The sequence below is a fragment of the Cyprinus carpio genome, chromosome A16 (genome assembly GCF_018340385.1).
Source record: "Cyprinus carpio isolate SPL01 chromosome A16, ASM1834038v1, whole genome shotgun sequence".
Taxonomy (NCBI): Eukaryota; Metazoa; Chordata; class Actinopteri; order Cypriniformes; family Cyprinidae; genus Cyprinus; species Cyprinus carpio.
Genome location: NC_056587.1, coordinates 5,920,313 through 6,208,670, shown reverse-complemented (window position 1 = coordinate 6,208,670; position 288,358 = coordinate 5,920,313). Strand labels below are relative to the sequence as shown.

The following is a 288,358-nucleotide window of genomic DNA, read 5'->3' as shown; positions in this document are numbered from 1 at the left end:
AGTAAGTTTGCATTGATTATCACAGCCAGTATCAGTTCAGTGGTTTTTCATTCCTTATATTGCCAGAGGTGTTTAGCGATTGCACAAATGTAGGTCGGCTTGATGAAAAAGTATTTCCAAAGTAAACCACATCAGTTGACTGATCAAGTGTATGACATTGTAGCTAAAGCTTTTTAAAAACATCTGGATTATGGATGGTATTATCATCACTAAGGCTTCAGGATCTTTTGGTTGTATGGAGCAGAATTAATTCAACATCACAAAACTGAACAGTTCATTTTTATAATTTTTGTTTAAAAATAACTGTTACTGTACTGAACAAACTGAACTCTGAAATGTTGAATTTTTAACAGTCACCATTGCCTGTGATTACTGCACAAAATTCCAGGTTTCCACCTTTACCATTTTAGTTCGTTAGGTTCTGTTTTGTTTCATTTTTTTTGTGTGTGTGTGTGTGTGTTTATGATAGCAACTACTGTCTCACTAACACCACTTATTTTGGCTTTAAGGTAGCGCTGATATCATTTTGAGAATTACATCTGTTTTTACATAACTCAGAAACATTTTTGTTTTGTTTCTCTATGCACCTGTTTCCCTCGACTATCTTGTTCTCGTATTTGATGTAACCGAATAAACCGATGGCTCCCATCATAAAAAAATCTTACATGACCAAATCCAACACATTATGCATGATTTGTTGTTTTTGTTATTACTGTGTTTTTATACATCATGTTTCACAGTTGCCTCATTTTCATGCTGGTATCACAATACTGCTAAATTCAGTAAGCTGTTATTGACCATTTGAACACTTATGGTTTAGCCTCCATGTGTATTTACCATTTACTAGTACTTTGTCTCTTTTTTTTGTCTCTTTTTTTTGTCTCTAAATTCCTCTCTAAATATGTGAATGTGCGCGTGTTTACGGTCGCGTGTTATTTTTGCTATAATTGTTTTCCTTCCACATTTGTACTGTATTCTGAACTAATAAAAGTATGAAATTGACAAACCAAGCACTTTTTTGATCTGTCACGGGACCTAAAAGATGTTTCTTGAATGTCTTAGTCTTTCCCATCTTGGTCAGTTTCAGTTCCTTCTTACAGGAATGTGTATTTTTGAAGTTGTGTGTATGTTTATGGTTTTGTCATGTGACGGCTTCCAAACAAGTTCGTTCCCACGCAATGTGTGACGTGCCCTTTTGTGGTTTTGCTCCTCTCACACCCCCTCATTTCTTATCAGCTCGCCCCAGCCTCACATAAACCGCTGATAGTCAGGAGTGCCGACGTCTGTGTATGTAAAAATGTCACACTGAAGGTGTGTATAAATGAATATTAACTATGCCACTTCCTATACAGAAGAGCTTTAAAAATGTACTTGCAAGTTTTTTTCCCATTTAGTGTTTGTGTTTCCTCCAGTTTAACTTTGGTGATTTGATCCGGTTGATGGATTCTGGAGCAAAATCATCTTTTTGGCCCTCATAAATTTAAGAAATGGTGAGATTCATGAAACGCATGCTGAAACGGCCCATTTATGTATGTGTAAAAGAGAGGGGTCTTGTGGGAAGCCAAGTCATTACATGTTTATCAGTCAGTGAAAGTGAACAGAGAGTGTGATGAGGGAAGATAGTAGTTGGATGGCTTGTGGTTGACGGAAGAGAGATAGAAAGAGGAACAGTGTGACGAAATAGAAAGCTTCGCTGGAAGAACATTATGTAGGAAGAATCCTGACCAAACAGACACAAAAAGAAAAGAAAGAAGAAGAACAGGATGGACGAGAACCCAGCTGTTCGTCAGGTGAGGCTTTCAAGATTTACCCACTTGTTTTCCATTTTTGGTCTTTTGCCAGTTTTATTAATAGGACCATTGTAGTCACAGGAAATGACAGAGAGTGATGGGATCAGGAAACACCACAAGCCAGATTTGAACTGGGGTTACCATTGTAAGCACCAACAAGTACTTTTAGCTGTGTAGTTTTTTCCTAAATGATAAAGTTCTGTATAGATGGGTGGCGTAGGGTAAAGTAGACTCCCAGTTCAATGTCCTCTAGTCAACGAAATGCCCTTATGCAAGGCACCTAACCTGAGGTTACCGCAAAGGGAAGTTCACGATGCCGTTCATTTCCACTTCTCAATGGGATTCTTGACTCTGATTGGTCAGTCGCGACATTAAGCGGTAAGATTGTTGTTTCTCAACGGTTCTGGATATTTCGAACCGTTGTCCTTGGCAATACATTTCTCTCATCCAGGTATCTGAAATTGGTGCTACTTTATTTTTTCATATATAAAAGAGACTTTGGAGTGAGCTGTGCATCATAGGCCTATATCTACACTATTGACAATGTACAAATTGATATTTTCCCCCGCAATATCTCACTTTTGCTAATGTGACTCTTCTTTCATAAGAATCCAACTGGCATCATTTATTAGTGCTAAAACAACCTGAGAGAACTTTAGTTTTTATATTGCTGTAATATTGTTGTCGAGCTCATCTTGTTGCTTGACCTATTGTTATGTACATTGTAAAGGAGTATTTTTTCTTCTTCTTCAGAAAGCTTTAAGACAATAGCAGAGACCCTCGTGAACAGCGTTGTGCTTTGGTCAACTTGAGTTTGAATCTCGGCTTGTTGTGCTTTCCTTTTGCACTAAACTTCCTGTCAGCTCTCCAATATCGTGTAAGCTATAAAAATGAAAAAAGAAGCTATATGAAAAAAGAAAAGAAAGACACTATATATAAAAAAGATTATTTCATATCCCTGTGTTTATTAATTTGACGAGAAGCTGTATGTTAAGCAGGAAAATACACGTTCCCTTAAAGCACAGACATAGAAGTACATTTCCCTTCTGTAAGGTTTAATGAAGCAAGTGTGTTTCTTCATTTTCATTGTTCTTTAGTGAACATTCTTTGGACTCGCTCTCATTGTGGTTGGATGTTTGACTGCCAGTGTAATTTCATTCAGTCATAAAGCCTATGAGCTATGCATTCCTGCTTTTCCCAGTTGTGCTTTTAAATGGACATTTCCGTACATCCATCTCAATAAAACATAAAGAGTGAGTGATTTGCTAACCTTATATCCCCACAGGAAATGGTCACAATGCCAGAGGAACAGCCTCAACCACATCCAGTGGTTTGCAACAAGTACCGCGGGCTCCTATTGGTTGTTTTTGCCTTCTCTCTCTTTGCAGCTGCGTTTGGTTTGGGGGTCTATTGCCACCTGCAAAAGAATGCAGACCCCTGGATGCCACGATGGAAATCAGGTACAACGCTAGGGACTAGGAACTACAGTAGAACTTCTGGTATAGTTTTAATAACAGTGGTCGTAATTTCTCTGTCTTGTTCCAGCTGCTCCTCCTTGCCTTTCTCCCGCCTGTCTAAGAGTAACAGAGCATTTTTCTGTTGACATGGATCCCTTTTCTCGCCCCTGTGACTACTTCCTGTTTGCCTGTGGGACAGGTGGATCTTACACCAGCGAGGAGAGACACAGTGTCAAGGGGGTCTCCAATGAAGACAACAGAGAACTGGACAAAAAAAAAGAAGCGAGGACAGGAGGAATAATGAGGATGAGAAGAGAGACAGATTTCCAAGGAAAAAGTGATGGACAGCAAGTCAAATTTCCAGACAGAAAGACTGCTTTACTGAAAACTATTAAGGAAATACTAGGTTAGTGAAATTCCACTATGGATATTTTGTACATGAAATAGAACAATGACAGTTTCTTAGTGTCTTCACTTTCAGACTTTTTAATTCTGAGGCAAGACTTTGTCAATTTGTCATGACAAACTTTTCTTTTCTAGTTAATACTTGGTTTTGCCTCTGATGAACCACACAACTATTCAGTAGTCGTTTATGGTATTGTATAAATCAATCTTGAATCGTCTTGACATTCAATCTGTATGATCCCTGTGTGATCAGAGGCTCCTGAGGAGGGTGTTTCTGTGAATGCAGCAGAACAGAAAGCAAAGAAATACTTCAGCACCTGCATGGACGCAGAATCCACAGAGAAAGTGGGCTCAAAACCCTTCCTCACATTAATTCAGCAGGTACACACACTTTTTAGGATGAAGGAAACTATAAAAACACTTGCATTGCATTGTGTGTTTTGCTCCCATGTTCTTTATCTTTTAATTCACTTTTGAATCCCTCTCTCTCCCTCTCTCTCTCTCTCTCTCTCTCTCTCTCTCTCTCTCTCTCTCTCTCTGTGTGTGTGTGTAGTTAGGTGGCTGGGCAGTATCAAATGGATTGAATCGGACAGATTTTAACACTACCCTCGCCCTGCTAATGAGCCAGTACTCCACATTTCCTTTCTTCAGTGTGTATGCAGGGTCAGACTCTGGTGAAAAGCAAACAGCTTCCAGTCAACACTACATACAGGTGATTACTGATGAAGGTAGAATACAAGCAATTAGTAGCATGCTTTACAGTTTCCTCAATACTTAGGTGAACAGCAGTCTATGTGGGCTAAACTATGGATCATTTATCTTTGCTTTGGAACAAATGCATTCAATGACTACTTCTTTCAAATGACATGATTTGTTTTCTCATTCAGACACAACCACTACCAAAATTCTGTGTACATGCCAATTTGCAAGTTAACATAGATTTTAAAGGGGTCGTATGATGTTGCTAAATATTTTGTGTATTTGGTGTAATGAAATGTGTTTTTGCGTTTTAAGTTTAAAAAACATTATTTTCCACATACTGTACATTATTGTTTCTCCTCTATGCCCTGCCTTTTTTGAAACACGTTGATTTTTACAAAGCTCATCGTTCTGAAAAGCGAGGTGTGCTCTGATTGGCCAGCTTTCCAGTGCATTGTGATTGGCCGAATACCTCAAGCATGTGACGGAAATGTTATGCCCCTTACCATACTGTTATGCCGTGTCCCGGCGCGATGAGACAAAAACAATAAAGCCCATTATAAATGAGGCATTTCTTGCATCCAGTGGGGACATAATTACTGATTATAATGACTTATACTGTTTTTTACACATTGCGTTGCGTATCGCGCCGCATAAACATAAAACCATGTCTGCATTTGTGATCAGAGAACCGACAAACAACAAGCGCTAATCTACACTGCTCAAAACTCACGTTTGAATCATCAGTGGCAAATTCTTTAAATATGAAAACATACTTACAGGCTGTGAGTCAGAACAGCCGGCATTGTAGGCTACTCTACCAGATTCAGGAAACAGTCCTCTGTAAAATGCGTTGCACACACATGAATATTTGGGTTGAACTGTTCTGCAACAATGTTGTAAATACAACTTAACCACTGATTTCTAATTGTGTCCTCTTTTGGAAGGCCAAACAAAGTATTTTCACTTTCGCAACGAAACACAGTGTCTCCACGACATGGTGGCGGCAGCAACAATACTACAGCGAGAATCAAAGTTACTTCTTTCTTTGGTGAACATTTGGGCGGTGTTATGCAAATCTTCCAACACGTGTTTGAACAAGGTGTTTTGGGAGGGTGTGGACGAGTCTTAAAGGGGTCATTGGATGCCCAAGTTGATATGATTCTTTAAGGTCTTAATGAAAAGTCTGTAACATAGTTTGGTTAAAATATTTTAATGTTAGTGTAAAAAACACCCTCTTTAGCCTGTCAAAAACTGTCAAGCCATTTGTTAGGATTTTCCTTTAAATGTTAATTAGCTCTGCTGACCCTGCCCCTCTCTTCCAAGCCACTCTCAGAGAGACTGTTTACTTTAGCCGCATTCATCGTGAAACTTTCTAATTAGCACATTATTAGGAAAGGCGATTTGCAAAGATTCATTAAAAAACCATATACTACTTTTTCTGTAGGTGAAGCTGGACCATAAAATGATTTGCGCGAAGATAGGCACATTTAGGTAGATCGGGGGCGCATTCTCTTCAAAGACAAACGTAATCCACTGCGTCTTCAGCAGATCACATATCAGAAGTAACATTAAATGATGACTGCTATGTTCATTATTACATCCAACAACAGAACACCTCAATCGCTTAGGAGACATTCTTGTCTATATCTACTTCGGCGTCAAAACAATGGTGGACTGAAGACAGCTCGCTCAAGGCGGGTTTAAGGTAAGACATCAGTCCAGTCCAGTCTGAAACACTTCTGTCAATCTAGTCTCAGCCTCAGACATTACGCCCATGGACCATTGGCTGAACGTCTGATGCATACAGCACACAAAAGTGGAAACACTTCAGGAGTTTCAAAGTCGTCATCGGATTGGTTGAATTATACAAGATTTCCGGCAGACGTGTGTGAAGCGTTCTTTAACGTTCCGCCTGGAAACAAAGATGCCGTGACGTCAAACCCCCTCACGAAAGAAGAAACCCGTCGTGTTTACAACTGTGACGATGAGTTCTTATCAGGATTCACTAAACGTTGGATTCTCAAAAGTTTGCAGCAAAGAATTTGATTTGAGAAAGGGATAAAGATTTTAGTAGATTAAAAAAAAAAAAACACTGGGTGGATTTTTATCATTATAGGGTGGTTGTGTACACACACTGCCAACACACATTTATGTTCAAACAACTTAAAAGTGCATGTAGCATCCGATGACCCCTTTAACTTTTAAATAGAATCTCTTTGGATTTGAGACTTTAGTCTTTGCAACTTTAGGGATCTTATCTCTTCACAAACAGCTTGTAACCCTCCAAAGAGAAAGGAAAACTTGAAATCGCATCATATGACCCTTTTAAAAAAAACTGTTAAACTGAGAACTGAGTTTGAAAGAAAGTGAACTATAAGTTTTGAGAAATTGGTCCTAGCAATTTTAAAATGCTGTAAAGACCCCATGAAATAGTTTTCTTTTCTGTTTTGATGTATTTGAAGTTGATTACAATTTGATTCCATGTATTTTGTATGGAAGTTTATTTCCACCAGAACAAAAAAAAAAATGTAATTGTGACTTTTTTCTCACAATTCTGACTTTTCCCCCTTACTATTATAAATGTATATGTAACAGTTTCCTTTTTCTTGGAATTCAGATTTGTGATTTATAAACTCAGAACTGCTAGATATAAACTTGCACTTCTGAGACAAAAAGTCAGAATTGCAAGATAAAAAGTAAAAAGCAATTACCTTTTTTATTTAATTTTTTATTTAATTTTGTCGCAATTCTCACCGTTTTGTCTTTTTTTTTTTTTGCAATTGCAAGTTAATATCTCACATAATATGTTATTCTGAGTATATATCTCAAAATTCTGAAGTTTTCTTCCCCCTCAGAATTGTGAGGGGAAAAGTCTGAATTAAATCTGAAGAAAAGAATTTTGATTACCTTTTCATCCCTGAGACATTTCATTGAGCAGTGCTTTGTATTACGCCCCTGTGCATGAATCCTCAATATTTTGTTTTGTTTTTGAGATTGTTTTACACTCCATATGTTGGTTAAAAATGTCCATGTACATTTCCATAGATTGATGAGCCATATTTTCAATTCCCTATTGACTGGAATAGCAAGACACAGAAATCCAAAGCTAGTACTCGGGTAGGTATTTTCTGTTCAGCTTAGCGCCACACGTGTTCATAATGCATTATTTCTAAAGGCTTCTTCGATAATTTGTTAACTTCTCTTTTGTTGTCTCTGTTCCTCTTTCTCAGTATTTGCGTCCATTCTACATGTCATGTGGTCAGTACTTGGCTCTCTTGGGTGTACCCTCCAATCAAACCACTCAGCACTGCGGTCTTTACATATCTCTATCCACAACTCTGGCTCTGGCCACGGCCCCTCTCCACTACCGCCTCAGTCAGAAGTTACTCTACCACAGAATTACCATCCAAGAGCTACAGGTCTGTGTGTACATCTGAGTCACTCTATGTATTTGAAATACATTTTAGTATAAAAAATGTATTTGTAGTATACCAACCACATTTATTTTATTTTACAAATTTATGTGCTTTAAAAATACCCTGCAGTTGTACTTTTGGTATACTAAACTGGCATACTTAAAGTCTGCCAAATTGGAAAAATTAATTTAATGCACTTTAACGTGAGGTCCAATTAAAGATATAGTTAAGTATCTCTGATATCTTGCAAGTACACTTCAGGTACATTTTTGCCCTTTTTTAATTACTATAATTGTTGTCTTTGTTTTTTATGGATTTTTTGTTTATATGATGTATTTCCTGTATTTGGCCCAAGTGTTCAAGTGAGCATGAAGACCACAAGTGTGTGTATTTATGCCCTTCTGGTTCTCACCCCTCGAACTGTTCAACTCCAGACTAGCAATGTGTGCTAAGTAAATAAAGTCCATTTTGATTTCATGAGGACTTTAAAGACTGATATTATACAGACATTATACAATCCTTATTAATTAAAGACTGATATTATACAGAGATTATAATATAAAGAAAATGAATACTCCAAATAATGTTGAAATAATAATTTTATATCAGTATATATCTTAAGTGATATATCAATAAATATATTATGGTTTGAAGTATACTTAGTATGAAATAAATGTATTTTAAATAAATTATTGCATAGTTTATATATATATATATATATATATATATATATATATATATATATATATATATATATATATATATATATATATATATATATATATATATACACACACACACACACACACACACACACACACTAGGGAAGATTTTACTGCAATGCCTCTTTCATATTATTTCCTGTTTATGTTTTTCTGCATATATTTTTGCATGTTGGTTGTGTAATTTTAGTATTATTTAAATACTTTTATAGTATTTATTCGTATTTTTTTTTTCAGTTTCCATTTCAATTTTTACTTTACACTTTAATATTTTGCTATATAACAATAACAACACCAGAACAGATGATTTTATTTTTCAAACTACATGACTTGTATTTGGTGGAAAGAAGTTATTCAAATATTAATAAGTAGTAAAGTTTTGATATAATATTTTTCTAAGAAATTTATGGCAATTTAAAAATTTCAGAAATTAAAAACATTTGTATCATAGAAGATGTCTAGGCCTATTCAAGTTATAGTGAATGAAATTCATTTTTTTATATATTTTTAAATACAATGATAGATCTGGACAAATAATAATAATAATAATAATAATAATAATAATAATAACAATATCATTAACCCAAATAATATACAGTACCTGAAATGTGTACTAATGGACTTCCTGTGCCTCACAGACTCTGGCTCCAGCCATTGATTGGCTTGCTTGCCTACAAGCCACATTTCAGCCTCTTCCTATCAGCCAATCAGATCTTGTTTTAGTCCACAATCTCCCGTACATTATCCACATGTCCCAGACAATCAGTATATGGCAAGTCCAGCATGAGATGATGGGCACGTAAGTCACTTTATAGTCATATTTTCCTAAGCAAATGTGATAGATGTTGATTATTGACACAAATGTTTGTTTCTCCATATGTGCTTGTGTGTAAATATCTGCAGCCGTCCACTTCATACATACATGATCTTTAGTCTTTTGCACACACTCATTCCTGCGCTGGACTCGAGGTTCTTCCAAACAATGAGAAACTTTTCCATTGCGACTGGAGACACACAGGAGGTGGGTCTGCATTGAATAAATTACCCACAATGCCTGTTTGTGTAAACTGAAGCAATGCAGACTGCATTATATATTTCTCTCACTTATACTGTCTATTGATTTTAGGAGATCCCACGCTGGTTGCGATGCGTTCAGCAGACGGAGCGAGGGTTTGACACTCTACTCAGTCATGCAATTAGAGAAAGACATGCACAGAAAGAGGTACATTTTGGTTGGACCTCGTGAACATGAATTTAATAGAGCAAAGTCATGTTTTGATATCACTGGTGTTTTTCTGTCTCTGCCAGGCTGAGGAGCTGATTCGTGATGTTTATTTGTCCCTCAAGAAGAAACTAACAGATTTGAGCTGGAGGGACAACAGATCATCAGCCTTTATTTTGAATAAGGTATGTTGTGAATCATATACAAATCCATATCCTACTGAAACTGTATGGATTATTGATACTTTGTATATTTTTCAGATCAAATCTCTTAATCCAAGACTCTCCACTAAAACAAATAACCTCAGTCATGCAGAACTCAACCATCTCTATGCAGAGGTAAATGAATGAATTGCAATTCATTTCGATGAGTGAATTAACAGTCAATGTAGTGAATGAAACATTTTCATTTATGGATTCCTTCCTTCACATTGAGAGGGCTTCATTGGCTGTTTCTCTCTGTCTCTCTGCACTAGGTGGTTTTGAGCGAGGAGGATTTTTTCTCCAACTATCTGCAGATGCTGGTGCTGGAGCAGAAGAGCAGGAGCAGACTGCTCTCACACGGCACACTGACTGAAGGGTTAGTGCTCTCTATTTGCAGTGACATTTTGGGTAATGTTTTGCCAATGTCAAATACGAGAAAATCTTCTTTAGTTTTATATATATATATATATACAGTACAGGTTTTAAAAATTACTATTTTTAATGTTTTTGAAAGAAGTCTCTTCTGCTCATCAAGCCTGCATTTATTTGATCAAAAATACAGAAAAAACAGTAATATTGTGAAATATTATTACAATTTATAGTAATAGTTTTCTATTTGAATATGCTTTAAAAAAAATAATTTATTCCTGTGATGCAAAGCTGAATTTTCAGCATCATTACTCCAGCCTTCAGTGTCACATGTAACATCCAGTCTATCACATGATCATTTAGAAATCATTCTAATATTCTGATTTATTATGAGTGTTTGGAAACAGTTCTGCTGTCTAATATATTTGATGAATAAAAGGTTAAAAAAGAACTGCATTTATTCAAAATAAAAATAAAAAATCTAATAATATATATTCTAATAATATATTTTCTTTCCTATCACTTTTTATCAATTTAACACATCCTTGCTGAATAAAAGTATTGATTTTATTTAAAAAAGAAAGAAGAAAAAATTACTGACCTCAAATTACTGACCAGTAGTGTATATTGTTATTACAAAATATTTATATTTTTAAAAAACATAGCTTTTTTTTTTTTTTTTTTTTACTTTTTATTCATCAAAGTATCCTAAAAAAGTATCACATGTTCTGAAAAAATATGAAGCAGCAGAACTGTTTTCCAACTTTGATAATGAATCATCATATAAGAATGATTTCTAAAGGATCATTTTATAATGATCCTAAAAATTCAGCTTTGCATCACAGAAATAAATGATAATTTAAAGTATAATAAATTTAAAAACAATTATTTTAAATTGTAATAATATATCACAATATTACATTTTTTTCTGTATTTTTGATCAAATAAATGCAGGCTTGATGAGCAGAAGAAACTTCTTTCAAAAACATGAAAAAAAAAATAGTAATGTTTCCAAACTTTTGACCTGTACTATATATATATATATATATATATATATATATATATATATATATATATATATATATTTATTATTATTATTATTATTATTATTATTCTTTAGTTTATATATATATATATATATATATATTTTTTATTATTATTTTTAATATAAATGCATTATAATTATTTTATTTTTATTGAATTGTTTTTAAAATAAAATATGTATTTATAAGATAAAACTCAGACATTATAATGCTCATGTGCCCTAAGTTATTTGCACTTATTTTATATCCATGGATTCTTCAAAAGTCTCAACTAATTTTAAAAACAGTTTTACTTCACATTAACTGAATCACTAATAAACTGACATTACGTACATATTACGTTCATAGGAATTAATAGTCTCTTATTTATTAAAAAAATTTCCATCTTTCTTGGGTTGTCACTATTCTGATATTAAAGTTATGATGTAACGGGAGTAGCGACAGATATTACTCTCCATATTGTGATGTACATCAAAGTGAAATGGATTATTGAAAATGAAGAAGTATAAGGCAGAGACTTGATTCTATCCATGGGTTGTTGATTGGATGGTGGAAGATCTGAATGCGAGCTTTAGGTTGATCATAGTTCAGTAATATAAATTTAGAAAACAGATAGGGTGAATTTACATTTGATGCCAACTTTAAGTCATCATCCGTTTTGTATTTCTGTCTTCCCTCACCTCTAGTTTGTCTATCACTCCATCCATCTCTGGTAATGACATCATCATCCCTGTTGGAATGTTTGTGTCACCCTTCTTCCATTCCTCATATCCCAGGTATCTAGTGACAGCATACAGCATGAAGCAGAATATTCATTCAGTGGAAATACTATTACATTCCAAAATATATTTTGCACCACTTTTAGTAAAATAGTGGTATTCTGAAATGCTACTGTGAATCATAATGAATGAAATCTGATCTTTTGATGCTCCCTGAAATAATGTCTTAAATTTTCCTGTTTTTATGCCTTATTTTTTAATCCACTTTTCTAGTTTTATGTGCTGAAGATGTTATATGCATGCATGAAAATGTACATCAATATTATATAGGGCACTGAATTATGGCACACTGGGATCTCTGATGGCTAAAGATCTTCTCCACCTTCTGCTCCCTAATAGTAAGTCAGTATGTACCTCAATCACTCAACGTGAATGTGCATGTGTGAGTGTGTGAGTGTTTTTAAACGCCTTCTGTTTCTCATCATTAGTCCAAACGCAGGCCAACAATCCAGAGTCAGAGAGCAAGTGCATATGGTCTCATTATCTGAGTGTGACCAAGGATCCAGGATGGGTTGTCACATTCTCTCTTTCCCCCAGTAAACAGCAGGAGGTTTGGGTGCAGTACACTGCTCTACAAGTGGCACTGGATGTAAGCTAACTTACTCTAGATCAGGGGTTTTCAATCTTTTAGATGCCGCAAACCCCCAAATATGACTATCCTTGTGTGGGGGCACCCTCATCCTAAAAAGTCTAAAATATTATTTGCTAAATATTTTGTTTCCGTTAAAGGAATAGTTCAGCAAAAAATGAAAATTTGCTGATAAATAACTTGCCTTCAGGCCATCCAATATGTAGGTGAATTTGTTTCTTGGAGAAATATACCATTTCATCATTTGCTCACAAGTGGATCCTCTGCAGTGAATGGGTACCGTCAGTATGAGTGTTCAAACAGCAGATAAAGTACTCGACACAACTTCAGTCCATCAAGTAACGTCTTTTGTTGCTTGTTTGTTGTGTGTAAGAAACAAATCCATCAATTCCAGAAATGTTTTACTTAAAATTTTTTCTTCTGTCTACAATATGAGTTCTTTATCCGCAATATTGCTTTCTCCAGTGGAAAAGTCATCTCGTCTGAATCAGGAGAGAAATATGCACAGATCAAGCACCATTTAAAGCAAAAACAATCAAAAATAGTGCTAAACAAATATATAGGAGGACTTTGATGTGATGGACTTTTTCACTGGTGGAAGTGTTATTATGGTATTATGGATTTTGCTATAGCCAAATTTTGGATTTTTCTTACAAACTCTTTTTTTTTCTTTTACTTTAGAAGTTAAATGATGGACTAAAGTTATGTGCATTACTTATGACTTATTGTGATGTTTTTATGAGCTGTTTGAACTCTCATTCTGACGGCACCCATTCACGTCAGAGGATCCACTGGTGAGCAAGCGATGTAATGATAAATTTGTCAAAATCTGTTATGATGAAGAAAACTCATCTACATCTTGGATGGTCCGAGGGTGAGTACATTTCCAGCAATTTAAATTTTTGTTTTTCTGACTCACGGTAGTACCTTTTAGCTATTTATTTTAACCTATTTTTTATTTATTTATCTGAAAATGTTTTATTATTAATTATTTTTACATTTTTTACATTGTTTTTCTCTAAACTTTTAAATGCACTCCCTTGCGGCCCTCAGTTTGAAAACCCCTGCTCTAATCTACAACAGGCTTTTCATTGCTATTTAACGATGAACCCAACTTTTATCTTTCTTAACATTGTATGTTCCATGTTTGTTTGTTTACAGGCTTATAAGATGAGTTTCACAAGGCATCCAGGAGACTCATCTCTATCAGGCCTCTCTTACATTCACCTGTTCCTCTCCTCCTTTACAAAGGTACAGAGAATGTCAATGAGAAATGTAGAAGCACTCAAGCATGTGTGCTAATCAAAATGTTCAAATCATATGTTACAGGTAACGTGTGACGCTGACTCCTACCATGAGTTCATGCCCTTTGAACCTTCCTTCCTGGTGACAGTCCTGTGTTCAAACTCTGGCTTCTGCCCCAAACCGCTGACCTGTGTGAATAAATCTCAGAGTTACCCTCGTGAGACGTGTCAGAGTCGGACGCTGCACTGAATCTGAGAGGAACTCATGTCTTCTGAGACCTTTTGGAGCTTGTTTGGGACTATTGAACCATTGGAGCTGCTCACTGTTTAGTAAAAGAAGGTCATTCCAGAGATCATAAAACTTTTTATATTCACTTGTTAAGTAATGGGTTTAGAAAAGTCACGTACATTTAAGAAATATTATCATATTTGATAAATCAGGTACAGTATGATGAACAGTTAAAACCTGCTTGGTGGATATGTTCTCTCACAGCACTTAGAAATTGTACCATGCTTTTACTATAGGATTGAATTTTGGGGGAAATGTTGATTCATACAAAATAATATTTTTGGGAAGGGAGGGAATCTCATACTTGTTTTCTTTTTTTAACAACAACTAGCATAGTTTGTTTACAAAGTTACACCGGTTTACACGTGGTTACTATAAATACCACAGTTAAACTGGTTACTGTCTGAATGTATCATGAATGCCACTCTTATATTTAAAATGTATTATATTTGGATGAAACATTAAAAAAAGTATTTTTTGCATGTGTGCTTTTTGGTCTGTAGTCAAGGAATTTCACGTTTTAGCGCAGAACATTAATCAGTACAAAAATGAAAGGATTATGTACATGAAATTAATCATTATATAATTATCTTAATTTCAAAGGCAAAAAAAGAGAGATTACATTAAAATGCATACACATAGATTTAATAAATAAATAATTTTGACTCAGAAAAGTCCTAATAATTTGGAAATGTCTTTCTCATGATTATGAATTATTTCAGTTTCTAAGAGAAAATTGTGTCTGGGTGTTTATAAATTCTGTATTATTGTTTTAATAATAGCATTTAATCTATTTTCAGAACTAAGTTCTACATTGTAATTATGTGAAACAATAACGGCTCAATTTACACCAGAAAACACCTATTTCATTATCTAACGTGAATGAAGTATTTTAGATAAGACCGTTTTGCCGTCATCAGCCAGCGCGATTCTGAATAAACGCGTTTTTGTGACGCACATTTAATGCGTCGGAGCTCTGTGTCAACATGGCTGCACACGCTGGAGACAAGCGTGGTCTGGAGCATTTAGATGAATATGATCCAAAACCGGCAAAACAGCAAAAAAGTTTGCACGAGCAGATGGCGGAAAAGCGTCTTGTTGTTGTTTTAGAAGGAGCGACGCTAGAAACCGTAAAGGTAATGACAACTAATCACCGCATCGGTGTTACTCACTGGGATTGCCACTAAAGCGTTAACAATAATACTTCTCCTAACTGTATACCAGCGTCCCAATGTGCATACTATCCATCCTTAATTCTATGTGATATTAGTAATTTTCAATACTGTATGCACATCGGGGCGCAGGGTATGTCTCAGTATGTAAATATTAACGCATCTCTATGCAGGTTGGAAAGACATTTGAGTTGCTGAACTGTGATCAACATAAGAGTATGATCATAAAAAGTGGAAGAGACCCTGGGAAGATTCGCCCTGATATCACACATCAGGTAAAGCTCTTCAACTCTTAACATCTGAGTTAAACATAGTTCATGTTACATTTGAAATGCAGTAATATGATCAAATACAAAAGGTTTACGTTTTTTTCGCAATCACTTTTTAATGAGAAATTATTGATCGGATACGCTATGGTTTTAGTTGAAAAGTATAATAGGTTACAACTTATTATAAATGTTTTGAATGCATGGTGAATAAAATCTTTGTAAATATGTTCTGACAACTAAAACCGTTTCCCACAGTGTCTGTTGATGTTACTGGACAGTCCTCTGAACAGAGCTGGACTGCTTCAGGTGTACATTCACACAGAGAAGAATGCTTTGATCGAGATCAACCCACAGACGAGAATTCCTCGCACTTTTGCACGCTTTTGTGGACTAATGGGTAAATTCACACCATTTGCATATTTGCTGTAATCAACAATCCGTTTAATTTTGTCAGTTTTGTAATGCAGAAAATGCTGTAGGTCTCAGATTCCGAGTAAGTTTATTTTACTGTTTGTCCTCCTGTAGTCCAGCTGCTGCACAAGCTGAGTGTGAGAGCAGCAGATGGTCCTCAGCGTTTGTTGAGGCTGATTAAAAATCCAGTATCGGACCACCTGCCACCTGGATGCCCCCGATATTCGACATCGTTCAAAGCAGGAGATGCTGTGTGTCCCAGAACAATTGTCCCTGAAGATGGACCTGCCGCTGTTGTCATTGGTGCATTTGCACATGGAACCGTGAGTCTGTTTACACTTCTCCTCACAGCTAAATGAAACGCATAGAAAATAATTTCATGAAAGTGAATTGTGTCATCGCTTTTGAAATAAATCACTGATCTGTTTCTCCATCCTGTCATAGGTGAATATTGACTACACAGAGAAGACGGTGTCCATCAGTAACTATCCTCTGTCTGCAGCTCTGACCTGTGCCAAGATGTGTTCAGCGTTTGAGGAGGTCTGGGGAGTGTTATGATCACAAAACCAAACTCTTATGAACTTTCATGTTTCTGCCTGATTGAGGAGAAGACCTTTGGACTGTGTTCTGTGTGTGTGTGCATGGTCCATTTCTTTGAGCAAAAATTGTGTTATGACGTCACAACAGAGGAAAACATTTAATGTATTATAACACAATTTTAACTTACACTTAAGCAAACAGTTATAACCGTTTAAATTGTGGGGTATTAAACCTCAGTTTCATTGTGTATAGGTTTATACGTTTAATAATAAACTCAGATTTGCATTTAAAACTATTTCTGATAAGTGACATTTTAGCTTCCTTTACATTCAAATGTGCTTTAGATGTTACTTAAGTTTTTTTTCTGTCTAGGCTTGATGTTTATTTTTCCTGCTGGGTTTGTTTTCTTTCCTGTTTTCCTGGTTTCACCACACTTGACACCTTTCCTAATAGGTCTTAGGCTCCCTTGGTTTTTGCAGAGTTAATTTGAACAGTTGAGTTAATGCTGCAGGTGTTGGCAAGATGGGATATATTTGTAATTTTTAGATCCTTTGGACATTTCCTGTCTATTTTTCCCCCCACATACAACACAAATTTACACAATTATACAGAAGAGGATTAGGGCCAAGCAACAACGAGTGTTTAATAATGATGCAGTAATGGGGCAGGTAGGCAATAGTGAGGGCTATGTTGTCCAAGTAAGGCAGCATCTATTCAATAATTTTAATAAATTAATCCATTAACACTTTTGCATCCTATTAATGTACAATACTGAGGTGCACAAAGTGAAATCAACCTGAATGATTCAGTAGTGAACCACTGAATCTGAATAACTTTTATCATAAGATAGATGTGCATCTTTAATAAAATTAATAAGCAAATGTGACAGACACATACATTTGTGTTAACAAAATATAAAACCACTTCTATAAAGCAGAAGTTTTATATTTAGTTCTCCAGGGTCAGTCTCCGCTGATTCGTCGCTCGTGTCTGGGTCCTCGCACTCTTTAGATTCGTCTAGCACAGGTCTCTCTGTGTCGATGGGATCCAGGTAGTGACAAACTGCGCTCTTCCTGCCGACCGATTCTTCCTCTTGGAGAGCCAGCACCTCTATTCTGCCAGAGACGGGCTCGTCCTCCTTCCTCTCCGACAGAAACGTCCGCTGAAGCATTAGCTTCTTCATTGCGTGACATTTGTATTTAAGAGCTGAATTAGAACCTGCACCGTCCTCTTCAAAAATCACACATGTTCCGATGGCATCCTCGTACTCCCAAGCGAACAGATAGCGACCCACCTGCACATGGGCTGCTCGCTGTCACTGTCCACGATCTTACACGCGCCCTGCCGACTGCAGATTAAATCAGAGCTGATCATTCCAGACACAACCAGCTGCTCCTCTTCTTCCCATTCGTCCTCCGTGGCTGTGTCTGAGGAGGCAGTTAAGCTCATGTAAATCATGATGAGCTGAAGCCCTCCGACAACTTCAAGTAGCAAATTGCTTTCGTAGATTGCGCGCGACGGAAGTAGCGATCGAAAGTCCGGTTCATTTACATGAATCGGTTCTTTTGAACAGTTCGGTGTAAAGAACTTTTTAAATACGATTCATTAGTTCTTTATGATCTATCTATCTATCTATCTATCTATCTATCTATCTATCTATCTATCTATCTATCTATCTATCTATTTCATTTGGTTAGTCTATCTTTATGTCTGTCTGTCTATCTATCTATATGTCTGCACTGTCTATCTATCTATATGTCTGTCTGTCTATCTAGCTATTAGAGAACAGTAGTCTTTTTTATTTTTTTTTGTTTGTTAGTTTTTAGTTTTTTATATTTTAGTAAGTTTTGATTTTTATTTTTACTAGTATTTTTTTTTACTTCTTGGTTAGTCTGTTAGTCTCTTTAAAATAAACAAACAATCTCTGTTTCGTAAAAAAGATGAGTCTTTAGATGAATTGTTTAGTACTAATTTGTTGTTAGGTTATGATATTTGTTTTGTGCATATATTTTTATAGGTTGTTTAAGTAGATTTCAAATAAATAAATAAATCAACGGATTAGGAAATTGTATCATATTGTATGTTTCGTACAAATATAACTGATAGTCTGAATGCACTGTAAGTTCGCTTTGGATAAAGCGTCTGCTAAATTGCATCAATTTAATTTTAAATTTAATATTGTATCTTTTTATCACTTTTGTCCTATGTTGTATATATTTTTATTTTTTATTAGATCCTGCACCTTTTTAATTAATACTGTAGTCCACTAAAACACCAAGGGCTGCTGCTTAATTTCGTAGTACTCTGTGCAATGACAATAAAGGAATCTAAAAGATCCGACTCCAAAGAACCGGAAATCCAACGTGTGCTGAAGTCACATGTGCGCTAGTTCACAGCAGAGCGTGCGCGACACATGCACTCCGTAAATTAAAGGTACAATTTCTCTGTGTGTCCTAGAGAAGACCAGGATAAGCGCAAGAGTGTGTTTTTGTTGAACAGTAAGTATCTGATGGGTTTATCTGCTGAGATTTTTTGTGTTTTAAGCGGTTTACAGTAAGCTAGTCTCATAGTTTGCAGCAGCGTGCTAGTAAACGCTGTGCAAATACATCTTAATGTTTCCTATCTAAACATGATAATCAATTCGTTGTAATAATATAAACATAATGGGTTTGCTTTTTGGTGGCCTTATAAATACATATTAGTATTCCCTGTGTAAAACACTGGAAGCTGCTTCACTCTGAGTCTGACAATCAACCAGTCGACTCAGTAAAACGTGTATTTGTCACGATTACAAGCTAGACATCTGTTTTAATACAGGGAACCTATGTGTGTCAGTATGAAAGCCACATGGGACATGCCCTGGCAATCCACACACGCTCTAGGTTTCTGTTTTATAATTATGGTGTTTTCTATTCTGGTCAAATATCAACTTGTTAATTGTTTACTTGTGTTGTTACCTTAGAACAACTTTGTAGGGGTCAAGCATGGGCAGGAAGTTGGATCCCACCGTTAAGGTGAAAAGAGGACCTGGACGTAAGGCCAGAAAACAGAAGGGAGCAGAAACAGAGCTGTCCAAGTTTTTGGTTGATGGTAAAACACACATTCTCTAAGCAATTTGTTTATTGGGCTATATTTTCTTGTTTCACTGATTCATTATTTATATGTTTGTTTTGTAATGGATATAACAATGGTTTATTCTCTGTTTGCAGATGATGGGCCAAAAAAACTTTCAAGCAGATCAAGAAAACGGTATGTTTCTTTCAAATGATTACATATGAATAACTACACATAGTTAATTATTTTGGTATCTTTGTGATAAATACCTGTGAATATTATTTATTTCTTTTTTTCCCAATAAATTTCAACAGAGCTATAAAAAGAGCTCAAGTGACTAAAGAACCCAAACAAGAGGAAAAGTCTAAAAAAGGTATTTAAACATTTAAAAAATGAGATTATGATGGAATTACAATGTTTGTACACCCATGAATGTGTAAATCGATTCGTTTTTATTTCAGGATTCTCGGATGAGAACAGTAAATGGCTAAAACCAACACAGAGGAAGAGAAAGATTGAACAATCTGAAGAAGATGAGGACAGTGACAGCCAATGGGAAGAAGAAGATGATGATGATGAAGAGGGTTTTGGTAAAAAGGAAATGGAGGAGGAGGAGGATGATGATGATGAAGATATGGTTGATGACTATGGTGCTGATGAAGGGGATGAACAAGACAGTGATGGAGAAGAGGTATGATTTCAACCAATGAAAATCATTTGTATGACTTTCCTTTTCTATATGAGGTGAACTGGAAATAATCTCAAAAGCAATTTTAGCATCTCTATCTTGGCTTGATGTTTATTGGTTACAAAACGGATTATATGCACGGTTACTTCCTGGTTTTAGATAAGCCAGCTCACTCATTTCCGGTCAACAGTCAAAATCAGCTGTGCTATAAGTGTAGCGCCCTTTGCTCGTTTTCTCTACATAATCTATTCACAGTTTGAAGAAGTTTTGTTTGTCTAAGAGCACCAAACTTCCACGTAAACCATTTCAAGCATGACAGTCTTATGAGCCGATGTCAAAAATAGAGCTGTGCATTAAGAGAGAAATTCTAAATTCAGAGCAACAAACATACAGCAGTAACACGTCTGTGTTGGCTGAATATATTTAGCAGCTTCCAGTTACAGATAAAGCTTTAAAAATTTAGTTTTTAAATTAAATCCAAAATATTTAATACATTATTTTTTAATTATTATACCATTAAAAATGAATTAATTTAATTTGTAGTTAACTAGTTAAGTATTTAAATACCCAACCCCTCTAGACTGAACTTATACTTAAGTGCAATAAAGTACTAAATTAAATTTGTTATAATAGTCATTGGTAACACTTTATTTAAGGTGCCTGTGTTACACGTTACATGTACTTACTATTATAATAACAATTTATTATGCATAATTACATGCAAGTAACCCTAAGCAAAACCCATATCCTAACCTAACCATATAATAAGTACATGTAGTTAATTAATATTACTCAGTACTTATATGTATAATTACACTGTAACAAGAACACCTTAAAATAAAGTGTAACCTAGTCATTTTATAAAACAAGACGTGAAAACCGAGCGGCAACCTCGCGCTCTCTCTCGTGAAGCCAATAAGGAAGTGACTAAAACTGTAATTCATCGACTGGCCGCTTGAGGCTGGCTGCAAAAGGGAGTCAGTGCCATAGACTCCCCATGTTAAAATGCCCAACTTTACAGCAGAAAAAAACATGTTTACAGCCTGGTTCAAAAAATGATTTTGGTCTATATTGCTAATTTTGCCCTTCATGACAACTGTGAGGGGGGTGAATTTTTTTTATAACTCATCCGTTTAAATTTTATTAAGCCTTAAAGTTCTGCATAATTAAGGGCGTGGCCACTTGAGTGACAGCTGGATTGCCGCTGCTGACAATGCCGTCGCGCTAGGTGGGCGTGGCTTCAGCAACCAGCTCCCGCCTTTTTGCCCATTTTCGATTATCCGGGAGAGTCGCGCGGTGACGCGCTGCCAAGATGGCGACGGCCCGCTCTGCACACTTTGAGCTTCAAAACCGCTATTGAGGAGTCTATGGGTGACGTCACGGACACTACGTCCATATTTTTTTACAGTCTATGGTGAAAACTCTAGACAGTTGAAATGGTAAATGAGCTAATGAGTGAATCTCTGCTGCCATCTACTGGTAATTTCATGTCATTTTCATCTTAAAAGTCTTTGTTTTCCGCCAGGAGTCACTTTTTTTGTCATCTACATGACTGAAAAGTGAATCTTTAATGTTTTTTTTTCTTATTATTATTTTTTATCTTTTTACTGCACAGCTGTAGAGTTGAGAAATAATAAATGCTTTAAAATATTTTAAATATTTGGCATTTAAAATTATGTTGTTAAACAACATGAAACTGTATGTTAATGCCGCTATAATTTATGGTGTCCCAATTATTTTGTTTCTCAATCTCTGACAAGAACAAGGCAGGAGAGATTTCTGAGTGTCTTAAGAGTCTTTACCTAGCTTTACCTTTACCACAACATTAAATGATGCTGCACCGTCCGGAAGTTTACGAGCTTGGCTTATCTTTATGCAGAAGTTCTAAAGAACGCTCCGTGCAAATGGTCAATTGGATTTAAAATGTGAAATTTAGACGCTTCACAAAATAAACAACCAACAAATTGAGGCTGACAACATTGTAGCATACTACTATTTGAAATATTTGTCATTACATACTGTTATACAGTATAAGCACTATTAAAAAAACAATCAGTGTAGTATTCTATGCGTAGCCCTATCCTTATTGTAATCTTATCATTACTTGCCCTGTCAGCTTCTGCCAATTGAGAGAGCTGCAAGAAAACAGAAAAAACAAATAAGAAAGAAACCAGGGAGTGATGACGATGAGGATGAAGAAGAGGAAGATGATGATGATGAAGAAGATGAAAAGGATGATTTAAAGGAAGATGAGGAGGAGGAAGAGGATACTGTACAGGCAAATTTTGACGAAACTGAAACATTCAAACTCCCGGCTGCAGCGGATAGAGCGAAGGAGGGTGAGTCCAACTTTATTAAGTTAGCAAACTATAGAAATTCACAGCTTTTATTTGATCTAGACGTGTATTTTAACCCTCCATCTCTCGTGTATATAGGTCTTTTACAGATGGACCTACAGACCATCCATCAGAGGATCAGAGATAATGTGGATGTGCTGTCTCACTTCAGTGAGAAGAGAGAAGAGGGTAAAGAGAGATCGGAGTATCTCTCTCTGCTGCGCTCTGACCTCTGCACCTACTACAGCTACAACGAGTTCCTCATCAGCAAGCTCATGGACATTTTCCCTGTCTCTGAGGTGTGTGTTAGTATCTGCTAATGAGGAGTAACTTAGCACAACAGGTTTTATTACGGTTTAAATCACTGAAGTTTAGATGCTTCCTGTTTTAGTACCACCCATCTGCTTCCTCACAAGGTGTGTGGCTATGCTAACAGGATAGAGGAACTGTCTGTCAGGATCTGAAGGGGTGGATGGCCACACCCCCTCCACCTCTATATGAATTGGCAGTACATCTATATCAGAAAAGAATTGTCTTTGAAAGACTTGTATGTTGATTGATGTACAGATGCAATCTTCTGTTTCAGCTGATTGATTTTCTTGAGGCCAATGAAATTCAGAGGCCGGTCACCATCAGAACCAACACCCTGAAAACCAGGAGGAGAGACTTGGCTCAGGTCTGAAAAGATTTATTTTCCTATATTTTGTATTCGAGTCGCATTTCCTTCCTTCTTGGATGGTGCAAAACATGGGTTCCAAAACATGATCAATTATCACATCATCAGAGCTAGTGGCTAAATGCATATGACCACAGTGTATTAGTAGAATAAATGCTAATATGTCCTGATACATCTGAACAATGTCATAAGGTCGGCTATCTGTCAATCATTCATTGTGCAAAATATTTTAGATGATGTGTGGCTTTTAAAAGAAATAGTCACCTGATTTAAAAAAAATGTAAAGTTGTGTACATGCCCAGGACTTCTCATGTGAGGCATGCAGATCCGAAGTTCAAATAACATTGATTAAAATAACAGCCTCTCACTCAGTTTCTTGTTTGCTGCAAGTCTAAATTTGGAAATATATTTGGAACTAACTGGTCTTTTATCACGTATTAAGATGTGAAAAAGGCACAAAATCTTAATTCATTTAATCATGGCATTAAAGGGATACTCCATCCCAAAATGAAAATTTTGTCATGTCATTCCAAACCCGTAAAAGCTTTGTTCGTCTTCGGAACACAATTTAAGATATTTTGGATGAAAACCGGGAGGCTTGTGACTGTCCCATAGACTGCCAAATAAATAACAGTGTCAAGGTCCAGGAAAGTATGAAAGACATCATCATAATACTCTATCTGTCATCAGTGATTCAACCGTAACGTTATGAAGCGACAACAATACTTTTTGTACACGAATAAAACAAGAATAACGACTTTATTCAACAATTCATCTCCTCTGTGTCTCTCCAAATCACCGTAGTGCCATTTTGGAGAATATGAGCTGAACTCAGGCAGTGTACGCTCTTCTGTGTCAGCCGCGCCACAAGGATACGTTTTCTACGTATATTTATGCTTTGATTTGAAAGAAAACAGAAAATATATATATTTGTTAAAATCATAAATTTGCTTCTAAAAGTAAATGTATCTTGAATAAAGAAACCTTTCACTAGAGAGACGTTGGTCACTTTCAACAGAAGATCGAGTTCGAGAATGTTTTACAAACTCAATTAAAAATGCATAGATTAATTCATTATTATCTATAACATGCATTTGCAAAATAGCTTGGGCACATTTTCACTCTATGCCGATTTTAACATTTATTGTGAGTATTGTATTCAAAACACTGTCACAAAATCTGAGACAAGTGGTCACAAGAAACACATCTGAGCCCTATTTTGATACCAGGTGTCTCACCTGACCACTTGTGAATGGAACATCCCAAAACAACACGCATTAACAGGTTAAAAAAAAAACCCACAAAATGTAATCTAATGGCTTGTTTTTTAACACAGGCTCTGATTAACAGAGGAGTGAACCTGGATCCACTGGGGAAATGGTCCAAAGTGGGGCTGGTTATCTATGACTCTTCTGTTCCCATTGGTTAGTTCCAGTGTCAAATCAAAATAACACTTTTTTTTTTTATTCTCCATCCTTGACGACTGTAAGCATTGATGTTTGTTGTAATCCTCTCTTTTACACAGGAGCAACTCCAGAATATTTGTCAGGCCAGTACATGTTGCAAGGTGCGTCATCGTTTCTGCCTGTAATGGCGCTTTCGCCCCAGGAGGGGGAGTCAGTGCTAGACATGAGCGCGGCTCCAGGAGGCAAGACCACATATATGGGTGAGCGTATGCTTCTCTGTGACAGTCACACCAACTGCTGTGTTATTGTAAAGTGGCTAATCTCTGTTGAGCCTTTTTCTTTTTTATTGGCACAGTCGACACCAAAGAATCCAAGTCGAAACATTTCTACAATGTTAGATTAAAATGCTTTGAGAGTGCGGAAAGACAAAATGTGTATTATTTGTGTGATGCAGCTCAGCTCATGAGGAACACAGGCATGATTGTGGCTAATGACGCAAATGCAGACAGGCTGAAGAGCGTGGTGGGAAACATCCATCGTCTCGGTGTCACTAACGCTGTCATCTGCAACTACGACGGCAGACAGTTCCCCAAGGTCCGCACCATCCTTTCTTGTTCTGTCATTTTTTTTTTTTTTTTTTTTTTTTTTTTTTGCATTCAGTTAATCATGTTGTGTCATTAACATTGTTTTGTTTTTGGTACATATCATGATTTTTTTTTTTTTATACGTATACATATAAATTTCTATACAACTAATATGGTTAGTTATGTGTGTGTAATCAGAGATTTTATGTTGAATGGTAGGTGATGGGAGGTTTCGATCGAGTGCTTTTAGATGCTCCTTGCTCGGGTACAGGAGTCATCTCCAAAGATCCAGGAGTAAAAACTGGCAAGGTACAATTATTTTCTCTTTGTGGCAGTCGATGATAAAGCTTTTTAAGACCAGCCTTTATTCTGAAGACTGTTTCTTTTATGTACATTCTCCATTAAAAACTTAAAATATCTCTGTTTCTCAGGATGAGGCTGATGTTCTTCGCTCGGCTCACCTGCAGAAAGAGCTCATCCTGTCTGCTATCGACTCAGTCAATGCTGATTCTCCAACTGGCGGATACCTTGTTTACTGCACATGCTCTATTATGGTTAGTCGTACATAGTCAGTCACATTATTGGCATTATAGGTTGGCTGAAATAAAATTGAAAGTGTTGGAAGTGTTAAAAAGATATTTTACAGACCTTAGTTTTAGGTCACCAACAACAAATACGCAACATTTGAACTAAACCTGAGTTGGTGCGGCAAAAACCTTTTCTATTTCTGTCTGGTTTGACATGGACTGATGCAGATATTGCATTTTAAACCAGTGTGCTGCAATGCAACATTTAGAGGAAAAGTGGAAGACATGGATGGAGAATGATTGTATGAACTGGTTTCTGAAAACCCACTGAAATGTCTTGATGATTGCTCATTTTTTAAATGAATTTCTTCTGAAGATTTGATTCGTCTTCTCCATAGGTAGAGGAGAATGAGTGGGTGGTGGACTATGCTTTAAAGAAGAGAAATGTGAAGCTGGTCCCCACTGGACTAGACTTTGGCAAGGAGGGATTCATCAGGTAATGAATGAACCTTATTTGAGATCCAGCTACAGCAATAAAGGATGTACTCTTTGAAATTGAGTTAATAAAATGAGTTCGCTTGAGAAAGCGTAAGAAATTATGACGTTCCTCTCCACAGATTCAAAGAAAGACGTTTCCATCCCTCTCTCAAACTGTCTCGCCGATTCTACCCTCACTCCCAAAACATGGATGGATTTTTTGTGGCCAAGCTAAAGAAGCTGTCTAACACCATCCCCACCGCACCAAGAGAAACAGGTGTGTAGTCATTTCCAATTTGTTTCCACATCTTGTTTATTTTCTGATCTGATTTTAATCCTTCAAACGCATTCTTCAGAAGATGAAGTCGAATCTACAAAAACGGAGACCGCAGCCTCATCGGAGCAGATCCAGAAACCAGAATCTAAGCAACAGAAGCCCGCTTCAACTCCAGAGAAAAGCAACATGGGCAAGAAGCAGAAATTAAAACCAGAAAAATCTGAGACGCCCATCATCACGAAGAAAGCTGGAGTGAAATCTGAGAATAAAAAATCTGATGGTCCCAAAAAGGCCAAAATTGCTAAGTTGGATGGTGAAACATCCAAAAAGAGTGCGAAACCTAACAAAAAGCAGAAGGTGAAGGAACTGAATGGAGATTCAACAAAAGAGGTAGTGATTGAGAAGAAAAAGGGAAGCCAGTTTGAGAAGAACAACAAAACGAAAAGGAAGAACTTGTTGAAGAAGAATAAAAACAGAATGGGGAAAAACAAGTTTAAGAAGTTAAAAAATATGGTTGGACAGTGAAATTCAGTCATGTGTCGCAGTGTATTCACATGGAGCTGTATGCTCAGGACTGGGATCTGTCATTGGTTCCACACAAGACAGGAAGTTAAACCAATCCCAGCTTGCTGTCAGGGACTTAAGCATCATCCTTTAGAAACGTACACAATGATTTTGTGTATCTTGCTTCTCAAGACTTTCTCATAAAATGTTATAAATGTATATTTCATTGTCCGTTTTTATGGATTTTGTTTTGAAAAAGAAACATTTAACTGAAATACTGCAAAGGGATGTGAGTATGTGGTCTGTTGTCCTGTAAGATTGAGCTTTTTTCTTACACCTATTAAAAAGAAAGATAAAAAAAGAAGGTTTGGTGTCTGAAAAAGTGAAGTCTGAAACGTACTGAGGCGATAACTAAAAGAACTTCCCTGGGAAGAGAGTGCCTGAAATGATATTTCACTGCTTGTCTTAACCTGACCTTTCCTTTTAGCCTTTCAGGAAGTCACCTCAGAAATCAGATCAAAAACTATTGAGGTAGAAGTGAAATGTTTCTTTGAGCCCGAGTGCATCACGACTGCTATTCAGCAGAACCTATTGACTCCACTTTTCACATCGGTTCGCTCCCACCATAGAACATTTATCAGTGCGCAAAAAGTTTCTTCGGGTTCAAATGGCTAAAACGCTCAGCAGATGAACTTCAGTAGTGTGCGATCTTTCCTCCCACCCTTCTGGCCCGGTGCCTGTGTAACCATGGTAACGCACTTAACGCATTGTGCATCGCGAAGCCCTGAGCAAGTACCCTCTGAACTGCGATGCTTTCTCTGAGCTTGCATGAAATCCTTCTGTCTCCATAAAAGATGGCCCAAAACTCCATAATTATTGCCACTTGTTCCTCCCAAAGCTGTTCTGTTGAAATGTAGCACATGTGTAGGCAAAGCGTTTATTCTAATCACATTGCAGTCATTACATGCAAGGAGATAATTTAAGGTTGTGGCTGAAGGCTAAGTGAAGCCATTCAGCAGGCCTGTGGGTAAAGCGCTTTAGATCACACTAGTTTGTGACACCCCACTGATTAAGAGGTATTGTAGAAGGGTAATTATAATGATCACCTACAGATATGATTGCAGAGGTAGAAGTGTCCAGTCTATATTTAATAAAAACTACTTCCATTGTTTTGCACTGTACAGAAAAACAGTATGTGGTGCTGGTAGGTCACTGACGATGACCACATGCATTTCGAATGTAGTACATCCAGAATGCATGCATAACACAATATATGGAACAATAGTTGTGAAGTATGTAATTATTCAAAAGAAATATCTACACTTAGGTATGCGATTTCAGAAGCAGCTAAATTCATGAGGGTCTGCGGGGGTCTTCTCTATGATATTTCACGTTTTGCTTTTGAAAAGAGGGTCTATATCATAGAAATTTGGGGCTTTTTTTTTGACTTGGGCTAGTAAGCAGCCACCAATCAACTCCCTAGCATAGCAACATGCTCACAACAACTCAAACATGAGGATGTGGAAGTAAAATCAGCAGCAGAAAAACAATTTAGCACATGAAACAGATACTTAACATTATTTCCATTGGCCTGGGGTGTTGCCTGTATGTAAATGTGCCATCCCATCCGCCCCTTTAATGTATGTTCCACTATGTTTGCTGTTTTCATTGCCTCCGTCTCTCTTTAGTGCATCTGAGGATGTTTGTGTCGTGACTGCACAGTTTGACCGTATAGTTAATCCTCTCACAGCTGGGACATGCGCCAGAGTCTTCATTATATCCTCCAGCTGCCTATATCAGGAATGACTGCAGAAACGTGTAGGCCTTCGCTGAAGTCTGTACCTGGGAGACACAGCTGTCAAACCCAGCTACATCTTACCACTCGGTTTCAGCCAAAGAATAGTTCAACCAAAAATGAAACATTCTTTGCTCAGTATCATTTCAAAAGCTTTTATTTAATTGTATTTAATCATTTATGGCAGAATATTTAGGGTGCTCCACTGTTTTTGTATGTAAACATGCGATATTAGACAGATGGGTTTTAAAAAAAGGTCTCTAAGACATCTCTAAAAAGCGACCCTGTTTGTTTTTTGTTTAGTTTTATTCGTAATTGCACTAGCCTGAAAAAAACACATCTCTAGACCATCAGTTTTCATTCCACATCCCTGCATCTTGCATTTTTAAATGCAAAAACGTGAATGGCCCTGTAACACTTTTCTCGACAACATTTCAGCATGTCAATGTCAGCTGTTTAGAAACCTAACAAGGATGAATCTTTTGAATGAGTTCTTTTTCAGTTATCAAAGTGGCTCCAGCATAAATGACTCACTCGCTCTGAATCTAAATTAGTTCGATTCACGAAATGGCACAGAGACAAACATATGTTTGACAGTTCCCTTTAACTTTTCATTGTATGGAACTGTGCAGCAGCGTTCTGTAAAACGTCTCCTTTTGTGCTCTAAATGAATAAAGAGAACCATACAAAATGAGGGCAAACTTTTAATCTTGACATTCATTTAATGCAAAATGCCATGTTCCCACAATATGTTTGTTTGCGCTCTGTTTTTGCTTAGTTTTGTCCTGTGCACAGCTGGGTCTGACAGAATCACTACCCATCTCAGGCCTTTACATCCTCTTTTTGTCTCTCACTCTCTCTCAATCTCACTACAAACTTTCTGAACTCTGAAACCTTTATTTTGAAATGTAGTGCTCTTCTCAGGGTCTGTTGTCCTCTCACCCACCCGCACGCCTACACAGACAAATCTGCCCACTCTTATGTCTCACCACACATGCGTGTACACGTACACTCACACACACACACACACACACACGCTGCTAGATTCCCTGCCTACAGAACTACAGAAAACACACACACTCTCTCACACACACACACCACCTTCGCCTCTTTCTCTCACTCAGAGGTGACATGCTGGTGGGCTCTAGCCGTATCCTACCATACCCTCGTTTTTCGTCCTTGTCTCATCCCTCTCTTTTCGCCCACCCGTCCTCCCACACACCTTCTCTCTCATTCTAGCGTTCTCTCTCTGTCTCGCTTTGGCTCTTTCTCTGTGTCTCTTGAGTGACAGTCAGAAAGGACTGTAGGGGCCAATTACTCTTCTGCTGTTTTGGTGAGTGTGTTATATAAAATAAGAGCACCTTCTGCTGTCTGCAAGAAGCAGACATCTCTACTTCTGTGTGTGAGTCTGCAATCATGTCCTATAACTTGAATAAACTTCTCAAATCATTCTGCATAACTACTGTATAATAATGATGTGTATTAGTTTAGAATTTAAAGGGGTTATATAATAGCTGTTGTTTTGAGATAAAAAATTCTAATGAACTCTTTCCTCTTTAACTCTTTTTGATTTATATGCTGTTTAATGTTTGATGATATCGTTATTTTACATATGCATCTGCTTACATATGTGATTGTTTGTTTCTGCTTCTTCATCAATGTGTTTTGATCCAGGGATTCAGTACTCTTTCAGAAGAGGCATAATAACCTACCTGGTCTCTTGATAATAACACCCTCTACTGTATACCAGAACAAATTTGACAATAGCGGTGAAAGAGTTTATATAAGGGTTTTTGAAGAATAAACACACTAGGGGTTTTTAAGGATCAAAAATGTGATCAAAAAAAGAAAAATATTTTTACAAAATTCATTTTCACTGTAGCATGCAATCTTAAATAAAAAATATCCACTACTAATAAATTAATACTACATTTGCTATGTAATTATATTTATTATTTAATTAAATATGCTTATTAAATCTATTTCATAGTCACAGCCACTTAGCTCTCAAATGAAGATTTTCTTAAAAGGATAGTTCACCTTAAAAAAAAGAAAAAAAAAAAGAAAATTGTCATCATTTACACAATCGTGTCATTCTAATCCTGAATGACTTTCTATAAGTATTCATGAGAAGGGAATCATGTTCATGCATGGCTGCAGTAAAAACTTTTTTTAAAATTTTTTTTTTAATAGATGTAACACTAAATCCATCAAGTCTGGGGTGAAAGTCTTGTATTTTGAGAGGATGGGCTTATTTTGCAGTCCTTGGCTTTGAAAATAGCCTCCATTAAAACATGACTGAATGCAGATGGTCCTTCGTGGACAAATTTGGGCACAAAGGTCTCAGATGTGATCCCATTTATTTATTTATTTATTTATTTATTATTTTTTTATTTACCTCTAAAAGTACTATATTTGTATGTAAAATATGCTTATTTCTGTGTGTGTGTGTGTGTGTGTGTGTGTGTGTGTGTGTGTGTGTGTGTGTGTGTGCGCGCGCGCACGCGAGTGTTTGCCACAATGAGAATGTTGTATAGGCTCCTCCCTTTGTTTATGTGTATATGATCTGCATTGTGTTGGATTTATTGATTTTTATTGGACAAATAAAACAAATGCTCTGAATTAAAATATTTCCTATTCATTTCCTATGGGTGCCCACTTTTGTCCATGAAGGACAAATTAAGGATTTTTTTTTTCAACCACATAACTTCTTGAATCGAGTCCATTTGTGTGTGTGTGTGTGTGTGTGTGTGTGTGTGTGTGTGTGTGTGTGTGTGTGTGTGTGTGTTCAGGTGGCAAAGTAGGAAAAGTAGCACAAGTAAGTCTTGTACTGCTCAGATTAAGGGAAGTATAAAAAAAAAAAAGATTTTGCCCACATTTGTCCCAAAGGATGATTGAGGGTTAATACATGACCGAAAACTAAATTATGACTTTTTTGTATACAAAAAACTTTTGACAACTCGTATTAAATGCGGTACATTTTAATTTGACTGATATCTGTAATTAGAGTAAATAGGCTCTGTAATGTAAATTGAATGAAATTAGATCTTGTAAATGGCTCTGTCGCTAGGTTCCAGCTAGATTGGTTGCTAGTGGCAGCAGCTGGCTGGATAAACCTCCGATCCTTCACTGTGTGAGAAACTCAGACAGGGTACACAACCGTAAAAACACTGACTTCAACCTGATCAAACACAAGAGCCCCTCTCTGGATGCTGATGCTTTTTTGAAGCCAGGGATACCTCAGGGCTATGTGTGCGGTTTTCTAGAAATGTTCTTTTTAGATTTTTATTGTGTTACACTGTGTTGTGTCTGTTTGTGTTTGTGAGTAAGATCATAAATTAATAATATATTGTGTTTGTGCTGTGTTAAAGTGATAGTATTGTGTTGGGTTGTGACACTGCACTTTATATCAACACATATTCAGTTGTCTTTGTGTATGAATTATTTCAGTGGTTCTCAACCCTTGTGACTCCCTGGCCCCCCATTGTCCACAACAATATTCAAAGGCCTTCTTGTTATAGCTTTCAATAGACTGAACTTATTTTAACTTACTGTAAACAATAAGTGTAACTAAAATAATTATAATTAAAATTAAAATAATTTATTGTACACTCACTTGTGATTTACTGGATAAGGATTTTTAAAAATATATTTCCACACAATTTCTACATTATAAAATATTTTAGAGCTTGGCATAACTAGAAAAAAAGATGTACGTTCCTCATAAAACTGCCCATTATGTTTTAAGATTTTATTGATTAACATTTTGGAATTGATGATTTTCTGACTCTGATGACACTCTTCAAAAGCATCCCAAGCTACAGTTCTGCTCATAATTTTAATAACCCTTGCAGAATATACAAGATTGTAATAATTGTAACAAAATAAGAGAATAATCAAATTTACATGGTATTATTTAGTACTGTTCTGAATAAGCTATTTCACATAAAAGATATTTAACATTATACTCAAATGACTGAATTTATGAAAATAGCCCCATTCAAAAATGTACATAACCTTGAATCTTAACTGTCTGTTGTAACCTGAAGGATCCATGACTGTTTTCATGCTTTGCAATAGATTTTTTGTAGGTCCTTTGTTTGTCCTGTGCAGTTAAACTGGCCGCTGTTCTTCAGAAAAATCCTCCAGCTCCTGCACTTTCTCAGGTTTTCCAGCCTGTTCTGCATATGTGACACATTTCCAACAACTGTATGATTGTGTGATCCATCTTTTCACATTATATGAACAATTGAGGGACTCGTATGCAACTATTACAAAAGGTGAACTATTACTGATGCTTACAAAGAAATCACAATGCATTAAAAGTGGGGGGTGTAAAGTTTTGAACAGGATGATGTGTACATTTTTTTTAAACTAATTTTTTTTTTATTTAGTAATGTTCTTGAGAATTTAATACTTACATGTTCCTAGAAGACAAAATTACCCTATTCATCCAGTTCAAAAAGTTTGCACACCCCAGCTCTTAATGCATTGTGTCACCTTCTTTTTTCTTTTCTTTTTTTTCCTTCGCAGAGGAAAGCCAAGTCCTATGTTTGGTGGATGTCATTTTTCTGCAGAGGACCCTTTTTGTTACATACCTTAGTATATTAGCATTACAAAGTATTGTAAAGTATTTAGATAAAGTTACCAAACGTGTAATCTAACAAAATACATTACAAATTACTTTTCAAAGCATGTATTTTGTAATCTGTAGTGAAATACATTTTAAAAGTAACCTTCCCAACTCTGTTTATGTTACATATATTTGTTTGTAGTTTGTTTGTATGTTTTTTGAATGTTATTTTATTTTAAATTAGTAGCATATGTAATATAAAATATCCATAATATAAAATTACCTGTATTTTTGTTTTATTAAAAATGCAATCAGTAATTAACCCAACACACCTGAATGCCCTAGATTAGTGCGCAGAACAAATGACAAAATAAAGTACAATAAAATTAGAAAAAAAAGAAATTCCGCACACTTTTCCAACTTTCTAAATTTCTACAGCAACATTTCAGTCCCATGACCTTCATATTATATAATCGATGCAGGGGTTTTTTCTCCCAGAAAACTGCAGTTTTCTGTTAATCATCCAAATGTGTGTGTGTGTGTGTGTGTGTGTATATATCTATATATATACTGTATATATATATAGTGTACAATATATATTTATTGATACAGTTGTGTATGTTATGACAATCACTGTATGCTAAAGAGTTTTTCAGTGATATTCTTACATATTGCACATGTGTGTTTGTGTGTGCATGTGTGTGTGTGTGTGTGTGTGTGTGTGTGTGTGTGTGTGTGTGTGTGTGTGTGTGTGTGTGTGTGTGTGTGTCTGCTGGCTCTCATATTGTGTTTTTGAGGCCAGGGGGAGCAGTAAGCAGATGGCACTGGCAGTCTGTGATGGCACTCACAGACAGAGAGAGAGAAAAAAAAAGACACAAAGACATTTCTCACAGTGACCCACAGAAGTGGACTGATGGGGAAAACATGAAAGGTTTCATATTCAATAAGTGACTTTTAGTGCAAATGCACTTTAAAAATTAGCTGTATTCGGATGATGGATTTTGACCATGAGTTTAGGACTCAAGCATTTGCTTTACGTGTGTGCATGACACAGGAACAGCTAGAAATGTCTATTTCCTATTCAAACAGACATTGAAAGCTCTATTTATCTCCTTGAGTTAAGTCCACTAAATATGTGTTGGCCTCCTCTCAATAGAAACAATATTCTGCCAGCCGGTGTTGCTTTTGGCAGCCAAAGTCACACCTTGCAAACAGAAGGATGTGAGGAGACAAGGGATGGAGGGATGGATGAGGAATGAAAAAAGGAAGGATGAGATCATTTAAAGGAGAGGGCGGAGGGAGACAACACCTGGTTGTGGTGCCCTGCATTTGTGTCACGACTTCTCCTGCGGTGTGCGTGCATATGATGTCATATTCCAGTCAGAAGGTGGCATCCCCTGATCACCTCGACAACATCAAACACCCCCTCCATACCTCTGACATCATCCGAGAGACATCAAGATAATAAGGTGCATTTGCGTATATGTGCATCTGCGAAGGAGAGAGAGAGAGAAAAGGGAGGGAAAAGAGGTGTGTGTTGTGGGGGGTAAAGGATATATAGACACCTCATCCTTACATATGAGAAACTATTAACATACTCATCTAGCTCACACAGACACACACTGACATACAAACACCACTCGCATTAAATCAAATTCCTGCACACAGAGGAAGGAAGAGAGCGGAGAGGAAAAGACAGGGATGCTCATAGCAGGTGCCAAAAACTGAGTTGAGAGAGAGAGACAGTGGCATGGAGGACTAAAGCATTCAGTCAGGTTTTAAAAGCTCCTCGAACTATTACTGGTGAGTAAAACAATATGAAAACTTTGAATAATTTGAAAATTATGAAACCATGTTAAACAGTAAAGATTTTTTACTTTGAAAACTTAGTTTAACAACTATATTTGTTGAGATTTATATCAGTAAGACTGCTTGAAATTTTTTATGAATAAAAAAAATCTTGTGGCATTTTTGCTTGAATTTTTTAATGCATAGCATATGGGTGAATCCCATGAAACCTGACAACAACATTTCTGGGTCATATTTGAACACAATCATTAAGGAACATTTTTTTGCACCTTTGTGACATAATTTTCATGACAATTAAGAACTCTGTCAAATTACTTTAATGCAAAAATTTATAAATTAAAATACATTTTAAAAATCATTCCTTTTTCCGGTAATGTTCAAAAAAGTATTGATGTTCTGCATGTTGAGCTTTTTATACATCATAGTAGTATATGTAGTGCTGTCTTTATGCTGATTTAAACAGAAAATCTTTTCCATTTTTAGTGTAATACAGTAAAAAAAACAAAAATACTGCATTAAACTAATAACTGATCTAAGGTGAATATTTTTGTCATAGGAATTACACACACACACATACACACAGACAAAAAACAGTAAAAGTAAAAAGTCTGGATAGGATTGAATTGAATTGATTTATTTTATTTATTTTTTTTGTGTCAGATTAACCTATTTACTGGTATACTGTTACAGCATACTCCAAGATGCTATTTTGTAATAATATGAAAATGTGAATTTATTATATGTTTAATGCATAACATTACCTAACCTCTTTCTGTGTTCTGTTTTTTTATTTTTATTTTTTTATGTACTATGTATTGTTGTCTGCAGAATTTTTTTGTGGGTTTTTATTTCTCTGCCTCTCTTTCCTTTATCTGTGTTTGAGTGTGTTCATCTAAATTTGCTCATCTAAATCTATTCTACCGACTCACATTAGCGGTGCATTTGGGGCCATTATCCATTGCACCATGCTGTGCTCCTCTGTATTTGCGGTGTTTCTAGTCCTTCTGGCCAATCCGGTGCCAGGCCACACCCGAGCCCTTCACACCCCTGACAAAGCCATGCAGGTGGGCTTCCTCACAGGACTAAACATATATAGTATTAAGTAGTAAATAGAATGTAAGAGGACATTAAAAAAGATTTCCTGTCTCCACTATCCAGGGTATTGAGCAGTTCCTTGAGCGCTACAATGACCTTTTGACCCTTGATGATCTTGAGAACCTCACGAGTGACCAGTCAGAAGAGCCCATGCAGACCTTCCGCTCTGGGCTAATGGGGGCAGAATACCCCAAGTGGATTGACATACCTGTGCAGAATGAGAATGCCTGGCTCCGCCTCTTGAAGGGGGCTTTGGCCAATCAGAAGCGAGCTCCACCGGACCGGTTACGGAGGGGTTGGAACCGAGGCTGTTTTGGCCTGAAACTGGATCGGATCGGCTCTATGAGTGGCCTTGGCTGCTAATAATGAACTTAGAGACGGACCAAGATGACTGTTGTCCCTCTTAGCTTTAGGTAGAGGTCATTACTGAATTCTAGTCAGGTTTTGGACCCTGTGAAAAGAGTTCTACAAAAGTTAGGTGGACAAATTCATTATATTGTGCATTTCAATATACTTATTTTTACATTGGATTTGAAGTGACGTTGTTTGTATATTTATTTCTTAATGAAGGTAGCAAGAATGAGTGGTTACTTTGTTCCTTGAGATGTAGATGAGATACAATCATTTTGATAATCTGCTAGTAGTTTACTAGTAAGTAAAGATCTTAAAGTAATGTCTCAGATAGTCTAATGCATGATTTACAGAACATAAACATATACTGCTCACCTTCTGTACTTTTTGCATGAATAAAATTTCTGCCACATCAAGTTTCTTTTTGCTTTCTGCATGTCTCTTAATTGCGTTTCCTGATCCGACACCATTAAGTGTTATTATTACGCATTTCTAAACCCAGGTTATCCTCCATGTGTTCTCCCACACACTGCAAATCAACGAGTTCATGGGCTGCAAATATGCAAATGGAAGAATGTGACAGGATTTTCACAGTCTTAATCAGCTCCTATTGAACAAGGACACACAAACTGACACACATCCACATCTTTCTTTGATGAGGAGTGGGCAGACTAGGGTTTAGTGGTTGATAAATGAGGTGTATGTGCAAGATATTCAGTTTTTTAAGGAATTTATTGAACAACATACGATGTATTAACAGTTATTGTAAGTGAATTTAAACAGCATCACTCTGCAGAAACTTTTGCTCTTCTAAAGCTAAGAAGGAACTGGTAGTCTAACATACATCCACAACCACTGATTCATTTGGGAACTGCAACTGCATGAAAAATCCATTTATTGCTTACCACTCAATCAGCCTGTGAAATGTTTATGTAGGCGTTAGGATTATAGCTTGTATGAAAAGATCCATAATATTTTTGGGCACAAAATCTTAACTTGAACTACATATTTTATAGATAATCTCTCTAAGAACTGATTAATGTTTTATCTTAAAATAATTTGGTAAATTAGTCTGTTATGATGATGTATGTCATCTGTTCTTTTATCTTTACGGTATGATTTAATATTAAAGTGAATAATAGAAACAATAATTCATTCATAAAATTGAAATGTTAAATAATGCTAATTATTCTTATTGAGTTTGTTAAGGGTGTTGGTATAGGTGTTCTTTTACTTGCAAAACTTAATAATACCTTGCTGCTCATGTTCACATTTAGAGTATTGGGGCATATCGGTCACGACTGTCAACTCATATGATTTTTTTCAATGGAACACAAAAGATGTTATGCAGAACGTCCAAGATGCTTTTTGTACTACAAAGAAAGTGAACCAGAACTGTGAATGAAATGACCAGTAAGTAAATAAGTAAACAAACCAACAAATGAATGAATGAATGAATACGTAAATAAATAATAAAAAATTAAGTACCATAAAAATAGTTCAAAAAAATCTGAAATTGACATAATTAAGCCATGGTTACCATACACATTGTATAAAAAAATCTTAAAATAACCTAGAAAAAATTAATTTTGTTTTTAACAGAAGTCATACCAGTTTGAAATGGCATGGTGTTGAACAAATCTGAAAAATCTCCCCTCATTTTGGGCGACTTTCACTTTAAAGCAGTGGTTCTTAACCTTTTTGAATTGAAGGCCTTGTTAAATGCCCAGTTTGCATTTTTTTTTCTAGGTCATTTAGTCATATTATTATAATAAATTAATCTTAATCACTTTAATTCATTCTGCGTCCCCCCTAGTGGCCCCTAGTCTCCTGGTTAAGAACCGGTTCTTTAAAGGGGCATTTCCTAACTCTGATATATCCTAAATCTAACTTCAAACCTATCTTGCAAGTCACCACCTAATTTTCTGTTTCCTATTATTTACATCAATATATTTCCCCATTATAACACATTTATATGCAAACCTTTAAAAAAAAATCATCTCAAATGCATTTTTTATTTTGACCACAAGATCGCACTATATTCTGAGACTTGAGACACTAGACTCGTCTGGGCAGTGTGCACTTCAGACAACATAGGATCCTGGACTCTGAGCTTTAGTTATGCCACTTTATGGTTAGTAGTTAATATATAACAACCTCACATACCAATTAACAGGGCTAGTAAAGAATGATCCACATGGGAGGACAGAGTTTAAACAAACAATTATTGTCAGCAAAAGAGGTGCTTCCAGAAGTCATAGATCCTCCTATGACTATTATTAATTCATCGTTGTCTTTAGAATATGTCCCCAAAACCTTCAAACTGGCTGTTATTAAGCCTCTCATTAAAAAAAAAAAAAACACAACTTGACCCCAGAGAACTAGTAAATTACAGACCAATCTCGAATCTCCCTTTTCTGTCCAAGATAGAAAAAGTAGTATCCTCACAATTATATCCCTTCTTAGAGAAAAATGGTATCTGTGAGGATTTCCAGTCAGGATTTAGACCGTATCATAGTACTGAGACTGCTCTAATTAGAGTTACAAATGACCTGCTCTTATCATCTGATCGTTGTTTTATCTATCTATTAGTGCTACTGGATCTTAGCACTATGTTCGACATCACAGACCACAACATTCATTTGAATAGAAAACTTTGTTGGCATTAGTGGAAGTGCATTAGCATGGTTCAAATCATACTTATCTGACCGCCATCAATTCGTGGCAGTGAATGAAGAGGTATCATATCGATCACAAGTGCAGTATGGAGTACCTCAAGGCTCAGTACTAGGGCCGTTACTTTTCATGCTTTACATGTTTCCCTTGGGAGATATAATCAGGAAACACGGTGTTAGCTTTCACTGTTATGCTGATGACTCAGCTCTATATTTCTTTGTGGCCCAGTGAAATGTACCAATTTGAAAAACTAACAGAATGCATAGTCGATATAAATAACTGAATGAAGAGTAATTTCTTACTGCTAAATTCTGAAAAAACAGAGGTGTTAATTATAGGACCTAAAAACTCTGCATGTAATAACCTAGAACAATGTCTGAGACTTGATGGCTGCTCTGTCAATTCTTCGTCATCAGTTAGGAACCTAGGTGTGCTATTTGATAGCAATCTTTCTTTTGAAAGCCACATTTCTAGCATTTGTAAAACTGCATTTTCCATCTCAAAACTATATCTAAATTACGACCTATGCTGTCAATGTCAAGTGCAGAAACGTTAATTCATGCATTCATGACCTCAAGGTTAGATAATTGTAATGCTTTATTGGTTGGTTGTTCTGCACGCTTAATAAACAAACTCTAGCTGGTCCAAAATGCAGCAGTTAGAGTTCTTACTAGAACCAGGAAGTATGACCATATTAGCCCGGTTCTGTCAACACTGCACTGGCTCCCTATTAAACATCGTATTGATTTTAAAATCTTTCTTATTACTTATAAAGCCCGGAATGTTTTATCACCTCAGTATTTGAACAAGCTCTTATTCCATTATAGTCCTGCACGTCCGCTGCGTTCTCAAAACTCTCGCAATTTGATAATGCCTAGAATAGCAAAATCAACTGCGGGCGGCAGATCCTTTTCCTATTTAGCGCCCAAACTCTGGAATTAATTACCTAACATTGTTCAGGAGGCAGACACACTCTTGCAGTTTAAATCTAGATTAAAGACCCATCTCTTTAACCTGGCTTACACATAACACACTAATACGCTTCTAATATTCAAATCCGTTAAAGGATTTTTAGGCTGCATTAATTAGGACAACCGGAAATGGGAACACTTCCCATAACACCCGATGTACTTGCTACGTCATTAGAAGAATGGCATCCACGCTAATATTAGTCTGTTTATTTCTTATTCTGAGGTAGACTCCTAGACGGCCATCAGGACAAGACCACGGAACTAGATGAGTCCTCTGAACAATTTAACTTTACTGCAGCCTGGAATTGAACTGTTAGGTTTTGTCTGGCCGGAGGAGAACTGGCCAACTCTCCCAAGGTTTTTTCTTCATTCTGTCACCAATGGAGTTTTGGTTCCTCGCTGTCGCCTCTGGCTTGCTTATTTGGGGACACTTAATATCCAGCAATATCATGGACTTGATTGCACAGATATTATTTAAACTGAACTGAGCTGGATGATGACATCACTGAATTCAATGATGATCTGCCTTTAACTGAAAATTAAGTGTTTACTGTTGTCATTTTGGATTATTGACACACTATTTTCCTATTTAATACTGTAAAGTTACTTTGATACAATCTGTATTGTTAAAATGGCTATATAAATAAAGGTGACTTGACTTGACTTGACTTGACTCAGCAGAGATTAACAAATCAAAAATTGGTCTGCAAATATTCCAGCTGAAGAATCTGAACTATCTTGGGTGAACCTGGCAACATGACATGACAGACGTGCTGTTTGTGTCCATCAGGGTTACGTTCAGCTTGTCTGATTCTGTCTGAATCATGTGAGTCAGTCGTACCAGGGTGAAGTGGATTGTGCAGGTCACTCCACAGGAGCACAAGATAGCTGCAGTGGAAAGGGTGCAGGGTCAGCCTTCGAGTGTTTGTGTATTTTTAGCCTGACACTGGCAACAGTCCAGCACATTCTCTCTGCTGGCTGGGGAGCAGATAGCAGGGATATACACACTATTCTGAGGTGCAGTTGCTGAGCGCTTTCAACCTGTTTTAATGAGAAGAATGATTTAGTAGTTAATATTACATGCACATGGACATATAAACATTACAGTTACCACTTTTAATAAGGATGTTATGATGATTAAAGGGTAAGATGGCATTTTTAAACTGTCACACCCCACTTCAATATCCTGTGACAAATTCACCTTGGCCTTCTCTTCATCTCTGTGACCTCTGAACTATCAAAAGAAGCCAAAAGGCCAGACAGCAGCGGTCACGACAGTCCAAAATTGTCTGCAGTGCAAACTCAGATGATACTTAACACCTAGAAAGGACAGGACTAATTCAATGCAAAGAAATAAAATGGACAAATCTGTATTTTCACAAAGTTAAAAATCTTGCAACAAAAGTGCAGAATTACTGTGGAACATTGCACTATGACAGCTAATTGTTATACAGCATAAATGTATTTTTATTTTATTATTATTATTTTTTTACAATCTGTCCCTTTGCAATGATAGAACACCCAATCTCCTGGATCGTGTCAGTGTTAATTACTAGTATATTTCTGTGATTAATTGCAGACAGGAGACAAAGTATCAACTGCATTTAAATAATTAACACCAACGCTAAATTTGATGGATAACAGAAAGATTAAAATGTGATTAATCAAATGTATTTAATGTACTTATGGTAACTAAGAAACCAAGCAATTAATCTACCCTGTCACTCTCTGAAGGATTGTGCTTGTTTTAAAGGCAGTTCACCCAAAAATGAAAATTCTGTCATCATTTACTCACCCTCAGGTTGTTTCTTTCTTCTGTTTAACATAAAAGAAGATACTTAAGCATATGGGTAACTAAACATTTCTGGCCCCCTCTGACTTCCAAAGTATGGGTAACTATCAAGTCAATGAGTGCCAAAAACTGTTTTTTTGTTGCCAACATTCTTCAAAATATCTTTGTGTTAAGCAGAAGAAAGTCAGTTATACAGGTTTGGAACAACATGAGGGTGAGAAAATGATGACAGAATTTTCATTTTTTCTACAACCATTTTTCACAATGGTTTATCATGCATTGACTTGCATACAGATGCACATGCAAATACGTTTGCACTGGTTAGAGATTATGCAGGTACAAAGACGATGTGAGGGATTCTGGGATGCAGGAATGCCAGGGTGAAAGGGAAGGGTCGTGGTCTTTCCTGTAAATGTCACACACTCACGATGAGGGCGATTTGATCCCCTGCTTCATCTCGCTCTTGGTCTGGGCCAGTTACTGTTAGAAGGTCAGAGTGGACAGACATGTTCAAATTATTTATTTATTTATTTATTTATTTATTTATTTATTTATTTTGCAGAGCAAGTACACCTGCAAAAATGTGGAGTAACTGCAAAGAGTTGTGAGCACAGAATGTTTCTGACTGTATGGTTTCCATTATTTAGGACTGAACCTGCAGACTTTGTGCTAGCACCAAGATCATTAACAATATGTACTGAAATATTTCCTCCATGGCAACAGATGTATTTTAAGAGCCTATTGAAATTAACTAATTAATACTAAAGAGCTTACAGAACAAATGCCTGGCCCTTTAATAAAAAGTTAAGTTTGATCGTATTTCCAAAAGAAACAATAGAAAACTAAATATGTCAGTAGTTATTATAATATGTTTAACGTAACATTCAAAAAGGTCATTTTAGCTTGGTTTCATTTGTTATTATTTAAGTGATGCAGTTGTTTTAGCCAACTTTTTCCCAATACGACCTTGACATTCTAAGGGGGCGTGGCAATTAAAACCTAAAGTCCAGGGGGGCGTGGTCAACGCCACCGCACCAGATATAAATTAACCTCGTGCTTGTAATCAGCCCACTCACACCAAGTGTCAGGACAGACAGAGGCTTCTCACAAACGGTAAATTACTTTTCAGACATGCTTTATATCCTGTAGTGAGTTATTTTCTAGTCATAGTTCATAATACACTTTTTAATGGCCCTTATTGAAATTATTAATTAAATATTTAACTACATATGCATGGCAAGTGTAAAGTGTGGGAGAGATAATTGTGTCAGTCCTGCATGAAAGTCTTGTGTTCAGGTCTATCACGACTTTACATGAAGTTTTAGGCCTGTAAAAGGAAGGTGCTTAATCATAAAGTGTTATAATCCTATAAAACTAAGTTTTTAAAGGGACTCGATCTTAAATTACACTCACTCTGCGTCTCTAGATAACAGCGTTGCACGTTCACAACTTGTGTTTTGTGCTTCGATCCAATAAGGGCTGAAGCAATAGTTGAATACTAATTGAAGGTTTTCTCTTCTTTTCCCAGAGGACAACACCAAATCAGGCATCATGGTTAAAGTTGGTATCAACGGGTAAGCAGCGCTCAGAAATACAAATGCGACAAAGTTAATGTCGAAAAATCTACGTTATTTTAGGTAATCCTATTAATAAAAACTGGGGGTGTCGAGTGTTTTTAGAACCTAAAGATGCTAATTGAAGAAAAATCTAAGTGAATCTGGCCTGCTTATTAGGCCGCTTATTGTTTCAGTGAATGAATGATTAGTCAGTGGCGCCGCGTTTTTTTTTTTTTTTTTAAATTCAGGTATGTACAAAAGTCGCTGTGGTGTGTGTTTTATTTTTTTTTTATTTTTTTTTTGTGTGTGTGTTGGGTTTGTGCCATCGCCGTGTATGCGTTGTGACGTCATCGTGACATCAACTCGCGACGAGGTACTAATGTGCCCCATTCAGTGTTAAGTGTCTAATGTGAGTTTGAATATCATTGCGTAACATTTATAGGCATAATAAAGACATACAGATTACTTGCATCAGATCTTAAAGAGAGGCTATTCAAACGTGTTCGTTAACTCAATGCGAACAAGTGTTTTCCGTGACAAAGATGGTATCATCAGTATGTAACGTAATGTTAAAGCTTTAATGTTTATGAATTGGGTTAAACTTCCATTTCGTTGGAAATGCAGTGCGCTTCTGAATGGCTGTGCTATTTGAGTGATTCTGTCGCGTTGTTCGCCTTTGAGTCTGACATTCATAGCCACTTCATACAGAGGTCACAATGCAGTACCCAATAATCAGTTGATGTCTGTCTCTTGCAATGGGAGATCCTCGGCACCAGCTGTGACCTTTCCAAAGCTTATAGACTTATGCAACTGGAAATGTGATCTTTTAAGCGTCATGTATACAGGGCACATAGGCCTACAACAGTCCTGCATGCGCACGTAGACCAATACGGTTGATTGTCAATGCTTGATCATTCCTGCACTATAAATCTAACACGCCCATTATCAGTTTTATTTGTTGTAGCTGTTTACAACATACCATTGTCTGCATGACATGTTTTTACCCTTCTACAACTTTTCATTCTAACAGTATAGTGAACCCACAAGAGTGGTCCGGTCAGGATTTTAATTTGCACTTTATCATTCAGAGTGTCGGAGTACTAAGTGGCATACTTAATGTGGTGTACTGAATAGTAGTTAAATAAACCAGAAGACAATGCATTTACAGAACGAATGTTATCTTAAATTAAAAGCATCTAAAACCACTCAATCTATTAAACTAATTGAGGTAAAATATTGGAATGGTGCAAAGACCCCAAAGGTAGGCTATGGTAAATGTTAAGCTATCCATACCAAGTATATATACCCAGCAAAGCTATTTTTACCTACATAAACTTAAATCAAAAACTAGCCAAGTAAAATTTTGTTGGCTAATAGCCTATATTAAGATGTCAAGACTATTTACAGATGTTTAATCAAACATTTACTTGCCTAAAATGAGAAGAAACCTTACCTAGGCTACGCTAACTAAACCTTCCTCATTCAATTTTAAACAGACATTAAAAGCAGCTGCTTGGTTGGCTTATGCCTTGGACCGGCTCTGGACCATGCCATGGATGTGCTGTTAAAGGGATACTCAATCACTTTACCCCCATGTTGTTCCAAACCCATAAAAGTGCCGTTCGTCTTCGGAACACAATTTAAGATATTTTGGATTAAAACCGGGAGGCCTGTGACTGTCCCATAGACTGCCAAATAAATAAGCGTTAAGGTCCATAAAGTATGAAAGTTGTCGTCAGAATACTCCATCTGCCATCAGATGTGCAATCTGGGTTATATGAAGTGATGGGAACACTCAAGTCTCCTCTGGGTCTCTCCATATCACCGTATGCTCTTCTGTATCTGCACCACAAGGATGCGCTGGTTTCTTTCAAATCAAAGCTAATTCACGTAGAAACCACGCATCCTTGTGGCGCGGGTGATACAGAAGAGCATGCAGTGATATGGAGAGACTGATGGCAGATGGAGTATTGACCACAACTTTCATACCTTTTATGGACCCTGATGCTGTTGTTTACTTGACAGTCTATGGGACAGTCACAGGCCTCCTGGTTTTCATCCAAAATATCTTAAACTTGTATTCCGAAGAACAATGGAGCTTTTACAGGTTTGGAACAACATGGGGGTAAGTGATAAATGGTGACAATTTTCATTTTGGGGTGGAGTATCCCTTTAAAGTTTCACAGCTACATGCTCCTTGCAGAAAAGTATCCTTGATTGTTTTGAATGTGCACTTGTAGTATATTACTTGAAAGTATTTAAATTGTACTTGCAGAAAATTTACTTGATGGTGGGGAAAAAGGCAACTTATGTACTCATTTTTGTAAGTTTAACACATTAAAGTGCACTTTGAAGGTTTTTTTTTAAACTTAAAACATGACTTAATATACTTTAATCTTTTGGACTTTCAAGTACACTGAAATTTTTTTTTTTTTTTTAAATAATTGAAGATTTAAAAGGTAACTCCACTTGTCAAACAGTCAACCCCTTTTACCAGGAGCATTATATCTACAGGACTTTCTACCTTTGGCCTGTTTCTCAATCTTAATGGACGTCATGCAAATGTTTTGAAATTCTTGTACCTTTACCGTATCGGTCTTATCAGCGCAAAGCAGTATGTACTGTGATCCCAGTTTCCTTTGGCCTATTGATTTAATAGGAAGCTGAAAGTGTTGCAGTGGAGGACTTTTCATGGAGTCAATCCTGCCTCTTATGTCTTGTGAGCAGCACTGGTGTGATAGGCACCAAAATAGCTCACAATGACAGCTGGAGGCCTACAAAAATTCTTCATCACAGTCTGGATGGCAGAGGGCAGACCTTATGAAGCTCTGGCAAACTGTCTCTAATGCTTGGGTAGAATCATCGACCTGAACTGTACTAAACCGTTCTCCAGGGTTTAGCTTTTATCTCTAGCAAATATTGAAGGGTTCAAAGGTTAGAATGGATGTTTTCTGTATTTGGTAAGATGTAAAGCTGCTCACTGGCTATCTCTTGACTGGTAGGACACAAGTGGTCCCAACCTCAAGGCTCTTGAGGACAGGGAAAGGTTTTGTGCTTATTCAGAAATGGGGCTTGTGCGACATCTAGTGGACTGGGGACTTTTTTTTTTTTCTTGGTTTAATAAAAGCATTTGGCTAATTATAGAGCTATACAAATACACTAAATTTTGGAAGTTTGGGATGTTAATGATTTTTGTGCCCACCAAAGCTGCATTAAGTTTTAAAATGGTAGTAATGTAAAACTACAAATCTTAACATTTCAGAGTGAAATTTTACTCCTGTTTTAAGCAACCATTTCTCCAGCCCTTCAATGTCACATGATCCTTCAGAAACCATTGTGTGGTCATTTTTGGAATTTTTTTTTTTTTTTACAGATTTGGCCGTATTGGGCGTCTGGTGACCCGTGCTGCTTTCCAGTCCAAGAAAGTAGAGATTGTGGCCATCAATGACCCATTCATTGACCTCAATTACATGGCAAGTTCCTAATTTTGGTTTCCTTCTGAGTGATGGAGGGCTCAATTTCCTGAACTCGTGCAACTAAGATAAAGTTTAGGTTTTTGTTTTCCTTCAAAATCTGATTTCCTGTTGTCTTTTCACAGGTCTACATGTTCAAGTATGACTCCACCCATGGGAAGTACAAGGGTGAGGTTAAGGCTGAAGGTGGCAAATTGGTCATCGACGGTCATGCTATCACCGTCTTCAGCGAGTGAGTGCTGTCCCTACAAACATTGTTCAGTGCTACGCATTATGTGCTCTGATCGCCCCATCTGTATCCACACAGGAGGGATCCAGCCAACATTAAATGGGGTGATGCAGGTGCTAATTATGTTGTGGAGTCTACTGGTGTTTTCACCACCATTGAGAAGGCTTCTGTACGTAGTCTTAGTCATTACCTCAGACATAAACGCTACTCTGCATTTCCTGTGTTTGAACCTTTGCTTTCTCTCTTGATAGGCTCATCTTAAGGGTGGTGCCAAGAGAGTCATCATCTCTGCACCCAGTGCAGATGCCCCCATGTTTGTCATGGGTGTCAACCATGAGAAATATGATAATTCCCTTAAAGTTGTCAGGTAAGGATATACATTTGTATGAAAAACTAAATTTACTTTGTTTGTGACCAGAAGGAGCAGCCATTTTAAAATGAAATTAGTAAATGATTTTAGGTTTAAATCTAAGCTAATATTGTAGTTTAAACTTGATTCTTAATTCCAATCAGAAATAAGTTTACATTTTTTAATTTAAACTAAACTTTAATTTGCATATACAACACTGTAAATTACATTTGTGTGACATGCATTACACAACTTGCGTGTCTTATAGGGTTGTGCTGTAGAGATGCAATCATGGATCATATCCTGTAGGGGGTGTACTAAAGCAAATAGTTGAACTCAAGCATGTTAAACCCTGACTTCTCTTGAATAAAATCTGAGCATTTCATTAATGATTCCTTTTTGTGACTGATTCCACCTGTCTGTTTACTAGCAATGCCTCCTGCACCACCAACTGCTTGGCTCCCTTGGCCAAGGTCATCAATGATAACTTTGTCATCGTTGAAGGTCTTATGGTAAGCTTAAACTGCCTTTCCAATCTCGCCAAAAAGCCTTTTGACCCAAAGTGATTGAAACCTGACATGATGCATCAGTTTCTGTTCAACTTCTCCTTAAGCTCTACACTTGATTCTTATTGAAATGCATCAGTTGATACAGAGATGCATGTAAATCTTTTGGTTTTATAATCATTCTTGGAATGTGAAGTCTCCCTCTTCCCCACTTTCAGAGCACTGTTCACGCTATCACAGCCACACAGAAGACCGTGGATGGGCCCTCAGGGAAACTGTGGAGAGATGGCCGCGGTGCTAGTCAGAACATTATCCCAGCCTCCACTGGGGCTGCCAAGGCTGTGGGCAAAGTCATTCCTGAGCTCAATGGGTCCGTAACGCACTTTGAGATGTTTAGAGCATGTTTTTTTTGGATTAGTTTTCTTAATTTCCCAAACTTGTTTTAAAATCCACTTCCATGAAAGGGGTCAGCATGCTGTTTTAAGGTCAGAGTTGATTGAACTGCAGCTTAAAGTGTTTTCAGGATGCACGGTGATATTTACTCAAAAGTGGAATGTTCTGTTTGGGGAACTTGAGTATTTGTTTCGTTTTTGCTTCCCCTTTCTGCTATCTAAACATACTCTGATGCTTTTTGCTTCTCGTTTCAGCAAGCTTACTGGTATGGCCTTCCGTGTCCCCACCCCCAATGTGTCTGTGGTGGATCTGACTGTCCGTCTTGAGAAACCTGTGAGTTTATTTCCAGGCCTGTGTAATTAAAGTGGCTTCAGTTGAATGAACAAATAGTTTTTTTTTTCTTTTTTTTTCCTATAGCAGGATTGATTAATTCTGGGTGCAACACCATATAAATGACTCTACTCACCTGTTGGCTTTTCATGTCCCTATTCTGCTAACTGCAGGCCAGTTATGATGCGATCAAGAAAGTGGTCAAGGCTGCAGCTGATGGACCCATGAAAGGTATTCTGGGATACACCGAGGACCAGGTATGCACATCCATTTATGTCGGTGTTGTGACCAGTGTTTTTCAGCAAACTGTTTTCTAATTTCCTGCTGTGTGCAGGTGGTATCCACTGACTTCAACGGGGATGTGCGTTCATCTATCTTTGATGCTGGTGCTGGCATTGCCCTCAATGATCACTTTGTCAAGCTGGTCACATGGTAAGATGCTACTTAAAATTGTACATCAGAGTCTGGTATAACTCCAGTAACTACATTTGATTTAAAAAAAAAAAAAAAAAAAAAAAACAGCGCGTAAGTTACAAAAATGATTTGTCATAATTCACTGCAGACTTTCCCCTCACTAATGTTTGCATAGATTATAAGCCTATTATACGACTCTCTGAAATGTTTGAGCGCTCAGTCACAACATTCCAAGGTCTTGTTTCCCGATAATGACCATCAGTAGCAATGTTGTGTAAGCCACTGCTCATCTCTTGTATCACACTGCAGACTCCTTTTATACAAATGCAGCCACTTCGTGTTGGTTTATTTTTGTAATAACCAGCTTGATGTATATCTCTTACTTGTGAAAAATTGCATTGTCATCTAGACTTTAGAGCTTGCCACTTAGAAATTGTAGTTTTGCCATTTACAACTTCACTTGAAGGGCACAAAGTTTTTTTTTTTTTTTTTTTTTGACACTCTTTGCTTGTGTAGTTTATGAATGGCACTAATTCATTCTCTTCCTTTCCATAGGTATGACAATGAGTTTGGTTACAGCAACCGTGTGTGTGACCTGATGGCACACATGGCCTCCAAGGAGTAAATGTGACCCTTTTTTGTGGTTTTGATACACAACCCACTGTTCTCCCATCTGGTTGGATTTTTGCACCACATGCCTGGAAGGAAATTACATGCTTGATTTGAAGACCAATGTTCTTTTTGTATGAAGATACTCTGTTCTGTTTTGTGAGGTTTAAAATGGATGTTGACTTCAAAGGCTTTTCTGTCTGCTAACAACCTGTGACCGAATAAAGTCCTCTGTTTGTGAGAAATGGAAAGTATGTGTTGTGTTGTCTTATCTAGATCTAGTGACTTGCGTGGGTCAGAGCACATTCTAGAATTGGGATTATGAAACTGATAGTTCTGGTCCTTGATTGGTTGAGCTGCGTTCAAAGCTGTTGTACTTCTGTGTTGCTTGGCAACCACTTTGTTGGAACCACAACTGTTTGAGGAATTGCATTGTTTGGAAGAATACGGTTTATATCCTTTACGCTTTATTTGTTCGGTTATATTCTGTGAAACCTATGTATATGGAATAACAGTTTTATAAAAGCAATAAGCCCTGTGAAGCGGTGGTTTACAGTGAATTTATAACAGCTAATGGGGTTCTAACAACACCGCTTAGCAGTCCTAAATTCTCTGTAAACCACCGCTTCTTGGGGCTGATTCCATAGCACAAGCCTGTCAGTTTATTTTCCAATCCAAAAATATTTAGATCACTTCTCAAAAGAATAAAGCGACGTGTGAACAAAGCAAGTTTTGGCCATTAGCATTCCATATAAAGCATCTGCTGCAATATTTCAATCACTTAAAAACAGCAGGACATTCTAAAATGTTTAATGTGAGAACACAAAGTGCCTTTAAAACTGATATTAAAACATCAAATTCAGTACACACCTTATTGAGGACTTTATACAGGCAAGCGAACATGAACACAATGTGCTAAATGGTGGTTTTCTATGGGAAAACATTTAGTAAACAGTCTGTTTTTCTACAGTCTGTGTTTTAAGGAGAAAATTTGAGAAAGTTTTACTCCTAGAGGTGTTCAAACCTGAACTAGGGAAGTCTACACCACAGCTGTACTAACAACGGCACTGAGGAACAATATTGGAATTGCTTCCATAACTTTTTTTCATTCAGCTGATGAGTGATAAAAAATGACCACCAGTCAGAATCCACCTGACTCAAAGAAATCAAGCATGTAAAGTTGTAGGCAACATAAATTCAGCCCATACTTAATTGTTATAGTTTGTTGGTGTGAAGGATAGTTATCACTAGAGCTATTTTTATAGTTCTCACTCACAGCTTTACAGTAATGGTCAAAAAAGTCCATTAAGATTCCCATGTTTTTTTTCTTTTTTTTTTTTCTCTACAGATTCTCATTCATTATGCCCTATATAAACATAAACATAGTACCAGGGGAGCTGCTGTAAATTAGAACATGAGGTTTATGAATGTACTATTATAGTGTGAAACATGAAAATAAATAAACTGGATTCTGTTAACCCCCTATTTTAAGTGTGAAAAGCCTAAATTAGTCTGAATATTAATATGCAATAGTTTATTTCAATAGTCCATTTTCACACATGGACCATTTGCTTGTTATTTTGCACAGGTTTACCCATGCTCTCATTCAGAAAAACAACTACACAGTATCATTTTCTCAAGCATCACAATATAAACTCAAATAGCACACAAGTGGTTATGTGCTTTAGAAAAATAACCCAATGGTGCTGGGAGACAAAGAGGAAGATGAAGATGAGAACAAAGAGGAGGGGAAAGAAAAATGAAGGGATGAAGTCAAATGACACTTATTTCTGATGACATTCAAAGCGCTAGTTGACTATGTTCAGTATAAGTACATAGTAGCAGTACTTTACATGAGAAAACTTTCACTAAATTTCACAGTCTGTGCATTTTTTTCAGGTTTGTGTGTCATCCGAGGCTAAAGTTTGATTCTGACAAAAGAGAATGTTTTTGACTGAAATATTTGCTTTTGACCTGGAAGTCTGAAGTTTGTTCAAGTGTGAGATTGTATATTGTTGTGAGAAAATGGTGAATTGTTTCATGAATTGTGTGTTAGCAATTGAGAAAAACGGTAACTTCTACAACTCTAGTGAGAGTTAGTTAACATGCAGTTGCAAAGTTACTTATAGTTAGTAGAATGTCTAAAGTGGACTATTAAAATAAAGCGTGACCAAATATGATTAGGTTACCAGGGAAGTCTCTGTTAGACCTGGTCTGCTGGTAATGGTTATAAAAATTTCGAACCTCTTACTGTTTTCAATTAAATGCAGTGTCCCTTTGAAACTGCTCTCATGCGCTCATCTAAGCACTCTTTTGCATTCTCTTTTGCTCTTAGACACACTCTTTTAGTTCAATATTCGGTCCATTTGTGGATCGGGGGAAATTTTCCATGAATAATGCATCCTGACATAGGTATGCCATTATTTCACCTGATGGGCCTTTATGAAATATGTCTATCAATGTTTTTGATGTGCGAGTCAGAGGACCAGTGGATATATTTCAAAATTATTGCACTGCTTCAGCAAGGCACAGATTTACCAATAATGAGCATGGAGACTTTATTGCTCAAAAGTTCATAACATTATTAACCATGCATCTTTCATATTAAATTTGACATTTTCTAAAATAATATGGTCTTAAAATGTTGTTTATGATGTTATATCTTCTTATAACAAAATCAAAGTTTCAGATGTAGACTCATAGGATTGTGGGATTTATGGCACAGCTTGTCCTTGTGCACTTACTCTATGTGTGCTTATGCATGCACTGTTCAATTCCGTTGATAAGAATGAGGACGCAGGATTAAAATACATTATTGTTTAGTTCAGATGGCTGTTATCCGTGCACATGTATGCTTCTGTATGGAATGCCGACCCCCACCTCTCTCACCCACATTCACAGATTATGTCACTGTGCTTTATCAATCTTCTAGCACCAACAACTGCGGTGTCTGCCGTAATGTTTGTTCATCTCACTAAAACATCATGTATGGCCCCTCTTAAAAAAAACTAGCTTCCGACTGTCCTCTAATCACAGAGATGAAGTGTTAGGGGTGCAAAAAAAGGGATGATAGGAAGGTAGAGGTGTGCATAAAGAGGGAGGAGGGTGTTCAAAAGGATGGGAGGGTTAGTGTCCATGAATCCTGATGGTCCTCTGGCAGACTGACCACAGTGGAATTGATTCGCTCCTCCCGTATAAACAGAGAGCAACAGAAATAAAAGAGGCTTAAGTCTGAAAAGCAAGCATTTCACTTTGAGATTAAGAGACAGTGGGAGACTGGAAAAGACGGAGAGATAAACACAGAAGTGGTGGTCAGACAGAGGTGTTCTTTGCTCAGATGTGCCTCTATTTGTAGCAATATTTAATTTGACACTGGTATAAAGCTGAATTGTGGGTAAGTGAAATGACACATCACACTTTTATGAAATAATACTTAATTCTTATGCAGCTGTATTTTTCTAATATATGTTGAGTTTTATGCAGCATCATGTTTTAGTTTTTTTCTTTTACTTTCTGTTATAGTTAATGTCTAAGAGAGTGAATGGCTCGTGGATGGGGTCTATCTCTGTCCCGTCCTCTGTCCCTCATGCCTTTCGCTCACAACTCTCTTCATCTGCTGACCTCAGCATAGCCATCTTACTCATCATCACAGGTCAGTTATTACATTTTTATTAAACTAGTATTCTTTAATATATATTGGAGTGCAGTGGGGTTCAAAATGTAAAAGTCCACTATTGAAAATGCTTCCAATCAAGAGATGTTTCAGAAAATAGTAAAACTTGTTGTTGTTGTTTTTTTGGGGGGCTGACTGCATGAGAGTCTACAATACTTATCCACAACCTATGCAATCTAAAGACACTTGTCCAATACAATCAATACGCTTTTTTGCTTGTTTGTAAAACAAATACAACTGCCATTACAGAGTCATTTAAAACTTGCAGTGCAGCAAGTGGTGCTCATATGCGTTGGTGTGTTTGACCAAATCAATATTTTTTAGTTCCTTGCAAAAAATAAATAAAAATAAAAATAAATAAATAAATAGATAAATAGATAAATAGATAAATAAATAAATAAATAAATTCTTGGACATGACGAATACATTGCACCACTAAAAAAACATTGGTTCATTGGTTGACTGACCTTACTATTAAATAACATGTACTGTAATTTCTAATAGAACAGTACATAATTTTACAATAAGAGTTATAATAGATATGTAGCTATATATATATATATATATATATATATATATATATATATCTATATATATATATATATATATATATATATATATATTAAAACTCTTTCTGCAAAAAAGTACACATATTGTTTGCCCCATTAAAAATTACAACACCTAATTTTCAGTAAAGTTTTTAAAAGTTAAAAAAGAAATACTGTGCAGTTTATGGTGAAATATATGTTGTATTCAACTAAACTAAAAAATAAATAAATAAATAAACAATCAGTCAATACTTTTTGAGCTCACTGCAAAGAATGCAAAAAAAGTTATTTAATGATTACAAGTTGTCATACTATTTAAAGTATATACGTTTTACTTTTAAAAAACAATCTGCAAAATTACATGCATTGTCCTGAATTTTAAATATTAAAATTTTACATTTAATTTATAGCGAAAAAAAACCCATAAATTTAATAAAATTTTGGTTGTGTTAGATGAAGCGTGGGACTATGATCTATATTTGTCTGCGTCTGTCGCAGGCGTGGTGTCGGTGGTCGGGAATGGGCTGGTTTTGTTGGTTTACGGTCAGAGGAGAAAGAAGCTCAGAGCGCACGAGCTGATGACCATCAATCTGGCCGTTTGTGATTTTGGCTACAGCCTGCTGGGTGCGCCATGTATCATCATCTCAAGGTACCACTGCACCGACTGCAACTTTACACATTGTGTGCTTCTTAACATGTATTTTGAAGGATTATACTATTGCTTGGCATGCCAGTGTACATTACAAGTTATACAAGTTCTCTTAAAGCCAGTATTAGTCAATGACAAGGCAAGCATCAGTCGCTCTTGTGATTATCCCTCCATATCTTCTGGACTGAGTGTCTGTCAAGATCAGAGTATTGTGATTGACAGTCCAAGTATAAGCCATTGATAATGATATTACATAATATAGAACATAAACGCAGGGTATATTATTGATCGGATTTGACTTTGGAGAGGATTTAAAATTTAACAGGCATTTGGTCAGGGGAAAATACTTTAGATGTGCTCTTGAATCAGTTTTGCTTTATTTTTTATTTAATTCATGTGTTTACTTCTCTGCATGACAGAAACAGATTTTTTTTTTTTTTTTTTTTTTTGTGGAAAATGAAAACAAAAATCATTTGAAATCTCAAACCACTATACTTTTCATGGTATTTGGAGTGCATTCGCAAGGGGCCAAAAGGGTTTCACTTTTATGTAGCTGAAAGAATTCTTTTTTTCCTACAAACCCCCAAACCATGCCCTCAGGTGGAGGAAAATAAAAAGCTTGGGCCTCTAACATCTCGGGTCAGAAGATGGAAAGCTGTCTGAATAAAAAATCATTGTGACTGGCTTTTTGCTTTGTGAACTTGTATATACACAAGAAGAAATTGGTTCAGTCTTATAGAAAATAAACTCAGAAAAACCTTAGATCTGCAGAAATTCAGAATATGGAATATGTAGAGTTCTTCTGGATATTTTTAGATTTGCTGTGCTCAGTATTTTGCTACTGCTCTAAACTTTTCCCCCATTTGTCTCTCTTAGTCTGTCGCATGCATGGATTTTTGGGGAAACAGGTTGTATGTGGTACGGGTTTCAGGGCTTCGTTTTTGGCATTGGGTCTCTCATCACTACCTGCCTTATCTCCCTTGACCGCTGCTTCAAGATCTGTAGCTTTCGATATGGTAAATTTCCTTTTTATTCACTGCATTTTTGTTTAATTTGATTTTATTGCTGAGACTTGCAAGTAAGGCAAAATATTGGCCTACTCAATCATTCATTTCCACATCAGGCATTATTGATGGAAGTACAGAAAGTGGTTATTCTTGTTGGAAAAATAATTAGCACTACCACCCAGGGAAATCACTTTCCCCATAATCTGAAGTATTTTACCCTTTAACTGCTGTATCTCAAATAAGAGCACACTTTAAAGGAATAATATAATTGCCTTATTACATAATCTTGCTGAATAATTTGTATGTCTAACCGGTTACTAAAAAGTCTAAGTGGAATCTACATTGTAATTATATTAAATGAACTAAATAATTTTTTACAAAACTGTCTTGATCAGCTTAGTCAAGAATGATTTTCAAGTACTTTAATGAAATGAAAGGGTGCCCAGGCTCCCTGCATAGAACAAAAAAAAAAAAAGTTAATTAAATTAAATTATTAAATAAAAATAACAGTTTATATCATAATAGAAAATCAATATAATAAAACCCGGCTAGTACATTTCAGTCCTATGGAGCCATCAAGTAAGATTTTAGATGTTTAGAAATGTACTTGTTCTTTTGTGTCAGGTCAGTGGATTGAGAGAAAACATGCGTCTCTGTCAGTGGCTCTGGTGTGGATCTATACATTATTCTGGGCCTCACTTCCTGTGATTGGTTTTGGTAGTTACGGCCCGGAACCGTTTGGAACCAGCTGCACCATTAACTGGTAATGAACCATAACCATTAGTAACATTTGTAAATGAGTCGCTAACCTATTCCCCAAAGATTAGGTGGTGTTTTCAGAGTGTATTCTCAAGGGACAAATATATACCGTTCACTTTCATGCAGCTGAATGGTACTTTACCCACAAACCACTGGAACATCCACCCATCACAGAAAATATGTGTTGATGTGTTCATGCGTTGTTTCCTGTGGCCTCAGGTGGAGAATGAAGTCTTCACTTAATGACAGAGTCTATATTTACCTGATTCTGTCACTTTGCTTTGGAGTTCCCACGTTCACTATCATCACTTCATACCTCGCTATCCTCATCAAGGTGAGAAACAGAGAGATTATCACTGATTCTGAAACACTTGAAGCTAAGACCTGATCATTTTGATTTATTCTGAGGATGAAGGTAATGATCATTTGTTATTAATCCTAATGCTGACTGAAGAACTATTTAAGGTGAATTGAAGTGTTGCTACACTGTTGTGTGATTTCAGGTGTATTGGTCTAGACGGATATTAGCTTCAATCCCTTTATCCAGTGTCACTCACAACAGCAAAGATCTCCGGCTGACAAAGGTACCGGCTGACATAAAAAAAAAAAAAAAAAAAAAAAAATTGGTGCTTTTACTGGAGACCTTAAGGGGCATGTATCACAGTGGTGGGACAACGGTTGCAACGGTTCCAAAAATAGCTCTGCTGTTACTTCCAAACTTCTATTCAAATTTCTCCTTTTCATGATTCACATACAATGTCTTATTTCCTTCTTGTATCACATATTTCCTAAAATGTTTCATTGCAGATAGCAGCAGTGGTGTGTTCCTCATTTCTGATTGCCTGGACTCCCTATGCGATTGTTTCCCTCTACTCCGCTTTGACTGCCAGAGAGGAGCACACTGGAGAAGACGGAGGAACCGCTCTCACGGCTGGAATGTCAGCAGCAGGGCTCGGCCATGGCGGAGGGTTGTCTGACATCTTTGGTTTTCCCTTCCTCTTTAACTGGACCTCTTCAGAACACCTCGGCGATGATTTTGGCACCTGGAGGAATATGACTTCAGATCATTCCCAACATTCAGTAGGGCATCATGGATCAAGTTCAACTGTGGGTTCTGCACAAGGAGGAATGAATGAACATCAGTCACATCTTGTGTCCATCCTGAAGCCAGAGGTCTCACTCGTCCCAGCTATTTTTGCCAAGTCACACTGCATGATAAACCCCTTCATCTACCAGATCATGAACCGCGACTTCAGGGAGGACGTCTATGATCTCCTGTGCTTGAGAGGAAAAGATGGAGAGAGGAGGAGAACAAGGAGCACAGACGCCAATGTTTCTGATGGTCAGGAGTTCTATCTATCTATCTATCTATCTATCTATCTATCTATCTATCTATCTATCTATCTATCTATCTATCTATCTATCTATCTATCTATCTATCTATCTATCTATCTATCTATCTCTACCTGTCTGTCGATACCAGGGGCCTCCAAACTCAGTTCTGGAGCACCACTGTCCTGTAGAGTTTAGCTCCAACCATAATTCAACACACCTGAACCAGCAAATCAAGGTCTTACTAGGCATACTAGAAACTTCCAGTCAGGTGTGTTGAGGCAAATTTGACCTAAACCCTGCAGGACAACGGCCCTCCGGAACTGAGTTTAGAGACCCCTGGTCTATACTCATATATTTTGATTAATTTTATTTCTCTGTCTACATTTCTTCACATTACGGTTTCTGTCTTTGTATTTTCCACACATCCAGGATATCGTGGAAGCGTCACTCTCTCTTATATTCACAGCTGGAGAAGAAGAAGCACACCTACCAGTCAGTCGTCTGGAGAACGTGTGAAAAAAGATTTGTCACAGAAGAGTAGAGGGAGTAGAGGTCAGAGAGGGTCCTGTCTGGACAGTGCAGCAGTCGGGTGGGCAACCTTGGATACTACAACCTTAGATACGCAGGCCAACTTAGAAAGAGAGAGAGGGAAGGAGGTGGAAAGAGAGGTGAAAAAAGAATTTAGAGAACCCACCTCTAACAGCTTGTTGTCAGATGAGGAGTGACAGCATCAGCAGTTCATAATGCAGCTAGTTAGCTCAAAATATCTGTTGTTTTAGTTAATAAACAGTGTTGTTTTTTTCCATTAGTGTCATCCAGTGTGTGATTTTACACACTATTTTGCACCTATCAAGTCTCACACTGGTACTTTGACACGAGGCTCTTGTTAGGATTTTCATATTGATTATGCCCTTTGTATATTTATGACTTGATCCTGTGTATTTATTTATTTATTTATTTATTAATCTCTTTTGCATCTAAACAATTTGTTGATTTACTTATTGCATTTATGAGTGCACTATCCAGTCCAAAGTATTTTAACCTTTGTGTGGTGTTCATATTTTTGTTATTCAGCCAGGGTTTGTGGGATTGGTGGACACGCTGCATTTTGGGGTTTTTAATTTAACACAATTAAAAAAAATATGTTTAAATACTCAACAGATGTTTACTTCATCCCAATTACAAGCAATATAAACAGTATATATGGTTGATATTTGACCTTTACATTTGTTAGATCGCATTTATGAATTAATTTGCTACAACCTTCTGTAGGAATTGCAGGGGCAGAAACACAAAACTCACACTTACACTCACACTGTCACAAACTCTCTCTCCCACACACACACACACACACACACACACACACACACACACACACACACACACACATAAACACACATGCCCATACTAAAAGCAGGCCCAGACAGTAGGAGGACAAAGTACACAAGACCTAAAATTTCCACACTTTTATTACCCCCGGGTCCAGTGGACCCGAACATCCTATGTAGCCTAATATAAATGTGTAGGCGGGGTGTACAGTGAGTGGTCATTGAAAATTTGTTCTGATATATCTTCTTCACAGAAAATGAGCCAAGGCCAATGAGAATGAGTTTGAAAAAATAATTAAGCATATAATTTATTTTGACAAAAAGTGAAAACAGGTCCCACAGACCCGAACACCATACAATGGTTAAATTAGCTACTATTTCTGAATGAATGTGAAATGTTAATAAAGTTTACAATGATGAAAAGACTGATGTTTATTTAGTAGTTTCCAAGTAGATAAAAATTTAAATCAGAAGCCCTAAAAGACCCAATAAGTACAAGGACTAGGCTATTTGTTGCAGATCTATTACGTCAGCGTTGCTTTTTTTCTCATGAACCATGAGGTAATATCTTTTTTTACCGTAAGAACCACTCTACGACAAACACGCAAGAGGCAAAAGCAAACGGAGAGCTGTTATTCGCCTTCGAAAAGCGATTGATATTATATAAAGATAATTCTGCGCTAAGTCATCTACCAAATATTATTTCGCGGCTCTGGAATATTCCAGTAAACAGACACAAGCCGAGGCTGCTGCTGCTGTTACGGTAGAGTCTGCACTCAAGCGCTGCAGAGAGAGACTCTATTCAGACAAGTCTATTCAGGTTTTCAGGCGGGGAAGCCACAAGACATTCGTTTGGAAATTGGACCTATTTTAAACGGATTTCGCTGGCGTTAGTTGTTATAATATTCTTTGCCTGTTTGAATAATTTTGCATGCTTTTATAGGCTAATTAGTCCATATTTTGCGCTTTTATCGGTTGCTGCAGTGAGAGCCGCTCCATCTCTATCAACGTCTAGCCATCCTTACTCAGCATTTACTCTTAACTCGTTAGATACGGCTTTAACGAGTTAAATGTGGACATCGCCGTGTCATTGTGTCGCTAAACACCACAGACCTCTGAAATCAAGCCGTTAATTATTTTAAAAGTCAGGCATAGCTGGGTTCATGCCCGATCTGCAGCGCTTCAGTTTTCCGTGCCGTAGCATGCATTCTCCTCTCCATCATCATTATAATCATCAGCAGCAGCACCAACTGCATCAGTATCCAGAAGGACCTGGTCATCCCGATTCTCCCTCCGGTTTACTCCCTGAGGCTGCTGTCCTCGGAGCTCCTGACCCATCCTCATTTTTCCTCGGAGAGCAATCCGGCCCTGCTGGTGTCCCCCAAACCGCACTTGACCTCACGGGATCCTCTTATCTGCACTTCAGTCCATCCCTCCACTGGTCCCAACCTCCTCCACCTACAGCCATGGCACTGAGGAACGACCTGGGATCCAATATAAGCGTCCTGAAGACCCTCAATCTGCGCTTCCGATGCTTTCTGGCTAAAGTGCATGAACTGGAGAGACGCAATAAGATATTGGAGTTACAGCTACAGCAGGCTTTAAACTGCAATAACACGAGCAGAGGTGTGGAGGATGGAAAGACTAAAGAAATTGGTGTGCAGACTGGGTTTATCGGGCCTATCGCTGTCCAGCCTGGGTCTTTGTCCTTTCAAAACACCAACAACTCTGCTAAACGACCCACTACGCTGTTTATGCCTTCTCTTACAACTGTCCTCAAGCTTGAGCCCAATAAAGCTGACGATGAGACCACAACTGACTCAAACACCAATAGGAACCCAACCATTATGGTTAGTCTCTCAACACCCACCACCGAACCTGGCTCGGCCAACACCAATAACTCCAACAATGCTCCGCATGTGAGCAGCATTGGCACCGGGACGTCTCCCAACCCTCCCCCTCGCTTCCTCCCGGGCACTATCTGGTCCTACAATCAAACCCGTAAACTGGGAAGCGGGTCAGAGACTCGGGTCACCAGTCCCGGAGTGTCGTGGGTCCACCCGGACGGCGTGGGTGTCCAGATAGACACCATCACCCCAGAGATCAGAGCACTTTACAACGTCCTGGCCAAAATCAAACGGGAGCGGGATGAGTACAAGCGAAGGTGAATATGGAGAATATAGATGGCTAAATGTCTGTTAATGTGAAAGACGTTTCTGTGTTGGGTCCATATGACATCCTACGCTTCAAAGAATCATGATGGCTTCGAGACATGATTGCTGCCAGTCTGAATGACCTCCTGAGATCTAGAAACTATTTTGAATGTTCTTTGTTAATAAATGATATAATTAGAGATGTTCAAATTCTAGCTGATACTGATAAACCGATAATTGATTGATGTTATGGCTGAACACTGATAATTAAAAATAAATAAATAAATAAAACACTAAAAACTAAAATAAATAGTTTTAACACTGAACACTGAAAATTCAGCGTTGCCATTAAATTTTAAATATATGTTCAAATAATAAACAGTTATTCTAAATTGTAACAAAATTTCACAATATTAATGTTTTTACTGTATTTTTGATCAAACAAATGTAGCCTTGGTGAGCATAATAGACTTCTTTCAAAAAAATTTTTCCAAACATATTATAATTATATAAATTATACAAACATATACTAATTATTCCAAACTTTTGACCAGTACTGTAAATTCAAAAATAAGGAGTTAATGTGTAATAGTTGAACAACTAAACAATGAAAATTTGAGATTCAAGTTTTAATTCAAACCTGGAAATGAAAGGAATGCGGAAATGAATTGTGGATAGATGTCAAATCTCAATGGCAAAGCCTTATTTCTGGATCCCAGGAGGATAAGACACGTGCACACTGGGTTATTTCAGTTAGAATGTGCTGTCTGCCTTTCTGCTGCTGACTCGCACTGACCTGTGATAACCTGTGCATCAGTCACGAACATCCCTGCTGTAATGCAGAGCAGACTGCAGTCACAACCTCGCATGAAGTGGTTACTTTTCAAACCTGAAAAGGCTCGACCATGCAGGTGTTCAAGACAACAACAAAATAATTCTGGTCATGAAAGAGAGCGAGTTGTGACTTGCTACTTTTGTGAGATAAAATAGACCATAAATAATTTACTTCATCTGCTAGTAGTCAAGTGCAGAGACATCAAGTATATATTTTGGTCCTTATTTCTCATGACTGCTTAAGTCAAACTCTATGGGATAAATGTGAAGGTGATACGAGGAGGTGTTTAGGATGGGTGGAGACAGATGCACTTCAGATTCATGCACTGTGACATATACCAAGGGCTTTTATTAGTTCCACAAAGCTAGAGGTGAACATGAGAAGCAAAAGCAAGGAAGATCATATGTACAGTAAATAGTCGATAAGAATCAGCTGGAGTGCAAATAATGGCCATGTTTCTCAGTCGCCGTGATTTTGCTAAGACATGTTCCTGGATCAACATCTTTTGTTGATCCTGGATCAACATTACGGTCCAAAAATATAGACTAAACCCAATCCCTACCCCTTAACCTAACCCTACCCATAATTTATTCCTAAAATCAGTGTGAAATGATAGCTGATTAACAATGGTGTAAAAGCACCTAACCCCCGATCATAAGCCTAAAACAGATATTTCCTGAAAAGTTATCCCTGAATTCTGATTGGTTAATTGGAATGTTGTTCCAGGATCAACAAGGATGTTGATCCAGGAACATGTTGTACTTGGAAAAATCACAGTCACCATGTCTCTCATAAATGGTGGTATTCAATCAGTGTCACAGCTCTTTATGTCCAGACCTGCAGCAGTCGGAGCTCCACATTCTACCTGCTGTCAGTCACGTATAGCAGCTTAATTTAGGGCTGAACGGACTGTCGATTTGCAAACTCATTACAGTCTGTTGACTCATCAGAACAGGTAAAAGTCATTTTGGCTCTCTGTCTTAAACCCTTTTGCTTCATAACAGATGTTATCTTGTGTTCAGCATCTCGCCGTCTGACTGCTTCCCATTTGCTCTGGTTTCAGCTCTACTCAGACTTTCTTTTCTAGATGTGTTTTCTGTTTTGGCTTTCTAATTTAGTAAGCAATCTTTTGTTGTCTGTGGCTCTCATCCTCGAAAGGGTTTTTCTATCTATCTAGCTATGATATAGCTAAAAAAAAATCTTGTTTAAAATAATCAAGGCATGTTTTCCAAATTCTTTTTCACTAAGTGAACACAATGAAGAATGATATTTAATAATTTCTGTTTATTTCACACAAGTTTTTTTTTTTTCTTCTTATGATCACCAATGATTTTATGATTAAAAATACAGTAAATCATTTTATTGGAACATTGTGAAATATTATTACAATTTTAAATAACTGCCTATTTTTATATATTTTAAAATGTAATTTATTCCTCTGATGGCAAAGCTGAATATTCAGCAGCCAATACGCCAGTCTTAAGTGTTACATGATCCTTGTGCTGCTTAATATTTTTTTGTGTAATACATTTTTCAGGATTCCATAGAAAAGTAATAGAAATTTCATAAGAACGGTATTTATTTGACTTTTGTGACTTTATAAATCATTTTATAAATCATTCATCATCAAAAGTCATCATCAATCAGTTTTATCTATTGTTTTGATCAGTTTTGCTGAATAATAGTATTAATTTTGAAATTTAGAATGCTAGTGTATATGGCCAAAATTATTTCTAAAATGGCCAACCCTTTTCTAAAAACCTTATGCTACATTGAAATTTAGCTTTGTTGCAACAGTTTTGTGAAATCTGTTTTCTGTTCCAAGACAGCCTGTGCACAAAGCAGTCCATAAAGAAATTGTTGACTAAGTCTATTATGACTTAGTATCCTAATTGAACACCTTTGGGATGAACTAGAACTGCAAACCAGGTCCCATCACTCAACATCAGTGCCTGACCTCCCTGATACTCTTTTGTCTTCTTAAATATTTCCTTTCAAAACTGTGGCAAGCATATTAATCCTCCTTCGCTGCTACGGATTTACACTATAGGTGTTGAAACAAGGATGTAGGGATTTGCTTCTGTTCAGACCGGAGAGCATCAGGGATGGCCGATGCTTGTTCCGATTCATCCTAAACAATCACACAATTCATATCCACAAATATAACAAAACAGTCAAAAAACAGCTAAATTTATCAATGCATGATTTAACAAAAAAGTTAATATGAAAAATGTTGCAGAGAAACTTAATTTTTTTCATTAATTTCACTTAAAAAAAAAAATTATTTATTTATTTATTTATTTTTATTTATTTTTGAGAAAGAAATTGTTACTTTAATTCACACATTAAATTTATCAAATGTGATAGTAGACTTTACAGAAGATTTCTGTTTCAAATAAATTATGTTCTCTTGAACTTTCTATTGTTAAAATAATTATGAAAAAATCTACAAAGGTTTCCACAAAGTAGCTGTTTTCAACAGTAATAAGAAGAACTGTTTAATCAAATCAGCATATCAGTACAGTATAATACAATGATTTCTGAAGGATTATGTGAAACCGAAACTGGAATAATGATGCTGAAAATTCAGCTTTGCCATCACAGGAATTAATTACATAAAATGTTAAAATATAAAACAATCATTTTAATTTGGAATAATATTTCACAATATTATGGTTTTACTGCATTTTTGATCAAATAAATGCAGCCTGCATGGTTGAGTGTAAGAGATTTCTTTCAAAAATATTGTAAAAATCATACTGACCCTAAACATTCAAATGATAGTAATCCAAAAAAAAAAAATTAAGTGCTCTTTTGGAGACTTAATAGTCAAATAAAAAGCACATTAGATTCACATTGAAATTTCTGAAATTAAACACACTTGCAATTTGTATAATTTGTCTCATCTAGGCTGCTCCATTATACTCAGCCATGGCATCCAGCAGCAGTGATGGATGTTATATCTGCATTGCAGTACATACACAAGGACTCAGAGAAGCTGCAGAGAAGCAGTCTCTCTCTTTCTCTCTCTCTCTCTCTCTCTCTCTCTCTCTCTCTGTTCTCTACTCGCTCCTGTTATCTGTTGCTCCCTCTGAAACTGTATGTTTGCACCTTGAATTGGCAGTAATGCATGGCCTCAAACAACCTTGCAGTCCAGTGACGAAGTTTAATAAATGTAGAGGCTGCTGCAGTGCTCTGAATGTTAAGTAGCTTTACATAAGAACAGGGCTTGTTTGGTTCCACATCATTGCACTATACTACTGCACTGAACAATATTACTGTTGAACAGTCACACAGTAAATTACTGTAGGGCTGACTGGGCTGATGGAGCATTTAAAAAGACTGAATGGATGCAATCATTGCACTTAAGTTGAGCTAGCATACTCAAAATACTTACACTTGAAGATTACACACAAACACAAACTCTAAATATCAGTATTTTTTCCTGTAACAAGAGTAATACATGTTTTGCATTTGTTTCTTCCTGCTTGACACAAGATCTTTCAAGCAGCATTAAATTGTATTTATTTGATATGGATTTAATATAGTATTTAAAAGATTAGTTTGCTCAAACAAGAAACTTTTGGCATTGTTTACTCACTCTCATGTCATTTATTACTTAGTTTTTTTTTAAGTGGAACATAAAAGGATAATTTTTGAAGAATGTACAGGTTACACTTTTCCAAACAATTACAGTGAATAGAGGCTGGAGCTTTTATGCAAAAAAATAAATAAAAAAATAAAGGTATGATGTCTATATTCCATGTCTTGTCAAGTCATGCTATAGTTTTGTGTGAGAAACATACTGATAGTCAGATTGTCAGACCAGCCATTTCACTGAAAGATTTCATCTGAGTGCACCAAAAAGAGAATACCGGTAATACATTTTAGACAATTTCTCATACAAAGGTAATCTGCAGCTTCAGAAGGCTTTAAATATTTTGCAAAAGTTGTATGGACCACCTTTTTCTATTCTTTTCTTTTCTTTTTTCTTTTCTTTTCTTTTCTTTTCTTTTCGCATTAACATTAAATGTTCCTGTTGTTGGGACACAAATAGGGCTGGGTTTTTACATAGACATTCTAGGCACGTGCTATGCTTACACGTTCCGGGGGGACCAAGTACAATAAATTAATAATCATTTATTCTATAGGATACCTACAACAGCAAAAAAACCAAAACTCAATAAGACATTAAAGGGATACTCCCATAGACTGCCAAGTAAAAAATAGTGTCATGGTCCATTAAAGGTATGAAAGTCTCATCAGAATACACCATCTGCCATCAGACGTGCAGTCTGGGTTATATGAAGTGACAGGAACACTTTTGGTAAGCGAAGAAAACAAAAATAATGACTTTATTCAACAATTCCTTTGTCAACAGTCTCCTCTGTCTCTCCATATCACCGTATGCTGTGTATGCTCTTCTGTATCATCCGCGCCACAAGGATGCGCTGTTTCTACATGTATTTAGCTTTGATTTTAAAGAAAACAGTGCATCCTTGTGGCGCGGATGATCAGTTTTCCCGCCGCTTCATATAACCTAGAATGCACGTCTGATGGCAGATGGAGTATTCTGACGATGACTTTCATACCTTTTATGGACCTTGACACTGTTATTTACTTGGCAGTCTATGGGACAGTCACACTTTCTTTCTCCTGCTCTTTCTCATAAAAATGCACACACATACAGTACAGACTCACAGTCCAGTGCACGGATCAAACAGGTGCACAGAAATTAGTCATAAAGAATATTAAAAAAAGTAGATTTACAACTGAAAAGCTACATGTCATTTCTCAGTATGGAGGGGAAAATGGCACTGTTCTTGAAGCAGTTTAGCTTACAGTTTCTCTCTAGTAACTAGTTTGCATATTAAAGGCTCAAGTCTCAAAATTAAATCAAAATTACATTTATAACCAGTAACGGGATTCTGAAATAGAGAACACTGTAATGATTTCCATGGATTAGAATTTTTGTTTGCTGTTTTTGGGTGGTAATAGGGAAGAGGGGCCCAAAAATGTATTTTGCCTATGTCACAATATGAGGTAAATCTGGACACAAACTATGCTGTTGGTTCTGATGCTCTGGTTTTCTGCTCTCAGATGGGAAGAGGAATACACCATGAGAATGGACATGGAACAGAGAATGAATGATCTACATGAGGTGAGGAACACCTTTTCAAGCCAAAAGATTGCTTTCCTTTTTTGCATTTGTTCAGTCAAAATACATTAAAACAGTAACATTGTGAAATATTTTTAAAATTTAAAACAACTGTTTTCTACAGAGCCCCGCACATGACATTCAAGAAAAAATAAATAAATCATGGGCACAATTTACTAATTCGTTCCCTCAATGTACTAAAACGTGCACACGATTACTATTACAGTATGTTCCCTCAATTTGTTAATTCGTTCCCTCAATTTGCTAAAATGTGCGCACAATTTAGAAATTCGTTCTCTCGATTTATAAATCGTGTGCACGATTTAGCACATTGAGGGAATGAATTAGTAAATCGTGCACACAATTTAGCAAATCGAGGGAACAAATTAGTAAATTGTGCACACGATTTAGCAAACAGGGAACAAATTAGTAAATCGTGCACACAATTTATAAATCGAGGGAACGAAACAGTAAATTGTGCACTCAATTTAGCCTACTCTTTTTTTCCTGCATGCCATGTGCGGGGCTCCGTTGACAATTGACAAATGACAATTTTCTATTTGAATATATTTTAAAATATAATTTATTCCTGTGGAAAAGCTGAATTTTCAGCAGCCATTATTTCAGTATTCAGTGTTACATGATCCTTCAGAAATAATTCTTATATGCTGATTTGGTGATAGAAAAATCGTTCATACTTTTTACGTTCACTTCTGATCAATTTAATTTCTAAATTACTCGCTATATAAAAGTATTAAATTCTTTAATAAAATCTTGCTGAGCCCAAATATGTAATCAGTAGTGTGAACGGATCAAGAAAATGATGTCGTCCTTTTTGGATAAATCTTTAGTTCATAAAGGTGCACATAAGAAGAAACTCCTGCCTGTTCGACCCTCAGGTGATTCATTTCAGCTTGAGACTTTTGGAATGTTTTACTTTTGGGATCAAATTTTAAATCAGTTTTCAACAGATTGAAACTGTCAGTGTATAGACATTTAAAGGCAGCAATTATATATACTAATATATTATGTAAATATAATTTGTGTATGTGTGTAGGACCTACAGGAGAGTGAGGTGTGTCAGGATGAGTTGGTCCTCCAGGTGAAACAGCTGAAAGCTGAACTCGTGCTCTTTAAAGGACTCATGAGCAATGTGAGTAGCCAAACACACTCTCAATCCACTCAAACACAGCCAGAGCTACAATATACACAAGATAGGAAATTATCATCTAAAATTTTAATTATATAATTTACTCCCCCCTCATGTCGCCCCCAACCATACTCCCTTTATAATAATATAATAGTAATAAAAATATAATTTATTTAGCTTATTGTTTGTGCTTAATTTGAATGTAGATTTTAAAAAAAAATTGTACTTGCAGATAATATGATATTAATTATATAAAAGACCACTTGTCTTGTCATGTTTCTCAACAGACTTAACTACACTTTTAAAAAATGCTCTTTGTAATAATGTCAAATTAAATGATTTCTTTAAAGTAGATTTGAATTTATTATATTGTAATAAAAAAAATTATGCTGTAAAGAACTACACTTATACTGATGTGTACTTCTTGACTAAAATAATAAAGCACATTTAAAGTACTTGATTGTAACTTTACTTATAGTGTGTTATTTAGTATTACGTTTAAATTAGGATAGCTTACCCCAAAATGAAAATTCTGTCATTATTTACTCACCCTCAAGTTGTTCCAAACTGAGTTTCTTCCTTCTGTTGAAAACAAAAGAAGATATTCTGAAGAATGTTAGTAACCAAAAAAAATTGATAACAGCCATTGACTTCCATAGCATTTTTAATACCGTAGAAGTCCAACATCATTTTTGGGTGAACCATCTCTTTAATATATTTTAAATGTAGTAAATTTCAACTTTATCATCACAAATGTGTAATTGCAAATATATTTAAATACAAGACATACAAGTTTCAATAGAAATGACATTGAAATATATTTGAATATACCATAAATAATTGTTTGTACAGAAATTAGAAATTTTTATTTTTTTTTATTTATTGATTTAATTAAGTACTAATTGTATTAGCTAAAAGCTAATTGCATTCAATATTAATTTTCCATTAATTTAGATACATTTTCATTTAATTGCACTGTACGTAAATATATATGAGGTATTGGGTGTCAAGTTCATATTGGTTGACCAGCACTAAGAGCAGCTCTAACCAGCACAAACCAGCAATGAGTAACACAGGAATTCATTCAATTTATGATGGTCTAAACTTTATATGGCAGCCATTTGATTTCATTGCAATGCTCATGTAGAGTTTAAATCAACAAATCACACACACTCAGGGGTTTGTTTCTGGCTAGCTCATAAACAACATGGTGCTTTCATAGCAGCTACACTCATAGCACTCAGGTTTTCTGAGAGCAGACACGGTCATCATCACATTTTCTGAAGAAATGAATGAGCTTTGTGCCTCTGTTCACATAAATGCTCACACACAAATACATGCACCGAGTAAACTTAGAATTTCCCACCTCCATATTTTCCACTATTAGCACTTTATTTAAATCTTTTGAATGTGTTTCATGGAATTTATTATCTGAAAATGAAACGTTACCATCCTTTGTATCAAATACTTTTCCCAGAAATGATTTATCAGAGTTCAAAGAGTTAAAAATAGCTTGTTTTGTGAATGAGTTCAATACATACATGTTGTTCGCCGTAAATGCAAGGAACAATACAGACATCACAGTTTGCCTCATTGTAAGCCGCAATAAACATGCCACTATGGTTTCAGTTTCATATCATTTGAAACTCTAGCTTCTTGAATATTAAATAGATTACCTAGAAATTAGTTAATTTACCTAGAAATTAGTTAATTTATTTTTTAGTTATTAGTTATCTAATTACTCTTGTTTCAAATGACACACAAATACCCACACAAATACAGAACCTGTCGGAGCTGGACAGTAAGATCCAGGAGAAGGCCATGAAAGTGGACATGGACATCTGCAGACGCATTGACATCACAGCTCGCCTGTGTGATGTCGCCCAACAAAGAAACTGTGAAGATCCAATCAAGATCTTTAAGGTATTCACACACTCACACATCTGCACTTTCTCATTTTTCTCTGTTATTTGATCGTTATTGTTATACTTCTTTAATCTTTAAGGAGCAAAATTTCATAATATATGAAAGAGGCTTTGAGAATGCAAAATTACTATTAAATTGAGAAACCACTGTGAATGATGCAACATTACAAAGTCCCCAGCTTTTGTAAACGGTCTTCCCTTTTTTGATAAACGTTTAAATAACAATTTTATAAGAAACTCCTTTAATGTCAGATCCAATCCTCCATGTAAATCAAATTGGCTTAAACCTTACTATATATCATGGCACAGAATCTGGACAGTATCTTATAAATATGTTATTTCTAACTAAATGAAATAATTTACAAAATTAGTAAATTACTAATCATTAGTAGATATACTGTTTGTGAAAAATGTATAGATGAAGATATTGAACTTTTTTTACCCACTTTCTGTTTCATTGTGGACTGATTTTAAAATGGACATGACAATTTTTTTAATACAAAATTCAAAATTTATAATCTTTTTTGACATTTTACTTCATTTTCAAAAACCCACATATTTCTGAAATACCAAATTACATTATAAATCTTTTAATCATTTTGGCACAGTTTTATGTATTATTAAGACAAGAGTAAATCAAAAGAAACCCTCATACACTTACTTTTTGTAATACTGATCTATATCGGTGCTATATGTAACTATGTTATCACTATAGCTCTAATCTGCTAAATATCTAAGGTGTAAAAATATTAAGATATTATCATAGGCGGAGGGTGAACCAAGTCCAGGGTAAGGCTAAAAGCAGCCTAATCTATTAACTACTACGTCTTTTTAGGCAAGAACCAGACATGGGTGTCGTGTAGGCTAATAAAATATGTTTAATGAGACTGAATTTGTGTTTAATGTGATTCCAATTTAATTAAAACATTAGAAATTGATAATTATATAACGTTTCCTTCCCACGGTTATTCAAACGGCGAATAAATTATGTACAGAAATGACATTATCACTAACTTTGATCTATCGCACTGTCCAAAAAACAAAACTATCGTTATAATCACTGAAGCTGTCTACACTACGAAATGAATCCCTTACTTACATTGTACGTACATTTGCGCTTTGTTGTTTATGATGAGAGAATTTGTGGAATTCAGTCTTCGATCGTGCACGCATTCAACAAAGCTGATGAGATTCAGTGATGACTCATCTGAACGCCTCTGATTGGCTATTGCATTCCAAAGCTCAGCAGAATCGTGTGTGATTGGTTATAATGCGCAACACTGTAAAAACACCTAAAAAGAAATACGGTGCAAAATGAGCACATCTTAATTTAATGCCACAGTCTATACTTTCTATTCATTTACACTTTGTTAGCAGCAAACGTATTAGATTTAATTTGTTTGTAGTTTGAGGTTATATAAAGCTGCTTAGAAACGATGTACACTGTGAAAAGGGCAATAAAAATAAATTTGACTTGACCTGTTTTCAGCACAAATCTAACTAATTTGTGCTTAGTACAAGAGCAATTTAATGCCTGATGATTCTCAAGTAAATGTGTAGTTTTCAGTTTCAATCTTATTACTGGAAAACAAACCAAAATGATTTTCTGCACTCTGAATGTCATCTATAATCTTGTAATCTTGCACCCTTGTAATTCATACGACATCCCAGCCCCACCATGTCACTGAGTCAGCTGTTGTGAGTTTCCGCTGACGCCTGCTGTAGTGTCTGAGACACAGAGGACTGATGTCTATTGCATTATGAGTAGAAGAGCATAGCGGTCTAACCTATAAATCTTTTTGCATGTTTGTTTCAGTACTACGTTGGGTCATAAATGTTAAGGCTATGAAATGGCTTCACCTTTCCTCTTTCTCTTGCCATCTCAGGTTCCCAGCCCTCAGACTGCCATCACCTCTCGTGCCCGCAAACAAGCCTCACAACCTGCCAATGGCAGTGAGACCGATGAGCCAGTCAGCACTTCTGAGAGTGATGGAGGTGGTGTGCGAGTGGATGAAGTGTGCACCCCTTCAACCCTCCAGATCAATGAAGAGATGCAGAGAATGTTGACCCAACTGTGAGCGATTAAAAATGCTTTGCACTGTTTGGTCAGAGCTGTGGTTCCTAACTGTTCTTTTTACAGTCTTTTTATAACTATTGTATTAACTTAACCATGTCTTTGCCAGGCGTGAGTGTGAGTTTGAGGATGACTGTGACTCTCTGGCTTGGGAAGAGACTGAGGAGACGCTTCTTCTGTGGGAGGATTTCCCAGGATGCACTTTAACAACAGACACCAGTCAGGGGGAGGTTAGTGGATTCAATCTGGTTTATATGTGGTTGATATTTGTGGTTGAAATATAGTTCTTGTTATTTCTTGCTACTTCCTCTTTTAGTAAACATGTTTTTGTATATATTAAAAATTCCCCATGATTAAAAGAGCTTTAAATATTCAAGGTCCTTATAATAGAATTTATTTTTAGAACTTTTTGTCCCAGTTATAATGGTAGTCACTAAAATGTGATATACTTTTGTTTTTTAATGAACATTTTCCAATACTAAAAATTAATCAGGCTATTTTTTGCTACAGTAACTTTAACACTTTTATGCAAATTACCTCTGTTATGATTGGCTAACATGAATGTGAAATAAAATTGCTAGGGGGTCCAGAATAATTGGCACTGGCCCATTTTTTAATAACAGCCTTCAGTGCAAAGACTTTATGACAAAAAATATAATTGAATTCTTATATTTCGAAATACCAAAAAAAAAAATATATATATATATATACAGTACAGACCAAAAGTTTGGAAACATTACTATTTTTAATGTTTTTGAAAGAAGTTTTTTCTGCTCATCAAGCCTGCATTTATTTGATCAAAAATACAGGAAAAAAACAGTAATATTGTGAAATATTATTACAACTTAAAATAATAGTTTTCTATTTGAATATACTTTTAAAAAATATATATATTTATTCCTGTGATGCAAAGCTGAATTTTCAGCACCATTACTCCAGCCTTCAGTGTCACATGTAACATCCAGTCTATCACATGATCATTTAGAAATCATTCTAATATTCTGATTTATTATGAGTGTTGGAAACAGTTCTGCTGTCTAATATATTTGATGAATAAAATGTTAAAAAGAACTGCATTTATTAAAAAAAATAATAATATATATTCTAATTATATATTTTCTTTCCTATCACTTTTTATCAATTTAACATATCCTTGCTGAATAAAGGTATTGATTTTATTTTTTAAAAAGAAAGAAAGAAAAAAAATTACTGACCCCATATTACTGACCAGTAGTGTATATTGTTATTACAAAATATTTATATTTTAAAAACATAGCTTTTTTTTTTTTTTTTTATTTTTTATTCATCAAAGTATCCTAAAAAAGTATCACATGTTCTGAAAAAAAATATTAAGCAGCAGAAACTGTTTCCAACTTTGATAATGAAATCATCATATTAGAATGATTTCTAAAGGATCATGTGATAATGATCCTAAAAATTCAGCTTTGCATCACAGAAATAAATGATAATTTAAACTATAATAAATTTAAAAACAATTATTTTAAATTGTAATAATATATCACAATATTAAATTTTTTTCTGTATTTTTGATCAAATAAATGCAGGCTTGATGAGCAGAAGAAACTTCTTTCAAAAACATTAAAAATAGTAATGTTTCCAAACTTTTGGTCTGTACTGTGTATATATAGATGATATATATATATATATATATATATATATATATATATATCTATATATCTATATCTATATATATCTATATATTATTTTGAAAAACTGACAAAAGATTAAGTAGAGTGTTATAAAACGTACAATAAAAGTACAGAAGGTGCAAAAAAAAAAATTATATTTAAAAAAATGTGCAGTCAAAATCATGGAAGAGGAATAATTTATAGAAAGGAACTTCAAGAATCTTATTGTGCACCTACAGTACTACATATTCTTGAATTTTGCTGAAGCTTACTTTTAATATTTACCTAATTCATCTAGATTCATTAATTCATAACTTGTTTTCCAGCAAGAATGTCATAAACATCTAAACAAGAAGATTAAATGTGAAGAAAAATCAGATAAGCCTCTTCAACAGAAATTCAACATTTGCATAAAAGTAACTTCCATCTCACCCAGCATTGTGCTCTGCTTTATATCATAATAATTCATATCATTCTCATATTTCTTTCCTCTTATTGTAACTCTTGACACTTGAAATGTAATTTGCACCACACCATTACATTCTTTCCTCATGCACTCTTTCTCTCTCCTCCTGTCTGTCTCTTTCTTTTCCATGATTTTTTTTAATGCATGTGGTGAACTGCTGAGTATTCCTTCATCGCTCAGGGTTGGCAGCTCTAACAGAAGCCAGGCAGTGGCAGCTTCACAAAATTCGACACAGGATGAAATTCATTCACATGCTCACTCAGAGTGTTCAAAGGAGAATAGGATTCTACTGGACAGCCAGTCATGTGTCCACTCACAGGATGCATGCAAACACACACACTGCTCATATTTAGGTCAGGGTACTCAGTCCAGTTTGCTGGGGGTGGTTCGATACTAAATATTACTGACATTAGTTAATGCGATGTTGGCTGGAAGTGTGTTGCATTTCATGGAAAGCTCAAAGGATTCAAAGTGTTTAGAGTGTTTACATCAGCGAGGTCATTAATTTAGTATTTTATTTTCCCTTTGGTAAAATCTCATCTGCTGGTGAATGCTTATGCTTTAGCATGAGATAATGTGTTTGTGGGCTTTCTCTCTCTCTCTCTCTCTCTCTCTCTCTCTCTCTCTCTATCTGTCTGAGCAGGAGGAGTGCTTGGAAAAGGTTATTAAGGACACGGAATGTCTTTTTCAGAACAGGGAGAAGGAATATCAGGAGACTATAGACCAGATAGAGGTAAGAAGTTTACATTAACCAGCATTTTAGTTTACATTTGTGCTTTATTCATTCTGATGATTCTGATTGGTCAATTGCAATATTATGTTAAGCAAGATAATCTACAGTCAGCTGATCATTATCACAAAATAAACCCTTCTAAGGTTTCGGAAAATCACCATGACAGGATTCGGCTGCATACATCGAGGCATTCTTGTTTTAGAAAAGCAACCATTATATTGCAAAGTAAGAAAGAAATTGCAGTATTTTTCACCTCATGAGGAAAAACAGTCAGTTTTATTAAAGGGTTACTCAACCGCAAAATGAAATTTTGTAATTAATCACTTACCCCCATGTCGTTCCAAACCCGTAAAAGCTTTGTTCGTCTTCGGAACACAATTTAAGATATTTTGGATGAAAATTGGGAGGCTTGAGACTGTCCCATAGACTGATAAAATAAATAACAGTGTCAAGGTCCAGAAGAGACACAGAAGAGTGTAAGTCGCTTGCGTACTATGCAGATTTGTCAAAATGGTGCTACGTTGATTTGGAGAGACACAGAGGAGAGGAATTGTTGAATAAACAACTGATGGCAGATTGACTATTCTGTCGATGCTTTTTCTACTTTCCCGGACCTTGACACTATTATTTATTTGGCAGTCTATGGGACAGTCTCAAGCCTCCCTGTTTTCATCCAAAATATCTTAAATTGTGTTCCGAAGACGAACAAAGCTTTTACGGGTTTGGAACGACATGAGGGTAAGTGAATAATGACAAAATTATAATTTTGGGATGTAGTATCCCTTTAACATTGAAAAAATTAAAGACGCAGCTTCAATAGTAAATCATATATTTTCCAAGTAAATATTACTATTTTCTTTTCATTCTAACTGACTGCTAAGTGCAAAGTGAATAAATGTACATATGAATGTAAATATAGAAGCCCATCAGCCCAGTCTCATGCAGTCTGTTCCTTTGTAGTTGGAACTGGCCACAGCAAAGTCGGACATGAACCGTCATCTTCATGAGTACATGGAGATGTGCAGTATGAAGAGAGGACTGGATGTGCAGATGGAAACCTGCAGGAGACTCATCACTCAGAGTGGAAACAAGTATGCAAATATCCACAAACATATATGGGATTTTGACACTTAAATTAGTTAACTTGGTTATTCTTAACCCTGTTTTATCTGGTTGCACTCGTGATATTGAGATTTCACGCTGTACCTTTATAAACCACAGATTTTTTTTTCTCCTTGACTCTTTTCTCACCATACAGTAAATCCACTTCTCCTGGACCTGGAGGTGGTACAGATGCAAACGGAGAAACAGAGAGAGATAAAACCGAGGAAGGAGGAAGATAATGATGCCTTCAGATCTGAAGAAGGTGTTTGCAAGAAAAAGAAAAAGTGCCCCTTATCTCTTCATGGCACCCATCATCAGCCCTTCTCATGTTTTTGCATTCTGTCCAGTCACTGCCTCTAGTGGTGGTAAATGGAATTACATTGTGTGTACTCGGTGTACTGTGACATTTTTCCCCTGTGGTTGTGCAGAGCAGCTTGACTGGTTTTACACCTACATAATCTTAAAAGATGAGAGTCCTGACAACGTTGTTTGCTTTTATCTGATTTCACCGAGTCCATCCACCGGCGGGTATCGATCATGTTTTCCGATCTGATCCCCAAATGTCTGAGTCATCTTATTTTCAGCACTGAATACAATCACTTTTGTTTTCGTATGTCTGGCAGAGAATCACTGACAATGTTTTTGCAAAGTTTCCATTTCCTAGAGAATTTTAGGGGACATTTGCTCACTTCTTGTTGCCGCATGTAACGTTACGTGCCACTGTAAGCCGTGGGTCAGTAGGTGTGTTGTGCTTCCTGTCTGAGCTGTTGTAAATACTCGGCTGTTAATGCAAGTGAAGGATGGAGGTAACTGTAGCCTGCACTTCCCCCATCTCTGTGCTCAAATTCACACTAAATATATGACATTTCTTGCTAACAGTATTGTGCTGATGCCAGGCTGCTTCAGAGTCTCGGCTGTATGCGCTCTTAGAATAATGAACTCTTTGACGTCCTCTCTTGCGGGTGGAAAACATGAGTGATAGGTGAGGTCAGATGAGTGAGATTTGAGGATGTTATGGTTCAGAGTAGATGTCAGAGCATTACACATGTCAAATTTTATGTTATTTCCTTTTTACTTTTCCCCTCATTTTTCGTCTTTGAGATCAGCGATATTGAGTCTTTTTCTCTGCCGGTGGAGATACATTTCAGAAAATTAAAGTTCATGAAAATGCTGTATATCTAACGCTGCTGTAGATTAGAGACCTGCTTCAGTCCATAAAATATCTAGCATTTCAAAGGTCTTTCTATTTCGGATAGTAAAACCCTTCCAGTATAGTTCTAGCATTTTTCCGTTTCGTATCCTCTTAGCTAAGACCTTGCTGGTGCCTCTGATGGCTGAGGTTGATGCAAAGAGCTGTCTGTTCGTCTGACCAGTTGTTTTCATTGGGAACAGTCTTGTAGTCCAGACTAAGGGGATAAGGTGATGTGAGTGAAGTCCTTTAGAGCAAATTATTTTCAAAATAGTGGTCTCCTTGATCCTTGGGAGTTTTTGAGAGCATCCTGTCTTGTTACAGTAGACAGGTCTTCCAGTGATCCTTTAGAAAGTGAGATCCTGATAGGTTAAACTCACTAACTAATGATCTTACTAAAGACCCCATGAAATATTTGACAAACTAAAATTTCCTTTCTGTGTACTATTAACAGCAGGACCTTATGTTAATCCTTTTCTGCCTGAGAGTTTAAAAAAGATAATTGGGTCTTTGTTTCTTGTAATCGAGAGTTAATATCTCAAAGTTGAAACTTTATTTCACATAATGGTGTGACGTGGAGGTGTGACAACGTATGTTGACGATCCAAGTGCTGGCTTTGTTTACAAGAGTGGTCAAAACAGGCAGGGTCAATCAAAAGCAAACAGGTATAATCCAGGATGAGACAAAAAAGTAATCCAAAAACAGGTGATGTTTAGGACATGCAGCAAACAATCAGAGAAAAGGAAACAGTCCAGGGTTAAAACAAGGCACTGGACTTGGCAGTACTGAGAATACAGAAGTTGCGACCATAATCATTGGGCATGGTGGTGACCTTGGTGAGCCAAGCTCCGCTGTCACTGGAGCTTGCCGGTTATGCCCCCTCAAAAAAAACTCTTTTTAACATCTTCTGCCTCTCCCACAGTGAACGGGGAACCGGTTAATGACAGGGCATAATCCAAAAACTCACAGATTGACCCTTGAGGACCATCATGAATGAGTTGTGACTGTAATGGTTGACTCAGTCCATAACCGAAAAAATCAATGAGTGTATAGTCCGGGAGATCAGACTGATAAGCAATGTCTAAAAATCCTGAATGTGGTCCTCGAGGGATCGCGTTTCCTGTTGGAAGTCAACTAACCTGATCGCTGGGTCCATAATAAGCCTGGGACACATGATAAAGCCGCTGGATCTGGGTGTGGCTCAGTATTCTGTAACGAAGGGAGAGGCAGAGGATGTTTTGGGGGGGGCTGGGGGGGGGGGCTGGGCATTACCGACAAGCTCCGGTGGCTGTGGAGCTTGGTCGATCACAGATCAATGCACCTTCCACTCTGGTGATTGCTACTCCGGTTATCAAGCCCGTACCTGTAATGTCGGCAACAGCAGATCCTATCCACATCATGGCCGACATTCCAGAGACTCATCCCGTCATGGCCACCTTTCTTGAGTATTCCAGTCCAGCCTGATCCGCCGTGGTGGTTCCTTCCTCCATCAGCTCCACCCTGGTGGTCATCTGCTACGCCGTGGGTATCTTCGGTCCCATCTGCCCTGCTGTAGTGGTTCTCTGCTCTGCCCTGGCTTCCTGCTCTGCCAGTTCCATCCTGGCACCCTGCCTTTCTGCTCTGCCCCAGCTTCCTGCTCTGCCAGCTCTGCTCTGGCTTCCTGCTCTGCCGGCTCCCCCCTGGCACTCTGCTCCGCCCTTGCACCCTTCTCCGCCCTGGCTTCCTGCTCCACCTGCTCCGCCCAGGTACCCTGCTCCGCCGGCTCTGTCTCAGTCTCCAGGTCTTCCACCACTGTATGGACCTGGCCCTCCATCCCTCTCCCTATTCCACCTGTGCTCCACCTCCCTCCTGGACTCATTTCAGTTTTCATTTAGGAGCGTCTGGAAGCCACTTCTTAAGGTGGGGCGGGGGGCTCATTATCTCTGATTGCATTCACATGTGTCTTGTTATGTCATCTGTCTCACCCTATTTAAAGCCTGGTTTGTTACTTCCACATGGCTCAGTATTGTTTAGCCTTTGTTTAGCCTGTGTAGCCCTAGTTCCTGTGTTATCTTATTTCTGTTCGTTTGCTGCCTGCCCTGACCATTGCTCGTTTCTTGGATTACTCTTTTGTCTGCCCTGGATTATACCTGTTTGGTGCTGTTTGACCCTGCCTGTTTTGAACACTTTTGCAATAAAGCCTGCATTTGGATACTCTTATTTGGATTTGGAGTTGTCACGCTCCCCACGTTACAGATGGCAGGGTTACATCTCACAGTTGTGACTTTCTCTTAGATTTAGTATCATAGATTTATTTGACATATTTGCAGCCCTATATCTTACATTTGCAGCCTAATGTCTCAAAATTGCAACTTAAATTTTTCACAATGTGTGTTTATATCTTACATTTGTGACTTTGTTTCTCACAATTGCCACTTTCTGGAATTGTGACTTAATATCTCACAATTATAACACTGTTTCTTTCAATTTTGACATCTCACAGTTTTGACTTTGTTTCTTGTAGTTGCGACTTTGTTTAATTACAATGTTTCTTGGAATTTTGACTTCATATCTCACAATAACGACATTTTTTCTTTCGATTTTGACAGACAACTCACAGTTTTGACTAAATATTGCCTAAATATTCAATATTTTTGTGGCACTTCTGCTGCCAATAAGAAGCACAGTAAACAACTGAGCCATTGTTCATTCACAGAATTGTTTTTATTTTAGTTTATTTTTATATTGTTTCGCAGCACTGTGCTGAACTAAGACTATGAGACTAGCAAGACTATGTATGCATGTGTATATGTATAGAGTGAGTACTCCAGGTTTCTGCAATGAGTAACTGGTTATTTTCTACAGCAAGTTACTTATTGCTTGTTGCTATAAGACCTTAAAACAAAAGTCTTTTACTTTTGACTTCATATCTCACAATTACAAATATTTTTCTTTCGATTTTGACATATCTCACAGTTTTGACTTTTTTTTTTTTTTTGTAATTTCAACTTCCTGTCTCACAATTACAACTTAATTTCTAGTAATTTTCTAGTGACTTATAATTTGACATTGTTTCTAATGATTTTAAATTTATATCTCACAATTGTGGCTTTTTCATAGTTGTGATTTCATGTCTAATAATTACTCATGTCTCATAATAACTTTGTTTCTCATAATTGCAACTTTATATTTTATATTAAGATTTGTTGAACTATTGCTTAATATTGAGTGTGAGATCTTGATGGGTTTGATCTATTGGATTACTGGAGATCTAACAAACCCATGAAATATTTTAATGAAAAAATTTTCTTTTCTGTCGACCTAAAAGGGTGAGATGCCAATAGGTTAGATTCACTGGAGAATGATCTTTCAGTCATTTTCTTGAGCAATATATTATGCAAATGAATGTGTAATCTGATTCAAGGCTTAAATTCTTAAGAACCTCACATGATTTGTAATAATCATCTCTTCTTTTGGCAGAGCACTCTCTAATTCTAATCAAACGCCCACAGGGACTAATACAGTAGTTCCAGAAGAAACCGACAAACTGACTTCTTGTTCGCTTTGTTGGACATTCATATCTGTAGTCAAATAGGTAGTCTGCATGTAAACCACAGCTTGGATTCAAGAATAGAGACTAAAACTCTTTGACAGAGACATTTCGAGTGCCAAATGTGAAATAAAACATTCAGGAAAGATACTTCACAAAGTGAAAATAAAAACCTCATGCTTTTGAAAACATGGTGCTGTACATCCAGCATGTAAATTTCCACTGTAGAAAAACAAGTGAAGTGAAGTGGAGTGAAGGCTTTAAAAAACACATTACAGTACAAATCACTTTCAATGCTCAGCCAGAACAGAATTTATTCATTTGAACAGTATGTTAAGTACCAACTCAGGTTGTTTTTCTTTTTATCTTGTTCTGTTTTTTGCATACTGACTGATGAACAACACTGTGTGTCTGCCTTAGGTTTTTCCCTCTTACCACTGTGAAGTTCTGACGGGGTTTTGCTGATTTATTGTGATTTTATTTCATTTAAAATGATGTTCTATGTGTACCAGTTAAAGAGTATGTAAAAAAAAATCTTTGTTAAAAAAAAAAAAAGAACAGCTTCGATAAATAAAAGGATGAGCTTGAAGATTAATTAAAATGTTACAATTTGATTTTGAGGAAAAGGCTTTGTTTGTATGTGAACTAAATATTGCTTATCATATTTTTTGTGGCACTTCTGCTGCCAGTAAGAAGCACTGTAAACAACTTAGCCATTGTTCATTCACATAATTATTTTATTATTTTTTTTATTTTAGTTTTTTTTATTATTGTTTCGTAGCACTGTGCTGAACTATGTGTGTAAGACTATGTATGCATGTGTATATGTATGGAGTGAGCACTCCAGGTTTCTGCAATGAGTAACTGGTTATTTTCTACAGCAAGTTACTTATTGTTTGTTGCTATAAGGCCTTAAAACAATAGTCTTTTACGAGAATTCTGTAACAATTCAATAACCACAAATCCGGTCTTGTAGGAAAAGGACAATAGTAGACAGTCAGGAAAATGACTCATTGGAACTGACTGAATTTTTGGATTATTTCAAATTTGCAATGGCTACAAACAATGTGTAAATTCCACACAATATCTTAACCAAAATAACAGAATTTGAAAAAAAGACAAAGTGCTTTGAAAGAATGCTTATTGGCAATAACTGTATGAATGCAACGATACTGTAACCTAGAAGAGACAAAGGGAGAGTTGTGTATGCTCCAATGCTGGCTATACAAGCAAGTCCTGAACCTTAACAAGAGAAATACAACATTTGAAAAGATTGCTTGGGACGTCTGAATGATTTCATTCATAGCATCTCCGTGTCATTCTGTAACATCTCACAGGAATGAATCTTGTCTCTACTGTGGAATTGTAGGGATGTTTCTGTTTTATGAACCTCCAAGGGTTCTCTTTAAATTTGCACATGTGCCACTGGTTGTGGATTTCAGATGCTGTCCAGTGAATGTTTTGCTCCAAGAACCCACCGGAGTGTCTAAGGGGAGAAAAAGGACTCCGACTGGAGCAATGGCACATGCGTATTTTGATTTAAAGAGTAACAGGACTATATGTATATATAAATATGTATGTATCTATGTAACCCAAAGCAGAACATGAACTGCTAGCTTCACTGCAAGTGTACAGAAAGACTGGAGCTTTAAAAAGATTTCAGAATAAAGGTTACTGCTGAGCTCACACATTGCAAGGAGTGGAGTTTTTGTGTCATGATGTGTTTTTTTTTTTTTTTTTTTTTCATTCTATAGGTAATTTTTTCCTCTAAGTATCTGTAGTTCTGTCAGACTGTTACGCACTTGTTTGCTTAATAAGGTAATACTGGAAAAAAAAAGGGCCAAAAGAAATTGTAAAAACTGAAAAGACATTTTAGATCAAAGCCACAGACATTTTTTTGTGAGTTGACCTTTTGTCTTTATCTGCTTCATGACGGTGGTTTTAGGTCTGAGAACGTTACACTAAAAAGGTGATTGTTGGATATTAAAACTATTCAGTTTTATGTCCAACAAACTCCTTTTTAGTGTATACATGTCTGCATGGAGCTGAACACATAAAGAAAATAACTTATTCGAGTTCATTTTTTTTGTGTGCAGCTCCATGCACACGTTTGCAAGCATATGAATGTGTTCATATATGTATATTTTCATGAGGCATCTCAAAACTACTCAATTTTTGAAATACACTCACATTATGAATGTATCTTGCTTTAATCAAACCAGTAATAATGAAGCGCCAATGAAACCGTGACAGCTGCACAGTGAAGCTATTGCTTCTCTCTCTCTCTCTCTCTCTACAACAGTAAGCAGGTGAAGGGCAGTGTCAGAAAGAGAGGGAGGGGAATGACAGGAAGACACAGCAGGTAAGGAAACAATGAGATGAAATGATCAGAACAGAAACAGACTGGCAGAAGACAGGAAAAGAGTTTGAAAGCATTTGATGACATTTTGGATTCAACTAATTGTGAGGTACAGGCTATTTTCACTTATATTGCAGTTATTGTAAGGTTAATGGTTGTTGTTTTGTTTTTTGTTTTTTTCACTTGCTTCATTTTTCAAAATGTAGGTCTTTCTTCTAAGATTTTGACTAGACTTTAAAATGACTTAAAATAAAATCATCAAAAACGAGCCAGTCACATGCTTATTTGCTATTTGTATCAGATCTACAAATCTACTTCCCCAAGGTTTTTTTTTTTTTTTTTTGCAAACTCAGCTGTTGAATAATGCAATATATTATTTTATTAGACATGAACATGTGAACATCGAAGTGAAACTTTAATCTGTGCTAAATCACACTTCTTTATTCAAAAGTTTGATTGTGTTTGTTCCTATGTTCTTCAGTGACTGATGGAGGGTGTGTGATATGTTGTCGGTGTTGATCACTTCTTGTCTCATAAAGTTGTATCATTTACAGATGCTTGTGACTGTGATATCTGTAGCCATGGTGATGCTGACAGGTCACCTGCTATATGGGCTCCCCATGGTAAATAATATTATAATATGTACGGTATATATTTTCAACATCCTACAGTTGCTAAGATGCTTTGATGTGAAGACTTGTAGTATGTTGCATGCTCTGTGTTCACATTAATCAATTCATCTAAATTGTGAACCGAATTAGCGCAGAACCGTACTTCAATGTGCATTTAAAAGGCACTGTGTCACTCTATTGGATGCATCCAATACAAATGATCTTGTATGTTGTCGTTTGTTTTGAGCAGGACGGAAAAATTAGAAATTCTAGAGCCCTTTCAGAAGAAGAGCTGTGTGATGCAGGTGAGAAAGCATTTCGGGGCGATATTTCTCAAAGTCTCTTGTATCTTGCATCGCTTTCTCTGAATTCTTTCCCTGTTTTTGTGGAGGGTGTGAGTGTACCTTTCTGTCACAACACTTCCCAGTATTACATATGTGGTCTGAGCAAGAAATCGGCCGAGACATCAGTGGTTATTTATTAGATTTTTCTTCATCGTTCTTTCTTCTTAATTTCCCTCTCTTTCTTTCTCTCTCGTGATGGGAAATGGTATGTTCTGACACAGAAGCACAAACCACTTCCTTCATTAGAATGCCACTGCCTGTTTGAGCTACATTGTAACGTCCTGTTTTTGATGCTATTTCTCATCTCTCCCCTTAAGAGACCTCAGTCAGCAAGTCTGAGTCTTGCATAAAAGTGTGTGTGTGTGTGTGCATGTACGTGAGTGTGTCTGTGTGCGAGCACCCACATCCGCCTTTAAAATTCAGCATGTGCCCTTTGAGCCTAACGTCTTTGCACAGTCAAATACAAATGTAGTTATTACACCTTTAAATATGTTACAATAGTCATTTTCATATCTATGCTGTGCAATAGGTTATTTTCATTTTCTGAAGATACTAAAGGGACATGATGATGGTAAAAAAAATAGATGGGAGGAGATTTCAGTGTTTTTGCATTCTCTCACAAAATGTTTGCACTCCCCTGAGAAACCTTTGCGTTCACTACAAAACCTTTGTTATGGAAATCATTTGAGGTGGGAGGGAAAGCTATATTGCAGTGTATTTCAGATTCTCAGGGCAGCGCAATAGTTTTGCCAGAGAATGGGCTGTTGATTTAAAATGTTCAGTTCAGTGCAATACATTTAAAAAAAAAAAAAAAATAAATAAAACAAATCACAATAGCAAGTAAAACTATCTTATTTTTCAACATAGAAGTAAGCTATTCCCTGTGAATGCACAAGACCGATTTATTAGCCACTATAGGTAAATAACTAGAAGAAGAATGAATGAATGAATTACAGAAACTGTAAAACTATTTGCATTACAACTTTGTGTGCTTATGATAATCAAATATATAACTGCAAGCAGCAATTAAGGGTACAAGCACAACAGAGGTAGAATGAGGAGCTAAATTTCAAGGCAGCATTTATCAGACCAACTGCAATAATTACTAAATAAAGACATTTGTAGATGATATTAAGCAAAATGGTTGAAAACTAATAAATAGAATCACTTATCTAATGTAACATGATTACTTATTATGTTTGATTAATAGGTGGCGCTGACACCAAATTGATGTGGTGTAGCTAGTGTGAGGTGACAATGACACAAAGTTTGGTGTCAATATGTCACAGCTGCAGACATACAGCCTCAGATGCATGCCATGGAATTCATTGATGTGGTATATGAAAACAGTTCTATCAACACGAAACCCATAACTTTTTGCCAGCATAGTCTGAAGATGAACAGTCTAAGATAAGTAGGTTTTCAAAAAAATTAATATCGTGGACAGAAAGTTACAATTGGTATAAACTGTAGGGCTTTTGCCTATACCAAGTTTGTAACATTTGTAAAATATAGCATTTTCGTCAAATTAATTTCTTGTTATTCGAGAACGGTTTGACTAATCTACTTTGTTGGTGGCGCTAGTAGCATTGAGTTAAAGAGTCCAAATCAGCTGTGATTAATGTCCGGATTGTTCTCTATCAGTGTGCCAAATTTCATAACTTTCCATATGGGCTGCTAAGCACCATACAGCTAACTGCTCCCTGGGCGCTGCAATAAAAAATGGCTGCCCACTGCTCCGGGTGTGTGTTCACGGTGTGTGTGTTTTCTGCTGTGTGTGTGCACTTTGGACAAGATTAATGCAGAGCACTAATTCTGAGTATGGGTCACCATACTTGGCCACATGTCACTTCACTTCACTTCACTTCACTTCACTTCACTTCACTTCACTTCACTTCACTTCACATAACTAGCGGCTGAGACCCACAGCTTTGTACATGAATGTTTAAAATGGCTGCACCTACTTTTACATTAAAAATAAAGGGCATATGTAAGAAAAGCACATCTCACCAAACCATACTAACAGGTGGCGGTAATTCACACAAATGGTCTCAATTTTTTTCTAATTCCAGGTATACAGTACATAATTTTAGGCCCAATTTTCTTTCTTTTTTTCTTTCTTTTTTCTGGAGATTGTGGACAAATGCCCAAAATCTGAGGCAAACTGATGCTTGTTCATGTGAGTGATAATCGCGTAGTGTGAATGATCAAAAACGCGATCTGAGATAAGTGCCGATGCCCAAGAACTATTTGCCAGGCTAAATATACGGAGTCACTAAAATCTTTCTTGTTAGTTTGAATTCATTTTACTTTACTGTCCTTTTTTGTCCTCTGCATTTCCACTACCTCTTTTTTCACTGACTGTTCATCATCTCTTAGGATATTTCAAGTCAGGCTCTAGTTGTCTTAAGTGCGATCCTGGTTTCTTCACCAGTCAGAAAAACAGAGAAGACTGTTGCCACCGCTGCTTCCAGAACTGCATACCTGGTATGAATCTCGTTACACCTAATTAACCCATAACAGTATAAACAGGATGAAGTGAGAATAGAAACAGGAAGTATGGCAAAACGTTTTGAAAACAAATGTGTGTGTGTGTGTGTGTGTGTGTGTGTGTGTGTGTGTGTGTGTTAGAATTCAACATGACGGTGGTGGTGGCATGTACGTTTACATCAGATGTGAAGTGTCGCTGTCGGGAGGGTCACACTTGCACCGCGACCGATCAATACACGGGCCAATGTCACAGTTGTGCTCCTGTCTCCACCCAAGTCCTTTCCTCCACCTATGCTGATGTCCCTTCATCCACTACATCCACCACTTCATCCACGGAGACTGCTGAGATCAGGCTGGGTAAGCATTGTTGTATTCATCCACATGATGTGTGTACACTCATATTCTAAACAGTATTTTGGATTTGCTACCATCTAAGGAAGGGTAGTATGTTTGAAGCAAGGTTTGTGGACTTGGCAAATGGGAATGTTTCCCAGAGCCTCAGATTGACAGATATGTCATCTCGTCCAGTACAGTGCAAACTGATCACAAGGGCCCTCGATTATTATTTTTTTACACACATTATCTAATATTGCCAAAACACGTTTGTAGATTTTTGTTTTAACCAATCCTATTATGCTTATTCTCTTTTTCAACTTTAGTTAGTGTGTAATGTTGCTGTTAAAAAAGATTTGCAAAGTTTTTCTGTGCCAAATACACTCTTTCAGGGTTTGTATACATTTATGGATTTATTTTTTTTTATTATTTTTTTTTTTTGAGTATTGCCCTGCATGACATCATATAGGGCGAATTTCTTTGTATGGGCGCTTCTCCCGGAAGAGTGCGAAAATCAACATTGTCACCAAAGAAGTGTGTTTTTGGATGTGAGGGAAAGATAACTTTGTTCAGCTTCCCAAAGAACCTAATGTTAAGGGAAGTATGTCAATGTCACAGCTTGCAGACAATCACTATACAAAAGCTTTGCATGCTTGTGGCTCTTTACCTCTGCCCACGGCACGCCTCCAGGAGCTCGACTGTTTCCAGGTGAAGCGTAAAGCTGTATCTGTATTTCAATCAGGACCACTTCCGTCAAGTATATTTATGACAATTATATTGCATAAAGTTAGTGTTGGCGGTATGGTTATGTTCTGGGCAAGACTCCACACGCCTGTCCATGCAGCCATGCTTGAACAGAGCGGGGAGAGCAGCAAGACAAACCCCCCTGGGGTACAGAACAGAACCATTATATGCATACATAATTACAATTCACTATTACATGAGTTGTAAAGGAAATGTGATAGAGACTGCTTCCAATGAAGAGACTGTAAAGAAAGAACGAAGTTAGATTGGATTACAGGTTCAGTAGGTGGAGTTGGGGTTGGAGGAGGGAGTTAATTGCAAGCAGCGATGCGACAGAAGAGATGCTGAAGAATGGGAATTTAAATAGACCGCATGTGATAGGTGTCAAGACTGGATTGGTACACGTCAGGAACAGCTGACTGTCAGCTGATGCAAGCGTGACTAACGTGGCCTGACTAAACTAACGCGATGCTGAATTTTATAAATCTGATCAAACTAAATACTTTTTTGGAGATATGAAGCATGCAATACTAATCTATAGGTACTCGAGATTCACATGAGATTTTTAGAGCACTGTTTCTTAAAGAGCACTTTCCCATACAGGAAATTCCTATATAGGACATTCGTCTCACCTACTCAACTCTTCATCTCAACATAAATAGTTACGCTTATTTACATCCTTGTATTTATTTTACAGGTGACAATAGTGTTGGGGTGTTGATTTTATGTGGATTCATTTCTGTAATGTTATCCGTCATCATCCTTACGCTGTTCCTCCGGCTCTGCAGGAAGAAAGAGAAGGAATGTTTTAAGCATTGTGAGTAACACAATACACAGACATATAAATGCAAACACATTTCTTCTCAGAGGTTTTGTGGGTTAACCTTACCTTTCACTGTCTCTTCTCTTCATTAGTTGTCAGGAAGTGCTCGTTGGGTAATATGGAGGTAAGTAACGAGTTAATGCACATTTCTGTAGTATTTGAACATGTCATGAATCATCTGATTCACAGTCCTTCTTTTCTTCAGGTGGACAGTGAGACTACACCTCCTACCAGCCAACTAGATGAGCAGCCCCATGCCCAGGAGATGCTGTCACATGGCAGCACACCCACCAATCACAACACAGACTGCTCATTTCATCAGCCAATCAGCTCAGTGCAGGCTGTGCCTCCAGCCGGCAATTTAGGTACTATAAAGAGCCACTTTTTGTGATTTTCTTCTTTTATTAAAAGAATTGTGATGCTCATTTATCCAGATCTATTACTTTGTTTAAAAAAAATTATGACCTTAATATATATCTTAATGGCATGAATTGAGGGGCATAAACAAAAAAATGTGCATGATACCATATTTAAAAAATGAATAAATAAATGAATCATCATTAAAACGATGAAATTCTTGAAAAGTAAATCTTATCAAGTAGTTTGGTGTAATCTTTAATTATTGTTTATTAAAACTTCTTCACTGCTTTTTAATATATATATATATATATATATATAGATTTGACTGTGAAATTATGTCATGTGGCCAAATCAATATACATAAACATGGAGTAAAAAACCAAACAGGAAATGATATCATAGAGAGAACTACTGCAGACCCTTATGGACAATAAATTGCTTCAAATATTACATAAATTTAATTTGAATTTATTGAAAGGTTCGCCCCTTGAGATGTACAGTAACATCTCATTTTCAAGGGGGTCCTATAAACACAAAAACAAAATATTACAACATAAACAAAACAACCATACAAAACATGAACACACAAATATAACTGACCATATGTATATTCATGTATGTATAAAACTAAATGTATAACACTTTTGCCTTGATGGTTACGCAATTACACCAGATAACATTTGTATGAATTATTAATAATACAATAATAAATTAAATAGTATATAAGAATTAAATAACCAGACATGTCATTATTGAAATAATGATTAAAAAATATTATTATAATGTGTGTGTATGTGTGTGTGTGTGTATACATACATACATTATATATATATATATATATATATATATACATATATATATATATATATATATATATATATATATATATATATATATATATATATATATATATATATATATATATATCCCCATAGAAGCCTGTTTCTGCAACTGAATAAAAAATAAAAAAGGGTAATTGTGAATTTTTATGATTTTTCTTAAAGAGTTGTGTGATATAAACTCGCAGTTCTGAATTTTTTCTCAGAAATGACACAAACTTGCAATTGTGAGGAAAAAGAAGAAGTAATTGTGAGATATAAACTTGCAATTGTAAGAAATTTTATTTAATTTTTTTCTCAGAATTGGACTTTATGGGCCCTATTTTAATGATCTAAGCGAACGGCGCAGGTGCACTTGGGGCATGTCCGAACTTTTGCTACTTTAATGACTGGAAAACGCTGGGCGTGCCCAGGGGCATGGTCTAAATGGGTTGTCCCTATTCTCTTAATGAGTAATGGGTATTTTTTGGGCGTAACGTGCAGTAAACCAATCAGAATGTCATCTCCTATTACCTTTAAGAGGCAGTTGGTGCCATGGCGGATTTGATATTTACACGCTTTGTAAGCGCAAAGACAGAACGTCTCCAAGATGAAAAATAAGAGCTGCTCGTGCGCAAGCAAATAGGTAGCCTAATTCTGATACATGCAATGGCTATCCATTATGACATGTAGCCATTTTTTATTCATGTAGCTTACACAATAATAATCTTTTACATTTTAATCTTTTATTGTTTCATTTCTAAAAATGTTTGTATGCTGCTGCGCGTCCCTTTGTGAAATAAGCAAAGTGAACGTGGTGAACATTTTCTTTTAATGCACTCTTTAAATAACAAACAAACCAACAACAAAAAAAATGCACCATTGACTTTAGACTAGGTTTGAGTGAGTCTATGGCGCAGTCTGTTTTCAGTTCCTCAAAACTGCAATGAGCCAACAATGTGCCTGAACAAACCTTTTTTTAGACCAGCATGCCCCTGAGCGGACAAATGCATTTGCTATTTAAACAACGCGGCGCAGGACAAGAAAATGAGTACTGCGTTGGGCTGAAACTAGCACTTTGCCCGCATTGCGCCGGGTGTATGATAGGGCCCCTATCAAAGTTTAAATCTCACAATCAGAATTGTGGGATAAAAACTCGCAATTACCTTGTTTTATTTTTTATTCAGTGTCCGAAACGGGCTTCCATACATGACACCCCCCATACAAAAAAAACAAAAACAAGCAAACATTCAAATAGTATGAAAATTCAACATTCTCACTTTCTCGTAGGCCCTCTTCACATCTATGGTCCCCAGACAGTTTTTGTTAGTTTGCTCAATCAGTTTGGATGGGATGGCGGCGAGAAAAAAGCACATGAACTCCAAGAAGAATCACTAAACAACATCAACGTGTCCTGCCCTCAGTCTCCCCCCGTCCATCTGTCTGAGGAGGAAAGGAGCAGAGAGAACGATTTTATCTTCTTCCCATCTCAGGAGCAAGGGAAAGAGTGCCACATATCTAAAGAAGAGGTTCTGTGAGGGATGATGGAATATTTGTGTCCATTCTTCCTCTGTGCTGTTCAGCTGCTGTGTGGTTTGTTTTAACTGATATTCCGTGAGTACCCAGTATTAAAACTCTAACCCTGGCAGGGGTTTTCACCTAGAGAGCAACAGGCTGCATTAGGGGAAGACCTGGGTTTGTGACTAACAGTATGGACGACATAAGTGTTGCGTATGAGCTTGACAGTTCATGTCAGCTTTGCAGTATTATCCATAACCCATTGATACTACAGCATGAGAACGGCAGTGGGATGCTGATGTTGACTGCATGAAGAGTCGATACCAAAGGCTTATGATGGTTGAACTGACCATCTGGAACAATGCTTGAAAGTGTTTGAAAGCAGAGAGCAGCTCTAAAACATTCACATATGTTGAGATATTTATTTTATGTAAAGTTTATTAAAGTCACAAAACTTTTGTATTTATTTGTAACTCTTATTAATTGCAGTTAATCATGCAGTTTATCAGTGTTCGATCATATCAAGTCCGTGGTCAATGATGTCAGTGTTCTTCCTCTTTTCTTTGGTTTTTATGTGACAGACATGATGGATTGTGCCTTCAAAAAGCCCTGACATTTTGATGGTGGTTTGGAAATGTCAACATTGTTTCTTCATTCAGAAGTGTATAAGCACATGCAATAGCAATTGTTTGATCATGTATTATGTTTTATATTCACTGTAATACACATTTTTAAGCTTGATATTAATTGTAAAGTGCAATAAAATCAATAAAAGTTTATTTTTTTTACATGTTTCCCTGAGTACTTCATTAATTTCACTGCAAGATAGCAAATACAAATACAACTACAATACTTCTTGTAAGTGACATGCTATATTCCCATCAAAATGTTATTTTTACATTTTATATTTGAAATATTATGTTCGTTCTGTTATCATTTTATACATGCAGCTTCTATAACTTCATAATATTTCGAGACATATTTTTAGTTATTAAAAAAAGTGAAAAACTTTAACTTTACATTCATATACATTTTAACATAAAATCTTGATTTGAAAAAGTCCATGGGCTTGTTGTGCAAAAACCATACAATTATAAATACAAACAAGCGTGCAGAGAATAAAACCTTCATTTGTTGAAAAAGATTAGCTCTGTGTTGTATGTTGAGTGTCTCCTTGTGTGCAGTGGCAACTCAAAACTCTCTCTATCTCAGAATTTCTCAGGATGGACAGTCATTCTCACAGAACCTTCATATGGGCCACCTGAGTGCAGATTTTCTCTTGCGTAAATGGCAGCAGCAGCAGGTTTGTATTAGAGTAAATACTCAATCCGTAGACGCATCAGTGGTCTTCTTCCTGCTCTTTTCTCAGACATCCTCCAGTTTTTCAGTCTTTCCACACACCTCCTGTACTGGCATTGGTACCTCCTCTTCCTCTGTGCACTGACTGGATCCAAGGCTGCTCTTGTCGGAGGAGCAGAGACCTGATGACCCAGTACACATTATTAAAAGCGTATTCCTGTTATGCAGTACAAATTCATGCCATGTCTTAATATATTGGGGGAAATATTAAACTCACAATTTTCAAATATGGATATCACATTTATTAGTTTCCTTATCATTATCATTATGTTATGTTGTGTTATATTCTTTTAAAAGTTAACATTTAATTTACTTTAATTTAATCATTTTTCTTGTAAGTATTTGTAGAAATACTTTTTAATTAGATTTTTTTTTTATTAGTTGGGGTTAGGTTTTATAGGTTTTCTAAATATTATATTATATTATATTATATTATATTATATTATATATATTGTTTTCTAAATATTATATTATATTATATTATATTATATTATATTATATTATATTATATTATATTATATTATATTATATTATATTATATTATTAAGAAAATGATTGGGGTTAAATCTGATTTTAATATTAAAGTTTACATTTAATTTAATTCAGTTAAAAAGTGTCTGAGCTTGACCAGTGTCAGTTTAATTCATTCAAAATGTACTGCAAAACAGGAATGACCAAAACACAACTTAAACTACCGTACTAGATTCTACAGGTAGATATACTAAAACTATTCATGCAATGGAGTGTCAGTATATCAAGCACTCACGCAAGTGTATAAAGAGCAGTTTTTCTTTGTGAATTAAAACATTGATGTGTTGTTTATAGTGGCACTGACCGACTGATGTTGACATGATCCGTCCACATGGTCGTGCATGTCTGCTGATGAGAAGGAAACAGGTGAGCAGAGCGCACACACACACACATGCAAAACACAGACTCACCGAGATCCACACATTATCTGGAAGAGGTTGATAGAAAGGGAGCAAATGGATGGGGAAAAGGAGAGAGAAAGAGTAAACAGGTCAATAGAGAATACACCTGATATACTCTGTGTGTGTGATAGTCTGTTTGCCTTCAACAGTGACTATTTTAACACACTGACGGCAGCGTGTCAGGGTTCAGGCACTCACCATGGGTGGGCGGTATTGTTTGAGTGGAAGGAGGAGTAGTAACAGTAGTTGTCTGAATTTTCTCACACGTCTGGCATTTGCTGTCACTGCATCTGTAGCCCTCCTCACATGTACACACTGCATCACTTGTCGCCGTACAGTTCTTCATATTCTTCATATCTGCAAAATTATAATAGTGTAGAACTGTAAGTGTATATCAGTGTTTCTTCAACTTTTATTCAGAAAGGTCACATTATATTGATTAAAAGAGACCGCCAAGGCATTAATAATGTTACAAAAGACTTCAGTTCCAAATAAATGCTCACCATTTACAACAGAAAGAAAAAGCTGAAATCTTCTCATTCGAGTATGAATAAACCCTCTGGGACACAAAAGTGCCTGCACTCATATGTGAGTACAGTCATTTCAACAAGACACAAGTGTCAAAATAAAACAGCAAGCTCAAACCCAGGTTTTTTTTTCTTTTCTGCTGACTCACAAATAACTCATGCCACCTCAGTATATTCACTTTTCATTTCTGCTCATCACTTTGTATCACAAGACTCCTTAGCCTGGTTATTTGACCATAGGCATCTACAATCTGAACTATAGTATCGTTACATGTCAGACAATCTGCAAACATTCTGCATAATTTACAAGGCTTTTTTTTCTAGTTTAACCAGCAAGTCTAAAATTTATGCTGGGCTTTTCAGCGAGTCCAACTAAATACATGTTTGTTCAGTTACTTCAAATAGTAGTTTCTCTTATATTTCTTGCTGTATCTCCTTTTCTTCCCAAACGACCATTTCTTCTACTTCTTGTCTTATTGTCAAATTTAATCTTTGGGAGGACATCTGCATATCAAAATATCTCAGACATCTAAGTAGGCAGTTATTTCCGTTCCAAAGAATAACTTCCGCCACTCAGGTGCTTTTTTTTCCCCTAGTGCTACACGTGTATCTTCAAGATTTGATGTCCTATATCATGTTTGTTACCAGAGACTAAGATGTTTTTCAGACCCCCACCTACCTCCATACTAAAAACCCACCAAGACCTGCTGAAGGGGAAGTCCCTGCTTTGTTTTACTGTCATGTTTGGTATTTCTAGTTTATGACTCTTCATACCGATTCATCTAAAGATTCAGAACATAGCTGAACATATCATTCTAAGAACCTTCAACCTGTTTTGTGATCATAAAGAAACTGAGTAGACATACGTTCCTTGGTGCACGTTGTGCAATGTTTGCACCAGTGGTAATTGATATTATAGTCGTCCATGAAGAAGCCATCTCCACATGCGTCGCACTGAGTATCAGAAATTCCTTGTTCACATTTCTCTATCATAAGCTCTCCTGAATAAACACACACAAAAGCAGGGAGACATGCATGTAATGAGACGTTAGTGATGGTGACTGTACAGACAAAATGATGATATTCATGAACAGTATTCAACGCTGACTGGTTTGAGAGTCTACCAGGTTGAGTTTAGGGAACAAGTCATCCTCATCCGAGAAACTTGATGTGTCATTCTAAGAACTTAGGTAAATGTCATTAAACCAGACTATAGCTGAACCCTAAAATATTCTTACATAATGCAACCGGTTTTGATATGTCGAAAGATTACATCCTGACTTTTTCAATTGAAATACGCCTCAAAAAGGCGAATAAAGTTTAAGCAGTCTTGATTCAACCTGCACGATATAGTCTGAAATCAATTCTATAATAATTTGTCTCTAAAACTAGATTCTTCCTATTATAAAATCCTTGATTTAGATTTTCGAAAGTTGGCTCAGACTAATACAAACTCAACTTCTTTTGCTTCAGTGCACTTTATGTTAATTATCTAATCTTAACTGAACAACGGTTTAGTTCTTTTAACTCATCTTGAGTTCAACTCTGACTCAACTCTGTTCACAGTGATGAGGCAGCTGATTTCGTTTACCTGGTTTACATTTTTTGCAGCACCGATTGTCTTTCAAGTACTCTGTTCTTTCATCGCACTGCAGTGACTGGACGAGAGGAAGGACATGTGATGAGAGCAGGAGGACACTGAGCAAGGCAAGCATCTTCCTGGAAGAGAAAAAAGATGCCTGTGAAGCTTCAGAATGACACATGACACCTGGAATGACTTTAAATGTGTTAGCAGAGAATGTAAAGAGTCATACAAATCATGAATATATTACTTGGCCTTACTGTTAAATGATTAATGCATTAATTACTGATAAATGTTTTTTTTTTTTTTCATTTATATTAGGTTCCCTTCCTTTATATCGATCTTTTGTCACACTTTTGTCAAAATGATCAATTATATATATGTATGCATATGTGTGTGTTTGTGTGTTTATTAAAATGGAATTAATTTTATAACTTTATAAACATACACACACACACACACATATACATATATATTACTTTTGATAAGTTATATATTTAAAATCACTTTTATTCCAAAACAAATACAATTTTGTTGAAACAAACAATAAGTCAATAACGTTATTTTGCCATTTCTCATCTTCATAATCTGTACGTATAAGTGAATGAAATAAGACATTGTGTCAACAATTATACGATGATGTTTTAAGCATAGTTACAACAAACACCAGACAGATCCGGCCCCTTGCTTGCTAAATTCAGCTAGACCTATATGTGCATTTTTGTAGTTGTCTGTAGTCGTTTTTCATTTGAACTTTTAATTGACATTGATCAAAACATTTGTATCCTTGCAAAAAGATCATTATAGCTTTGCTGCAACATCACATAGTACATATCCTTTTTTTAGCATCCCTGTTAAATCACACATGCTTTAAATAAACACCAAGAGAGGAAATTCTGTAGAAGACAGTGAGTGAAGACTTACCTTGACAGTGTGTACAAGACAGTAGACAGTGAGAAAAAGACGAGAGATGTGAGTTAGTCGGGCCCCTCTGAAACTTTGAGGATGAGGGGACAACTCTTCAGCATTAAATCTTTTAGAAATGTCAGATGACTCATATATATACCAGCGTTATAGATGACTCTGCTTAGGACCCCCAATAGCAGCAGCATGTGCTTTAAGTTGATTCATCTCCTGTGCCTCTTTTTCATCTACCCCAAACGTTCTTTTAAAGGTTTTCTGTCATTTTAACTTTTAACTAGTTCAAAAACAAACTCTTTCTTTCTCTCCATCTCGCTTTGAAACGTATATGTGCGCACACAAACGCTCTAGATGAAAAGGGTCTTGTGTCTCATTCTGAGTAAAGCATGAGTAAAAAAGACTAGCTCTTCTACAGCTACTCATTCTGAGATATGAGATTAGCAGTGAGGCCAATGGTTGAATAACGTCCAATCACACAGAATCCATGAAGCTCAGCATTTCATCCTGAGTTTAGATTAAAATGTCTGCTTAGCATAAAGTAAATTTTGTCTGAGAGCTGCCATAGTTGTTTCTATTTTGGGTTTATTTTCCAAAACATCTTTATCTACCTTCATCTAATCTTAATTTGCTAATTCTTTCTCCCTAACTGTTACACTTATGAGCTGTCAACTCATTAGTTTTATTCAGTGGAACTGATACCACTATGAGAGACGAGTCATGTCCTTCTTGTAGTTTGTAGATTAGACATGCCACCGCAGCACACGTGCACACACACAAGAGCAATTAGTGTTTACAGTAAAAGGAGGGCTCACCACAACATTGCTAGAACGGCTAAGATATAAGAAATGTGACATCAACTCCTGCAGATAACATCACCTGCTGACAGGCATGCAGCTTTACAAAACTCTGACCTTCACGTAAAAAAGTTCTACCCTTATGAGTGAGACCCCTCTTCAAAGAAGGTCATATTAGATCAATCATAATTTCTGTTATGTCACATATCTGTTACTGGCATGGTGTGCTTTGTATTTAAGTATGATTCCTCTAAATATTTTAACACTTTTCCTCATAAGTGACAACTGAAATTGTAAAGTGACATTCTTTTATACTGGCATTTTAGCAAACTTTACTCATCATTTGCAGAGAAACTATATGTTTTCTTTATAGCAACATGTTATTCAGAAATATAGTTTTTTCTTCAGAAGAAAATGACAGCACTCTGAGTGGCATTTTTTTTATCTGATGTGTGTTTTAGTTATTTTTTTTAAAAGAGCCTGTCTCAAAATGTATTCTGTTGCACCAAAGAGCTCCAATAAATCTCTGGTCTGCAGCTATATGTAATTGGAGAATGCAAAAATTGCAAAAATTGCAAAAAAAAAAAAAAAAAAAAAATTGTCCCTCTTTGGCTTGTTTTTGTACAGTTCCTGGATTTTGAATTCAGTAAACAGTTACACATAATCATGACTTATCATTGTTTACATTATTGATCATTCAAGTATTCATGCACATCCCTGTGTGTAGTGTTGCAATCCTTAATTAGCTACAGCAATTAATTTGAAGCCAAAAAATGTATTTAACATCTTAACTTTGGTGATTTATAACAAGAACAGGACAATAAGGTTAATAACAATCGATAGAACCTGATGCTGGAAAGAATAAATGGCCCAGTGGTAGGTAAGGAGATGAGGGTGTACCCGGGAAGTCCCCAGTGCTAGGTGGAACTAGCGGAGGATGAACAATAGCCCTGGGTGGAACCAGGAAGACGGTTGCACTGGAAGAAACCAGCAGAGGATGAGGAGCTAACGCCCTAGACTGAGGAGGAGAAAAGGCTTGGGAACTGGCTCTGAGATGGATGAGGTGGAAGCCGCTTGATGGGCGGAATACAGGGAGTTTTGGAGAATGATGCTCCGCTGCACTGAGCAAAAGGAACATCAAATCTCTCTAGAAGTTTATGCATTGACAAGCAGGTAGACAAAATGGGAACAGGTGACAGTGCCATGGTGTTGGGGGACTGGGATGGGAGGTTCTCACTCTTGGCTAAATCTCTGGCAAGTTGACATAGCATCTGTAGGGCCATGTCCATTGCCTTACTTACTGCAGTTGGGCCAACAAACTAACCATAATCCTCCAAAAAGTTGTCTCCCATCAGATGGTGTCAACTTCATCGGCTGCATTCTTTAAGTACGATTCTGTAAGATGGCTTCCATAGTCAAAAGAATCCAGCTGCTGAGAGAATTCTCAGAGACAGAAACTGAACAAACATAAAGAAAAGCAGGTAACATACTCAAGTCCAACAGAAACAGTCTGTAACATGAGTTGAACCAATAATAATTATAATAATTCATTACATTTATATAGCGCTTCTCTAGGCACTCAAAGAACTTTACATTGTCAGGGGGTATCACCTCATCCACCACCAGTGTGCAGCATCCACCTGGATGATGCGACGGCAGCCATAGTGCGCCAGAATGCCCACCATACATCAGCTTATTGGTGGAGAGGAGACAGAGTGATGAAGTCAATCAGTAGATATGGGGATTGTTAGGAGGCCATGATGATCAGAGGCCAATGGGCAAATTTGGCCAGGATGCCGAGGTCACACCTCTACTCTTTTTGAAATACATCCTGGGATTTTTAATGAACACAGAGAGTCAGGACCTTGGTTTAACGTCTCATCCGAAGGACGGTGCTTGTTGACAGTATAGTGTCCCCATCACTATACTGGGGCGTTAGGACCCACACAGACTGCAGGGTGAGCACTTGCTTCTGGACTCCCTAGCATGTTTTTTGGTTGCTTCCTAGTTTTCTCAGGAGGTCTCCCATCCAGGTACTGACCAAGCTCAACCCTGCTTAGCTTCAGTGGGTAACCAGTCTTGGGCTACAGGGTGATATGGCTGCTGACTGAAACTATTAGACTGATGATTACAATGCTGAAGGCTGGTGAGGATAATCGCTTGACATGTATGGCTAAAGCAGGAAATAAGGGTGTTACAGCAGGATCTAAAATCTTTTTTGCTGCAATTTGCTTGTTGCAGTTTTATTACAGGTAAAGATAACTTTCCAGAACCAGTAGTTCATCACCATAGGCCTCATTTATAAAATGTGCGTACACACAGATTTGATCTTAGAGTGTGTATACGCTAAAATCCACGGCAACGTTCACATTTATAAAAACAGTCTTTGACGTGGAAAAGTACTTACTGCTACTTCAGGGTCTGAGTAGGCGTACACACTTTTTCTTGTAGCAAAGTCGAAGTATTGCAGCTATCTGAACATCTTAGCTGCAATAATAATAAAAGCGGTGTGCGTGCAAGCACCAAATTCATCATAAACAACAAGGATGCAGTGTAAAAGATTAATTGTGCAGTGTAGTCAGATTTTTTATTAACGGGAGTTTTTGGAAGATTAAACTTACATTTTTAGTAGCCTAATGTTGAGAGTTCTTTACTCGCTTTCTGTACACAGTTTATTCCATGTTGTTGTTTATTATTATTTTATTTCATAAAATAACTTGCAAAGTCTTGATTAACTTCTAATGCGTAAAAAAAAAATGCATTAACGCATCTCTGACTGATTTGTCTGTGTAGCCTATAAGAATAGGCCTATGTCGTGCAATAACGGTTTTAATGTATTCTATTCAATAACATTGTTAACTGTTTTTATTTATAACATCTGCTGCTTTGCTTCTGTGAAAATGAATAAAGACATCAACCTTAAACTGTTTTTGTCATTTACATCAGTTCCCTATCAAGAGCTCTCGATGCTGCATTCAATAACGCTTATGAAAACATTCTTTGTACGACCGGTTGTGAAGAATGTGTGTCAAACACGACAAGAATTGGCTTAAATAACCTCGGAAGTTGATATCATTAATTACATGCACCTGAGAGGTTATGAATACATGTGAAACGGACACATCCTCAGGTTTCTTTTTCTTCAAGGACCCCATTGTATGTGTGTGTGTGTGTTTGTGAGAAGCAAGTGCTGCATTGAAGTAAAAAAAAAAAACGAAAAAAAGAAAGAAATACATTACTTACCATCATGTCGGAGTCTGAGAAGAGATGTGTGCCTCCTTGTCAGAGGCTCATCTCGGAGGATGATCCACATAATTTCTGCTTTGAGTGTTTGGGAGATGAGCACGCTGCCCTTGGGCTCGAGGGAGAATGCAAACACTACAATCTTTTTTTCCAAAGTGCTTTGCACACTGCTTGCTTTCTTTAGAGATACACTGGAACAGGAGGCCCCCAAGCGATCGAAGCTGGATGACAGATTTTTGTCAGGTGACGGGGGAAGGGGCCTCAAAGACGGTCTCTCCCCTTCGTTGGCGACCTCCATGATTCATCCCGTGTCTTTGTGCCATCGACGTCAATTTATTCAACCATCATGGATGCAAAGGCATGGAGCTACATGATGATGCCCCAGGTGGAAGAGATGCTTGTGGGCTATCTCTTTCATCATCTTTAAAGAAATCTATGCTTCCCACCAAGCCTTGTAGACTGACATCTTTGCTGGTGGGGAAAGCTTTCCAAGCAGCAGGTCAGGCTGGTGCTGCCCTGCACACCATTGCGGTTTTGCAGATGTACCAGGCTGACCTGCTGAATGACTTGAGCACAGGCGGGACCATCAATGAAGAGGCTTTTTCAGAACTTCGCAGGGCCACAGATTTTAAAATTGCTTGTTTTATTTTTGTTATTATTTTTCTTCATGATTATTTTACCTTCTTTTATGTAAAGCACTTTGAATTACCATTGTGTACGAAATGTGCTATATAAATAAACTTGCCTTGCCTTGTAAATATAAAGAAATGCCAAATCACATGCAGGTTTTTTCAGACCGGAGACCATAATCGAGTAATAATTTATTTTATTATGATATGAAACATCAAATTTTTCTTTCAATAATGTTTTTTAAAGTTTGCAAGAAATTGATGATACTAAACTTTTTATTAGCTGTCATAGCAAGTGATTTTAAAAGTAGGATGGCTCACTTTTTATAAGATGACTGAAATTTTACTTGAATTTGTAATTTATACTTACTTTTGGAAACCTAATTGTTTTTTAATTACTATTATTTTTATTAATATTATTATTATTTATGTTGTTTCTAGAAGTAGTAATTTTGATAATAGTCAAAAGAAAAAATATAACCACACACACATTGTTTGTCCACAGAATAATTACACATTATTAAATAAAAAGTGTCACTGCATGAACCTCTACCTCCGCCAATAGGACCTCAGTTTCAGACTCAGTACAGGTTTTTTTTTTTTTTTTTATTCTTTTTGCTTGTCATTCTCAAGCATAGATTGGCGTTTGCTCTTTTATATGGTAATGATATTAATTAGGGGGCGTTTACAAGGCGGAGATCTGACACCAGTCAGCTGCGCACAATTTCAAGATCATTTGTGATTTATAAATCTGGAAGAGAGGCGTACGCACGTGTTTTTGTGCGCACGTTCGTTTTCTCTGAATTGCACTTACACACTTTTAAAAAATGATCCTACAACAAATTTAGGACGGTTTATACACAACATTTTATAAATGAGGCCCCAGGAATTTCACTGTTCAAAGTTATTATATGAAAAATGGCTTATATACCATATACCATCAATAAACAACCTTGTACCGCACAGTAGGTCTGTCTTTAAATGTTGATAAGTTATCATTAAAAATCAGTTCTACAATGTAGAAAATTAATGGGATTTTTCTTCTGGAACCTGACTGTTAACATCAGTGGCATCAGCCAAAGTGATTACCCTCTGCATCCTGCCCTGCTGATATCTGGAACAAATATCTTGCTTGAGCATTAAATTTAGATCTGATTGGCTGTGTAATCTGGCAGCAAACCATGTTGGTTGGCCCTGTTAGTCACGCTAATAAAACAGGGGCATCTTGCTGGTTGAGCAGGCAAAGTGTCTGCGGTTTATAAACCTTGTAAGGCCTGGAATCAGTTGTGCTATTTATGCACTCATGAACAGAGGCGTGATCTTGCCTTTCACAGCCACACCCTTCACCAGACTTTTAGTATAGCCAATTAAATGTACATTTCATTCAGTATATAGGTGGAAGGCAAATAACTAACAATTGTGCCCAACACCAACTAAATTGTCCCAGGAAAACCACTGCAACCCATTTCAAGGCTCTTAAGGATTGGTTTATTTCAAGATAAACAAATTGTGAGTCATTTGAACAGTTGCAGTGGTTATCTGCGATGTTTGATTTACTACAATTATTCAGTTCATGGCAACACAAACACCAATTAATTTGCTATTCATTCTGTTCCTCCCTCTCTGTTAAACACACAAGCTTTTAACAAGGCATTCTTACAACCACATCTATCTTCGTTGTACTAAATGGACTTAATTACATTTCACCCATAAATAATTATAAATGAGATCAAATACAGATATATTAAGAAATACATCTTAATATACACACACACACACACACACATATATATATATATATATATATATATATATATATATATAGGCCTATATTAAGAAATCAAGAGTGCTAGCTTTCTGTGTTACTGTTTTTTCAACTACCATCAGACAAAAAAATTAAAAATAGCTAAAAAAAAAACAAAAAAACATGTGCTTAGCATACAATGTGAATTAAATATCAGACCTTTAAGAAGATCTTTAATACCCAGTTAAGAGCAAAGTATGTTTTTTGTTTTTGTTTTGAATTGGTTTTGGCACCATGCTAAAGAGCAATCCGTGGGCATTTTTTATAATCTCCATGGTTACATTGCAGGTCATAGGGGAAATGGAGACAGGATGTGGTTTTAGAGGTGAGGAAGTTATTTCTTCTTCTCAGTATGCAGCTAAGTACGTACATTCTGTCTGCAATAACCAAAAACATCTTTAACTTTTAACCTATCAGTTCAAGTTATTTATTAGGTCATATTGGTATACCTGGAGAAAAATGAAGACAAAACATGATATTGTAACAATGAGGAGGAGCTATCTTTTTTCCCCCATAATTTCCTCAGTTCTTGCAATGCAATGCAATAAAAAAACAAACAAACAAACAAACAAACAAAAAACATTTATTTTTAAGTCTGATATATTGCCTTACTTAAATTGATAGTTCACTCATAAATTATAATTCTGTCACTCACCCTCAGGTGAACTCAAATGATGAAGAACTATTCTTTTCATGCATTGCATTAATGAACTGTATTAATTTCATGCATTAATGAATGGTGACTGATGGATGAATGAATGAAAGAATGGATGAATGAATGAATGAGGCATTTATATAGTGCTTTATTGTGTATTGCTCATATGATTTACAATCATATGAGGGGGTCTCTCCTCAACCACTACCAGGATGTCAAGCCTCAAAAGGGCAAAAATAATAAAATAAAAAAATCACCACAACATGATAAAAGCAGTCCATATGACCAGTTTTCTGAAGTCGTATGATTGCTTTGTGTGACAAACAGAGTAAAATTGCAATCTACAGACATGCTTTGTCCTTGGGTAGCTGAGGCTGGCTGCAAATCAGGGGCAAAAGTCATGTAAGTAGAGATGTCTGATTTGTGAAGAACGATTTGAGTTGGATCTTTTCAAAGAATCTGTTGATTCTGTTCACAAAAACCGTTCTGAATGATTCAATCTGATCTTGTTCTAAGTTCAAATCATGGAGCCTAGATGCAAGGTGCAACCATAAACCGGAATATTCTTCAAAATGTATTCTTATAAGAAAGTCATAAGGGCGTTTAGGTTAAATTATGATTTTCATTTTTTTTTTTAACTCTAGCTTGGCTTCCTGATATATAAAAGCTATGTGTACCTATTAAGTCTAAGCCTAAGTGTAGCCTATTCTCCAACGTTCAACAAAAGAAATTCTGCAACACAGTAATACATTATCCAAGGACGTTTTGTATCGCTTTGTTCCCTATCACTGTGTAAATACGTTATTGTGCTTTTCTCAAAGTTGTAACAGAAGCTTTAGAGTACTTTCGGTTTCATCCAGCCTCTCGAATTCCTTCATGAGATCTGGCACGCGAGGAGGAGCGGACTGTGTGACGCATAGCATTTCCAGTCAAGACTGCCCTTCTAATCCGAGGAAATGCACGGTAGCAATACTTCGCCAATCTCACATTTTTTAAAAACTTTTTTATATATATTTTTTTAGCCCAATTGAGGATGACGAACAGTTTCTGGGAGAGTAAGAAAGGACCATGTTGGATCGCCATAAGTAGAGGTAAGGTCGCGCGCTGTAAATGCTCCATACGGAACTCGATTGTTATCTATAATGTGGCACTTAAAAGTGTGGGTGTCGAGATTGTGTCGTAGTTTTGAAACGGATGGAAATGTTAAAGCGTCACCACATTTGCCTTATTTCCTAGCGTATATGTATGTGGGGGTCTCAGCTGGCATCAACAATGAAAACTGTATTTTAGATGTTACTGTGTATGGTTTTGGTCTGATTGTTAGTTTCTCATTTAGGCACTATTTCGCAACAGGTTACTGTAAGATTGAATAATCTGTTTGATATACAAGGACATAGAAGTTCATGAAAACTGTTGGTTTTTCTTGACTATATAATGATTGTAAAAATAATTATTGGAAAATTATTACCTCTAACATACAATTTGCCCCCCTTCTGTCATCCGCCGACCCACCGCCCTGTCCGGTCAGTGTGTTTGGTGAAGTGAGAAGTACTGCTTTAGCGCCCCCTTCAGCGGCCATGAGGAAATGTGAGCTCTACGCTTATGTGTTGCTGGTAAGATAGTATTAACCTAGCCATTAGCCAAAAGTGCCCCAGCTGTCCAGCTGAAATACTTCCTTAAAAGATTGTGTTGGGTATGTGTCATGGTTGATAAATAAAGGGATGTTTTAATTGGCTAATTATTCGGCGACTTTACCTATACATAGAATGTGCAGTTGGGTTCCATAATTTAAACAACAGCATATAAACCTTTTAGGACAGACATAGGCTACATTGAGATTTTGTAAGTTATGATGAGCATAAGCCATGAATCAGTAAATCATAAATCATAAATTACTAATGAAGGACTTCCTTACCCATAATTCTGAAGAAATATGGGCCAATCACAGAAGTTGCTGATTTATACTGTTATAGTTTATTTCTCCAAAGAATTTATGAGGCACTTTTCTTTCATGTCTCATTATTTGATTGGACTCCTACATGTTAAGACATAAAAAAATTGATAAAAAAAAAAAAACTTTTTTATTAACTGAATACACACCCAATTAAACATGTGACGAGGCTAACATACGCAATGAGATAATGTGATAGCAATATAGCATATTAATATTTGAATCATTTATCATGTATTAATGCTTGCTGTTGGTAATACAAATTGTAGGTGGTAGACAGTCTGAATATAGCCATTAATTCATCCAATTTTCATTTTAATGTCTGACACAGACTGACCAAATAATGAGTGAATAAGGATTTTTTTTTTAATTGTGTGATGTATAACTTGTTCACCACAGTGGATATTAAAAAGGTAAAAATAAAGCACTTTTCATTTGTGGAATACAGTATTGTACTGTGCACTCACACATTATAAAAACGGCATGCTATTCCAAGCATATAGTCACAGTCATTTCCCATGACTTTTTTAACCGAAATGATCCTTTGTTCCGCACAGGTTCTAATCAGCCAGTCAAATACAATACTGAATGTTGCAAGTGAGACTGTGAAGAAAAATTGTCTTGATATTGAATACTGGAATGAGAAGGGATTCTGCTGTGATAAATGTCATCCAGGTAAAGCAAATTTAAATACAGGCTTTAGCTTATAGATGTATATTGTGTAAATAGAATGTATGTCCTTTGAATAAGAACATTAGAAGAAGAACATTTATCATATAATGGAGCAAAGCTGTTAACATTTAAAATAGTTACCCATGGATAAAAACCCATTGTAGCAACAGGGTGGTTTTTTGTTTGTTTGCTTTTTTTCACAGAAACCTTTTGTTCAGCTTTCATAGATGGTTCTTTCTTGTCCTTTGTCCTTCTGTTTGCTACTCTAGGGTATAAATTGAAAGCGGAATGCCCTGAACGAAAAACGAGGTCTGAATGTGAGAAATGTGAGCCCGGAACCTTTCTAGACCGCTTAAACTACAATGACAACTGCTTCAGATGCAAGGAGTGCAACAAACGTAACGCCATTTCATAACTTTGATTTTCATATTTCTTGTTATTGAAGTGATATTTAACCCAAAAATGAAAATTCTGTCCGTTTACATAACTGTTACATAATTTCAAATCTGTATGACTTTCTTTCTTCTTTGGAACACAGTTTTGAAGAATGTCTTTAAACAGTTTGTGTCCAAACAATGAAAGTCAGTCGGGTCAGAAACAACACTGGACTCCAGTGACTTTAATTGTATTGACATAAAAAAAAAAAAAAAAAAAAAAAAAAAATTAAGTACCTTCTTTTGTGTTCCACATAAGAATAAGTTTGGAAGAACATGAGGGTGAGTAAATGATGGCAATTTTCATTTTTAGATGAAAGTATCCCTTTAATATGTGAATGATTATTAAAAACTTCACACAACCAATTCATTTGACCTTTGACCAGGTTTCATATGTCTTTCATTTTTAAATCCCAGCCCATTCTTATGAGACATCCCCATGTACATCCACAAGCAATCGGGTGTGTGAGTGTGAGCCTGGATACTACTATAAGAAACTAGACCACTCGTCATATGAATGTAAGGAGTGTAAGAAGTGTGGATCTGGGCAGCATGAAACTGTGAAATGTAAGTTCCTCGAGCTAAATAAAGCTTCATAATTAATTATAGCTATATATAAATCTTGTACATATATTGTAGCATACCCTTGATTAATGTTTTCACTTTTGTCAGGTAATGGCGAACAGAATACAAAGTGTGAATGCAATAAAAACCATTACCCTGTCAAGGGCAAAAACACCTGTGAGCCGTGTGATAAGTAAGTCACACTTCAGTACACTTCAGTAAATGCCCTGCTGGCACTTATTATGGTGTGGCACTTGTTCAGAGGTTAAGATGATGAATCCCACTTATTCATCGTTTGATTTCAAAAGTCTACAAATACAGACTTCCTTCCTTGTTATGTTAAAGATGAAGTGTGTTATTTTCTGTGTTGCAAAACTTACATCCCAGCTTAATGTGCAGTGCCAAACGCAGTACATAAGTACATTTCTGAATGCAAATGCATTTAACTACACAAGCTCAGTTTGGTGCATTGTTGTGTTTTGAAATGCAATTGAATTTTATATTTATTCTAAATAATTTTATTTTGAATTTTAGTTTTTTTTATTTTAGACATGGCAGACAAAATAATCAACATGTGTGTTCTTTATGCCTTATAGATGTCAGGAGGGGTGTCCAGACTTTTGCATATCCAGCACACCTCATAACCCTGTTAAGTCCGCCAGACCAACTAGTCCTCCAGGTGAGTACTGATCTGTGATTTTTCCTCTGAGGAGGCAAGGGAGGCAGTGCCTCTTCATTAGATTGGATGAGAAAACTATGCAAATATTACAAAATATGACATTAAAAAGAAAAAGTACTACTACAACACTGATTACAGTGGGATGCCTGTCCTAACCCTATTGAGTTTTAACATATCCTTAAAGCGTGCGATGGGTTTGGTAAGGGATAAATTGAGAATGAATGGGGGAAAGTAACATGAGAAGAGGTGATGCCTCCATTGCACTATGATTGGTTCATGCAATAAATCCCGCCTCCTGTTTTTGTAAGCGTTACAAGTTCACTAATCAGTCTGAATGAACAAACTGATGTCATTAATGGGAAGCCTAATTAAAACATAAGTAAACAACTCACCCACTCAGATATCACCAATTTGTCACGTCAAAATAAAACTTGAAATGTCGTGAGAACATGATCGGTGGGGTTTTTTTAGTGAGCAATTAGCTTGGTGAAATTACTTATTTATCAAGCTTTGATGACTAATGATCCGAAAAGTTAACTATTAATAAGAACAGCTGGGTAACACTTTACAATAAGGTTCCATTATTTAATGAACAAACAATGAACAATACATTTATTACAGTATGTATTAATCTTTGTTAATGTTAGTTAATGAAAATACAGTTGTTTATTGTTAGTTCATCTTAATCCAGGGTGCATTAACTAATGTTAACAAGCACAACTTATATTTTAATAATGCATTAGTGAATGTTGAAATTAACATTAACTAAGATTAATAAATTAACTAAAGTAGTTAACTAATGTTAACTAATGAACCTTATTGTAAAGTCTTATCAACAGCTGAATAGTTATTATTTTGGAATGAATGTAAAAAAAAAAAAAAAATGCTTAAAAGACTAGCTTCATGAGATTTCTACTTGGTTTCTAATTCTGCATACCACTGGTACTCATCAACATCCATCCAAAAATCTGTTCTTCAGAGACAGAGAAAATATGAGACTGTGTCTGTCTATGTCTGTTGGCTTTCCCAATATTGTGGGCAGCTGTTGCCAAACTATGGCTTTAGAGTGTCTCGAACGTTTTTAGAAAGCATGAGTAATCTTGGGAAGTCCCCTCTCAAGTTCTTTTGAATTTGTCTTGCCATGACTAAGCTAAATGTCTCTGCATGGTCCAAAAACAACACGTTTCTTCAATCAAAAAAAATAGTATTGAGGGGTGATTTTAATTTCTTTGTTTCTCGTCACATTGATGTTTCAGACACTTTACCACAAATTCTGGTCCCCGTTTGTGCATGTATCACGGTTCTAGCACTGGGAGTGTTCATGTTATACGAGGGCATCAGACTTTGGAAGAAAAAGAGGCAAGCTTTGTCATCGCAGAACTCATCACCTGCTCCCGAAGATCAGGTAAAATACTTGATTGACCTATGACAAACAATGGCAAGGACACCACAACCATTCTTCTTCACAATGCGAGTGATTCATATTTGATGCTAAACACATAATTACTGTAGCTCTGTTTTCACAGAAGATGATTCAGCTTTGGTGATGAATACTAATACTTATACTGTATTTTTATCACATGTACTCTCTATCTGAACTATTGGCCAACTTGAGGACCCCCTAATAAAAATAATGACAAAAAATAATACCTTAAAGGAATACTCCACCCCAAAATGAAAATGGGGGTAAGTGATTAATAACAAAATTTTCATTTTGGGGTGGAGTATCCCTTTAATAGCACTAATGTATTTATAAATAAATGCTAAACTGGTGCTGTATAAACTGTTTTCTGTTTTAATATATTTTTGAAATGTAATCCATTCCTGTGATGGCAGAGCTGAGTTTTCAGCAGCCGTTAACTCCAGTCTTCAGTGTCACATGATCCTTCAGAAATGATGTCATATGCTAATTATTGTCAAAACACTTGTGCTCCTTAATACAACTTTTTAATATCCTTTGTGAATAAAAAGTTTAAAAAAACTATATTTATTTGTTGGTTAAAGACCCCTGATATATAATTAATAAAATAATTTTTTTAATAATTATTAGTCCATATACTCTTGCAGTACCTTTATGGAAGCCATGTGTTTCTTCAAGGTCATGTAATGATCATGTGATGTCTTATATCCTATTCGACTGGTGTTGTTTTGATTATTGTGTTGTTTTCTGCATGTTATTAAGTAATTAATATATATTTTTAATGTTCTTCACAGACCTTCATTATTAAAGTGGAACCAGACACAATATGTGAGAGTGTTTCTTTCACAAACCAGCCTGAGACAGAACAAAGTGGAAAACTCCCAGACTGCGTCCCAAGGGAGATCAAAAGTATATCTGTTTATTTGTTTCTACACATAAATTCCTGGAGGCTTAAGTAATGATGCCTAAATGTGATTCACATCTATTGTCTGTCTCTCACCATTTCTTCCTCTGACTTTTGCTTTTGTAGTTCACGAATTCTTCTATTTTGTGCTGGACGAGATGCCTATTGGACGATTTAAAGAACTTGTACGTCGTCTTGGTGTTTCTGAGCAGAACATTGACAGGGCAGAACAAGACCACCGGAACTGCAAAGATGCCCACTACCAGATGCTGAAGGTTTGGAGTGACAGTGGCAGTGGAGGAGGGAGCAATGTTTTGCCTTTTCACCGCGTCCAGATGTTCGTAGACACTCTGAAGGACATGTGTTTGATTAACTGTGCAGACAACATCGAGAACATGTTCCTTTCACAGAACACAAGTGCTTCACACTGAGGCTGTTGGAAGAGAATGGAGAAGAGGGCATTAATAGAGAACTTAAACTTTCACCAATTTCCATTGGATTCCTTTAAGAGTGGAAGTGGGTCTACAGCTGAATTCTCGTCATTTTATTTTGTCGTATTTCCAGTTGTTTGAAGTTGATTTCACACTAATTTTTTTTTTTTTTTTTTTTTTTTTTTTTTTTTTTTTATGAGCATGCATATGTTCTGTGTTATATGTTTGTATGTTATCTAGAATATATCTGAACAAGGGTGGTTGAGGTTTGGCTTGTAATTTTTCATGTATGTAATGGATATAACATAATCATGCATATTATCTCCCAGATCAGTTCTCCATAAAGCACACATCTCTTAATAACATGTCCAGATTACACACACACTAGTTTCTGTTTAATGGGGTCATTTCATAGGCGTAATGGTTTTATACTGTACATACTGTATTTTCTATCCCCTTACCCTAACCCTACCCCTCACTCAAAACTTACTGCTAATTTAGATTTTCAAAAAACTTCATTCTTGTATGATTTCTAAGCTTGCTTGATTCCTCACGTTCCTCAAATTTACTAGTATTACTATCCTTGTCCAACCAAATGTCCCCACAATGTAATACCAGGTGTCACACACACACACACACACACACAACACTATTGTTCCAAATTGTGGGAACGGTAAGGTTTTTGTTTTGTTAGTTGTTGTTTTTTTTTCTCTCTTATTCACCAATGCATGTTCTTGATAGGTTTTGTGAGAGGCCTTATTTACCCAATAATGCCTCCAGCTGTATAGATGAATTTAACATGTACAGGTATTTACATGTACGAAACAAAAACAGTCTATAATTGCATTTGTATTTGATGGGTGTTTTATGTAATTTGAGTTTTATGTGGGTGATTTGTATAATTGCATTATTCTACAGGCTAATTTGATGCTTTAGCTGGAACTAGCATTAAAATTCAATGCAAATGCAAATTATAAAGCTGATTTGACCACAGATTTTATTTTATTATTATTATTTTTATTTTTTTGCCTTAACCCTAAAACAGGCAAGAGTAGCAAAATGATCAGCAAAAAATCTTTTCATGTCACGTTTTTATATCATCTGGACTTGAATAAAACATATTCAAATGAACTTTTGTAATATTTTATATATTTTGGATTTTATGAGTTGTATCTCCCAGGATATGTTGCCTTTCTATAGGGTATAAAAACAGCTTAAGTCATCAATAATTCTATGATTGATTTGATGCAAACAAATATGTAATATTCATATTAACATTTGCACAATTTTTAAACTCTAAATAAAAAGAAAGGGGACTATGAACAGGGAGCCCAAAGGCCAAGAGGTCCTAATAAGGCTCTTCGCTAAGGGCCCCTTGCCCTGGTATGCGATTTCTACTAAGGGGGATCCGCTCCCCTTAATGCGATTTATAATCGCCATCCACCCCCCACCCCTCTGGGAGATTTTTATCAAGGGGCTCCCCCTTGTATTTTCTGTGATTTCTACACCATCTACATTTTCTGAATGCACAGCCCCATGGGTGTACATGTTGGATTTAGGTCCAACTGACAAAACAAGGACAGAAAATTTGAACCAAGTCATGTGACCCCCATACTCCAAACAACCTCAACTATAATTATGATGTCAGTATTGGATGAAAAATTCTTCCTCGTGCCTCCTACAGGAGACTAAAAAATATGTTTCCTGTGGTACATGTTGCCTGTTTAAGGATTAATGGAAAATTCCTGTGAATAACCCATAAACACAGAAAAATACGGTGTAGAAACAGAAAATGAATTGCAAACAAATAACACATCGAATGAAACATTTATAGGTAGAAGGATTGAAGTGGTATTTTCTTGTCAAATGTACTTCAATCATTTTTATGTGCTACTTGGAAATATATTATTTACAGTTGGTAAATATATATATATATTATATAATATATATATATATATATATATATTATATATATATATATATATATATATATATATATATATATATATATTGCCCATTCCGCAAATAAAGTGCTTATATTTTTAATTCATGTGTAATTTGCTTTTCATTTGAAGTCATTCCCACGTTAGATGAAATCTGGAAGTACATGCTTTGATGAAAGGCCTCACCAGCACTAAATATACAAGTTTTTTGTTAGCAGACCCTTAACTACTAGACACGCAGCACCCAGCTGTTTCTTTGATGAAGGTGCTTGTGTAATTATTTCCTGGTACGTGTCGGTTATGATCTTGCTCAATGTTGCTTTCAGCATTCCTGTCCACTGAATTTATTTCTGTCTGATATTTTTCAGACCCGCCCTTTCTTCCTTTTTTAAATCAGCTGAGCTGCACTTTTTCACAGCTCGACTGCTACCATACAATCTGTACTATAGACATCAATGATTTTGACAGATGATAAAATGTTCAAAAATCAGATTTACACTAAAAGAACAACCTTCAAATCTACAGTCAAATCTAGGTATCTAAATATTACAATGGCATTATGTTGATGGATTTTTTGGGGGTAAGCATCTCCCAAAACCTCCCAGCATTTTAATTTCCTGAATGGAGACCAAATAACAACTTTCTTCCTTATTTTACATGTTTGCATGTAAGTGTGTGTGTGTGTGTGTGTGTGTGTGTGTGTGTGTGTGTGTGTGTGTGTGTGTGCACATGCTTGTCTTTGTGGGACTAAACCACAAACCTGTCATCTCTGTCTAAAGAATTATAACTTTACATGTTGTTATGTACCCGTGATCAACAGCTGATTGGTTGTCAATCACATCAGAAAGCACTAATGGTCCAATCAGGTTTATCTTCTCAGGGTGCAGCCATGCCTGCGATCTAAGTCTGAAAAATCTGGTCTCGCTTGCTCAACCTGTTACTGAAGGAAAGGTTAAAGAAAAAATTATATAGAAAGAGACTGAGGACTCTGAAAGGGAGATTCAGAAAGACAGGAGTGAGAGAAAGACACCTTAAAGATGTCTGACTGAGGAAAATGGACTCAGTTAAATCCAGGTATCTATTGGGGAAGACTTAACTGAGAATCACTGTTTGTGTGTGTGTGTGTGTGTGTGTGTGTGTGTGTGTGTGTGTGTGTGTGTGTGTGTGTGTGTGTGTGTGTGTGTGTGTGTGTGTGTGTGTGTGTGTGTGTGTGTGTGTGTGTGTGTGTGTGTGTGTGGTAAAGGAGATTGTCTAAAACACATATAAATAATTAAAGAACTGAGACTGCACTGTAAATCTACTTTCACTACAGACTTTGCATAAATGGCATCTAAATCTACTTTTATATAAACCAATGCTGAATTCGTTTTCGAAATTATGTGTTATGACTTACGTGTTTTATATATATATATATATATATATATATATATATATATATATATATATATATATATATATATATATATATATATATATATATATATATATTCCATGTTATGTCTGTATTTGTAAGTACAAATGTGCATTTGCAAACAGTATATGTGCATGTATGTGGCCATGTGTGTGTGTGTGTGTGTGTGTGTGTGTGTGTGTGTGTGTGTGTGTGTGTGTGTGTGTGTGTGTGTGTGTGTGTGTGTGTGTGTGTTTGTTTGTACAGGGTATTTTACCCTGAATTGATGGTTAATGATAAAGTTGACAAGGTGAGTCTGAGCAGAACTGGTGTATTGCCAGAAGTGATGTCAAACGTGGGTGGATTTTACAGTAGATCTTTCCCAGAACATGTGTTTGTGTCCTGAATCACACACCCGTGAGTTTCATGCATGACTGGGTAAATGTGGCTCACCTGAATTACAGTGAATTGTATGAATCAGAGTTAGCGTGCAAGGATATGTGTGTTTTTAGACTTCAGTTTGTCTGTGCATGGGCATGTCTCATGTTTATGGAATCCTGGCATGTAATTTAATGTCTGTGTGTGTGTGTGTGTGTGTGTGTGTGTGTGTGTGTGTGTGTGTGTGTGTGTGTGTGTGTGTGTGTGTGTGTGTGTGTGTGTGTGTGTGTGTTTAAATATAGTGTATTTACCACTAGATTTACTTACTTCAGGGGACAAATTTGTCCCTTAAAATGTAAGCTAAACCTTCCTTTGGGGATAAAAATACTGTTAAATGTACAATTTTGAGAAATAAATGAACAAGTAATCTTATAATTTACAATGAAAAACTATAATTCCCAGAATTCCCTGTGTGATGCTTCCCATTTGATTGTTCTTCATAAAAATAATTATAGTGATTATGTTTTTTTAAAAATAATTATAGTGATTCTGCTTTTCTTTTTTGTAAGTTACCACAGTTTTAAACTGCATATGTGTATATATATATATATATATATATATATATATATATATATATATATATATACACACACAATAAACACAAATAGTATCTGAAATAATGTGTTAATGACTATATATATATATATAGATGAAAAATAATAGAAAACCCACCATGATAGAAAAACAAGCACATGTGTGGCATGCTGTGTCAGGTCATGAGATGTGAGATGTTTCGAGATGTAAAGGTCACATCAGCAGGCTTCAGAAGCCTGGTATCAGTTCCTTCCAGTTGTGGTTTACAGTTTTTTTGTGGGTTATAAATGGTTATGCATTATGCACAGCACAGTGAGAAATTAAGCATAGCAACTTTTTTTATTTTTTTGTGATTACTCAATGCTGCTACTACTTTCTCTTCTACTTTCCCTGTTTTGATCTTTGATCTTATTCATGTGTTAGATTGTTAATCCTCATACTACAGTCTTATCTGTGTCTATCAGTAATCCACCAAAAGGACTGAGCAATGTCATGGCCCCAGAGGAAACTGCCCTCGGTGATAAAAGTGTCAAACAGCGGGTGGAAATGAAAGAGGCAGACACAGACACTCCTGATGGTTTTGTTGCAGTAGCATCAGTCGGTCAGCGGAGGGCACGAGAGAAACACAAATACAACACCGTAGGCTACCAGGTACAGAATTCATTCCAGATGATCATTTAGCACTGGATCATACTTGCATTGTGCAGATGCTTTCATCTAAACTGACTTTTAATGCATTGTAGATAGTCAAAACATGCATGGGGTACTACGGTTCCGATATCATAATGAAGAAAAAGATGAAATTCTTGAAAGGAATATCTTATGTAGTTTAGCAAAAATCTTTTGTCATATGGCGCAAACAACAAAATCAAGTGGTGCGACCAAAGTGCTGATAAAATCAAAAAAGGAAATGATATCAAGGCCCCTAAAAACAATGTGTGCAGTGGTCAATATGTCTCATAAAATAGTAGTCTATTGATAAGGTTAGCTCAAGTTATGTAAAGTATTGTATGGTAGGCCTACAACCTTAAAAAATAAAACCTCCAAATTAAATAATTTTTAAAAAAGTTAAATATTTAAATAAATGATTAGATTTTATTTATTACCATTATTGTTAAATAGTTAATAAAAGCACAGATATGCAGTGCAGTCATACAAAACAAAAAAAAAAAAAAAAACGTGGGTTAATCAGGCTGTAGCTGATTTCTGTCAGTTCGTATTGTCAGAAAAAGAAGCAGAGGACAGCTGTGGACTTTTCTACAGTGAGCAAGGGGACATCTGCCGGGGTCAAAAGCAGAGGTGCATTAAAGCAGGCACTTTTTAACCAGGGAGTGTCTGACAAAAATGGCATATTTGAGGTAATTCATTTTTTGCCTGAACCGTGTATAGTTAATAGGTAGACATAGGTTACATAGACAACTGACTGATTGCATTTCTTGTATCCCCATCTCTGTCTCAGGAGCGATCGGGTGGTGTACAGGGGCAGATGGACGCACTGAAACAGGTTCTGGACTCTTTCGACATACCTGCGGACCTGAGGTGGACATGGGGTGAGGGAGGTACTGAAAGAACACTGGAAAAGAGCTGGACAGACATAGTGCACTCTCATGAGGTAACAGAGAGAATTTGTTTTGTAGCCTACTTTTATATGATCTGCTTATGCCACATTGATTGTTATGTTTTAGGATATCTCATGTATTAAAATTATAACACCTATAAAAACCTTTGTAAAAAACAATAACATCATTTGAATTAATATGAAATCTTCTGCTTGTAAAAACAGTTACGTTTTTACATTCCTTAATGGTTGCAAAGCAGGTTGGGTGATTAGTGACGTCTGAATCATGCTCAATAAGAAGGTGTACTAATTTATTTAAAAACAAAAAAATCTGTCAAAACAGAGAAGACCGCAGAAATTATGTTGTATGTTGTATGACACATACATTATGTTGTATGTTTTCTCCGTCTCTATTTGTAGTCTATGTCAAAAACCCAGCGACACCAGCAGGAGGCGCTGTGGGAGCTTCTTAATACTGAGCTTACCTACATCAACAAACTTACTATTGCCAAAGAAGTATGTCATAACGTTACAGTTTTTAACATTATAGATTTATTATAATTTATAGACAATCAATTCACTATAAGAACAAAAGCTTTAATAATAATATGCGTATGCTGTGCAGATCTTCTATAACACATTGTTCCTCAGTCATTTTATATTTTCATTCATGCATTTTAAATGTATTATTTAATAAATGATGCATGTAACACTGTTGTTAAAGCTATGGCTAATGCACTTTCTCATTTCTGCACAGCTCGTGATGGCAGCGCTGTCACACTGTCACAGACGTGGATTTCTTCAGGAAGTATGTGCATCTCACCTCATCTTTTACATGTTTACGTGGAACCTTTTTCTTCTGAATTGACCTTCTAGAGTTACATACTCAGCATATCTAAATGGCAGAGAGACGGATTGCACAGCTGTATGTGACGGCAGAAGTGCGGTCAAATAATGTGCTGTTTACTGTCATCTGTCTGAGAGATCACTCATTCTGTTCACTGTATAATCTAGAACATTACTGGTGATGTCACAAATGGAAACACTTTGTATGTGGACAAGATGGAAAATAATATTGCTCTGGTGTAGAGCGTGTGGGCGACACAACCTGTATCAATTAATCTTTTTCCATTACTGTCTGTTCTTTCTTTCTTTCTTTCTTTGTTTTTCAGGTCAGTCCCACAATGCTCTTTTCTAATCTTCCTTCTATCCTTGATGCACACCGACTTTTTTGGCATCAAGTGATGTATCCAATGTTGCAAGAGGTCCGTCTCACTGGAAGCCCTTTTGACCCTCTCAGACTTGAGGCAGGATTTCTGCAGGTATGATACAACGACTGTATATTAAATTATAAGCAATAAAGTTAAAAATAGATCCACCTTTGTTATGGCCTAATACCCCCTTACCTAATTTTCATCTGTTCTAGTTTCCTGACCATTTTCCTGCATACTTTGAATACTGTTTGGAAGAGGAGAGAAATGTGGAGTTTACACGGAGACAGTTTAACACTAACCCACAATTTCACACTTATCTTACGGTACTGCAAATCATATTTATATGTTAAAAGAAGGGAATTATTCCATTGAAAAAAAGTACAAATTAAGAAACAGTATCAAATGAGCAAGAGTGCTAATATTAGCATGATTCGGCTGTAGACATGAGGCTGCAGGTAAACACAGTCATACTGAATATTGACTAATTCATGTTTTATAAACACAAACTGAATAAATTATTCAATGACTCCCCCCTTAACACAGTCACTTGGTTCATTTCTGAATAAGTCAGCTTTTTTAAACAAAAGGGTTGAATGCTTGATTCAGATGACTAATTCATGTACAACTTCTTGCCACCTATAGGGTCACAGAAAAATGCCTAAAACATTCAAACATACAGTGCTACACAAATTCAAAAATCCTACTTCTTCTTAAAGGAATACTCCACCCCAAAATGTAATTTTATCATTAATCACTTACCCCATGTCGTTCCAAACCCGTAAAAGCTCCATTCATCTTCGGAACACAATTTAAGATATTTTGGATGAAAACCTGGAGGCCTGTGTCTGTCCCATAGACTGCCAAGTAAATAACAGTGTCTAGGTCCATAAAAGATATGAAAGTCGTCATCAGAATACTCCATCTGCCATCAGACGTGCAATCTAGGTTATATGAAGCAACGGGAACACTTTTTATAAGCAAAGAAAACAGAAATAACGACTTTATTCAACAATTCCTTTGTCAACAGTCTCCTCTGTGTCTCTCCATATCACCGTATGCTGCGTATGCTCTTCTGTATCATCCGTACCACAAGGATGATACAGAAGAGCATATGCAGCATGACATGGAATGTCAGTGATTAATGTCTAAATTTTTATTTTGGGGTGGAGTATCTCTTTAAGTCCAAAAATCAACACTTTTGGAACACCACTAAACCAATGAAATTCGAGTTGCAATGTTGCCTTTTCAGTTCTTGTATTTCAGTGTGATAAAAGATTTCATTCTTGCACTGTGCTGAATATCTTTACCAATTTTAGTGTTCCCAGTCAAAAATGAGCAGCCTTTTAAAAACATGGTATATTATCACCAAATCTTGGATTCAACTGTTTTGTAAACTTGTTTTCTTTCATTTAGCACAGGTTTTTTATTTCTTTTTGGAACCGATTGGCCGTAGACCTCACTGACTGAGCTTATGCAGTTTTTTTTAGACAGTTTTGACAATGTTCACTCAAGAACTGAGCTCAGATCAATGGGGAAATACTCGGGAATTTCGGGAAATCCTCTTTAGGTCAAAACGCAACATGAAGGTTAATAGATCTTAATGTGCAGAACGTGTTAGAAAAGTTTTGAAAATGCTTTCAACTTCAAAAGGAAAAACAGCTTGTTAGTTTATGCAAAAAAACAAAACAAAAACAAACTGAAGCTAAATTAAGGCTGGAAAAAAATGTCAAAAATAGACATAAAAATGGGTAGCGAGGTGTGAATTTGTTTTCCACATCTCAGATGAAATGTTTACCACACCAAGTTCCCCAGTCAATGTTTTTTGCATCAGTGGACAGTATGCAAAGTAAGCAGGGTAGAAATGACTATGAGATTGTTTGCCTTTGTGGTGGTTTGACTGTAGTGGTACGTTATGGGGGTGGGCTGTTTCCTGAAGGGTACATAGTTGAAATAACTGCACATTAAGCCCCGAAATTGCTTAATTCAATTTATATTAAATTGACTAGCTGTGCAGTAAAATGAAAATCAACATATAGAGTGTCAGTTTTAAAATCGTTTTCGTTTAAGCAAAAAAAAAAAAAAAAAAGTTTAATCAATAAATGAGATAAAATGCACCATTCAAACAACAGATGAGCATGAGCTATAGATTACAATCAAATGTGTTGCATGAATATATGTGCATGCATGATTTTCCTGATTGTCTTGATATAATCTGTTCTGCAGTGGGTGGAGAATCATCCAAAGTGTGGGCGGATGAGATTGGGTGATATGCAGGCCAAGCCACACCAGAGAATCACCAAGTACCCTCTTTTGCTGAAAGCTGTTCAGAAGAACACAGAAGACCTCCCCACCAAAAACGCCCTTGAAAGAATGGTGAGATTGTGACACAACAGTGATGAATCACATCATACACTGGACATTTCATTTGTATATGCAAAACAAATACTAAGTGCATTATGAAAGCAAAATTAGTTATTAAATAAAAAAGGCAATTATGTTGTCACTTTGCTAAAGCAAAAAGGCATTATGATATTATATGGAAAATATAACTGTTTATTTAAATATTTAATAATTACTTTTTATTGATATAGTGCTTTCACAAAAAAAACATTATATATATACAGGGGCTCCCCAGAAAACTCCTGCTATAAATTATGAGATACATAAAACTGCACGTCTACTGAGTCCAAAAGAGACAACATTTAAAATCTGGGATGGAAAATCGAATGTTTCAGGATCTGAAGCAAATGTATGCTTTGCAAGCACTTGTTTATGTAATTTTTCCATAAATAAATTCTGACAGTTATATAAACTGTAATTATGAATAGAACAGAGGAAAAATAGAGGCACTTTCACTAGTTGGTCTTGACTTTTCTCTTTTTTTTAGTTTGACACAATCCTTTCATGGTGTGATATTTCCAACTCTTGAGCGCCATTGCCTTTGTTATCGTCTTTGTCATCTCTCTGTCTCTCGAATATGAACTGCTTGCACAGTCTTTATTTTTATGATTGAAGTTGAAGATATAGATCTGCATTCTCTCTCGCTCACTCGTCTGTTTTTCTCATGCAGTTGAACGGTGTCAATAATTTTCTGGAATCTATCAATAACTATATGCAACTGAGAGATGATACTCTGGCCCTTTCTGTCGCTGCTCAAAGAATCGAGGGATACAAGATAGAAGGTCTGAGTGAAGAAATAGACAAGGTAAACAAAAATCTTGAATAAATTAACTATACATTCTTTGCTTATAAAAAAAAGTCTAACAGAAAGATTTCAACAACAGTATGTTCGTGAGTTCTGCTGCTTTGATTTGATGAGCCCGGTGAGGGGGGTGGGACCAAATGTCATACGGAAGCAGTTAATGGAAGAATCTTTGAAGGTCAAAGTAAGAAAGGACACCAAGGCAAGTGAAAAGACAAAGGAAGCGAATGATTTTTGTATTGACCTCAGAATTTCAGCATTCATTTCTGGTTATGTTAGGAGCTTGTGGTCCTCCTCTTCACTGATGTATTGCTGATGACCAAAATGCAGAAGAAATCAGACAAGCTGAAGGTAGTGCGCCCCCCTCTGTCTCTGGAGAGAATATACTGCATTGAGCTTAAAGATGGATGTGAGTGTGAACACCAACTCCTACATTTAACAATCTCACCTGCCTAACAGTATGTTTTAAACTAGGCTCACATCAGTATGAAAGGGCAGTTATACCTTAATGTGTATGGGCCATATTTTCATGCCCTGGTAATAATATTTTTGTTTTAATATGCCAAAATAAACCGTTAAACACATTCTAAAATCTTTATATACTTTAAACTGTATGAAAAACATTTGATACATCACATGCATATTATCATATGTACCACACTGTGAGAAATAAAAAAACTGTACTGTAGAGAACATTCAGGCAATTCTCTGCCAGGACATTATCAGTTAAGTTTAAGAACATTTATTAACCCTAAAACACAATACAATGCAATGTGTAATCTAAAATACTATCACTAAAATCAGTTGCTTTATATTTACACATTTTTACTGACTTGTCTTAGAGTGCTTACCTTAGGCATATAAAATGGGGTCCAAAGTCTGAGACCTGAAAATCTAGGTTCAATTTTTTATTTAAACCAGGAAATAAGCATAGTGTACCATAAAAAAAGTTTTAGGATTCTATATAATTTAAAAAACTAAGTATTTAGGAATTTCCTTCTTTTTAGGTCACTAAAGAAATAAGCAAATCTGTGACATTGATCATTCAAACTCCTACAAAAGGTCATGTTTTTATCTTCATTGAAGAGCAAGATCTTTGAACATTGTAAGGTTATGCTGGTTTTAGCTAAACTTTATGTAGCTCGAGTGCTGCTGTCACTAACCAAACAAAACATTCATTTTAATATTTTAATGCAACTTTTTACTCAAATTGTTGTGCTAATACAATAATGTGGAATAGTAAAAAAAAAAAAATAAATAAATATATAGCACTGGTTGATGCCCTATACTGTATATTATCATATATTGGTACACCAGTTATATAAGTATAAGTCAATGGGAATTATATGCATAGTATGTTATTTGTATGCTTATAGAAATTTGTAAGTCAGGTTGTTTTAATCTCTGTATACTGTAATGTAACAAAGGGAGTCTCAGAGAACAAGGGTAGGATTCAAATGCAGTGTTAGTTTAATAAAGTGGTTATCATGAAGGTACAAGAAACAATGGCACAAGACAGAACTACAACACACACAGAATGCATTATACACAGCCAGTCGGTTTCAAAATGCACATTGATTTTCCACACGGAAAAAGCTTTCAAATAGTTCTGTTTTATGTCATCTAGAATATTATTCTTAGCATGTCAGAGCACAGCATGTCATATTACTTGATAAGCTGGTTTCTGATTGGGCTTTATGAAAATGTCTCCACCTGGGTGTGTCAAATACCTGCTCATACAAGTCTTAGTACATTGTCACAAAAAAATGCAATTGAGAATTCAAACATGCAAATTGCTTGAATTTGTATGTACTCTGGTGCACATTATAACCTCAAGAGAACTTAAGTAGCACAGATTTTTTTTTTTTTTTTTTTTTTTTTTTTTTTTGCTGTAAATGTTTAGTTTATGATACTAGATTAATTCTCATACTGTGTCTATCTCTCCCCTCTTTGCTCTGTCTGGTAGATTCGTTTGTGCTGGTGGAGGTTGGTGATCTAGGTTGTGCTGTCAGTGTGAACTTCCTGTCCACACCCAGTCCAGACAGCTGCGCATCATGGGTGTCTGCTCTGCGTGAGACTCAGGTAATTACATTCCTCTTTCATCAAACACATTCAACACCAGTCCAACATGATGTACAAGCCAAACCCTGAAGAAATGTAATTAGTTTTTTCCAAAATGAATACTTTGTACCTTCTACCTTTGGCACTTTTATGAACAGGGACATGGTCTGAAATGCTTAAAATATGCATGTGTAATTTTTTTCCTTATGACCTAACTAGGAAAATGTTGACTGTTGATCTTAGGAGCTGCCGCCACTCAGTAGGGGCCTATAAGGTTGTGCCTCACAAATGCAGTCAACATTACAATTTGTTGAAATTGAGAAAATTTAATGACATTGTTTACTTTTCTTTACTCCATGTTTTATAAAGGAACTAATGAAGTTAAAGTGCCCCTAATATGGGTTATGAAAGGTTCATATTTTGGTTTTGGGAGCGTAAGGGTGGTTTCCCTACAGTGGTTCAGGCTGAAGGATTGCCAGATGACTAAAGAAACGTTATCAGCATGATGGTATAAAACTGTACATTTCTAGTCTATTACCGCCCACTGCCACTTATACCAATGACGGAAATAAACGCAGTTAGAATAGCTAAATATGTGGGAGAGCGTTGCTATTAAGTGACTATATTGTATTGTAATAGGTAGCACTTGAATCAAGACTAGTTAGCACATTATTAAAAATTGATTTTGTTATGGTTACACTTGAATTGGTTACAAAATAGATAAAGGATGGAAAAACATAAACAGTTAATTGTACCCAGCATGTATGTAAAAAATTACCTGAGAGAGAAAGAGAGAGAGGGAGAAAAAAGAGGGAGAGAGGGCAGAGCCCTGAGAAGAGAGCGCCAGCAAAGAAAAGATGCAGCCTCTCAGGAGACAAACAAACTCAACATAGACACACATGCAACTTGAAATTGCTGTACAATTCCAGTATTACAGTTTTTCCAATTTTACACCAGACACATGGTCTAGATGCATAGCATCTACAACCTATAACCTAAGTGTTTCACACACTTACAGTAAAGCAGTCATGTGTTGTTTTTTTAAAGAATAAACTCAAATAGTGTGTACATGTAGTAGCACAAACAACTGTACTATGTGTTCTATGCGCACAATGTCTTAAGCACAATTACAAATTTGAAAATACAAAAAAGCATAATTGCAATTTGGATGTTTCCATCTTAAACTAATTGCTAATAAGCTGCTAAACCAGCAAGTGAAGTCAGTAGCTAGAGGCCTTGCATGAACAATGCAGTCAACTCATTGAGTTTTGCCTGCAAATGAGCATTGATACCTGCCTTTAGAAAGTGATTTCCTATCTTTCTGAAAATAAGGTGGAGGTCTACCCCTTCCCAGTGACCAGCATTTTTCCTCTGTATGGCCTATTTTGTGACAGGAACTACAAAACCTGCTATCTTTGCCACAGGGTTGTTTGCTGTGTACTCCTGAAGTTTGAGAATTTTCATGACTCTCTAATGCTTCCTCCACACCATGTGTTCTGGTACATGACTCTGCGCTATAACGGTGCTGCATCACCTTAAGAACTGAAATCGGCACACTTTCTTGAGAAGTGGCACATGCTTCCTCTGAACAAATCATTCCAGAATCATCACAGCAAGTAATTTCCTCTAAGAAGTTAACATGCTTTTTAGTCCCACTGCTGTTAAGTGTTTTGGGAGACATGGACTCTTGTGCCTTAAGCTTAGCCTTGAGCTCTGCAATGATGTCCTTGTGATTTTTACACTTCTGTTAGGATTAACTGCTCTGCTAGTAAGTTATCTAGCTGCAACTGAAGATCTTGAATCTTATCATCTGACTTTTGTGCCTCTGTCTTTTTAGAATGCAGTTCTTCACATTTAGCATCTATACTTAAAGTTAAACACATTGTTAACTCACTTTGCATTATGCATGTAGTTTAAAGCCTCAATTATGTCACCTTGTTTTGATTTCCCTTCATGTTTACCAATTATGATCGATCATATGTGCAGTAATTAAGTTTGTGAGAAGAATTCTGCATCAGAAAGTCAATTATAAACTGTAATTATAAACTGGTTCTTGTTCCTGAACACAGGCGACCTTAGAGACTTTGAGGGAAAATGAGAAAAACAAAACACTGAAGACAACAAGTACGACAGAGTTTGGTGAATCAGAAAGACCTTCCATTCAGGACGAACTGTCTGAAAAAGTCACAGAGGAAATACAAACAGTATCTGATAGATCTGATAGTGATATTGAGTCAGCTGAGTTGGTGGGGCTATTTCCTTTCCCTAGGTGCAAGTCTGACACAGAACTGTTGATGGATGTAGAGCAAAGTAAAGTTCAGCAGCTGGCAGAGGAAAGGAACTCTCCACTGATTGGTCAACGGAACGATCAGAGCCAATTAGCTCATGAAGAAGTCGCGGGAAAGACTGATTCAGCTGGATTCAAAACTGAAGAAGGGAGACACAGGAATTATAGTCAGCAGTTGGAAGAGAAAGAAGCCCCATTTAAAAAAATATCAGAAAGGCGAGTTACATGGAAACGTGGACGACGATCATCTGCCAATGACATTTCACAACAGGACTTACCATTAAGAAACCAGTCAGATGGATCATACTCATTGTTTCCTGGTGGCACTTCTAGCCAGTTCCTTCCAAACAAACCTCTAATAACTGCATCAACATATGGGACACCTGCAGAAACAGGGGAACCAATGCATCAGGATTCAGATGATGACTCTCAAGAAATCAGGAGGAACTCTTTGTACAGTCAGTCAGGAGATGACGAAGAGTTCCTCACAGAATCAAGGAGGTTCTCCAGGAAACTGAATTCTCCTCGCATTCGGAGGAGACGTGCAAATAATTTGCAACCATCTGTTCCCTCTCATAGTTCCAGGACAGATGTGAACGGATTGGAACTTAACTCAAATGGAAACCAGAGAAGAGAATCCAACCCTTGCGTTAAACCCCAGGATTCCCCCCGAGTGCTAAAGCTGGGATCTCTAAAACACAACCATGGAGTGTTATGGAATGTTCCTGAAAAAAGATGGTCACCAGACCCTGAGATGCACTTTGAATCTGAGCAGACACATGATGGAAGCGTTCAAATGAAACCACTTAAACTAAAGGCACAGAGGAGCGCCTCCATCTCAGAGATCAGCTCCTCTCAGAGTCCCCTGCTGCCTTCTCACAGGCGCAGACCCTCGCCCCCTCCAGGCCTAGACCCCCAGCTTCACCCTTCTCCGCTCCGGGACGTGCTGCAGAGGGCGAAGGATCGAGAAAAAGAACGTGGACTGGGAAAAAGAGAGGGAAAGATCAAAGAGTGGGCTTTTTCTCACCAAAATTCTCCTACTATCTCTGCCTCTCCATCACCGTCGGTCAGTAAAGGAGAGAGAGAGGCAGAAAGCAAGGATGCTGCAGTACCCAGTATGATATCTGCACATGGATGGAGAGAGGGGAATGTGGATGTAAGCGAGGATGAGATGAAAGAGAGGTGAGTCTACACGTTGTCACTATTGCTGAATGAGTCATTGCTAAATGTGATCTGAAAGCACAATCTGAATACAGTTTACAGCAGGGTTGTATCATGAAGAATCACATTTTTCTTGATCTTCTGAGATAAAAGAGTTTGTTGTACTTTGAAAACATCAGATGGCGTCATGCAACCATTTTTTTGGGGAAGCGGTTTCTTTTCTGGCTGCTTATTCTAAAAATGCAAATACCAATCAAATACCAACTTAACATATCATATGTTGTTGTTGTTTTAACGAGATTAACAGTGATCACCATGCTTTTTTAATAGCATAGATATAGATTTAGAATTTTAATAGTTAGTTATTTTGTCATAAATGGAAAAAGAGTAATGTAAGTTATGGGAGTAGTGGTAAGTGATCTCAGAAAATTCAGTTTATTATAGATTGTTCAGGTACATGGCTCGCAAAGGTTAAAAGTAGTTTTTTTTTTTTTTTTTTTTTTTGTAAATTATAATAGAATTTTTGTAATTTATTTAACATTGGATAATATACAATATAATTTGTAATATAAAGGAAGCACGGCATCAAAATGAAAATGATGAAAAAATGTAACTATATATATTTTTGGTAAAAATTAACATTAAATAGGAATCTCAATTACGAAATAATATGCAAAATATATGTGCATAAATATGTAACATGACCTCCATAAAATCTTACAGCATCTGTCAAGTTTTAAAACACCACTTTAAATGTGTATTTTTTTTTTTTTTACTTAAAATTTAAATAGTCTTTCTTTTTAAATTAACCCTAAAAATACCCTTAACTGCCCAGTGGAAAATCATTTTCATTTGAAGTATATTTGTTCCATTTGTGAGATATGACTGTAGAGAGGCTTCACTTGACAGTTTCATGTGCGTTATTTCTACTATCTGCCCACACGCACAATTCATCTGTGTACTGTCACATAAAATTCTCTCTAAATTATTACATTCGAACCTTCCCAGGAAATTCTAAGAAGATTCTACAACATCATTGTCCTAAAATTATATATAAGCAATTGTTGGTTCTCTGGTATTGCATTAAAGACAAGTTAGTTCTTCATTAGGACCAATAGGAGTCAGGCTTTCCCCTGAAAAATAATGCAATTATATTTTATATATACTATATATATACTTTTATCCAAAGCGACTGACAAATGAAGACAATGGAAGCAATCAAAATCAACAAGAAAGCAATGATATGCAAGTGCTATAACAACCCTTACCAAAAAGTAGTATACTTCAAGTTTATTTTATTAAGTATACTTAAGTAAAGTTCAAGTATATTTAGACTTTTTGTAAGTATAAGTCAAGTATACTTCAATGTCATTTTAAGGTATATTTCTGAGAAGTACATAAAGCCCATTTCTGAGAAGTACATAAAAAGTAAACTAAAAGCATACTTCCTATTTTTTTGTTTAAAAGAAGTATATTAATAGCACACTTGAATAAACTTCTTTCTCGTAAGGGAAGTCTCAGTTAGCTTAACGCAGTACACGTAGCAAGGTTGTTGTTTTTTAATTATATAATAAATAAAAAGAAAACAGATAGAATAGAAAAAGAATAGAGCAAGCTTTTGTAAAGAAAACAAGCAGTTAGTAAATGAATAGAGTGCAAGTCTAAAAGGGGCAAGTTTTTTTTTTTTTTTTTTTTATAAAGAATAGAATTAGAATAGAGAGTGATAGAGTTAGAGGGTCAAATATAGATGGAAGAAATAGGTTTTTAGCCAGTTCTTGAAAATGCTGCTCGGATTTAATTTAAAAGTCTAAAAATGATTCTGTGCCTCTTTGGGATTATTTAAAGTAATGTGATGTATGTAATACTCAGAACAGATGAGAAGATAATGTACATTCAATCTTCCTAGAAACACATGAATTAAAGATTCATGACATTTCTGATTATTTGAATGTAGCTTAAGCTTCATATTCATGGTTTTCAATAGGCGTTTGTGGACCCCTAAGGGTCTCTTAAGGGGGTCTTTGAAAAAAAAAAAAAATAAATAAAATAAAAAATCTTGATATTTCTTATATTGAACAAACACTACTGCATGATCACAACTTATAAAGTGTAACATGTTAATTCTTTAATTAAAAGGCATTTAAAGATAAAAACAGCATGACTTTATTAACTATTACTATATTTTTTTCTTTTTTTGATAAAAAATGGCATTTTAATGCACTGAAAAAAATAGTTATACTTTATACTAATATATACTAGTTATACTAATAGATTTACTTTGTGTGGCGGGGCGAGCCAACGACAGACACAGTGGGCGTGGCGTCAGGCCTCGGAGAGGTTTTTATTTAACAGAAAAAACCAAACAAAGGGGGAATAAAGTGTCCAAAAGGGGAAGAGTGTCCTAAACAACAGTGAATCTGGTGTCCTCGTCGTGCTGCGGGGTTCGTGGGGGTCTGGCAGTGTTCACGGAGGGAAGGGTCCAGGTAAGGGGCGGAGTCCGGCGGCCGCACGCGCTCCCCTCTTCGGTCCGGGGCGCGAGGGGCGGCGGCTTCTTCTAGCGGCTTCATCCTCCTCGCTGGCCGCGGCGCTTGCAGGGGATGGACGGCCCGGCATCCTGGCCCGACGGCCGTGTAGACGGGTGCGGTTCTCGACCGGACCGCGGGTCCGGCAGCTCACGTCTCTGGTGGCGCGGGAGTCCCTCAACGCACCCTTCCTGGACCCACGAGGACACCAGTGTGCATGCACGGGGAAGAGACCGGTCTCCCGAGGAGAGGCGCGTTGGGCTTTTAAACAGCGGCGGTGATGAGGCTCCATTCCCTTCAGGTGTGCCCCATCACACGCCGCCAGCCCTGACTCGTCCAGCGCCCCTCCTCTCTCCCACACCCACTCCTATCGGGAGCCTGGTGAAGGGCGGCGATTTAGGACGGGGTGCCGGTGATTATCAGGGAGGAGGCAGCTGACTCGCCACATTCCCCCCCCCAAGCGACATCCCCGTCCTCAGAGCGCAGCCCACACGGGAGTGCTACCTTCCTCAACCAGGCCCCAAACGGTCGGAGTGGGCGGGGCGGGGATTCCTCTCCGGGCAGTCCTCCCTCTCGCAGCGCGCCGGAACAGGGACAGAGGAAACGGGATTTAGTCGACAGCCTCAACCAACCACAGGGTAAAATGACCGTAAAAGAGAAGTCACTTACCCCTTTGTGTGGTTGGGAGGCCGTCTCCTCCGTTTCTCCGTCCCAGTCCGGGTACGCGCACTTTTGCAAACGAGAGGGAGTGACGTCATCAGGTGTTTCCCAACTGCGCTGTCTAGGCTCCGCCTTGCCCGCATTCTCCACCACTGTGACGGGACGAGCCAACGACAGACACAGTGGGCGTGGCGTCAGGCCTCGGAGAGGTTTTTATTTAACAGAAAAACCAAACAAAGGGGGAATAAAGTGTCCAAAAGGGGAAGAGTGTCCTAAACAACAGGGAATCTGGTGTCCTCGTCGTGCTGCGGGGTTCGTGGGGGTCTGGCAGTGTTCACGGAGGGAAGGGTCCAGGTAAGGGGCGGAGTCCGGCGGCCGCACGCGCTCCCCTCTTCGGTCCGGGGCGCGAGGGGCGGCGGCTTCTTCTAGCGGCTTCATCCTCCTCGCTGGCCGCGGCGCTTGCAGGGGATGGACGGCCCGGCATCCTGGCCCGACGGCCGTGTAGACGGGTGCGGTTCTCGACCGGACCGCGGGTCCGGCAGCTCACGTCTCTGGTGGCGCGGGAGTCCCTCAACGCACCCTTCCTGGACCCACGAGGACACCAGTGTGCATGCACGGGGAAGAGACCGGTCTCCCGAGGAGAGGCGCGTTGGGCTTTTAAACAGCGGCGGTGATGAGGCTCCATTCCCTTCAGGTGTGCCCCATCACACGCCGCCAGCCCTGACTCGTCCAGCGCCCCTCCTCTCTCCCACACCCACTCCTATCGGGAGCCTGGTGAAGGGCGGCGATTTAGGACGGGGTGCCGGTGATTATCAGGGAGGAGGCAGCTGACTCGCCACATTTGAAACAATTTTAACTCACAAATAATTACAAAGAAACATCAAGTAACAGAAATGAACATGAATTTTTTAAGGAGAAAGACTGAAATAGTATTTTCTTTTAAACATTGTAGTTGTTTTATTAACAACTTCAAAAAATTCTTTTTTTTGAAGGCATTTACCCATAAACCCCTGTTCTCTCCCTTGAAGCGATAATGTCTTAGAGGGCATCAGCGTGGACTGGCCAGGCTGGTGTTTTGATGATGAGGAGGTTTTTGACTTTGAGAACTTTGAGGATGAAGACCAGCTGACCACAAATGAGCCCCAGAGGTCAGAGACGAACCCATCAGAGAGGCGAGATGAAATAGAATGTAGTGAGGTGTAGTCTATTAAATGTGTAGAGTTGTGTGAAAAGTGTTTGGAGAAATGTAATATATAAAGTTCTGTGGCATTGTTTAATTATTATGTAGCATGACTATTATAGTCAAATATATTTGAGAGATACATGCAGCTTTTTTTATAAAAGATTAATTAAAATTGTGTCTATTGTTATTAATATGTTCACTTAAATGTATTTGTGTACAGAATGTTTTCTCTGTATAGCTATATTATTAACCTGTTTATAACTTGTATTTTCAGTGCACAAGAAACTAAAATAATTAAATTAAAACGTGAGCACTTGTTTTAAGTATGTTTTACCTTTATTGCTTTATTTACAAAGATTTTACATTCATATTTGAAAATATATTTGCACCAAAATGAGTTTTTACAAAATGTGTACATTTATATGCCAGTGATATATTTACAGAATAAATGGACTGCTACAATTTTCTGCATTTAAAACACACACATCCCCATAGGCATCTGCCATACACACACACACACACATTTACACACACACTGGCTGCGGATCTCCAACACAAGCTTCAGCCATTTTTGCCGCGCTCCTCCCTCTCCGCTCTCGTTCAGTGGCAGCCTGATGGACGATGGTTTCCATCGCAGGGTAAAGATGAATCATCTTCTTCTGTAAGGAGGAATAAATGGGATGAATATGAGAGATGAGCTACAAATAACTCACAAGCTGTCTGTTGCAGCATTGAAAGAAACTTAAATAGACAAAAAAAAAAAAACTGAAATGTACCCGGCGATAGTTTCTGTACATCTGGAACAAAATCAGGAATACCACCAAGAACAAAAATCCTAATCCCATCACCATAGCAGTTTTGTTGCCAGAGCTTGAATTTCCACTCTTTACAGCACCTGCAGAAATGAACAAAACGGAGAATCAGTAAAAATGTAGAGCTTCTAATGTCAACTCCTGAATATACAAATGTTCTGAAAAGTAGGTTTGTACTATTTTATAATTATTTACAGCGTGCTACTTTTTTTATTAGTATGTAAATGCTCATGCAAATATAATTTCCTTTACTGTAATAAACTCTACCTACCCATCACATGAATTTGATAAGTCACATTTCCCAGAACTCCTTGCTCCCCGTAGTAGCGACACATCCATTCACCAGCATCTTTCTCAGTCACTTCTTGAATCCTGTAGCTCTTAGTCTTTCGAACAGAGGTCACCGTTTGAGTGTTGTTTGGTCCGTAAGTCACACGGAGCCATTCATAAGAAGTGATCTGGCTGGAGTTGCTGAGATGGCAGGTCAGGGTCACGGGTCCACTGGATGATGAGGATCTCAAAACTAAACATTAGAATTCAGAGAAATTCAGCATTCAGCAAATTCAGAATACCACAAAAACAAGAAATGAACACCATTTTGGTCCCGTTAATAAAAATTCAGCTGACAAAAAAATAAACCACCCAGTATTCTGAGTGTTCTAGTGATATATTATTCCACTCACCTTGAGTTACAACTAGCTCCATCCTTCTTTGTAATTTAATCCTCCTATTCACATTAATCATATTCAATCCCTTCATCATTCCTGAGCATGTATACATCCCTTCATCTCCATCCTGCACTCTCTGTATAGTAGCTGATGCAGAGGGCCCAGCAGACTTGTTGAAAGATGCAGGGAGAGGAACACTAGAGTATGATGTTGTGGGGGTTTTGTTCCACGTCACAGTGTACGGGATCAGACCATCAGTAAAGACACAAGGCAAGGAGACGGAAGAACCCACAGCAGCATACACCACTGAAGAGTCATCCTGAGGGTTGACGATTCCTGGAAAACCAACGCATAAGGTGGATGAGCAACTGTTGCAGATGTTATTTTAAAGAAGAAGCTGGTATTTAAACAACACTCACCTTTGACCTGTAGGGATGCGGTTGCCTCTACTACCCCACCATCGTATGCAACCCGACAGGTCCAGTTTCCTGCATCTCTTTGAGACACGTTGGAGAGCCTGGCTGTACTTGTGAACATGCCATTTTGTTTCCAGTTAATTGTTACAAACTTAGTCCCACCACTGATATCGCACTTTGCATTTGTTCTTGAGCCTTCAACCACTACGTCAGGAGAAAATGACGCTGTGAAGAAAGAGAAAATATTACCGATAAGGCTTCCAGAAGACAGCCAATGGCTTAACAAAGAAGAAGTGACAAATTCTTGGTTATTACCTCTTACAACTCTGAGAATGATGACCTTCACCATCCGAGTCTTTCCCTGAACTTCACAGACGTACTTCCCTTCATCTTCCATTGTCGTTTCAGTGATGTGAAGGCTGTAATCTGCCTTTCCGAAGTTCGGGATGGGGCAGATAGCCCGTGCTGGGTCTCTAACCGGACGAAACTCTAACCCGCTCTTATCTCGTCGCCAAACCGTCTTCAGTCCACTAGGATATTGAGAAAGAAAGCAAGACATTAAAATGCTGATGCTGATATATTTGACAGGATAATTGTGTTTATGGATGGATGAAATTATCTTACTTTCCAACCTCCCTGCTCCAGTAAACTGCAGTAGGATGTGAGATGGCAGAAGTCTCGTCTACACATGGCAGGACTGCTAAAGAACCCTGAGCTACAAACACTTCACGTTCCTGGCACTGACTACCTGCAGAACACAGAAAGACTGCACATTTAAATCTACAAGAAGATAGAATTTAAAATGAGGTGAGAGAGAGCAAACAAGATTTGACTCATTTATGGTACTCTAAAATGACAAGCTCACCTTCAAAAACCAGCGCTAACCCCAGAACCATCAGAAAGTGTGTCTTCTTCATGTTTAGCGCTTCCAAGCAGATGTTTCTTTTTCTTTTATGTTTTAGTTGCTTTCCCCAAAAACCCTAGTGTGTTTAATCCCGTCTCTCAGTTCATGTGTGCCGTCTCTGGTCTTTGTTCTTGAATATATAGTGTTGTGGGTGGTTGAGTGGGTTGCAGTGTGGGAGGCAGGACTTGCTCGCTGTAGGTAGTTCCTCTTCTTCTCTGCTTCTCAACATCACATGACTTCTAAAGATGCATATAGTGAAACTGTTGATGTGCACTCTGTCTGACGTACTTCGGAAAAAGTTCGAGAGAAAGAGAGAGACTAAGAGAGAGATAGAATGAGGGAGAGGCAACACTTGAGGTTTTATTCTCCCACGGATTCACCAGGTCTATCTTGAATTTTCTCTCACCACGTGAAAATCTTTTGTCTGAAAGTATGTCAAACATCAAAGAATGGAAACAAATGTGTTGATATAAAACAAACAAATAAAAAAGCAATATGGAAAATTTACACAAGCAAGAATGTCTCTATAAATAATTAGGGTTCTACACTTTATTGTATATATGCACATACGGGTATAAAATGATTGTGATTTTAACAGTAAAAGACTAAAAATTCTACAGTAAAAGACTGTTAACTGGTTAACAGTAGTTTACCATATATGGTGAATAAATGTAATTACATTTAATGTAATTAAATTTACAGTAAAATACTGTTAAAAATATGTTTTTTGGAAGTGAAAAATAAAAAGTCATTGTATAATTTAAAGTAAAATTATAGATTTTTTATAGATTATAGATTTTTTTTATCACAGATTTTTTATTTATTCTTTGCATTGTACGTAATTGAATTTATCTGCATAGCGCTTTGCACAATACATTTTGCTTCAAATCAGCTTTACAGAAAATACATGCACTGCAAGAAAACAGACTATCCTGGCTGAAAATGACTAGTACATTTTCTGTTAAATTTGCAGACATTTCTTTTAACCCTAAAACACCACACAATGCAATGTGTAATTCAAAAATATGTCTAGAACCTGTTAAAAAATCTAAACTCAAAATTCCTTCACATTAACACATTAGGCTGTAGTTTTTACAGACTTTTTTAGACTATGTATGTATCATTATTAGAAACAGTATTTGATATTTTAATCTCATTTTCACTTTTACATACTGACATAAAGGACTATTTTTACATGTAATCTTACCTATATTGTTATATAATAATCTTTTATATATATGTAATGATGCAAACACAATTCACAAAAACACGTGTGTGTGTGTGTGTGTGTGTGTGTGTGTGTGTGTATATATATATATTTTTTTTTTCAAAAAGTTCATTTTTTTTCCTCATTAATGTACACTCAGCCCCCCATATCAACAGAAAAACAGAGATTTGTTGACATTTTTGCAGATTTATTAAAAAAGAAAAACTGAAATATCACATGGTCCAAAGTATTCAGACCCTTTGCTGTGACACTCATATATTTAACTCAGGTGCTGTCCATTTCTTCTGATCTTCCTTGAGATGGTTCTACACCTTAATTTGAGTCCAGCTGTGTTTGATTATACTGATTGGACTTGATTAGGAAAGCCCACACACCTGTCTATATAAGACCTTACAGCTCACAGTGCATTTCAGAGCAAACGAGAATCATGAGGTCAAAGGAACTGCCTGAAGAGCTCAGAGACAGAATTGTGGCAAGGCACAGATCTGGCCAAGGTTACAAAAACAATTCTGCTGCACTTAAGGTTCCTAAGAGCACAGTGGCCTCCATAATCCTTAAATGGAAGATGTTTGGGACGACCAGAACCCTTCCTAGAGTTGGTCGTCCGGCCAAACTGAGCTATCGGGGGAGAAGAGCCTTGGTGAGAGAGGTAAAGAAGAACCCAAAGATCACTTTGGCTGAGCTCCAGAGATGCAGTAGGGAGATGGGAGAAAGTTGTAGAAAGTCAACCATCACTGCAGCCCTCCACCAGTCGGGCTTCATGGCAGAGTGGCCCGATGGAAGCCTCTCCTCAGTGCAAGACACATGAAAGCCCGCATGGAGATTGCTAAAAAACAGAGAAATAAGATGAGACCAAGATAGAACTTTTTGGCCTTAATTCTAAGCTGTATGGGTGGAGAAAACCAGGCACTGCTCATCACCTGTCCAATACAGTCCTAACAGTGAAGCATGGTGGTGGCAGCATCATGCTGTGGGGGTGTTTTTTTTTAGCTGCAGGGACAGGTCGACTGGTTGCAATCGAGATGAATGCGGCCAAGTACAGGGATATCCTGGACGAAAACCTTCTCCAGAGTGCTCAGACTGGGCTGAAGGTTCACCTTCCAACAAGACAATGCCCTAAGCACACAGCTAAAATAACGAAGGAGTGGCTTCACAACAACTCCGTGACTGTTCTTGAATGGCCCAGCCAGAGACCTGACTTAAACCCAATTGAGCATCTCTGGAGAGACCTGAAAATGGCTGTCCACCAACGTTTACCATCCAACCTGACAGAACTGGAGAGGATCTGCATGGAGGAATGGCAGAGGATCCCCAAAATCCAGGTGTGAAAAAAACTTGTTGCATCTTTCCCAAAAAGACTCATGGCTGTATCAGATAAAAGGGTGCTTCTACTAAATACTGAGCAAAGGGTCTGAATACTTAGGACCATGTAATATTTCAGTTTTTCTTTTTTAATAAATGTGCAAAAATGTCAACAATTCTGTGTTTTTCTGTCAATGTGGGGTGCTGTGTGTACATTAATGAGGAAAAAAATGAACTTAAATGATTTAATCAAATGGCTGCAATATAACAGAGTGAAAAATTTAAGGGGGTCTGAATACTTTCCGCACCCACTGTATTTATTCATTTATTTATTTTTATTAATTTTTTTTGCAATATTGAACAACGTTAAAAAACAATGTACAATGAAACCTTACCCTCCCTCATCCAGTGAGTAAGAAACACAGATGGCATGTGTAATTCTAGCCTGCACCATGGCATCACTGTTTGTTTATGTGGTTGTGTAAGTGCTGCTTTCTGGTATGTCAGTCTAGTATCAGACCTGAGCTTCGGAATGCGTTTGATTCAGCCGTTGATATGCGGATGTGCAATCAGCATATTCTAAAACAGCACCACTTCCAGTAAAGGCAGAGAGACTGTGTGCGAGTGACATGAATATGGGGGTTGGAGTTGTTTTGATGAAGAAAAGAGCTTGTGGCTGACTCAATCGCTCCCCATTTTTGCTTTGTTTTTCACTCCTCCTATCTGCCCCAAGCCAGTTCAAGAAATAGTATGTTTTGTACTTTTAGTATGCAGTGTATGACTCTAATAATCTGAAGCATTTAAACATCAAATTTCCTTCCTTTTTGTAAAGTGACCCAATGATCTAAATGTGTTTACTAATGGATTTGTGAAGTTCTCACTGGTGTTCTAGTAGAGTAACAACAGTCATTAATCATCACATTAACTACATGCCTGTTATATTAACATTTGGCAACCATAGAGTGTCCAAATACAATTTTAAAACACCCTTAATTTCTTGATATCTACATATATAATGTAGAATTTTTAAAATTTGGATTTTTCTGAGGCCGCTGTACACCTGCTTGGTGACGCTAAAACTTTTAGCCAAGTGGAAACAGTAAGCTGGCTATTGAATATGCAAATATGTAAATCCATGGAAAAAGCAGCAGGTATGTATGCCTTCATGAGGTAAAGTATGGGAGGAAAACCACAGATCTTGAGACTCTTTCATTCTTAGATTCTCATCATTTCCTTCCTTTGTGTGCTCTCATGCCTATTAGGCCCCCGTTACACACAAAAACATCCACTGAACCATTGCTATCTGGGACATGTTGTGGTTACATACAGCACACAGATATCAGCGTTGACTTTCATGCTCTCTGTCTCTTCAGATCAGAGGGGGTGATACGAGAGTGTGATGGGGTCTTTCCTATTCACTGTACGTGGCTGATACAGCTGATTTGAATAACAGGAGAGCTGGGGAAGACCTATCTGAGCCCCTGATGTGGAAAAAAGAGACTGTCACGAGTGGGAATATTATATGCAGGCAGATAGCAGCGAGAATGGAACTTATTAACACTGATTATGCATGATGGAGGGATTATGACAGAGATATTACATATTCCTTCCCCACTGACCCAATCAGTCATTTTCTCAGAAGCACAGATTCTCCAGATTCATCTCTTACTCTCAATCCTTTGCTCTCTTGAACATGGACATCCTGAATTAACTTATTATTTAAAATCATTTGAACATATTTCATTTCAAGTTAAACATACTTCAGCAATTGTTAAATGCATTTTCCACATGGAGATATCAAATAAAAGTTCTTACTAAAGTTGTCTCTTAGTATTGTAGTTTTTAATTTTGAAACCATAAAATAATTTAAACTTTGCCTAAAAATGGAAATATTTATTTAAAATATTATATATATACTGGTAATTTTGTGCCAGGACATTATCTGTTAACATATTTCTTTCAACCCTAAAACACAAAACAATGCAATACGTAATTAAAATACTAATTTAATAAGGGTAAAACATATAGATGAAAACTTTCCTCCTATTAACAAAATCAGGTTTATGGGAAGATTCTTGTTAATTTATGAACAAAAAAGAAAGGTTGCAACTGTTAATTATATATATATATAAAATGTGATTATTTACAAGATGTCCATTATATATTAGGGGTTTATATATTAGGGGTTTATATATATATATATATATGATTGCAAAATGTAATATTACATTTTAATTCTATTAAATATTTAAGAGTGCATTCAGAATCAAATGGGTATTGTAAGAGGCCTTATATGCATATTCATAAAAACCCACTGACATTTTATTAAGAATGCCATGCAAAGTGTGGTTCATAAGAATTTGTTATTTACTGTATTACAGCCTCTTTTTAGTAGCCAAAGTTCCATGAAAGCCAACAGTGGATTTCATGAGCTCACAGTTTAATTCAACACTTTGAATCGCACATTTTATTTCTCTATAGAACTGTCAGAACGGAAGTTTGTAGAATAGATGAATAGATTATCATCACATGCAAAGTATACGAGTCTCTGAGCGTCTGTCTATCAGCAGATTTGTCGGCCACTTACCGTTTCTTACATCATGGCATAGATGCGTTTCATCTAGAAACTTTTGCCCATATATAGAAGAGCCCTAAATGCATTTTAAACTCAATGGACTTAAATGTGATTTCTTAAAGGGCTTTACAGTGTGAGTACCTGCTATTCACAAGGGCTTTAGATTACATCATTTAGAAACATTTAGAGGTAAAGTTTGAAATTACCAAGGTGGAAATACAGAAATTAATATTCATTGTTGGTTATCATAACACCATCACATGTGGCTGAAACCACTCCAATCTTCCTGTTGAAATGTTTAATTTGTCCTCTGTGTACTGGAAATAACAACCACAGATTTACAGATCAAAGGCAGTCTGTTACTGAAAAATGTTTACTCCCCAATAGCAACACTGCTTTGAATACTGGCCAAGCACTTCACATCATCGTTTGTTTCCACAATTTGCCACTCATTTAAGTTGCATGGTTTTTCTGCTACATTTGCATGGTCATCCTACAAATGTTTTGATATTTTTGCATTTGAATTGAGGGCATTATATTTTCTATGGCTTTCTCTCTCAAAAAAAAAAAAAAAATATATATATATTAATCCTATGGAGTAATCTGCATTAATTGGATTAGTTCTGTACTCAAAACTGCAATTCATTTAAACTACAGAGGTTTAAAAACTACCAATCCTGAATTTCATTACATGCATTTATTTTCTAGATGGCAAGCTGACATGCCATTGCAATATTGACAGGAATGCCATACAGCGCGACAGACTAACCTTCATTTTTAACAGATTCTTACTTGACAAAGTTTGTCTTACATACAGTCTGTAACATTTTTACTTTTAAATATTAATTTTGCCAAAGACAAACTACCAAAACCTTTAGCACAAAACCTGTCTTAAGATTTAAAATACTTCATGAATTTGACACTAAGCTAAATTACATATTTGTACAAAAGAATTTGTCTAACACAAACTGCTTAGAGCTTGTTTTGTGCAAATTAAAATGGAAAATTCAAGGTTCAGTCAAGGTCGGTGTGCATTTCCTCTGACATTAACTTCTTTTAACTTGACAATTATAATTCTTAGTGATCTCTGAGGTAATTCTGAAACCGTATTGGAAAACATGTGCATACGCACATGTCCCTGCAGCTGTAAACAAAACATTTCATCATTAGGTTTGCTTTTTCCACCTGATGTGGTTAAGTCACAGTCATTTCAGTGCATGTAGGGTGTCAACTTCAGTTAAGAGGTTTAAAAAAAAAAAAAAAAAAAAAAAAAAAAAAAAAAAAAAAAAAGAAGAAGTCAGACGCTGCAAAATACTTGAAGCATTTTTGAACAGAGCATAAAATGAGATTAAGCAACTCCAAAAGACTGTATTTGGAATATTACGCAATCTTTATTTGCATTACAACAAAAAGAGATCTTTAGTTTTTGTATCCTCGGCTGGCTCTGCGACCACGGGCACGCTCGAACTTCCTGCCTTTGGAGCGCACATAGGGCCTAGAAGACAGAGAAACATGCTGTGAGTTAAAGGGTTCATCAAAAGTTTATCAAGGCTTAAAATTTGTGCATTTTGTTTCCATACTTGGTATGACTGTGGGGGGTTCCAGTAGCTTTTCCAAAATGCCTGTACACCTCTCTGGCCTTACGGGGTCCTGTGGCAAAACAAGACAAGTGCATTAACCCTGAGCTAAGCTCAAAACATCTAAATAGAAAACAATTAAGCAACTCCTTCAGGATACAAGCAGTTAAAAAAAATAACTGAGAAAGTTACAAGCAATCTGACTGAACTGAATTTGTACTGAAGTCGTATCCTTGCTTTATGCTCATGTACCTGACAACAGAACGGTGCCATGTCCTCTAGGTGAAGTAAGTGCCAGCTGGTCAAAGGTCATAATCTGCCCACCAGCCTTCAAGATCCTGCTGCGAGCGCGGTCGGTCAACTTCAGGGCACACACCTGTGAGAAGACACAGAAAAGAGAAAACGATCATTAAGACATTCAGACAACCTCACACTCCATGCTCTCATCGTCAAGTGAAATACAACTAAGACACTCTGCAGTTGTTAAAACGTCAAGGCACCCAACAGAGACGTCACAAAAACAACTACAGTCACCAAGACACAAAGCAGTGAACGCAGCACCATTATTTGTATTAGATTACTAAAAGCATCGTTATCCTGGTAATCCAAAGCAAATCTTAACTCTGAAATGTTAAAATCAGTGTACATTCATTTAAAGAGAAATATTGCATATATAATACACATTCAATTCCCTTTGTTGCATTAGCAATATGATACAGTAGTTGTATACTTTCAATGCATGCCAATACTAATATGCATTTAGAGCAAAAGTTATGAAAAACATTTCAGCATCATATATTAATATACTTACTATATACTTAATTATACACATGTAATTATACAATTACTATAATTTATGAATTTTATTTTAAACTGAAGCAAAATGCGTTTTTATTCCCTAAAAAAGTGATTTAGTGAAAAAGAAAGCCTTTTCATTTACTGAAAATAGGACTACACATTATGAGGGAAAAATCTAATTATGACTTTAATAAAAATAAATGAAAATGCAATTAAATAATAAAAAAAGATAAACAATTACAGGTTCGCTGTGCTTATTTGTAGGGCTGCACAATTATTTATCAATAGGGCTATAAAAATAAAAATATAATACTTGTTCTTATTACTACTCAAAAATGATCATTTCAAATTCAACATTTTCAACTGTTTTGTTAATAACTGCTTCCCATTACAAGCATGGAAAGATGAGTGGTGTATGCTGTGTTCCCAAATGCATGTTAAACACTTAAAAAAGGAACAAAAACAATGTCACTGTGCATATATGCTGAGACACTGCTGTATAAAATTATAAAAAGCCTCTCTACTTCCATCTTTTTTCTGCATAAATGCATCAGCCTGGACAAACCATGACTGAACGTGCACTGGGTCATGTCTGCATGAACTAGGGCAAGCTGAACTATGAAACTATTTCTATGATAATTATTTCTGATGGAAACATCAGCAAAAATAAAACCGCATGGCTCCAGTGTCATAAATTCCTTAGACAAGCCATAAATTAATATTTAATTTTATAATAGGAAAATTTCATACGTACTAATCATTTAAATATCCTATTTAATGACAGGAAAATGCACAAGCTAGTGGTTTCAATGTTTTTTTTTTTTTTCTGTGCTGCATTTTGTGTCAAAACGATAGATGTCGTTTAAATAAGAAATAAGTTAATGCATCCTCTTATTTATACAAGGCAAGAATTTGACCCAAGTAACTGGTTTTATTTTTTTATGTACATCGTACATATTTTAAAATAATGTTGCATTTCTGTTGCAATAAGAGACCATTTCAAATGCTCTTCTTGTTCTTAATGACACCCAATCACTGTAGTAGAGTGGCATTGTTCTTGTGTCCATCTTTGAAATGCATGTAGATTATCACAAAGCACGACTGTTACTGCACGGTGCTTGGCAGTGGTTAAAATGCATTTAACAAATGACTTTTGGATTTATCCCCTCTTACAATCTCAGAGATGTGGATTCAGAGGTCAATTAAATTAGCACACGACCTTGGTGTTCATCAAGAAAACAGAAGGTAATTTGGTCGGAAATTTTCACTCAGTGGTGGTACAAAAACACATTCTGGATTCAAACAACAGTAAAATCACCGATGATTAGTGCCTGCAAATGTTGAAAACACCCTACATGCCCATGAAAAAAAAAATCCATCTGAAAAGGACTTTTCAATTGAAGAATTAAAATAATCAAACTCAATTATAATGCTAAAAGTCATTTTCACCTTCAATAACTTATTTTTATTAAAGAACATACAGTTCTTAAAACCACAAATTTATTTGTTAATAAAGTATATATTGAGACTCCCAATTTGTGTAAAAAAAAAAAAAATGCTGGCCTATATGGGAGGATTTCTGCTTTACAATAAAAAAAAAAATCATTTAAATTTTTAAAGAAAACGAGGGCACATTTAACTTGCATTTTTGGACCAAAGTCTGCAATCACCAGGTTCAATTCAACAGTTCAGCAGCTCATGAAAAAAAAATCATGAATACATGATACACAATCAGAAACAAGACGGACGTGCGGACAGACGGACCTTGAACTCGAAGCTTATATGACATTAATTACACTTTCAATGTCTGGTCTTACCTTTAGTTTAGGGATTTTCTGAATCCTAACATCATCAGTAATAGTTCCCACAACAACAGCAGTCAGGTTTTCCCGGCCTGGAAGCTTCATCTTGCGGATCTAGAGGCAAGAAAGAAAAACAAGGCAGAAAGTTTGCATGAGACAAAAAAAAAAAACTTGCTCACTTGAGATCAATCTTTTTAAACAAAGCATGTTTACTTGCTTTCTAAAGTGCCAAAGCTCAACACACAACAGGGCAAACGTAAATGAGATCTGCATATACAGGAGCAAATCTGGGGTTCAAACTCACCAGTCGGGACAGGGCCAGAGGGGGGCGGTTGGTCTTGCTCATGAAGAGCCTCCTCAGAATGACTTTGTTGAAGGGAGCATCAGAACGACGAGACAGGAATCTGTACAACTACAAAACAACAACAAAGTAAAAAATACAGCCTTATGCAATCAATCACAGAAATGTACATTTTCAAACTGAAGGTCTACAGTGTTTTGAGTTTTATTATTGTTCTCACCTTGACCAAGAGCCTCAGGTATATATCCTGACTTTTGGGCTCCTTCCTGTGAACCTTACGGTCCTTGTTGTGTCTGATGTCAACTCCCTATCCGATCAAACAAAATAATCAGTAACACACACCAATACAAGGAATCATCACACAGCAGTGGAGCACGTTCTCAATACATCACACTAGCAAAGACCTTAACTAGTCACAGTGACACATACTTGAGCAATAACGGCTAGAATAACTACAAAATACCTTGACAGCAATCACATTAATACATCTGTCTCAGAGATGCAGTAACTCGTGAGGCTCAGAGAAGCGCAGACTGCTACCACTACCAGAGCTAGCTTAGCCAGCACGAGTTTGCTCAAGCACTCTTCCTTCCGTCTAGGCAATTAATTGAAATTACAGCAAATGTTTTATGAATATATATAGGTACACAGGATCTTAGTGACGCATGGTCGTTAGCATCCGTAAATCTTTTAAGACAAAACACATGAACATGAAGCTCAGCTCCGCGGCCCGATGTGCGCTAGCCGACATTTACTTATTCATTTTACACATAATCCACACCGATACACGTATTTTTTCACTTGCAGCGCTATGTGATGCTTCTAAACATCATCTGCGGCAGGATTAGAAGAGATACAGCTGAGGATGGAGGTAGATTTCGGACACCGGTACATTCCGTGAGAAATAAAGCCACCTACCATATTGGACTCGGAGTGAAAAGGGAAAAGTAAAGCTCGCGAGAGGACGTATAGCGAGATTACGGAACGCGATGAGTCAGGTGACTGCAAAGGCGAGTCCGGATTGGTTTATGCTTCCTGTGACTGAACAGTCGTGCGCATACACATCTCTCGGAACACACCTAAACTATTTTAAGTGCACTTTTTTTGTTGAAAGTCATTCTAAAACGCGTTTAACCAAACAAATACATGACGATGTAGTAGGGTATATACTCAGCAGCGCGGTCTGTCTTAGCTACATAAAGGGTGATTGCAAGGTACATGAATACATGTATTTAATGTAATATTTAATGTTTTGTAGGGAAATTAAATTTGCAAAATGTTTTTTTATTTTTAATTTTTTTTTCTCAGCAAATTTTACTGACTGGTAGGCTAAGATAAAATTACCACTAAGACAAAAACAACGATTTTTACTTTTAAGCAGCTGAAATAAATGTACTAATGACTTTTGAAAGATTAGCCAGTTTTTTCTTTTTTTTTTAAAAAATAATTTTATTTTAATGTCCCTGATAAATAAATACATTCAATACATGCAATAATAATAATAATATCATTGTAGTTCCCCATCATATAGCATCCAATTCCTATTGTTGTATTTAAAGAAATCTATAAATTCTCTCTCTCTCTCTCTCTTTCTCTCTCTCTCTCTCTCTCTCTCTCTCTCTCTCTCTCTCTCTCTCTCTCTCTCAGATTTAGCATGAAAAGACAATACATTCTCTGAACTCTGCTTTCAGATATTTTTGTGAACGATTCATGTGTGGACTGCCCACTTATCAAAATCCAATCAACAACCGATGCATAGTGATCGATTTTTGTGTGGACTCCTTTTTTTTTTTTTTTTTTTTTTTTTTTGATAATCAGTATTACTCTAATTTTCACAATGTGGAAGTAAATATCTTTCGCTACCACCATTTGATCACAAGTTTAATGTTTCTTAAAGAATAAGCATGAATGGGGTAAGATATAATATATGTTTATTATATAGTAATTGGAATCATTTAAATGATTAATTAATCTGTGGTTTAGCCACTCCAATAGAATGTCAAGAGTAAAGCAAAATTATTTGTGCAAATCGCATAAAATTACACTTCAGCCAGCTTTAATGCATCCATTATGTTTAATATGCATTGTTGCATATGTTGATTTAAGAAAGTGTGTGTTTTGGTTAAATTCAAAGCCAAGCAGCGGCAGAATAAAGCCTAAGTCAGGGAGTCACCCTTCTGTTGCTTGAAATGACACAAGAAGAAAGTCCAGCCAAGAGCAACTCCTCCAACAAAAACGGCGGGATCAGCAAGAAGTTCACAGCCTGAGACATGACACATGGAAACATCCTGTCCCGTCCCCGTAGCCAGTGGCAATTGAAGTTGGCATGGAAACAGAATCCAAGCAGCACCACCCGAGTCTGGGCCCAGTCAATGCTGTCAAGCGGTGGAGCATGTTGTATTGGATCTAATGGTTTATTTCCTTCCCAAGCTTTTTTATTTCCTTCTGATACACTTATTTTACTATCATCATCTGTCTTTGCTTCTCCAGCCACAGTAAATCCCTCAACCGATGTGATGGAGGTATCTTGTCCCGCTCGATCCAGTTTGTGCACTGTCCCTTTGTCCTGAGCTTTTCCCATCATGCTTTGCTGAATGAGGTCTGCTGTGGCAAAAAGCGTTGTGTAAATCACTAAAATGACAAAAATTAAAAATATAAAAATATAAACTAATTTAAAATGTGAATAAATAAGATGGTATATAAATTATACTAAAATAACACTGATCTTGGTATTTCTTAAACTTTTATGTTGTACTGTAGGTGTTCATCTTTATTAAAACCTTTTTTTTCTACATTTTTTCATTATGAAGGTATTTGGTGTGAAGGAAACAGGAAAATCAAGGTAATAATATAATAGTTATATATGCTATTATTATGCTTTTTTTCAATAAAGCAGTAATTTTGTCAAATTATGCAGATGTGAAAATATTGTTTAATTTTGTGTATAAATGAATACTATCAGACATGATACATATTTTCAGATGTGGTTAAATGTACTCTGTGGTGTCATTCTCATGACTTTTCAACAACAAAATAAGTCTCTTACAAACAGTTTTGGAACATCATGAAGCTGAGTAAATGATGACAAAAATTTCATTTTTGGGGTGAACCATTCCCTTTTTTAGAACTATACCTTTTAAAAAAAATCTAATTTCAAATATAAATGCTATATGTGTGTTTAGAATATTTCATTTTCTTTGGAGTCATAAATTAAGCATGCACAGTTAAAAAAAAATGATATATATATATATATATGTGTGTGTGTGTGTGTGTGTGTGTGTGTGTGTGTGTGTGTGTGTGTGTGTGTGTGTGTGTGTGCGTGTGTGTTCCTGCTTTGAATCATGTCATATTTCCCATCCTCTGGACCTCGTTCCATTATGTTGAACGCCCCCAGAGATATGTAAAAATCACATTTTGTCTGAGGGCTGAAATGTGAAAGCAATTTGTCTGTGGCAACCAGTAGAGCTCTCAGACAGGAGAATGTGTTAATGAGGATCAGAGATTAAAGAGATCAATCAAAGGCCCGTTAAGCGCTTAACTGGCGCTCTGTGTTTGCTAACACATAACAAGCACTGTTTTTGACAATGCTTAAAGAGACCACACGGCCCAAACCAGTTGATTTCTAGGTAATTGCTTCTCTTTTCATCTCGCTGCACTTCTCTGTCCTCTATAATGTTGATGTCTTGCCATCTTTTATCTAAGCAGACAAAGAATCACTCATTCTGTGGCATCACCAGTGAACCAAATGCCACCCTCCCCTCGCTCATTCACTCATTCTCTCTGTCTTTCTCGGTTTCTTGGTCAGTCAGAGTATGACCTGTGCAAAGCCGTTTGCTTCTCTGGCGCATTTTGTTTCAAAGTGGATTCTTACTGAGTAACAGAAGGTAAGTTGGGCTTTCACATAAAGATTTGGTTACCATCAGGTTTTAGAGATTTAAACCATATTTTAATGCAGTTTTGAAGTAGTTCTGCTCCTTCAGTTTTGTGTGGTACATGAGTGCAAAACTAAATGTTAAAATACTGAGCCTATTGTTTTAGAAAAACAGAATCTGATGTTGAATATGATCTCCCTCTGTCTCTCTCATGCTCTTATTTTATCTTCACTGTATTTCCAAAGCTATGCGTCCATCCAGTATTTTGACCTTTGAACCAGGATTGGAGTCTGGAGTGCCATGGGGCCGTGATCTGTTTACTTTTGTGACTTCAGCAGCTGGTCACATGATGAGGACTTTACAGAGACCACGTAAAAACAAGCCATCAAAACGACAAGTCAATCATCGCAGGTTTCTGCACAACATGATACAGAGGTTATACTGTATATATTCATATACTACCGTTCAAATGTTTGGGATCATATATCTAATCACTTGAATGTGGCCTTGCTGAACAAAACTATTAATTTCTTTAAAAAAAGAGAGAGAGAGAGAGAGAGAGAGAGAGAGAGAGAGAGAAAATCTTACTGACCCCAAATTTTGAACGCTACTGTATATTTTTAGAATGTTATTTTTATCAATTTAAATCATATTTTAATAATTGTGTAATTATAAAAAATATTTTTCAATTATTATTACATCTGACTCTACACAGGAAATTTGCTGAAATAGACGCAGCGAACCATCAGCTTGCGTCTGCTTTATTTTCAACGGATAAACCCTCAAATGATCTGACACCCAGAATATCTCACATTGTAACAGAAGTCACAGACCAGTCACCCAAACTATCAAAAAAAGGTACGAGACAGTACTTTCTTATTTTCAAAACCTGTGGTTTGGTACAAGTTTGATGACTCTTTGTTCTGTTTTCTAAGATGTTGAAACTTTTATTAATGCTGACAAAACCGAAATGCTTCCTGAACAACCAGAGGATGTGTGTGACCTCTGGACATTGGACAGTCTTTTGGAGACCCATGTGGCTGATAAAAGTTTCTCACAGTGCAAGTTCTCCAATCGTAAAGCAGCAAATCCCAGACCTGAGAAAGCTTTGAAAAACAACCCTGGAAGCTCAATGGAGAAGGACACCAGCTTCAGCTTGGAAAGAGAACCAGCATCTACCGATTTAGAAAGCTTGACACAAATGACCAGCAGTCTTCTGGAGGACAGCACGTCCTCCTGGTTTGGATCCACTGAAAGAACAAGAACATATTCGAAACCACGTCTCAACAAAAACTCTGACATGAAGTCGCTCCCCACCGAGGTTGATGTTCCAGACCTGTGCCCCCCTTCTCCAGTGATTTCACTCTTGTCTTTGGATTCATGTGATTTGGAGGTTCAGATGCTCATAGATGCCGAGCACAGTGTCCAAACGCAAGATGGCACCATCGTAGAGAGTCTCCAGATGGATATGGTGGACGATCTTGACCTACTGGATTGTTCTGGTAATCATGGAGATCTGTTTACCCATGATGATGATCCTAAATGTAAAATGGTGGAGTGGATGGATCACAGTGAAGAGGATGGACAATGTTTACAGGAAACATGTGTGTTTCCAAGCTCTCTGGATTCAGGTTCTGGTGGTGGGACCAGCAACTCCATGTCCAATTTGGGCCAAACTGGTCATGAATTTCTTGCTAATGTTCTCTGCAGTCAAGAGCCACATAAACATAGTTTCCATCAGGATCAAGTAAACTATACTATGAACCACAATAACATTCTAGAAGACCGTTTTGATCAGGTTGAACCTTGGATGAAGATGAATGGAAAAGAGGATGGTTACTCAGATACAGATTTTTATGCCATGGATGGTAATATTTCAAACCAGCACATCTTCCCAGGATTTAAGAGTCAGTTGGACCAATCCAAAAGGATTCTTTATGACATTTGGGAACAACAACCTCTAAAAAGCTCATGCAAGAACTATACAAGTCCAGTAACAGATCAAATTATGATGCCAGACACTGATATCAGAAATTTTGACAAAAATATTGTACAGGTACAGACTTTACCAGGCCTCCAATGCCCGATAATGTGCTGCCTCGAAGACTTTTGTTGTCATAAAGAAGAGTCGTGTTTTTACTCGAAATTCAGAGGCAGTCAGAGTAGTTACAACTTTGAGGGCGTGGCTAGATCTTTCCCTGCGACATCACATAAGCTCCACCCCACTCCAATTCCAACTCCGCCTCTAGTTGATGACTGGTTGTTCAGTAGCATTGTGGCAGAGGAAGAGTATTGATCAGTCATTGGACAGTAATGGTATGAACTGTATTCATTAATTTGATTGTATCTGGGGTTGTTTGATTATTATAATTTTGAGATTTCATGATCATTTCTGGGAAATGTTCTTGTCTGTGGAGTGAAAAAAAAATTCTGTAATGAAACTGTATGAGTACTGTTACATTATAATACAAAAAAAATCTGTTATATATAGGAATTCATTTCCTTTTTTAAAATTTTTTATTTTATTTTTATTTATAGAGCCCTGTGATGGACTGGCCATCATTTCACAGTGTTTGCTTGTCTTTGGCCCAAGACAGTTGGACAGACTAAAACTTTTGCTTAACAAAGTTATTTAAAAGTTGTTAATGCATTATTTTATTTTTGCATTTAAGTTACATTATGAACATGAATAAAAATGTTAAATGTATATTTATTTACCAATTTAAACTCATTCATTCATTTATTATTTTATTGTTATAATTAACCGTTTTTAAATGTAAAATAAAGATTTAAATATCTATTTATTTTTTTAAATGTATTAATTTATTTATTCATTTACTATTAGTTTATTATTTTATTGTTAAATTTAACAACATTTTTCAAATTAGCACACTGTAAAACAATTTTAAATGTCTAATAATTTGTCAAATTCAATTGTGATTTCTATTTTTGGTTAAGAAACTGATAATTCATTCAATTTTTAAGTGTATGTTCATAGTATTTTTGAATGTCACTTACTCCATATTTACTGTGCAGATGGTGAATCGCTGATAGTGTGTTAGTGTGAAAATAAACCACACTGACTTCAAAACCAACGGTATATTAAAATTCATCCCAGTCTCATTTTATCATTATAGCAAAACAAAGCAACATGGTTAAAAATTCAAGTTCCACAGATGCAAAAAAGCACACAGTCCTCTTCAGAAACACTTCAGATACAAACATGTATCTCCGCTGGAGTTTTAATTCCTTTTCATACATATTCTCTGCTATTGTGCACTCATCTCACACTGGATCAAAGCTGCATTATAAAGCACAGGTTCAGTATAACAAGACTCATTTAATACACTTGAGTTTAGGATTCAGAGAAATACTGGTTTAGGAATTTGAATGCTCTCCAAATGTATTTTTTGAGTTTGAACAGCTCTGCAAATCTGTCTGCTAAATGTACAAATCAATTCAAATGATTTCTCAGTGACAATCCACATTTTTTAGCAGCAATGTTGAGTTGCTTGAAAGGCAAACAGTCAAATCATAGGAAGATGTAATTTAGGAACATGTTCTAAAATGGACAAATAAGCAGAATAAAAACAATCTTTTGTATAATGCTTGAGTCTTTGGGCTTGTGTTTGCGATTCAACTGAATACAAATCCATCTTGATTCTAGACGTCAGGATTGAAAACATACACTACATTTTAAAATTAAACAATATTGGGGCGATTAAAACAATTCAAGTATCAAAATCTGATCTATTTAACCTATTACAGACATTTTACGTACAGTGATGATCTAATATGAAAATCCTGCTTTTCGAGTTACAGGACAGATACTGTTGCGGCACCACACAGGTAGTAATTACTGCAGTAATAACAGTGTAATAAACCCTTCAGTGCATCAGAGAATCAAACTGTAATTTCACAGGCTTAACAGATCTTAAATATACTCTAAAACTTAATGGTGACAAACAATTATTATTCACAAACTTGCGCATGTAAGCCAGGAGCAGTGTATCAAAATGCTCATCACCATACATATCTAAAATATTAGAGACATACATACATATATACGAAGGCTATGGAAACTTTCATTTGTCATGGATTCATCCATTAAAATAAACATCTCAGAACCAATCAACAACTGTTATCTAAACAGTATCTGTGAAAAATATATGCGAGTCAGATTGCTGTTCAGGGAGACCTAATATTGCAATTTCCTTATCAAATTCCAGACCTCGTTCTTATTAGTTCACTGATTTTCAATGGACTCAGTTTTGTGTTTTCTGCAGATACTACAGGCACTGTTGACATGCATACAGCTGGAATAATGTCCCTTTAGTCATCCATATGCCCTAACAAACGCATTGATCCATAAATATTTACCACATTCAAAAATGAACAAACAAACAAAAAATACAATATGTCCTTTTGATAAAAAAAAAAAAAAAAGTTACATTGATATAATGAGATAAGTCATAACTAGCAGCCTTCAACCCCTGGGACAAACAGACGAGATATTATATGTTCATATCTTCCATGTTCACACCATGTCATAGAAACTCAGAAATCCTGATAACAGACTTCTCACTCTTGTCCAGTGTCAAAACTGTCTCAAACACATATTCTTTGAGGTCCACTGCAGCTTATTTAACGAAAAGGTTTTTTTTATTTTATTTTTTTTATTCTGTCCAGTGTTACTGACTGATACCCTGCTAAGTGTAAACCCATCCTTACCCTCCAAATATCTTTCATTCCGCCTTGTTTTCACTTAAAAATGCAAACTATACAACAACCATGACATGTCTATGTGCAGACAAAAAAAAAATCAATACAAAACAAAATAAATAGACTGCATACTGGAATTCTCTTACTTGATAAAAATTACAACAAGTCAGTATTCTGAAACTGGAGCCGATATGTTAAGACATAAATTAAGAAATCCTAACTACCTATCTATATCACTACCAACAAAAGCGTCCCTTTAGAGCTACCTAACTACCTACGCACAGTATCTAAGAGGGTCTGATCTGCAGCACAGACACCCTGAACTTAATAGGGAGTTGAACTGAACACTAAAATTTGAATGAGATCACAGTAGGTATATTTCAAATATCTAGGAACTGTTGCTGTTAAATCTACATGGAGGTGAAATCTGTCAGCTTTGGTTGCTTTTCTTTTGTTTTCTGCTGTAAGTCCAGTATTTGTTTGACCTTTAAGGTTTTTTTTTTTCTGTATCACCACCATTTTTTCTTATGGTCAGGTTATGGCTAAGATGTAAAAGCTATAGTGGACAGCTCAAATTTGTAGCATATTCATTTAATAGAAAAGCATTTTTCTCAGTCTCACTTTTCTGTCTTTGTTTTATACAATCATAGCTTTGTGCATGTAAATTGTCATCTATGAAAGCCCCTTTTTACCTCAGAGTAAAAGATAAAAAAGATAACTGTGAGATAAAGTTTAAAATACAACAACACTGTGAGATATAAAGTTGCAATTACGAAAAATCATAATGTACGATAAAAAGTCACATATTGACATAACATCAAACTGTGAGTTACAAAGTCACATTAGTGGAAACAAATTCGCAACTGCGAGATGTTAGGTCGTAATTACAATATATAAAGTCACACATGAAATATAAGACCACAATGTGATTTATAAATCCACAATTGTGAAAAACAATCTTGTTTGCGAGATGCAAAGTCAAAATATTTAAAAAGAAAATTATAATTGACGGATATAAAGTCACACTGTGAGAAACAGTATAAAGTCACAATTGGCAGAAACATACTCGGAATTGCGAGATATAAAGTCACAATGTGAGATATGAAGTCACATTTTGAGACATAAGGTCACATTGTGAGTTATAAAGTTGCGATTGAGAGAAAAGAACTTGAAATTGCGAGATATACAGTCACAATATTGAGAAAGATAGTTGCAATTGTGAGATTGTGACATATAGTCAAAATTGTGAGATGTAAAGTCACAATTATGAGAATCAAAATTATGATAGTGACATTTTAAGTTACAGTTAACTTTTTTTTTCTTTACTGGGGTGGAAATGGGCTTCCATAATCATCATCTCTGCCTAATTATGCATAACAAATAGTATTGTCGTCTATTTATCTGAAGTAGAGCTATCACCTTTTAAATTTAAACAAAAATACCAAATACCAAAGATACATCCTTGTACCTGTTCAATTCTCAATTTCTTAAAACATAACATTATTTTAGGAGTGAAAGAGAGAACGTTTCTCAGTGCTTTGAGGGTTTGATGGCTTGTGCAAGCACAGATGATGCATTTTAGCCTGATCGTCGATCATCTGTGCAATACCCGATGGCCTTTGATTGCCATCAACATGCAAATTTCTCCTAAACACATGGCTTTTGATTGATTTAGAGAGAGCTTGAGATGGCCATCATAATTTTGCCACAACAAGCCTGATATACTGCACAGATATACAGTACTTATATTTCCCAAGGAATGCTGGGAAATGTAGTTTTCTTTTCTCCTCAACTTAAAAACTGCAGTCTTTACTAACTGCTTGCTTGGTTTAAATAGTACTTAAAGAGTACTGCATCAAACTTTCTCCATCTTGCATGCTAATTCATCAGTTCATTTAAAATCAATAAATCACATTAACTAGGTTCAAGTTATGTCTGACTGCACGGATGTTCTGTTATGTGTACGATTGCAAAAGCTATGTGCATTAAACCATTAAAACTGTCCATCTATCACACTCTCCCCTTCTTATTCAGTCTCTGTGAGGCTGTAGGGAGGAGGGGGGCCCAGGGTGTTGTCTGAGGGTGTGGGGGTACCCGGCGGGCCGCTGGATGGGGTGGGAGAAGCACCTGGATCCTCAGAATCAGAGTTCTCCTGAGAAAGGTCATCCACCAGAGCCCTGCGGCCAGCACGCATGGAGATAGGGAGCGGAGCTCTCCTGAGACAGAGACACAGAAATAGAGAATAAACAGCAATTCATGCACAAAATATGATATACATATACAGTGTCCCCAAAACATTATTTACACATTAGACACAAAATATCAAAGCAATCTTGAAAAAAAAAAATGCTTTTCTAGATATTTTCGCACAAAGCAGTTCATTTAGAACAGTTATTTGACAATATATTTTGTACAGTGTAATAACTTTTTGGTCAAATGGTTTGCTTTAAAATGTTTTGTCCAGTAAATAAAACACAAGCCAAAATGCAGTGCTTTTTCGTCAAATATTTTGTTTTAACAGGTTTTGTCCTATAAACAAAACAAAACAAAACAAAACAAGAAACAACAAGCTAAAAATATAGCTGCAAGCAGCGATGGCGGGCTCAAGCCATCAGTGCAAACGCCGCCCAGGTGGCATCAGGAAAACTGTGCCCAGCGAGCACATGCATTTACAGTAACTCTATGGCAGTCTGGTGTGTTAAGGATTCGGCAATTAAAGGGTTAATCCAAACCATCAAGACTATGAAAGACACATACAGAGAACAATACATAATACTTTAGTAACACTTTTTTATAAGGTTTCAGTTATTAAGATTAACTAACATGAACAATAATTATATTGCATGTCAATGTCAGTTAATAGTCAAAACTTAAAAAAAAAAAAATATATCTGTTAACATTAGTTATGCACTGTGAACTAAAATCAACAAACATTAATAAATTCTGTGAAAATATATTTTTCATGTTCATTTACTAATGTTTACAAATTAGACCTTATTATAAAGTGTTACTAAAACCTTTATTGATTTACACTGTGTGCACAATTATTAGGCATGTTGATATTCTGAGTTTTTTTTTTTCCAAGCACATTTTACCAATTCCCAATGACATCAATCTTAATAACTACCATTAATTTTGTATTTAATCATTTATGAGCGATATATAATTGTCCATGAAGGCTGGAAGAGAAAAACTCCTTATATTCAGGTGTGCAGAATTATTAGGCTTTTTTTACAGATGAAATGAGCCAAAAAAGAGTTTTAACTCGGACTGAAAAGTCAAAAATTATTAAATCCCCATGAGAATTATTCAAAACTATTGCAATATAGAAATTGCAAAATTTCGACATGATCATTGGACAAAAAAAATGCTGACTGGGACAGTGGAGTTAAAAAAAAAAAAAAAAAAAAAGGTGGAGAAAAGACACAAGTTAACTGCAAAAGAATTAAGGAATTAAGACTTTTCAGAATAGAAGATGGAATAAAAATGCGCTCCCCAAACTTACTGCCAGATCCTGGAACAGGGGTCAGGAACATTTTTTTGACCAAAAAGCAAAATTTTTATTTTTGGTTAAGAGCCATTTTTCCAAAAGGGCATATATATATGTGCTTGGAAAATATCATCTGAATATCAAGTGCCTAATAATGATGCAAGCCGTGCAAAGAATTTTTAATGATTTTATTGATCTATAAGCATTTGTAAAATATTTTTGCCGGCATTACAGCTTGGTCTTCATCTGTGAGCTTATCTGTTTTACTGTTACCATCATGAGTTGTGTAAATTCAGATAAATTTCATGTCACAGGATGTCATAGGTCAGTATTTAAATGAGTTTGAATTTGTTTTTTTTTTTTTATTTTTATTATATTTCTATGTATATATATAATTGCATAGGTTTATTATAATAATAATAATAATAATAATTTCAAACTCATTTAAATACTGATCTATGACAGTATTGAAATGTGTGTATATATATATATATATATTAATTGCATAGGTTTAATATATATATATATATATATATATATATATATATATTTTTTTTTTTTTTTGAAACACACACACACACACATAGCCTATATTAGGGGTGTATTGATTCATCGATATGGATCGATGCATCGATAGCACCTAAAAAAAACCCACCTAAATAACCTTTGTAACATCAAAAACGATTAATCTATATTTAGTTTTAAACAGTGATGTCTATGCAGTTATTTACGTTTGATATATTAGGGATGTATTGATTCATCGATATGGATCGATTCATCGATAGCACACGTACAATATAGATATCTGTTATATAAATAGGCAGCTTATTTGGCACTGTCTACATTTTCACATAATGTCCGTCAACGGCTGCATTCTCGTTCAAACTCACCGATTAGGACTCGGTATAAGGCACAAGGTGAGCATATAAGACGCTCGGGATTTGTTCGCGGAACAGTCGAGCGCTGTGTGTTTCACCGCACACATCTGAAGCGCGTGCATGCACACAGACAGCCGCACGCGCGAATACTAAACTGAGCTATCTTCCGCTTTTTTTGTGCATGGATCAATAAATACATAATTACATCTAAATGCGCGTTTTGGGGAATATCCTAGTAAACACAGTCGGTTAGGCATATGTTTTAACGTTAACAGTTCGGAAATAAAAGGCATGTGTATATTAAACCCGTGATTGGTTCTTAAAGTGAAAGCATAATAATAAATCTAATGCTGTCAAAGAAAAATACAAGTGCTCACTGCTTCTGACTAAATAACCTTTGTAACATCAAAAAACGATTAACACATACACTCAGCGCATACACATTCTTCACAGGGCAATGGCAGAGTCATCAGAGTGACTCAGCCCCCTCCTTTTTCTCACACAGAGAGACTGGCCTCAGAGTGAGATCAGATGACTGACAGTTTTTTAATTTTCTGTTATCCATAGAGCATTGAAAAGTCGTGAAACTATGCATATTTGCTCAGAATGACTTATCCTCTATATATAAAAATTTTGAAGTGTTTGGAAGCTGCACTTTAAGAAATATAAGACAATTTATGTTTACTTTTTTTACTGTTATTTCAATAAATCACTACGGCAAAACCATTCAAGCTATCCAAAATCCATTCACAATTTAAGTTCCTCAATGTTTTGGCATCATGTAGACAAAGTTTGGTGTGTATACTGTAATTCTCCTCTGAGCAGTATGCATTAATTCACAGCTATATTTTTCCAAAAATCCATATTCAAATCAATATAACAGACTTCCTGTTCATCGTAGCTGATGACTGTGAATTAGAAAGTTGTCCGTCTTGATAAGAACAATTTATGTACTGAGTTTGGTGTCTGTAGCTAAAACTAACCCCCTCACTTTTGACAAAAGGTGGCGCTATAGAGTGGCTCCTCCACGCCCTTTCATGATCTTTTGCCATTGTCTAGCTATCATTAATACTGATATGTGTTCTGAGTTTTATGTAATTCTGAGCATGTTATCTGCCTCAAAATCACCAAAACAGAATATTCAAGTTTGACACGTTGCCATGGCAACACTATATTAGATATCAATATCCCCACAAGAGATTTACATCGGCCGTGTTTTGTCATTATTCTGATGAAGTTTGAAGCAAATCGAGTAAAAATAAGATGCTGAATTCAAAGCATTTTGAAAATGACACACTTCCTGCTGCCAGTTGGTGGCGCTGTAACTTTGACTCCTAATAGTCACATATATGCGATCGGCATCATACATCGAAACAAACCGATGAAGTTTGATCAAACTCAGGTAGTGTATGTTGATGTTATTAGACATTTCCTGTTTCTCATTTCTCGCCATAATTTCAACGCCTCGCCACGGACAAACCGTTCGAGATATCAAAAATATCTTCGCAATTTAGCATCCCCAATGTCTTGAGATCATGTTCTCCGGGTTTTGTGGCAAACGGGTGGAGTTCCTCAGAGGAGTATATCAAATTCCAGAGCATGTGTTTTTCACAAAACCCTAAAAAGCCAACTTCCTGTTGGGGGCGGAGCTTATGACATGCAGTGCGAAAGTTGTTTGGTTTGATGAGATCTACATGTGGTACCGAGTTTCATATGTATACGTGCAAGTATGAATGATATATGGCCCTCAATATTCCAGGGGGCGCTGTAGAGCCCCTGTGCCACGCCCGTGTATCAGTCTCTGCCGGGCCCTAATGGCCGCAGATTCCAATGTGTGTGCCAATTTTCAAGAGTTTTTGAGCATGTTAAGGGCCCCAAAAGCCCCCGAAACCTTGGGACAGTTGATTAGAAGTTTAAAGAAAAAAAAAAAAATAAAAAATAATAATCCTAAGGAAAACAATAGGGCTCTTCGCCCTCCAGGCTTGAGCCCTAATAAAATGTAATAAAGTTTTTTTATAATGATTTGCTTTAAAAGATTTTTTCAACAAAACAAAACAAAACAAAACAAAACAAAACAAAACAAAACAAAACAAAACAAAACAAAACAAAACAAAACACCTCGTTTTGATATTTTGTTACCCAGTAAACAATATGCATACATCTTGAATTGACTTAAGTGACCAAATAATTTTTGAGGTCACTCTTTATGAACTGGAAGAAAGAAAAGGGAAAAAAAAAGAAGAAAACTGAGAGTGTGAAATTGAGTCCATGATTGGTGTAAGACAGAATTTGTGATTCATCGCCATCTATAAACATGAAGTGACCTACAATTCAATGTAGACTACACCATCTTTATATGCTTCCGAATAAATCAGTTACAAAGGCCTAAAAAAGGGCACCTCTACACCCCTCTACAATCTCAACAGGGAACCTCTACACACCAACAGAAGCAAGAGGAGAAAGGATAATGCTCAGAGAGGAACATAAAGCAGACAATGTTCACAAATAAAAACCTACTGTTCTGACTTCTGCCGTTCTGTGACGCTGAGTGGGTGTAGGACACAAAGACACAAATACGGATGGACACACAATCAGACACATTAGATGAGTCAATGAGTGAATGAAACATGCACATAAAGCGAAGAAATGGTTTGATGACATGCAAATATATTTATGTATGAATAACAGACTGACTGGAACTTTTACTGTCCTAACCACGAAATGTGGCAAGATTCTAGTGACAAGTAATTTTTCTGTTCACACTGAATGCAAACTGCTGCAAAATGTGTCAGTCACAGCCAATTAGAGGAGACATTTGATACAGACTGTAAATAGTGGATGTATGTACATTGCTACCTCAAGGGTTATTTTTTTTCTTGGTTAAAAAATATTATTGGTATAACCTAGTACATTACAGATTGATTTAGTTATATTAAAACAATACTTTTGACTTGAATTAAAACTTGAATTAAATTTATTTAGATGTTACCGCATTTTTGAGAATACCATATTACATACAGCAATGGGATTTTGGACTGAGCATGTCAGAAAACCAAGTGACTCTCTCGTCATGGTCGGGGGTGCTCTTTTTGAATTTTACACATAAACTAGCACCCTCATAACCATCCTAACCTTTACCTGAGCTGGGAGCGGAGAGTGTTGAGCTCGCGGTTCATGCTCTGCATGCTGTCGCTCATTTCCTCCAGCTCTCGCTGTAGTTTCCTGCGCTGAGCGTTGGAGCGAGAGTTCTCTTCCTCCACCTCCTCTAACTGCCTCTTCAGCTGACGGAGACGCCCCATAGACTTATCCAACTGAAAAAAGAGAGATTTTAGAATCATACAATTCCATGTGTTTTACACAACCATAACCCTATGCATCCTGCAAATCTTGTGATGAGTTTTTGTAGGTTAATGAAGGCTGAGGTACGTTATGTAATCTAAGCTGTTTTACATTAAGAAATTATGTTTTCTGATGGGAAAATGCATTTACAAAAAGAAAAACAGACTGAATTGATCATTATCAATGAATTGTGGGATGAGTTTGTTTATTCCCTCAAGCTACACACTATTTTTTTCCTTTGCCAGTTTTTTCCCTAATATTTCCAGTTAATTTCCTAATCATTCTGGACTGTTGAATTGACTGTTTTAATGTGATTTATCTCAAGCTGACTGATTTGGCTGAAAGTTTAGAACTCTTAATTGAAATGTTTTATGGATAATTGCTTTACTGAAAGTCTAAAAAGAAAATGAACAGAATTAGTTTAGAGTAACAAGTAGTGTAAAAATTATGCGTAACCAATGTCCTTTACCAATGCAATTTTGTTTTAATAAATAATACATATATTTATACATATTTTATTAATTACATTTGATAGATTTTGTTAAGTTTATTAAGATTTTTATGTAATAAAAAATATTCCTTCACAGTTCACCAGTCTGAGGCACAGATGAGGTTTTTGAGGAGTACCTGTTCTCTATACTGATCTGCGTGTCTCCTTTCATCTTCCACCTGTATCAGAACTTCTTTGAGTTTCTTCTCTGTTTTCCTCACCAGCTTACTAGCCATGGCTCGCTCCCTAGGAAGGGAGAAAAGAGAGAGATGACACACAAAACAGTCACATTGCTGGTTTGATCTTCACATTAATTTTAGATCCTTAAAAGAAAAATTTAAATTCTTCATTTAAAATTCTGTTATTTTCTTGCTTTTTTGAAAACTGTCTGCTCTTGTAAATGCAGTACAATTTAATAGTAATCATGGCTATCAAGCATGATTTTTTGTGAATAATGTTAATTTGTTTGTCACACAAATCTATCAAATGGCTTCCAAGCACATGGAATATCTCACGCAAGTGGAATGTCTAAGTGGACATCCATGACATGCGGAGTCCCACAAGGCTCAATTCTTGCACCACTCTTGTTTAGCCTGTATATGCTCCCACTAAGTCAAATAATGAGAAAGAACCAAATTGCCTATCACAGTTATGCTGATGATACCCAGATTTACCTAGCCTTATAGCCAAATGACTACAGCCCCATTGACTCCCTCTGCCAATGCATTGATAAAATTAACTGTTGGATGTGCCAGAACTTTCTTCAGTTAAACAAAGAGAAAGTCATTGTATTTGGAAACAAAGAGGAAGTTCTCAAGGTGAGTGCATACCTTGACTCTAGGGGTCTAACAATTAAAAATTAAGTCAGGAATCTTGGTGTGATTCTGGAGATCTTAGTTTCAGTAGTCATGTCAAAGCAGTAACTAAATCAGCATACTATCATCTAAAAAACACTGCAAGAATTAGATGTTTTGTTTCCAATCAAGACTTGAAGAAACTTGTTCATGCCTTTATCACCAGCAGGGTGGACTATTGTAATGGTCTCCTCACCAGCCTTCCCAAGAAGACCATTAGACAGCTGCAGCTTATCCAGAACGCTGCTGCCAGAATTCTGAATAGAACCAGAAAATCTGAGCATATCACACCATTCCTCAGGTCCTTACACTGGCTTCCGGTTACATTTAGGATTGATTTTAAAGTACTTTTACTTGTTTATAAATCACTCAATGGCCTAGGACCTAAATACATAGCAGATATGTTCACTGAATATAAACCTAACAGACCACTCAGTTAGAAATACCAAGGGTTCACACAAAACAAGGGGAGTCCGCTTTTAGTTATTATGCCACCCACAGTTGGAACCAGCTCCAGAAGAGATCAGATGTGCTAAAACATTAGTCACATTTAAATGCAGACTTAAAACTCATCTGTTAAGCTGTGCATTTATTGAATGAGCACTGTGCAATGTCCGAACTGAAGGCACTATATTTTCTGTATAATAATTTTCAGATAGAACATTTTAACAGTTTTAAACTCATTTTAAACCTTTTAAATCAATTTTTAAATAATTTTCAAAGTTTTTAATTCCTTGTTTTGTTGTGATTATTTTTTTAACTACTATTTTCTTTTCTTTTATGTAAAGCACTTTGAATCACCATTGTGTATGAAATGTGCTATATAAATCAACATCTTCACTGTTACTGAATTGAATCAACACTGAACTTACTTGAGCTGAATATTGAAAATATTATCTTCTGTAGAGCTGCTTCAGAGTTAAAACTGATGAATAATTTCATAACTGTGACTTCATTTAGAATAAGAAACCATACAGGTTTGGAAAGACATCTGTCCATTCGACTTCCACGTTTTTCTTTAGCACCCCAACTGTTTTCTTACTGTCTCTCCTGCTCCAGTTGTTCCTCCACAGATTCTATCTTGGCCTCCAGGGCGGCGACACTGAGGCGATGTTTCCCCTTCACGGCCCCCTCCATCTCACTGAGACGAGTTTTCAGCTCTTTATTCTGCCTCTCCAGAGTCTCTCGTGCGCTCTCGCTCTTCTGCGCCAGCGTCCTTTCTCCAGATAACTGGACTGTAAGTGTCTCAACCTAAAAGAAACAGATGGAGAGAGGGACTCTGTCTCGGTGTGTTTTTCTGATAGTACAGTGCGAGTTTGTGTGTTTCTTTGTGTACCTGTAAGGTGCTCTTCCTCTGCCTCTCGGCTAGTAGTTCAGCATTACTTTGTTCCTCCTCCAGCTCTTCCTCCAGCTGACTGATTCTGGCCTCAAGACGTCGCTTCTCTTCCAACAGTGCTGATCTGCAGGGGAAACAAAGTTCACAACATGAGTCATATTTACTTTTTTAATAAATGTGGACCTATGAATTGTGCACAATAAGACAAGGAACCTGTATTAAGAAAGTAAAAAGGGGAAATTTTAATTTCATCATCACTGGACCTCAACACAAGCACAGATACTGACTTTCCAGTTGCACTGTTGACGATTTCATCTGCCAGTTCGTCTCTCTCCAGTTGGGCCTGTCTCCGCTGCCTCTCAGAAACAGCCACCTCCTGAGAGAATGTCAAAATAAGAAAAAAATAAAAAAAAAATTATATATATATATATATATATATATATATATATATATATATATATATATATATATATATATATATATATTAGAGAGATGCACAGAGTTAAAATATCTTCTAGGTTACACAGGCAGAGTAGCACACCTCTGTCAGCTGTAATAGTTCTGCTTCCAACGTCTGCAGCCGTTTCTCACTCTCCTTTGACTGGGCGACAATCTCGTCTCGAGCTAACTTGGTCTCATCAAGCTCACGAATAAGTTCCTTCATCTGAGTCTGGAAAACACACAGGAACACACTGAATATTCACATCAGGTCTCTTCAGCTGTCAGCCAGCAGGCCAAATCAGATTCATCTATCAAATTTATACAGCTCCTTTAATTTATTTAAAGGAACACTCCACTATTTTTGAAAATAGGCTCATTTTCCAACTCCCCTAGAGTTAAACAGTTGAGTTTTACCGTTTTTTGAATCCATTCAGCCGATTTCCGGGTCTGGCAGTAGCACTTTTAGCTTAGCTTACCATAGATCATTGAATCAGATTAGACTGTTAGCATCTCGCTCAAAAATGACCAAAGAGTTTCTATATTTTCCCTATTTAAAACTTGACTCTTCTGCAGTTACATCATGTACTAAAACCGACGGAAAATGAAAAGATTTTCTAGGCCCATATGGCTAGGAACTATACTCTCAATATGGTGTAATAATCAAGGAACTTTGCTGCCATACATGAGTGCAGCAGGCGCAATGATATTACGCAGCGCCTATTTATCATATAATGGTTAACTGAACTGACGAACCTGGAGACGTTTCATCTGTCTAAGTGCTTCCTCTCTGCCTCGATTGGCTGCTTCCACCTGAGACTCCGCCTCCTGCAGCTCTGTTTCCAGTTGTTTCTTGACAGTCAAAGCCTGAGCTCTCTGAGTCTTCTCCTCCTCAAGCATTGTTTCAAGTTCTCGCACCTGAACAAGTGATAGAAGAAACAAATATAGAGCAGGAGAGAAAAGGAGGTCAAGATCAGTTCTTTTTAGCCTTGGACATCTTCAGATATGATCTTGTATATTCACTTCTTTATTCTGCTGAAGGCAGTCACCTGTTTGTTGAGTGCTCTCCTCTTTTCTTCCCCTTTCTCCTCCTTAGTGCTGATCTCTCTCTCAAACTGAGCTCTAAGAGCCTGAAGGGTGACTTCCAGTCTGAGGCGAGCGTTTTCCGCCTCTGTCAGCTCATCCTCTAGCTCCTGGGTCTGTTCTTTCAGAGATTGGGCTTCTGTTTCCAAAGCCCGTCGAGAACGTTCTAGCTCATGCACCTGAGGAAGCATGACAAGAGAAAGAAAAATTAAGCATTTTTTGTCAAAGAACAGAACACGCTATTGTTATTACTATGCTATTACATGTTAATAAATATCACATAAGTGCATTGGTTAAAAGCAAGCTGTACATTTTTGCCCACGTCATCTTGGGCGTTGACGAGCTGCTCCATCTCCAGGCGGAGCTGCTTATTGGTTCTCTCCAGCTCATCTCTCTGCTCTGTTGCTTCCTGCAAGGCTCTAGAGAGAGACAGGAAACGCGTCTCTTTCTCTCGACTCTCTGCTTCTGCACGGTCCCGTTCCTCCAGCAGCCGAGCACTAACTGCTTTCTCCTCTGCCAAACACTGAAGGGTAAAGATCAAAGGGTGATGAATATCTAGAGCTGCACTTCTCATTTTCAAGGCTTTTTACTTCTTTTTTTACCACATCAATCCATCCATTAATCCAACCATCTATCCATCATCAACCAGTCAATCTGTCCATCCATGCATCCATCTATTCATCGTTCCATCCATCTCTCTAGCCTTCCAAGTTAATCTGTTCATGCATCCATTCATCAGTTCACCCATCCATCCACCAGTCAATCAATTCATCCATCCAATCAATCATCCCTCCATCCATTATCCATTCATCAATCCATCCAATCCATCTCTTCACCATCCCATCAGCTGATCCATCCATCCATCCATCCATCCATCCACCACTCAATCTATCCATCCATCCATCCACCACTCAATTTAATCCATTTATCTATCCATCAATCCTCCAATCATTCCATCATTCCATCCATCCATTAGTCAATCCATCAATTAATCCATCCATCCATACACCACTCAATCCATTCATCATTCCATCCATCTCTTCATACATCCATTCAACCAGTCAAACCATCCACCCATCCATGCATCCCTTTGATCCACCAGTCAGTCCATTCATTCATCCAGTCAATCCACCCTTCCATCCATCTATCCATCCATCCAGCCCTCTCTGTGTTTCCTCCTGTACCTGATCAAATTTCTTCTGCCGCTTCTCCAGTGCAGTGCAGTTCTGTCTTTCTCTCTGTAAAGCAATAGTCATGTCCTCTATCTCTTCTCTCAGCCGTTCTTTCTGTCTCTCGATGCGTTCTTTCTCTTCTTCTTTTGCCCTCTCTCTCTGTATGGCATTCTCCAGCTCTCTCTGCATCTTCCTCCTGGCCTCCTCCCCGGCCTCCACCGCTGAATTCACTTCCTCTGTCTGCCTCTTTAGATCAGACAGCTGCATGGACACATCAACATAATATCATAAAACAGAGTAAAGATACAACAACAGGTTTTTTCTTGGGTGAAAAAAATGGATGTATACCTGTTGTGTATGGTTCTGAATCTGACGTGTAAGTTCTCTGGTCTTCTCTTCCTCCTCTTCTAGCCTCTCCATCAATCCAGCTTTTTCTTCCTCTAAAGCACGTACACGTGAGCCCAGTGCCAACTTCTGCCGTGTCTCTTCCTGCAGTAGCTCCTAAAACATAACACACACATATTAAGCATGCTTAAGAGGAAAACTCATTCACAGTCTCAAAGACATCACATTCTGCAGATCTGCTTTAAAATAGAACAACAATCAAAATGTGCAGAGAACCTCTGGCAGATTTCATTTCTTATTCATCCATGTCAAAAGGGTTTCTTCAAAAGCAGTTCAGTAAAGTCCCATGAGCCTATTAATATGTAGCTGAAAAGAGCTAATTAAAACACACACACTGGCAAACACACACACACTAGTCACCTGCACATCGTGTAGTTGGCTCTCCAGACTGCTGACCTCCTTACTCAGGCGGTGAGATTTGGACTCAGATGAGGATAGGGAACTGGAGAGAGACTCAAGCTCCAACTGAGAGGGAGAGATTTCAAAGTTAGGATGTTTTTAAAACTGACTTGATTCATTGGTTCATTTGTAACATCATGGTTGGTCAACCAGCCAATTAACAGCTTGGACCAACTAATGACCAGTTTGGACCAATTGGGAACCAGCTACCATGTACCAAAAACAGCTACCAGCTTAAACTAGGCTTTCCAGAAAGTTTAAATATCATGGGCAAAAAAAAAGCTCTGTTATTATTGTCTACTTTCAATAGTGTAGCAATTTACTGTATGAAGCATAGCTTATACAGAACTCACATTCAAACCAAGCAGCTTTCTTTTGATCACTTGGATTCTTTTGATTCCCAATCACATAGAATCCTATTAAAAGAGATTTGGCCTAAAAAAAAGAAATTGGCCTAAAAACACACATTTTGAACCAAACTGTACCAAACAACCTGAGTTTACATGAATTATACATCTTATCAGGTAGGTTTGCGTGCTGTTCCCTGGTGCCCACCAGAATTTGGAAAACAGTTTTTTTCCATAAACCAAGATATTGAACTCTGATGCAAAACAGGCTTGGGTCAACACTGAAAGCAAAATGTTTCCAATTAAGCCCATTTCCTCTCTTTTTTCCCATTTTTACCTGGAGTTTACCGAGTCGTTCCTCTCGCTCCTCTCTTTCTCTCTCAGCCTGTGCAAGGCGTGCATTGACTTCCTGTAACTGTCCCTCTGCTCGCTTTCTGCCCCTCTCGCTCTCCATCTTCCCTCCCTGTAAAGTCTTCAGCTCAGAACTCAGGTTCATGCGCTCCTCCTCCAGAATGGCCTTCGTCTTCTCCAGAGACTGACGAGACTGTGAACATACATGCACATCAATGGTTGGCAACTTAGTGTAACAACAGCTAGTAAACATGTTTCATTCAATGTAAACGCTAAGACTCACTCTCTTGGCGTTGTCCAGCTGCTCCTGTAGGGAGTCTATAGCAGCGGTGTGCTTGATGCGGAGCTCTGACAGCTGGGCTTCGTGACGACGGGTCTCCTCCTCTAAACATCTCTGAAGCTCTCCTAATTCAGCCTCACGACGAGACCTAAACAAACACACACACTTAACCCGGTTAATAAAAGCTGTCCAAAATGCCTGTGGTTAACTATAGTCTACCCTTCTGGAAAAGAAGTATGCTTAATTCTAATGAATGTGCACTTGAAGTGTAACTATTTTTTCAAAAACTGCACTTGTAGATAATATAATATGAATTAAATAAAAGGCCACTTAAGTGTGTATCATAAAACTATTCTCTCTTTAAGAACACTGAAATACGCATTTAAAAAGTGCACAATTAAAGGTTTTAAAATACAAATCATTATGTTTTAATTGTTTGTTGTGTTTTAAAGTACACTTATTTTGATGTGTTGACCAACATAGAAAAGCACATGTAAATTACTTTTAATAAATTAATGAATTGTGTTGAGTAAAGTAACTGTAGTGCGTTATTCAATATTAAATTTGAAGTTACTATATTTTAAATGCACTAAATTGCAACTTTATCATTACAAATGTGTAATTACGCATAATTTAAATACAAACTTCAATAGAAATTACATCAACATGCATTAAGTGCCCAAAAACATTACTTAAATATATACAAAGTATATTATTTCTGTAGTAAGTACTCTTTTCAAAAGTGTATTTCTTTTTCAAAAGGGTAGAATAGTGATTTTCTCATTAGTTGACTGTTTATTGAAATCAATCTTTAAAATGTATGCCTTTTTTCAGTAGGTATGTAAAGATTTTCACTAAATATGATTTAAAACAGTGCATGCGCATGCACACACCTGAGCTCTTGCTGAGCAGCTGTAGTGTCCAATGTATCTTCGAGTTCAGTCCTCAAAGCCTCTAACTCCTCGCCCAGATCTCTCCTCTGTTTCTCAGCTCTCTCCCTCATTCCTCTTTCATTCTCCACCTCCTCTTTGAGCTCAGACACCTGAGACATGGCCTCTCTCAGGGCTCTCTGAGCCTCTGCACGACGTGCCCCCTCTTCTTCCAGCCTGAGACAGAAAAAATGATGAGATGTCATTCTTAAGTATCACTTCTTAAAGTGACTGTGCTACGAGGATTCGCTATAAGGTAGACTTATGTTTGTGCATGTACCGTGACTGTAGTGTGGTGATCTCTTTCTCTCTTTGGCTCACGCTGCCTCTCAGCTCAGTGACGAGTAAGCTCAGGTCAGACAGCTGCTCTTGGGCCTCCACTGCCTCTCCTTCCATCCGCCTCTTCCACTTTTCTTGTTCCAGACGGCCCTGCTCTTCCCTCTTCAGACGCTCTAAGGGAAAGGAAGATGCATTTATATATCTGTTTGTGTTGTGTTGTTCAGTGCCGACAGCGGACACGCCCCCAGTGTTTGAGAGCAGAGGATACTGCTCATTTTTTCGAGATTTTGATAACTTATTTTATTTACTTTGCAGATTTTTTATCATTCAAATTTCGCTAAGTGGTTAATAATAAATTTTTCTACGGGGTGACAAACTCAAAACACATACTTAATATTGACTTTACATGAAATATTGACTTTACATAAAATAATCTCAATAAATAAATAAATCCGGTACAATACATGAAATGGAAATTTTATGTTAAAAATTGTGCATGGTCCCTTTATAAATAAAAAAATAAAAATAAGCAAACAAACATACTGACCCGTAACGGTTTTGTAAATAAAGAATGCCATCATGGTTCTTAAAATGTAATAAATGCAGTCTTGAAATCTTGGAAACAAAGCCTCAGTTCAACAGATCCAATGAATCATCTACAGTTTTTCAATGCATAATTAACACAAGGACAGTTACCTTCTAAATCAGCGATGACAGCTTCCTGTTTGTTTTTCAGCTTGTTAAGACTCTTCACCTTCTCCTCTTCCTCTGTGAGTTGATCTGTCACTTCATTCAGTCTCTCTTCCAGCTGTTTTTTCTCCTGAGAGAGAGAGAAATGCATGAGCCACTGTACCACTGGAGCTGCATTCAAACAACAATCCTCTTTTCTTTAACTACCTTGCTAAATCTGTCTCTCTGCTCTCCCAAAGTCAAGGTCTCGGCCTCCAGACTTTTCACTTTGCTTTCCAGGGTGACTTTCTCCAGCTGGAGGCGCTGACGTGTCCCCTCTTCCTCCTCTAGCTGTTCCTCCAGATCCTGAGCAAAGAAACAGAACAGTGATGTTGACAGAAGATCCTCAATAATGGGCACCAAACACAGACAGAAACATCCATCATCCTCACCTGCACATGTTGCTGTATTCGCTTCTTCTCAGTGGTCAGCTGAAGGGTCCTCTCCTCTTCCTCCTCCAATCGGCTCTCAAGCTCTCCCAACACATCTTCAAGTTCCTGTTTGCGACTGGCCAGGCGTGCTCTCATTTCCTCTGCCTCTGCGAATAACTCCGCCTCCGCCTGCAGCTGGTCAGTCAGTACTGACTTCTCCTCCATCAGCTTTCAAAGAGGACAACAAGATGAATGTGGAAATCAAACAAATGCACACTTTCTTGTTTTGGTGCACTAACATGCTCGACAAAATTGAGTGAACCAAGGAAATAAAGTTACCTGTTGGTTTTTTTTGTCCAGTTCAGAGAAGTCATGCTCTAGTTTAGTCAGGTTGTCTTTGGCTTTCTGAAGCTGTGCTTCCCGAGCTTGAATCTCTTCATCCTGGCGGGTCACCTGCAGCAAGGGCTTCACCTGGAGAAGAGGTCAAAGGTCACAAAGCAAATTAACACAAAAGACATGCTTGCAAAGTTTGGGGTCAGTATGATTTTTTATTTTTTTTAAAATAAAGAAATTAATATTTTAACAGCAAACAACACTAAATATACATTTTATTTTTGTTATTTTATAATAATTAATATTTTACTATTTTCATTACAATTTACAAATTAAATTTATCAACAGTGATAGTAAAGGCTTTTAAAGTTACAAAAAAATAATGAACACAGTATTACAGTTTTTATAGAAATGTTAAATAGAACAACCATCTTCAAATTTTTCTTGAGCATCAAATCAGCATATTTAAATAATTTCTAAAGGTTCTTATTACACCGAAGACTGTAGTAATGTCTGCTGAAAATTCAGCTTTGCCATCACTGGAATAAATGACATTTTAAAATATAATAAAATTTAAAACAGATATTTTAAAGTGTAATTAAATTTCACAACATTACCATTTTTAGTGTATTTGATTGAATATATGCAGCCTTAGAGAACATAAGAGACTTCCTTCAAAAACCTTATCGACCCTTAACCTTTGAGTATCCAGTAAGAGCACATTACCACACTATTACATTATATATTGATAAAAAATAAAGTTCCATAGTATTTGTGTTTGCATGTTAGCATTCTAACTAAATGCATTACCTTAAAATTCATCATTAGGCCTACTTAATTTTTTTAAGTTTATATGACATGTTGTGTAGTGCTGTGTGCTACCTTGGTGAAGAGTCTCCACCACTGCCAGTTTCTGAGCTTCAGGTATGCTGCACAGTTCCTCTGCATCACACGCAGTGCACTGAGCTGCTGCTGCTTCTTATGGAACGCCCTGAAAGAACAAGTCAATTAATACGCATACGTACACATATTATACACCACCAACCTACCACATACACACACAGACGTTTACCTCCTGGCAAGGTATCCACGGGCCACACTCTGGAAGCGGATGATGGTGTCAGTGATCTTCAAGTCCCGTTCTTCCTCCAGGTGAGCCAAAACTCCAGCCCGGAAGAACACCTTACTCTGTCCCACCCGGAAAAGATTCTTGTCCAGCTCCAAAGCACTGATCTATAAACACAGGAACAATACATAATCAACAACCTGTATTGACTAAACTCCAGAATACTAATCAGAGATTTAAATATAACACTATAGCATCATTGACCTTCACTACTCTGATCCTAAAGGATCTGTGCTGTTAATATAATATAATATCCTCTATCAAATCAATATTGTGAACTCAGCCCACAAGGTTTATGTTTGAATGACATCACTTACCATTAGCTCACACGCCTGTTTGCCATCCATAAAGGTTCGAGGAATAGCATTTGGAGTCAAGATCTCATACCTGAGACAAATAAGACAATATAAGGTTATTAAGCTATAAACGTTTAATAACTTTACTGATGTTAATCGGGACATTCCATAGACTTCTATTGTTTTTATATACAGCTAGTTATGAATAACCTAACCTTTTGGTTTTGCCTGATTTTGCTCACTTCTGGGTACAATTTTTTCCTCAAAATATGGTTAAGCAGGATACACACACACCTCTGTCTGAACTCCTGGAATGGGATGCGGTTCGGGAAGCCCTGTCTGCAGATCCTGATTCCCTCCAGCACCCCATTACACCTCAACTGATCCAGAACCAAATGAGGACTCAACTTCCCTGCCTGCGATCATTTAAAGAACAAAAAATTAGGGATGCTGCAATATTAAAAAACACTGAAACAACTGATATTACACTCAATACTATTTTATACTCTAAATAAATGTAAAAATAAAACACTTCAAATTTAAAACAACAAATTAAAATACTATATGTTAATTTATGCATCAAAACATTGCAAATGTACAATATTTGCTAAAAAAAAAAACATTTAACAATGACAGAGTTTTAGATGACAGCAAATCTAATCTAAGGCTGTATCCGAAATCCCCCCCATACCTTTAACTCCTTCTCCTTCTAGTGAACTGAATTAGTGGCCTATGTAGTGAATGAGGGTATAGGGGGTGATTTTGGATTCAGCCTAATAGACAATATCCACTGATAACAATAAATTTTAATTAACATTTTATGCAACCCTACAATAAACATATTATCAGTTATATACTGTACTATATGAAAATTTTAAAAAGGTACTTTAGTCAAACGTTAAGGTCTCATTAAGAAAGGAGAAGTACCATGGCAATTATCCATTTTATTAAGATTCTTTCTTACCCTTTTCTCATGGTTAGGGATGATGCAGCGCAGGAAGTTGGGGTTGGTGTTGCGGAGGGTAGCCATCAGTTTAGTGAGGGACTCTTTGTAGAGTTGTCCCACCGTGCGGAACATGCCCTTCTTCGTCTTGAGCCCAGCAGCCCCAAAACTCACCGGTCCACTGCTCTCACCAGATGATACCTGATCCAGACCCACAATCCTCTCCACTGGCAAGCACAAAACAGGGATGTTATCATATAAAATCAACATGTGCACTATGACTTTATATTAGTGCTATTGTACATACTGTACAAGAACCAGAAAGATTTATTTTTTCTGTTCAGGTAGAAGTCTTAGTATGAGACCTTTAACATTTCCCAAACAGAAAAAAGCATTTCTACATTTAAAGAACATTAAGAAAAATGCATCATGACGAATAAACTAGAGACAAGCAGATCACAACTATCTACTGTTAAACCAAACTAAACTAACTAGAATGAGCTCTACAGAAACCCAAGAAAAACAAACTACACATTCTACTAAACTACAGTGCAAAACAGCAACCCACACATCACATCACAATCTGATGCTATGAAAGAGAGATGAAAGAAAGAGTGAAGGGTTAATCAACAGTTAGATGAACTGATGGAGAGTTTAAAAGAGGCAGAGCAGAAAAACCTACTGCTGTCAGTGCCATTGGTTTGCAGTGTGGCATAAGAGTCAAAAAAGTACACGCGAGGAAGAGTTTGAATATCTGAGAGAAGAGAAGAGAAGAGAAGAGAAGAGAAGAGAAGAGAAGAGAAGAGAAGAGAAGAGAAGAGAAGAGAAGAGAAGAGAAGAGAAGAAGAAGAGAAGAGAAGAGAAGAGAAGAGAAGAGAAGAGAAGAGAAGAGAACACAAAGCAAAGCGTTAATCTATAGTAGATTATAATATTAAATATTAGTAATGAAATGAAAAATGGATAATTAATACTGCATTTATTAATACATTTTATTAATTGTACCAGTTTGTAACTGTACGAAGCTATTAATTTATTATTTATTTTTGTTGTTAATGTTAATAATAATATACATTAATATTTATTTATTTATTTATTTAAACAAATTAGTAGTAGTAGTAGTTGTAGTTGTTTTGCTTCTGAATTTGAAACTTTGGTAAATAATAATAATAATTGCATTTATTTGTTTATTTCCTTCTGAAATTTTGGGAAATTAATAATAATAATAGTATTAATAATAATATTAACAACAACAACATAATCACTATTATTATTTGTTTATTTCTGCTTAAAATATTAGTAATAGAATAAAATAATAATATTGCATTATTAATCAATTATTAATAAATAACACATTATATATTGCCTTTAAGGCTGTACTTAAGCCAGGTTTGTATTGTTTGTACCAGTTTGTAACTGTATGAAGCAATTCTTTAATTAATTGTTGGTGGTGGTGTTGATGTTAATAATAATATTTATTTGTTATTCGTTTAATTATTTATTTATCCTAAATAATAACAATGATATTATTATTATTAATAATAATACCTGTATTTTACTTGACTTCATTATTTGACTTTACTTTACTCAACTCACCTTCCCTCCAGAGCTCAGAGATGAAGGGGTCAGATGATTGATGCAGGAGAGACGCAACATTATCATTCAACGGATCCATGTTTTTTATCAACCACTCATCTGCCTTATAGTCCACCTGACAGAGTAAGAAACTCCATTATGACTTCATGTTGACTAGAAAACAGAGAAATGGAGAATACACCGTAGTAAAAATATAAATCTGACCTTGCCAGCATAGTGTATAATGGAGAAGTCAGCCTCTTCTTTAAGCTGCCTCGGCCGCATGAACTTCGAGTGTGAACCCTGCTCAGCTGACACCTTGTCCACAAATGAGCGATCAGTTGCTCTTGGAAACCAACACTCCTCATCCAACAATGCCAGGACGCCAGGAGGATGAGCCTGTGGAGCAAACCAGTCAATAAACACTATAAAGACACTGCATGTCAAAGCAGGTGGTTCTCTATGATGTGAATTAAGATCTACACACACACACACACACACTGACCGATCTCTCAATCAGGTCAATACAGGGCTGAAGATCCAGACCGAAGTCGATGAAGTTCCACTCGATGCCCTCTCGCTGGTACTCCTCTTGCTCCAATACAAACATGGTGTGATTGAACAGCTGCTGTAGTTTCTCATTAGTGTAGTTGATACATAACTGCTCGAATGAGTTCAGCTGTTGTGAGAGAGAAAGAGAGAGGGATTAATATTTACCAGCACAATAATAAACAATCATTAAGAGCCTCGCATATCGCCCACCTGGAAGATCTCAAATCCAGCGATGTCCAGGATCCCGATGAATGAGGCTCCTTGACGCTGTCTGCGGTCCAGGGCTCTATTGATCCGGTGCACCAGCCAGCGGAACAGACGCTCATATGTGGCCTTCGCCAAAGCCTCCACTGCGAAATCAGCCTGAACACGCCCACAGAAAAAAAAAAAAAAAAAAAAGATTGTTTCTATAGTAGAGCATTTTTTAAGTAAAAGTATTTTACTGTAGGTGGTCTTAATGTGCGATGATGTTCACAGCTGCTTCACACAAAAGCTGGTATATATTGCTTGATGCTTTATGACACCTACTGTAAATTAGTCATGTATTAAAATTCTAAAATATGATTTAATCAAGAATTAATTTAAATAAAGTCAATCTTTTAGTGTAAAAATGGTCCCTTTCTGTGTCAACGAGGCTATTTGTAGTTGCAATGTACATCTGTAGTATTTCAAAGCACTACATGAAGCCACACACACCTGCTGCTTGGTCTGAGCCTTCTGGACATACTCGCGGCCCACTTTGATGCGGGGAGTGAGAATGGCTCGGCTGAACTCCAGTACACTGATGCCCAGCAGGTGGCAGAGTTTCTGCGCTGCTGTGTCATCCGGCATTGAGGCCTGATCTGTGTTCTTCTCTTTGTGAAATGTGATGTTCCCAAACTGCAGCACTGCAGAGATCACCTTTAACATAGCTGAAAAGAGAGATAGCAGGATGGAAAATCTTTTTTTTTTTTCAGTTTTCATGTACATATTTTATAAAATCTTGTGGATGTTTCCTTCTAGATCTATTTGAGACCCTATTCTCTCACAAGTGGATTCTTCCTGTGTGAAGCCCATGATAGTCACTGAGTCCATTGTCTGAGTGAAGTTTTCTGAATCACTCTGACCCGGAACAGGAAGTGAGCCCCCGCAGAGGAAGCGATACTGATCCGCACTGCCCAGCAGAAGCTCCTCTAAAGAGAGACGATGGATAGGTATTTACAATAATAATGTTAACATTGAAGAGAAACCTTTATATTTTTGATGCTCAGTATGTTGTGTGTGGTCTACTGACTTCTCATGGCCTCAGAAGCTCCAGAGAGGAGCTGGTAGAAGATATGGAAGGTTCGCTCGTCTTTAGCCTGACGAATGGCTCGAGACTTCTCCAGCAGATCTGATACACATGCGTGTTAAAGAAAACTACACCAATATTCACCTTGTCTATATGCTGTACATTATAGGCTTTACTCATTTATTGAATGAGGTATATAAAGTAGCCCAAATTTATGAATGTCATTGCATAACAATATATAAAGTAGTATCTGCAAACAATGATGCTATAACTTTTCTCACAACTAACGTTACTTTTCAGTTACTTTTTGTTGTAAATGTGATTTTAGTGAGTGTATGAAGGATACAGGTCTCAATATTAGCACCAACAATATATCCAGCAACATCAAAATTGATCCTGATGAATTTGCCCTAAAACAAATTGAAAAGAATGTCAGACCAGATCAAAACATCAAGATTCAAGTGATTATGGTTAAATGTGCTGTTGCAGAGCTTACAAATCTAGAAGAGTTGTCATTTTTGACAGTTTTGGCATTGCCAAAGGCCTCAAGAATGGGGTTTGCCTGTAGTAATTGTCTCTCCAGTTCCCCCTAGACACAGGACAGGAAGAACAGCATGTCAGAGTAAGACTATTACTCACATTCCAGCAAAAATCCCACAGAAAACATCTGCATTCAGAGACCCTGCAGCACTAGCACCAACATCAGCAGCATATGACTGCAGCCAAACAACTCTCACACTCTCTTGCACAAACACACATACGTGTTAACTTCACTAAATTAAAACTTACCACAGACGTCTATTCATTTTAAATAAAGCCAATTATAATTACTACAGAATGCCAAGATTAACTTGGTGATTATAAAGGTTTGGGGTGTTGATAATACACAAAGGGGGGGGGGGTATTTAAAAATATATGTATATAAAAATGTAATAATATTATAAAATGAAGTAAATGTATTATTTTTTTTTAACTAAATAAAAAAAACACTGCCCTAAACCAAACCAAGAAAAACAAAATAAATAAAAATTAAAATTAGAAATAGGTAACATCTGGAAATATTTGTCCTAAATTAAAGGTCAGAACCACACACACACAGTGTTGAAAGTGCAAACTCATAAAATTGCAGCTCAGCAAAAGCCTTTAGAAAAAAAACAATGTACAGGCCAGATAACCTCTGTTTGGGCTCTGAGGTTTTGCTCTTACGCATATAGACCAGTGTGGTCTATATAGGTCAAAAACATACCATAGCAAAGCTTTAATATGCATACAGCGCTCCCTACAGGTACATGGTGGAAGCATTAGAGCACAACCATACTCACATACTGCACAGTCTGTTAGAGTCCACAAAAGAGAGAGAGATGGGATGGTTGAACAAGTGAACGGGACAAACGGGGACAAAAAATAGAACATACTGATGAGCAAAAACATAAAAACATGGTTAAAAAACAAAGCAAACCAAATCAAATAAATCAACACAGATTAATTAGACATATGATATCACACATTTGAGGTTAAAGTGGCAGGACATGAATTAGAACCGCTGAAGTCTGAATTCCTTCCTGTCAGCCGGATTTGTCAGTCATGAAGAGAAAAAACCCCACTCACCCTGTTCACAGCGCTACTGCCACGACCCAGAGAGCGCGTACCATCCGTTTCAGCGCAGAGCAGAGGACAAAGAGAAAGAGAGAAGAAGAGCAGAATGAAACAGCAGGACCCAGGAAAGGGAGGAGAGAGAGAGAGAAGAGCAACCAAGAACAGCGAAAATAGAAATATTAGAGAAAACATGCATATAGTCCACAGATACACCAACACTTACAGCTTTATAATTCAAGAGTTAACAATAAGGATAGGCCGTGGCAAGTGTGAAAGCTCCAGCTGACATTATACACAATATTTTTTTAACAATTTACGCTATTTTCATTTAGTTTTTCTATATACAGTATATATAAATATTGATTTCCACAAAATAGTATAATTTTAATTTTATTATTTGTCATCTATTGGCTATCAGCAACAGCATAACAAATTATCATCAGCATTCGTTACCTGCCAGAATTTTAATAATATATAAAACGTAACATTTAATGAAAAATGATTTAATAAAAAAAAATGTTGCTAAAAAACTATATAACCAATAGAAGTTTTATTGGTGAACATATTGGCAAGGCAAGTGGATCTGCAGATCATTATTATTGTATTATTGCATTATGTATAATTTATCCATACTGATGAACAGAACTTCTGTAACTATTGGAGAAATAGGCAGCAGCAATAAATTAATAAATACATACATAAAACAACAAAATCAAAAGGTAAGCATGTGCTGACTTAATCAAATTTTTAATAAAAAAGTAGAAAAAGAAAATTGCAGCAATCCCCAGTCCTCACCTGTAGGGCGCTGTCTTTGGGACGTCCCAGAGTGCCAGACTTGTGTGAGGATGCCACATGTGCCAGATACTGAATCACTTTTTTTGTGTTCTCGGTCTTTCCTGCACCGGATTCCCCTCTGAACACACACACACAAACAGAACAAATAAACCACCTTCTGCTGTAAAATAGGTTTAGACTATTTTCAGAGTTATTCAAACAAATACAAGCAGATAACTTAGCTGGAGTCATTGTTTTAACAAGATACTAAACATATGCTGGAACAAAATTAGCAACACATGTAAAGCAAAAGAAAATAATGATCTGTGGAAAAACAGACCGTTTGTCTGAATGAAGTAAGTTAATTTACATTATACCAGGACTGAGGGAATAAACAGGGCAAGTGCTTCTGGTAACTATGCCTTTTTGTGGCTTTAGGCTTCTGCTGGGTCTACTAAGAGAAATAAGTCAAATAGCTACAGCTCAAACTTACATCTCTTTAACTTAAATGTTCATTGTTTTCCAGTCATAAGAAATCATAAGTTTTGATGGCTAGAAAGAGCTGAAGAATATTTTTCTGAACTTACAGGTAAACACCTAAATTTACAAATATGTTCCACAAATATGTAGTCAAACTAAAAAATAACTCACGTGCACAGGATGGACTGATCTTCTCTGTCTGTATGAGGGACACAATACACATGAAGAGGGACATTAGCATGACCAATGAACAATTAAAGTGATTGCTCTAACCTATTTGGATATGACTCAGAATTACACATAACGTGCATAACTGCAATAAGTTTAATTTAAAGTACTAAAACTGCTAAAACTAAAATTGAAAAAATAAAGCAAAACAGAAATATATAAAACTAACACAAATGACAAAAGCACATAACAAAATTACTAAAACTTAAAATTAAAATATAAAAATAAAAGCTTATTTAAAAAATATTAATAAACAGTATATATTATATAGTATCTAAATAATACTCAAATAAAAGTTGCTAAATTGTATTAGCATTAGTCCCAAGTAACAGATGAAGCTGCAGCAAAACACCAGGCCTCAGGCATCAACAACCGAGCGGTGGTTTCGTTCTGCTCCTGCCAAGCCTTTGTGTGTGTTGAACGAGTCAGTGCTATCAAAGGAACTTCTCTGTGCAGGTGTTACGGCCCGACAGCGGGTTGGTCGACCTTCGTTGAGTGGGTGCAAACTACATACTGCACTACCCCCTGTAGTGTTACGGCAGCCATCTCCCCTGTGTGCTTCAGCACAACTAAAAGAGCAATCCTAAAAGAGCCAACATCCAGGGACCGCCAGTCCTCTTGCCCTTTGCAGCCAGCCAACCTCCATAAGGAACGCGCTGGGCCCTCCACAAAGAGCATAACAGCCTTATCCTTTGGGGCTCCTCCCGAAGATATGATTTCGATCGCTGCATCGGAGGGTGAGCCTAAGCTCTCTGGAGCTGAAGATTCCCTCCGGGACGGTAGCAAGGCCCGAGTCAGATCCGGAGATGACGGCTATGCTTTTCCAGGCCGAGAGGGTAGGGCATGAGTGGAAACCTCCACCACGTCCAGAGCCCTCGAGGTTGGATGACTGGTTCTCAGCGCCCCACTCCAGTGCCATTCATCCCGGAAGTGCATGAGGAGCTCACTAGGTCATGGATAGTCTCAGACTCAGATGTCACGCCCATGGACCGTTGGCTAAACGTCTGATGCATATGGGACACTAAAGTGGAAACACTTTAGGAGTGTCGATGCGTCATCGGATTGGTTGAATTCTGCAGGATTTCCGGGAGACGTGTGTGTCGTGTTTGTGACGAAAGAAGAAAGCTGTCGTGTTTACAACTGTGATGGCGAGCACTTATCAGGATCAACTAAACACTGGAGTTTCAAAATATTTAAAGTTCACAGCATAGTATCTTTAACATATGTCCAAGAGTTTTACACACCGGTCTGTTATTGTGGAGACATTTCCACGCCCTGAAACGTGAAGCTGAATGAAACAAACTGTGATTGGTGGTTAGACATGTCGGTCAAACGGCCTCATGGGCGGGCCTTGACTAAAGAAAGCTGCCATGAATTCCAGACCTTCAGCCGTCAGTCTGAAGGTCTAGCTATGCGAGACTAGGTCATGGATGGCACCTTTAACTGCCAGAAACCGGCCTAGTAGTTGCTCCTCCCTCACCACCCTCAATGGTGGAGCAGCCAAGCGGTATACGTAGATCCTCCCGGGTGGAGTGGTCTGTAGCAATGCAGTTGTGTCCCGGTACCACTTCCACCTGGTGGAGCAAACCGTCCCTTCCCTCCCTAGCCTGTAAGCACTCATCTGGTCTGACCGGCGGTGCTTATGCGGCTTATGCGGCACCTCAGCCTGCTCGTCACCGAGGACGTCCCCATGCCGTGCCCAACTTTGTGCAGCTGCTTCCAGCTAAGCAGCACAGCCGGTTGCAGGGCGTCCACCCCACCCATCCTAGAGATGGTTGATTTTCAGGAGATGGTGAATGCACCACTCCCTCCCCTGGAGGAGGGCCAGGCGGATAATCTTTTGTTTTGTTTTATCCCACCACTGACAAACACTCAACAAAAGAGCAACTTCTTATATCTCTGGGTCTCAAGAGGGCATGGAGAGTTGTGAACTGTCCACAGCCGGATCACACTCATCCTCCTCTGTCGCCTGCGGGCAGCAGCGGGTGGTTCGAGAGCATCATCAAAGGCCCTACTCATGCACCCTCTGCCCAACCTTGGAACCAGGAAAGCATTGCACCACACGCTCAGACCCCGCTTCGGTCGGTTCACGAGCTGGCCAAGCTGGGTCCCTGTGTTCCATCGTGTTGCCCCACTGCGGGCACGTCGGTGGTATCTGGAAGCCTGGCAAGCTTGGCAAGCCTGGCAAGTGCTGTCCAGCCCGTCTTGTTAACTCCTTCGAACCATCAGTTTCGGCTATGCGATTCAGTTCCAAGTTAAGGGGCATCCACTTTACATAAGTGAAGGCAGTAGATGCTCATGTCTTGCATGCAGAGATCACAGTCCTGCGTGTCTTGAACCGGGCCCTTCACAGGCTCCCGTTCAAGATGTTAACGCAGAAAAATATCTTCAGATGCATCCGTCTCTGAGATTGGTTTGCAGCGATCAACCTGAAGGACGCGTACTTTCATGTGTCAATCTTTCCGTGCCAAAGACCTTTTCTGCGGTTTGCGTAGATTAGTTTGCAGTGTTAGTACTGAGTGATGCGTTTCTTGTTTTTTATTTGTCCATCGTGTTTTGATGTTTGTTGTGGAGGGGCCCTTGTTCCCCTGAGAGAGCAGACTCCCCCTGGCTCATACTAGCACAGTCTCTGGATCAGTTGTGCGAGCACAGGGATTTGATGCTCAGGCACCTCAGCCTGTTGGGCCTTCGGGTCAACTGGGAAAAGAGAAAACTCTCCCCGATGCAGAGGATCTCTTTTCTCGGTATGGAGTTGGATTCGGTCGGACAGACAGCATGCCTCACAGAGGGACGTGTGCGGTTGGTGCTGAACTGCTTAAATTTATTCAAGGGCAGGACAGCGGTCTCACTGAAACAATTTCAGAGGCTCCTGGGGCATATGGCAGCTGCAATGGCAGTTACACCGCTGGGGCTGCTTCATATGAGACCGTTTCAGCACTGGCTTCATAGCCAAGTCTCGAGGTGGGCGTGGCTGTGCGGCAGTCACCGGGTCCAAGTTACACCGGCCTGTCACCAAACCTTCACCCCTTGGACAGATCTCAAGTTTCTTCAGGCAGGAGTGCCCCTAGACAAGGTCTTGAGGCATGCTGTGGTACACACGGATGCCTCCACCACCGGCTGGGGTGCCACGTACAATGGGCAAGCAGTCTCGGGGGAGTGGACAGGCCCCCAACTGCAATGGCATATCAATTGCCTTGAGTTGTTAGCAGTGCACCTTGCCTTGAACCCGTACTGGTCAGTAAGGACAACACTGCGACCGTTGCGTACATTAACCGACAAGGTGGTCTGCGCTCCCTCCTTTGGAGTCAGAAGCATTCCGGGCCTGCACAACCATGCAGCTGACGAGCTCTCTCGAGCTGCACTCCCAGGAGAATGGAGACTCCATCCCGGGATGGTCCAGCTGATCTGGAGACGTTTCGAAGTCACTCAGGTAGACCTGTTTTTTCCTCTCCAGAAACCTCTCACTGCCGGCTGTTTTACTCCCTGACCGAGGGAACACTCGGCACAGACGTACTGGCACACAGCTGGCCTTGGGACCTACAGGATTTTGTGTTTAATATGTTTTTCCTTATTGAGCATTCTCTGTGAGAAGTTGTGGAGGACAAGTAGCAGGTCCTGCTTGTGGCACTCTACTGGCCCACTCAAACCCGGTTCCCAGAACTGATGCTCCCCGTGACAGCCCCTCCTTGGCGGATTCCTCTGAGGAAGGATCTACTGACTCAGAGACAGGGCATCCTGTGGCACCCACGTCCAGACCTCTGTAAACTTCATGTCTGGTCCCTAGATGGGACGTGGAGGTTCTAGGTGATCTATCCCCTAGAGGTAGTGGCCACCATCACTTCGGCATGAGCACCGTCTATGAGACATGCTTATGCCTTGAAGTGGAACCTGTTCGTCGAGTGGTGTTCCTCTCGTCAAGAGGACCCCCGAAGAGTCCGATAAGAGCGTGCTCTCCTTCTTGCAGCAAGGGTTGGAGCGAAGGCTGTCTCCCTCCACCCTTAAAGTTTACGTCACTGCCACGACTCCATGTAGGGGAAAAGGGTGGGGAAACATGACCTGGTCATCAGGTTCCTTAGGGGGGCCAGAAGGTTGAATCCTCCTCTGCCTCCCTATATACCTTCTTGGGACCTGTCTCTGGTGCTCAAAGCAAAGCAAAGTCCCATTTAAGCCTTTGCAATCAGTTGAGCTGAAGTTGAGCTCCTGGTTGCACTGGCCTCCATCAAGAGGTTAGGGGACCTGCACGCATTTCCGGTCGAAGATTCGTGCCTAGAGTTTGGGCCAGCTGACTCCCAGGCAATCATCCTGTGTTCTCACCTCAAACGGGTAGTGGTACTGAGAGGCCTCGGTTTAGTGTTGGCTTGCTAAAACTGCTCCCGAGTGTTGGTACTGTATGCCCTGTCAAGCTCCTCCATCCCCTCGGCAGCCAGATGTGGCGGAACGTGCTGCGCCAGGCCCTCTCTCGCTGAATCCTTGAGAACTGGTAGAGGGCTGGGTTCCATATGTAGAGTGGATCTCATATGTATAAAGTCCATAGTATAGCCTCAGAGCCCATGTTTCCCCACCAGATTTCTGCCATTTCCAAGAGGGTTACAATCACCTCTAATCTTCTATATGCCCCTAAACGGTTGTTCATATGTGTAACTGCTTCCGAAACCTCCTTCGGGAAGGATGGGTCTTCCGCAACATTCCTGTTCCAAGTAGAACGGATTCGTTTTCCCAGTGTTATCCAAACTGGTTGGGTAGTGCTACGACAACAGTTACTGGCCTTCCTGTTTTCGAGCCCCAGCCTACACCAAAAAGGGGCCCAGGTGGCTCGCACAGGACACTGGAAGGGGCAGCATCCATGGTGCTTTGGTAGGAATTCCCAATTTGTTGGTCACTAACGTGACGTCGAGAGTGACCGACTGAAAGGGAACGAGGGTTACAATATGTAACTGAGACATTTTCTCCTCCCTTTTAGAAGTTGATAAGCCTATTTATTTTGCTGAACTTCAAATATTTGCATTTAGCATTTTTTTTTTGTTCACAACCCAATCAGAACAGACCTGCAGCACACCAGTTCAACAGAAGTTATCAAACCTGTATCTTCAAGACTAATTAATCCATTAATTCATAAATTAAACAAATAAATAATGTTCATAAATTGGACTTCCAGTTGTATTTTCTGCATATTTGTGCAGAACACTGCACGTTTTCCATCTCAAAGCCTTTAAAACAGACTAAAAAAATCAGAACAGTAAAACTTTCTGACACAGTTAAAAAACTAAATTAACATTATGTCATTTATAAGAAAAGAGTTAAGACTCGTGACATAATCGGCATGGCTCTTTTTCCCTGAAAACATACACACACCGGTTGGGCTAGTTTTTTAACCACAGACACGCCCTGAAGAGCAGGATACGGGGTGAAAATGCCAAATCTCTGTGTCTCAATCATGCTTGGGGTTTCACACTGTTACTAAGTATGTGAAAAACTCAGTCTTCATGCAGCAACGTGAAACTGGCACCTTCTTTTTAAATATTTTGATGCAGAGGTATATGAAAACATTCACATAAACTGAAGCAGCCTACAGCAGGTTAGTTGGTTGCCATGGTACCTTGCAGCATGCTCCTGTAGGCCGCCTCTGATATAGCGTAGATATGTGGAGGCATCTCATGCCGTTTCTTCCCACGATACATCTCTATGATGGATTCTGTATAGATGGGCAGGTTCTTATAGGGGTTGATCACCACACAAAACAGGCCGGAGTATGTCTGTCAGACATCACACACAAACACCAGAATTCAGACAGATTGAAATAATGATGTTGTATATGTAGAAACTATTCTTGGCAGAGCTGCACAGACAGACCACCCACAGGCTGCCCACAGTCTGTTCACTGACTGCCTGATGGACACTGCACACAAAACTAGAAGTTTCTTGCAAAAATCAGAAGCTCAGATCTGATTGGCTGCCTTTACCCAGATTCCTTAAGTCACAGTGCTCAGGTTTTGATCAGTCCAACGCACATTTTGCAAAGTGTGCCATGATTCTTTTTAAAGAGCTTTAGGTTTGCAGTGCTGGTTTGTAGCACTGCACAATTTGGGCAAAAATGTTATAAATCGGAAACTATTATAAAATAACAATATTTAACAAAATAAATAATACTAACCTCAGTTGTAAAATAAAAAGAATACAGTGTAAAATACCAAAAAATATTGTTTAAAGAAAATATTATAAAAATTTATTTTACAGTACAACTGTAAAATTACAATGATGATATTTGAGTCTTAATTTCTTTATTTTGAGCTTTGATTGAGCTTTTTATTTTATTTTGGTGGAAAACCAAAGTTTCTCCTTTGTTGGCAAATATATTTATTTAAATAAATCAATTTTAATAATCATACAAAGCCATATTGTGATTTCAATTTTAGTAATTTTACGAAAATACCATCCAATTTTATTCTATAACATCTTTGTCATTAAAGAAAATATTAAACCAAATATTTAACATTTTATTTAATAATTTAATCATGTATTAACATTTAACAAAATCAAATTGTCAAACTGTCCTTACTCACCCTAGCACATAAACTTTAATGGAATTTTTGACTTTATACACATATTAAGTGTTTCCATTACAGTTTTTAAAGCAAAAATTTCAAAATCTTATAGAAATAGATGGATTTAAATCTAGCAATCCATATCAGATTCAATCACTCATAAATGACGCATAAAAACAAGGCAAACTGGTCAGTCACTATACATGTCGGTCAGACAGTCTCATATACTGTAGATTGGTGGTTGTTTGGTCAGAATAAGCTGTGAAGTATACCAGACTTTATGCCAATAGTCAAAAGAGGCATGTTTGCCACTGTACACGAGGATCAGAAATATGATGCCTTTTCTGAATATTCTACATACCTCCCCAAACACTGAAATGTATAATATTCACATCAACATGATCTTATGCGCTCATTCAAATTTGATTACTGAACCAAGACTCGTTTGACAGATGCGCTATGAATAAGGGCCCTTGATCTTGTGTGTGTATGAATGCATCTGTGCATGCGTGTTTGTTCTGTCTTGGCTGCGTGAAACCTGAGTGGAAATTTGAACTGTGAGTCTGTGATGAACAAACACATGCGTGTGTATCTGTGTGTGTAACACTATCCTTTTCACTTACTCAGAGAAAACCCATGCACACATGCCCAGACACACTCATGTGATGGCAGGGCAGTCGTGGGCATGTGTCAGGACTAAATGATTGCTAAAAACAAGTGGGGAACAATTCTGACTAAAGGGAAACACTCACATATATGAGTCCTGAATAGTATCTCTCTCGTAGGTTGTGTAAGACAGAGGCCTCATTGAGGCATGTGAGATCAGCCATGTCTTCAACTTTACTGAATCGGGGCGGGTTCATCCGCTGGAGTTCCTCCCTCGAGAGCGTCAGCTTCCTCCCACTGTCTGTAAGCTCCACCTCCACCTCGTCGCCCCGCTCCTCGCGCACACTTGCAGACTGACCGAAGGAAACACAGGCAGCAAAGTTAGGGATGATAAGAGACTACATGAATGTCCACTTTGTAAAATGTCATGGAACATGTGGTAGCAACTCCACATTTGCAGCTGATGTGTCACTGTCCTTTATTAAAGTCATGACCACTGTCAAATGTCCAATGTTGGCTTACAAAAAATGTCTAAATCATATTTCACTCCATATAAATAACAAATGACATTATTTTCTTGACAAGTAAGCACATTTATGACTCATTACTGCAAAATAAATAAATAAATAAATAAATGTATTAAAAACTAAATTTAGCAGAACATAAATCAAGTACAACTACTATGATGTTTACTTACAAATATTACATATATATATATATATATATATATATATACTTAATGTTTTTAGAAAAATGTAACATGGATACAAAAACAAACAGATATGTTTTACATATAGTTTTTATATTTGTTTAATTTTATATAAATTGCATACCTTATTTTTTATATACGTGTATGTGTGTGTGTATATATGTACATATAATATACATATATAAATGTATATAACTATATAATATGTATATAAAACATATATGTTAGATTATATGCTTATATATATATATATATATATATATATATATATATATATATATATATATATATATATATATATATATATATATATATATAATATATATTTATTTATTTATATGTTCTTACACACACACACACAACATAAAACAATACAACACACAATATTTTTTTTTTATATTTTGGTTTTATATATGGTTTTATTTTATATATTTTTAGATAAAATTTATATCATATCATACCCTGCCAGAAATGTTACCGTAGTGGGACATCAGTTTATTCAAACAACACTGTGAGTTAAACACACGGTTTCTGTGTTTCAGAGATTGATGATATTCTTAATATATTCTTAATATTCTTCTACAGACCACTGACTTTCTCACACAGGCACAGTGGCTTTGTAGGAAACAGAGAATGAATTCATGTTTGATGGAGACAGACAGTCTGAGGGGGAGTGTGTCAGGGGTTGAGAAACAGAAATAGATATACTAAGACATAGAGAGAGAGTGTATAGAGTGCTGCCTTCATGACCTCCAAGAGGAAGTGCTGAGATCTCCCTCTATGTTCTCTCTGGCAGACAGACACATTCTCAACATGGGACATTTTATGACGAGGCCTCATTTTGTATCGCGGTGACGTTTAGCAACCACTGACTCAACAAGTGTATTGTGCTATTCATAGTGTCATATCAAAGCACTAAAGCCCTGACTCAAACACGTGTTTGGTGGGTGGGCTGTACTGAAGTAGCTTTGCAGATCAGAAACTTTAGACGGAGAACAACATAAACAAGGTCAAAAGGTGAGCAGCAGATTAGAGCTTCCTGTCATGGGCTGTAATCTGCTCCTCAAGAACTTGACCAACTAATAGATCTGGTTCATTTTGTGATCATTTATTCACCATTATTATGTTTTAAATCCTAATGAAATGCCTGTATTTATTCAGCTGAACTGAAATTTTGAAGAATATTCAAATCAATCTGTGGTCACAAAACACACAAGACCCAAACCTAGCACGACGAATCTTCAGTTGGCAAGTTTAAACATACGGAAGAACAAATGAGATTTGAAAGTAGTGGAGGGGAAGATTTTCAGTCATTAACAATCTAAATTTGGGTTTGCTTCGCACAAAAATCAATCATATGATTTATGAAGTCTATGGAATGTATAGCTTATGAGTCACATGGACCACTTTTATGGTACTTTTATAGTGAATATCTTGTTCTTTTTGAATCTTCTATGAATTCTCGTCACTGTTTGGAAAATAACTCCTATTTCCTTTGTTTTCATGGATGATGACAGAAATGTAATAATTTTGGATAAAAATGTTGGATATAACTTTAAGCATTATAGTGGAAAATTTGTTGTGTTTACTTTCTTTTTCTAACATTTCTGCCTAATAATTTATTATTATTCCTGATTATTATCCTTGTCATATTCACTTTGTTTTGTGTGCGTTACCTGGTCTTTATTTGACAAAATATGATTCCCAGTGCACACAGACTTATTTAATCAGATTACTGAGTGCACTGTTGGTTACAGAGTCTACTTCCTTTTTAGTAACAATTTTTATATAATAGGATTATACTATAATAGGATTACAGAATGAAGAATTTTCTATCTAAAGTATAAATCCATATTATTTAGATTTTTTCACACTGAGTAATTTGTTTATTTGTAATTTTGTAAATATTATGTCAAATAAATATACATTTTATTGACTACCTTTAAATAAAAAAGTGTGATATCATATTTGTGAATGATTTATGTGACCATAATACTCTGTAATATATCATTAAAGGTGAACAACAGTATAACAACAGTCTTACCTCAAATCCATGTTTCTCTGAAGGCACCCATACAAGTCTCTTAGCCGCCCAATCAGCTTGGCTGGAGGCGGAGAACCCTGAGGTTGGTGACCCAGGCCCCGTCCCCGTGGACAGGAAGCGGGTGACATCATTAACATTGCCCCCCGCTGGCCTGGACATGGTTGTAGCACTGTGTAGGAGAAAGAAAGAGAGAGAGCTGTAACTGTTTATGAAGGAAGCCCATCACAGCATAGAGACCAATCATTACCCTTAATAGAATTATAACCATTATCATTATGATGCCACTGAGGCAATCAGCAAGTCCATCAATCACAAAGGACAGATAGGGCAACAGAGAGGGGCACTGAGAGACAAACCAACAGACAAAGAGTGCTTGAGAGAGAAACAGAAAGAGGTTTACAGTATTGTGACAATTAATATTGCAGTTATACTGAAGGACAGCCTGATTGAGAGCACCAGTAACAGTATGTAGATGAGAAAATATGCTGTGACTATGCAAAGGCTGTACAAATCTGATTGCGAAAATACACACCCAAATATACATTTGTGTATTTTGGGTCTTCTTGCTGAATATCTGCATTTACATTGACATTTATGCACTTAGCATACACTTTTGATCCAAAGATCCAAAGTGACTTACAAAACATGAACAAAAGCAAAAAGAGCCAACAATATTCATAATATAAAATGCCAGGTTTATTAGATTCATTAGACAACTAGATTAGGATTCTGCACCACAGCATTACCAAAGAACATTTAACTAGTTTACAGAACACTAAGCCAAAAAAAAAATAATAAAAAAAAAATAAACCTACTAAACCCAAACTCAGTTCATTTCAAGCTTTTTAGAGCTCTCCAAAAAGAAATGGGCAATGTTGAGACGTCAATAACAAGTTTCCCCATTTATATGATTTTTGCAAAAATATCATATAAAAGGCATTATACACTATGCCTTCTGAATAGCTGTTTATGGAAAAAGATGCTTTTTGCAGCCAGATGTATTGGCTAACAGAAACATGCTAACCAGCTAAACCTTGACTTTTTGGTTAAATCAGAGCAATGTTTTATGCCACCGCAGTGTTTAGACTTATGGTGGAACTCAACCTATAGATGGTTTACTTATAATTATCTCTGCATTTTAACTGGGATAGGAAAAAGTATTTTAGCACATTTTAGCTTCCTATCTGTGTTTTTGATGCAGTGCTGTTCCTCTGTGTGTGCGTGTGTGCGTGTGTGTGTGTGTGTGTGTGTGTGTGTTCTTGAATTCGTGTGTGGATGAGATGGATAGAGGGACAATGTGCATGTTCTGAATTTGATGGATTGGTGAAGTGACAACCAGGCCAAAAAGCAAAGAGTGGAAATGAGGTCTACACAGTATAACCTTACAGGAAAAAACAGGCCGTTCAGAACATTTATTCCAGTCCATGGTACAGACTATCAAACAGTCCATTCTACATCATTGCATCATTGCATACCCTAGTGCACAATGGTGGGGGACTGCATCTTAAAGCTAGCTGAACACTAAAAATATAAAAGATATAGTTCACCCATTTACTCAGACTCATGTTTCAAACCTGCTTTGTTCCCTGGAACACAAAAGCAGATGATACACAGAATTTCCTTTCTGCTCTTTATTAAAAATGAATGGGGACGGTGGATGTCAAGCAAGGGTTGGGATTAGTATTTGGTTTATGGTTAGCTGCTTGTAATTATACATAATTTACTGTTATTACTATAGTAATCACATGTAACATGGGTGACAAGGACACTGTACAATAAAGTGTTACCCAATATAGCCTTTAAAATGACTTTAAATACATGAATAACAACAATGGGGCAATCATAATTAGTTAAATAAGGCATTAAAAGTAATCTTAAAATACATAATGTAATAATACGGTATATCTGTATATCTGTGTATTAGTAAATCAGACTGCTTTGTACCAAAAGAGAAATATGCATTAAAATATGCATAAACATCATGAAAATGAGTAATAATTTTAAAAATATAATGTAATGTAAAGTTTGCAGTACAGCACAAAAGTCGTAATTACTCATTTTTATGGCACTCCTAAGACATGGACATTCTGCAGAAAGTGTCCTTTTGTGTTCACACAGAAGAAAAAAAGTCATGTGGGTTTGGAAAAACATGAGGGCGAGTGAATAACAGTTTTTTTTATTTTTAAGTGAGCTATTTCCACATGTCAGTCAAGCCAAGAAAGTCCCATCCTCATGTGTTCTCCAGCAAAAGACAGGCTATATGCTTTACTGAATTTAAGCATTAAGATGAAAACGAAGCTGTGTCACAATGGCACATAACACTGTATAAAGGTACTAGATCATACAATTTTCACAACTCACAAGACGTTTCGTCAGCTGAACAAGCGTTATGTTGTTAAATCCATTGATCACACTGTCCTTCTATCCAGTCAAAAATTAAATATAGTCGTACTCTGACTAAGGTCTATCGGGGCAAGACACCTCTTTTCCACTTTCTTAGAGTGCACACGAGAGAAGATTCTGAACTTCAGTATCGCTCAGTATCCCTGATTAAAAGTGTATTGTTATACAAATCCATATACAAATCAATTAACCTACATAATAAAGCACTCGGTTGTGGCATGCAGGCGCTGAAGAAGGCTGTGAGCCTGTGCTCAATACAGCCTGCTTGACTAGGCGCAGTGGTCACTGTTTCAAGATCGAAATTACGAAAGCAGGAACTTCACCAATTAAAGTCATCCAAGTTTTCTGACTAAGATTGTGCAAAACAAAGGGAGTGTTTATGTACTAGCTAAATTCTTATTGTCTTTTTTTTTTTTTTTTTTTGTCATCTGCAATTTGTCCCAGTCCTCAAAATTCCCCAGAGGGCTTCATAGCTCTTTCCAAAAAACACAAAGTGATAGTGAACATAAGCGCTGTCTGGTTTAGTCAATGCATGTCAATCAGTCAGGTGTGTTTTCCTATAAGTCTTTTGGCAGCAGCCGCCACATGACAGTTGAACCAATCTGACAATTCATCCACATTGATGACACTTCCAAATTACCTCTAATAAATTACACTGCATAATGTAAGATGCAGTGCCATAATGGACACATGGTCTTCAACATCCAACCAGGTTTTTGATCTACTGTATGGATTTCTCGATGTTTGACTATCAAATACTTGCATTCGCCCTGTAAATATCTGTGTGAAGCATGTGTTCCCTACACTGGACCCAGGTTACACACCTTACCCATCAACTCTATCCCTCTCACAGAGACAATGAGATCACTTTAATGTCTTATTCGCAGGAGGTGAACCTGTCTGAGTGAGTGTGTGTGTGTGTGTGTGTGTGTGTGTGTGTGTGTGTGTGTGTGTGTGTTTGTGTGCTTCTGCATGACAAATATGAGAGGAATGAGGGTGTATCTCTTTCGTTCTGTCTGTTTTACTCTTTCTCTCATCATTTTTAATCTTAAGTGTGTTTTATTTGAATGATTGTTTGTTTAGCATGAAATATTATGAAAGAATCCATATATATTTTAGTAAAAAATAAAAAAGGATAAAGTGACAGTAATTTTAACAAAATATTCTAAATATAAGATAAAATAAGATTTAAAAAAATCAAATCAAGACTTCAGTGTTGAACAGATAATGAAAAGTAAGTATGAATTTTAGAGCAGTGACTGGTATCTGCAGTTCATATTTAAATTTGGCTGTGACAGAAGCATGACTGTCCTCTCTCTCTCACTCATACACAAATTAGGGTTTAATGCTGATCTTTCATTTCTAACTAGTGATATAAGTATATATAAACAGATGAGACCAAATTAAAGAATCAACATGGGTTTCTTATTCTCCTTGACGGTCCCTCGGCACCCGACGCGGCAAAAAAAGAGCTACAAATTCTCTCTTCATTATTATAATATTACAATACCGCTAGTAACGTCCGGTTCCCATGGTAACATAATTACAATACGGCATTTTTGGTGTATTATAGGCGCGTTCCAGTCTGACTCAGCCAGAGCGCGCCTTAAAATGCTGTCTAGGTAGTCGGTGCACTAGGTTTTGAGACATCGCGCCGGTAGCCGGCCTGGGTCCATGTCTGTTCTGTATGTCTAGCAAAGCTGGTCTATTCCCATTATAAAAGACCTACAATAGAGGAGAAAAAAACACCTCGGGCATTAGGCTATATGTGACAAATAAACAGAGCACCTCTGATGGTTAATGCAGCATGGAAGAAAGGCATGAACGGTTCATACTTTCTTAAGATGGCTCAGGGAAACACCCTTTAACGGTGATTACTGTATCTACATGTGAAGATGAAACATTATTGTCTCTGTAGGTTATGTGTTTGAATTATTTAATACACCTATTTACTGGATTCTCAAAGAGCGTGCTATTTGAAAGAACGTAATGCATAATTTATAAACGTTTTGATACAGTAAATGCGTGTTAATGTGCACGCGATGTTACTGGTTTTTATAATGCATTTTAATGCCGGGGTCTTTTCTAGATCTCTTGGGGGGACCGTCCCTCTCCGGTGTCATTTTCGGCTGTATTTCGAGGCCCCACAGCCCACTGAAACCTGATCACGCGCACGGCACAGAATAAGGGGACACGGACACAACACAAGACAAACGCGTCTTACCTTAAATGTGTTAATCCACTCTCAGGATATGACTAGAGATGTGAAGAGAAAAGAAACGCGCTCTCGTGCTTTTCTTTCCAGTGCGAGAGTACTAATAGTGCAAATGCGGCTTTTCACATTACAGCGCTCCCTAGAAGCCGCAAACTCATTCACACTGAGAATAAAATAGACAGTAAAGCGAAGTGATGGCAAACCGAGGACTTCACTAAAACCCCGACGCTTCCTCACTACTGACCAATAGCGTTCAGGATTTACAAGCTTAATCCCGCCTTCCAGAAAATAGAAGCTAATTATAAAGCCCTATCCCTTTAAACCCGCCTTGTGGATAGGACAGAGCTGCCACGCCTTTGTACTGGCAGCCTCTCGCTCGATGCGAGACAAACAGATGGACACGACTGAGCGATCCATGAATGGAGTTGAATGGGCGAGGCTTGTCTTTATTGACGTGGCTGGAGGCCAATGGCAGAAAAGCAGCAGGTGCCGCTGCAGGACTGTTGCGCCGTGGGGCAGAGATTTTGTGCGCTCTTTGTTGACAGCAGCGCAGTGTCTGTCTGACGCGAGAAAGATCCCTGAAGCTGGACGCCCCAGATTCCGCATTAATGCCTAGAAATCTGTAGAATCGAGGTCTGGATGCCCGCCTCAAACAATTACAGTCAGAAGTCAGAAATGGAACAACATTTGAGGTGACTACAGCTGTTTAAACTGAGAGCAAATACACTATTTGTACAATGTATTAATAAAAAAAAAAGATTAATATATATATATATATATATATATATATATATATATATATATATATATATATATATATATATATATATATATATATTTATATATATATATATATATATATATATATATATATATATATATATATATATATATATATATATATATATATATATATATATATATAACCATTTAACATTATTATTGTTTAATACATAAAAGTTGAGGTGACTACAGCTGTTTAAACTGAGAGCAAATACACTATTTGTACAATGTATTAATAAAAAAAAATATATATATATAACCATTTAACATTATTATTGTTTAATACATAAAAGTTATACATACACGTGCTGCGACAAATACGACCATCATGATGATGATGATTAACCTATTATTATTAAAAATAATAATTACACAAATCAGAAAAATTTCAGATTACAGCTGTTTAAATTGAGCATAAGTGACAGATACGATTTTATCATCATTATTATTATTAATAAGAATATTATTATTTTCATTTAATTCAATAATTAACATGGTATTGTTTAGTATGCTGACATTACCCAAAAATTATTACTTTTCAGAAGTTCTTCCTTATAAAATGTTGCACAATTAAGGGAAAAATTTAAATAAAAATGTAGGAGATCAGTCAAGAAAGCATGTTTTTTTATTTTTCACATGTCCGTGAAGCACATTCTGTCTGTACAAAGTAATATGAATGGTATCAAAGGAACAGCAAAGAGGCCTGGACACTGATCGACCAACAACTTAGCCGCATTTAGAAAATAAATAAAAATAGAACATGAGCCACTGGATGCCATGGTATTACTGAATTTTGGAGTGATAAAAGCATACAATTAGTCAGGGTATAATGGGTTTTCTTTAGTATTTAGAAATTTAGGTAGAAACCTAAACCTACCCCTCACAGAAAACTTTGTGCATTTTTACAATCTCAAAAAAAAAAAAAAAAAAAAACTCCTTCTGTAAGATTTATAGGCTTCTGTACCTATGGAGACCTCAATTTAAGTCCCAACGGTGACACAAGTCCCCATGAATTGGTGTGTATTCAGGTTTAAGTCCCCACTAGTATAGAAAAACATGCACAGATACACACACACACACACACACACAAACACAAACACACTGTATGCACACAGGCCTATTAATAGAATTTTGTGGTCAAGAAGACTAATGACAAACAAGCAAGCTTACGTGCAGAGAAACAGGAAAATTAAAAATAGATCAACAATAATAAATGTGGACAAATTAAAGCAACAATTGTCTTCATATAGAGAGCAACATGTCTAAGATTCTCCTAATATAACAACTACATAGCCCTAAGTTAATCTGTGATAGGGTTCAGTCAGTTGTGTTTATATTTTAGTCCACACCAGTGCCATCTGCACAACTGGAGACATTACTGTTCAAAAGTTTGGGGCCAGTAATTAATAATTTATTCAGCAAGGATCCATTAAATTGATAAAAAGTACTGTTAATACATTTACAGTGTTGCAAAATATGTATATTTCAAATAAATGCTGTTCTTTTGAACTCTATTATTCATCAAAGAATCCTGAGAAAGAACATATCACAATTTCCACAAAAATATTGAGCAGCACAACTGATAATAATAAGAGATATTACTAAATCAGCATATTAGAATGATTTCTGAAAAAAATCTGGATTTGCATATCAGAGCAAAACATAGCATTTTTAAAAATATTAAAATAGAAAACAGTTATCTTAAATTGTAATATTTCACAATGTTTAAACTGTGTTTTTATTAAAAATAAACACAGCCTTGCTTAGTGTAAGAGACTTGTTCACAACTCCTACCCTTTGGATGTTAGTTTATTACACATTTTGTATAATATGATTATGCATGCAGCTACAAGAACAGTAGCCAAGTTTTCTTCCACTTTTTGCCTGTTAATTATTAAAATGCATTTAAAAGGTTTGTGAAGAATGCTGTCTCCAGCTTGTTTCCATCCAGTTGGCCCTTTACAGATAAAACAATGGCATCATCCTTTTAAAAAATGAACTGTTGCAAAAGTGAAATATGTTATTATAAAATATTAGTAATGATATTTGTTATAATAATAATAATAATAATAATAATAATAATAATAATAATAATAATAAAATGCCACTTAAGCAAAGAGACATTGTTTCAATGTTAAACATTTTAATGTGCTAAAACATTTTAGCAAATATAGAATTAAACAGATTCTTCTAAAAATAATGGCACAGAAAGTATGGAAAATGTCTGTTCCGTCTGTGCCTATAGCATCAGCATAATAAATCCTGAATTTCTCCATTATTCCCTAAAACCTCCAAACAAGCAGGCCCACCTTCAAAGGCACACCGCCGGCAAACTAATTACAAAAACACAAGAATAAAACCTGTCCAGCAGCATGCTTTAGGTCAGAATGTTTGTGTGGTTGTTTAAGAATGAATGAGACAGAAAAACGACAGATGCCCCAGTCATGATATAACAATACTTCAGAGTATAATAAGTCATTTTCCATATAGTTACCAAATTTACCAGTTACAGTTATGAAACACAGAAGAAAAAAAAACAAAACATGAAAGTCAACAATCCAAACAGTGGCTGATGACAGATGTGCTGTCCAATGAGTATGTGTGTGTGTGTGTGTGTGTGTGTGTGTGTGTGTGTGTGTGTGTGTATCCATACATACAATTAACTCATTCATTTTTGGTCTGTGCAATTGTGAAAAATATGGTATGTTACATTATTAAAAATTATTTTGAAAGTGCTTCACATAATTGTCTGTGTATCATGATACAAAATTGTACAAACTTGAATAAATAGAAAATAAAAAATATAATACATAAGAGAAACTGCTTGAAAATGCTGCAGAATTTCAGTAGTTTCCTATTTTGCAGTGACTCTAGCAGGCCCTCCGACATTCAATACAAGACACAAAAGTTCTCGCAACTTTTGAGAGGACCTTTTTTCTATTCTTTACTTGTGTATTATATTGTGATAAGAGGTTACGTGTAATAGGTATTTCCTTCCAATTTCTAAACTGTAAAATCGCTCATACTGTTTGCGGCCCCTAGGGGCCACTGTTGTGTCTTTATCAGGTGCACATGCTGGAGCCACTGCAGCTCTTGTTGATTCTAAAAGATCGCCAGGTTCAATCAGCCCACTGGTTCGGTGTTGCAGCTCTCCTCATGTCACAATGACCTTCTCTATCAATCCCTCTATATTCCCCCTTCACTCTTTATTTTCCGCCACAGTTCGATCTGTTTTTGGTCATTGAGTCTTTGACCTCATTTCTGTGTGACTGACCTGAATCTCCCGTGTTACTACATTCTCCTGCACTCTGACTCAGACTTTACCTTCCTCCTTTCTGACCCCATCTGAAAGCTCTTTCTCTACAAAGCCCCGACATTTTAGGGGGGAAATCACAAAAAATGAATGAAGCGTCAGTGAGTACATTTCAATACAGTACACTGCCAAACCAGTTAAGATTGGATCAGAGTGAATAGGTGAATAGGAGAATGTTGAAACGTTGAAATGTTGAAACGCAAAGTCATGGTTTGGTCTTCACAAAAATTCTTGGTGCTTAATAACAGCAGAATGAGTCCTAAAAACCCCAAAACTAGTTAGCATTTGTGAACTTCTGGTTCCGTTGTCAACAAGTCAGTGGGTTTTCTGAATGGGTTTTTGGATAAATATTTGTAATAACACAAGCTTGAGATATTTTTTTACGTTATTCTACAACATACCGTAAAATACACCACTAATGAATCTGTGCACAAAGAACCAAGTTCTTACTAACGAGGTCTGGATCTGCACAGTGCCTTGCTTTCTTTGGAGCATCTTTATCGCTTGGTTTCTGCGTAGACCTGCATTTGCCTCTCTCATTATTTACACTACAGAAACTAATCAGTGGGCGGGGCAAAACACGCAGTGATGTAGAAGAAGGCGTTGATCTTCTGCAGAGGCGGAGTTTAGCCACACTATTACGTCATAAAGTGGCACATTCCACAACCTGTCATTTTTGGCAGTTTGGCTTTAATATTGGCTTTAGTAAGCTGTTTTTAGACTAATGGAAAAGTTTTGAGGTCTGAAACTTACAGGATGTTTTTATAGTACAATAACCTCTTATATGTCTTATACCTCTTATTTTTTGATATAATAATAATGGAAAAATCCTATTGGCTTTTTGTCGAGGGAAGCAGGGTGATGCTTATCTCCAAGCTGGCCTACATAAATATGTCACTCCTCAAACAGTCTTTCACCTGGACCAATGTGAAATATACAGTTTTTTATTAATATACTTTTAGTTCATGATATCATTCAAGTCAGAACATGTTGCTGATTTGAAATATGTTATTGAAATGTGAGATTTCAGTCCAGTTTGCCCAGTTTGATAGGAGCTATACTTATACTACTGAAAATAGCTGTGATTCCAAGATGGCTGTCTGAATTGACTCGCCTTGAAAGAAACTTTGATAGCATTTGGTTAAGCAGGATTACTGGGGGTTAGCAAATAAGACGCATTGCGAAGTACTGCATTGGTGCAACCGTTTAGTGAATTCACCCCACTATATTGCTCTTTCGTTCTCTTCTCCCAGGCGGTGAGAGGCCCCTTTCCCTTTTCTATTCTCCATCTTTTGTGCATTCTGTCTTTTCTCAGCCCATCTTAAGCATGACCTTTTGTCATTAATCAGTCCTACACTGTCCCTTTATGGTCCTTTTTGCCTTAGTCCCCTGTTCAAGTCTGTCTTTCCAGCCTTTGTCCATTTGCTGGTTCTCTCTCTCTCTCTCTCTGTACCCCCGGTTCCAACTCCTCCCTCCATCCTGACCCTTTCCCTTTCTTTCTCCATCCCCCTTTCTTTCTTTGACCGCTGCTTTCCCCTTGCCCTTTCATCCCAGCCGCATGGCTCAGTGTATGTGTGGGTGCTCACTGCAGGAGTCTTGTCGATATGGTGGTGTGGGCTGAACGAAAGAGGGTGAGGGAGAGGGGGAAGAACAGGGGGATGAAGAGAACTGGTCAGGGCAGGGAGGGACAGAGGAGAGCTGCAGAGCCACCTCGTTCTCATAACAGAAGGAGGAACGGGAGCCCAGGATGTACTTTTTCTCATCTAACTCTTTGGCGCTGCAGGTCGGCGTGTCCGAGACCTCATAAGTCCTGTTGAAGTATGAGTAGTTCACCTAGAGGTGGGGAAGACAAATGACAAGTACAGGGCATAACTAGATTTGCATTCCTGAAAAAAAAAAAGTCAGGAAAAGAATATTGTTCATTTTTGTTATCAATAGAAGTAATAGAGTAGTTTTCGGATTTTGGTTCTACACAAAAGAAATGAAGCATGAGAGCTGCTTTTTGTGAATTTTGAGAATCAACACGTTCACAACACCATCTTTTTTTGGTATCAATAGCTCCTATTTATTCAGAAATGATCAATATTCGGAATTAAAGGGTTAGTTCACCCAAAAATTTAAATTAGCCCATAAAATACTCACCCTAGTCATCCTAGGTGTATATGACTTTCTTCTTTCAGACGAATCCAATTGAAGTTATATTAAAGGGGTCATTTGATGTGATTTCAAGTTTTCCTTTCTCTTTGGAGTTTTACAAGCTGTTCGTGAATAGATAAGATCCCTAAAGTTGCAAAGACTTAAGTCTCAAACCCAAAGAGATACTCTTAATAAAAGTTTAGACTCGCTTGTCATATTATCAAAAATATTCTGTCTTTTAACCATACAATGCTTATTTTAGGTTTCAGACATTTAAATACACATAAGTACTAGCAAAATACGGCATTAATGGTCCTTACAAATATAGTCTGATGACATGTTTTTATTGATATCATATACAGATTGTGTAGGTAACTATTTACTCTGCTCTTCTCACAGTTTAACGGAGACCTACTTTAACATGTTTCGGGAGGAGAGGATGAATTTGCATGTTGTAAATCCCACAGCTCGGATTCAGCGCGAATTAACATGGTGGCGCCCATCACCTGGTATAGATCAACTAACACGGTCGATATAAAAGTGTTTAGACTACCAAATAGATTTACTTGCACATATTTCAGAATCGGAATATCAGATATTTCATAATATAGTTAGCATGTTTGTGATATTTTGAATAAAACAGGAAAAATGAAATAAAAGCGATCTATGTGTCATACAGATCTATTGTGGATGCGTTGTCACATGACAAGCATGACGCGTCGCCATGGAAACAATAAGGCGATACATTCTAAAATAAAGGTTGCCTGAAAAAAACTCACACTGAGGGTTCAGCTAGAATATTTTAAAAGGGTTGCAAAAGGGTTAAACATGACCCCACATGTCTACGTCATGATGTGGGAAGATTTGCATAACGCCGCCCAAATGTTCATGCAAAAAAAGAAGGCATAACTTTGATTCTCGCTGTTGCCGCTGGCGCCATGTTGTGGAGATGCTGTGTTTTGTTGTGAAAGCGAAAATACTTTGTTTGGCCTTCCAAAAGAGGACACAACTAAAAATCAGTGGTTAGTTGTATTTACAACACTGTTCTAGAAAAGTCCAACCCAAATATTCAGGTGCATGCAGGAGGATTGTTTCCTGAACCTGGGAGAGAAGACTACAATGCCGGCTGTTCTGAATCACAGCCTGTAAGTGGGTTCACATATTTAAAGGATTTGCCACTGATGATTCGAATGCGAGTTTTGAGCAGTGTAGAGCAGTGCTTGTTGTTTGTCGTTTCTCCGATCACAAATCCAGACATGGTTTTATGTTTACATGGCGCGATGCAATGCAACGCAATGCGTAAAAGACAGTATAAGTCATTATAATCAACAAATGGCTCATTTGTAATGGGTTTTATTGTTATGCATCGATTCGCTATAGGAGGCCCCCCGGAGCTGTGTGAGACACTCTTTTTTTATGTATGGGCACTTTTTATTTCACTTATTTTGGACTGAAGCACTGCAACACCCCCTGAGTGGCATTAAACAGCTTGAACCTATAAAGACATTTTTTGATATAACTCCGACTGGATTCGTCTGAAAGAAGAAAGTCATATACAGGTCCTTCTCAAAAAATTAGCATATTGTGAAAAAGTTCATTATTTTCCATAATGTAATGATAAAAATTAAACTTTCATATATTTTAGATTCATTGCACACCAACTGAAATATTTCAGGTCTTTTTTATTGTTTTAATACTGATGATTTTTGGCATACAGCTCATGAAAAACCCAAAATTCCTATCTCAAAAAATTAGCATATTTCATCCGACCAATAAAAGAAAAGTGTTTTTAATATAAAAAAAAAGTCAACCTTCAAATAATTATGTTCAGTTATGCACTCAATACTTGGTCGGGAATCCTTTTGCAGAAATGACTGCTTCAATGCGGCGTGGCATGGAGGCAATCAGCCTGTGGCACTGCTGAGGTGTTATGGAGGCCCAGGATGCTTCGATAGCGGCCTTAAGCTCATCCAGAGTGTTGGGTCTTGCGTCTCTCAACTTTCTCTTCACAATATCCCACAGATTCTCTATGGGGTTCAGGTCAGGAGAGTTGGCAGGCCAATTGAGCACAGTAATACCATGGTCAGTAAACATTTACCAGTGGTTTTGGCACTGTGAGCAGGTGCCAGGTCGTGCTGAAAAACGAAATCTTCATCTCCATAAAGCTTTTTTCAGCAGATGGAAGCATGAAGTGCTCCAAAATCTCCTGATAGCTAGCTGCATTGACCCTGCCCTTGATAAAACACAGTGGACCAACACCAGCAGCTGACATGGCACCCCAGACCATCACTGACTGTGGGTACTTGACACTGGACTTCAGGCATTTTGGCATTTCCTTCTCCCCAGTCTTCCTCCAGACTCTGGCACCTTGATTTCCGAATGACATGCAAAATTTGCTTTCATCCGAAAAAAGTACTTTGGACCACTGAGCAACAGTCCAGTGCTGCTTCTCTGTAGCCCAGGTCAGGCGCTTCCTGCCGCTGTTTCTGGTTCAAAAGCACACGCCTGTGCACGGTGGCTCTGGATGTTTCTACTCCAGACTCAGTCCACTGCTTTTCGCAGGTCCCCCAAGGTCTGGAATCGGTCCTTCTCCACAATCTTCCTCAGGGTCCGGTCACCTCTTCTCGTTGTGCAGCGTTTTTTGCCACACTTTTTTCCTTCCCACAGACTTCCCACTGAGGTGCCTTGATACAGCACTCTGGGAACAGCCTATTCGTTCAGAAATTTTTTTCTGTGTCTTACCCTCTCGCCTGAGGGTGTCAAAGATGGCCTTCTGGACAGTAGTCAGGTCGGCAGTCTTACCCCATGATTGCAGTTTTGAGTAATGAACCAGGCTGGGAGTTTTTTAAAAGCCTCAGGAATCTTTTGCAGGTGTTTAGATTTAATTAGTTGATTCAGATGATTAGGTTAATAGCTCGTTTAGAGAACCTTTTCATTATATGCTAATTTTTTTGAGATAGGAATTTTGGGTTTTCATGAGCTGTATGCCAAAATCATCAGTATTAAAACAATAAAAGACCTGAAATATTTCAGTTGGTGTGCAATGAATCTAAAATATATGAAAGTTTAATTTTTATCATTACATTATGGAAAATAATGAACTTTTTCACAATATGCTAATTTTTTGAGAAGGACCTGTACACCTAGGATGAATTGAGGGTGAGTAATTTATGGGCATATTTTCATTTTTGGGTGAACTAACCCTTTAAGAGTGCCTTTTAAATTCCAATTCTGCTTTTACTAAAATGGGGCTGAATTAATTGCACAAGTCTAATATTTAGTGTTGGGGTTTAAAACAAACACTAACCAGAATATTTGATGAATATCAATACAATGCTGTTTTAATAAAACAGTAATGAGTCCCATCTGGTATTTCTACATTTACAACCACTGCATTTTCATTCAATAATCCCTTTATTCCTTTCAACTCCATCACTCTCCACCCTCCATTTCTTTATTCTCTGTGTCTCACCTGGTAGCAGTTCTTCCTTTCAAAGAGCACAGGTTCAAAGCGGTGACCCCAGAGGATCTCAGAGGCCAGGTATGAAGACCGGCATTGGGTTGTCATGGCAGTGGCCTCCACCATGCCCTCCAGAATCACCACCACCTCCATCTTTTTGTCTCCCTCTAGTGTAAGTTTGTCCGCTTCAAAGAAGGGGCTCTCCTCATTAATTTCATGCACAATTGTCACAGGTGACACCAAAAAGATGCGATCTGTTCCTGTGTCAAAGCCGACGTTTAGGTCTGCATTGTCCAATGGCAGGAACTCACCCTCAGGGGTCACCCGTGGCTGCAGGAATGGTCAACAACATTCACAGATCAGAGTTCTAGTCATTTTTATCAAATGTAATTTAATATTTATTTATTGTAGTCACAATAAGTGACTCTATTTTGATCACTTCCCATTAAATCAGTGTTTATATACACTGATGCAGAAGTTAAAATGATGCATTAAGAGCCAGGGGTGTAAACTTTTGTAAACGTGTAAACGTTTTTCATTTAGTCCTGCACTTCAGAAGCTACAGAAGATACTTATATGTTTCCCAGAAGACAAAATATGTTCATTTTACCCTGATCTTCAAATTCAAACAGTTTTCACCTCTAGGCTCTTAATAAATCACTTTTCCTTCTGGAGCATCAGTGAGCGTTTGAACCTTTTGTAATAGTTCGATAGAGCGTCTGTCCCTCAGTTGTCCTCAGTGTGAAAGGTTGGTTTTAAAATTATTAAGTTATTTTTGTGAAGGGTTCAAATACACAAAAGATGCTGAAAAACCAAAGTATTTGTGGGACCTGAAGGATTTTTCTGAAGAACAGCAGGCAGTTTAACTGTTCAGGACCAACAAGGGACTATCACAAAAAAATCACTGAGGTAACAACAGAGTATTAAGAATCAAGCGTATGTAAACTTCTGAACAGGGTCATTTTTATAAATTCAACAATTAATTTCTCTTATGGACTATATGTTAACACATTTTATGTGAAATTCAGGTCAGTAATAAATAAATAAATTTATTTACATTTATTAAAGCCCCCAAAGCCCCACCTACACAATGATACACATTTGGATCTACAAGATTTCTGTTTAAATTAAGTCATACGCACACACACACACACAAACACACACATATACAGGGCAGATAAGCGAGACAATGGCTTGCTCTGGTAAAATTAATCCCCTCTGCAAATCTTATAAATCTCCAGTATGAGGTTGAACAAAACAAGCCCACATTAACCACACTAACTGTCCAGATGTCAATCTCTCTCATTCCTTTTCTCTTTCATTCACTCTCTCTCTCTCATCTTGCCATGTATTCTGCCTTTATGCATGGTATTTTCTTTTTACACCACCCTTCAAAAGTTTGGGGTCGGTAAGATTTTATGTGTTGAAAGAAGTCTCTTATGTTCACCCAGGTTGCATTTGATAAAGAAAAATACTGTAAAAACAGTAATATTGTGAAATATTATTACAACTTAAAATAAATGTTTTCTATTTTAATATATTTTGAAATATAATTTGTTTCTGTGATGACACAGCTGAATTTACAGCAACATTACTCCAGTGTTCAGTGTCACATGCTCCTTCAGAAATTGTTCTAATATGCTGATTTGTTGCTCAAGAAATAATAATTAATAACAATATTTTCTTATTATTGTCAATGTTGAAAACAGTTGTGCTACCTAACATTTTTTGTGAAAACTGTGATGCACTTTTTCAGATTCTTTGATTTTATTTATTTATTTAAAATAGCGATATTTAGTATTTTGAAATAGTAACATCATAAATGTATTTACTGACAATTTTGATCAATTTAATGCATCTTTGCTGAATAAAAGCATTCATTCTTTTCAGTATATCAACAAATAAACCCCAAACTTTTGAACAGTACTGTACCTTCAATAACAAAAAAGTATCAGTTAATGCCATGGTTTTTGCACATGGCAGTCTACTATGGCAATATAATGATATTCTTTGAAATACCTTGGAATGTAAAGTAAATAGCATAGTGAATGAGTATAGTGGTAATTTATATTAAAATACTATTATAAGATCTATACCAAAGCACAGTTCTATTTGCTGGCATCGTCCCTGCTCATTCTCTCTCATTCATCTGATCTCCCAATCATTCTGATCTTAAAGTAAAATCAACATCCACTGTAAAACTGACTTTAAAATAGTGGTTGGAATAGTTCTTGTCCCATATGGAGGTGACAGTGTCAAACCTAAAATAACCTAGCCTTATCAATAAAACATCAAATTATCTATTTGAACTATTTTTTAGAAACTTATTGACCTTAACACACAGTTATGATGGTCTGGAGGGGTCTCTATGACATATAAACGTTGTTATAATTTTTTTTCTACATGCTGGTTGGACTACATTAGTTGGCCATACCACTTGACTTATAAATTTCCAGATAACCAATTTGGTTTCTTTTCTAATAAATAATAATAAAAGATTATGGCAAACTACTTAATGAGATTGTCTTTTCATAAATTTGACTCATTTAAATGTTTTTTTTCTTCATTACATGCTCATCGTAGAATAGGTATTTGACTGTATGTAAACTGTGAACCGCATGTTTATTCTATTTTTAAATTAATTAACTGACAGGTCAAAAACAAACACACCATCTCACTGACCTTCAGTATCTGTGCTCGCACATGGGCCTCCACCAGGTGGCTCTTTCGCAAGTTTCCCACTCGCCACATCATGCAGAGTTTCCCGTCCCTCATGGCCACCACGGCCACATCTGAGAACACCAGTGTCTCATTGCGCTTTTTGGGCTTGGCGATCTTAGCCATTACCACCCCAATGATGAAAGCGTCGATGATGCAGCCCACAATGCACTGCAACACGACAGCCAGCACCGCCAGGGGGCAGGCCTCGGTAACACTCCGGAAGCCGTATCCTATAGACGTCTGCGTCTCCAGAGAGAAGAGGAACGCTGCCATGAAACTGTTCACCTGCTGAAAGCAGCGTTCCTCCGTCTCTGCCACTATCTCCACCCGGCTGGAATCCTCTACTGGTTCCAGAGCAGCCAGAGTGGAGGGAACAGATGAAGGAGAAGATGAAGATGATGCCAGGGTCGCCAGATCCCCGTGAGCGGCGGCGATGAGCCAGAACGTGAAACCAAAGAGAAGCCAGGAGAGCAAGAAGGAGAGGGTGAACACCACGAGCATCCAGCGCCAGCGGATGTCCACGCAGGTGGTGAAGAGGTCAGTGAGGTAGCGCTGGCCCCTTTCGCTCATGTTGACGCAGGTGACGTTGCAGCGCCCGTCCTTGCTTACAAAGCGCCGTCGGGGCCGGCGGGACTGGCTGCGGCGATCCTGGGGTGGCGAGGGCGAGAAGGAAGACGAGGACTTTCTCTTGCTCCTCTCCGAGCTCCCTTCTGCCCCAGACTCCCCCCTGAGCACCGAGCCATGCCCTCCTCCTCCCCTCCTCCCTCCCCCTTCTTCATCTTCATCATCGTCATCCTCCACATCATCATCATCCACATCCCTCTCTCCACTCCTTCCTCCATTGCTATGGTGAAGGTTAAGCACTTTGCCATTGTAGTTGGGCGAAGGAAGTGTGCCTGACTGGGAGGAAGTGACATCATCACTCTGTGCCAGCCTCATTATTTCCTCCTCATCCAGAGGGGTGTCCAAAACCACACTAAAACGCCGCTTCACCCGAGCAGCCCCCATTATTGGCAACCACAGACTGACTACAAAAAGTCTGGGAGAAATTAAGCTTTCAAGATTTTGCCAGGGTCAAAGTGGATAAAAAATATGGATGCAGCGATATATTAATATATCCCATACATCCAATATATGAGTTGTAGATTGTATTCCACAGTGAGGCTTATGGCCTGAAAGAGTCCTTATTGTCATTAAGATCCCGGCAGCCAATCATTGCCCAGAGACGGAACACAATCACATTAGAAATCATCTCCGACATCTTTAAAGAGTCTCTACTTGAGTGGTCTGTCCACTATAGGAAACTGTCTGGACGATTTTACTGAACGCAAAGTCTCAAAGTTGTTAGGTGCAGTAAAATAAAGAATCCAGTTTCAATGCAGTTTTTCAGTTTTAGCAATAGTTTTGCTTAGGTTAGGTGGTGGACAGAGACCAGACAGAGGAAAACGGTGCTGCTTTAGGTCTATGCTTAACATATAGCAACTTCATAAGAAAGTGAGAAACTAAAAGGCACAAACAAGGCAAATCTCAGGCAGAGCAGAAGGATGAAGGAAAGTCAAACTTATATAACGTGAAGGAAAAACATAAACGAGCCTCAGCCTTAAGCTTTAGAACATATAGAGGGAAACAGAAAAGAACAGTTTGACATGCATTAAACTGTCTAGAACATATGTGTGTAATAAATTATGAAATTAATGAAAATAACACCATGCATATACAGACCAAGCTTTCCCTTTGGGACCTCTTCACATTTCCTTATTTAAATGGTGAGATGTTTAAAGACACAAGAGAGACATGCAATTAATATGAAAACTGGTCAACATTTCCTAGCAGTTTACATATATGACCTTGTTGTCTTCAATATTGAGCAAATATAACTCTGGAACAGAACAAGTCATATTAGACATCAAAGCAATTCAAACAGTCAGAAGTGGCATTCTGCCATAGTCATGTTTCCATCTCCAGTCTGCTTTCAACAGATTTTACAGTCTCACGGCAAGGGATAATTTCTCCAAAAGAAAGGGACATTTTGATTGAAGTTCTATAACTGAATATTTATACAAAATTTTGATAAGGAAAGTGCACACATTTCAATAGTAAGAGGTTCGGAATGAGATAAATTATGACCTGTTGATTCACTTCGATCTCTCCAAAAGCTTTAAAAAGCTTTGTAATGCTTTGAGATCTTCCTCCAAGTCCAAGTCCAGTTTGGTCATCAACAAATCACATGCAATTGGTGGAATGTCCCTAAAAATGAACATTAGGTCAGACAAGTGTAAGCTGAAGCACAGATCTTTAACGTCACAGATATAAAAAAATAAAATGATTGGCGAACCAAACATTCAGACCTGATAATTGGTGTTACCTTTTCACATACCTCCTTTGAGAAACCTGTAGTTCGAGGCTTAATGAACGTGATAGAAAAAGGAATCTTTAAAAAAAACTGTCTAGTCATGAAAAGACCACTTGCACAGAAACATATCCAAGGATGAAATGAGAAAATATAACACTCAAAAGAGAATCAAGAAATGTGAGCATGGAAAAAGAACATTTCTAAAGTGAGAGGTGACATAAGGTTTCATCTTCAAATATCTGCTGGCCTTGAAATTTGTGGTAGAATATTTCCACATCAAATACAACTCAAGAATAGTTTGTCAGGCCCCTGTCACGTTCCTTATTTGAATCTGCAGTTTTTGCATTGAAGACATCACAGTCTCTGTTAACTCCTAGAGAGAAAACATATGCTGATTATATATGCTGATAATAATAAAAATAATTTCAATTTCAAAATTCTAACAAGCTTTTTTATTTTATAGATTCATAAATAAAAAATGTATAATTACCAATGATGACAGTTAATGAAGCACATAGATCATCCTGTGTCTTCTTTCTTTGCCCTTCCAGTCAGCAGAAATTGGCTGCAAAGGATAAAATATTATGTAAAAGATTAGTGTCCTCCCTCAAATTTAAACATTTCAGTTCCATTCTGTATCACTAGTACCATCAATTACACACTTCACCTTTCAAAAAGTCCCCTTTAAAAAGCAAGTAACCCCCCCCCCCCATCTCTCTCTCTCTCTCTCTCTCTCGCTCTCTTATATATACACTTTATTAGGTACACCTATTCAATTGCTTGATAACACAAATTGCTAATCAGCCAATCACATGGCAGCAACTCAATGCATTTAGACATCTAGATGTGGTGAAGACGACTTGCTGAAGTTCAAACCGAGCATCAGAATGGGGAAGAAAGGGGATTTAAGTGACTTTGAACTTGGAATGGTTGTTGGTGCCAGACGAGCTGGTCTGAGTATTTCAAAAACTGATCTACTGGGATTTTCACGCACAACCATCTCTAGGGTTTACAGAGAATGCTCTGAAAAAGAAAGAATATCCAGTGAGCGGCAGTTGTGTGGACGAAAATGCCTTGTTGATGTCAGAGGTTAGAGGAGAATGGGCAGACTGGTTAGAGATGATAGAAAGGCAACAGTAACTCAAATAACCTCTCGTTACTACCAAGGTATGCAGAATATCATCTCTGAACTCACAACACGTCGAACCCTGAAGCAGATGGGCTACAGCAGCAGAAGAACACACCTGGTGCAGCTCCTGTCAGCTAAGAACAGGAAACGGAGGCTACAATTCGTACAGGCTCACCAAAATTGGACAATAGAAAATTGGAAAAACGTTGCCTGGTCTGATGAGTCTCGATTTCTGCTGCGACATTCAGATGGTAGGGTAAGAATTTGGCATAAAGAACATGAAAGCATGGATCCATCCTGCCTTGTCTCAACGGTTCAGGCTGCTGGTGGTTGTGCAATGGTGTGGGGGATATTTTCTTGGCACACTTTGGGCCCCTTAGTACCAATTGAGCATTGTTTAAATGCCACAGCCTACCTGAGTATTGTTGCTGACCGTGTCCATCCCTTTATGACTACAGTGTACATCTTCTGATGGCTATCTCCAGCAGGATAATGCACCATGTCACAAAGCTCAAATCATCTCAGACTGGTTTCTTGAACATGACAATGAGTTCACTTTACTCAAATGGCCTTCACATCACCATATCTCAATCAATAGAGCAGCTTTGGGATGCGGTGGAACGGGACATTCGCATCATGGATGTGCAGCTGACAAATCTGCAGCAACTGCGTGATGCTATCTTGTCAATGTGGACCAAAATCTCTGAGGAATGTTTCCAACACCTTGTTGAATCTATGTCTCGAAGATTTAAGGCAGTTCTGAAGGCAAAAGGGGGTCCAACCCAATACTAGCAAGGTGTACCTAATAAAGTGGCCAGTGAGTGTGTGTATATATATATATATATATATATATATATATATATTATATCTGAAAAGCCGCCTTGGCTTTGAATATAACACTGCAAGTTTAAATACATGTCTCAAGTTATTTTTTAGCAACAAATGGTTTGCTCACAGTGCTTTCTGTGCCGTATGTGGTTCACTATTTGGAGAGTGTTTGTGCGAGTCTCATCTTATTTGACCACCAGCCTTTGACTTCTGACTCTAACCTCTACACACTATGCTATAACCTAGGGCTGTGTGTGTGTGTGTGTGTGTGTGTGTGTGTGTGTGTGTGTGTGTGTGTGTGTGTTTTAGCATGCCACTGTTATGATTTTACTTTGACTTTACTTACCACCATTTTATGCTTCTTGTTAATGTTATCTCATGAATAAAAACGAATATGAATAATGAAAGGGTGCTCCTTATAGAAAAAGTTCACATGGAACATATATTATTTTTTAATAGCACGTAAATGTTTATTGTTTTCAATTAATGGAGTGACAATGATGTGCAACCACCTTAGCATAATAATACTCTTTAAAACGCTATAACAAATTTCTGTGTGGAGGCAGGACTCGAATTGAGGGGGATGCGGGGGATGGCAGAGGGAAAAAAAAGCTTTCCCTCTGTAACCCCCCCTTACCATCCCCTTTAGATTATTAATGTTGTGTATTATGTACAACTTATCATGCAAATGAAATTTTACAATTCTCAAATTCTTTGTGTATGATCATTTACGAACTGAATAACGGCGATTGGCCAATCAGACCTCAGTACTGTAAAAAGCTGTGCACAAGCGGAAGCAGGTTTTCGTCATTTTACACTCAAAATGGTTCAAACTTAACTTTTGAAGTTCTTTAAAAAGAAGACAACAGAAGGTATGATTTTACCTTGATTAGTATTTAAAGACATTCCCCAACATTATGTTATTGTGTGTGACTGTAAGGAACTGAGAGACTATAGGAGAGCTGACATTATCGAGTGTCACCGACTGTGCAATGAAGTTTATTAGAATCCAATTAGAAAAATACCCATGTATGAGTTTTATGTTTTTATATTCATCACACAAGCAATGTACATTCTTGAATATTAGCACGTAGGCCTATGTGCTATTAATTTTATACAACAGAGTAGAGCAACACGGTGTTTCATTCCTTGAATGAATCTGTTTTTGAACGAATCGAGTGAGTCAGTGATTCAGTGGTCCATTCAGCTGGACTCCCTTGTTTCGTTTCCAACTGAATCAGCAGGTTTGCACGATTATTTTTATTTTATCCACCTTTCTCTCAAATGGACCATTGACACTCTATCTACAATCTCAGTTAGGAGTGTCAATGGTCCACTTGAGAGATAGGTGGTCGTAATGCACTTATAAGTCTGCAATCCGCCATAAAGCAAGAAGAGGAAGACTGTTGAGAACGCGCTCAGGACGTGCTTACAACAGTTCGGACATTGCAGTGAAAATCAGAGGTAAAAAATGACCGATCAGACAGATCATTTTGTGTTTTTACAAATCAATGTATCATCACGAACTGCAGGGTTTAATTTGGTTTTGTTTGTGTATGTTTTTTTGACCCTCAAAGCCATGATTCCCGTTCACTTACATTATAAGACTGATAGACTGTTTGAGTTAAAAATCTTGGTTTGTGTTCTACTGAAGAAACATCTTGGATGACCTGGGGGTAAGCAGATAAACATCAAATTTTCATTTTTAGGTGAACTATCCTTTTAACCAGCCAAGGTGCCAGCACAAAAACACATTCAGCAAAATGTCGTTAAATTATCAAAATTGACCAAAATTCCTCCATTTCAGGACCCAGAATGAAAACAGCTTATAAATAATAGTTCATTTAATAAAGCTAATTTTTCATTAAATAAAAACCTGTTTAAAAATTAGACAAATTATGTAATCATTGTGTAAAATTAGCTACCACCAAAGAAATTGACCTCATATTAGTTTAAATGAACTGCACATAAAAATACTAAATGGATTTAAATTCAAGTGTAAACCAAATAAAAAAATTAAAAAAGTGTAAGTATAACAAAAAAACATCTAAAAAATGTCAAAAATTTAATAAGTTATACTTAACTTATACCAAACAATAAGCAAATTTTGAAATTAATTATGTGAACATATTTGTACAAAAGGTCAGATGTTCTTGCATCCATTGAAGCACAAGATGCTGCTTTGGTGGTTTTCAAATCATGCTGGATGATCATCAGGGTTTGCAGCTCGAGTGCTGCTGTCAATAAAGCAAAAACATCAAGTTAATTTTTCAGCTGAACTTTTTTTTTTCAAACTGTTATGCTGACAATATCATTTTTAGTGAAAAAAGTCTACTAAATTTTCAAAAGTGGTCTCAGATTTTTGGACTAAATTGAATTTAAATGTAAGCTTAAATCCTTGATGTTGGGGGGAACATTTATATTTTTTTTATCTACAATTTCATGAACTTCATGTATAATTACAGACTCGCTCTCATTTTCTCTTTCCTTATCTTTCTGTTCCTCATGTTGGACGTGTCTGGTGAAATCACCCATGCTGCTTATGAGAGCTGAGTGCTACTCAAACACCCCTGATCCTCTCCAGCATGTGCAGCATTCAGAAGTGTGAGATACGGGACCAAGGTCAATGTGATACGGGACATTCTAGAATAATCGCTGGCAGAGAGCAGGAGCGCCAGTGCCAGGCTTATGTTGGGGTGCAGTTAACAGGAATCTATCGAAATCTATGCAAATCAGCTCAAAGGTTACACAACATTCAACATTTGACTACATAATAACAAGGTTAATATCTTAACCTATATGACCCATCTGACCCCAGAATATTTTCATAAAAGAAGCTGGATGTGAGAAGGAACACAATGAACAATTTTTAAAGGATAAACAATTCACCATTGTTCTTAAACATAAAAATTGTCCCAGTACTCCATAAATATCGTTGTTTGAAACAGCACAAGTTTATTCTCTCTTTTCTCTCTGACACTCAGATCCTGAATTCTCTCTCTGTCTTTTTCTATCCCTCTCCCAGATTACTGTACATGTCCACGATCAAGTGTTATGAAGGGAGATTAAGTCCCTGGGAAAATCCTTTCAATAACATTCCATACATAACCTTTTGATCTCTTCTCTCTTACATACTCTCTGTTTCACCTTTCCACAAATCTGATTAATAATCTTATCGAGAAATTCTGTATTCTATTATTACATCACATGGCTGATGTCATGCAGATTTCTATGGTTCTGTATGAGAAAATAATTTTTCTTTAGCAAGGACTGACAGCACAGACTCATATTCTATATATTGTATGCTGCTACAGGCACTTTACAGATGAGAAACATTTGCTTGTAAAGTGACAAGTATTATGGTTGTCTTTAAGGGTTTTGTTCTAAACCACCAACTCTAGGAATGAGAATGCTTAGGAATTTTATGTTTCAAGTTTTGATTTTGGTTCTTTTTAACAATTCCGGTCCCTGGTTACATTAGTGATTATTTTGAGAAAAAATTGGAAAATAGGAATGCAATTCTAAGCAGCCTTTTGCCAAATTAGATCATCTCAGTTCTTGGTTTTAAAAAAAGTGTTTATTTTTCAGTTACTTTTCATAGCATAACATGACACATTAACAGTTCTTGTTTAATGTTTTTGATTTACTAAAAATAACTTTAAGTAACTGACATAACCACAAAATTTTATGAGCAAGCTCATAAGAATCATTTGTTCTGGAGTCAGACAACACTTGTTACTGAGTTTGTGATTCACTTAGAAGGACTGAATCATAAGACTCATTTGTTCAGAAATCAGACAATACTGGATGATGCACATTCTAAAAGCATTAATGGAGCTGAAAGTCATGAAAATAATTTGGTTGCAGTAGTTTTTATTAATTACCAGTGGTGGGCTGTCAGAGCCAGCAGTGCCTTCTCTGCTTGCCTTATAAAAAATACAATTGTGGAAAAAATGTTTTTATTATTATTTAGGTATCATTTTCATTTGTGTAATGTCCACAAAATGGCCTATGATTAGATTCGTTGAGGTTGAACTGGAATATCCTACATAAAAAAAAGTCTGCGGCCAGCACATAGACTGTAATACACAGGGCCAGCACTATAGTGCTTCCCTTTTGTTCAAAGACGTCGAATCTGATTTGTAACAAGCATTAGTGACAGAATCATCAGCCAATCAAATTTTGACGTTCCATGACAGCACGCCCTCTGGGACCAGCTACGTGCCCAGTGCTTCCCCCAGCCAGGGTTGCCAGGTTTTCTCGACAAAACCCACTCAATCGCGTTTCGAGGTGTCCCCCGTTAAAAATCGCGTTACAGGAGTTAAATACACGTTTTTGGCGGGGTTCTCCTGGTAAAATTCACATTCCAGCGGCTAAATACCACGTCACTGAGGTCACTTCAACCAGCAAACATGAAAAACAACCGTCGGCAACATTGTTAAAGTAGCCCAATTTGGCAACACTGTGCCCAGCATTTAGTTGGGAATTTCCAAGCCACTGTCGCCGGCGCCGGCGCCTACACCAGATCTTGTTGCTGATCTGCCTTTTTCAATGCGCTCTTTAAAACAAAAGAGGAATAGCTGAGAAAGGATAAACTACTTAAACTGAATTCGCTAACAATGGTTTTGTGCGCCGTTTCAAAGATTGCATCTATGAGTGGCTAACAGCTAGCACCGAGCACAACAAGTTATTTGGCCATGTTTATTTTTTTTAATACGAGTAAAGGGACATGGAATGACAGACGCACGGACTTTATTTACAAGTGATATGTGAGTGCTTTATGATTTGACGAGTATTGAATCATGCACATGTACGTGGTGTACGTGGTGTACGTGGTGGTTGATAATGCTGTGGCATGCTGTGTGGATGTCCAGCATTTCTACAGTTCTGCTGCTGTGGGCTATCTATTTAAAATTAAGAGCAAAGTTTGAAAATCTCATTGACTGATGATGTTCAGTATTCAGAATGTAACCAACAGCAACGTCTTCGTAATATTTGTAGTTCTTGGTCTTGTCATCCTTACATACATTTGACCATTTATAGCTGCCTGTATAGTGTACCTGTAATGTTTATTCTTCTGAACAGCCTCAACACAACCTCAGTAGGATTGGTACAAGGTGGAAATACATGCTATGCCACCTGCAGCAGAACACATGCAGTAATACAACAGCCCACATACTGCACAACCAATCCATAGTGTCATCGATTTCTCTATGCCACAAAATGAGGCCACAAAATGTCCATGCATTCACATGGCCAGGCTGTGTCTATTCGTTTCACTCTGGCTCACTCTCGATTTCTCTTTGCAGCTTTCTCACTCACTTTCACTCTCTGATTTTCTGTCTGCTTCAATCTCTCTCAGTCTAGGTGTGCCGGAAGCATGCGATGAGATTACATGATCCAGTGAGCCTGCATAAGCCTGGCTGGAAACTAACTCATGTTAATCTGAGTGGAGTAATGAGAAAGTATTAACTACAGATAACATCACCACTCACTGCATCTCTACACAATAGGCTTCAGTACAGTCTCCGAATCATTAGAACCTAATGTATGCGAAGAAGAGCAAAATTAAAGGAATGTTCTGGATTCAGTACAAATTAAGATCTGGCAACAACATTTTGTGTCATAATGTTAATTACCACAAAAATAATTACAAGTCATCAGTTTATTTAAAAATCTGGCACTACCCTTAGAGGCTCCTTGCAAACATTTAGGAAGGTCTGGGTCCCCTTTTTGGGATTTTATGAGAGCTTGCAAGCACCATTAATATGGATGAATAAGTTGTTATCTTCAGAGTGAAGCGGCAATACCCCCGCCCCCCCTTTTTTTCATTTATATACTGTACTGGTAATCATGTATTTTGTAATGTTATTCCATATTGTATATGCTCCTTCTGCAATCCTTAATCAGACCAGTACTTCAATGGACAATTATTCCTGGGAAGATCTGGATTTAAAGGGCCAAACTGGGATGGTATGGTGGGTGGGTTGGGGTGGGGTTGGTATCTTCATAGGGATTAATATTTGTCAGTCATAATTTGCTTGTATACATTTGGTCCAATATGTGCTGTAAAAATGTTACATGTTAAATGAAAAATGAGGCACTTACAATGGACAGGAATGGGGCTAATTTGTAAGTGTTAAAAACACAATGTAAATAATTTCCTTGTTAACAATTTTATTGTGAAATAAACACTTACTAACCTTTTCTATGTGAAGCTGTATCCAATTTTACAACTTTGCCTGCAAGTTGCATGACTGCAAGAAAAACGTCTCAGGTTACCTATGTAACCATGGTTCCCTGAGAGGGAACAAGACACTGCAATCTCTAGCGGACACTAAGGGCAGTGCCAGCAGGGCCAGTGTCTGAAGCACATGTGAAACAACTCCAATCCCACTGGCCCACATAGCACATGACGACACAGGCGGGTGCCCGGAAGTATAAGTGTATAAGGAAGTATAAGATGGAAATGTCTCATTTCCTCTCGGGGAACCATGGTTACATGCGTAACCCGAGACGTTCCCCTTTGAGGGAACTCGCGTTGCCTCCTCTAGTGGACACTATGGGGAATGGAATGCCCACTAAGCCATGTCATGGTGCATCCCTGTTCACCTGTGAGAGAGAACCAAGGGAAGCGACAGACATACAGTACATCGAATCTTCCCTCGGACAGGGGCAAGCCACTATGCCTGGGGCCACTAAACAAACTCTGAAAATTGGGGGAACCCAACCAATCAGGAATGACATCCCATTAACTTTTCTGATCCTGCTTATGATCCTCTACTGAGATGGGCCAGCCCCCTCAGAGATTTTACAGGAAGACTTGGGACAGCAGGGAATTATCTTCCTGAAGGCAGGAGACTGTGCCTTTGCCTCCTTGAACTTTCTGACCACCACCTCAACGGAAGTGCAGAAACCCAGGAAGGCAAAAGCGGAGCATCAAGAAGAAAGGCTTTATCCTTCCTCCCGATGTCCACAAGATTGAACCACAAATGCCTCTCCATAGCCACCATTGCTGCTATCGCACACCCAGTGGCAGCAGCAGTCTGTTTAATGGTGTGAAGAGCCAAGGCTGTGGTGTGGCGCAGTTCCTCAACTGCCTCAGTGGACAAATCCTTGCCCCACATCTAGATCTCTAAGCAAGTCAGCTTGGTAAACTTGTAACGCAGCAACTGTGTGCACATATGCCCAGCCATTCAAATGCAAGGAGGTCTGAAGCAGTCTGGATAGCAAAGCAGGAGTCTTTAAAATAGACGTCTCACCCTCGAAGAGGCCACCCTCAGCATTAGCATAATCTGCATGCTGAAAAAGATGCAGCCAAGCCAATATGGTCTGCCCCACAATCTCTCTAACGCAGTGTGGAGGTCAGGAAGAAAGGGGAGACTCCTGTTGGAGGGGAGGTCATGACCAGCCAGAAAGAGCTTGTCCAATCTTCCATGGACGAGCTTCTGCCTTTTGTGTGACCAGACTAAATCAAGCCTCTTAGTAGCATGCGCCATTACCTCCAGCATTTCCGTGTATGCGGGGCTGAAGCTAGGTTGGAAAGATTCAGTGCACACACTTTCATCATCATCACCAACCACATCCATGTCCTTACTCTCACTAGATAATCTCAATGTAGTGGTATCCGCAGAATCAGATGACCCAAGAGAAAGAATGGCTGTGTCCCGCTGAGCACTTGAGATTGCAGCAGAAGCTTTCAAAATGTCCATACCATCCTCAAACTTTTCTGCAAGCTTGACCTGCAAATCACATGATCTGAGTCTACACCGTGCTTCGCCAGCAGTGGGACCCGAACCGCGAGATACAGTGCGAGTGCCCTAGAAAGGGAACTGTAATTTAAACTGCTTTAGTTTTAAGAGAACATTGTTAGTGCTTGTATAAAATTATTAGCTCTACATTTTTGTTTAAAAAACATTTACTAACCTTATCTGTCTAAAGTTATATCTGATTTTAAGTGATTTTATAAAATGATAAGCCCTACATTTCTTTTTTTCCTTCAAATATCTCCCTTTTTTTCTGATTTTAATAACTTAACTTGTATTGAACCCAGAAAATTAATTTAAGAACAAATTTTCAAACATATTTTTTTACGCCTGCCTTTCTTCAGATTGTGGCATACCATATGCCTTATCCTGCCAAACTCTCTCCTGCAGATACTGCAGTCCTCATTCACTTCTCTGTCTCCCTGGTTTCCACACTGTGGTTTGTTGCTGCTGAGACAGCACCACTACAACCCCAGGAGCTTATAAAGTGTTGTGTTACCTTAGATATACGTGGGAGTGCTGTATTTGCTTGAGACTGCCTGTTGCTGCAGTAGCATTGATGACCCAGTGCTGACAGAACTAACAGTAGTTGGTCTTTGCAACCCTATTTCTATGTGTCACTATGGGTTATGGATTCAATGAGTAACTGCCTCTGAACTACTGGCATGATGTCACAGCTACTTGTAACTCATAACAACAGTCTTATCATAGAACTAATAGTGTGTATGAGTATGTTTATCCCACATTCATTTTGATAAGAGCAAGCTTGTGCATGTAAGTTGGTGAGGGAATTACATCGTAGTTAGAACAACAGATCATGAACACAGGTTGACAGGCAAAGAAACAGTTTGACCAAGGCCCTGTGGCCCAAATGGCACTAATGTGCACCGCTCTGAATCATTCAGTGACACATGGGACACCTTGAGGACCTTTGTTGCACATGTCCGGAAAGATCCATATCATTAGGTCCATATCATTTAGGGCAGGCTGCCATATTTAAATCCAATCCTGCAGTAAAACAGATATTTGGGAGTAATTAAAATGAACTATCTTGGCTAAAGTCCCGTTCAAACCAAGACAATAACTATAAAGATTGCTAAAACAAAATTTATATTAGTGTACACACCAACGAATTATAATGATCTGTTTGCTATAAGCATGCGCTGCAATTATGCCACTTTAAATGCTCTGAATTCTGATTGGTTGTCACTGTTTTTATCATTCATCTGCTCAAAGTGATTCCAATGTCATTATCATTATAGCTGTAGTTTGGACCTCCCTATTCTCAGTGAATTACAATGATTATTAAAGCTTTATTTTATAATAATAATAACAACAGATGAAAAAATAGTTGGAATCACTTTCAAAACAATCATTTCCAGCTAATGAGCAAAAAAAAATCACTGACAGCCAATCAGACAATAACCAATTTTAGCATTTAAAAGTGGCAGGTGATGTAATTACAGTGCACACTTACAATAAACAGACCTTTATCATCTGTTGGTGCAGATGCTAATATAGTTATTATTTATGTTATCGATACTGTTATTTTTATAGTGTTCATTTTTGGTGTGAACGAGCTCTATCTCCTTAAAATCTCAATATGTACAGAATGAGTGGACAAAATTTAGTCCTAGGAAAGAGGCCGCAGTTATTGATATTCAAACCAACAGTACGATTGCAATTAACTTCAATGTAAAAGTTCAATAAACAAGCGAGTTACTTTGTCTATTAACAAAAATAGTTCCAATACAGTTCACATCTCCAAGCACTGGTGCTTTATTCCTAAATGAATCAGCGTTATTGAACAAATTGGTTGAATTAATGATTCAATGACTCATGGTCAGTGGTCATAAAGACAGTCACTTGTCACCTCCTACTGAAAAAGATCATCTGAAAAATGTTTCGCTGAAAAATCCCCACTAAAGACTGATGGACTGTTTAGACAGAGCCTATTTCTGATTAATGCTGATTATTTTACATTCATAACATGCCTTGTCCACATATCTTACATGTGAGCAGATTTAAATAGAAATATATCTTTTTCAATGTTCATCATCTCAACCATCTCTGACTCAATTTTCTCTGTACCTCCTACAGCTCTGCCTCTCGCATTCTTGAAGATTAATTGTTGGACTGAAATAAATATTTTCATCTCATTGTTATTTCTCCTTTGCAGCGTTTCTCCTGCTAATCAACTGCACACACAAAAATAAATTAAAAAATGTAGTTTGTCAGACACACATCAAAGACTCATTTGTATCAAAAGTCAAATTAATACATAACTATACACAGCACAATAATAATGGATAGATTAAATCGGCTTTCTGAGTCTCTCTATCACATGGAGGAGGAGGATGAGAGATAAAGAGCTAATCCTTTAGTCTTTAACACTTTAGTTTCAAGTGTTCATTTTCACATCACTTCATAAACTCAAGCACTAATTCTCCCAACGAAAGTGCTATAAAATAATTCCTACAGAAACCAACCTTTTCACTCTCCTGCTGAGTCAAATAAAGAAAGCACTGATTCTTAGGACTATTTGTAGTTGAGTTAATCTCACTCAACTACAAACTAATGATACTGTAAACAGTGCCAGATGAAGGAGAGAGAAATTAAACGAAAATCCTCTTTGCAGTAGCACTAATGGTGAACAGTTATATTGATCTGAGAAATTTAGTGTGCAAATGTTTCTCAGTGTGGTTTCCTAAAAAGTTATTGCAGCAGTTTTTTAAATGCACCACTGAAATGCATGGAAATGCCCTTTTATGCAAAACTATTAGATTATCAAATTAATATTTGAAAGCTAACAAAGATTATTGTGGATCACCTACAAATCTAGACTTTACATTCTTCAAGTATTTTATACAGAATTATAGAATATATAAGTATGTAGGCTAAGGCTATGGAATATAAAGAATAAAAATGAGGTACTATTAAATGTATAAGCCTTGAGGAACCATTTTTGTACATTTTAATAATGACATTAACAAATATTATGATATAGATTGAGAAATGTCATGACATTTCTTAATGCTTAGATTAAGAAATGTCATGAAAGTTTGTTTCAAAGATTTTCATATTTATATCTGAATACATTCTGACCATTCCTAATTATGTATTCATTAAAAAAACCTATGGAGGTAAATATAACAAATATTTTCTACAATAATTACTTAAAAATGTTTTTCTGATATCGGTTGATGGAAATGCCCGTCACCTTGACCTGGTCACAGGTCAACCTAGCTACAGACCAGTTTTAACTAGTACTTTTTTTTAATTAATTTTATTTTTATGTTCTAACAAAGACCACGAAAACATACAAAAAAAGATGAACCTACATTTTGAGCAAATCCACTGTTAGATGTTTTATTGTGTCGTGTTGTTTTAAGTGGTTCTTATTCGGGTTCTGATTCAATTTTTTGAGAACTCGCTTGGATGTCAAGTTCTTTTTTGATTCGTGAAGTGTGTCAGCTCCGCCTCCGGGCGGCGCCGTCAAACAGCGGATCCTGAGCGGACCCGTGTCGGATGCTCGGACGCGGACGCGCCTTTACTGCAACGGTTGAACACAGCACACCAAGAGCCGACATCAGTCGAGAATTTCTTTGCTGGGACACGGTTGCGCTGAACCCTCTTTTGAGTAAGTATTGATTTATTGATATATTGCGACATTCACAGTAAACATTGGTTTTTAAATCATCATGTATATTAATGATTGTAATGACGTTGTTTGATATTAGGACAACTTTAACATGTTCACTCGTGGATAATGGTTTAGCACTAGCTTCTAGCTAGCTGTGCATTATTAAGTTTGCATTTTTGTAATTTTGGTCTCGTGTGTGTATCTGCCATCCTCTTTATAATGAAAATTAAGCTTCGGCATTTTAATCACTGTTTGAGTCGGGCCGCCTGTTTGAACGTCAAAAAGTGCGGGCTTATCTGCTAATGTTAGCTAAGTTACCGTCTATTAGCTTGAAACCATCGACTAAATAGACCGGTGATTTAACGTTACCGCTCATTTTACACAGTTTAACAACAAAACAAAACGCTAAGTGAACATTAGTAGCGAAGTTACCCTTTTCATGTTGGTTTTGATCGCTATGCAGCCCAACTAACCAGGAAAACGGTTTTAAAACAGTATCGTTTATATAGCGTGTCGGAGGAATACAGCGTCTCCTGCAGCGGGGAGACATGGGCAGAGGGACCGCAGCGTTCGCTAACATTAGCTTCGTGTGTCGTCTGGGGTCTGATTAACAGTAAATTCATCAAATTCAGTGTCCACAATGCTATTTTCCAACAAACTGTAGCTGTCATATTTTACGGGGCCCACGTGAGTGAGGATTTCATGTCGCGGCTTTCGTCGATGTTTCGTCACTTTGTCTATAGGCAAATATATTATGTATATTATAATATATTATATATATTACATACAATATAAATAAGATTGAGTGACAAGTAGTGCTCGCCCTGTTGTTAATTTGGTTGCCATGACTTCGCGAGTGAAGACGTCTTTGAGAGGGAGCGGATGACAGTTCGCTTGAGTTCTGTAGAGCAGACCGCTGTGACCAGATGTAAATTAAAAATAAAGTCGTGTAATTACCACTTTATGACTTTTCATAAACAGCTGAAGGAGCAGCGGTGCGACACCTAATGACTTTTATATCAATTGCATTTATTCATATAGCAGACGCTTTTATCCAAAGTGACTTACAAATGAGAACAATAAAAGCAGTTAAACTAACAGTAGGACAACAATAGACAAGTGTTATGGCCCTTCTCAATTAAATTTGTGTTTCGAGAGGTCTCTCGTATTACGCTATGGGAAAACTCTCGAGAATATTGAAGCCCAAATTTTTTGTGACGCAGTAAAGCTGCACAGCAGACACAGATGAGCGTCTAGCGCGGTCATTGGCTGTGCTGCAGCAACTGCACTAACCTATGGCGAGGCGGCTCAGACGCTTGAACCAATCAGGGCACTTCCCGCCCTGGCACGTCAGAGCCCGCCGAAATGGGCGTGGCTTATGGCTATAATTGCCCATACCTAGCCTATGAAATAAAACATTAATCAAAAAAAGAATCACACAGTTGTGCACATCATTAACAGTGTAGGCTGTTGTAGGACATCTGAAAGGTTTGAATTAAAGGTCAAAATAATACTAGTTTCTCACAGTAGGGGTTCAGCTAAATAAATCGGCAGCAGGAAGTAGCTGCCCAGCCGAAAGCCCTGCCATATTAGGAGGGACCTGCTATTTCGTGGCAGCCATAGACTGTATAAAAACAGTTAATCAGTATCGTATAACTAGAAGTCAAGTGACAGCAAGCAAATGTTCAATGGTGGCGCCGGCGATACCTAGTAAACCATACTAGAAACATAGTTAATAATGTTAAACCATGCTAGAACATTTTCAAACTTTCTGGCTAGGCTTTTTCAAGCCAACTTAAAATTTGTCTACAAACTTTACTATATAGTCAGGATTGTTGTCGATCATTCTGATTTCAGAACAACAAATACCAAGTTTGTTTCAAAAGTTACAGCTGCTTTATTAAACCAAGACAAGAATGTATTTAAGTACTGCAAATGTAAAACTAACTTAAATGATAGCAAAATATGATTTTAAATAAAGGTCATTGATGAGACAGTATGTTTATGTATATTTAATAAATCTGATTACGTCATACTAGGCATTTCTTTCTGTATGTATATTTATATATATTTCATTATTTAACGTATACTCATTCATAAATTATATTTATACACGTACAAATTCATAATTTCAAGTGTAGCTTAATGGGGTTTTTTGTATTATGTCTATGATCTTCATTACTTGATTTATATTTGATAAACCTTTTTTAATCAAATAATATAAAATAATTACTAATAGAAGTTTCTCTCTTCTTGTCTAGTGTGTAGCAATGAAACAGACAACACCACCTTTCAACAATGTATTTATTTAAATACAACATTAGAAACAATTATCAATTTTACACACCTGGTTGCAACCTGTCTCTCTTGAAATTTCTCTTTTAGAACAAAAATGAATAGAAAGACTGAGCCTGTCTCCTTATCAACCTTAAGGCGAAGGACGCGTGTAGACGTTCAAAAAAGACTTCATCAAATTAGGACAGACATGACTGACATGACTGATATGGACATGACAGGAATAGGAGCAGAAGACAGAGTTCTTTCTGAGAACACTGCCCCACCCTCTTCAGCTGCACATGCAATGTCAGAGGTGCAAGTTTATACTGAAGAGGACATGGAATTGGAGGTAGATTTTGATGATGTGTATTGTGATGGGGGTGGGACATCAGGTTCGGATTCTGAAAATGATGATGACCTAACATCACTTTCCGATAACATTGCCAACTGGGCAGTGAGTTTTGGGATTTCCCTCGTTGGCCTGACTACACTGTTGAGTATACTCCATATAACCCACCCCAATCTGCCAAAGGATGGTAGGACCCTTCTCAAGACAAAAACTCATTATGCTATTGAGGAGAAGGCTGGGGGGAACTACCATCACTTTGGCATCCTTTGCTCCTTGAAGGTCACTATAAGCAAATATGCCAAAACACTGGCAGAGGGCATGACATTGGGGCTGCAGATTAATATAGATGGTCTACCTTTATTTAAAAGTTCCTCTGTACAGCTGTGGCCCATCCTTGGCTTACTGGTTACCATCCCCATGAAGGAACCTGTTGTCATTGGGGCCTACTGTGGACCGAAAAAACCTAGTTCGGCCACAGAGTTCCTATCTGATTTTGTCAATGAACTACAGGAGCTAGAGGCTGGGTTTTGCTTTGGGGATAAGAACCTTAAAATTAAGCTTCACACAGTAATCTGTGATGCCCCTGCACGGGCCTTTGTGAAAAAGACAAAGGCCCATAATGCTTTTCATGGGTGTGATAAGTGCCTACACCCAGGGCAATACCAGAACCGGTGTATGACGTTCCCTGGGTCAGAGCACCCCCAGAGAACTGACATCTCATTTAACCTGATGGTTGATGAACTACACCACCACAAGGGGCAACATCCATTTAAAAATGTGAAGGTTGGCATGGTATCGCAGTTTCCCTTGGATTATATGCATCTAGTGTGTTTGGGCAGCGTAAGGAAACTGCTCCAAACCTGGCTTCGGGGTACGTTAACAGTAAGACTGCCGGCATTAATAGTAGACATAGGATGTCAGGCAAACTCCAGTCAATGAGGCCCTACGTGCCAATTGAGTTTGCCACGGTCGCTTAGGGAGTTGGACCGTTGGAAGGCGACTGAATTCCGTCAGTTCTTACTGTACACTGGCCCAGTGGTGCTGGCAGGATTCCTGGACCGGAACATGTACCACAATTTCATGCTCCTGTCAACTGCTATATCTATTTTGGTAAGCCCTGAACATCTCAACCTTGCTGATTATGCTGGACAAATGCTAAAATCTTTTGTAAACCATTTTGGTGAGCTGTATGGGACAGACCAGATTGTGTACAATGTCCACTGTCTGGTCCACCTGGCAGACGAGGTGAAGAGGCATGGCTGTCTAGACTCTTTTTCAGCATTCCCATATGAGAACCACCTTGGGAAAATAAAAAAACTCATTAGAAAACCTGGGTTCCCTTTAGCTCAACTCATTCAGCGCCTTTCGGAGGTTACAGCTACCAAATTGGATGCTGATGCAGACATTATACTGAAAAGGGAGCATTTTGTGGGCCCAATTGTTGTTGACATGGGAGTTAATGCGCAATATGGGGAAATGCGAGGTTAAAGGTGGACCATCAAATTAACAACAGGGGACAACATGTTTCTGGTGGGGGATAAAGTCTGCCTTATCAAAAACATTATCAAAAATGATAATGGTGTGTATGCTATTTACACTGAATTTTCCCGGCGGTTTCCATTCTATACCTATCCCTTCAACTGTGACAGAATGAACATATTTGTTGTAAATGATGCATCTGACGAGCTGAAGTCGGTTTAGGTGTCAGCGCTGCGACAGAAATGTGTAGCCTTGCCATACAGGGATGGTTTCGTGGCCATACCCCTCCTCCACTAAATGGAAAAAAACAAAGAAAAAGAAAAAAGATAAAATAATTCAGTTTTTAAGTTTAAGTTATAGTTTAAAGTTATAAAATTTTAGTTATATAGTTGACTACTGACTTCTGACTATGACTTCCATTACTCTGGATGAAAATTTGCTGTAAGTATTTCACAAAGTTGGTATTTTTCCATACACTACACCCATAATTTCTCGTTTTCAAAATATGAGATGACAAATTATCCCTCAATATGCCAGAGGAAATGATATTTTATGCTGAATTTAACATGCAATTTGATACATGTCCCACCTTTCTCAATACCTGACTGTACGTAGTCCACTAAATTATTAGCATTATGCAATGTTTTTTTTTTAGATTATGAAACAACACCACAACACATTCTGCCAAAAAATTGTAATAGTACCCTACTTTAAGGTTGTGCTGAAGTGCTACCTAACTATTATGATCTGTACATTTTCCTTCCTTTTACTTCTTCCCACCCTGGGGCACCATCAAGTTAACTTTCAGCCCATCTTACTTGCTTATTTGTATACACTGTACACTTGTGCATGCTTTAGTCTATGTTATTCCTTTTTTGATGATTAATAAATACCTCTTTTCTTTCTTTCTACATTAAGGATGCCTTTTCATCTAATTGAATTTCAAGCGAGCGAGGACATCGCTGTTGTGCCAATTGACTGGTATGATGACGGGATGGTGTACTGGCCCAGCTTTAAGAGCACTGAGCGTGTGAAAAGGGCAGCTGCTAACGAGGAGAAGCATGAGCCAAACTGGCCAAGATATGATGTAAAGGTTGTCAGAACTTGTGGTATGCCAATTCATAAAATTCTTGTTTAAAAATAATTTAATGGTTGCTTCTCCTTCTGCTTGGAATAACGTATTATTTCTATGTTCTGAAAATGCACATAAAATTAATTGTCTTTGCCTTGCATTGTTTAAAATATTCCATTTATATCTATAGTAATAATTATTATTATCATCGTGTTCTGTGCAGCTTTACAGCTAATTTGAAACTCATGTTCATTTTAACACATTCAATATTAGACAACTACAAAGACGCCATTAGGCTTATGACTCAATATCAGAATGGCTGCAACACCTCTGAGCTACAGTCTGAGGCAGAGCAGGAGGGTAAGCTGCCAGAGAAAAGATTCAGGAAGCCAGTGTAAGTGTGTTCTGTCTTGTTTTTGTTATGTTTCTACAGTAATAAGAAGGTTATTTCCCGTAGCATTCAAAAATAGACAAGAGATGCTTGTACTATGTATATTTTGCAATTTTGGGATTGCAATAACCATAATGGTTACTTAACAGCCATCGTTTTGGGGACTCTGATGAGAGTGAAGAAGAGCCAGAAAATGGTGACTTTGCATCTCTGAGGATGCCACGACCTTCCAACTTGCCTGGTGTATCAGTTGAAGCCTCATGCCCAAGCCAATTGCACTGGAAGAGTAAGGAATAATCTCTTAACATCGAAATAACAAATCTTAATATTAATATTAGAGATATGGTTAACATTCTTAGTGCTAGAGATTTTCCCCTCTCCTTGTATCCATTCCTTCAGCTCCATCATCTTGCCGAGTGCCAGGCAGCATAGTAACTACTCCTCAACCTGGAGAAAACTGTCTAGGTAAACACTGTTCTCCTAAATAATATTGAATACAGTGGCCCCATCTATATTAACACAGCAATGGTCACTCTGTTTCAAATCAATGGACTGCATCTGCATTACCATCTCAGATTTTCAATGTCAATCCATTCATGGGGTTGAAGTAGGTAGTTTATACCAAATTAATGTTCAGCATGACAAGAGATTTTTTTTGTTTGCCATTGTTTGGCCCTGTAGCTTGCATGCCTCACAGCCTACCATGGTTAACAGATCACAACCATTTAATACCAATTTCTCTCCATTAGCACCAGACTATGGAGCAGGACAGCATCACCCTTCACCACCTCAACTCCCAACACCCGCATTTAACATGCGGAGAGTTACTCAAGGTAGGGACTGATTTCGGAAATATTAGTGAATAGAAAGGCCCTGTGTGTATTATCAGTCATGGTTAACAGATTAGTACCATTTAATAAAAAAATGTCCCCCTCTCACACACCACCCACCTCACTATGGCCCAGGAATGGCAGTCCCTCCACAACTCCCTCCACCCCCCGCACCAGCCCTCAACATGCGGCGAACAGAGGAAGCCTGTTCAAGCCTGACATACAGACCAACATGGCGAGGGGGAAGAATGGCCGATACCATTCCCTGCTCTGGTGAGCTATAACTGACAAATACTGGAGGGTCATTCTGTGCAAAAGATTTTGGAAAAAATTCCCACAACCATCACATATTTTCTACAAACTTTGACAATAACTTTTGTCATTAACTAATGTCAGTATTATGAGTAATGAAGATATACACTGAAACGTGATATATTTTATACACTACATTTTAGCTATATTTCATGTTTGTGAACAGCGGCTGAGGTCCACATACTTAGCCTGCTGGAAACCATTAAACAGCAACAAGACCAGCTTGTGGCAAAGGTGAACTACCTCAGCAGCAGGCTGAACAGCACCCCGGGGCCAGATGTTGAGATGCCTGAAAATATCCAGTTTCCCCTGGAACAATTGGAGGCCGTGGAGGCATTTGAAATGTTTCTAAAGGAACCGTCAAATGGCCCAGCTCGACAGAGAGTGGTGAGTTTTCTTATTGGATGGTGCCATTAGGTTAATTGATTGTCCATCATTATTATTGTAAAGGTGGCACAGGTCCATGAGGGTGTGATCCAAGTACATGTATCACGAGTTCACACTTGCATACAATTAGAGGGGGTACAGTTTAATGTTTATATGGCGTGCTGTCCGGGGGGAGGGCTCCGAGCTCGGACTTTGGCCCAAACCCAGAGTACTCCCCCGTATGTAAGTGGTTAGGACTAGAAGTGTGGAGAAGGGGTGGCGGAGGGATGCTAAACTGTCAGTTGATTGAGGCGAGACTGCTGAATCTATATCCTGTATATACACCTCTCCACTCATGTTAATTATCTGATCGTGGTCCTCCCAAACTTTTTTTAATAAAACATAATTTAGAAGAAAACTTTTTTTTTTTCTTTACAGAAAAAAGTAGAAACAGAATTTTTCTATGTTTTTCTACATTTCTGGACGCTTTCAAAAGGAACAAAAACATTTTAAATGCACCTTTAAATTCAACTTGAACTTAGAAATGTTTACCTTGCTGTCTATTTAAAAAAGATGTCTTTGCCTTTTAGATTTCTTCTTTGGCCACCATTGGAGGCCAGGATGTGAAGAGGGTGACCTGGAACATCCTGGGCAGGCTCTTCACAGATGAGGTGTCTCATCAGATCAACTGGAAGGGTGTTAATAACAAAAAGCCCTTCAGTAGGATGGCAACGAAGACCTTGCTTTTCAGTAAGTATATAATTCAAAGTAATATTAAATACGTTCAAAGTCACTAGTTTGTGAATGTTAGGGCAGCCTTAAAAATCGGTGCAACCATCTTACCAATATGACCGTGTAGCCTTTTTTTTTTTAGACAATTGATTAACTAATCCTTTACTAAACATGACTTTGCGTTTCATAAATGATGTAAAAAAAAAAATTGTATGTCATAGATGATGTGTAAATGCATGAGTAAATAATTTACAACACTTTCTGCATCCCCTAATTTAAAGTGTAAACTATTCATCACTTGTAAATGTGTTAGGGTTAGGGGTTTTACATAATTTAAAATTATGTAAAAACGCTGGTCTTGGTGAGTATCCTAAGTCGGTTAGCCCTATATCTCAAGTGAATGTAGCCATGTTCAAATTGGGTTGTTCGGTCTTTAAGGGGCAGCAGTTTAATAAACCTGCTGCTGTGTCTTAAACAGACAAAGGGCAAATGATTTTTTGTTTTATTTTTAATAAATAGGATGATATTTTCAAATTTATAAATGTTTTTGTCTATATATAATTTATACAGTAATGACTATGAATTTTTTTCCACATTTGATTATTCAAATTTCTGTACCTGTTAGATCTACCCGAAAAACTCTAAAAACACTCTTTATTTGTAGCCTTTTTGTTCTATTGTATTTATTTGTCCTATTTGTAATTTGATTATTTGTTCTTATTTTGTTCCTGACTGCTTACTTGTCTTTACTAATGTTTTAAATTCACATTAATTGTTGTAGTATCAAAATTTGATTAAACAATTGATATTTCACTCTTGTCTAAACATTAGTACAACTGACCCTATCCTCAGCCCTAACCCTTTTGGAGCAGCTCTACATATGTGATGTACTATTAATTGAAAGATAAAATATGCTAGAGCAATAGAATGAACAGTAAAAGTAACAGAGGCTCGTATCGTTTAGAACCAAAAATGAAAGTATCGGACTTGTTCTGCAAAATGTGGTATCGGTGCATCCCTAATTAAAAGTATTTAAAAAATATATCATTTCAATATCAAAATAATTTTACACAAAATTAACGCTGCATCCCATCTGAAATAAAGAGCTTTTTCACATGGCTATGAGCATGGTATTAAGTATATAAGTATATAACACAATTTTCATTCTTCAGGTCAATCATCTATAAATCAATATCTTATCAATGGTTAAGGGGATTTCCCATGCCTAACAGTGCTGGTCAATGGATTAATCTCTATGAAGTGAAACATCAGATACCATGATATACTGTATATGTAATTTGAGTTAAAAAAAAAATAATTAAGGTATTGTTTGATAAGTGCTGATTGAAATCCAAAAAAGTAGTGCTTGAAAGGTCCTTGAAAGTCCTGGAATTTCATTTTACAGAATCTGTACTAACCCTGATAGTTAATCATTTACAAGCCATTTGCAAATGACTTGTAACGGAATTTACAAAACATACTTAAAATGATAGTATATCACTTGCTAATCATTTATGAATGTTTTGTAAATGATTAGTTCATCATTATTTAACCACTGACTTATAAATGACTTACAACTGAACGTTATTATATACTCAAAATCAAACATAGTATGACCATATGATGGCTACTTTGCATACGCAAATTTTCAGTCAGGTAGGCCTATGCCTGATGTTATGTTTAACACAATGCAATAGTGCGTCAGTGAAAATGGACGGACATGGTCACTTATTTAGTAGGGAAAGTAGGCTACTAAAAATATTCCTGTTAACTATCAGGCAGTGCAATAATAATAATAAAAAGCCTACCTTTCTGACATGCAGTAGATCTTCAAAATTGCTGTGAGACTCCCTCCGTCTGATTCCTTCAGTTTGCCGTCACTGTAAACGGTGTTGACCATAGGTGCACTTCTAGAAAGTGGAGATGCCAACTTCCGGCACAGTCTTGGGGTGAAACAGTGGCGTACCTGCACTTGTGCGTAAAAATGCAACTACGGTCGAAGTTTAGGGATTGGAATCACAGTGGATTGTCATGTCAAGAGAAATGCACCCCAGGTGTGGGCAACAGGCCCATCATGTTATCAAAGTAAATGCATGCAAACGTATTGGCTGCATGGTGGTTCTGATAGCTTTACTCGTGTACATTTATCTTGGATCTCCATAATAATAATAATAATAATACACACTGATGGAATGCAGTTTTGTTTGAGTTGTGTGGGTTGTAAATTGACATGTGAGTTGTATTTAAATTTAGTGTTGATTTTGGAATGGTTAACCTAACACTAAGGTCTCTGCTGCAACATATAGCTTGAATGTTAAGTCGCTTTGAATAAAAGCATCAGCTAAATGACTAAATGCAATGTAATGTAAACCAGGACTAAATGCAAGTAAATGGAGTTTACCCACCGCTCAAATGTCAGAAATAGAGTTTATCCACCTGTTTATGTAATGTAATGTTAAGAGTTTACCTCCAAATAGAATGTTATAGGACCCTAACAAACTTAAAACATTACAAAACCACATTGATTTATCCACATACAATATGTGCTCTGATCAAGGGACCATTTAATACCACTATTGTTTGAACATTTTGGATGTCTTTTTTTAATGACCGATAGCGAAAGGCTCGGCACACCTTACCTGGATCATGAATTCATAGTTTACCCCCCTCTTATTTTAACCTCCACAACCCTGTTTATAACTTTGTAAGTCACGTTTATTTTTTAATTTAATCTCCTTCATACCTATCTCAAATATTTTATTGTGTAAGCATACTTGGCTTTGGACGCTACATACCATAAACAAACATATCTGTCTGTTTGATTACAGGTGCTGTGAGGAAAAACACGGTGACACGGTCCGCCACGGATGCGGAGGTCACCAAGCACGCAATCAGGTGGTTCAACCTGGCAGCAGATCGGGCAACGAGGAGACGTGTCCCGCCTCCATCCACACAAACTGAGTAATAGGAAGATTGATTAAACAATAAATCATCTTTTTATTGAACCTCTTTGTCGTTCATCAGTTATTTATTTTCTGATGCTGTGCATAGTGCAACATTTCATTGAAGTTGTGGTCTAATAGATCAAATATTTTATGATAAAATGAAAACAAAGATACCCCACAAGTAGCAGCCTAGCCATCTCGTGCGTCTCTTTTACATACTTTGAGATGCTCTTAGCAAGCAAAACTGAATAGGCTATAACCTATAACCTTTCCATAAATGCAAATGTCATTTTTATATTTCCATTTGAGTTAGTGATTACTGTTTTTGTACAGTAATTTATGTCTTGTCTTGGAGCTTTCTGTTAGGCTTTAAATATTGTTAGGTTAAAATACAAGAGGCAATGCAGATTTAAGCTTAGGTTTATATTGCTGTAGTAGCCTAGACAGGCATAGTGATAGTTTTATCTTAGTTTACTTTATCCTATTTTATCCTACAGCAAGAACAGAAGGGATTTTTTGAAAACGGACCCGGGCCAGATGAGACAGTATTTTTATGAGTCCGTTGCGGGTCCGTTGCGGATATATGTTTCAATTTGCGGATCCCAAACGGACCCGCCCTGGAGGAAAGGTTTTAATCGCGGATGCGGAGCGGATGCAGCGCGGAGCAAAGGCGGGTCCGTGATCCGCCTTCGTTTCGGATCCGTCATTGCGCGCAAGTGGACGCCGTATACGTGTCCCGTTTCGCGGGTCCGTTCCGAAGCCACGACACCAGCCTGGGCCGGATCCGCTGCGGAGTCCCCCTTTGCTGTGTGTGGAGGCATCGCTTACCACCCCCCGCTAGAAATGTTCCGTTCCACAGGACGTTCTCAGAACGTCCCCCAATATTTCAAGGACGTCGCCTAGTAACGTGATCCTGTAACGTGCGGAGACGGTCATGATTTCGGAGTTTCTTTAACAGGTCGGGGGAACGTTTATTATTGCGGACCTGCACAGAACATTCAGGACGGTTATCGGAACGTGTTTAGGGGACCATGTGTTTATTTTGGAAAGTGGTGATGTTTCCCAGAAACGTATCTATAACAGCCCCACTGGTCTCAAGGACCTGTAGGGAAACCAAACTAGAAGGTTCCGCAAAAAACACTTCAGAACCGTAATCAGGAATAAGCATGCAACGTTTAACACACCCAAAGAAAAGATCAGTCCTTTATTTATTTATTTTGTGTGAACAAAAACCGATTTTTCCAAATATTAGAAAACATTAATGAACAACACGAACAACGATTTATATTAATTTTCTGTTCAGTAAATGCCTGACAAACAGGTAACACAAAACAATAATTTAAATTAAATATATACCTGTGTGTGTGTGTGTGTGTGTGTGTTGTTTGTGCGGCGTGGCGTGGCGTGCGTGTGTGCGTGTGTGCGTGTTAGTCATTCAGTGTCTCCCATCCCCCGGAGGTGCCCGAAAGTTCGTCTTCCGGTGCCTGAAAAAATCAAACATTATATTGTAACCAATCACTTCAACGACTTTTTTAATTACTTGTAACGGCACTTTGTTTATAAGTACTAAGTAAATAAATCACAACATTTAGGTTATTCTAGAGAATATGTATAGATTCTATTACTTATATAGGAGAGAGAGAGAGAGAGAGAGAGAGAGGGAAGTCCGCAATGAATAAAACACTTACAGGTGTCGCGACCACCTTGGCGGCACGTGAGGTGCTGTTTGAGGGTTTCCCCTATACATGTATCAATTTCCTTTTCTCTGTGTGTTTCGGAAATTGTTTGGCAACCAAGCAACCTAAGAGAAAAAAGGTAACAAAATAATGTTAAAGTCTCTAATGCAGGGCTCCAACTATATGCTGGAAAGTTTTTACAAGAACAACAGTTTTTCACAGCTCCACCGAACAAAAATGGAAAAAGAAGCACGTAAACATTTAAAATGGACCATTATATGACGTTATTGTCATACATGATTACATTTAAAATATGTAGACTTCAGGCTATTATAGTTATTATTATAATTTTGGATTATTTTATATTTTTATTTTATATTTTTTATAATAGCCCATGAGTCCTAATGCAATTTCAACTATTTCTGAAGCGCTTTTATAAAGAACACCGCTTTCTCACATAACGCAGTGAAGCAGGCCCTGCACGAGAGAATAATGTGATTCTCGAGCCCGATATCCACAGATTCAGCACCATCGCCTCGGACAGCACCGGGGACGGCGCGATGTTGGAAATCAAGTTGCTACATTATGAACACAATTGCCCTGTTCCCTCCAAATTGGATAAAAATGCATATTTCTACAAGGTGTAAACATCTAAATAAATCTATGACTATTATCACTATTGAAATAAATGCGAAAATAACTTAAAAGTGTTTTCGCCATATTACAGTAAAGTTAGCCTATACAGTGGCATGCACAAATATTAATTTTTATTTCAGCGTTGAGCAGTATAAACAATGCAAAACACGAATCTGACAGAACTCATGAGCATAACCATCATATGAGTTTAGATAGTGAAGAGAAAAAACCTGCTGGTTCGCGGCAGTTTTTGCCGCGTTCACAACGCCAGTGCCCGCTCACCTCGAGACAAGACCGACACAGTCTGGATTTCACTGAATTCAACTCGAGGAAAACTGTAGATGTAAGTAAGATATTAATTTAATTTAGCCTACAATAATTTGTAATTTATTGTAATATTGAAAATGTTTTTGTGCTTTTCGATGAGAATTAAATATAACATAGACCTATATACAGTTAGAGTCCTTCACAGGTTCGGTACCCGCAGGTTTTGCTGCAAACGGGCGAAAATAGCCACCTGTGTCGGGTGCGGGTCGGGTCCGACACACGGGGGAAACACGGGTTCAAAAAACAATCACATGCAAACAAAAAAAAAAAAAAAAAAAAATATGCATATTTTTAGGAACACATCTACAAAAATATGCCTGTATTTCAAGTTGATAAGATAGTTTTTTGATAAAAATAATTTAAAATCCACATCATTTATTGTTGCCCACCGCGCCAAGCCCTCCCATGATAACGTTACCTATACTTCCACTTTTTAAAAATTCATCACTAACCGCTCGCGGCCGATCTGCTTGCAGTCGTCGAGATGGATGCTGAGGAGTGGAAGAAAAGAATAGCTAGTGGAGGAGATTGTAAAGTTGTCGACAATACGTCATCAAAAAATCAATCCAGTGTGTGGGAGAAATTTGGAGTTATCTGAAGAAAATATTGTGAACGGCTTATTTGCTGCATGGCATTTTTTCGTGTTGGATTAGCCGCGCAAATGTGGAACTTCATTGCTGAGAAAGCACAGGTTAACTGTATGACTGGCATACAAAGAAAGAGAAGAAAGCAGTAAAACATTTGAAAATGGGCCGTTAGTGAGGCATCAGTGTGCATCACAGAACAGCGCGCGATTCTTGCGCTTGAATGGTTTAAAGTAAAATCCCTTTGGATGTGATAAATGAGCAGGTTTCTATATTTTTTCCGTTTAGAAGTCAAAAACGAGAAAAACAAATTATCCGAAGGGACAGGGACAGTACAGACATTTTTTCTGTTATCACTTGCTCTTTAAAAAGTTTCGTGATGAAGTGAGAAGAAGAGAGAAGTTTTTGAAAAGCAGACTTAAAAACAATATGGTGGAAGCGCTGTCCCAATGAAGGTGAGTTTTCCTTTTCGGCCTTTCAGGCTGTAATTTGACCAGTCCATCATTGGTAGCTATTTTCCGAAGGATTCTCCTCACAGCGTCTCCCAATGTTGCTACCTCCCATCAGGCTCAAAAACTGTATCTATGCAACATATAAAGATAAAATATTAAAAAGCATATGTTAGTGTTGCAATGGCACACGGAGCAGGGTTAATCGCTGGCACACAAGCAAATGTGAGAGGTGTATTTATTTCATTACAGATAATTTAGCCTACATGCACACAGATCTACATTTTGAACTTAAAAATGGCACTTTGTGACAAAAAAGGTTGCCGGACCCCTGTGCTATATCAACATACCATCCTTTTTTCCCTTCTGGGCCCTCAAGTTTTAATATGAAAGCTTGCCGCTCCTGCACTGTTTTGCATTGGCCTCTCAATGGTGTCCTGTGGTGGTGTTGTGATGGTTGCCGGACCAGGATGATTCTGTTGAATAGTCTGGACCAGACGCTCAATAGAATTTGAAATATCTGTCGACATTCTCTCTATTGCGAGGAGCATCCGCTGCTCAGATTGCTCGATGAGATGATGGAAATCTTGCAAAAATGTTTGATGGGGTGGGGGGTGGTCATCTTTGACATTTAATTATTTGCTTAGTATTCAGGCATATGTGTGGTACTTCAAGAAATAAAATATAGACATTGGCATGACTGTATTTGCCAGATGCAATAGCTATGGTCTAATTTGGATAGTAAATCAAGTCAAGTCATCTTCATTTATATAGCGCTTTTAACAATGTAGATTGTTCAAAGCAGCTTTATATAAGATAAACGTATAATTTAGGTAACAGACGATTGAGATTAGTAGACAGTAATAAAAAAAAATGCAGCCATAATCTTAATTTACTGAAAGATTTAAAAAAAAAACAAACAAAAAAAACATTTCTCTTAACAGATGAGATAGAATATCAACATTAAACATACATACCATGGAAAGTATATTACTGAAAGATTTGGCAGTGATGGCTCATCTTCCTCAGGTGAGTGAGCTGTGATTGTGATGTCAGTAGGTGGTTTGTCTAAGAACAGACATTGAAAGCATGGGATAAACTCATAGTTCAGGGGAGAGTTGATTACTTTGACAAGGAATGTAACTTACACAAAATGCCATGACAAAAAAATACCAATCTACAACTCACACAATATAAGACACTCCAACCAAATTCAAAAACATTTTTAAAATAGGATTTTCATTAGAAATCTGTTTGTATTTCACACACCAAACTAAGCCTCTTCCCGTCAGCTGGCAATGCAACTTATTTGCCTGTTCTCTAATTGACACCCGGACACACCACCATCAAATCAACACCACACAACACAAGAAATGACACCAAAAGTTAATTCTGTTTTACTTACAACTTGGAGGCTTTGGGAGGCTTGATGGCTTTTGAGAGGATGTGGACATTTTTCTCCTTTTTTTTGTAGGAATCTCACATTCTCCTATTAATTCCGGATGAAACAGTTTTTATATATAGTTTAGTTTTATACAGTAGTTTTCTCTGCATGGCATATTTGGCATGATTTTTCTACATAAACAGCGGAGTAATGCCATGACAAAAAGCAAATCGCGTGTGTTTACCTTCACTCTCTGTCCAGTATTTTGATGGTACCTTTTTTTTCCGCTCTTTTAGCACCTCTTCTTCTGTGTCCACGTTTGAACTTTCTACAGCTTTTTGGCTCGCTCTCTGCGCTGTCTTATAGTTGTCTAAGGACAGAGTAAATTTGAGTTGTCTTTTTTAGTTTTTGTAATCATTTTTACTATGTAAAAGGGAGTGTACCTCCATATGACTATATATTTATTCAGTTTTCATCACCAGTCTCGGAGAGTATTCTTATTTTGTGCGCGTTCCAGAGCTCCTTATCTGGGCCTTTGGGAGGCCTTTGCCATGGCAGCAGCGTTTCTACGGGGCCAGTAGCAAATCAGAACCTAAAACATTTCAGGGAAAAGTTTATCACATCTTATTTATTTCCGGTATTAATTATGTATGTGTGTGTGTGTGTATGTCTGCACGTGCATGTACCCTTACCCCATTCACCCCTCCTCTACCCATAATGCAGGCGCCACAGCAATTGCATTTTCTTGTTCAAAAATAACTATGTAAAATCCAACCTACATTACAAACAGAAGAACATACACTCCTTAGAAAAGAGGGGCCAATAAATATGAAATCTAAGTTAAGACATTAAAGCAATGACAGAAAAAAAATAATACTAACTATGTACATATTCCATATTTCATTAATCAAGGTCATGAAGGAGAGAAAAGAAAACTTTGCGGCCATGCCCGTCCTCAAGAATCATTGCCCTTCCTTGCAAGTTTGTCTTGTCCAGAATCTCCATCTTTGATGGACCACATACATAGGCTCCATAGATCATCGAGTCACATGGCTCGTAAAGGTACGATGTTTAAGTGCGAGAAGACTCTACATAAGAGCTTTCCGGAGTTGGTCCTCTCCAGAACTTCACAGCAGGATGTTGGGCTAACAATGTAAACATTATTAGGAGTTTCAATTGTATTGATCTCTCTTCACTTGTTTTTATAGGAATCTGTGAACGTTCTTGGAAGCCGTTTTGCTGCTTGGACTAGAACATGGTTTCCTGATCTAACCATCTTCTTCAGCTGGTGCATGTAGCTCTCAAACGCAAAGGCACTGCATTTGTCTATGATCCATATGTGGTGGCATCAGCAGTGAGGTGAAGCAGTGAGTGCACATTGTACACTAGGAATTCTTTCCCATATATGTACCGGCCTTGTTCTACAAAATATGTGAGGAGCTTCATGGGCATACACATTGTGGGTTTGTGTTAAATGTGGAGACACTAGTATCACAAAGCCACACTAAAGGCCATGAAATGACTGTACAGGGATTCTGGCAGGATTCCCCGGAGAACAACTTTGCCAGTGTAGAGCATAAACTGCCTGAATTCAGTGGCCTTCCATCTCTCCAAATCCTCCAGACTGCGTGGCTTCCTGGCAAAAATATGGGGTATGTCACTTCTCAAATTCCTTAGCCTCTGATTGACCTCCCTCAGCTGAGCTGGCGATAGCCGATGCCCCGACTTGCCATGTGACCATAGTAGGGAGCATTTTTCTCATCACTCCCAGACAGCACTGGTGCATGTAGTCAGCAGGGAAAGACTTGATCATGTCAATTTGGAGATTGCTGAAAGGGGACAAAGCATTTTCGTGATGATGTTCTGGCTGGTGTTGCTCTCTAAATGAGACATCATTCCTCAAAGTGAGGTCATTGCACATGTTGGTACGTGATGCGCCCCTCCCAGTTGCCTTTTTGGGGTGCATTTGTCCCAGCCATAGTAACCTGAGAATTGTTTGATGCACTTTCAGCATGGCTTTTGCTGGTGCATCACAGGTAATGCATCTCAGTCTTACATTGAGTGTTGTTTCTCCCCATGCAAAGCCATTCATTAGAATCATTTTCAGTTCATCTGATATGACTTTAATGAAGTCCAGTGATTTGGGCTTGGCCTCAGTAAGGGCAATGGTCAAAGGAAATGTGCTTGCTGGTTTTAGATGTACTGTGCAGAGTACAGGCCAGAAAGATTTATCAGTGCTCTTAAAGAGTGGCAGTCCATCTACATTGAGGGAAATCTCAAGCTCAGTGATGTCTTTTGCATAATTGTTGGGGATACCGATTCAAGCACATGATTAATTGTTCAGTCACTCCAAAATTTAATGCATTCCACACCAGACACCATTTGGCTTTCAACAGGATCCGTTTTTAAATAATGTTTTAGTAGTAGATGGCAGGTGTTTATGCCCTTGATCCCTGAGAATTTTGAGCAGTTTTTCTGCAGCATTGTGCTTGATATTATATTCAATGATCCACCTCTTTAACTCCTCTGCTAAATTTTCTGTGGGCATATCAATGTTGGCAGTATTCTCAAAAAAACTCTCCATCCATGTCACTACCGGAATATTCAAGAACCATATTCTCTGTGTCTTCTGCCATTGTATGTTGTAGCGATGAGACTGCATTGATGTCAGTATTGACAAACGACATTTCATCGCTGTCACTATTAGATTCTCCAGTCATTGCATTTTTTAGGCCTGGGTTCCAGATTGGCATAGTGTCCCTGGGATTGTGTGCTTCACTGTCTAGCACAGTACTAGGACCAGCTGCGTTAATGTGCACACTTCTCATTTTCCTTTGCACCCTCTGCCATAGTCGTTTGTATTCTCTTTTCCTAGCTTCTGCAGGCATCCAGTTGTGTGACACAGCTGTGTGTTTTTTTCTCTGCAAATGGGTACACACATGTAATTTAAGTCGAAAACCTAAAGATCATTCATTTTGAGGCAAATACAGCGATCTTTCATGCCACATTATAAGGTGAAAAACATCTTGATATAACATTAAATTTTATCACATTGCTGTGAAATCCCTTTTTCTGGCATGTAAGCAATATGCTGTAAATTTTGAAAACCTTTTTTGCAAGACAAGCCTACCTTCTGAGATGACATCGTGCTAGTCTGTCTGTAGGGCAGGGTCTGGAAAGCACAGAAAAGAGGCATAAAGTGAATTGAAATCACTTAGATGATACTAGATCCATGCCTGAATTGTGACTTGCCTACCCGGTTGTGCATTAAAGTGTAATTTCTATAATAATAATAAATTATTATTTATTTATTAAATTAGTTTTTATTTTATTTTGTTTGTTTGTTTTGTATACAGTGTATTATGTATTTATTGTTTGTTCTGGTTTTGTTATGTAGGCTATAAAAGAAAACCAATAAAAATTTAATTCATGAACATTATTAAACATGGACCTTTATTTTCACCCAAAAAGGCTTATTTCTGCTATTGTAGGCTCATTTTTTAAATGTAAGCGCAAACTGGGTATTGGGCTGTTCGGCCAGAATAAGCTCGAGGTCGTTGCCCCTCTGGAAGCGGAGTTTCGCGCAAAGTTACAAGAACTGCCGTGCACACATTCACGCGAAATGGGGTCTCGCGCCTACAGTGACGACGGCACCGCCGCGCTCATGCGGAGGTTGAGGGGCGCGCGCGAAGCCTGTGAGAAGGCGCGTTAATTTTCAAATAAAGTATAACTTACAATATTGATCATAATTGCATTCATAATTTATTTTGAAGTAGCTAATGTTAACATGACAGACCCTAAAAAATGAATGAGCTTATCTGAAAAGGATAGATAGGCTACTCCTTTAGACCAAATGACGTCACGTAAACATAACGGTATTTAACGACAAATAGCCTATAACGGCGTTAACAGTGCGGACGAGTGGTATAAAGTTAAAGAAAAAGACGGGAAAAGCAGTTTGTCTGAGTAAATGTGGTACATTTACTACTGGAAAAGACAGTACGTCAATTTTTATGACAATTTATTAAATTTCTTGTGGAAACGGCCGTTTTACCATGAGAAAAAATCCCTCAAAAGCTACTGTCCTTATAGTTCCATATTATTATTACTATTATTATCATGTCTACATATTTTATATGTCATTTTGTTTTGTGTTTTTAATTTAAATAAAATGGTTAATTTAAAAAGACATTTACCTCAGAGAAACTGACAGTTGGGATGTCCAGTTGGGATGTCCAGTTGGGATGTCCACTGAGTGAGTGAGGTGTGAGTACGCTGTGTGTGAGCTTATATACCCACTGCCAGATTTAGAATGTGTCATATAAACAGTTAGGTGTTAAACGTTTTTATTTTATTATATTTATATAATGATATATTGCGTTATAATACTAATAATTACGTTATATTATGTAAGGGATAATGTGAAAAAATAATAAAGAAAATAATAAAGAAAATATAGCCCTTTCCGTCTCTAAGGTTAGAATCCTGCGTCCATAGCAACGCTTTGTTTTTCATGGCAACGGTACTTAGCGTCTGTTAACAAGAAATAATAGACCGCATTCTACATTAGAATTCAACCAAGCCATGTATACATTATTACTATTAATAATAATGATAATATAATTAATAAGATAATTATAATAATAATAATTATTATTATTATTACATTATTAATAAAATATAATATAAAATAAAAAAAAAAAAAAAAAAAAAAAAAAACTGGGTTCCCAGTTTCTGGGCACCCAATAATTAACTAATTAATTAACTTGGAGTATATCTTCGTGTGTGTAGGCTTGGCCTATATTATTATTATAATACCATTATACCTACCATTATATCAACATACTTTGCGTTATATTGAAAGTATTGTTTTCAAATAAATAATTGTTGTGAGCATAATTTAGTATTATTTACTAATAAATCATTCGTATTATAATAATTATAATTTAGTATTATTTTAAAAATTATTTAAAAATGTTGAAGTGCAAAGAAAACCAATAGTCATATTTCCCGGTTGTAAAATTTTTGTGTTTATTCGTTTTATAGGCTACCTAACATTCTTATGAAAAATCGTTCATATTGTAATATATGAGATTATAAACGTCTTACCTGTTTCTTCTTCTCAGATGTGCAAAACCTGACTCATCCAAGTGATTTTTTCTTCGATGGTAAAAAAAAAAAAAAATGTCTTCCCCCAGAATGAAGTTCAGTCTTGTGGTGTGATCTTTGTGGCCATCACATTGAGTTTGTGGACATTTTGAAATCGCCATTAACTTTGTCCACTTTATCAAGCAGCTGCTTTCCTGAATCGCTCAAGCGGTTTTTTGTTTTTGTGTTTTTGTTTATATTTATATACATGGATTTTTAGTTTATTTATTTTTTTTTTTTTTTTTTATATATCTTCATTACCTAGATATATATTATAATTATACAACATACAAAAAGTAGTCAAAAACACATCTAACAGAACAAAAGTTGATTATTTATTTATACAACATTAAAGTGCTTATTTTTAAATTAACGAAATGTCATATTCATCTTTATAGAAGATTCAGTACAATACAACAATCTTCAAACTTCATATTCATAGCAGATATAACCTTTAAAACAGTCCTTTTTGTGGTGGTTTATTTTGCAAAAGCACAACGTTTTCTTGATATTGTGAGTTTACATAAATAATTTAAGCTTTGAATAATGTATTATTCTTATCTGTATGACCAGAAATGGAGTATTTTAAGTTGTTTACACTGTTTGACAGGAAAAAATGCAAGAGATTGCATGGGCGCTTCCATGCTCTGCAGTGCGCGCGCTCCCCACTCCGCACATACAGGAAGGACAATGGGAGGTATTAGCCAGCACCAGCAGCAGTGGCTCACAGTTGAATGGGTCTGCAGCTCTCCCTTCTGAATACAAACAGAGTCAGTCAGCCGCGGGTGTGGCAGTGCCTCTCCAAAATATTAATTTGTAATATTTGTATAGAAATGTACAGTATATAGGACATTTATATAGAAAAATAATAAATGGTAAAGTATCACCATTCGCCAGCAATGTCGGTAAGTATTTTTAGACTATATCAAGTCGTAAAAGTGCACTTGATAAATTCAAATTTAACGCACGACTTCAGCAGTAGGCTAGGAGACAGTGTTGAGTTCACAAAACTCCACAATTTTCCAAGGTAAATCTGTGGGGAAAAATTGAAACTGCATCACTTATGATAATTTTTACGTTGCCTTGATCTATGACATTGTATTGTTTTGGTATGTCTGTTTGTTAATAAGGGATTTATGGACACCTCAAAGGTTTTGTAGATTTGTAGAGTAAAAGTCATAATTTTTATTTTGAAGTAAAAAATTATCAAATCCTACCCACAGAATTAGGACCTAATAAATTGGCTAGCATGTAAGTGGTAGTGTTATTATTTTTAAGTTTTATATTTTCATGAATTAGCGTACAGTTTAATACATAATTTAAATTTGTCAATTTGGTTTTGTATAGATAATTCAGTGCTACTTTAATCCATATTGAATTTCCTAAGAATTTAAAAATGGTTGTGTAACAGAGGATCCATTTGCGAGAACGTTCCTAAAGTCACATTGGTCACGTTAACGACCAACAGTAGGCCATGCGTGTTGAGTTCTGTTTAACGTCCCCGTAATCCCTGTGTGGTGAAAAATTGAACATGCATAACTTAATGTCCTCTTTGTAACGTTGTTGTGTGACCATACAATAACCAATATCGAACGTCCCCCTAAAGTAATAACGAGAAACGTTATTATATGACCAAACAGAGGACACGCTAATAAATTGGCTAGAACGTTCTGTTAACGTCCCAAATGTCCGTTTTGTAACGTTTGCTATATGACCATAAAATACCCAAATAGAACGTCCCCCTAAAGTTCATATAATGAACCTTGAACTGCAGAACTTTCATAACCAAAAGAGGACGTTCCATGAACGTCCCTAATGTTCTGTAAAGGTTCGGAACTTTCGTTACCTTTAGAGAACTTTTAGGGAACGTTGCACAAGGTCGCGAGAACGTCCCCTCCTACGTGGGTACTTTTTTAGAAACTTTATTACATATTATATTATTACAAAACAGTGGTATACATTACATTTATATTATATAATCAATGCATTAAATAAATAAAGAAACAAACTGAGAGAAGAAGGAGGTGTTTTTCCTAACGTTAACTGGAAGTGAGCAACCATATTTACGATGAATGTCACTGAAAAGTCTTCCAAGAGGACCATTTCTCTATCCCGCTTTCCAAGTCAGTTAATCCACTCCATCAGACGATGTTTCTGTCCAGTCCGTCCTGTTCCCGCGAGCAATTTAACCGCCGAACCCCGACAAGAGAACAAATGTTCGCGCGCTCATCGTCACGTGGAACGGAGCTATTTCCAAAGGAAAACGGAAGCATTACTCTCCTTCAGCTCCCGTTGTAATATATAAAGTTCATGTTCACACCGTCTCCACGACTTCATCCAGACCTTTTTTCCCCCCGCGAATTTTGGGTAAAAGATATCCAAATATTTTAATCGCCATTTCTTCTTGCAAGTCATCTGCCATTTGTTTACTCTAAAGTCACGTTTGTCCGCGCTAGATTTCCCGCATTTGCAGTCGTGATTTGTGATTTTGATTTAAATGGATTCCTGTTAAGTGTGTGGTGTCCTGTCACCATAGACAGTAAAAAAAATAAAAATAATAATAATAATACACACTATAGGAACAAAACCGTTAAATCTATGTGTTATTTTTTTATTATTATTATGTTTTTTTGTTAGTGGTATGCCTTAAACATGTTAATAAACAGTCTACAAATATTAGTAACACATCAGTTAATGTTGGACTAGTGTAAACTTTACAATAAGTTTACACAAATTAAGTTAAGTTTCACAAATTAATTCCCTTAAATAACCCTTTTATAGTAGTAAGTCATGTTAATAAACAATCTACAAACATGAGAAGCATTATCAGTTATTGTTTAGATAGTTTCCAAGTTTACCAATAGCCCAAATCAGTGTCCAAATGGGGAGTTAGTATTGTTTATCCATTGCGTGTTAGCTGCTAAATAAATGTATGTGTACATACTGTATTATAATTAAATAAAGCTTATTAAATAAAGCTATCGACAAGCTAGTTCATTGTTAGTTCATGTTAACTAATACATGAAATAATGCATTAGTATATGAATAATTAAACATGAGCAAAGTAATGCTGAACAGATGTGTTGTTCATTTTTAGTTCATTATAACTAATGCATTAACCACATCATTAACTAATTAATTTGTTAATGTGAATTAAAAAAAAAACATTAAGTAATCCTGAAGAGTGGCGTTGTTCATTGTTAGTTCATGTTAACTAATGTATTAACTAATAGATTATAGTATATGAATAAGTTAACATGAACAAAGATTAATTAATGTTATTAAACAGATGCGTTGTTCATTGTTAGTTAACTAATCCATTAACTAACATTAACTAATACAACCTTATTGTAAAGTGTTACCTATTAATTAATAATCTGCTAAGCATTATAGAATTTTTGTTAATGATTTATTAATGAAAGTTATTATAAAGTGTTTTCTGACTTTTGGATTGGAAAACAAGGCAAAATACTGATAGGGAGCATAGGTTTTTTTAACAGTATTGAAAGATACAGTAAAAATTATTTTCATATTCTAGTGTTTGGGAGTGGAGTTATTCAACTCTTAAGCTATTTTTGTTTATTAAAAATAAATGGAGATTGGTATGGAGTTGTATTTGCAAACATCAGTGCTGATTCGCCATATATATATATATATATATATATATATATATAATATATATATATATATATATATATATATATATATATATATATATATATATATATATATACATATATATATATTCACATTAAGAGAACATTATGTTCCCTTCAAATTATTAATTAAAATGTTCTCTATTGTTCTTAAATTTCTCCTCATAATAACTAGAGAAGCTGTTGAACTGATGGTGAAGAGGTCATGATCTTAGAAATCAAATATTACACAGTATTAATGTAGGCAGTTGGACAGAGCATTATAATCCTCAGAAGTGAAGGTCAAGGCTCTCAAACTGAAGGCTAACAGGCCAAATCTGACACAGCTATCTTACCTCAAGACATCAGATGTAGACTTTCTTACACTTCTTCATATTTATTTTTTTATAAATGACTAATATTAAAATATAATAATTTTCATAAGTGTCTGCAAAAAGTGGCTACTTTGAGCGGAGTAATTTTAAAGCTGCGGTATGTAACTCTAGCAGTCAATAAATAAAACTGCGTGCTTCTTGCAGACAAACATTGTAGCCATATCTACTTCTCTCTGGTTATGAATATGGAGAATCATACAGGTACCAACAAATTGAAAATAGTCACACTATAGGCTCACCATTCTGATTCAGGTTAAGACAGAAAAAAAACACCATATGTGAACCAGAAAACACACTGCATTGCAAGGACAGAATGGTTTTTCAGGACACTGTAGTGTATAAATGATTAGTGAACAGTAGGCATATAACTCTCATAATGTCCTCATAAACCACTCTCTCCTTTCAGTGCAGTGTGTTGTCAGTAACATCAATAAGGCTTGGTCATTGTAGCTTTGCATGGTTAAATTCTGTACCAGAAAAGGCAGAACCAGATGTCAGGCGTAACGCAACACTTTTCAAATGGCCCTTTTTTAATGCAGTGCTTCATATTTTAACAGTGATGTTATAAAGAAGGGACTCAGTTAGTGCTGGTGGTATAACCAACAATCTGTGTCACAGTACTTTATAAGATTCTGCTGGTTTCACAGCATATCACAGTATTTGTTTCCTTCTTTAGCTCGAGCAAAAATTTGACATCAGTATTTACGTGCATTCACTGTCTCTTTTACAGATGAACACAGATGCTGTTACTGAGATGTTAAGACCCTTGCCAAGTTCAGAAAAGGTATTGTGTCATGTGCTTACTTTATATCTACAAAATAGAAAGTTGACATAGAGACTTGTGGTAGAGTTAAATACAGTTAAACAGAAAACACTGCATTGGAGGGACAGAATGGTTTGTCAGGACATTGTATTGAAATCAGTCATTGTAGTTACACCATATGTGAACCAGAAAACACACTGCATTGCAAGGACAGAATGGTTTGTCAGGACATTGTGTTGAGATCATAGTCATTGTATACTGCTCAAAAAAAATTAAAGGAACACTTTTAAATCAGAGTATAGCATCAAGTAAATTAAACTTCTGGGATATTGATCTGGTCAGTTACCTAGCAGAGAGGCTTGTTAATTCATTTCAGCTGCTTTGGTGTTAATAAAATTAACAACAGGTGCACTAGATGGGCAAACATTAGAAAACCCCCAAAACAGGAATGGTTTTACAGGTGGAGGCCACTGACATTTTTTTTCTTCCCTACTCATCTTTTCTGATTGTTTTTCACTAGTTTTGCATTTGGCTAGGGTCAGTGTCACTACTGGTAGCATGAGGCGATACCTGGACCCTACAAAGGTTGCACAGGCAGTCCAACTCCTCCAGGATGGCGCATCAATGTGTGTCATTGCCAGAAGGTTTGCTGTGTCTCCCAGCACAGTCTCAAGAGCATGTAGGAGATTCCAGGAGACAGGCAGTTACTCTAGGAGACCTGGACAGGGCAGTAGAAGGTCCTTAACCCATCAGCAGGACCTGTATCTGCTCCTTTGTGTGCAAGGAGGAACAGGATGAGCACTGCCAGAGCCTTACAAAATGACCTCCAGCAGGCCACTGGTGTGAATGCCTCTGAGAAAACAATCAGAAATAGACTTCATGAGAGTGGCCTGAGGGCCTGACATCCTCTAGTGGGCTCTGTGTTCACTGCCTGATTGGCATTTGCCATTGAACACCAGAATTGGCAGGTCCGCCTCTGGCTCTCTGTGCTTTTCACAGATGAGAGCAGGTTCACCCTGAGCATGTGTGACAGATGTAAAAGGGTCTGGAAAAGCGGTGGAGAATGTTATGCTGCCTGTAACATTGTTCAGCATGACCAGTTTGGTGGTGGGTCAGTGATGGTCTGGGAAGGCATATCCATGGAGGAACACAGAGACCTCTACAGGCTAGATAATGGCACACTTACTGCCATTAGGTATCGGGATGGAATCCTTGGACCTGTTGTCAGACCCTACGCTGGTGCATTGGGTCCTTGTTTCTCCTGGTGGACGACAATGCCCGGCCTCATGTGGCGAGAGTATGCAGTCAGTTCCAGGAGGATGAAGGAATTGATACCACTGAATGTCCCCCATGCTTGCCTGACCTAAATCCAATAGAACACCTCTGGGACATTATGTTTCGGTCCATCTGACATCGCCAGGTTGCACCTCAGACTGTCCAGGAGCTCAGTGATGCCCTGGTCCAGATCTGGGAGGGAATACCCCAGGACACCATCCTTTATCTCATTAGGAGCATGCCCTGACGTTGTCAGGCATGCATACAAGCACGGTGGGGGCCATACAAACTACTGAGTACCATTTTGAGTTGCTGCAATGAAATTTCAGCTTAATGGACTAGCCTACTGCATCCTTTTTTCACTTTAATTTTGAGTGTCTTTGAATTCAGCCCTCTGTAGGTTAATAATTTTAATTTCCATTAAACAATGTGGTATCTTTTCATTCCTAACAAATTACCCAGTCCATATCAGTATAGATATCCTGCATGATATTTTTCCCCATTGAGATCTGATGTGTTTTCAAAGTGTTCCTTTAATTTTTTTTGAGCAGTGTAGTTACACCATACTGTATGTGAACCAGAAAACACACTGCATTGTAAGGACAGAAAGGTTTGTCACGACATTGTATTGAAATCAGTCATTGTAGTTACACCATATGAGAACCAGAAAACACACTGCATTGCAAGGAGAGAATGGTTTGTAAGGACGTTGTAGTGTGTATATCATTAGTGAACGGTGGGCATATAATGGTCATAATGTCCTGACAAACTACTCTGTCATTTTAAGGTCTCTTTTACAGATGAACACAGATGCCGTTACTGAGATGTCAAGACCCTTGCCAGAAGCAAGTTCAGAACAGGTATTGTGTCATTTTGGTTGACATGCTTCGATAGGAGGAGCATGATTCGATACCAAACTCACAGTCGAATATTAGCGCGGTGTTATGATCATGCCATTTTGGCTCTTTGGGGGAGCTCAGTGTCTGATTTCACATATGTAGCGTATGAGCAGTTCATTCATTCATTGGTTCTGAATTAATGAATCATGGCTCGTTGAATCTAAAACAATGCACATTGCTTGGCTAAAACCCAAAGCTTTTAGCCCCTGAACTCATGCAGGTAAATCAAACTCTCTGCAAGCTGAATGGACGGCCTGGTGCAAGCATGGCTGGGTTTAAATTCCTGACCAGATCATAAAACTTTATTACCCCAACTGGGAGAAACAGAAAAAGCCCAGCTCGCTAGGAATTCTTGTAAGGAAAAAGGAAAGTAAATATATTGTAAATGTATTGACTGTATTTCCTTTTTGTGCTTAGATGTCTTCCATATCAAATTGGAGTATCTACAAGTTTATTGTGTTAATCAAACTTTAAATGTGTGTAATTCTGCATATGAATGTAACTTTATGTTTCTCCTACCTTTACCTGTCATTTTTGGTATCTGTTTAACCGTCTTGCTTTGAGCGAACCACTCATACATAGGAAATTACAGTAAAATGTATTATTCTGGAATTACCATCTTGCTGGAATATAATTGCTGAATTCTGACAACACCATAACTCACTCGAGTGGGGTGTCTCCCCAGAGACAAAGGAACTTTTTCCCGCTTCAGATCGTGGACGTTCATTGGTTGTTCGCGCAAACAGAGGCGTGAACCCAGTCGCTCCATAAGAGACTGACACAGAACTTTCTCGTGGCACTTTTGTTTCGGCACTTTGTCGAGAGAACGTCTGTCGCGATGGCTCCTTAGGGAGCTTTCATCTCCGTTTTTCTTTTCTTTTCTTTACTAAGTTTTATTCTTATATTCGCCTCTCCCTACATGAGGGAGACGAACTCTGAATTATTTCTTTGGTAACTCCACGTTCGTTGAACCTTTGAAATTTCGCGCGAGTCTGCTCGCCCCGGAAGACATGAGAGAACACGCCCAGCTCTTAAAGAACGACGCACGCTCGTATTAGCAGGCACAAAGATACCCACATGCAAGTATTATTTTCTATAGAGATTTAAACGCTGCTTAAGGTTGTCTATTCCCTTTTCAAGGTGATCTGATTCCTTGTTGTCTTTCAAAAAAGGTTACTGTATGTGATTTTGCCATACTGCGCGATCATTCTGCATGATTCTGCCTATCTCTCTCTCACCTTCTCTCGCTCACCCTTTCACTCACTCACTCACTCACTCACTCTCTCTCTCTCTCTCATTTTGTTATTCGTTTTGTATTGTATTTGTCTTTACAGTTTGTATTGTTATACGCATATTTACTCTGTGTGAATCGTAGTTTGATGTATTATTAGTTCAATTATTAAAAGCCAATATATTCATGATTGCTTCTGTCTAAAATGCTCACATTACGAAGTCAATGAAATGTTTGATCTTAGCTACAAAGCTTATTTGTTACTTTTCAGTAACCTAAAATTTTATAAGGACAGGAGAATGGTTTCATGGCCAGAAACGATTTTTCCTGGAATTATAAGAAGTGATAACTTTATTGAAGTTGATAAGTTAATTTTACGGCCGTTTGCCGGACAAACCACTGTTTGATTTGCATTAATTCCCAGTAAAAGATATCACGTTAATTGATATGAAGAATGGAATATTGACATATTGACATATTAATGAGTAAATTACAGTGCCTTGTAATGAGTTATTGATATATACAATTGACCTATTTTTCATCTTCAATAATTTTAATGGAACTGTTACGCAAGATATATAAATTAATCATATTCCTGATTAATTATTAAAATTCCCTATATATCATTTGAGCTAACGTTAACGTACTACCCAGTGCGGCTACACATAGAACTACTGGTTTTCTCCCAATGAGTTAATATACAGCCTTTTATGATAATGCTGTAAATAAGAATCTGAAAAGAAACAAGCTTTTAATAAATATCTTTAACGTGCGTGAATAAATCCAACCACCCCTTTAGAGTTCAGTTTTACTTTCCATAATCCCTGAGCGACAGAGGAGCATCTAGATGGCAGGGATTTAAAACTTTAACAAGACTCAGATTGACACAGACAGAGTGAAAGACTGGATTTATTTTTTTAATCAGGTAGGGTATAAGTTATTTTAAAACATTTCAGACGGCTCTAATTTGATTGTAGTATGATGTGAACATAGGTGCAGATCACTCTGGATATTATCTATTCACTGTCATATTGGTGAAACTGATCTTGCAAACTGTCCAATACTTGTGTTTGTGCTCTGGAGAGAATCAGAAGATTTATATTTGTCCAGAGCTGAGTCCAGTACAAGCCTGCGAATCCTCTCATTGAGCGACAGCTTTTTAAAGGCAGTGCTCTTTGTGTGCTTTCTAGGCTATAGCAATCCATTCAAAATTAGTATAGAACTTTTATTTTCACAGTAGCTCATATTTAGGCGATCGCATGGAGTTTTATGTGGCAGTAATGTTAGGCTATATGCTTCAAAGTAGGAAGAATTTACAGGATATTTCTTAATTTCCCCCGTGAAAATCTCTATACAGTTAGAGTAAATATGAATGCACATAGGCTTCTTTGAATGCTTGTGTCTGTTGATTTCATCTTGTGTGGATATTTGATTTTATTTAGTGCAATCTCTGGTTTCATCAGCTCTGATAAGTAATAAACAACATGATATGCAGCTGGGTAATGCTAACTCTCTTTTAATCAAAACATAAAACATTATTTACCCTGTTTGTATCTGCAAGGCATCTGTTACACATTTTCCCTGTGTATTTATGACCATTGAATGTAATGTATTTTGCCCCCGCCCCCAAACATATGATTCGACTTTGTCAACTATCAGCAAGATTTGATTTATTGTATCAGAAATCATAGGGCCCTACTCTATATACTGTTCTCTGTGTCCTTTGAATAGATGCAGCAGTTGCTTCAGCTGTGCACTGGTTTGGCGGTATTTGAAAATACATATTGCACACAAAACTGAGAGGCTATACCGGATGAACCTGTATATTGCCCAGCATTACACGCCTTGTTCATTGGGAATATTTTGTGTTTACCTGCCCATCCAGACTTAATAAATAATGATAAACAGATTTGACTTGCTGTACTTGAAGGAGTGGTTCAAACCCAAGACTCAGCTTGAAATCTGAGTTACTCTATTTAGTTTTTTGAAGTCTAGATTTAGTCTTGTACTTTCTTTAGCTTGAGCAATATTTGACATCAGTATTTACGTGCATTCACTGTCTCTTTTACAGATGAACACAGATGCCATTACTGAGATGTCAAGACCCTTGCCAAGTTCAGAACAGGTATTGTGTCATTTTGGTTGTGTGTGCTTACTTTATATCTGCAAAATAGAAAGTTGACATAGAGACTTGTGGTAGAGTTACACACTGTTCATCAGACAAACACACTGCATTGCAAGGACAGAATGGTTTGGCAAAATTTACATATCTAGCTATTATAATGTTTTAAAAAACAAAAAAAAAAAAAAAAAACACATTAACGTTAATGTATACACTCTGCCTGTACCATTACCTTTATCATTTTTGAGATTTGAGATACTTTGATTAGAGTCTGCCAATGGTAATTCCCGCCAATTAATCATGGTTTGGAAAGGCACATGCCTGTCTATATTAGATCTCTCAGCTGACAACGCAGATCAGAGAACAAGCTACATATGGAAGGTTTCCAAGACCACAAGGGCCTCCATAATTCATAAATGCTCACCACTTTGGAGAAAGAGGGATGTGTGGAAATGCCGCTCTATTATAGGTTTTGTCCTAAAGTTGATCCTAACTGAAATCATCATGGTCACTACAAAGATAATACAGGATTCTAGAATTAGGACGCTTCTGTAATGTGGCTCTTGGATTCGTGTCAGTGTGTCATTTCAGTTTTATTTATTTTATTATTTATTTTATTTTTGCAAGAAATTATAAAATCCTGTTTTTGCTTTGTCTTATGATGCACTGAGTGCAGATTGATTGAATTTAAATAAGTGCTGCAATTTAACAATGTGAAAGAGTTTGAAGGGGTGACTACACTGTGCAATGTACAGTATACTAGTTCTATATGTCATCTGTTAATTTTTCAGTCAAAGTCAGATTATCATTGATTCAGTAATGTCATCATCCAGTTCAGTTGTCTTCAAATAGTATCTGTGCAATCAAGTCGACAATATCGCCAGAAATTAAGTGTCCAATTATGCAAGACAAAGATGACAGCGGCAAAGAACCAAAACTCCATTGGAGACAGAAATGGAGAAAAAACCTTGGGAGAAACCAGACTCAGTCAAGGGGCAAGTTGTCCTCTCACCAGACCAAACCATCATGGCATGGGACTGTATAATTTAGTCTAATAATATTAATGGGTAATAATAAATCTAATCTAATAATTAGTGCTGTCAAAATTAGTGCATTAACGTAGATGATTAATTTTTTCAGTTGAACAAAATAAAAATATTTAACACAATTAATGCAGAGGTGGGGATTGGGTTGGCCAGCACTCACCACTGCTGTTTCTGTCTCTCTTATTCTTGACAAGAACTGCATTTATTCAGTCGCAGAACATCCTTATGAAAAAAAAGATGCCATTAAACAAATATTAAAAATATACTGTCTTTGTTGTTTGTACATTCATTTGAAGATTTTATGTAAAATTATTGCAATATAAAAGTATATTTAAAACGGTAATGTTTGGTGAGATCAGTTGTGATTAATCAAGATTACTTTCAGAAACATTTGCAGTTTAATTAGTTATTTTTTTATCGATTGACAGCACTACTAATAATTGATTTTATGCACTTTCTGATGCAGTCTCAAAGTATTGTATCAAACAGAGGTTATTCCAACTGGTCATAAATATTCAAAAATTGTTTGTTTTTTTTTTTTTTTTTTTTTTTTTTCTTATTGAATCACATACTTGAGATGTGAATCCAATAATTGAATGGCATTATATTGTAGACAAAAATGTAAGATTAATCGAAATGGACATGATTTTGACCAATTCATTATTACTATATATATATATATAATTTTAAAATAAATGATCAGAAAATAAGAAATATATTGTAATACTATTACACTGTAAAATAAAAGATAATAATAATAAATGTATAGTAGAACTGTACATTTGAAGTACTAATATCTACTATTTACGTCTTAATTTCTTAATTTTTACCACAAGCTTTTATTTTGAAAGTTTTCAGAGTGAGGCTCAACACTGTTTTTTCTGTGGAAGTAGCCAACTCATAATCCTGTTTCTCTGTCTGACTTTTATTGTAAGGCCTTTTAAAACCTCTAACCTATCAGACTTCTAGAGTTATTATAGACATTGCATGCATTCAGTAGCATTGTATAAAACTAATTGTAATAGTTAATGTCAGAGCAGTTTACAGTACTTTGCTTTCTTGTTTCAGTGACTGGAAGTGTTGAAGATGGTGAGACCACTGACAGGAAGAGAAGAATGATGAAACATTTCAGACTCTACAGAGGCAAAGTAAATCAGTGTCTTCAGTGCAAAAAAGCTGAAGAGCCTGAGCTAGAAACGGTCTGAATGTCAGTGTATAGTGCTGTTTGCACCTTCTGACCTCTACACTGTCACTGTTTATTGAAGGCAGCTATAAAAATGTGTTTTTCCAGCTTAGTTCTCAAAGATTGTTGCACTTTATAATGATGATTTTACAACTCTTATTGTAAATATTTTTGTAATACTGCTTTACTGGTTTTAAATGTCTCAAATGAATTAATCTTCCTTGCTGTTGCTGTAGCTTACATACACTTCTTCATTGAACTATTTTTGAATGAAATGTTCCATTTTCTGTATTTGACAATCAGAAAGAGCTTTATTGCCAAGTGTGCTTGTGTATACACGGAATTTGTTTTAGTGACATAAGCTTCCAGTACACAGAGACAACAACAACACAAAGACAAAAAAAAAAAAAAAATGAATAAATGATACACATATGTAAATATAAATAAATTGAAAAATAATAATTGGAATGCTTGGATAAGATCACTTAACATTAGAACAGCCTTGTGTCTGTGTGGCCTTCATTCACTTACTCGATTTAATCACTTTCTCTTTAATTCTCGAGCACTGACTCGTTCACTAAACTAAGATCTCACTCGCGCCGATGTGAGGAACACACCAAACACACTAAACTAGCCACACAGACGCTCACCCACCACCGGCTTTGTGTGTCCTGGCTAAAGTCAAAAAATAAAAAAAATACAAGTTTTTTTTTTTTTTTTTTTTATTTGTTTATTGTTATTTTTTTCTGGTAAGAAGTATCTGCATTCTTTGCGAGACGACCAAAATGTATCATTCACAATGACTGTTTTACAGCTGTTCTAGTAAATCCAGAATGGATGTTGCCATCACTCAGATGAGGAAGTGTTTCTTCCCTGTTATCAGTGTTTGAGTGAGTCTGTGTTTCATTAAAATCTGTCTTTAGCAGGATTCATTGTGAATGTGTTGTTTTATACTGCACTCATCAATAGTGATCGACCAATATGGATTTTTTATTACCGATACCAATTATTTGCATGTTTATGTGCCAGATAACCAATATGCAGAACCGATATTTATTAACTGTTATAAAGTAAATAAATGACTGAGTGAAGTCACATACTTCACTTTGGTTTTTCCTCTTTTCAGTCATCTTTTTTTTAAGTGTTGAAAATTAGTCTTTCATGTTAAATTTAATCTTTATATTACAACAATAAAAAACATTATTTATAAAAAGCATCAACAGAAACAACACTAATATTAACAATAAGCAAAATAAATGTAGAATGTCTAATGTTTTCAAAAGAAGAAAATAAATAAAGGACAGGAGTCATATCAACTTCATTTTAAACTACCATTTTACTTGGTTTATAAGACACTTAATAGCTACAGAGTCAATAATAATTCACTGGATAATGTTCTCTGGAATATTTGAATATAACAAACAAAACATCGTATTTTATTGCATTTCTCAACTTGAATGTTATATCAAATTATTAATGTTTTGTGTATTTTGTTTATTTTATAAATTTTGACAGTGTGGTTTATCTATGCATATACACAGAACTATACTCAAACTGTGATCGCTTGCGGCGATAATAAATAATTAATTTCCATAGAGTTTTATTTATTTAGATGTTTACTAGCAAAATAATGGTTATATAGTAAATGTTAATACAATTTAGGGTGTTTTGAACAAGTGAATCTTGTTAAAAGTTATATGCGGTGGCCGTGCTGGAGCATTTCCTGAGCATCGACCACATCAACCCGCTGAGTGAACAGCAATATGAAAGCGGCTTCATGAGACTAATGATGGAGCAAATTTACAACAGAGAGAGAATTAAATTCAGCATTTATTGGTGAATACGATATTACAAAACCTATATATCCGATTATAGTAAAATGCTTAAATATCGGGGAAAAAATTGGTAAATCGATATATCGGTCGATCTCTACTCATCAACCTAAATAAAGGAGACACATTGTATTTCTAAAGGTATTCAGTCGGCAGTCCTTGAGTCTGATCAAGCAGCACAACTATATGATGAGATCACACTCTTGAATTAAAAGAACAGGTCCCTGTGCAGCTGTTCACACTGTGTGCGATTATTCACAGAATGATAAAGCAACATTTTTTACTTTTTTGACAATATCAAACATATATCTGCAGTCTAAACTGCAAAATAAAAGTTTTTGCTATGCCATTAAATGCATATAAATATACAGTTTGGATTGCAGATACAAATTTAAAATTGTTTCATTATATAAAACAATGTTATTTTGTTTATATAATATATAATTATACTTAGTTTATTATTATGATTTCACAGTCCTAGTAAACCCTTCTGTCTTTGTAGTGCAGGGTGTTGTCATGTTTGTGTGTATTGGTCATATTCTAATGAGCTGTGATGTCATTGTGACATCACACTGTCCTTGCAAACCGTTTTGTCCTCATAATTCAGGTTTCTGTCTTCTATGACATATGTCCTTGTAATTCAGCAAAAAATCAGGATGTTGTGTATCTTGTTTTATAAATGATAAATAAAAAAATAAATTTAGAGTTTTGATGCCCTGATTTTTTAAAGCATTTACATTTTTATTTGAAAGCTCTACTATAAAAGGAAAGCACAGTCCCTATAAACCACATTTTTTTCTGGTTTGAAGAAACTGTCCTTACAATGCAGGCTTACGTGTATAGGTGTCTCTGTGTGTGTCTAATTCTACAAAATCAACAGAAGATGGCAGACATGACTTTGAAAACAATGCCCAGTAGTGACTGTAAAAACACATCTATTGTGCAAATAATAGACAATTTTTTTTTTTTTTTACTCCAGTTGGTTTCCTTTTAATAATTCCTTCTATAGATGGGAATTCTATAGAGCTGGGCTTGCAGTTTCCAAATCATGTAACCAAACATTCTTCAAATCATTTTACACTGTCAGTGTGCATGTGTAATTCTACAAAATCAACAGGAGAGGGCAGACATGACTTCGGAAACAATGCCCAGTAGCGCCTGTAAAAACACATTTATTGCCTAAATTATAAACACTTTTTTTTTTTTTTTTTTTTACGCCAGTTGATATTTCACGTGGCAGGTTATTTTGAAATACGTTAAATACTTCAAAATGCACCACCATAGCCCAGAGGAAAATAACATATATTTGGATTTTTGGCTACAAACCTTGTAGTATCCAAGATAGAGCTTTTGTAACTTCTACAAATCTCACAGCAGATCATCAAAACCTATATATATATATATATATATATATATATATATATATATATATATATATATATATATATATATATATTTTTTTTTTTTTTTTTTTTCAAACATTGCATATTTTGCATATTATTCATAGCATATTTAGCATATTTTGTTTGTACAATATAGAAAATCAGTAAGTATTATTTTCATTGCAGATAATAAATGTTTCATCTACTGTATATAACTGCCTTTCTAAATAGTATTACTGTCAAACTTGCATCTTTTCAAAAGCAAATTAATACATTTCTATAATTTAATTCAACTGATCTTAATGGTTAATAAATTAATAATTTGCTACATTAAAGATTTATATAGATATAGAGACTATAGATAAAGATTCTGTAGGACTGGTTTGCAGTTTCTGAAACAGATAACAAAGTATAATGTACACATATGGCAGATAACTGTTGATTTAAAAAACATTTTATATTGCAATATGACACGTGTGTTACATTCAGTGACTTTCAGTTTCCTTATTTGGTCTGTTTCCTGTTCTAGTTTTGTTAATTGATTTATCCCCACCTGTCTCCATTTCCCTGATTACCTCCGGTGTGCTTAAATACCCTGTCTGTTTAGTTCTTCCTCGTCCGTGATTGATGTTGTTCTAATGTTGTAATATAGTTTATGTTGGATGTGGCCTTGTTTCTCTGCTAGCATTAAAGAAACCCTTTGTAATTCATCTTCTTCGTGCACCTTCATTTTCACACCAGCATAAACCGTAACAACGTGATAAATGGAGGCCTTACCATTGTAGAGCCAGATTACTCTAACTAACCCTCTTTTTGAAAGTCAACTATATTCAGTCAAATGGTACAGTGAGAACATGTACTGTATGGCAACTGTTTAGGACAAAACTTTATGAATGCGTGTCTCATGTCTTCATTACACCTTCGCCACACTGGTTGGATACTATTATAAACTTTATGGATTTTATTTCAGTTACTGTAAATAAGTCAGGCAATGTAAATGTCCAGTATTTTCTAATGTGGCAGCTGTACCCTATATTACCGTAGCATCTTTAATTCAGCAGCAAGGCTGATTTAAAGCATGAATCTTGCTTTATTTGCTTAGTTATTGTTTAAAGTACAAATACACTGTTTTGTTCTGGTGATTAAACAAAATGGTCTCGTTACATCTTACAATGATATGATTTGAAATATGTACAGCTAATGAAAACATGAGATCAGGTTTTGAAAGAGTGACTAGCAGTGTGACAATTTTAATCAGTTTGGATTTTGAAATGTACACATTACTTATATGTATGTCCATGTCTGGTTTTTGCCAAATGAAAAGCTGCCTCGTCAATAAATATATACTTGTTATGATGCACAGCAGCATCCAACTCCATCATCCTAATAAACAATAATTCGGTTAGCTGTCATTGTTAGTCTAGGACTGTACTAAAAATAACATGCCTATAACATACGTAAAAACTGAACATATGTAGAGCATCACATAACACTGTATCTAAACATATTCTGCATGCACTTGTTTCACCTGAGCATGGTCTAATTCAAAAGGCACCAGGAAAATTTGTTTCACAGAAACCTGGTCCTTTTTAAAAAAGGGCAAGCAATATCTGGAATGCTGATTGATGCTACACTGGCAAAAGTGTCATTGCTCTCCTTAGTAACCTGCTTCATTTCAGATAGCCATATGTCATTTCTTGCCCTGACCATTTCCGGTTGCTACTGGCCAGTCAATAAAAGTGAGCGACCACCAACAGGTTGTGTCCTGTCAATTCTGATGTTATATACTTTAATATTTTAAAAGTATATTGAACTAAAAGTATATTGAACTGCAGCAGACTTGATGGTTTCTTCTAAATAATCTGATGGTGGATTTGAAAGTTGAACATTGTGTGGTGGGATGACCTAAAGAGGTCAGTAGTAACCAGGCGAAAGGGGCCATGAGGTGACTTTGATAAACAGGCACATTTTTATTCAGACGGGTCAAAAGTATTAAAACATCACATCACCAATCTTTGATGCAAATACCAACATGAAAACAAGATAAAAATAAATAAGAAACAAAAACAAACAACAAAAAAAAAACAACTATAGATGGCCACAGATTACCCAGAAAGTGAAGACAGAAGTGGCATGAGCAAAAGTGTTCTCACAGCAGTCAAGCTCACAGCAATCACACTGCAAACCTACAGAAAAAAAAAAAAAAAAAAAAAAAAAAAAGATAAAGTGATCAAACCACCACACAATCCCAGCCACCTCACCACCGCCATTCACACAGTGAGGGCAACTCAGTGGCCACCATTGGTTTAAGAAACCAAAACTGAACCTACAAAAGAAAAGAATAAACAACTTAATTAACAGTGGGCAATGCAGGTGATACAAACACAAGGCCTAATCTCTCCTCTGACAATCTGGCTCCCAAATTCACAGAACAAAAGAAATAAAAAAACAATAACAAAAGTATTAAATCTAAAGTAACCATGCATCCCTAAACGGGAAAACACAGTCTATTACAACAAAGGAACATAAAGATATAAAAACACATCAATTAAATAAAATACACTCACTATAAATATTACAAGTAATTTAAAAAACATAATAAGCTCCCTTTATATTAAACAATACCTCTAACATACAATATTTTCGACTGGGATAGTCAGGCAACCATCAGTCAGGCAATAATCCAGCCACAACACTAAAACAGAGAAGAATAATATCATTAAAACAAACTCCTTAAAACTAGGTCATCAATATTACACAGTATTTAATGTAACTGTTTATCTGCTGCCATTCTTTTGAAGTGCTATATCTGCCACAACATCAATTCATACATGGAATGCAATCAATAAAAGTAGCAAAGTAGTGAGAGAGCACCTCTCACAAACAAATTGCATTGCCTACCATTCTTTTCAAAGTTCTAAATCCGCCACAACATTCAGTGCCGGCCCGAGCCTCTTGGGGGCCCTAAGCAGAATTTGATTTGGGGGCCCCCCTCCCACCACACGGAGTCACCTGTGCTTGAAGATTATTGACACAAATGTCACGCTATAATGTTACATTATAAATGAATACAGTGAGGTTATGTATTAATACAAAATAAATAATAAAAAAATGATACTTAAATAAAATACTTTACTCTTAAATTTCTGAATACAAACTGCCACAAAACATGAAATAAATAATTTTCAAATGTGAAAATGGGAAATGGTCCAACTGCTAGAATGCACTTTGTTTTTTGGAGTGAATTGTCATTAATTTTTACACAATAAAAATATTTGAAACTTAATACTGTAATAATCAGGATCACAAGAACAGGAACCAACTGAAAGAATGAGCAAACCTATAAAGCAAAGATTTTTTATGAGTGTTTGAAAATGGGTAATGGTGCAACTGCTAGAATGCACTTTTTTGGAGTGATTTTGCCATTAATTTTCTCCAAAACTATACAGTAAATGATAATTCAGTAATATTCAGGGTCAATGTTAAAAGTAATCAATTGGAAAAATGAGCAAACCTTTTAAGGAAAGCTTTTTACGAGTAAGTGCTTTTTATGAGAAAAGAGTGAGAATGCACATTGAGTTTTGGAGTGATTTGCCTTTAAATTGTACAGAAAATGTATAATAGATTGAACTTGAAAATGAATACAGCAGTAGTCAGGGTCACTATTAGTCGAAAGGTATACACACACAAACAACACACAAATGCAATACATAATTTATCAATGTTAATATATATATATATATATAAATATATATATATATATATATATATATATATATATATATTATATAAACATTGATAAATTATGTATATTAATAAATGTACAATACAAATGTTAATGTACAAAAAACAAAAAACAATGTATTCACAAACATTAATTCAATGTTCAAGTCATTTGAAAAAAAAAAACGAAATTGTATTATTTATATCATGACATAAAATAGCAATAAATAAATATTCTGATGTACCTTTAAGTTCTTTTTAGGGTTAAATTACGGTTTATGCAGAATTTTTTTTTTTTTTTTTTTTTTTTTTTTTTTTTTTGGGTCACCCGTGAACTATTGAAAATATCAGCAAAAGTATAAAGGAAACGCCGTTATGACAGCTTCTTTACATCCATTTTGACCGCTCCCAGCACTCATACCGCACGATTAGACGCACAAACCAAAAAAATAAAAAAAAAAGTACTTTCAAACCGCAGCTGGCTTGAATGCAGTAGATCACTGGTGTTGACTAGCTGCTACCTCAAGTGACGTGAGCACAATTTGTGCTGCTGCTGCACAAAACATACTGTAAATAATCATGCAAACATACCTTTATCTTGCTCTTTTTTCTCCTTCTCTTGTCTTTTTCTTCTTTCTCTTTTCGGCACCAGAGGGATACATCCTTTTTTTGTGACATGGCTTATCATTTATTACAGTGACGCGCACTTGCGCGCCGGCGCGAATTGTCAATACACGCGAGGTGTCTATGCGCAATTGCGCATGACTCAAACGGTAGCAGACACAGCAGCAGTTGTCAGCAAATCAGAATTTTTTTGTCTTGAATTATTCATTTATCTATTCATATTCATTCATTCATTCATTCATTCATTCATTCATTCATTCATTTATATGACTTGTTTAAGTTATTTAATTGTAAAAAAATAAATAAAAAAAAAAAAATTATTGGGGGGCCCCAAGCAGCCGCTTAGTTCGCTTATGCCTCGGGCCGGCCCTGACAACATTCCCGAAATCAAAAGCGGAAGCGAAACAATCTTCACTACTTCCTTATATAATGCTGGGGCTGCTGGGACTTGTAGTGCCCAAACCATGGTCTCATTACAATCGCAAAACAGGCTTAGACTCAGGGCCGTAGCTGGGGTTTGTGGGGCCCCGGTGCAGGTTGTAACAGTGGGCCCTGTTTGAAATTGTTTCATTTGTATGTTTGTTCTATTTATTTATTTGTGCTATTTACACAATGTTTTAGTTTATTCAAGTTTGTGTCCAGGTACAGAAACCGAATAATTAAATGTAAAGTAGCACTGCTTAAGTCTTCACTGTAAAAAATAAATATACAATCAAACCAAAATTTATTCAGACACCTACAACATTTCTCACATTATTACGGTTTATTTGCTATAGTTTAGAAAATGGTAATAATATGACAAGAACTCAAAGTTAAACTGTCTAAGAACAAATTCATCTTGATAATGTTAGATAACTTTGATAGAAATGTATGTAATGGACTACAATCAACCAAAACTTCAGACAGTTGTTAGTATGACAATATTTACACATCTATCAATACTTTGTTGACTAATTACCAAGCAGTGATTAATTCTGTTCAGTCTGTGGTGTGAAAAGGTAGAATGAGCAATTCAGGAAAAAACATAAACAAAACATGGTCAGGTCAAAATGTCTGAATATTTTTTTTAATCAATTTCACTAGTTCACTGTATGAAGAATTTTTGGGTATATGTCACAGTTCGCTTTATTTTGCTCCCTTTCATAAATTATAGTGTCCTGCACCTACTAGTAAAAAAAATAAAAATTCAAACATTATATGGTGTCTGAATAATTGTTGGTTTGACTGTGCATTAATTCTTGTTAAAACTACAAATTAATTCTGTCGAGAGCAGTGAGTAATTTTCTTTCTTTCATGTTCTTGGATTAACATTACAGCAGCTAGTAGCTAAATTAGGCGCGGTCACTTTAAGAGACAATGAATGCGTCAAACATAATACACATCCGATTTTTTTCTCCACTGTTTACTTTCACTTAAGACATAACCAACAGTTTTTTCGAACATACTTTCTAAGATGGATATTTTGACATATGCTGTATGTATTTGTCAGTACAAGAGCAAAAAGAGGCAAATTCGGTGTTCACGCGTTTTGAGAAGCTTCTATATGCGTGAGCCCTGAACACCAGAACACCGCGGGTGCTGAATTGGGCTCTTTCACATCCTTTTCTGTTTGTTTAAACTGCGATTTGTATTTGTTCGTTCAGGTGCAGGAGGAAGTTCGAGGAGAACTTCACAATGGAGAGCTCGGTTCAATGTTGCTGTTTGTGAGATGCGGCTCTCCGCGTGCGCACTGAACACAGCGCGCGAGAAACCAGCTTCTCACTTCAGCTTTTCCGCGTCTTGTGTTTGGATGGTTTAAACTCTTTTGAATGTTTAAATTGGCAAGGTTTTAAAACACGTGAAAATGATAAGCTTTCGTGACGACGTGCAGCAGTGGCCTGTTAACTTTCCTGAGCGTCCAGACGGTTGAGATCGCCGGGGGCCCCCCAATCAGCCATGGGCCCCTATAATCGTCACCACCTTTCACCCCACTAGCGACGGCCCTGCTTAGACTACAGGAGTTTTAACAAATTATGAAATCTGGTTGGAGCACACACATAAGGAGAATTTAGCAGATTTTCTTCCCTCAAATCTTAACTGTACGGGGTCCAGCTGGAATCACTGTGTCTGATGATAAATCTGGAAAAGTAATAGAAATTGTAGAACAAAGCCAGAGAGAAGAAGCGAGCTCCAAGCGAGCACTGGATAAATTGTCCACCACTAATCAGGAGGATAAGATAAACATGGAAGTTAATTCTCACCAGGATCAGACGGACCAAGAGGATCAAGTGGAAGAGAGTTTTGTTTCAAGACGCTCTCTAAGATGACAAGCACCTCCGAGACGACTTTAGTACTCACAGTTTGGACATCCTCTTAGCCTAGTTATCCAGTCGTTGTTGACAGGCCTCAGTAGTGCTTTTACTACCTCCTTGGATGACTCTGAATGCAGTGCTTTTGACCGTCTTTTGGCGAAAAAAACGTGCCAAAAAGTGTAAGCGCGGAAAAATGGAAGTCAGAAGCATATTTTGCTTTAGCATGAAGTTGCAGTTTCACAATACATGAATTACGCTTACAAGTAAAAGTAAAATTCTGCAAATCATTTTTTCTTACGCTTGAAATGCGATTTACACCTTTACAAAGCTTCTCTTGTGCATGCAAATTTAATTTACATTTACAGTCTTATGTACACTTCCACAAATATTACCCTGCGTATGCAAATCTTTATGACGTCATTTTACCTTCATACTGCATACGCACTGCAGACGGAGTGTGTGTGAAACAGTCGTTATGCACAGACTGTCACGTACACACGGTTTCAAGTGGCCAAGACCACAAGTGTGGGTATTTGGACAGGGTAAAAGTCTTAAAAATGCCCCATTGGTAAGAACCCTAAACCATAGTAGCACATCAAAGTCTTAATAATTCAGTAATTCAGTTTAACACTTGTATGATATTGTACAAGCCCCAGGACCATCTCATCTGACACTATCACAATACTGGTAAATCAGTTGCGCTCGTCAGATGCCCCAAACAGTCAGAAAGTTTATATTGTCCATTGGCTTCTTAATAAATTACTTCAAATAAGCCCCATCAGTTCATGTTCCAACTATACATAATATCTCTCTGCACCTCATCATTTATGTTTCCACGAGAGGAAATGCTAGTCTAAAGTGTGACATGAGACAGTATATCATATCTTTGATTAATTTGTCAGAACCAGATCAATTACACTACTGATAACAGTCCTGAAAGCATGTAATAATTTTTAAAAGAATTCATATGAATATAGCTTGTTATTAATGACTTGCTTTTAATAATAGATAAATTTAACATTTAATTATACAGCATCTACAGAGGCTGCTTTTATGGTCTAACCCATCCCCCAGATAATGCTGTTCTTCTTTTTCAGGTCTACAATATAGAGATCAACAGCTCTTTTAAGAGCCAACTCTCACAAACCTTGATAAAAACTAAAAGAGCTATTACTGAGTCTCAGCGAATCTTGCCATGATCAGCCCTTCCCAGGTACATTTGTTTAGAATATTTTTGAATCAACATTTACTCATCAAATGCTCTGGTCTGAATCTTATTTTAAATGAATTTAATGATATGTTTAATGAGCAATATTAATTGCACACAGAGTAAGTAGAGATTATCTTGTTTCACAGAAGAGAAGGAAGACCAAGGAAATTATTTGTTCAGGATGAGGAATGAAGACGGCCATCTTGTGCTCAAACAAAGACAGAAAGTCCACTGGTATGTGTATATTGAAGCAATGCTGTGTTATACAGCACTTTATGATGATCTCTCACAGAACTGTTCATGTCAGCCTTGATTATATTTCTAATATGTTTTTTTTTTTTTTTTTGATACAGCTATTACAATTTTAGCATGTTAGCAAAGTGTGACTGGAAGATTTTAAAAAAAACACGCCACCTGTTTTTCTTAAATAAAAGCATACAAGTTTTATAAAAGTGGTTTACATTATTTCATTGTTTTGTAAATGTTGTGTTATAAATTGTGGATTGATAGTTGATTGGTTTGAAGCAAGGCCTTACACTGCACAGACTAAAACACATTTGTGAGAGAAGTCATGAACTTTGGGGAAAGATTCTAGAGGGAAAAGACACATTTACTGCAACAAAAGATACATTCTAGAGGCAAAAACCCCAGTCTCTGAGAACTACACATGCTAATGGAGTCTTATGAGCAAGCCCTTTGCCTCTGTAACTTTTTCTTAATTCTTGCATAATGAAATTATTGCAGTATTTTAACAATTTTACTTTGTACAGATGATCTCATCAGTCAAGTGAGGGGTTTTGACCAAGTGATGCTCTTGAAAGGAGTGAAAGAAGAGGATGTGGTAAATTGTCTTAAGAGAAAAAGTTTCTCAAAAGGTCCTAAAACAGCTTGAAGAATGGTATGTGTCCAGTACTTAAAGGGTCATAGTTGTTCACACTGCTAAAATCACGCAGAACATTAAACTGTCTGACTGTCCATTAAACAACTTAATCTGAATTGTTTGTGTTTTTTGTTTTACTTTGACCAGGTCTGGGATCTGTCTGAAAATGGGATGTTAGGACTGAGAGATCCTCTTTCTGAGAAAAAGCTATACCACATCACTGCTAAATATCAACCACAAACTGTTTACAGACACGAGAAGATCACAATGGAGAAATGAAACCAGTTTAGATGTGATGATAAGGAATCATTATTTTCTGAAACAGTATCACATGTCTTATATGTATCACATGATCTGTATCACAGTTGACTGGATGGAATTTTTTGACTTTTAACCACATTTCATTACTCATCTGTGTGAACTGATTAATTTATGATATTAATGAATTTTTGATTATCCATTATTATTTTCCTTGAATCTTATTTGTCTTGATGCTACTTTATCAACTTAATTGTTATGTCTTGTCATGTCTTGTTCCAGTTCTTTCTTTTTACTCTGTCTCCCTCTGCTGGTCTTTTTAGGTTACTTTCTCTTTCCTCAGCTGTTCTTCATCTTATCTGACTACCTCGTTTACTCTCTTCCCACCTGTTCCCTTTTTCCCCTCTGATTACTCCCCTATTTCTCCCTCTGTTTTCGCTGCCTCCTTTGTCAGATTCTCGTTTGAGTTTTTCTCGCAAGAAGCAGACAACTATCCTGTCAGTCTCTGCTCTAGTCCCGTCCCGTCCCGTCCCGTCCCGTCCCGTCCCGTCCCGTCCTGTCCTGTCCTGTCTTGTCCTGTTGAGACCTGCCTGGTAACCCTTCCTGTTCTCTGTTTATCGCCTTCACATTTGTATTCTGTCCAGTTTTGCCTGATGCCGAGAGACAACCATCCATCCCTGTCTGCCTGCTACCCGCGTGCACTTTGAGAGACCTGTGGTCGGTCGCCGCTATCACTACAGACCCAAACTGCTGCCAAAAGGGCCTTTTCAAGTCACCTGCTGTCATTTCTGTTTTGTTTTCTATCACCCTCTCTGCGGGTTACTAAGTTGCCTTTATCTCTCAGAAGAACATTTGAGTTTCACATTGTTGATTACTGGAGTTTACATTAAAGACTCTATTTTTGTTCAATCGCATTTGGGTCCTCTCATTAATAGTCTATGCTTCAATAAAATTAATATGATGAATATTGTGTATTGAAAACTCTTGGTAAATTCATAATTTTACTAGGTAGGCTCATATGTGTTTATTTTATACTTGGAAAAACTACATGTTATTAATTACCAGGATTATTTTTTACTTAAGACATAAACATTTTTGATCAGATTAATCTGGAACAACAATACACCAGAAAGTTATTATTGTATATATTTAGTAACAAATATGCCATTTTTTTGTGAAATAAAGGGAGTTAGAAGATGAATTATTTTGCATTAAAAGATGGTGCCATTTGCTTTATTGTTACAAACACTTGAGGGATAACTGAGAATGTAGCAGGAATAATCAACGTGGACCTTGTACTGCATTAAAACCAAGAGCATGCACATTACTGATGCACGTGAGGAGCAAGATAAGGGGGTGAGGGGGACATTTTTTACATTGATTTTTGCTAATTAGTTTATATATATATATATATATATATATATATATATATATATATATATATATATATATATATATAGTTTTCTTAGTAATGCATGAATTTGTCCTTGTGTAATAGTGAAGTATCACAATGTGTATAAATTGTCCTCGATTACTGCTTAACAGCGGGGAATAGATAACAGCAAGTTGTTGCAGGTTCATCCATTATATTTATTGCCGTTTACTTCAAAAATCAAAGAAATAATCGATTATTTCTATTATTAAATAATTTCTTTCTAATTTTTCCATGTTTCATCATATGGCCTCACGATGTCCTGTCAAAAGCTATACTAGCCATGACGTAAGAATAGAAAAGGGTGGACTGTGAAAACTGTCAGATATAAATGTGACTCAGCTCAGTTTGTTGTCCATGATGAATAGAATACATATATTTAGGTTTTACTGCCCTTCTACCCCCAGGGTCCCAGTAGCACCCCCCCGGAAGAGCCAAAAACTGTACATTTCAAATGGCTGTAAATCAGAGTCCAATTAACAAATCAAATAGAAAATCGGCAGGATTACTACTTATGCTACAGTATGCTGATAAAATAATGTTGGGCACAGTTTTCAGAAATAAATGGAAGGTTGGCATAAAGGCATTTTAAATATTGCTCACTGTAAAATACCAAATTTCACTCTGTCTTTCAATTATATAATTGGTTTACACAATGAAAATATTTACATATCCGGTTTTCCATTAAATATATTATTTCATTTCGTTAATAAAAAGTTTTAAACTACATTACCCACAAGCCTCTGTCATTCTATATATGGAAAGGGAAAACTTGGTGCTTTTCTTTGTAGTTCATTGAAGTTATGCTTAGGGTTAGGGTTAGGATCTCGCTAAAGAGGTAATTTTTCTCAACATAGCAACCCTTAATTGTTGACTTAATCTGTTACTAATGTGATAATAGCAGCAAAACATACTTTTGTAATATGATGCGCTGTTTAATATGGGTTAAAAAATAGTCCAACCACAGACAGTCCTGCGGTGACAAGGGAAATTCACAGCCAATGATATCAAAGCTGAACAGTGGCGTCACACTTCCTTATCCATTTATGGTCATTTATGACAAATGTCTTCCGTTTTTCGGCTGAAGGGATAGATTGGTTAACGATCAATAAAATTTGCTACCTATTAGATTGTGTTTTATTAACATCTACACCTTCCTCTAACAATAATGCAAATGCTCTAATTATTGTTGTTAAGCTTGACAAAAATTGGGCAATATTGATGTGCACATGCCCAGCATTCGCAATTGTATCCCATCTAATTGATTCCTCTCGTTAAATATAAAAGATTTTTTTTTTGTCCAAAGACAAGTGCATTTACTAATCAAATGATGTGCTTCTAACATTTACATTGTATGTTACGTTGTGTTTTAAAGTTATAAAATTATTCACTTTTGTGTTTCTGTGATTTGCCATGCTCTAACATTTGAACAAGCTTGTTTTTGCCACTATGAAGAATAAAAAGGCAGTTATGTTGTAAACATTAACTATTTTCATTATGCAAATACTTTTATTAAAAAACAAAACAGTAAATACAGTATATACAGATACAGTCTTTCAGAGAACACTGGAAAAATACATTTTCTTAAAAATGAAATTGACCAAAAAGTGATACAACACACTGTTTCAAACTCAGAAAATAACACCATGAAGACATGCATGTCAAGTGTGCAATATCATCTATAAAACTCTATCAGCACAGCACCAAATAAACACTGATTGTCCGAACAATGGAAGAAAGATAAAGTGTTCAGGAAAACAAACACCTGCTACATAAAAATGCAGAAATATAACTTTGACAATAACATCATTCACTTCATGACTGGAACTAGGGGATGGCTGTGCATGAATATGTCCTTTACTAAAACTCCTGATGAGAACGTCTCGGTTACGTACGTAACCCTCGTTCCCTGATGGAGGGAACGGAGACGTTATGTCGAACGACATATGGGGTCTCACTTGGGAGGCCAATCATCTCTGAGTTTAAGAGAAAACACCAATGAAAATTGGCTAGTGGATTTAACATACCTGAGCCACTCCCCGTGCTCATGGGTATAAATAGGCGGCAGGTGCATCCACTCACTAGGTTTTACGCTGAGGAGCCGTGAACGTGTCCCGGCAACAGTGAATGGTTCAAGGTTGTGGCATGGGGACATAACGTCTCCGTTCCCTCCATCAGGGAATGAGGGTTACATACGTAACCGAGACGTTCCCTATCTGTCGGTCACTACGAGTTATGTCGAACGACATATGGGGTCCTATGGAAAACGCCACAACCTGAACACCGTCACAACCCTGTGGCGCTGCGATTGTTGGCAAACCGTGGCGTGCCACAAAAGCTACGGTTAAGGTCGTAACCTTCCCAAAGCCCCAGTGCAAATTCACTGACCTTGGTACCGAAGGGGCCAAAGGGTGAATACATCGCTGCTGGGGAAGGCCACGCTGCTATTCCGCCCACACAAAGTTAGTGGAAGGGATTTCAACCTTCGCAGAAAGATTGCTTCAAATCTTCCCTATTTGTTCTTACAGCTTGGCAAGACAATGGGGAAGTGAGTCTTAGGAAAAGGTCACTACGGAGACCACATCCAACCCGTAGGGAGGTGACATGTGGAGATACTGATATGGACTGACCCAGGGGGCAGTACCACATATGGAATGGGTCTCTGAGGCAGGTCCTACCTTAGAGTAGGGATGGAACAGCTGCCAGAAGAGACTGACAGAGCGGGTCTGTCAAGGGAAGACACGGGTTTGCCAAGAGGGAAACCTTACCGTGGAAGAATACACATATGGGATTACCCATAGGGAATCAAGCCATATGGACACCTAGCCCAGTACAGGGGCTGACCGGAACTCCGGGCATGCTAACACCAGTGCTGGGCCTGGCAGCAGACTGCTCCGCCAAGTCTGACCGCCGAGGGTGCTGGAGGACGCTCGACCAGGGTACGCCAACCGGGGAACTCTACTGGGAGAAGAAAGGCACTCGCATCCCCGTGTTAGGGGGAATGGCGAAGCAAGCGTGACACCCAGCCAGCCCTTCCCGCCAATTACCTGTTACCCAACACACAGGAAGAAACTGACTCTACACGAAGGTTGTAAAACCTCGCGAAGGTATTAGGTGTCACCCAGCCCGCAGCTCGACAGATGTCTGCCAGAGAGGCGCCATGCGCCAGCGCGTAGGGGGAGGCCACACTCCGTGTGGAGTGGGCCCTCACCCCCAGGGGGCACGGCTCGCCTTGGGAATGGTACGCCAAGGCGATGGCATCCACTATCCAGTGGGCCAACCTCTGCTTGGAGACAGCTTTCCCCTTCTACTGACCTCCAAAGCAGACCAGGAGCTGCTCAGAGCTTTTGAAGCTCTGGGTGCGGTCCACGTATATGCAAAGCGCTCTTACGGGACACAGCAACGCCAAGGCTGGATCTGCCTCCTCCAATGGCAGCACTTGCAGGTTCACCACCTGGTCTCGGAAGGGAGTGGTGGAACCTTGTGCACGTATCCAGGCCGGGGTCTCAGGACAACGTGAGAGTAGGCCAGCCCGAACACAAGGCACTCTTCACTTACTGAAAATGCTTGGAGGTCCCCGACCCTCTTGATGGAAGTGAGCGTGACCAGGAGCGCTGTCTTGAGAGACAGGAACTTAAGCTCGACTGAATCCAGCAGCTCAAAGAGACCCCTCTGAAGTCCAGCCAGAACAATAGAGAGATCGCAGGAGGGAATCAGGGGTGTCCTAGGAGGATTTAACCTTCTGGCACCCCTCAGGAACCTAACGTTCAGGTGATGTCTCCCCAGGGACCGGCCGTCCACTGCATCGTGATGGGCTGCAATGGCAGCCACATACACTTTCAAGGCGGAGGGTGACAGCCTACGCTCCAACCTTCTTGCAGGAAAGAAAGCACGACTCTGACCGAGCATCTCCGGGGGTCTTCTTGGTGAGAAGAACACCAATTCGTGAACAGACTCCACTTCAGAGCACAGGCCTGCCTCGTAGAGGGGGCTCTAGCCTGAGTGATAGTGTCTACCACCGCCGGTGGCAGATCACTTAGGTCTGCCGCTTCCCGTCCAGAAGCCACACGTGGAGGTTCCAAAGATCTGGACGTGGGTGCCAAATGGTGCCAAGCCCCTGAGAGAGGAGGTCCCTCCTCAGGGGGGTTCATTATTTAGATGGTTTCTTGTTTAGAGTGATGCACCAGGGAGAGGTCCGGGTGGGCCAGTAAGGCGCAACCAACAGGACCTGTTTCTCGTCCTCCCTGACCTTGCACAGTGTCTGTGCGAGCAGGCTCGCTGGGGGAAACGCATACTTGCGTAGAGCCTGAGGCCAGCTGTGTGCCAGAGCATCCATGCCCAGGGGGGCCTGGGACAGGGAATAGTACAGCTGGCAGTGGGAGGACTCGTGGGAAGCAAACAGGTCTATTCCATTCCACGGGGAAAGTGAGCTGTCGTGAGAGCGCATCGGCTGCACGATTGAGCTCCCCTGGGATGTGGATAGCACTTCCCAGAGTGCAGTGGGCATCAGGTTCAAGACTCGCAGATCCAGGATAGGTCGAAGGCCACCGCTTTTCTTGGGTATGATGAAGTAGGGGCTGTAAAACCCGCTCTTCATCTCAGCTGGAGGGACCGGCTCGATTGCATCCTTCACCAGCAGGACAGCAATCTCCTCTTGCAAGACAGAGGCGTCCCAGGCTACCACCGAAGCCGCAGTGGTGCAGCGATGGGGAGTTATGTTGGATGGCCCAGAAAGCATCGCGTTCTGAGTCATCACAGCAAAACTCCCCGTGTTCCCGGAGGAACTGGCCAGAGACGTGTGGAGAGGCGTTGCATCTCCGACCCGCGACCTCTTGACCACTGGCGAAAGGGGGCGTCGTGGGTGAGAATGAGGAGGCAGTGCATCGCTCATTGTCAACCCATGAGCCTTGCAACTCGGAGGAAAGGGAAATTGCTCTTTTATTGAAAATGTGGGTGCCGCCAGCCGTCGGACGAGCGGCGGAACAGAAAGAAAAGAAAACGGAGGATTCTCCACCCGGCCCTCCTCTGGGGGAAGGAGTGGCGCTGTCTCCGCCAGCTCCTGAAGAGCAGTCTCACGCATCTCCGAGTTGCCCATGTCAGGGCCGCTTCGTCGTCTTCCTAGAGGATTTAGCATCCGGCTGTGACACGGGGGGCACCCCTCTCCTGCGCGAGGCTCAATGCGCCGGCCTCGAAGAACTCTCAGCACGGGGTGGAGCTGGTGTGGAGGACGCAGGGGGGCGCCCACGGCGACGAGCAGGCTGAGGCGCGCTGCCCGCGAATGAATGGTGGCAACCGGAGGATCACGTCGCGCCAAGATGTGCTGTATGGCCTCAGTCTGCTGTTGTTCTGTCAGGAACTGCTGGGCACAGCCCTCGACAGCGTCGCTGCACAGGACAGCCTGGGAGATGGGAGCGTCGAGAAAGTGTACTTTGTCAACGTCTCTCATACAGACCAGGCTGAACCAGATACGGCACTACTGGACCACCAGAGTGGACATCGCCTTCCCGAGGGACTGCGTCGTGACTTCCGTCGCCCGGAAGGGTGAGGTCAGTCACCGTGCGCAGCTCCTGCGTCAACCTCGTGTTGGTTCTACCCTCGTGCATTTGTTAAAGCCTCGGCTTGGTGAGTTTGCAGGATAGCCATGGCATTCAGGGCAGAGGCAGCTTGGCCCGCAGCACTGTGAGCCTTGGCAGCGAGAGCGGCCGACAGCTTACAGGCCTTGGACGGGAGATGCAGACTATTCCTCCCAGTGGCGGCATTTTGTGGACACAAGTGCACCGCAATCCCACTCTCCTGCTGGATGAATGTCGACGCACCCCCTAGCTGCCCTGCCATCGAGGGTAGTAAAGATGGAGGAAGGAAACGAGCGGCTTCTGGCCGTAAAAAGGGTCCATCCACAACTACATCATTTCCCCATGCGCATCCGGGAAGAAAGGAACCAGAGCAAAACACCGAGAACCAATAGAACAGCCATGAGCACTCAGGGCTGGGCAATGTATTCACCTCCATCCTGATGCTCACAGCTGCCCGGGCAAGCATGGCTGTCAACTCTGGGTCCAATTTGGCAGTGGCGACAACACCCGAGGGGGGCAGCCCCGCCGAATCTTCATCCACAGAGGTCAATAGCCCATCCCCGATGCTGCAATCGACATCTGATCCCCGGCAGCAAACTGAATGACCCGCTGGGACTGCCGTAAGACAGCCCAACAGAATCACCCAGCAGCAACACAGGACAAACACTGCAGAAGGGGTAAGAGGTCCGTGGGGCGTGGCCCGGCGGAGAAGCTCTCACTGTCACCTTCAAATCTCCCAGAACACGAGCCGGCAGTCCTCTGCTCGTGGCAGAGAAACCGGAACGGGTAGTGACAGAGGGGTCTGCTCCTTTCCCTTTAAGAAAGGAGAGACGAGATCGCAGCGTTGCCATCGTCAGACACGCAGTGCGAGCATGATCCATCCACAAACGCGTCTTCAGCGTGCTGAATGCCCAGACACGGAAGACAACGCTCGTGGCCGTTGTCAGAGAACAGGAAACGACCGCATCCAGAAGGACACGGACGAAACGGCGTCTTTAAAAAGACGCGAATCGACCGTGATTTGCTCTTTTAGGAAATCTGCTTTTTTAGTTGAAGCGCCCTGGGGAATCGCTGAAAGGGACACCACTGTTCGCGCCGTACCGCCAACCAGAACAGCTTCCCGACACACAGCAGATGAATGGCTTTGTGGAGTATAACAGCTTTCATACAACCACTCGGCTCCGAAGCAAAAATCTAGTGAGTGAATGCACCTGTCGCCTATTTATACCCGTGGGCACGGGGAGTGGCTCAGGTATGTTAAATCCACTAGCCAATTTTCATTGGCGTTTTCTCTTAAACTCAGAGATGATTGGCCTCCCAAGTGAGACCCCATATGTCGTTCGACATAACTCGTAGTGACCGACAGATAGGGAACTGTTTTCTTTTTCTCTTATAGTAGTATCTGATTGAAAGTGAAATGTATTTAGTTTTTATAAGTGTGAATTTTGCTTTATCAATATGAAAATACTATTTTCAACTATTGTTTTCATTACTGGTTCTGTATACAGTATATGGGTTGCTGGAAGGTCAAAATGTATTCATTATAAGCTTATAATTAAAACAAAGTTGCATTTTCTGCAAAAATCAAACCACTGCAAAGTCTAAACACTGATCCAGGGATCATTTCTGTGTGTGGGGGGGATAAAGAATTAAAGAGGTGAGTCCTTGTGCATGATGGAGAAGGACAGCGTTATCTGCAAACAATCCTGTAAGACAGAAAAGAAGGAAATATTATTACATTACATGCAACTTTTTTTTTAGACCATAAAAGCAGCCTCTGTAAAGATGTTGTATAATTAAATGTTAAATGCATCTATTATTAAAAGCAAGTCAGTAATGGCAAGCTATATTCATATGAATTATTAAAAAAATTATTACATGCTTAAAGGACTGTTGTCAGTAGTGTAATTGATCTGGTCACGGAAACCTTTCCAATGTATGTGAAATATTAATAATAATAATTAGATATTGAGAATAATTTGGTAGTAAAAAAAAGTGTTGCACGGTTTCCTGGTGCACAGAAAAGTATATTTATTTTGTACATCATTTGCAACTGCTTTTTTATCACTTAATTAGAAGTACCACAAATTAAATTGTCATCTGTAATAGGGACTATTGAAAAGACATTTAGAAGTTTGGGGGCTTTCCAGGACCAGGATTGGGAACCACTGCCATCAGGTAATGAAAAGTTCGACACACACTTGTGGTCACCATGCTCACTCGGGCCTTGGGGCCACATACAGGAAATATGTTAAATAAGTAATCAAGTGCTCAAGTGCAAAGATGGCAAGTGTGGGTATTTGGACAATGCAAAAGTTTAAGAAACAACAAATGCTGTCCAAATTATAACAGCAGTTTGATAAAAAGGTTAAACTAACACAGACTTACTGCTGCAAATGTCTGCCTCTGCAGCTTTCTGTCTTCTCTATTTCTGATGGAATACCTCTCCACAAACACGACTGGGCTGACTGCCTTTACGTCTTTTCGGGGCAGAATTTTAATAATGTTATGTGAGAAAAATATTTAAGATATAAACTGATATGAATGAACTGCAAGATGGGAAAAATATGTGTCCTTTATTTATTTACTTTTTTGGGATTTACATAAAAAGGTATTAAAAGCATGGTACAGTAAATGTGATTACTGTGATATCTGTCATATAAAAGCACATCAAAACACTACCATTACAGTTGTACAACCATAGTTAGTTTGGTGATTATTGTGCCATTACTTTACCATAGTAAAACGTCTCAGGTTACTATTGTAACCATGGTTCCCTGAGTAGGGAATGAGACACTGCGTCCTCTAGGGGTCGCTATGGGGAACACCTCGTTGTGACCCGTGTCTGAAGCATACATTGAAAAAACACCAACGAGTTGGTCGGCGACAGCCCCTGATGTCACTACCGGTGCGACTATGGATAAATAGGCGCCAGGAGAACACGTCATTCACTTCTTCGTCTGAAGCTTGCGTCCGAAGCATGGCAGGGAGCTAGAGGATGCAGTGTCTCGTTCCCTACTCAGGGAACAATGGTTAGATTCGTAACCTGAGACGTTCCCTTTCAAGGGAACTTCGAACTGCGTCCTCTAGGGGTCGCTATGGGGAACAGTATACCACGCCGCCATGCTGAGGGGAATGCAGGCCAGAATCATGGCGAACACTAAGTACCAACTCTACCATTTCCATGGGAGTTGCCCCAGGGACGTTAGATGGCTGTCCGTGACGTTACCCCTCACGGCCAAAGGCCTAGGCTACATACCCAACTTACCTGTTAGGGCCTCAGCCCGGGGTAGAGCTGAAGGCTTGGAATCAAGAAAGATTTCTTTAAAGGAGTACGGCAAAGAACCTAGCATTTTATACTAAGTCTTGCCTGTCACACAGGGGCTACCGCTTGGTCTTGCATAAGCTTGCTGAAGGAGCTGTCTCAACAGATTCCTAGTAGCAACACCCTGTTTAGGTAGGTATTCGAGGATACATAAGTGCAGTGGCGCCCAAGATGAACGGGGCTTTTACCAACTCAAGAAAGGGCACGAAGCAACCGCGCGAAGCCCTCACCCATATAGGATTTTAGAAAGAACGCAGAGCACTAGCGTGCGAACTTACCACAGTGTGGATTTCAGAAAGTGTGCAAAGACTTCACGTGCACACTTACCATTACATGGATTTTAAATACTGTTCTAAGGAGGGGGTTCTCATGGCACTCTGATAAAGCAGCTCATAGACGGAATGGTGCATCCCAAAACAATATGTTTGAGAGTCATCAACTCGATCTGTGGTAATAATGCTGGAGCGCTCTGGGGAAAAAAACAGAGAACTCAATCTCACGTGAGAGGAGAATTCAGAAAGAGAGTAGCGCACTCATAGGCGACCCTTTTTGGTAAAGGGGAGTGCTCCTAAACTACCACGAGAACCGCCCGAATAGTCCCTCATGTTGAGGGAAGCGATGCTTGAAGTGTATAAATAAAGATACACTGGCTGAGTGGAGCCCAAGGAACCAAGGTCTAACCAACTCAAGGAAAGGGAACGAAGCTGAGTGCGTAACCCTTACCGTACAGTATTTCAGAAAGTGCGCAGAGTCTTGCATGCACACTTACCACTTATGTGGATTTTAGAAATTGCGCAAAGTGCTAGAGTGCACACTTACCACTTATGTGGATTTTAGAAAGTGCGCAAAGTGTTCAACGTGCACACTCACCACCATATGGTTTTCAGAAAGTACATAGAGCTTAGCGTGTGTACTTAAAGCTTCCTAAGCATCGCAGAGGTGCCGAACCGCATGGGAGAGGCAAGCTCAAATTTACAAACCTCTGGCGAGGGGAGCATCACCTGAGACAGCATATACAAGAAGATTCTCGCAACTGCCACCTCCACTTCCCGCTCGACGCGTCAGCAAGAAGGGACATCCAAGCACCTTGCACCTGCTCTTCACTACACACGCACACCACAGTATGCGAGCCATTTGAACTGCAGGTATCAGAGAAAAGCCTCAGGCGAGAAACATGCACTCCTAAACGCTGTACGCTTCAAACAAAACAGTCAATGAAGACGAAGAAGAGAATGACGTGTTCTCCCGGCGCCTATTTATCCAAAGTCGTACCGGTAGTGAAGTCAGGGGCTGTCGCCGGCCAACTCGTTGGTGTTTTTTCAATGTATGCTTCAGACACGGGTCACGACGAGGTGTTCCCCATAGCGACCCCTAGAGGACGCAGTTCGAAGTTCCCTTGAAAGGGAACTACAGTTACTGTGGTAAAAACATGGTAAATGTCCCGTTCCTGGGTTTTTACTTCAAATTTCATTTGTTACTATTGTACATGTCGTGGTTACCATGATTTTATTACAAATACAACTTACATGATCCTGATATGGATATAAAATGAATCCAAGGGCTATGGCTCGTCATGTGACAGATAGAGTTTAATCATTCCAGTTAGCAGGTGTGTTCATTTAATTAAACGTAATGAAACTCAAAGACAGCCTCGGATGACCGATATAATACAGCAAGTAAGCATACGGCGCTATTCTGATTAATAAAGAAGACCGAATACATTTTATAACAGGCATTAAGAGAGCATATTTACGACTCATAGTGACGCTTGAGGCGCTTGACCATGCTTCAGTTTTTGACGCTTTGGGAGTGAGAATGGGTTACTTAAGAAAACGCTTACTTGCACGCGCCTTGGAGCATTGTTAAACTCCCCTTTTAATGCCGTTTTACCTGCAGTTGAGCGTTGCTTTGGTCAAACTCACTTCTGAATGCCGTTTTACCTGCAGTTGCATGTTGTTAAACTCATTGCTGATGAACGCGCTAAACCTTTGCACAGAGGGCACTTTGATATCAGATTGCAAGGGTTTTTAAACATCAAAAACCAGTTGGAGGGTCAGATAAAATGATCTGGGGGCTGCCATTTGACTCGCCCTGGCATAGATCATTTTTTGTAGCCTATTCCTTTTTATTTTTATTTATTGTAGTCTCGACCCATACAAGGCAGACAACGTGCGGTGTGCTGACCCAAGACGTCAAATTTCAACACTGCTGAGTTCTATAGAAGTCTATCGGACTACCCTGCACATTGAAAAATGATGCCAAAGGTATACCCAGTGCGTTAAAAAGTGACGCCAGGGTCCCTTGACCATGCGTCAGACATTTGACGAGTAGGGAGTGAGACTGTGTTGCTTATTCAGAGTATTATTTCATTTTTTTTTAAAGTTGGAAAAAAAACACTTTAAATGGATAGTTCAAGCATTCAACAGCGTAGTAGTATAAAGTCTTTTAATTCTACAATGTAACTCTAAATCAAATACAAACTGGCCTCACTCAGAGAATCACAGACTTTTCAGAATCAGCTTGAAGTAAATGAGCACATTTCACTAATAATATTAAATGTAGTGTCATAGATTAAATAATTTTGGAGATTTTAAATGATTTATTCAGGTAGATTCCATTAAAGAAATCAAGCCTTAAAAACAACTCAAAAATATTATGTTAAATACTGTTACCATATTTTGTTTAAGTATAGCACATAATTTTTTTTTTTCAGTCATAAGATCAATGGTAAGTGTTTTGACAAAGGGTGTGAAAAAAATGTGTGAAACAAATGAAGTGCTAAGACACTTGCAAGAGAAGACTTCTGCTGTGCTAAGAAGGTGATGATTAAGATCAAGTGGATCCTAGTTTCATTAAGCATGTCTTAGCAAATGAGAAAAACTGTAATAATATTTACTCCCCTATAATGCAGTCCCATGCAAAGCATGCAACTAGGTCCAATGTCCAGTTATTTATGTCAACAAAAGGTGCTTTTGTACAGTGTAGTTCTAAGAACGTAAGGAACTTGCCAGCATGGTGGTGAGCCAGTTTCTCCCTCGAGGCATTTTCCTGGTTTTATTCACACTGGCAGCAGGAATTCTGAAGTTGCTGACAGTGACGTCTTTATACATGGCATTTACAAATGTCAACAACCAGTGAATGGAGGACACTGTGATCGGAGCTGTTTTTGTTGTGTGTCGTGGGTTTTGTGATAATGGAGATGATATATAAGCACACAATTTACGCGATTAAAAGAGCAGGAAATCTGACTAAATCTCCTATGACAACTTGCAGTGGTACATATCATCATGGCTGAAAAAAAGAACACAATGCTGCAGACAACAGGTAGCTAAATGCCTCTATTATTACTTTTTTCTATGTTCATTAAGTAAATATTTTTACTAAGCTTTTCAAAAATGCCGGGTAGCCAGTGTTTTTTATGCATTTGGCCAATCAGCATTACACTTAAATCACTGGTAGTTCCTAAAGAACTGTTTCAGTCCCAACTCTGAAATAGGAGCTAATTTAGTTCCCCCCAAATGGAGTTCTTAGAACTTAAACCATTCCTAGTTACTGCAGTGCGAACACGCCAAAAAGCAGAAATTTCTGCTTATAGTTCTAGGAACTATGAAAAGGTTCCTCTGGTGCGAAAGCCCCTAAAAATGATTCATGTACTCCCAAATGTACTCACAAAATAACTGAGTAAAAATTTATAACTTTTGATTAACATCATATAATTATGTTGTGACAAAATGTTTAAAACTTGTGTTTGCTTCAGCTCATTTTAACCAAGTAATTTTTTTAAATCTGCTGACCCATAGAATTGTTGACTTCCTCTTATAGGACAGCTTACTATTCTGTTTGGTGAACAATCTGGTCGACATCAGCATTTCTTCACTGTTTTTTAAGGAACTAATTACTTTTTCACAGAAAAACAGCAAGCAATTTCTGCTTTGCAGAATGCAGTAACAGCATTAAACTACTCAAATTAATTAGCTGGGAATTCTATAGTTTAATAATCCACACAAATATAGGATAGAGTAGGGGTTCTTAACCCTGGCCCTCGAGGTCCATTTTTCTGCAGCGTTTAGCTCCAACCTTGAAAAAAGTCACCTTGTTCAGTTTGATTAGGGTTGGGGATAAACATCAAGGACCTTGAGGGCCAGAGTTGAGAAACTCTGGAGTACAATTTACAACTGTAATATAACTTGGAGAATTTGGTATAATAAATTCAGTCCTAATTTATCTATTTCTTTATTCATGCATGGTTTTTAAAATAATCTAATAATGGTGTATACAATTTTCCAAACAACAATTATTTATTTTTTTCTTGTAATGATCAAGAGCACAAATTCCATCAGTTAGCCATGTCACATCATGAAAAAAATTCCCATTTACCAATGAACTAAGATTACATGTATGTCTATTACATGTATGTTCTAGGCAAAATGTGTAACTTTGTCACCCAATCTCTTTCAACAATGCCGAAATTATCTACTTAATGCAGAAACCCAAATCTATTAATCTGCAATGGATCAGTTTTCAAATTTTCTCCCCAGGATAATGAGATACACATTTTAGACATCTTCAGATACAATTCAAAAAAATTGAGCAGACTTGCTGATTACATGATTTTGGTATTCTTGTGAAGGTTACAAATAATTGGTGTGATCGCCTGTAGCAGCTGAAGTACAGAAAAAGAACAAAATGAATGTGCACTAAAGAAAGTCGCGCTGTGACACGACAGTAACGAACACACTGAGCTATTTAACTGCATTAGCTCAGCTAAAGATTGTGTGGATTGAAGTCAGGATTTTACTCTTGGCCTGACATTATGAAGCTGGCTGAATCAAGGAAATAAAATCAAATAAAATAACAGCCAGTGAACACAAAGCACAAGTTAACACTTACACAGTAATATAAGCAGTGTTCCAATTAGAATATAGCATTTACATTTCATTCACTATCAAAATAAAATAAAAATCAAGTAACATGTTTCCAAAATATTCCCACAAAAAAAATATGGCAAAACAACGTGGAAATAATGTTAAGCTATTACATTCAGCTAGTCTCTGAAGAAAATGTACCAGGTTTTTCACTGTAGTCAATAGGTTAATGATAGAGTTTATTTAAAAAAAAAAAAAAAAAAAAAAAAAAAAAAAACATAGTAGCCTCAAATTTACTGTTGTTACTGTTATTTTCATGATAAAGGTAAATTCAGGTCACAAGTTAACACAGGCACATTTCCTTAATTCAGTCAGCTGCATAATGTTAGGCCAAGAGTAAAATCCTGACTTCAGTCCAAAAATCTGCAGCTAAACTCATGCATTTAGATAGCTCATTGTCTTTGTTACTGTTGTGTCACGGTGTGACTTTCTTTAGTGCATGTTTGAAACCTGTGCCAAGCAGACTGTTTTGTTTATTTTCTGTATTTTCAGCCGCTACGGGTGATCATACAAATAATTTGTAATTTTAATAAGAATACCAAAATCATGTAATGGGCAAGTCTGCGTTTATTAGACAACTTAACATGTTAGTTTGTGAATCAGTGAATCTGCTGCAGTCATTCCATCACATCTGGAGCGAAGGCTCTGAAACAGGAAGTTGATCACCAGTTAACATGTTCACCAGTTAAACCGTTACGCTGGCAAACATAACTTTAACAATAAAATAAACTTAAACAACAAAACTCAATTGAGAACTAACCCCTTAAAAAAAAAAAAAAAAAAAGTCAAATTATATTATTTACTCAAACCTGAATGACTTTCTTTTGTAGAAAAAAAAGAAGGTATTTTGAAAACTGTTGGTAACAAAGCGGTTTTGGTTACCAGTGACTTCCATTGCATAAAAAAAAAAAAAAAAAACATAAAAAAAAACCAGTTGTTTCTTAAATTATGTTCTTTTATATTCCATTACCCCCTTATGAACAACAAATTTTCTTACACGATAAAAGCTTCTTGTAGTCTCTCGGTTCGACTGATTTGAGCATCCATAAACAATGCAAAAAAAAATTAGGCATTTTGAGTTTCTGCTAGCAAATCCTATATAGAAAATTAATTGTATCCCCTCCAGCTGCATTTAAGGGCATATGCAAACAACATATACTGCACACTTTGATCAGCCAATCAGATTCAAGCATTTAACAGCACCGTAGTATTAAGTCTTTTAATTCTACAATGTAACTTAAAATCAGATACAAACAGGCCTCACTCAGAATCACAGACTTTTCAAAATCAGCTTGAAGTAAATGAGCACATTTCACTAATAATATTAAATGTAGTGTGTCATAGATTAAATAATTTAGGAGATTTTAAATGATTTATTCAGGTAGATTCCATTAAAGAAATCAAGCCTTAAAAACAACTCAAAAATATTATGTTTAATACTGTTACCATATTTTGTTTAAGTATAGCACATAACTTTTTCTTTTCAGTGATAAGATCTATGGTAACTGTTTTGACAAAGGGTGTGAAAAAAATGTGTGAAACAAATGAAGTGCTAAGACACTTGCCAGAGAAGACTTCTGCTGTGCTAAGAAGGTGATGATTAAGATCAAGTGGATCCTTGTTTCGTTAAGCATGTCTTAGCAAATGAGAAAAACTGTAATACAGTTTTTTACAATCACTTTGCTACTATTTTCAGAACCTTGATGTCATTTTTCAAAACTCTAGACACAAAACTCAAAATGGTTATCACTTGTAACACAGGCTGTCTAATGCTCAAAACATTGCCTTGCGCATTCACATCTTTAAAGAAATCTTGCACTTGCACAATCATTGGTTCAAAACACAAATTTACTGTGAAATACCATTGAAACATAACTATAGATCACCCACACACAAGCAACCGATAGTTTCAGTGTGTCATTGTTCGTACGATCATTAAATATTATAGAACAAAATAGGTGATACAGGTTTCATTATGGTACTACATGTACAGTAAATACATCTCTGTAAAAGTACTGCAGTAGTAGAGAGAATACTACAGACACAGTGGAATCATTGAACAAAGTTTGTAATATATTGATGCAAAACAATACAGTATAATCACACCATAGGTTTATTTGAATCAAAGCAAAAATAATTAGCTATGAAATAGAAAAGACAGTACTGTAAAACATCAAATGCAGTGTTCCTCAACTTGCTTGCTTATATTGTAAGAAACAAAACAGGAGTGATTACTGTACTTCTACATTGTCATCAACTCTGTGTTGTGGATTTGGCCACAGGTTCTCATCTACATCACAATGGATGTTTTCATTAGCCAAACATCTTGGAAAAAACCTTCGGGCATGGCGAATCCAGGCCTGACACTGGTCTGCTGTGATGTCATTGCAGGCGTCATCCATGGCCTGGAGAAGAGTGACTTGTTCATGAGGGTGCATGAACCTTCCATCTCCATGCGGAGAAAAATTCCTCAATCGGGTTAAGGAAGGGAGAGTATGGGGGTAAATACAGGGTGGTAAATTGTGCATGGGCCTGAAACCATGCTTGCACCACATGAGCATGATGGAACCTGACATTGTCCCACACAATGACATCGGTCACACCTTCAGCTCTACAAACCTGATCAAGCTCATCAAGAAAGGTGACAAGGAGAGCTGCATTATATGGTCCAATATGAGGTCTGCGTCCCACCACACCATCTTCTGATATAGCTGCACACATGGTAATGTTGGCCCCACGTTGTACAGGTACTTGGATGGTTGCCCGCTGGCCAATGAAATTCCGACCTCTCCTCCTTGTCTTAGCCAGATTAAAACCTGCCTCATCCAAATATATGAATTTGTGATGGTCATCATCAGTATCCAGCTCCATCACCCTCTAAAAATACATTTTGGAAAGAGATTTAGAGATTACTGTACAATGTAGCATTTTTGGGAATATTTTTACAACAGCCATCTTGAAACTGAACTTACCTGAACATACTCAGTCCTCATTTTCTTCACTCTGTCTGCATTTCTTTCGAAAGGCACATGGTATAGTTGTTTTATAGATACCTGGTGCCTTTTCAGTATGCGTGCAATAGTCGGCAAACTTATGGATCCCACATTGTTGAACATGTCTTCATTGTCCAGGATATGCTGGCAAATTTCTGTAAGGCGAATATCATTTCTGGCCCGAACCAAATCGACCACAGCCTGCTCTTGTTGGTCAGTTAGAATTTTGCCTCTGCCTCCACTATTTGGCCTTGTCACAATTCTACAGGGAACATTAGAGTAAGAAGACACTTGGTCACATCACCTATTCTGTGATACACATTGGTATACAGTCATTTGACAATTGAGAGTAGCATAATGTTTAGTGCATGCTGATAACTTACTGGTTCTCATTGCGGAAAGTTCTGATTATTGAGGCCACGGTTGACCTTCTGAGGTTTGGTTGTATCATTGTAGCCGCCTCAGTCATTGTCATGCCATGATTTATGACATGGTCTACAACTATTGCCCGAATTTCATTGGACACTCTATGGTGTTGCTGCCGCTGTCTTGGCCCGTGGCCTTGTCCTCTGCCACGTTCCCCCACACCTTTCAAACGAGGCCAACGACCACCTCTCAGAAGGGGGGCCTGTCCCCTGCCATTCCTTTGACCAACACGTCTTCCTCGTCTTCCTCCCACCACTGCTTGACCTCCATTGTGACCTGGATCACCTGCTGGCTCCATGTTACGTATCACTATGCTCTTGCAATTGGATCCCAATCAACTCTTCACTATATACTCATTCCACAATGTGCACTCAATCATCAGTAATGAGTTGGCAGAATTGGACAAGCAATTACAAGGGCCTGCATCTATACAGTGCAGTACTGTCAATACTGTAAATAGTCTGAAAAGGTGGTACAGTATTTGGGGCCATAGACACAGTGTCTGATGAACAGAGGTGTCAAGTAACGAAGTACAAATACTTCGTTACATTACTTAAGTAGAAATTTTATATTAAATTCTATACTTTACTTGAGTAATTATTTTTCAGCCGACTTTTTACTTCTACTCCTTACATTTTCACGCAATTATCTGTACTTTCTACTCCTTACATTTTAAAAATAGGTTTGTTACTCATTTCGGCTTGTTTTCACATTCTGGCTTGTCATCATTCCAAAAAAAAAACACCTATCCCAGATAAATCGCGCCATCCGGATGAAGTGAACTTGATTGTGGTTGGATGAGAAGTATAATCATATACCATTCCGACACCCTATTGGTTTGTACGCGATCCATCGCACCTGCACATGACACAGATCACATCACACTCCAGTAAGGGGCATAGCCAGTGTTTGGGTTCGTATATCAAAAAATATATTTCTTAAAAGTAGGGTTGGGGTATGGAACCGGGTATGCACCGAACCGAATAAGGACACAGATTTCGGTGCCTCTTAAATGCCTGAGCGATCGATTGAAATTTTTGTCCTGGTTCTCCGAAATGTAGGCCTACACACAAGAAGCATGGGCATCGCTAGGCTTTTTTATAGAGGCTATAGCATTTAGCTCCATAAACTGTACTCAAATTCGCGATCGCCTCAGAGTCAGTCCCCTTAAATTTCATATGAAAAAGGCGGCAGACTGGTCTACTCTCCGTCTTTCAGCGCGCTCTTCAATCCACAGACGGCGGTGGAGCAGCGCGAGCGCACTTAAACAGAAACAGAGGACAAAAGGTTTGTGTTTATCGATAGATTGTTAGAATATCTGTATCTGTGCAGTTCTTTGTCATAAATACAGTTTACAAAAGGTCATGAGGGAGCAGTCGGTTTCTGTAAAGTTTTCGCTTGTCACCGCTCATCACACCACAGCTGGTTTCCTCCAGCGACAATCTAGCCCTTAACACATATAAACGAACGCATACTTCAATTGTACTTATTTAAATATACTGAATTAAATCATACGTACTTTATACATACACTACTGTGTAAAAGTCTTAGGTACGTTAGTGTTTTCACCCCAAAGAATGGTGTTCGGACAGTTATTTATATATTTTGCTGTAGTGTGTCAGTAGAAAATCAGTTTACATTTCCAAAAACATTCATTTTGCCGTTGTCAGAGACTGCTTGTGCATTCAAAATCACACTAGATTATTATTAAAATTAATGGCAAACTGATATTTCCTACTGACACACTACAGCAAAAGATATAAATAAATGGCTTAAACCCTTTTTTGGGGTGAAAATACTAATGTGCCTAAGACTTTTTGCACAGTACTGTAATTTACAAACGACATTGTTGCTACTTTATTAAGAATGACCATACAGTCATTCGCAGAACTGCTTAAAGACAGTGACAGACACCACTCATTTTAACTAAATATCAGAGTGATTGACAGAGATACAGTAGAAACATTATGTGTGCTTTTGTATTAAATAATGACCCAGATTGTGAAATACATTTATTAGCCTTAGAGTAAGGGAAGCACAACTTGGCAAATGAGAGCATCCAAGGTGAAAGCTATGGATTTATTTTAAATATTTGTAATGTTCTTTATTGTTAATCCAGTTTTTTTTTTTGTGGCTCTTTTTTTTAAGTATCGTTTCAGGCACCGTTTAGGCACCGGTACCATTTTAAAAGGATCGAAATGGCACCGGACCCTACTTAAAAGTTATTATTTCTCAGCTACTGGCTCATTTATCAAATGGGTGCTTTCTCTTCATCCTCCGCAAATTAAGCTACTGTAGGTAGTCCGGTAACTGGACGTTTGAATAAATTAGCGTTTGCGATTGACACAATGTGAAAGTCGTGACATTTGCCAAGTATGGTAACCCATACTCGGAATTGGTGCTCTGCATTTAACCCATCCAAGTGCACACACACAGCAGTGAGAAGTGAACACACCGTGAACACACACCCGGAGCAGTGGGCAGCTATATCCAGCGCCCGGGGAGCAACTGGGGGTTCAGTGCCTTGCTCAAGGGCACTTCAGTCATTGAGGGTGGAAGAGAGCGCTGTTCATTCACTCCCTCCCACCTACAACTCCTGCCGGCACCGAGACTCGAACCT

General features: G+C 37.4%; 19 protein-coding genes, 2 long non-coding RNA genes and 1 other non-coding gene across 44 annotated transcripts in view; 15 read left to right on the top strand and 7 right to left on the bottom strand.

Annotated features, from left to right (window-relative positions):
* The window catches only part of LOC109061070 (zyxin-like), a 23,480-nt gene extending 22,478 nt beyond the window's left edge, over window positions 1-1,002 (top strand). For both annotated transcript variants that reach the window (XM_042772245.1, XM_042772244.1), the window contains one exon: window positions 1-1,002. This exon is cut by the window's left edge and continues 901 nt beyond it. The gene's annotated coding sequence lies outside the window, so the exon portion shown is untranslated.
* A 256-nt stretch (window positions 1,003-1,258) lies between these two features.
* Window positions 1,259-14,712, top strand: LOC109077557 (kell blood group glycoprotein homolog). 3 transcript variants are annotated; one of them, XM_042772243.1, is made up of 18 exons: window positions 1,259-1,790; window positions 3,076-3,250; window positions 3,447-3,653; window positions 3,906-4,033; window positions 4,206-4,364; window positions 7,400-7,471; window positions 7,585-7,773; window positions 9,131-9,291; window positions 9,396-9,513; window positions 9,619-9,714; window positions 9,801-9,899; window positions 9,975-10,052; window positions 10,190-10,293; window positions 12,016-12,105; window positions 12,379-12,446; window positions 12,537-12,697; window positions 13,859-13,948; window positions 14,027-14,712. In XM_042772243.1, exons 1-18 carry the CDS (start codon window positions 1,764-1,766, stop codon window positions 14,189-14,191), a joined length of 2,187 nt encoding a protein of 728 aa, XP_042628177.1. In that variant the 5' UTR covers window positions 1,259-1,763; the 3' UTR covers window positions 14,192-14,712. The 3 variants fall into 3 exon arrangements, with proteins under 3 accessions (XP_042628177.1, XP_042628175.1, XP_042628176.1); XM_042772241.1 differs by having other exon boundaries at window positions 1,275-1,790; window positions 3,336-3,653; XM_042772242.1 differs by lacking the exon at window positions 1,259-1,790 and adding an exon at window positions 1,829-2,168 and having other exon boundaries at window positions 3,336-3,653.
* A 469-nt stretch (window positions 14,713-15,181) lies between these two features.
* Window positions 15,182-16,917, top strand: LOC122147965 (ribosomal RNA small subunit methyltransferase NEP1-like). The gene is made up of 5 exons (XM_042772240.1): window positions 15,182-15,366; window positions 15,576-15,677; window positions 15,927-16,068; window positions 16,197-16,405; window positions 16,527-16,917. Exons 1-5 carry the CDS (start codon window positions 15,217-15,219, stop codon window positions 16,638-16,640), a joined length of 717 nt encoding a protein of 238 aa, XP_042628174.1. The 5' UTR covers window positions 15,182-15,216; the 3' UTR covers window positions 16,641-16,917.
* Window positions 16,918-17,240: 323 nt separating this feature from the next.
* LOC109105740 (general transcription factor IIIC, polypeptide 6, alpha) lies at window positions 17,241-18,132 on the bottom strand. The gene is given in 2 exon segments (XM_019119015.2): window positions 17,241-17,921; window positions 17,924-18,132. Coding segments are annotated over 2 exon segments (552 nt in total). The 5' UTR covers window positions 18,081-18,132; the 3' UTR covers window positions 17,241-17,526.
* An 846-nt stretch (window positions 18,133-18,978) lies between these two features.
* On the top strand, window positions 18,979-27,515 carry LOC109106395 (probable 28S rRNA (cytosine(4447)-C(5))-methyltransferase). The gene is made up of 16 exons (XM_042772237.1): window positions 18,979-19,120; window positions 19,585-19,712; window positions 19,832-19,871; window positions 19,991-20,049; window positions 20,138-20,367; window positions 22,481-22,703; window positions 22,800-22,999; window positions 23,287-23,376; window positions 24,713-24,800; window positions 24,902-25,042; window positions 25,237-25,376; window positions 25,586-25,675; window positions 25,798-25,920; window positions 26,292-26,389; window positions 26,511-26,647; window positions 26,727-27,515. Exons 2-16 carry the CDS (start codon window positions 19,607-19,609, stop codon window positions 27,170-27,172), a joined length of 2,211 nt encoding a protein of 736 aa, XP_042628171.1. The 5' UTR covers window positions 18,979-19,120; window positions 19,585-19,606; the 3' UTR covers window positions 27,173-27,515.
* Window positions 23,079-23,220, top strand: LOC122148088. Its single transcript, XR_006162086.1, has one exon. It is a non-coding gene; the product is annotated as a small nucleolar RNA SNORA29 (small nucleolar RNA).
* A 7,575-nt stretch (window positions 27,516-35,090) lies between the features above and the next one.
* Window positions 35,091-37,190, top strand: LOC109105745 (C-type natriuretic peptide-like). Of its 2 annotated transcripts, none has more exons than XM_042772239.1 (3): window positions 35,091-35,322; window positions 36,157-36,392; window positions 36,487-37,190. In XM_042772239.1, the coding sequence occupies exons 2-3, from the start codon at window positions 36,294-36,296 to the stop codon at window positions 36,784-36,786; spliced, it is 399 nt and encodes a 132-aa protein (XP_042628173.1). In that variant the 5' UTR covers window positions 35,091-35,322; window positions 36,157-36,293; the 3' UTR covers window positions 36,787-37,190. The 2 variants fall into 2 exon arrangements, with proteins under 2 accessions (XP_042628173.1, XP_018974564.1); XM_019119019.2 differs by having other exon boundaries at window positions 35,092-35,322; window positions 36,263-36,392.
* Window positions 37,191-43,214: 6,024 nt separating this feature from the next.
* LOC109106396 (glyceraldehyde-3-phosphate dehydrogenase) lies at window positions 43,215-50,323 on the top strand. Its single transcript, XM_042772236.1, has 12 exons — window positions 43,215-43,326; window positions 43,742-43,787; window positions 47,143-47,242; window positions 47,368-47,474; window positions 47,550-47,640; window positions 47,723-47,838; window positions 48,251-48,332; window positions 48,545-48,696; window positions 48,974-49,052; window positions 49,223-49,306; window positions 49,384-49,481; window positions 50,019-50,323. Exons 2-12 carry the CDS (start codon window positions 43,765-43,767, stop codon window positions 50,086-50,088), a joined length of 1,002 nt encoding a protein of 333 aa, XP_042628170.1. The 5' UTR covers window positions 43,215-43,326; window positions 43,742-43,764; the 3' UTR covers window positions 50,089-50,323.
* A 3,274-nt stretch (window positions 50,324-53,597) lies between these two features.
* Window positions 53,598-59,972, top strand: opn9 (opsin 9). The gene is made up of 8 exons (XM_042772235.1): window positions 53,598-53,724; window positions 54,792-54,942; window positions 55,819-55,958; window positions 56,574-56,712; window positions 56,928-57,042; window positions 57,212-57,292; window positions 57,516-58,050; window positions 58,473-59,972. Exons 1-8 carry the CDS (start codon window positions 53,598-53,600, stop codon window positions 58,766-58,768), a joined length of 1,584 nt encoding a protein of 527 aa, XP_042628169.1. The 3' UTR covers window positions 58,769-59,972.
* Window positions 59,973-60,152: 180 nt separating this feature from the next.
* Window positions 60,153-83,027, top strand: LOC109104816 (non-homologous end joining factor IFFO1-like). Its single transcript, XM_042772234.1, has 9 exons — window positions 60,153-61,535; window positions 67,460-67,520; window positions 68,575-68,670; window positions 70,450-70,590; window positions 72,479-72,666; window positions 72,776-72,896; window positions 75,425-75,514; window positions 76,475-76,605; window positions 76,773-83,027. Exons 1-9 carry the CDS (start codon window positions 60,535-60,537, stop codon window positions 76,855-76,857), a joined length of 1,914 nt encoding a protein of 637 aa, XP_042628168.1. The 5' UTR covers window positions 60,153-60,534; the 3' UTR covers window positions 76,858-83,027.
* Window positions 83,028-83,647: 620 nt separating this feature from the next.
* si:dkey-260g12.1 lies at window positions 83,648-92,524 on the top strand. The gene is made up of 9 exons (XM_042772232.1): window positions 83,648-83,804; window positions 84,250-84,318; window positions 84,557-84,611; window positions 87,030-87,137; window positions 87,282-87,497; window positions 88,915-89,034; window positions 89,133-89,164; window positions 89,246-89,405; window positions 91,509-92,524. The coding sequence occupies exons 2-9, from the start codon at window positions 84,250-84,252 to the stop codon at window positions 91,754-91,756; spliced, it is 1,008 nt and encodes a 335-aa protein (XP_042628166.1). The 5' UTR covers window positions 83,648-83,804; the 3' UTR covers window positions 91,757-92,524.
* On the bottom strand, window positions 92,497-105,750 carry cd27 (CD27 molecule). 5 transcript variants are annotated; one of them, XM_042772233.1, is made up of 6 exons: window positions 105,651-105,750; window positions 96,146-96,273; window positions 95,421-95,555; window positions 94,226-94,384; window positions 93,931-94,053; window positions 92,497-93,217 (listed from the first exon to the last, which is right to left on the bottom strand). In XM_042772233.1, the coding sequence occupies exons 2-6, from the start codon at window positions 96,267-96,269 to the stop codon at window positions 93,102-93,104; spliced, it is 657 nt and encodes a 218-aa protein (XP_042628167.1). In that variant the 5' UTR covers window positions 96,270-96,273; window positions 105,651-105,750; the 3' UTR covers window positions 92,497-93,101. The 5 variants fall into 5 exon arrangements, with proteins under 5 accessions (XP_042628167.1, XP_018973663.1, XP_018973660.2 ...); XM_019118118.2 differs by lacking the exon at window positions 105,651-105,750 and adding an exon at window positions 101,095-101,727; XM_019118115.2 differs by lacking the exon at window positions 105,651-105,750 and adding an exon at window positions 97,061-98,014 and having other exon boundaries at window positions 93,931-93,974.
* Window positions 105,081-111,397, top strand: tnfrsf1a (tumor necrosis factor receptor superfamily, member 1a). Its single transcript, XM_042772231.1, has 10 exons — window positions 105,081-105,273; window positions 105,711-105,795; window positions 106,691-106,808; window positions 107,075-107,203; window positions 107,657-107,806; window positions 107,912-107,996; window positions 108,400-108,482; window positions 109,739-109,887; window positions 110,697-110,811; window positions 110,933-111,397. Exons 2-10 carry the CDS (start codon window positions 105,760-105,762, stop codon window positions 111,235-111,237), a joined length of 1,170 nt encoding a protein of 389 aa, XP_042628165.1. The 5' UTR covers window positions 105,081-105,273; window positions 105,711-105,759; the 3' UTR covers window positions 111,238-111,397.
* Window positions 111,398-114,111: 2,714 nt separating this feature from the next.
* Window positions 114,112-131,620, top strand: plekhg6 (pleckstrin homology domain containing, family G (with RhoGef domain) member 6). Of its 3 annotated transcripts, none has more exons than XM_042772228.1 (15): window positions 114,112-114,254; window positions 116,007-116,193; window positions 116,769-116,900; window positions 117,002-117,154; window positions 117,521-117,616; window positions 117,858-117,908; window positions 118,273-118,422; window positions 118,527-118,637; window positions 120,538-120,687; window positions 121,385-121,519; window positions 121,599-121,718; window positions 121,796-121,925; window positions 123,483-123,598; window positions 125,647-127,046; window positions 131,236-131,620. In XM_042772228.1, exons 1-15 carry the CDS (start codon window positions 114,235-114,237, stop codon window positions 131,408-131,410), a joined length of 3,126 nt encoding a protein of 1,041 aa, XP_042628162.1. In that variant the 5' UTR covers window positions 114,112-114,234; the 3' UTR covers window positions 131,411-131,620. The 3 variants fall into 3 exon arrangements, with proteins under 3 accessions (XP_042628162.1, XP_042628164.1, XP_042628163.1); XM_042772230.1 differs by having other exon boundaries at window positions 131,200-131,368; XM_042772229.1 differs by lacking the exon at window positions 116,769-116,900.
* Window positions 131,621-131,727: 107 nt separating this feature from the next.
* LOC109049851 (T-cell surface glycoprotein CD4-like) lies at window positions 131,728-134,374 on the bottom strand. The gene is made up of 8 exons (XM_019067519.2): window positions 134,152-134,374; window positions 133,911-134,034; window positions 133,602-133,816; window positions 133,290-133,511; window positions 132,886-133,206; window positions 132,474-132,725; window positions 132,167-132,285; window positions 131,728-132,049 (listed from the first exon to the last, which is right to left on the bottom strand). The coding sequence occupies exons 1-8, from the start codon at window positions 134,201-134,203 to the stop codon at window positions 131,915-131,917; spliced, it is 1,440 nt and encodes a 479-aa protein (XP_018923064.1). The 5' UTR covers window positions 134,204-134,374; the 3' UTR covers window positions 131,728-131,914.
* A 6,292-nt stretch (window positions 134,375-140,666) lies between these two features.
* LOC109049874 (60S ribosomal protein L18) lies at window positions 140,667-144,153 on the bottom strand. The gene is made up of 6 exons (XM_042772227.1): window positions 143,994-144,153; window positions 143,777-143,884; window positions 143,488-143,586; window positions 141,125-141,248; window positions 140,876-140,945; window positions 140,667-140,790 (listed from the first exon to the last, which is right to left on the bottom strand). The coding sequence occupies exons 2-6, from the start codon at window positions 143,816-143,818 to the stop codon at window positions 140,715-140,717; spliced, it is 411 nt and encodes a 136-aa protein (XP_042628161.1). The 5' UTR covers window positions 143,819-143,884; window positions 143,994-144,153; the 3' UTR covers window positions 140,667-140,714.
* Window positions 144,154-147,893: 3,740 nt separating this feature from the next.
* Window positions 147,894-150,318, top strand: LOC109050264. Its single transcript, XM_019067922.2, has 3 exons — window positions 147,894-148,080; window positions 148,361-148,503; window positions 148,581-150,318. The coding sequence occupies exons 1-3, from the start codon at window positions 147,992-147,994 to the stop codon at window positions 149,939-149,941; spliced, it is 1,593 nt and encodes a 530-aa protein (XP_018923467.2). The 5' UTR covers window positions 147,894-147,991; the 3' UTR covers window positions 149,942-150,318.
* A 411-nt stretch (window positions 150,319-150,729) lies between these two features.
* Window positions 150,730-193,436, bottom strand: LOC109049880 (myosin-10-like). Of its 6 annotated transcripts, XM_042772221.1 has the most exons (46): window positions 193,236-193,436; window positions 188,609-188,777; window positions 186,002-186,208; window positions 184,304-184,460; window positions 178,651-178,678; window positions 178,021-178,138; window positions 177,238-177,285; window positions 176,952-176,963; window positions 176,126-176,218; window positions 175,976-176,039; window positions 175,633-175,731; window positions 175,388-175,531; window positions 175,056-175,270; window positions 174,570-174,722; window positions 174,313-174,486; window positions 174,033-174,206; window positions 173,829-173,943; window positions 172,918-172,989; window positions 172,804-172,824; window positions 172,257-172,462; window positions 171,587-171,708; window positions 171,314-171,383; window positions 170,943-171,103; window positions 170,753-170,861; window positions 169,877-170,008; window positions 169,559-169,765; window positions 169,335-169,472; window positions 169,134-169,257; window positions 168,439-168,610; window positions 168,123-168,335; window positions 167,233-167,377; window positions 166,936-167,142; window positions 166,213-166,317; window positions 165,796-165,948; window positions 165,460-165,708; window positions 164,586-164,798; window positions 164,242-164,454; window positions 163,949-164,110; window positions 163,296-163,424; window positions 163,042-163,130; window positions 162,755-162,878; window positions 162,461-162,669; window positions 160,702-160,810; window positions 159,874-160,046; window positions 159,253-159,279; window positions 150,730-154,583 (listed from the first exon to the last, which is right to left on the bottom strand). In XM_042772221.1, exons 2-46 carry the CDS (start codon window positions 188,765-188,767, stop codon window positions 154,394-154,396), a joined length of 6,204 nt encoding a protein of 2,067 aa, XP_042628155.1. In that variant the 5' UTR covers window positions 188,768-188,777; window positions 193,236-193,436; the 3' UTR covers window positions 150,730-154,393. The 6 variants fall into 6 exon arrangements, with proteins under 6 accessions (XP_042628155.1, XP_042628156.1, XP_042628157.1 ...); XM_042772222.1 differs by lacking the exon at window positions 176,952-176,963; XM_042772223.1 differs by lacking the exon at window positions 172,804-172,824 and having other exon boundaries at window positions 193,236-193,435.
* Window positions 193,437-196,075: 2,639 nt separating this feature from the next.
* LOC109050265 (inward rectifier potassium channel 2-like) lies at window positions 196,076-208,680 on the bottom strand. 5 transcript variants are annotated; one of them, XM_042772220.1, is made up of 6 exons: window positions 208,483-208,680; window positions 208,005-208,365; window positions 207,767-207,886; window positions 205,601-207,393; window positions 202,931-203,248; window positions 196,076-199,155 (listed from the first exon to the last, which is right to left on the bottom strand). In XM_042772220.1, the coding sequence occupies exons 4-6, from the start codon at window positions 206,645-206,647 to the stop codon at window positions 198,886-198,888; spliced, it is 1,635 nt and encodes a 544-aa protein (XP_042628154.1). In that variant the 5' UTR covers window positions 206,648-207,393; window positions 207,767-207,886; window positions 208,005-208,365; window positions 208,483-208,680; the 3' UTR covers window positions 196,076-198,885. The 5 variants fall into 5 exon arrangements, with proteins under 5 accessions (XP_042628154.1, XP_042628150.1, XP_042628152.1 ...); XM_042772216.1 differs by having other exon boundaries at window positions 205,601-207,886; XM_042772218.1 differs by having other exon boundaries at window positions 205,601-207,886; window positions 208,017-208,365.
* A 12,511-nt stretch (window positions 208,681-221,191) lies between these two features.
* Window positions 221,192-232,153, top strand: LOC122147962. Of its 4 annotated transcripts, none has more exons than XM_042772212.1 (10): window positions 221,219-221,355; window positions 226,382-226,572; window positions 226,809-226,929; window positions 227,076-227,212; window positions 227,326-227,391; window positions 227,676-227,759; window positions 227,892-228,029; window positions 228,235-228,455; window positions 229,025-229,184; window positions 231,995-232,153. In XM_042772212.1, exons 2-10 carry the CDS (start codon window positions 226,383-226,385, stop codon window positions 232,129-232,131), a joined length of 1,254 nt encoding a protein of 417 aa, XP_042628146.1. In that variant the 5' UTR covers window positions 221,219-221,355; window position 226,382; the 3' UTR covers window positions 232,132-232,153. The 4 variants fall into 4 exon arrangements, with proteins under 4 accessions (XP_042628147.1, XP_042628146.1, XP_042628148.1 ...); XM_042772211.1 differs by lacking the exon at window positions 221,219-221,355 and adding an exon at window positions 225,847-225,904; XM_042772213.1 differs by lacking the exon at window positions 226,382-226,572 and having other exon boundaries at window positions 221,192-221,355.
* An 8,144-nt stretch (window positions 232,154-240,297) lies between these two features.
* On the bottom strand, window positions 240,298-241,465 carry LOC122148067. The gene is made up of 2 exons (XR_006162065.1): window positions 241,364-241,465; window positions 240,298-240,339 (listed from the first exon to the last, which is right to left on the bottom strand). It is a non-coding gene; the product is annotated as an uncharacterized LOC122148067 (long non-coding RNA).
* Window positions 241,466-265,086: 23,621 nt separating this feature from the next.
* Window positions 265,087-267,987, top strand: LOC109063127. The gene is made up of 4 exons (XR_006161943.1): window positions 265,087-265,929; window positions 266,073-266,160; window positions 266,697-266,824; window positions 266,954-267,987. It is a non-coding gene; the product is annotated as an uncharacterized LOC109063127 (long non-coding RNA).
* Window positions 267,988-288,358: the final 20,371 nt, after the last annotated feature.

Bases quoted from the DNA above. Each gene is read 5' to 3' on its own strand.
- LOC109050265 (XM_042772217.1), bottom strand. From the start codon at position 206,647: ATGGGGGCTGCTCGGGTGAAGCGGCGTTTTAGTGTGGTTTTGGACACC. The intron at 203,249-205,600 runs GTCAGTGAGATG...CCATTCCTGCAG, and splicing joins TGCGAGCACAGATACTGAAG to CCACGGGTGACCCCTGAGGG. The intron at 199,156-202,930 runs GTGAGACACAGA...CCCCACCTCTAG, and splicing joins AAAGGAAGAACTGCTACCAG to GTGAACTACTCATACTTCAA.
- LOC109105745 (XM_042772239.1), top strand. From the start codon at position 36,294: ATGCTGTGCTCCTCTGTATTTGCGGTGTTTCTAGTCCTTCTGGCCAAT. The intron at 36,393-36,486 runs GTGGGCTTCCTC...TCCACTATCCAG, and splicing joins CCCCTGACAAAGCCATGCAG to GGTATTGAGCAGTTCCTTGA.
- LOC109104816 (XM_042772234.1), top strand. From the start codon at position 60,535: ATGCCCGATCTGCAGCGCTTCAGTTTTCCGTGCCGTAGCATGCATTCT. The intron at 72,897-75,424 runs GTTAGTGGATTC...CTGTCTGAGCAG, and splicing joins CAGACACCAGTCAGGGGGAG to GAGGAGTGCTTGGAAAAGGT. The intron at 75,515-76,474 runs GTAAGAAGTTTA...GTTCCTTTGTAG, and splicing joins AGACTATAGACCAGATAGAG to TTGGAACTGGCCACAGCAAA.
- LOC109050264 (XM_019067922.2), top strand. From the start codon at position 147,992: ATGATGAGGACTTTACAGAGACCACGTAAAAACAAGCCATCAAAACGA. The intron at 148,081-148,360 runs GTTATACTGTAT...GACTCTACACAG, and splicing joins CTGCACAACATGATACAGAG to GAAATTTGCTGAAATAGACG. The intron at 148,504-148,580 runs GTACGAGACAGT...CTGTTTTCTAAG, and splicing joins ACCCAAACTATCAAAAAAAG to ATGTTGAAACTTTTATTAAT.
- LOC109077557 (XM_042772241.1), top strand. From the start codon at position 1,764: ATGGACGAGAACCCAGCTGTTCGTCAG. The intron at 1,791-3,075 runs GTGAGGCTTTCA...ATATCCCCACAG, and splicing joins AGAACCCAGCTGTTCGTCAG to GAAATGGTCACAATGCCAGA. The intron at 12,106-12,378 runs GTATCTAGTGAC...AATATTATATAG, and splicing joins TTCCATTCCTCATATCCCAG to GGCACTGAATTATGGCACAC.
- LOC109106395 (XM_042772237.1), top strand. From the start codon at position 19,607: ATGGGCAGGAAGTTGGATCCCACCGTTAAGGTGAAAAGAGGACCTGGA. The intron at 20,050-20,137 runs GTATTTAAACAT...TTTTTATTTCAG, and splicing joins AGAGGAAAAGTCTAAAAAAG to GATTCTCGGATGAGAACAGT. The intron at 22,704-22,799 runs GTGAGTCCAACT...TCGTGTATATAG, and splicing joins AGCGGATAGAGCGAAGGAGG to GTCTTTTACAGATGGACCTA.
- LOC109106396 (XM_042772236.1), top strand. From the start codon at position 43,765: ATGGTTAAAGTTGGTATCAACGG. The intron at 47,243-47,367 runs GCAAGTTCCTAA...GTCTTTTCACAG, and splicing joins TCATTGACCTCAATTACATG to GTCTACATGTTCAAGTATGA. The intron at 47,839-48,250 runs GTAAGGATATAC...TCTGTTTACTAG, and splicing joins AATTCCCTTAAAGTTGTCAG to CAATGCCTCCTGCACCACCA.
- tnfrsf1a (XM_042772231.1), top strand. From the start codon at position 105,760: ATGAGGAAATGTGAGCTCTACGCTTATGTGTTGCTG. The intron at 106,809-107,074 runs GTAAAGCAAATT...TTGCTACTCTAG, and splicing joins CTGTGATAAATGTCATCCAG to GGTATAAATTGAAAGCGGAA. The intron at 108,483-109,738 runs GTGAGTACTGAT...TTGATGTTTCAG, and splicing joins CAGACCAACTAGTCCTCCAG to ACACTTTACCACAAATTCTG.
- LOC122147962 (XM_042772211.1), top strand. From the start codon at position 225,873: ATGACTTCCATTACTCTGGATGAAAATTTGCT. The intron at 226,573-226,808 runs GTATGCCAATTC...ATTCAATATTAG, and splicing joins AAAGGTTGTCAGAACTTGTG to ACAACTACAAAGACGCCATT. The intron at 228,456-229,024 runs GTGAGTTTTCTT...TTTGCCTTTTAG, and splicing joins GCCCAGCTCGACAGAGAGTG to ATTTCTTCTTTGGCCACCAT.
- LOC122147965 (XM_042772240.1), top strand. From the start codon at position 15,217: ATGGCTGCACACGCTGGAGACAAGCGTGGTCTGGAGCATTTAGATGAA. The intron at 15,678-15,926 runs GTAAAGCTCTTC...CGTTTCCCACAG, and splicing joins GCCCTGATATCACACATCAG to TGTCTGTTGATGTTACTGGA. The intron at 16,069-16,196 runs GTAAATTCACAC...GTCCTCCTGTAG, and splicing joins ACGCTTTTGTGGACTAATGG to TCCAGCTGCTGCACAAGCTG.
- LOC109049880 (XM_042772221.1), bottom strand. From the start codon at position 188,767: ATGTCCAGGCCAGCGGGGGGCAATGTTAATGATGTCACCCGCTTCCTG. The intron at 178,679-184,303 runs GTACCATGGCAA...TCCCTCATACAG, and splicing joins CTACAGGAGCATGCTGCAAG to ACAGAGAAGATCAGTCCATC. The intron at 173,944-174,032 runs GTCAGATTTATA...TTACTCTGTCAG, and splicing joins TTATACACTATGCTGGCAAG to GTGGACTATAAGGCAGATGA.
- cd27 (XM_042772233.1), bottom strand. From the start codon at position 96,269: ATGCTTGCCTTGCTCAGTGTCCTCCTGCTCTCATCACATGTCCTTCCT. The intron at 95,556-96,145 runs GTAAACGAAATC...GTGTTTATTCAG, and splicing joins CTGCAAAAAATGTAAACCAG to GAGAGCTTATGATAGAGAAA. The intron at 93,218-93,930 runs GTCAGTGCCACT...CTGGGTCATCAG, and splicing joins GATCATGTCAACATCAGTCG to GTCTCTGCTCCTCCGACAAG.
- LOC109049851 (XM_019067519.2), bottom strand. From the start codon at position 134,203: ATGAAGAAGACACACTTTCTGATGGTTCTGGGGTTAGCGCTGGTTTTT. The intron at 134,035-134,151 runs GTGAGCTTGTCA...TGTGTTCTGCAG, and splicing joins GTTAGCGCTGGTTTTTGAAG to GTAGTCAGTGCCAGGAACGT. The intron at 133,512-133,601 runs GTAATAACCAAG...CTTTCTTCACAG, and splicing joins CATTCTCAGAGTTGTAAGAG to CGTCATTTTCTCCTGACGTA.
- plekhg6 (XM_042772228.1), top strand. From the start codon at position 114,235: ATGGACTCAGTTAAATCCAG. The intron at 121,520-121,598 runs GTAAACAAAAAT...TTTCAACAACAG, and splicing joins TGAGTGAAGAAATAGACAAG to TATGTTCGTGAGTTCTGCTG. The intron at 123,599-125,646 runs GTAATTACATTC...TCCTGAACACAG, and splicing joins CTGCTCTGCGTGAGACTCAG to GCGACCTTAGAGACTTTGAG.
- LOC109049874 (XM_042772227.1), bottom strand. From the start codon at position 143,818: ATGAGCAAGACCAACCGCCCCCCTCTGGCCCTGTCCCGACTG. The intron at 141,249-143,487 runs GTAAGACCAGAC...GTCTTCTCACAG, and splicing joins AGAAAATCCCTAAACTAAAG to GTGTGTGCCCTGAAGTTGAC. The intron at 140,946-141,124 runs GTACATGAGCAT...GTTTTGCCACAG, and splicing joins TGGCACCGTTCTGTTGTCAG to GACCCCGTAAGGCCAGAGAG.
- opn9 (XM_042772235.1), top strand. From the start codon at position 53,598: ATGTCTAAGAGAGTGAATGGCTCGTGGATGGGGTCTATCTCTGTCCCG. The intron at 56,713-56,927 runs GTAATGAACCAT...CTGTGGCCTCAG, and splicing joins ACCAGCTGCACCATTAACTG to GTGGAGAATGAAGTCTTCAC. The intron at 57,043-57,211 runs GTGAGAAACAGA...GTGTGATTTCAG, and splicing joins ACCTCGCTATCCTCATCAAG to GTGTATTGGTCTAGACGGAT.
- si:dkey-260g12.1 (XM_042772232.1), top strand. From the start codon at position 84,250: ATGCTTGTGACTGTGATATCTGTAGCCATGGTGATGCTGACAGGTCAC. The intron at 87,138-87,281 runs GTATGAATCTCG...TGTGTGTGTTAG, and splicing joins CTTCCAGAACTGCATACCTG to AATTCAACATGACGGTGGTG. The intron at 89,035-89,132 runs GTGAGTAACACA...TCTCTTCATTAG, and splicing joins GAAGGAATGTTTTAAGCATT to TTGTCAGGAAGTGCTCGTTG.